This window comes from Cygnus atratus, chromosome Z (genome assembly GCF_013377495.2).
Source record: "Cygnus atratus isolate AKBS03 ecotype Queensland, Australia chromosome Z, CAtr_DNAZoo_HiC_assembly, whole genome shotgun sequence".
Lineage (NCBI taxonomy): Eukaryota > Metazoa > Chordata > Aves > Anseriformes > Anatidae > Cygnus > Cygnus atratus.
The window spans coordinates 57,394,283-57,620,484 of record NC_066396.1 but is presented as its reverse complement, the minus strand read 5'-3'; the positions used below and the strand labels follow the sequence as shown (position 1 = coordinate 57,620,484).

General features: G+C 37.7%; 1 protein-coding gene and 1 long non-coding RNA gene across 13 annotated transcripts; both read right to left on the bottom strand.

Annotated features, from left to right (window-relative positions):
- Positions 1–1,469: 1,469 nt before the first annotated feature.
- On the bottom strand, positions 1,470–144,008 carry PAM (peptidylglycine alpha-amidating monooxygenase). 12 transcript variants are annotated; one of them, XM_050716404.1, is made up of 27 exons: positions 143,885–143,967; positions 96,066–96,241; positions 87,586–88,099; positions 86,411–86,531; positions 77,166–77,223; positions 67,593–67,680; positions 61,015–61,100; positions 59,557–59,640; positions 51,594–51,642; positions 50,484–50,551; positions 48,740–48,820; positions 48,547–48,623; positions 48,140–48,243; positions 42,278–42,465; positions 40,995–41,063; positions 27,941–28,246; positions 22,628–22,757; positions 14,377–14,493; positions 13,780–13,852; positions 13,029–13,236; positions 12,200–12,400; positions 11,050–11,168; positions 8,094–8,193; positions 6,676–6,729; positions 4,342–4,545; positions 2,830–2,886; positions 1,470–2,300 (listed from the first exon to the last, which is right to left on the bottom strand). In XM_050716404.1, exons 3-27 carry the CDS (start codon positions 87,675–87,677, stop codon positions 2,119–2,121), a joined length of 2,916 nt encoding a protein of 971 aa, XP_050572361.1. In that variant the 5' UTR covers positions 87,678–88,099; positions 96,066–96,241; positions 143,885–143,967; the 3' UTR covers positions 1,470–2,118. The 12 variants fall into 12 exon arrangements, with proteins under 12 accessions (XP_050572361.1, XP_050572362.1, XP_035425946.1 ...); XM_050716405.1 differs by lacking the exon at positions 96,066–96,241 and adding an exon at positions 137,625–137,719 and having other exon boundaries at positions 143,885–143,965; XM_035570053.2 differs by lacking the exon at positions 96,066–96,241 and having other exon boundaries at positions 143,885–143,999.
- Positions 35,519–40,988, bottom strand: LOC118260085 (uncharacterized). The gene is made up of 2 exons (XR_004782164.1): positions 37,007–40,988; positions 35,519–35,760 (listed from the first exon to the last, which is right to left on the bottom strand). It is a non-coding gene; the product is annotated as an uncharacterized LOC118260085 (long non-coding RNA).
- Positions 144,009–226,202: the final 82,194 nt, after the last annotated feature.

The following is a 226,202-nucleotide window of genomic DNA, read 5'->3' as shown; positions in this document are numbered from 1 at the left end:
ACCTTTAAGCAGGTTCAGATTTTCTGCCATCGTACCTGCACAAATTTAGAGGTGCACCCTTCCTGCAGAGGTACTCGCTGCTGGGAGGCAGCTTGCCTGCCAACCCAGCTGTCTGCCCACGGCTTCTTGTAGAGACCAGCCTCTGAATTCTGGCGAGCAGGGACCGTGGCTGGTGCTGAATTGCTCTGCCCTCACTCATACTTGCCATTAAACTATGTTCAGCTACTCTCAACATTTTTTTGTTTTCTATTGGCGATAAAGATCAAATAAATGGCAGGAGGAAGGAGGTAGCTATGTATAATCTTCAGTGATCTAAAACCTGGAAGCAAAGAACACCCAGTATCAGACTGACATAACGTGAGCTATTCACATGCTAGAAAAATACACCCTCACTGATCACATCTGATAAAAAGCTGATCTTTTAGGTCTGATGACACATACACCACCTATGTTAGTGGTGCCACCACAGCTTTAATAGCTCTCATCAGAAACTTCCTGTAAACTAGTTACGTAACTTTTTTTTTTGCAGAAAATTTTAAGAAGATCCTTCCTAACTACTTTATGTCTTTATTCTTATACAGGATGCCCAAAAGCCACAGCTAAAATAACATTGCCTTGCTTCCAAAAGCAAGACAGAAAAAGTCTGTTTTCACTGTAACATTAGGAAAATATAAAATAGTTGGAGAGGAAGCAACATCGAATGTAGACTATGAAATGGAGTTCTTTTCATCGCCAGCAGTAGTCTGTTACAACACCTGCAATGACGATAATGAAGCAGTTTCATAAAACCCTGTAGCAATTACAGCTGTGTACACTCTGCTCATAATACAGTTTTTAAAAGAAGATTAATCATGCTCTGATCCTCAAACTAGACTGATAAATCGTGACAGCATCACACAATGATTCACACTTAATTATCCTGGCTGTGTGAGTCATCTATCTAGCAGCTCTTCCAGAAGTCTTCTATTCAAAGAGGGAGTACATTACTGGAATCATGGACTACTCTTGTGTGAATGAAAAAGGAAGAGAGGAGAAACAAGAAAATCAGTACTACAAATCAGGTAGCACTGATGCCTACCCTGACTAATTTGCGTATGTAATTTGAGACACGGGTTTCCTCTTAGCTGTGACCATGTTTTATTAAAGTAAATACCCTGCAGTTTTATAATACAAGTATATTTCCTCTTTAAATCTTTAAGTTTGAGTTTGTACATGTATATTGGTTATTAGTCTTAAAAAAAAAACAAACAAAAAAAACCAAAAAAACAAAAACAAACAACCCCCCCCAACAAACCAAACCTTGTGACATAGCAAAATATTTTCCAGCTTCCATACAAAATAGCACGTTTTATCTGCTGGTAGAAGACATTAAATTTTTTACTGTATTAAGTGGTCTGTGTAACTTTTACAAAAGTTGTATACAGAAAAATTAAAAAGTATGCAAAAATTCCAAAGTACACTCTGACAGCTAATGCTCTGCGAACACTTTATTACACAAATTACATTCAGCTTCTGAAAATAGTGTTCTAACAGTGGTACCATCTAAAAATAAGACATCCCAGAAACACATCAAGTCAAGAAGAAAAAACAATTAAATAGATACTTTTTTTTTCCTTCAATGCAATATAATGCTAGTGATTTTAAAAAAATAGAAGAAGATTTAGCAGCTTCATTTTCTTGTGGCACTGTATTTTCTCTGTACTGCAACAGGTTAAGGACATTGAAGAGGAAAGGCACAAAAAAGAAATTGGCAACTGAATATTTATAGGAAAAATACTTTGTTGAAGCAGGTAATACGACTTATTTACAAATACAGAAAAGATCCCCAAGTTGATATGAGAAAATACTACTGCTTTAAATCAGTGCTGCAATTAGAAGAAGACTGTTTTATTAAGATGTTCACATAAAAAAAACAACGGCACTGATATGAAACTTCCATACACTCCTCCACTTAAAAAACAGAACGAAAACTAAACAAAAATTAAAGAAACCAGTGTACAGCCCCACACAGACTAGTACAGTTTACAATTAAATACACAAAAATCTTAAACGTGCTTAAGGGAAATGGAATCTGACATTCTGGATTGAATCATATAATGGAGAACGCAAAGGTCGTCTTCAGGATGATGAAGGTGCTGGTGGGGGTGGAGGTGCCGAGTACTCTTCTTCTGAGTCTGTGCCATCATCTTCATCCTTCTCTTGGTCACTTCCTTCTGTGCTGAGTCGGTCAAACCCTTTTCGGCTGTAGCCTTTATGACTTGCAAAGAAGTTCCCCAGGTTAAGGCCACCACCACCTTTCCCTATGGAAAAGAAACCCTTGTCATAAGCTTTGCTTTCTTGTATGGGGGAATAAAAATCTATCTATGCAGTCAACACTTCTTTTAAGTATCCTTCCAGAAAGTTTTTTTAAAGGTCAGCATGAGGCACAATAACTAATTATATACGTTATGGAAGAGGAAGGAAATTCATCTTTGAAGTTTCAAATGATTTTTTTCCCAGCATACATCGTTCCATTAAAAGTCTTTATGCAGGTATCTGTGTTCCTACCATCTTGTCTTTACTCATTTTGACCATAATCTCAGGGCACTTCATTCCATTCAACAGATACACAATAAGCACCACTTATCTTCCAGTGGTAGTGACACATCATTTTCAGCAGGCAGATACTGACAGATGAGGAGTTTTAAAAGATACTTCCACAGAACACCTGTGGTTTGCCCCTGAGTCCTTGCTCTGAGAAAGTTCCATCAAATCTCTTGATCACCAGACGTGAACAAACGAAAAAGCCTCCATTTACTGAGTGCTTACAAGATTTTAAATGCTTCTTACCTCTAAGTCTGCCTAAAACTCTGCTTGAATTTGAGTCAAGTTTGTGTTCCCCATCAGCTGAAAAATAAGGTAGATTTTAAAAATGAGCTTAAAAATCATACTCTATGTTTAAGTAATTTTCTCTATTTTCTGACATAGAGCAAAGACATTCATAAAATTGATCAACAGCACTAAGAACACTGAATTTTCAGCTTCTTGGTTAAGGTGAAGTTATAATTCCTAACAGAACAATCATACAACAAATGATTATTTTATGCTACTTCAACCATTAAGAAAATTCGCATCTAAGTTATTTCTGAGAATTTCATTACTTCAGCTGTAATTTATAACATGCGCTACATTCAGGCACACTGAAAAACACAGCATGACATTTGAAGGTGGTATAGTTTCCCTTCAGGGATGACTGGCTTTCCGAAAGAGAGTGATCTGTAAATTTCTTCAGATATGTTGGAGGAACTTCCTCTCTTGCAAAACAGTGTACTCTTCCCTGGTTACTACTCCTATCCCTGATCTGAAGAAAAATAAAATGCCACCATCAAACTGTCTTTCTGTATATAGTACTCAGTTTCCATAAATCTGTGCAAGTTTACTTTACCAGTGTCACTCTTTGACACTGTAAATTTAGGCACAGCTTCAATCAGAATCCAATGCAAAGATGCTGCGGCAGATCACAACCATTAACTACAGTACTGTAACAGTCCAGTGTGTTAGCACACCAAGTGCTTGAACAATGACAAACAGCCTGAAGCAGATTTTAACACAGAAAATAAAAGACATCCAGCTCAGTTGAACTGTACTATCAGACTGTTGAATTACCTATTCTTTTACAGTATGTCCTAGCCAATGACAGTACTGTTACTTGCCTGTTCCACGTGTATTTTTGTTATTTGTTTATCTTGATACAACTGTTTATGGCATACAAAAAATAATAAAAAAAGAAGTGTAATAATCAAACTCCTACTACAGTCTGTCAGTGTCTCAGAAACAATGCTATTATATAATATGAATTAAGAACAAATTTACATAGCATTGTAATTATCGAGCAAAGATCTCATAGCAATGGAGAAAGGTGCATCATGGAAACATCTCAAAATGCGTAAGATGGTAGGGAATAAGAATATACCATCTCAGAAATTTTATCTGTTTGCATTTTTTATGCCTCTGTAATACCCAGAGTCCTCTGTTGTCAACAATTTAAAGAACCCAAGCTGAATATTCAATTCTGAACTGAGTATTAAGATTAATGCATTCTAGACAATAACATGAATATATTTTTGATGCCAATTAAAGGAAAGCATTTGACACATGTTGTGAAAAGGTGGTGGCTTAAGGTGAAAGAATAAAGGCATTGTTATGTGTATGCTGATGGTTAGTTTGCATGCAGCATCATCAAAACTGTGTACAAGGGAAAAGGGACAGCAGGCCTCTCTCTTCACATCCTTGCCCTTCAATGTTCAGTGATGTGTTGAAATGAACAATAAAAGACTGTTATCTACAGTTACTCATGGTTACCTCCATAGACTGTTGTCTTCCTCCAACGAATAAATACTAAAATTGCCAGCAGGACAACAACAGGGATAATTAGAAGAGTTGTAATAAGAACAAAGGAAACTCCAGTGCTGGCCTGTCGGACCAGATGTTGTTTTTCCTGCTTCTTTAGAGGGTCTGTTGGCTCTGGGTTGTTTTTCAATCTGGCTTCTACAACTGTCTCCAATTCTTTAAAAAGAAGACAATTTAAACAGGCAATCCATATGCATCAAGGAACAAAGAACAAGGAGTTACAGAAAACAACAAGCTAGAATACCTGAAGTGATGAGCAACAAGGAAACAAAAGGCAAACATTTATGGAACCGGTTTTAGCTCTTGCTGATGTTATCCCAAATGTAAGGCAGAGAGCCTGAACGATATCACTCTCCAGCAAGAATGCCCTCACCTTTTCTCACATGGGGAAAGGAGAGGTGTCAGGAAGAGTTCTGCCTTAAAAAACATCTACCATTTAAAATATGGGGAAATCCAGCAAAAAGATATTTTGGCAAATAATAATCTAACAATAGTGATCTACTATCATTTAAATATCTCCTTTTGGTAATAACATTTCCACAATAAATACAGAAATCCAGTGTGTGTTGTATTATTACAGACAAAAAGGAAAACATTTAAATTAATTTTCAAGAAATTTGTGACAGGGGGTCAAACTCTCCTAACAGTTAAATCCCATGAAAGACCTTTGGCTCTGTAAATCTGAAGAGCTTTAGAAAACGGCATCCACTCACTCCTGGCTATTTTGTTACCTCTCCATCTACACTAAGAAAAAGAATTTCAATAAATTCCTCTACATATTGTTCTGAGTGTGTATAAAAGATCACATTCTTCATGCCAACTTTTAATGAATAGAACTGTCCAGCTCTGTATTTTAATGCTTGATTTAACAGCATGTCTTAAGAAGTAGCTGCATTGGAGACACTGAATACAATTGTTATTTGACTCTGTATCAAATTTTAAAATGACATTCTGTTCTGGATGAATAGTAGCGGCTTCAATTTTCACGTAACACTACCACAAAGATAACTTGCTGTCTGTTCAAGTAGTAGTAACAGACATGAGCACTTTTTTTCCACTAGCGCCTTGCCTAGCTCTGAGGAGCAGTTCAGTTCTCCGTGTTTTCCCTTTAGAGGTGCTTACTTAAAAACTGTTTCTTACCCATGTGATACTATTTCATTATTCCCTGTAGCATTAGAAATGTCATCCAGCACGGTATCTTCCTAAAGAAAGCTGAAATGCATTCACATATCCCTAGATTAGCTATACTGTGGATGCTGTGATGTCCACACTTTCCCTTGTGAAAGCTTCAGGAGGACTGATGTACCAACAGAGAGAAAACAGAAGGACAACAGTTTCCACAATAAGAATTTCACTGTTTTATAAGGTCAGCCTAGTTTATTCTACTATATGTTGCAATTGGCAGGTGGAATCTTTGGTATATTTCAATACATGCATAACGCAAACCACAGAAACACTGAATTCAACCAAAGGAAACCACTTAAGAACTTCTGAACATTTTATAAAGGCACAGGTACTGTTTTTTCTGAAAGGGAAATAAATTTTTCCTCTTGCACATAAAAGGCCTATGAGAGAGAAGATTAATGGTTAGAATTACTTTTAATCTGCCTGAATTACTATTTTGCCCCCTTCACCTTAATCTACATGTATTTCCTTATCTCTGTACTTTAAATTTCTACGTTCCCTTTTTCCCCGTTCTCATTCAGCTAAAATGAAAAAAAAAAGAAAAAAGAAAAAAGAAAAAAAAAGCAGTAAGTCTAGGGAATTAAGTCTGAACAGAATGAACGATTTTTTTCCCCTCTATGGTGTAACTGACAAGACTGTGTGCAGAAAGACTATGCAGAAAAACAAAACACAACTGCTGTTCCAGATAACCTTTTTTTGGTGACTGAGGATTGTGGAGCAAGGGAAAGGTTGCTGGGGAGTAACTCTCACAGTTACGTTTCAGAGCCTTCTCTGCATCTAAGGGAGCTAACACACATATCAGATGGTGATGTGAAGTTAATCCACTAGTTAAATTTTCATCTTAGTGTCTGTGAAGCACATCACCTCTGAAAACAAAATGTTGCTTGGTTGTAAATAAGTGTCTACTAGGTACAATGGTTACAAGCTGCTTTGTCTTACTTCCTGTGGCAGCTCGGTTTATGTACAGTAACTGTATGAAACGGTGGTGAAAAACAAAACAACAATCAAACTAGTTAGCATTTTTTCCTCCAAAGTGGCAGAAACAGTCATAGTCTATGTGAAAATACTGGTTCCTTAATTTCTATTCAGAATCAGACTAACCTTTTATTTCCTGTACCTCAATACCAGCCTTTTTAACTGACCGATGTTCCATTTCTGTAAAACAAAATTATTCTTCAGGACAACTGACATTTCGAAGACACTCAGTGACATTTTCCTGCTAGCTCTGTCAAATGTACAGTACAATCCTACAGTAAACAATCCCATTAGCATCTGAACTTCACCAAGCAGAGCCAATGTAAACTATTCAATAGCTCACAATACCATGAAAAAACAAGAGATGTTGATTCATAAAAGCTGTTTTCAATAATTAACTCTTATGCCACAGAGACACTTTATGGGCATGTGTAAGGGTTCAGGGAGTCCCATAAAAATACCACGATTAATTACAATCAAAATCACGATGAATTAAAGACTGGTTGAATCAGGACTCTTTAGCTACTGCAATGTTATACTGCAGTTTCAGTCAAAAAGAAAATAAGATACATGGACTTTCCTCATCTAACCTCTAAGTGATGAAGAAATTCATTATTTTTTTGTTTTTATGTTTTTTTGAAAAGAAGCCTAGAAATGCTCTTTTTCAGGCTGATAGATTCAGAAACAAGCCACATCCAGTCAGACTTACAATTTATCTGGTCCAGTGTCCTGTTACTAACAGCATCTGATACCAGATGACCCATAAGAAAATCAATAAAATGTAAACAGACAAATGCAGAATAACTGGCTGAGTCAGAAATTTATTTATAATAGCAGATAGTTACTGGTTGACTAACACCGTGAAGCCTGAGGCTTTCTCCCTCATACATTTTTTATCTGATATAATGTAACAGTAGATTATATTTTTATTCCTTTGAAGTATATTTGTAAATCCTTACATATTCTTATTCCTTTTATTCCTCTCTCTCAATCCTACTAAACTGATGCCTGACACATCAGGTTCCTCTCCCTGATGTCAGGCTGTTTGGCTTGGGGGTTAGTGGATTAAAACTGGGGAGTGTTTCCCCTTGATAGGAATAGGGCTTCAAATTATACTAGATTAATTTTCTAATGATAAGTATTCCCGAAGAAATTAAAAGAAGTTTAAAATTGACTTGTGTTTTTATTTCAGCCCCTGACAGTTTCTGATATGATAACTTCAAAGGAAGAAGTGAACTTGTCAGCAAATGACACATTAAAAGACCTAAAATGCAAAAACCCTCATACTTTTAAGCATATACTTATACAATGAGGTACAAATCTACCATAAGGCAAATGCATTTGGATTCCTCCTCCTATGAAAAATCAGCTCACACACCCTGGACTCTCCCTTTGACAAAGTAATGCTGAAGAACGATCACTTCACACAACTTCTGCAGTTGTTCTGTACTTAAATCATTGTCATTAAACCAGTACCAGATAAGTGACACTGATCTCAAGATACAAAATGTGAAGTTGTGGCATTAAGAACAAAAAGAACATACTTTCTGTGGATGCAAACTTCCACACTGTTCTGGCATGAACATCTCCAACGAATACTGTTTTGTCTTCTGAAGCAACTACATCATGCGGCATCTCAAAGCTCTGTGAAGAAAAGGAGTGACAAATTACTCTTAGCTGTCTACATATTGTCATATCCAGTCCTGGAAAAAACAGCAGGTGTAATGTGAGTGAAGGGAAGAGGAATTACATTTCCATTGTATGTTTGCCTTCTCAAGGGATAATATCTTGGAAATTATCAGATACATTCATGCTAAACAATTCATATTTATGTTCTTACATTTAATTTTATCCTGTGAAATATAAGATGCATAGTGCACATACATAGTGGTAAGTTACTATCATGTTGAGAAAATTAATATTTGATTGAAATGTACATTACTAAAGGTGAACTTTTTGAGATAGTATCATGTGGCTACACCCATTGTAAGCTTTCATTTCTCATCTTTTAAGCAAAGTAAGCAACTTTAATGTTGTTGAGCACAGATTCTCCAGATGCAGCACACAAGTATGTACATACTCCATCAGTATACTGATGTACCTAGTGTACATACTATATACTACATAGTGATGTACAATGCATGTACTCCAAGAGTAGCTGTAAGCATTGACACTAGACCACTCATTCTCCACCAAATCTAGCAAAGGTCTGAGCTAACTTGTTCTTTTTTATCAAGGAAGCATGTTGGTATGCTATGCCAGTGTATTAGTGTTTACAGACTTAACATTTGGAACAGGTGAACAGAGGATCCTATTTTGCTAGCTAGGAGTGTAATGAATGAAACACCAGAATTTAACAGAAAAAATACATTGCAATTTTTGTAGGGCAGATTGTGTATGACAGACCAGGAGAAATATCAAAATACATAAAATATTTGAATTATTATTTTGAATTACTTTTAAATGATGACATTGCTTATTATTATACATTTATTATGCTATCTTAAAACATTAATAGGCTCTCAGTTATAATCGCAAAATCTAGAGACAAGTGTGTAACACAAGCATCTATTGAAGAGAAGAAGCTAAAATAAGAGGTGGGCAAACAGAGTAAAAGATAATAAGTTTGGCCATGTTGCCTTTAGTTTATCCAGAACTGTCTTCTCACATGTCTTTAGAATTCACATTTATTTCTTGACCTGAGTTATTGTCCTTGATACCTACAGACTAGTTGAGGAACTTCAATGAGAAGCACTAAGCTGCCACATGACAAGCACATTCCACAGCAGCACCTAATCCATCTGCAACTTAAAATTAGTACAACGAAGAGAAGAACAAAAAATCATCTGACTCTGTTTTGAAGAAATGTCTCTTCCCAACTATTTTTACTGTTCCCAGAAAAAAGTTTCAAGAGTAAAGGGCAGTTCACTTTCCTGGCACTGAGAAACCAAAGAACCTGGAATAAAAACCTGGGATAAGGCAGTATCTTTGTAGTTAACATGTGTTTTTCTGGCCTAAATACCGAGGATGTACTATCTTAGTCTAGATATAGAGAGCTACAGATTCCTCCCTAAAACAAGATTCTTAACACTTCCAGATCCATCATTTCAGCAAGTACGGCTGTCACATTAGGAATTTTTCCTTTTCGTGAGCAGACTGGAAAACTGAGTATTGTGAACTACCTTATCAGGGTAAGTTCTGGTAAGTGGTCTATTTCAGATCTCAAGACTGAATAGTGCATCCTTTATACACCATTACCACAAAGACTTGTTTACTGAAAAAACAAACAATCAAATATAAACCACCAAACCAAAAAAAAACCAACCAACATCAAAACTGAAAATAATAATAATAAAAGAAAATAATCCCTGTAACCCCAAACTATGTTTACATGAGAAATTGTTTGTGAACCAAATAGGATGGAAGTGATGTAGACATACAGATGTTATATACTAGCTAAAGATTTCAATAGTCATCCTTCCAAAACATTAATAAATGAGAAAGACTTTTATTACTTAAATTTTGTTTTTCATGATCTTTCTTATAAGTTTTTTTTTTCCCAAATCAAGGAAAAAAAGTGCATATTTTACTTGTATGTATAGTATTCCATAAAAACATGAAAAACAATTTAAAAGTAAGAAGTTTGAAATTGGAGTATTTTCATTTATCTTGTCTCAAGCTATTCCTGGTTTAAAGACTGATCTTGGATCACCTTATGAAAGCTGTACACCTGCTCTACTGCCTGAAGTCAAAATTTAATACAGCAAGTATCTACAGATCTACAAGGATCTGTAACTGTGCACAGATAGTTAACATTATCTAATCCTCACTGAATCTCAAAATGATGATAAACCCACTGTCAGTTTTTAGGCAGCACAGCTATTTGCTATACTCAAAAAGAAATATCCTTCTGTAGTAACCCTTAAAAGTGGACTGCAAATCATTGAGTATATGTGCTACCCAGAAATGGGAGTCATTCTTTTGTCTAAGACAATCTATATATTTTTTTAATAAACATTTTTAAACTTCATTTTGCACAATACTTTATAAATAACATCTAGCCCTCAAACTAATCTTCTGCAAAGAACAGATGTAACCATACGGTTGAGTTTTATTCCTGCTTAGGAAAACACTTTTTTGGACATGTAATGGACAGTAGTATCTAATTCTATAAATATTTCTGGACCTTTATGCTTCTTTTAAATTAGCTTTTAATAACTATCTGCCAGCAATAAAGCGAACTTGTCCTAACTAAAGGTGGTATCTCTAGGGATCATCTCAAAGGTGGTATAATTTTTGAGCATTTAATACATGTAGAAACTAAGACCCAAAATTCTAGCATCTTCACTAAGTTTGTATTATGAAGAATTCCTTTGAATACCATACATTTTAAAATACCTAATTTCCTGCAATAGTTGTATAAAAGTTGGAGAAGTAGGATGTTACCAACAATCTCCTATACATAATTATACACACCAGGCACTCTGTGCAATACTCTACCTTTCTAAGTGGAATGAAAGTATCAATTATTTCTCCAGTAGAGAAGTTCATCACAAATCCTTGCACTGGTTCTGCTTCTCCAGGGTAAGGCATTCCATTAACTGCAAAGAGGAGACCACCTGCAACAACATTGGATTTTCTTTAACAACCCACACCTTGAAAACTACAGTGCAGGTCAACAGTAATTGTACTGATGTAAAAAGCTGTCTGAGAAAATGAGAGTGACTGACAGAGACAGAGGTAACTCAACAGGAAACTAAATCACAATAGGAAAGTTAACTAAGGTATCACAGGGAAAAATTGTGGACAACCAGTCTATAGAGAGACGCTATAAAGAAATGGTCAGAAGCTACTTCCTAACAGTCTTAAATAAACTGGTTGTGGGTGCATGGGAAGCAGGAGAGAAGTGGACTACAAAATGGAGTCAGACTTGCTTGCTCTCCCTACAATGCATCTCCTGCTGTCAGAGACAGCAGTGGGCTACAAATACTGAGTGTCGTAACTTGTACACCATTTCTTAAATTCTAGGCAAATACAACAGAGATTACCTTGATATTAAATTTGATATCAACTACAGAGTCAGGAGACTGACATTCCAAAATTCCTCATCAAGCTCTTGACGTTCTCACTACCTTCAGTACTGGTATTAAAAATCTGACTACAACCCTTAATAGAGTAATTGTATTAATGATCAGATTTTGACAATAAACTACACAACTTTTAAATAAAAACTGTTTGCTTTCAGATTTTATATTTTTAGAAACTCAACACTTGATGGCTTGGAAGCTCTTTAGTTTGCTCTCTTCAATGGAGCTTGAAATGAATATTTTAAAACATTATTACTAATTATGGACTGTGCCGTCACTAGGAAGCAAACAATATAATCTGCTTGTTGACATTACATTTAGAGTGTCTAATCAGTCATTTCTCAGGAGTAGAGATTATATGCAAGCTTCTCTCATGCCCCCCACTGCAAACAGGAAAATAGGACAGTTCTAAAATTTTCCATTACATCAGCACTACTTTGAAAAAGAATAAATATCTGGCTAAAGATACATGATAGCACTCTTCATGAAATGACATTGCACACAGTGACATACTGGCATTAAAGAACTACTTGAAATCTGAAGGACAGGAAAAAAAATATTACCTGGAGCATATGAAACTGCAAACAACTCTCTTCCAAATGATTTGTGCTTGATCTCTCTTACGAACTCCCCAGTTCCTAATCTGAAACACTGAATTCGACCGTTTTCCCTGTCTGCAACACAGAGCTGACTGAAGTCAGGGATCAGGGCTAAGCTGTGGGGGATATTAAACTGTCCAGGTCTGGCTCTGCCTAAAGAAGTCTCTGCAACACAAAATGTACACATTTGTGTTAAAGTACAAAAAGTTCTGCTTAGAAATAGCAGCATTTCACATAATGCAGCATAATATTGGGAAAAGTTTTTGTTCTTCTCCTAACAGTTTTACTCATTTAGGTAAACTATTGTAGACTTTTGCATTATCTTTGTAAAACCTGAATTTGTGAATGAGCTATTTCTCTACAATAGCATAATCCCTGATAACATAAATTTGAGTCAGACAGAAATGTAATTATTCACAAAACCTAAAATAGATGGGATCATGGCATAAATCTAAGAAAAATGATAAAGGCTTGTACCATTTGACCACACTTTTAGAAAAAATATTATTACTTTTGAAAGTGTAAATATTTTATTGCTAAGAAAGGACGTGCTGAATGCATGCTAACAGACTCTTATTTTTTATTTTTTTAGAGAATATATAAATACCCACTACAACTAGCTGTATAAACATTAGAGAAAAATCTGGAATTTAATAAGAAGGGCAAAACTGAACTGGGGCCTTCATAGTATTATTATAATAGACGTTTATAAATCACACTAATAACAGTATCGACAATCTCACAGCTGATGATAACATGAATTCATGATAGCAGAGTATCAGTGAGCTCTGACCTTCTCCCCACTGCATAATGTACAATCCATTCGGAGAGAACTGGATGATTCGGCTGTTACAGTAGCCGTCAGATACATAAACGCTGCCGGTGATTGGATCCACAGCCACATCAGTTGGTTGACAGAAATGATTTTTGTCACTGCCTGGTTGCAAAGCTACTCCTAGGGTCAGTAGTGGTTCTTTTGCATCTGCTCCCAGTTTGAAAACCTTTTAAATCAATAGCAAAAGATAAGAGGTTTCAATTATGGAGGGTGAAATATAAGACGGATGTCTGCCTATGAAAAGGATATCTATTACTCTGTATAAAATAAATGCATACACTAAACACAACCTTAATATCTTGACTATAACATCTATTACCAGTTTTATAACCATTCTGATTGTGGGAAACTTCTGCATAAAATATAATTTCCTATGATTACAGCAAACAAATTAGTTTCATATTCTGAACTTGAGTGCATAGGAAAATTGATAAGCAAAGATGTAGCAGAAAAATCTGTTCTCTTTCAAAAGAATCACTATTTTAAAACAGGCACTTTTAGTTCTGAATACTTTGCTCAAATTATTCTACACAACTATATTCCATGAAGGCTATAGGGATCAATTTCCATAGGCATATTCTTAATGTTTGTCTTAACAAGCCTACATAAACAGTTTACATCATAATCATAAGTTTACATAAATCTCTAGAATGGCACAACAAAAATGGCACAACACTAAGGTCCTTGTGTTAAGGGTTCAAAAGCATACCTGATGGAGAGCTACGTCAGTGAGCCAGTAGTTACCATTCTTATCTATACTCAAACCATGTGGTAAATAAAATCTGCAAGCACAAATGTAGAAGAAGCAAATTAGAGACATCTTTCAGGAAGAATGATATAAGTTAGATTTAAAGATTTCATTTTTTATCTACAGATCAAGAAATGATCAAAAATTAACAACCTGTTAATATTTCACAAAATATATACACTGTAACTAAAGAATTTCCTTGACAAGGGTGTCTCAAATCCAGAATTCACTTGATCTCTGCTTTCTCACTCAGGCTAACATTTGGTATCTTTAAAGAAAATATACAATAGTCTTCAGCTCTGCATTTCTGTGAATCTGGCTGGTAGATGAAATTATATGAATTACCAGAAAACAGATGTAGTAAAGTTGGAAATGGTTATAATTATTATTTGCTGGGCTTTTTTTTTTTGTTCAAATAAACAAAAGATCACATAATGTAATACAAACCAGATATGTGAAAATGGGTTGGTGACTTTTGAGGCTAAAATATGTAGAAATGCTAATAGTTCTATTAATAAAAACAACAACAACAAAAGAAAAGAAAAACAAAAAACTTACAGACTTTTGCCTGTGGAATGCAGCAGTTTTGCAGTACTTGGATTCAGGACAAATATTGTGTTCTGTTCAATTGGTCCAAGTCCTCTTTGCTGATAAACAAATTTGCTGTCAAAAGAACTACACAAAAATATTGTAATACAAAGTCAGCATTAGAACAGTCCAATGATGACCACTACACATGCAACTCAAAGTCAGGTTTTATATTTAATTCCAGTTAATTCCAGTTTAAATCCAGTGTGGGTTACTAGCACCTTTTTTGTTTTGTTTTTAAATAAGCCTTGTAATATTGTATGATCGTGAGAGTTCTAATGTTGGGATGTCTGCATTTCCTACTGAGGTTATGACTTCCTAACTAAAGGAGTACCAAATCAACACAGCAATAATTAAGACAATCCTAAAGCAAGCAAGCAAACAAAAAAATATATTTTAATTGTTAGTTTGTTTGCTTTTTTATTTGCTGTGGCAAATTAGAGGTGGGAAATCAAACAATTTAGCCTAACATAGCTAATCACCAGGGCATAATTACCTGTATGAACTTGTATACTTTGTACTAAGGTAGGCTGTGTTCATGCTTTTTTGTTGTTTGTTTTCTTTTCAAACATAATTTGTTATTTTGCCAGAACCTGCTACTGTAACATTCAGATCTTAAGGTACTTATCCTTTCCAGAGTGCCCTTGCAGGAGACTATAGGATATGAGATGTGTTTCTCTTAACCCCACAACTCCACATATAATTTTCAAGGTACGTGGAATATATTAATAAAAACATTTAAACATGTTACTATATAATTCAGACATAAAGACCGACCATTGCTTAACCTTCTAGAAGACACTTGCCAGATGTAAAATTATCATGCACTTAACGAAGAATAGAAGATTAGTCATCTGTACCCATACAGAGAAGCTGGCTATTACTGTAACCTGTTGAAATGTGTTCAGCCTTCAGTGAAGGCAAATAGAGCACATAAAACATTTTGAACAAAATTAAAGCCTAAATGTTAGAAAAGGGTATTTGATTATGGACAAAAAACACATGAACGCATGACATACTCTTCCCTCCTGTCTTATATTTTTAAAGCTGTTTATTAATCCCCCTAAGATAAATCCAGCTATGACTGATGTACCTTGGTAAACAGGAACATGCTTTATAGTCACAGACCAGGCTATGAATAAAGCTATTAAGACTTTATATGGTACAGTGCTGGTAGCCCAGCCTCTCCATAACATTAAATATTTATATGTCTAGAATTTTCAATGCGGAAAGGCACTACTAGTTTCATATATAACCAGAAAAGTCTGAGAGAATGTGTTCTAATTTCTCCATAGGCTACAATTAGAAATAGTGTTTAGATATTATCTTTATATATGGTAACTATCTGTGCCTACTTCTTCAGCCTCTGACAGGAATCAATATACCCTTTTCACTGTGAATGGTTATGCACAAGGCATTACTAAATCTCTCTACTGAGCCCCCCTGAACACTCTGCCGTGATGCTGCAATGAGACACACAGAATAGCTGACATTGGCAGGGACCTCTGGAGGTCATCTGGTGATACCCCCTGCTCCCACAGGACCAGCAGGTTGCCCAGGACCATGTCCAAATGGCTTCTGAAGATCTCCAAGGAGGGAGAGCCCCCAGGCTCTCTGGGCAGCCTATGCCACTGTGCAGTCACCCATACAGCAAGGCAGTGCTCCTGGTGTTCAGAGGGAACCTGTGTTCCTGTCTGTGCACACTGCCTTTTGTCCTGGCACAGGGCACCACTGAAAAGAGCCTGTCTCCATCCTCTCTGCACCCTCCCTTCAGGTGTTTGTACACATCAATGGCTGAGCCTCCTCCAGGCTGAACAGTCGCAGCCCTCTCAGCCTCTCCTCACAGGAGAGGTACTCCAGTCCCTTCATCACCATCATGCACAGTACGCCAGGTGTGGCCTCATCAGCACTGCGTGGAGGAGAAGGGCCACCTCACCCCTCTCGATCTGCAGGCAGTACTCTGCCTAGTGCAGCCAAGAACAACGTTGGCTTTCTTGGTGGGGTGGACACATTGCTGGCACGTAGCTAACACGGGTGAGACTACTGGCACACAATGCCCTACTGATATTTATTTGCTTATTTAATGATGGCCCAGTAGATTTTGGTTTTTATCATTATTGAAAGTTATATTCTAAGGCAAGTTCTCTTGTTTTTGAGCATTTTCTTTAAAAACAAAAACAAACAAACAAAAAAGCCAATAACAAAAGCTCCCACAAAATTAAAAAATAAAAAAACCCCAACCCACAATGCTTGATTTCAGTAAATGACAGGGGCCCAGGAATCTAATACTCCTAAGGTACAGATGACCACAACCAGAAGACCAAAGCTGGACAGACTGAACGAATGTTTGGCAGCAGAACAGAAGTTTCTGAGGTGCTTGGCTTATGTTGCACCTTTATGTATGCATGCAAATAACTGGGCTTGGGGTCAAGTATTTTATTCCAACACATGGATGATTTTTCTCCTTTCCACAGCTGCATGATGAATGCTTGCTTGCTAGCTAGCTATCTTTGCTAAAAATGTTTTAGTTTACCTTATGTTAATGGATATGGGTGAAAACCTTTCTAGGCTCAAGCTCTGTGAAGACTATTATTATTAATCAGCACAGCTAATCACAGATGAGAATCTTAGTGAGGGTACGTATCGTACAGAAATAGCAACAGCAACGACAAGAAGAAAACAAGATTCTATCTCTCTGCAGAACTGACTAGGTAGACAGCTTAAAAACTGATTGTTTTTCCTTATTATTATTCCTGATCCTAGTAACTGTCCTGTCCAGACTTCTAAGCATTTCCTGTTAACAACTCTGCTGGGTTCCCAGCTCTGCTGGGAACCGAGTGCTTTCAGCATAAGTATGAGATTGCATGGTATTTTCAGCAAAGGAAGCCTAGTGAACTTTGAAATGAGGTTATGGGACTGATCTTTCATGTGTCTTCTCCCTGATAAATATATTTTTCTAGCAGTAAGACTAGTATGCTACAGAGTCATTCTTTCCTTTCCAGGGCTTATGAACATTTTCCAAGCTACTCCGTGCTTCTTTGTTTCATTTGATAAATGAGGACACAGACTATGCTGACTCCTGCTAGCTTAAAAGAAGCAAAAGCAGACCAAGAAAAGAATTAAAACCTTACTGTTATATGTCATATTACTCTGCTCTCAGCATGGCTTTCTAATAGATTCTGCAGTTTCATGTTAAAGGACAACTGAAACATGCTGCATCTGTCACAACTCCTAATTTCAAGCTCCAATACAATTTCATAGCTGTTTTTCTACTTCAGCTGCCCACTTTACACTAATGCAAATAATTTATTGCTACATCTGATTTTCTTCTGGTGTGTTTCATATTAAAATCTAGACAGGCCACCTGATCTCATAAACCTTGAAAGTACAACCCTGAGCTCTACTCTCAATCAATAATCCATCACCACTGTGGCATCGTGCTCAGCCTAAATTAACCTACCTAACTTGTTAAGAATGCAATAACAGATGTTCAAGAATGCATTATATATTCTGTATTATGTCTTTTATAAGTTGCACACATGGTCAATCATTTTTCATCACAAATTCCAAAAGAACTTCCAGCTGATTCATTGCTCAGCCAGCTGAATAGTTCATATATATACATGTATATATATATATATATATAAACATTCACATTTTGAATAGCATACACTGCATATGGCACGAAAGACATAAAACTGACGACAGCATGTGGTAAAAGAAGAAGACTCATTAAAGGAGCTTTTTTTTTTTTTTTTTTTAAACCATGCCCAGAAGGAATGTTAGAGCCACTGAAAAGCTGCTACTATATTACAGGGCTTGTCATTTGTAACTGTTTTTGCTCTCTAAAGCAGACTGAAGTTGCCTTACAGGAGCACAGACCATTCATCCAGCTATATTTAGTTGAATGAGGATCCAGCTTTTATGGCATATATTAATAATGCATTGGAAACATTTGTGCAGTGCCTAACAGCACAGATATTTTTATTTTATTTTATTTTTAATTTGTTTCTGTACTGTGACAGAAGCACTGAAACAGAGAAAATAAATCTGGGCTTTCAGGCTCGATTCATGTTTATGTTTTGCCGAGGAATATTATACTCCGTTACTTGTGTATTTGCTGCTAATTTGCCTGATAACTTCTTATCCCTCTTCTGCATATAAAGCCATGATAATTGCCTTTCAAAATAACCTTTTTCTATTCCTTCTTAATGAAAAATAAGAACAGATACATTACTTTTTTTCTTTTTTTTTCAGCAATCCCCAAACTATTTCATATGCGCATGAAATAAATGAAAATTGAAAGGGAGGCTCACTGGCTGAGCACACAAAAGTATGCATATTTCCTGTGCAGCAAGATTTGGAACAAATATTTAGCTTCAGTCATGTTTTCCACATACATTGTTTTAAAGTCACTCTACTCTATATACAGGCCCACAGAAGTTTTAGCTTATCTATTTTAAGGGCTCCTAACAGCACTAGGTTTGGAAGGGTTGGAAGGGACCTCAAAGACCATCTAGTTCTAACGCCCCTGCCATGGGCACAGATGCCATCCACTAGACCAGGTTGCCCAGAGCCCCATCCAGCCTGGCCTTGGACACCTCCAGGGATGGGGCATCCACAGCCTCTCTGGGCAACCTGTGCCAGTGCCTCACCACCCTCTCAGTGACTAATTTCCTCCTAACATCTAATCAAAATCTCCACTCTTTTAGTTCAAAACCACTCCCCCTTGTCCTGTCATTACCTGACTGAGCAGAAAGTCACTCTCCATCCTTTTTATAAGCCCCCTCTAAGTATTGAAAATGTGCCATAAGGTCATCCCAGAGCCTTCTCTAGGCTGAACAGCCCCAGCTCTCTCAGCCTTTCTTCATAGAAGAGAAATAAATTTCCTATAAACTGATCAACTATGCTCCACAAGAGGAGGAATAAAACAACACTTGTGAACAAAACAAGTGAATCCTTAAGTGAATTAAGGATTCTACACATAGATATCTTCAGTCAGGAAGTTTTACTTTTTTCCAACTTCAATCCCTGCATTATGGCAAATATGGTGAGCCTCCACACTAAACTCACGTGCAGATTAACATGTGATATTTTACCATTACCATATGGAAACACTTAGCACATTTCAGAAAATACTCAGGATAACTAACAAATGAGAGAAAGAAACTGTCTCTCAGGTGTTAGCTCGAGGGTACTAACTCAAGGCTGACTACTCAGTGGCAGACGAGAGTGAATACAATGTTATACATTATTCAGAAGGAACAAAGGATGGAAGACAGAAGGTGCTTTAAACACATAACCCGGAAGCATACTTCCTTTCCCCCATCTCAGGAAGTAAGAACTAGAAGATACAGAGATGACAGTAATAATGATGAATTATTTTGATACAAAGGGGACCAAATACACTGGGACTCTCATGGAAATACCTCACTGGAAACGAGGGAACTGATAGGGATATTAAAGGAGCACAAAGAAATTATGAGTGTCAGGAGAAGATAAATTGGAAATGATAGTGTATTGTTGGCAGAAGCAAACTGATGACCATAAAATGAGTGATGAGGTAGCAGGTGCAATACTTTTAAGACAAGGACTTTCTCACACTTAGTGCAACAGTCAAACTGCAGAATTCACTGGTAAGGGTATAAAGGTTTTACATGGGTTCCAAGTTCCAAAACCATAAATAACCTGGCACATTTATTGATGGGGAAACTCTCTAGAGATTATAAACATAAGTAGTGGTTTTTTTTGTTGTTGTTGTTGTTTTTTCTTTTTTTTTTTTTTTTTTCTGGGAAGTCCCTTAGTCACAGGCTTCAAATACTCAGAGTATGAGCATCTGCTGTTGTCCAGGACTGGACTGAATTAAGCGAATCTTTAGCATGACCCAGCACAGGTATTGGGTACATCAGTTTCTAGATTTCAGACCACAACTCTGATCCTCTGCACCCACACCATTAGAAGTTTTTGTTTTGTTTAGAATCACAGACTCATAGAATGGTTTGGAAGGGACCTTAAAGACCATCCAGTACCAACCCCCTGCCATGGGCAGGGACACCTCCCACTAGACCAGGCTGCTCAAAGCCCCATCCGGCCTGGCCTTGAACACCTCCAGGGCTGGGACATCCACAGCTTCCCTGGGCAACCTGTGCCAGTGCCTCGCCACCCTCAGAGTAAGAACCTTCTACCTAATATCTGATCTAAATCTACCTTCTTTCAGTTTAAAACCACTTCCCATGGCCCTGTGACTACAGGCTCTGGTTAAAAGCCTTTCTCCTTATTATAAGCTGCTTTAATACATTGGACAATGGTTATATTGTCTCACTAGAGCATTCTCTTCTCCAGGCTGAACAACCCCAACTCTCTAAGCCTCTGTGCACAGGAGAGGTGCTTCAGCCCTCTGAATGTTCCTGTGGCTTCCTCTGGACTTGCCCTAACAGGTCCATGTCCTTCTCGTGCTGGGGACCCCAGAGCTGGCCACAGTCCTTTTGATGCAGCCCATCAGGATACAGCTGGATTTCTGGGCTGCAAGTGTACATTGCCAGCCCATATCCAATTTTTCATCTACCAGTATCCTAAGGTCCTTCTCTGCAGGGCTGCACTCAATCACTTCATCATCCAGCCTATATTGATTGCCCTGACCCAGGTGCAGCACCTTGCACTTGGCCATGTTGAACCTCATGAGGTTCACATGGGCCCACCTCTCAAGCCTATCCAGGTATGTCTGGATGGCATCCCTTCCCCAGTAAAGGGTCAACAGCACCACTCACTTTGGTGTCAACCACAAACTTGCTGAGGGTACCTGTGTCATTAATTAAGATATTAAATACTATTGGTCTCAGTATGGACTGTTGAGGGACACCACTGATTACTGGTTTCAAATTGGACATTGAGCCACAGACTAACTCTTTGGATGAGGCCACCCAGCCAATTCCTTATCGATCTAATAGCTCATCCACCAAATTTAAAGTTTAAGTTTAACCTCTGTAGACTTCCTAAATACTGCTTGGTCTCAAATTCCAGTTTTGTGCTCTGGGCTGTGGGTATACCTCAGTTGTCAGAATCCCCCCAAAAGATACGTTTCAGATGTGAGAAATGAACAAAACTGCCGGTTTATTTTCAAATGTTTTTTCGATACTTTCTTCAATGACACAAAGAAGAAAATTTATATTCATCTGTAGGAGGATTAGAAAAAACAAATCAATACCAGCTTTTAGTTGAAGATTGAGTAATACAAGTTGCAGCATGCACCATCCTTTCAAGTTTGATAGTCTACACTTCACTTGAGCTGGAGAGATCACTGATACCATGCACAAGAAACTTAAATGATTGCCTTATCTTCTACATTATGTTATACTTAGCCAAAAAACAATTGATTTTTCTCCATAGAAGAGTATTCTAAGCATCATTTTACTATAAGGCTGAGAAAGCTGTCTCCTCTAATTTTCAGAAAATATCTTAAAATAAATTCATCAAGAGTTGGAAAAAAAACACCGTACTGTTTAGCCTTATAAGTATCAAGAACAGATACTTAGAAAGAAGATTTAAAAAGCATATTTACAAAGAGTACTATGTAATATTCTGTTATAAACTAGTATTAATTACTCCCAGTGTTCTGTTGCAGTTTCACGGATTTTTTTTTCCAACTAAATGGTTAGATATACTGTTTAAAAGCTTAAAGACATAATGACATTATATAAATAAAGACTATATTTGGAATGTTCTGTTTCTAAAATAATAAATGGCCAGAATAAAATTTTGATTTTTTTTATTGTGATGACACTAGTTTTTAATGGTGAAAGTCCATTTTGAATGAATGCTCTACACCCCACCCTCCCATCCTTTTTTTTTTTTTTTCCCAGCACTGAAGCTAGCTTTGCAAGTCTTAAACCCAGATATTAATATACCTTACTAAAACAGCATTCTCCCAGACCTATTAGTACAACCAAAGACATGGACAAGCAGGGATAAGTTTGGGGACATAATGTACAATATTATTTTTCTCTGGAGACATATTCTTACTGTCTAAAGATCTAGTAACCCTATAGTCCTGAAAATGTCAGTCACCACTTCCATTCTGAGTCTCCTGAAAGCACTTTCAGCCAAAGAGCTGAATCTTAAACGGAACAGGAACTGCAATCTATTTTGTTTCTTTGAGAAGATACACAAACTACATACACCAAACTGACCTTTTAACGAGCCATTCTGCAAAATATCTACTTACTTTTCATCCCAAACATGATCACCTCTGTGGAAGACAACTAAGTTATTTTCATGGTCCAGAGCCAACCCAGAAACTTGGCCCAGCTTGAGGTCTAACCCAGGCCACTCCACAGCCTCTTCTATGTGGAAATCTGACCAAAGAAACAAACAACAATAAAAAAAAAGGCAGACATTAATGTAGCACATTTATGCTAATAAAACACACACACACACACACACAAAAACAGAACATAAAACTGGTTAACTGGCTTTTTGCATGGAATAGTGGGGATTGTATGGACATTCTCTTGCATGCAGAATTTCCATGAATGCATTGCAATTTAATTCCAAGCATAGTTTTATTACAGTAAAGCATGCACAAACACTGGTATCCTGCTATATGTAGGATGAGAGAAACTTCAGACCTTCGTTAATACTTTCTAATATTGGTTGATTACAGAAATATACAAGTACTATCCAAAATAAGCAAGCAAATTTAAATAATAACCTATCGGTATTTTATTTAAAAAGCATAACAAAAGAATAGGAATTACTAGACCATCTATACATCTGAAGTGGCTGATTCACAACTTTTTTCAAAAAAGCTTTTAACACAAAGAAAAAAAAACAACTCAGAGAAGCAAGATAAAGAGCAAGATAAACAGAAAAGAGAAACAAATAAAACAGTAGTTTTGTGAAGTTTGCCTATGACATTTCTTAAACCCAACATATACATTAATTAGCTCTAGTTAGTGTTCGTATCCTAATCCAAAGATTACAGGAGTGAATAGGAAATAGATGTCTAAATCTGATGAAAGAAATGAAGGAGGGTAAAGTACCTGTCACTGTTTATATGTTAGGGCACTTTCTAAGAACATATGCTGGGCAGTTTTTGAATAATACAAATCTGATTTTCACACTAAACCAAACATACAGGACTTAGCAAGGGAACCACTACTAAAAAAATGGATACTTTCTGTTTTTGTCTTAAATTGTAAAACTCCTCAATGAAGGGAGAAAAATATAGCTGCAAATTAAGATTCAAAAAAGATTAAAATCAGACGTAAAAAGAAGTTTGTTTCAATCTTTGCTTTATTTAAAAATAGACTTACAATGATTAAATGCGTGAACAGAGATGTCTGAAACTTGGAAAAGTAGCAGGATGTTGGCTACAGGGATTAATTTCTTACAAATAGACTGCTTAATATGCAATTTGAAAGAGGTTGGTCTGGATTGCTCTTGCATTATTGAGAGATAATTGAACTATATTCCCCAAAATAAAAAATACAACCACAAGAAAAATGTTACTAAATCTGATAAAACAAAAAAGAAAACAAAACCTGTTAAGAAGCTTTCTGCATGTTAGAAAATCCATCACTCCTTTCTTTCGGATGTGAATTTATTCAACATAATTCGGATATTTCTAAGATACAGGTTTTGTATGTAGGTACACATGGACAAACTGAAGGTGAATAGAAAAGAGTTTTTTTTGCAGTTATCTGAACCTGGAACTGTTCCAGTAGTATTCAAAGTGTTTGATAGCATCATTTTTGCAATTTTCAGTTTTGCAAATTTCAATTCAACCCAAAGTTTGTGTATTTTGCTGTGATCCTCAAAACCTATCATTGGGGTACAACCTAGCCACATGTAATACAGATCTCCATTCACAAAGTGCTGAAAGATCAGTGCTTTGAAACAAGTTCTCAACACAAATTACCCAAGGAATACAACAGGCTTCATCTGGAAGTGTTATTCTCAAGAGAGGAAAAATAAAAAGGGACACAATCTCCAAGAGCTTCATCACAACCTCTGCAACCCAGCTTTCTGGTAAGCATAACTCCCACTTCCTTTTTACTTGGAAGAGATGCAGTCTAAGGAGTAAAAGCAAACGTGGTGGAGGGAAAACTATTTTCTACGATCTACACAGGGAAAAGAAAAAAACAGTGCTGAAAACTTATCACAGACTAGGAGATATTTGATTTTTGTAGTTCTAGATACCTAGCTATGAGTAGGTGACAGAGAAACTCTGTTGGCTAATGCAACCCTAAGACAGTCATTACCTGCAGTGAATATAAGAAAGGAACCAGAAAATTCAAAACCAAGAAATTTTACTGTAGCAGTTTTAGGTGAAAAAAGTTCCAAACTAAGAGAGGAACTGTTGATAAAAATAAAATTACACATATTCATAAAAACCACAGTACTTCTGTACTGTTCAGTTGGTAGCAGCAGGTGCAATACCAGATATGTTCACCTGTACCAGGACACACAGATTTTGAAAGGAATAAAAGGACAGAAATCCAGTGTCTGCTTCATCAGTTGCTCAAAGTTAGCCTGCATAAAACTTACGTACATTTAATGTTTTGGTGCCCCTTGGTCATTGAGACTTTTCCAAAAAAGACAGAAAAACTAAAAAGTCTCAATACAGAAAGCCTGTATTTTGTCCTTTGTAAAATTCAGTTTCCAAAAAGGCATGCAAAATACACAATTTTTATAGTTACTTTTAAAGGACAAAAAGATTTCTCACAGATGAAAACAATAAAATCATAGAATCATTTAGATTGGAAACACCCTTCAGAATCATCCAGTCCAAACATCAAATAAACAGTGAAATATAGTCTCATCACAAGAACTCCAGCCTCTACACAACCTTTGGATTTTCTTACAGGTTTTCAGAATTGGTTTACTGTTATTTTTTCTTGTCCATTTACAGGTTTCACATTGAAAGTCCTTCTACAAAGGTGTATCCTACGGGAATTAACTTTTTACAAAAGCTTACTTACTAAACTTATATATCATATATTCATATATCTAAGACTGGTTGTTAATTCCCTGCAGAACTAAGTAGTCCATAGACCAGTTACATACTAAACCAAAGACAATTACATTTCCCTATTAAAACAAATTAAAGTTACTTTTTCTAGTATATAGATATACAATGATTGCTTTTGTTGTAAATGAGATTTCTAAACTAAAGGATCAGATCCTCTATATTGTAATTTAGAGTAATTCATTTGATTCAATAAAACTCTTAAGAATTAAATAGCATTACAACATGAAAGTCAGATTTTAATCTCCCTACAAGTGAAAGACTAAAGCCCCTATTTATTAGTAAAATTGCAACTTACTGTCCATAAATCCCGAGCAGCTTTTTTTTGTTCGTAACTTTACAAATTTTATTCATGTTGCATTTACTCCCTGCCATCAGAGTAGTCATTTATATTTTGACAAATGTAAATAAGCACCATAAAACGAGCTTTAAAACTCGGAAAATTATACTGCTTGCTGTAATTAGAAGGTATAATTGTACCAGTTGCAGTGGTGCTGAACAACTTGCTTGACTAGTGACAGGGTGGTAATATAACACAGTGCAGGAAGGTTATAAGCAGTATAAAGTTATGAACACAATATTTATAATGATCTTACCTAATGTATTGTTTGCTTGCTATTTCAGGTCTGTTACACGTTAAAAAAAATGAGGATTTGTAAGACTAAAAATATTAAACTTTCAGAATTCTGGTAATTGCTAAATAGTTCAATGAAGTTAATACTATAATTTAACACAAGTCACAGTCTTTTTTTTTTTAATTCAATTTAACAAATAATTTTATGATGGGTGCAATTATTTCTTAAAATTAAATCAAGACAACATAAAACCACTTTACATTCCACTCCTTCCTCCTTTAAATGAAAATCTGTTAGAGAAGCAGGTTTGCGTTCTTTTAATATGTAAAGTCCCAAAACAGAATTTAAACATATACTTGAAGATTTTTTTTGCAATAAAAGTTCTTTTGCCAAAAGATGGCGCTGATAGCTTCTGAAGTTCAGAATTTCTGTAGTTAGTATCAGAAACATTGGAAAAGAATGCTAAGATCATTTCAGTTTTGCTTTTTGCTGTATCTCAGCCTTGAGTCATTGAAGTCCATTTATTAGCCCACCACCACCAAATTCCAACCAGATGAATATATAACTACTAAAGTAGCAGAGCAAACAATTTCTACAGTCAGAATTCATGCCATATGGTGTTGCAACTTAGGTATTTATTCAATTCACTGACACTCCCTCTTCTGAATCAGTTAAAAAAGAAATAATTTTCTTAACCTTTTTCCTCCCTACACATCACATATGATTATTATGAGGTTAACAATCCTTTTTTTTTTTTTTCCCATAAATATACACACATTACCCTTCCAATCATTTGATTCCAGCATTGCCTATGGAATTTTTTACGATTATCACTTGTTAGGCACATGATAACGTCCCGCCTGTTTTCTTGCTTCTATGCCAATAGTTTGATAGGTTCTCATTTAACCAACTAAAATAATAGCACGTTGGAAAGTCCTCATCTTTGGCTCTCTGTTAAATACAAGCCCAGAATTGAGCTGAATTTGAATACTGCAACAAAATCTCATGTAAACACAGACATACTACATGTTCACATTTTGAACAGAAATAAAAATCAAATGGATGACCTATGATGTGTATTTGTATACAACAGTACTTGGAAACATCAAGCTGATTGGTTGCAACATAAAAGCAAGCATGTGTTGCTACAGCTTATGCATACAGATGACTTTCATGCATACATATCTTTTTTTTTTATGAGATGCTTATCACATACTGTCTTATCTGGCTTTCCACATTAGCAAGACTAAACACAATCAATATCACACAGACGAAAATGCAAGTAAAATAAAACAAACGCAACACTTCCACGGTTTCTGCTGTCATAGAAACCTGAAGGGAATGAATTATAATCCTAGTACAATAAAACAGCCAGCCCAAGAATATTAGGATAGCCAAAGCCAATTTGAAATGAATATGCACAATGTTTTTCTTCTGAATAATTTTTCATGACTCTTTCTGAATGAGAGAAAAACAGCCGATAGGATTACAGCAATAAACCTCATAAAATCTTGTGTCTGACAAACCAAGGTAAATCAGAAAGCTCATAAAATACATAGGTTATCCCAGTGATCATTTCACAGTTGTTAATTGTATTAAAAAAAAATCCTTCTTCCCTGACTTCTATATCCTCGTGTTTAGCTTGCTTTATAATTGATATCAAATCATTAAGTACAAGTCTTGAGAGAGGAAAAAATACTCTATATTCCAAACAGTACTGGTATTGTGCTATTGGTATACATTCTTTCTTCATATACAGGGGGAAAAGAAACCACTGAAACAGCTATAAAAGAAGGGCAGAATATTTCCATAATTAGGAAAGCTGTTATGTAAAATACTTCCAAGCATCGATTGATATTCCCTTCAGATTTTGCTAATGTGGATCACAGCTCTTACATTGCATTTCACTGTATAAAATTAACCCCTAACCTACCTCCTGTATGTTCTTTATCCCAGCTTCCCTCACCATGCTTAGGATGTTGTAAAGAGAAATGTCTGCTTTCTGGTGGCCTCAAAGTAGACTCTAATCTGTGAAATTTGTGAATTCTGTCTCTTACAAGAATAGTATTGTCCCTCTCATCATGATTTGTGATTTCTCTGGCAAGGTCCTTCTTTTGGACTACATTAGCAATCTCAGCTACAAGATCTGTTTCTGCCTTTTCTGTAGGGTTTTGCTTATGCACATGAGCAACATCTTCCCTTTCTCCTAGCAGCTTGGAAAGGAGTGAATAGAAATCACCTGTACAGAAAAGAGAAAAGATAAGAGGAAAGGAAGGAAAAAACAAACAAAAAAACACAAAACAATTATAACAGATCAAATTGTTTTAGAGAACTTCAGCAAAGCACAATGTAACATAACTATTCAAACAGTCGTCAGTTGTAGCATTAGAGTGAACTGTGTCTCAGGAATTGAATGAGCCAAGTCTGTGGCATAAAAAGATAATGTCAAATCATTATAATCTTCATTTACATACAAGAGTCCACTTTTACCTGACATTTTGGCATCAAAAAATCATTACCTCTGTGCAGATGTTCTTGAGGAGGAAAAAAAAAAGGGTGAGCATAATTTCAGGAAAGAATATTTATGATGCAGTTATCTAGATTTGCCAGGCTCCTGCTGCATTATTCTGTTTTTATATAATAGAGATGCAAAAACTCCACAGTTTTATCAATTTACTCACTTATAAAGACAATCATATACACAGATGCATGTCAAAATATATTCCTTTGAAATCTGTCATCACATAAGGAGCTTATGCTGAAAGAAAACAAACCTTTACAATTGCAAACCGATCCTATATAGCATACTGCTGAAAGAAGACTGACTAGTGAAACACTGAGTGGTCCACTACATTTTTCATGTAATAATTTAGTTTGGGTTCAGCCCTTCCTCTCCCTACAAACAGTAACAGCCATCAGCCATGATATCAGCTGGCAATGCAGGGAACAGTATTTTCTCAAGTTGCTTAACACGGTCATCACTGTAGATTTCTTAGAAACTGATAAGCATTTCAGTAAATTCCAGAACAACAGCTCAAAGGATACAACCTGAAATTAAGTATGCAAATGCCGTATGTACAACTTGCCTCAAAAAATATTCAAGCCACCTGAACTGTTTTTGATGAAGTCCATTCTCAATTCTCTGTGCAGGATTCAATAAAGTGGTGACATGACATGCCTACTAACCAACAGGTTAACAGTATATGCCCTACTAACCAGCAGGTACCCAACTTATTCAGATTTACTAACCCAGTATCTTGGCTGCCTGAAACTATTACAAACTGCAGTTACACCATTGGAGTAGAAAGAGACATTCAACTCACATTTAGATTTAATTCAAATAAGTGTACTTATATTTTAAGTACAAATCACTCATTATTAAAAATGTGTATTATCTCATACCGATTTCAGGGTATATTAAGCACTATTTAGACAAGCAAACTAAAAGTAATAAAGCTTTCATGCAAAAAATCACACAGAATCAGAAACCATGATGTGCAGCCCAGAAATGTTGTCTTTTGGAAATGTCCTTAGGAAGATCTGTCATGTTTATAAACAGTCCTCGTTCAATGATTTTGAGTAGCCTTCCATTCCTTGCCTATGCAAACGGAATATTCCAGGTGAAAACTTCTGTCAGAAAATAACTATTGAAGTAACAGGACTAATTTCAATGAAATTAAATGAGCAAAGCAAATTAGGTAAGAGAAAAAAACTTTAAGCTATATAAAAAAAATAAGAAGTCTTTGCTTCAAATATAATTAGGAAGCTAGTATGCCTCATAACCTTCATACCATCATTCAGCTAGTTCAACTACTGATTCAAAACAAACCCAGATGTTCCAGAAGTATGACATAATAATAGCTTTGGATACAAACCATATATATTCTGATAAAGTTTTATAATTATGTTAATCAAGTTTTGTAGTCACTAAAAGCATCCAGGAATTGGTGCTGATATAGGAACACATCTGGAATTTTTACCTGAGAAACATTTGATGTTAAAATAGTTTTCATTGTCTTTAACTATATTTTTGTGCCATTTTAGAAATTAAACAAAGTTTGTAAGACAAGCGTTTCGCTTTTATCCATGGATTGAGATCTGCAGATGAGAAAACTATTTTATATGCAATCATTTCCAAAGGTGAGGTTAGAATGGCAAAAGCAGTGTTCTTAACGTAACTATGACATGTCTCCCCCAGACGAGCAAGCCTGGTGGTGTTTTAAACTTCAGACCTTTTTAAAGCACCTTTAGTGCTCTCTGACCAGTTCACTCTTTCCTAGTTCCATATCGACAGTCAGTTCAACAGATTAATTGCTTGTAATTCTTTGTCACAATAAGAACATGTGACAGTTTGTCTAAAGATTTCAGCTTCCTAACTCATAATTCATATGCTCATTCATTCTAAACAAACAAGTTCTCCAGCTTCCTGCTTCTGCCAAAGATACCACATTGTCCTGGTTTCAGGTAGGACAGAGTTAATTTTCCTCCTAGTAGCTGGCAGGGTGCTATGTTTTGGATTAGGATGAGAAGAGCGCTGATAACATGCTGATGTTTTAATTGTTGTAGAGCAATGCTTACACCAAGCCAAGGACTTTTCAGCTTCTCGCTCTGTCCTGCTAGCGAGCAGGCTAGGGGTGCAGCAGGAGCTGGGAGGGGACAGACCCAGGACAGCTGACCCAAACTGGCCAAAGGGGTATTCCATACCATCTGACGTCATGCTGAACAATATATAGGGGTGGCTAGCCGGGGTGGGGGGGCCGGCTGCTCGGGGATAGGCTGGGCATCGGTCAACGGGTGGTGAGCAATTGCATTGTGCATCACTTTGTACACATTATTACTATTATTATTACTATTATTATTATTATTGTTATTATTTTCCCTGTCTTAATAAACTGTCCTTATCTCAACTCACAGGCTTCACTTTCCCGTTTCTCTCCCCCATCCCAGAGAGGGAGGGGGGAGGGTGAGCGAACGGCTGTGTGGTGTTTGGCTGCCAGCCGGGCTAAACCACAACACACATTCTACCTCTCATGTGTACTGTTTGACACAGAACAATTAACTCACTCTCTAAAATAGATTGTGCTTGTTGCTTTTTCTTAAAAAAAAAAAAAAAAAAAGTAAAAAAATGTTTCAGTTTACCTGCCTAAAACTAGCTTTTCTTACTACAAAAGAACTGCTGCGAGATAGGACTCAGTGGATTACAACAACTAAGAAGAAAAGAGGAATCTAACTTAGAAACAACAAAAGCCCAGGGAAAACTGAGAGAACAAGGTGATTTCAGGGAGAATTCCTGTGGACTTCACAGGAACTACTAATTAGGGACTCAACTTCAAACAGGTTGATCAGATGTAGTTTACTCCCAGTACTGATCATAAGAGATGTTAAGAATTTTCAAGCACTTTTCAAGTACTGGAGTACTGAGTGAGGGAGGTTGAACAGGTCATTATCAGTGGCTATAGACGAGATATTTCCCAAACTGAGCTTGTCCTGAAAGGCCTTCAGTAAAGAGCAGTGTTGTAACCACAACAGATATGAATATTCAGGAACTGTTTGAACATATGGAAAAGGGTGTGCCTCACAGAGTGAAGGCAGTGTGAAATGCAGCTGCTCAGAACCTGTGAACTTTAGCCTAAGTAAATGTGTTTCTTTGACAAAATAAATATGAAATCCCTATACCTAAAGTTCCAAAAGACATCCATGAGGCTTATAATGTATTTGCCCAACAGTTCTATATGCTTGGCACAAACAGCAGGCTGAAGTCTTCTGTCAGTTTCTTGGCAACTTTACACTGCTCACAGTATTTACAAAGCAGAAAAGATGTGTGCAGATTCCTACAGAAGATTCCTAATTGCTCAGTGTAACCAACCAATCCCTGAACTCCACACATTTGAATTACAGTCCCATATTATCTGGAACCAGGATTTCTCAGCTTTGGTTATGAACCACAGGCAGACTCCAATAAACTTGTAAGCAGCATCATTTTAAGAAGTTATTCAGAATCCACTACAGATAACTTACAAAGAGTAGACTCATGTTGTCTCTGATTAACAGTTGGCTCTCTGCGAAGTAATATCCAGAAAATGTCAAAGCAAGAGGTCATGCTGCAGCTTTACATGTTCTGTAATAGCTGGAACAGTTGAAGGATCCTGCTTACCTGAAGATATTCAGTGTGAAAGGAACACCAGCAAGATGTACTGTGTTACTTGTTTGGTTTTGTTTGAGATGAGACAACCTGACCTTTAGAATGACTTGAAGACAACATGGTTGAATGAATCACTTGCTTTTGTTGAAATAACTGAAATCTAGCATGAATAATTTATTTTCTTCCAGTACTCAGTCCAGTCTCAGGGATGCTGGCTGATTAGGTGAGTTTCAGAGAGGACACTTACACACACTTTATCTATCAGGACACTTCCCTCTACGTAATACAGTGTAAGATGATTGGCTACAAATAGCTGGAGTTAATTCTGTTCTGGAGGAAGCAAAGCTGGACCAACACCTCCAGAATGAAAAGACACAAAAGCACAGTCCAGTTAGTTTAACCTTAAGTTCTATGGCAGTCCTATGCTAGTCAAATTCTTTTACAGAACCTGACTCGACCTTGGTGTAGAGCTGGATTAGTTGAAGACAATACAACAGTTTAGTATGTTGACCACAATGGTCTGGGTAGAATCCTGATAGTGTTGAACTGCCCATGACTAAAACCAGTCTTCTTTTTTTTCACCTCTACGTTGCAATCTTCCCAACTTTCAGAGAACAGTCTCTGTCCATGGTTCTTAAACTTCACACCATCACACAGTTGGAAGTACCAAATTCTGGTCTGTATGAAGTATCTGGCCATGGTACTGCAAGATCAAGCTAAGAGACAGGTAGAAAATTCAACCTTTCAAACACCAAGACATTTGGCAGAATGATATCTTGCCAGGAAATAATCAGAATTGAAGGAATTGAGAGCAAAAGCCTATCTATGGCTTATCTACATTGACAAGGGACTGCTACTGCAAAGTTCATTTGTGTGATGCTGCAGTTCAGTTAGTTTTAACTGGAGTGTGAATGCTTACATTGAAAGTCACCTCTTTTTGAGTATGTCTGATTTGTTATGGAGCCAGTACGATGGTCCTTCTTAACTCCAGTGTTTCAGCCTAGTATGATTGCAATAAGAGACAAAACTTCATAGTTAGATCTGGTTTTCCAAATTATCTCTGAATAAAATCTAGTATTCTGAAAATACATGTCTCTGTCTTACCAGAAAATGCTTCTCTTTAGCCTGTTGGTCTGGCAAAAATAGTGACTGCTTTTTATTTTTTTTTTGTTTTATTTGAAAGTGATGAAATCAGGGTCCAAATGGTATGGAATCCAACTATGACATGGCCTCATCTTAAATCTCAGCCTAATAATGCCTAAGTGCTGTATCAATAGTTGTATCAGAGAAATGCACCCTTTAGATGAAGAACTATCTTACCAATGAAGAAATCAAAATCTGTCTGCCAATATCACCTTCATGACTGTGCCCTCATGACGGAATGCCTTCCAAATAAATATTTATCAATATTTATTAAAGCAAAAGTTTCATTTTCTGTATCTGTTTAACCATGCTTTCTTTGGCTTCTACATGAAGCTAGTGAGCCCGTTCTAACAGACATACATGAGACAACATTGCTGGTAGAAAAGAGGGAAGAAAAGCATAGAAAGTGCAGAAGTGAGCAAAATCTGACGTCTATTTATTTATAGTAAGTGACATTGGACACAGTTTGACATAACAATCCAAAACAATTTTCAAAATGTTTTCTAGTCTAATATTTTTCATGAGTCCTACCGTTCTGATTTAATCTGCTGTTTTGATGAAAGTGTTGGAAAGATTCCTGAGAACTAAAAACTATTAAATAAGGGTGTTTCTTTATGAAGGGATATGAAGGGGAGGAGGACAGAGGTATAGCTATGAGGAAATGAAAACTGTTAAGTTACTCTAAAGGTTGTTGGTGCCCATCACTGTGCCCTAGGTGATGTGCACTTAAAGCACAGCCAAACTGACATGCTTGAAAAACTGGAATTGCCTCTGCTCTTGAGCCATTTCAATGCAGATTAGAGAGGAAAAATGGTGGAAGCAAAGGTTAAAAAATAGTATCATTAGCTTTTGTTGACAGTTACATAACTTCCTGTTTTCCTCTATGTCTGCATGTTCCTAAGAAGGGTTTTTACTACTATTTCAACGTAAATCTGGCTTCCTTTGTTTTCAATTCAACCATCAAAATATTTTAATATATAGGTGTTTTGTTTATAAACAAAATGCAGTTTATAAAGTCACTAGGTTGAAGGATTGTGTAACCGGCAAAGACAGAAATAAGCGTTACAGAAAACATAGAAGAACCTTCACTTAAGGACTACTCTTTGGTACAGATGGGGGTTTCTTCCCCAGCAAGTTGGAACTTGATATTCAAACCCCAAGCCGGTCACAGTTCATTCTCCAGACAAAACAGTGCTTCCTCAACTTCACGAGCATATCAGCATAGCAAGGAAAATTTCTGCCTGTTATTACCAGGATATATATATATTCTTAAGGATCCCTAAGTATCCTTGTTATTTGGTCATTTTTATTTAAGATCTATCACCATCATTCTTCAAGATATGCAAATTACAAGAAAGAAACATTTTGCACAGAATAAAAAAAATGTATTCTTTTTAGAGAGTTTTATATTTGTGCAACAGTTTTATTTGAACAACTATGAAAGCAGCAGTCATTTCTGTGAACTCTTCCTAGACTAATACTATGCCTATTTTCAATTCTTCAGACATGTTAATGATACCATAACCAGGTTTTGCAGCTGTTCACTGTTTAATAAATATTTTTTTCGGCATTACAGAAAATACCTAAGCGAAGCCCCTCTGTAATTCAAGAACATAAACCACGTGTCAAACACTGAAGACCGAAACACACAACTTTAAATGGTTTCTTTTCATGCTTGTCATATTCTTCTCCTGCTTACGTAGTCAAACCATACCAATTGCCATTTTTTGCTTACATCTGATGCTCCCTTTTCTACTGTGCTGAAAATGCTTTTGTAAAGATTACGAATAACCCTATTCTAACCTAACTCGAGGCTCATCTTTTATTTACAACTTCCAGCAGGACCTTTTAGTGCTGAAACAACAAGCAAATTTTTAATCTTTGTAATTCTACTTCTCTAACTGTAAATATTGCTCTTAGTACCTCTTAGTAGCATTGTCTTCCAAGCTTTAATTTAGACACTTTTATTGCTGTTCCCTATTTAAGGGACCTCATCTAATCTCTGTGCACCAAAGAAACATTCCAGGGCTAAAAACATGTAGAGTTTCTCTAATACTTGGCCTTAATCTAAAACATATCCATTCCATTCCATCCCACATCAATACTGGAAAATAAATTGTCTTCTCTTTCAAACCTCATCTCTTCTCCATCAACCTCACGAATTTTAGCCATCTACCATACTGAACTCCTCCCTTTTCTTAAAAACAGCACACAAGCCAGAAAAAGTAAACTTTCAAGGTGAACTATGACAACTTTATTTTAGAAAGGAATGTAACTTATGAGTACGTGTGTTGGCATAAACATACCTCAGATCTTACAGTTTGACACTATCATTATGTAATATCACAGAAACATGCTACTTCATGACTTGAAAAAATCAAGGATCTGCTTGCATGCTGATTCTGCTTTGCTTCTCCTTTCACCCCATGTCTGCTAGGAAATCATATGCATTTCCTCCCTTTTTCATTCTTATAAGAAGGAAACAAAACAGAGATAAGACAGAAATAGGAAAGCTGTAAGTTCTCCTTTCACTTAAATCATTAATTTCTATCCCAGGTATAAAGAGCCTTGTTTAGTATATTTTTATTGTGACAAATTTCATAGAAATGTACAAGTAAGCAGCAGAATACTCCACAGTGAACTTCTCAACTCACAGATTCTGCTACAACCTAGCAAAATATTTCCAGCACTGTCACAAAAATGTTGGGGAAAAATATTTATGCATGCGTGGATGTGCACACATGCATGTGAGATTATAGCTTACGACAACTGGAAATGACTTAAAGATCAGTTAGGCATCCAACAGGTAATAAATACCAGAATTATATGTAATCTTAATTCATCTCCCATTTTGTATGGATTATGATGTCAATTTTTCTTACTTGATGTATGCTATTCTTCCAAAGAATTGCCGTTATACTATCAATGGACAGTCCCTATTTATGATATTTAACCTCATTCAAAGAATATCCCAAGCACCCCTGAACAAGTGTTTAACTGAACAGAAAGACGTCTCCTTAACATTTCTGTTCTATTATTTCTGTTTATGAAACACACTAAATTACTTCATTATCATAGCCTGCCCATCAGATTAGGATCCATAATTACTACTATTTTCCTAGAGATTCCAGCCAGAATTGCCATTTAGTGTCCATTAATTTTGAGCGTCCACCTAGAAACATCTCAAAAACTGATTTACAGGATACTTAACATTGTATTTCACATCACATATTCAAACCATAACTACACTGAGTTTCAGCAGGAGCTGTCTATATGAAAGACAGACTCAATTGTTTGTTTTGTCCATCTTTGAACACTAGCAAAACAAAGCAGGAAATCAGACTTCACAGGGGTACCTAGCTGCCTAGAATCATTCAGCAGATGATTCCAGACACAGATGAAAGTCTGGAATAAGAGCCCATTTTATGACATAGCATGAAATTGCATTAGATCATGAAGTCGTTCTTCTCTTTACACTGTCCTGTTTCACTCACTACATAATTTGTAACCTCTAAAACAATGAAATCCAGTGGAGCGTTCTTCTGTAAAACTGATCTTACCACCAGGTCAGCAATTCCATAATCACAGACTTAAAGCCCTGCTTTATAAAATCTAATATCTGTTTTTTTTTTTTTTTTTTTTTTTTTTGACATCATTTTAAATATTAGTTTAAATGTAGGACATTTTAATGGGATTTCAGTTAACACACTCAACTGTGCAAAGGGGTTATTCTGTCTGGGACATTCAGAAAGAGAGATTTTGAATTCTCTTGTATTGAACTTCACCATTCGAGCTCCTGGAATAGCCTGTGTCCATAGTAATCATAAAATAACGGGGGATGAGAAAAAAAAAATCCAAATGTGTTGCCAGTACAATTCACCAATTCTGAAAGCAAACAAATGACTTCCATGACTTCAGATTCCATCACAAGAGGCAAAATGATATGAGGTATTTTTTGGTACTAATTTCTAAATTCCATAAGCCAGACACAAGCAAAAATGTTCTTTTTTTTTTTCTTTTCAGTATCACAGTAAACATTAATATTAGAAATAAGATGAAAACCCCTTCTCTTTTGTCAGCAGTACATGTGCAAGTAACACATATATGTGTATGCACATACCCTTCTGAAACAAAAAATCAACTTTGATTTTTGTTTTATAGGCTGCAAACGAATTTTCAGTTCAAGCCAGCCTTGAAATATACAAACTGTTTATGCATAATTATATTGGCTTTACTAGAAAAAATATTTGCCTTTTCTGCTTCAAAGGAAAGTTTATTACCACATCTAATGCATACAAAGTGATCTATCAAATCATAAGCCACAAGCCAACAGTTTAAATAATGCACATTTGGTTCACCATCACCTGTATACTCCCTCCTGTTATTAAGAAACAACTCCTGATATTGTGTCCACACAGCTTTCAGGTATAGCAGCAACTGGCTGTCTTGATAGTAAGGCAGCTTTACTGCTTGCATATCAAAACAAACCTACGCTGCATTATACCATACCACAGTCTATGGCAGGGATAATGTTGAGCAAACAATGAAAAACATTTAGGCCTTTTTTCCACAAGGAAAGATGAGACATCTAAAGATGTGGGAAATGTTATGAAAAGATAATAGTTTTTTCAGTACAGTATCTGTTGAATCTAATTTAATTAAACTTCTCTTGATGAAAAAAAAATAATGTTTTTGTGCTGGAGAGTTTATGCTTCAGAGGGAACAGGAAACTAAAATATGCACAAGTGTTTAAATCAACTGCATTTCCTGTAATAAATAACTTTCTACAAACAGTTTATCCTCACCAGGCCATGACATTGTTGCTTCAGAAACAATATAATGAGGTCAGCTTCATTAATGTAAGTTCATTTTAATTTTAACATCAGAGGGATTTAGCTTTGTCTTCATGCTGAGTGATGATTCACTGTGTGATGAATACTACTTATTTCAGTATATTTACACCATGTCTTACCATGCTTCTCATTGAAGATGATGGAATCAAGATTTTATAGTAAAAGCAATGGTGACTCCAGGAGGTATCAATAATATAAACCAACTACATGTAGAAGCAAATCTGCTAAAACTATGTCCAGGTAATCGTGTACATTATTAACAAGATGATATTATCAAACCGCAGACGTTTATTCTTTTTCCCTTTTGAGGCAAATACTTAAATTTAATACTAGTAACACCAAAATTTGTCCCCATCATCATCATGTATCTATCTCCCTGGATTTGCTAATATTTCCAGGGCAATGTAATTACTATTTGAATTTTAGTGAAGTAACAATGTTTACTTCAATTACCTGAAAATAAGAAGAGTAAAATGAAGTTGCTTCAGCATGAGTGATGAAGAAAAAAATAAAATGCAAGGGTAAAACACAGTTATGGAAAAATCATTGAAGTATTATCTTCAGAGTGAGTTTACTAAGCAACAATATTGCTCAGCAGCAATAGAACTAATCAAAACCTGAGTTTTGGTGGATCTGCGTCTTGAAGATAAGTTTATCATACGTAGTATTTCACATCAGACCATAAATTAAAAAAAATGCTATAAACTTTACCTCAGTATTTACTTGCTTCTGTGTGGGTTGGGGATCCACCACCCCACGCTGCGCTGTAGAACTTTCATTCTGTCACCTATAAGACCTTGTTCCAATGTGGTTGATATTGGCTAACTCACTAAGGTTATTGCAGAAGATGGACAAGACCACTTTCAGGTCATGATTTTCCCCATGTGTTTTACCACACAGTCATGTAGAGCCAAAAAACACTTCTAAAAAAGCCTTACAACTTCCTCTCTTTGTAGAGGAAAATAAAACCAAAGTCTCTTCATTTTTCCTTTTGCTTTTTTTGCTTACATACATATAATTGAACTGAAGTTTCAGGTACCTCAATGTAAAATTGAAGCCGGGGTCCTGTAAATGATGGGAGAATTTATCTTAAGCTAACAGCTAAGAACATGAAACAAAATTCTCTCATTGCAACTACTTTGTTTTGATATTTCACATCACGAACCCACCTAACTTCAAACGGACAGTGCAATGAAGTCTGTTTCCATAGAAACATGTTAGATGAGGATGTATACCAACTAGTGGTCTAAGCAAACAAAACTGCACTACAGAAATGTTGCTTTGAAACACATCTCAAAGACAACTGAAAAGTATTTTACAAAGAGCATCTTGTTTCAAAAGTTTTGTTTCAAACATTAATGAATTCAATAAAGCACATGGGTAACATCCTCAACCAATACTAATAAACTTTCTAGTAACATAAGGGTGAAGCAGCTTGTCAGCATAAATTTTCATATATATTTGTAGGCAGCTAGCTCATACTGGTCGGAATAAGCTTAAAAAGCAAGTTTTATTTGTTAAAAAATCCGTCTTAAATTTTCTAACGTAAATTTCAAATTTGCAATTGTAAATATTGTCTATAGTATGTAAACTAAGTATGTACCCTAAGTAAAGATGCTCTTACACTCCAGATGCTAGTTTTTAATGTAACTGTAACTCAATTATTTGAGTTAACTTCACAAAATAGCAGTGCATATAGAAAGCTTAACCCCTTTGGGAAATGTTAGTAAATTTCCTTCCACCTTTAATGAAAACGAAGATTAGGCAAATGTTTAGATTAACATCTCCCAGATATTTAGACTATTCCCTTAATACCACAAGAGTGCAGCTAATATAGAGTAAGCTTTTAAACATTTTGTATTTGATATATATTTTATGAATTCATTCTTCCTTAGCAGTCCAGTTTCATCATAGGCATCCGACTTTAATTTTACATTTTATACCAGAATCACAATGTTGGAAAAGACCTCCAAGATCTTCTGGTCCAACCGTTCGCCTACCACCAATACCTACTAACAATACTGAGCTTAAGGCCCATTCAGCATGAAAATGGGTGAGAATAGTCAACACACACAGAATATGTCCAAAGTCCTACAAGCCTCAGCAATGTTTAATTAAAACAGAATGAAAGTATACCTGAAAAGGATTTCTCCTTCTGAAAAAAAAAACTCTTGATACTAAACCAGTGTCTAATAACATACAATCCACAAGAACTTTAAAGTACAGCCATATTTTAATAACTCTGAAACCTAAGTAACAATCAGCTTATTTCTATACACATTAGTCATGCTTTTTGCTACAACTTAATATTGTACACATCTATGCATGAGTTGTTATGCATATATGAAGACATACATATTTTGTGAAAAAGATTTAGTATTAAACACTAATAGCACTCAACCCACTGCATGTACTACCAATACTGAAGCATAGTAACACACATAGAATATATGCACGGTAATACAAACCAAGGAACAGGATGAGAACTAGTAGCAGATTACATAAATCACCACGTTAAAGAAGAGTGAATGAATTCTTTTTCTATTGGACTGCCACAACTTCTTTGTGTCCATTCTCCAGGACTGCATTTACAGATAAATTACAACCTTCTTTAACAAAGTAAAACAAAATCAGAAAAATCTAATGAGATTATAATGCACTAATAAATTTTACCTACAATGTCTTATATAACTTCCAATATTATTAACTGAATAGAACATTAAAAATTGCATCAGCTAAAGGAAAAAAAGATTTAAAACTTCATTATCATTAACAATCAGGAGATTTAATTTATCAGGATTTAACATTAATGAGTTCCTTACTTGAAAATGAAATAAACAAGTACATACCCTGATCCAGAATCTCTTCCTCTTCTCCTTTTGACAGTTGCAAAGAACTTTTATCAGTATCCTTGGTTTCTAAAAAAGGAAATTTAAAATATGCTGTTAACTTCTGCACGCGAATGGGACTGAACATCATCTACTAGTGAAAATAGTCCTTCTGAACTGAATATGTGGTTTTTTTTTCTTCCCCTCCATCTATAGTTGGTGCACCAACCAGTGTAGCAGTAAAACAACTAGAATAAAAAGTTAAGATTTGCACAAGTAACAGGACAGTAGGAGGGTTTAGATAGAAATTTAGAACTCTACATCCACCTGTCTATCCATCATAATGTAGGCAGACATATTACACGGTTATAGTAGAATCTAGGGTATTGTACTTTTCTTTGAGGTTGTTAAATTAAAACCAATACAGATAACTGATATGAAATTTTGTGCTATGCACTAAGTTTCGTAAAAACTTTGCGAAAGGGTAGCATAAACCTGCTTGATCAATGGGTCAAAGCCTAATTTAAATAGCAGTTCCAAGTCAATGAAGTCAGCAGAAAAAAAAAAATCATATTATTACTCAGTAACTAGGATGAAATACATCCCAATGTTTATGACTTTTAGTGCCTATATAATGCAAAGGATTGCCCAACAAAAATGCAACAAATGATTCCAAGAGAACTAACTACAGAATGAGATATGATCTAGTTCTGTCTGGGCAGTATTTTGCCATAATTAGTTATTAGCTTTCCAAGCAGCTTGTTAAAGCATTCTGCCTCTAATATCTGCTGCCCTGCATGGAACTGTACTTTACTATACTGACATATTTGCCATACTGCTTCTGAATAATACTGCTGTGCCAACATATATGCATAGCAGTGTTTAACAGACATTTGATTCCTTCCATATCAAGGTACTAGGATCTAGAAAACCGGGATCTGAAAATGTTATGCTTCAACTTCACAGGAAATAGAAGCTAAAGCAACTATTAAAAAATTGTTAATGTTAAGTGCTGATATTTACCATAGCAAAGAGGTCAATCTTTGCGGTATATAGCTCAGTTAGCTATAAAAGTATGTTGGAAATTGAAAGATGACAATAGGAGAAAATAGGCAAAAGACAGAGACATTTTTCACCAAAATCAAGAGCAGAATCTCATAATGCTCTATAATTAACAGTTTGGATTTTATTCAAAATTGCATTTCTTTTCTATGAAAGTTTATCATAATAAAGCAACGCAGACAAACGTATCAGTCAGCAAAAAAAGCCTAAAATAAAATGGATTGCAAGTTTTTTTTTTCCACCTTCATGATGTCCATGAGTCATCTTTAGCATATCAGGCTTGACTGGAATAGGAATATTTGCTTCCTGTGGTATGTTTCTGAACATCTCAGGGTTTGCATTCTGTGTGCAGGTCATATATGAGACAGCATGTTTGGCTTCCATATAGTACATGATGTAAAAATTACACATTTCATCATTGGCTGTTCCCCTATACAATACAGAAAAGATGCAGCAGTTAGAGGAGGAAAATTAGCTCAATATATAAGTTATCTAACATGCTTAACAGAATATTAAAAAAGTTGCAATTAAATGTCCCACACGAAAACACTTCATGGCTTCACAGCAGTGAACCAGTATCAGAAGTTTCTCTAGAAGAGAACGAGTCTCATTAGAAACTACCAGCTTGCACAAGCTCCTCTAGTATCTCAGAAATTCCTGAGAACTAAGTTTTGACCCTAGAGAAAACAGCATCGATGATTAAAACTGCTCTTCCTTCTCCTCTTTTGTACAGTGTACTCTTCATATTCCCCAATGTGTCATCAACTATGTACATGTTCTGATGAAAAAGACACAACTGTAACATTCATTATGTCATCACCCATATACTTTTGACTACCTGGGGTAAACTTCATTTAAAATCACTGGAAATAACTTCTATGTTTAATTTCAGCAGCTATCATTTACGACAGTTGTTTTCCTCTACGTTCAAGTACATGCATTCACTGGCCAGTCACGGTGGTTCTAACACAGCAAAACTTGATTTCATTACATATTAAGACACCGTAAATAACTCCTAAAGTAAAGATAGCACTGCCTTCTTGAGAATAACTTGATCACAAGCTTCAAGCTTCTGTACGAAGAAACATGAGTACAAGAGGAATGACTAATTGACAACTGTTATTCATGTACTTGAAACAGAAGAGGCTGTTCTGTATTGCAACATAATCCTGCCTTCAATGGAAAGTTCAGCTGGCATGAGAAAGAATTTTCTCTGAAAAACATTACTTTATGCAGCAGACAATACCAGGGCTGTTTGCAACACTGTGATCTGTTTGTTTATTTATGCCATATGTGCTGATACCTATTATTATAGATATAGTCCTGACAATGGAATAAGCAATAACTTTAAAAGAAAGGTTCACAAAATAAAGGGTTTTATGTTAAGATTTTTAAATCCACTTTCACAATTAACCAGTGAGCCCACACTCATAAAATGACATAGGGGTGGCCTATTAGCTGTTCGCAAAAGACGTCAGTGCTGACTTTTGCAGCAGCATCCTGCAGCATTCATTTATTCACCATAGCAACAATAATGACACCAGCCAGAGGGGTAATAGAGGGAACATGGGAGAAGAGACTGTTTCAAAACGGGAATTGGTATTTCTCCGTGCATTGAAAATTTACTGTCCCTGGGAGACCACAAAAATCAGACTCTGACTTGGCAAGCTCTGCTTAAGCTTTTAGAAAGCATTCACTTCACTGTTGTACTCTAACTATGACGGCCTCTGTTACAAAAAGGGAATGAGGAAGTTGCATGAACTCTGGTTCACCTGACACATAACTGTAAAAAATTTTAAATTACAAACTTTGAAATGTGTAGACACAGTAAAAAAACAAACAAAAAAACCCTCTATCAACAACAGTTTTAGTAAATTCATAGAAAACACAGAATCCTTCCATTAAATATTTGAACCACTGAGAAATCCCATTTTGTGAATGAGTTTAATGAGTAGAAATGCTAATGTACAAATTAAAAAAAAATCACATAAACCACCTTCATATCACAGCCACAGACATCTAGAAGTGTGTCCAGAAGTATATTCAGATCTTGGTATATGATCAATATACAGTGAAGTGAAACTAAAACATGATTTAGCAACAAAAAGCAAGATAATACAGTTAAAGAATCTTAAATACTGAATATGGAACATTTTGCTACAGGCACACGAACCTTCTCTGGAATGGTATAATACTTGTTTATTTTTGAAAATAAAAATTTCTGAAATGTATATTGCTGAAATTAAAAATGTTTATTTTTGAAAGGGAAAGATACAGCTAACACTGTTTTCCATCCATTAAGAGTTCCGTGCAATACACTGAATTACAACTGGGTAAAATATGGTGAATGGCACTTTCCTCTATAAAGACAAGAACTTGACATTGACTAGGCTCCAATTCTTTGAAGTCCTTTAGACTAGTAAACTGTGTATTACTTGACACAATATCAACTCTAATTTTTACTCTGAAACAACATTATGTTATCTGTTATAAAACTGCAGTGGGTGTTTGCATGGAGTACTTACTGGTTTCTAGAAAAAAAAAGAATAAAGAAAGATTCCTTTGTAAATTAGTAATAGTTGTTATAGCTGTTGATCATACTTGACAAAGGTTAATTCGACCCTCTGTTATGAAGTTTGAGTTTGAGGAGAAATCCAGATAAATAAAATGGCCTTTGGAAACTGCTGAAGAGATGACTCCTGCCTCACCTCTCTACAACGGAGATTTTAAGTCTGCAATCTTGTAATTACCTTGAAAATATACAGTGTCAACCACACAAGAAAAATCGGGTTTTATTTCCAAACCTTTGTTAGCCAAACTCTACGTATACAGAGGCATACCTCAATACCACATTTAATTTTTCCGACTAGGAGAAGAGCAGGCTGAAAAGGCTAATGTGAGCCATGGAGGTCATGAAATAACAGAGCAAGATAACAGACACGAGCTAGTGTAACTAAATGAAAACATGGAAAAAAAAATCTAATGTGCAAAGAAACAGACAACACAGCTATGAAAGGTCTAAAAACAAAGCAAGAACATCTACTCCTTCCTCTTCTACTTACAGTCTGTACAGAAGTACAGACTTGGCCAAAAATGGCAATTTCAATCTTAATTAGATAAAAATGCAAAGAAATACAGGTAAAAAAAACTGAAATGAGTACTGTATTACAAAAAAGACAATCACTCAGCATTTTGAATGACAGTGCACTTGGACGTTACTATCGACATAATATTGAAACAGTAACCGCACTGCACAATAGCCGTTGAGAAAGGCAGCAAGAAAGAATACCTAAGACCTATCGTGGACAGTATTCATCAAGATAATTTGAGTGAAGCAGAGAATACGGTAATGTGAGAAGGTGTCCAGACCTTCAGAAATTCAGATTATAATGAAAGTAACATCTGAAGTAACTCAAAAAATGTCAAGCAAAAGAAAGAGTGCATTCATATGTAAGGCACTAGTTGGCTATCATAGAAATTACAACACCATCAAGGAACTATAACACTGAAAACATACGTTTTAACGACAGGCAGAAAGCATATACTAGGAATAGTTAAGCTTTAAATGATCAGCTTTGGAAAGGGGAACAGACAAAGCGAACCCATAAGTTTGTTTTACCCCAGATTTCTCTGTATATTAAAGATAAATCACATAAGGAATTTAAGATCTTTCTCAGATAGTTCAAGGAAAAACAAAAATTCAAGCAGAAAATTAGAGACTGGGAAAGTGAACATGCAGACTTGATCTGATCCTTTTCAGGTATGTATTACTTTACAGTTTTCTTTTCACACGTACATTTCTTGTTTATTTTTCAGTGTTTATATTTGAAGCTTAAAGGATGGAACTCAAAAAAAATTTTGGGGGTGGGGGGGGTGGGGGGGGTGGATAAGTCATTCTGAACAGAAGTAAGACAATGGCAATATAAGGAAAACACTTTCTAAGATTTAAACAACTTTCATACATTTTATTTTAACTGTTACTAACTTTCCATATTACCAGTATTGTTGGGAATGCATTCCTTTTTATCCTTTCATTTGGTATTTATGGTGATAGTTATTTCCCCATGTTTTCCGATTATTCATACTTCCATATTTTGCATTAATTTTTGTGTATTATTTTAACTTTTTCTTAAAATGTTTGTGTATTTTTCCTCAAAAAACACAAGCAGAAATTACATAATAGAAGTTCCCATCACTTCTTTCTCTTTGGAAGGTTATCAGCACATTGAAAACGAAGACCATAATTCTCCTGGGACTGGTTCTTAAACTGTAAGGATTATTCAACAAACAGAAACTACTTTGCAGAATCTTATAGAAACACGACAGAATTTTAGAACTTCAAAAGGTCTACAGTTGAATGTTACATAAAGGTTTTGGATATTACTGTTATGACCTTTGTAAAAACCATCTCTCAAACAATTCATTTTAGTTCAGCATTTTAACTGCCTATGGAAAAGAGTTAAATTTGTGTTGAACTCTTTAAGCCCACACTGAGATGCAATCTTAGCATGCGTAGAGCATGAAACAAGTCATCCCTTGAGGTGCTGGTGCATTTACTTCCAGTAAAGAAAGACTTCTGCAAGGTATGTTCGTATCTCTACATGTCCAGTAAATTACAGTTTAGAGAACTGGTGCCAGTTAAGAGAATATTAATACTGCATGTATTTTTAAAGATGTATTTGTCAACTTGACCTTATAGGGCACCCTCTGTCATCTTTGGCTAAGCAGCATCACTAACACACAGTTCAGATTTTTCTATTTATTATTAGTCACTTATGACTTAATTGTTTTTCATAAAAGCCTGTAAATTTTTATATTGAGAAAAAGGCAACTGGAACATTATTCCAAGCTTTAAGATTTGATTTTATGATGGGTCAGAATTTATCACAGTTTTATAAACTTACAGAAATCTTGTTTCTGAAATAGTGAAAAGAAATTGCAAAGCTCTATTATTTTATTTTAAATGGTCAATAACTTCAATTTATTAAAAATACAGTTTTTATAACTGACATTCTGATAATTACTCTAAGAGCAGAACCACCCAACATCTGAGCAAGGCCTTTGGTAGCATAGTTTCAGCTGAGAGATGTTCTGAACATTTCAGAAAAGTGATTATTCAAAAAAGAAGGGCTATGAACATATTGTAGAGTTAAATCCAGCAAACCAGCCAGCAAAACAGATCGCTCCAGTGGAATTTAAGTTTCACAGAATCACAGGAACATCTAGGTTGGAAGAGACCTCCAAAATCACCCAGTCCAACCTCTGACCTAACACTAAGTCCTCCATTAAACCATATCACTAAGCTCTACATCTAAATGTCTTTTAAATACCTCCAGGGATGATGACTCAACCACTTCCCTGGGCAGCCCATTCCAATGCCTAACAACCCTTTCAGTAAATAAGTTCTTCCTAATATCCAACCTAAACCAACCCTGGGGCAACTTTAGCCCATTCCCCCTTGTCCTGTCACCAGGCACATGGAAGAATAGACCAACCCCCACCTCGCTACAGCCTCTTTTAAGGTACCTGTACACTGTGATAAGGTCGCCCCTGAGCCTCCTCTTCTCCAGGCTGAACAATCCCAGCTCCCTCAGCCGCTCCTCGTAAGACTTGTTCTCCAGACCCCTCACCAGCTTCGTTGCCCTTCTCTGGACTCGCTCGAGCACCTCCATGTCCTTCTTGTAGTGAGGGGCCCAAAACTGAACACAGTACTCGAGGTGTGGCCTCACCAGAGCCGAGTACAGGGGGACAATCACTTCCCTAGTTCTGCTGGCCACACTGCTTCTTATACAAGCCAGGATGCTGTTGGCCTTCTTGGCTACCTGAGCACACTGCTGGCTCAAATTCAGCTGCCTATCAACCAGTACTCCCAGGTCCTTCTCTGCCAGGCAGCTTTCCAACCACTCATCTCCCAGCCTGTAGCTCTGCTTGGGGTTGTTTTGCCCCAAGTGCAGGACCTGGCACTCGGCTTTGTTGAACTTCATACAGTTAAGTTTGTTAGAACTATGTTACAAGAAGACAAAAAAAAATGTATTTCTGCATATAACCAATACCTTGGATAAAAAAATGGTTATAGAAGAATGGGCAAAATAGAGAAGATTTACCCTATATGTGTTTCTGTAGTTCTGCCTTCACCACTGAACACACATCTAGCTGCCAGGATATCATCATAGCTAACATCAACAGGATGTTCTACTGGATAAAATGCCTGAAAGAGAGGATGATTCACTCTAATTAGTAAAAGTGTCTCATTGACGTCAGTTTACACACAAGAAGAACAGTACTACATGTCTGAAAAGTAATTTCAGTAAGGTTTTTATATCATAATGTGATCACAATAATTCCTGTCAGTATTCATGCTTAGTGGCACAATAACGTGCACCAGTGGAAACATTATGATGCAGACCTGTGGGCACGTGACTGTCAGATAAACTTCTTAGTTTTACATACAAACAATTAAAATTTAAAGCTATAATGACAAATAAATAAATAAAACACAACAACCACCAACCTGTGGTAGCTGTGGACTCTGTCTACCAATTAATGTCCATTGACCATTTCTCACTCTGTATCCACTCACTACTTTACCTGTAATATACAAACGTGTACAGGGATATCAGATACACTTCTAGAAAAACATGTTGCAGGTTCAGCATTTTTCAATTAAATACTTTAAAATCCTAATGTTGCAATAAAATTCTTACCTAGTCTGTGTGTATGAACTCTGTAGGCAAAAAGGTGCATTGGAAACCTTTTGTAATGGCAGGCAATGTCTGCATCAACCACTGTTAAAATATGATGGCAATAAACACATAAAAACATATTATTTACTAAACAGAGGAAAGCTACACTACTGTACTTCATTCAGCGTGAAACTAGTTTACAAAAAGCATACCTACACTGGACAGACAATTTTAAAAGAGGATGGATAATATTTTTTATTTCTGTAGTATCTATCTCAAGACATCCTAAAATAAAAACAAGTAAAATGTATTACATATACTTACTTTCCATGATGATCCAAAATGGGGCTGAAACTTAGCAGCACTTTTTACAGCGTACACTACCACTATTTAATGAAGTAAAATAATGCACTTTCTTATAGAGTGCATTCAGGGACATTTAAGATATGCTATGATAAACAAATAGTCTACTCAGGGAGAAATTAAAATAAACATATAATTCTAAAGCAATATAGTTTATAATGAAGGCCTGATTTTAAGATCATATAGTTATAGACCCACTCTTACAGATTTAGATACAGACCTTGTCAAAGAGGTGCGGTACAGACAACATCTGCAAGCTAGGAGTTAGGTGCAGGAACAGTAGCTAAGGGGTAGCCTACAGAGAAATTCCTCTGCAGACACCTCATAGAGAAGTATAAGGGGACTGGCTGATGTTTTCATGTATGTATCATACTTGATGCCTTACTTGAGGACAACAAATTTGAAGGAACATGAAAAGGCAGTAACAGTACTTGTTATTAACAGGTATAGAACTGGTTTTGTTCTCCCTTCTCTCATCCTATCCAACTGAAAAATTAATTTCTACACTAATCAAGTATTTCTGCAGAGGGGAAAAATAGTTGGATATTTTTAGATTAAACAGCAAAATAGCTTAATTTTCAGCTCAAACTACAAAGAGATTTCAAGATGCTGAATTCATTGAATAGGTGGGAGTCAGCTGAACATTTAACCGCATCATCCTATTTGGGCAGCTAAGCTGTAACTGGGACAAGTGGCATCTTCAGATATCTAATTTGAAACTCAAGTATAGCAAAAGAAAACAAAACTTCAACTTCAAAATTTCAACTTACTTAGAACATTCCAGACTAGCTTGAAAAAAATATTAGGACTATTCAATCTGAGTTTTAGATACATTCGACCAAGTATGATTCTGAATAGGAACTGATCAGAAATTTCATTTTACAGTGTTTTTTTCAACATTTTGACCTTTTAACCAACCAGGAATATAGGAATACAAATTTTAAAGAGCAGCTCCTTACTGATAGAAATTCATTTATTGAAACTGACCTTTTAAGTAAATCACAAATATATAGCATGAACGACAAATGTAGATAAAAGAGTCCAAACTTTATGGATTTATGGGAAAGGGGAGAAAATAGGTAGGGCCTTTTTGGTAAAATATTGTTTAAGATGACAATAAATCAAATAAATACTTTTAAGAATCCTAGTAACTTCAATGCAGCATAGATCATTGTTGTTTTGTACAATATTACTTTCTACAATATTGACTGCCTCTGCAGATGTAGTCATTAGGAAATATGATACAGTTTTACAATTATCCCTATTTTTTAATGATTTGTTTATTTTAACAATTAACTCTTCCATCAGCTAGTCTCCAAAATATTTTCTTCCACAACTGGCAGAAAAAAAAAAAAGAATCATATACTGCAATTACATATCACTTTGTAGAATTACAACTTACCTTTCTCGCCTGGTGGTATTACGGTGCTCACAGACATCATGAGATACATTCCAGCAATCAAAGGCTGCCTGCAATTCAAAACCCAAGCTCTTCTAACCAATCTCTTTGTAAACCCAGACTGCAAGTGACATGATATGTTCAATACCATTAATTTCTAAATATTGGATTACTTTCAAAACTGGTCTACAGAAAAAGAAGCCATTACACAACACTTCCCTCTTTTTACATATGGACCTACAGTTTTTATAGCATCTGCTACAAAGTGTATGAAATAGGACAACATGATTATCTACATAATTGCTATCCTCTTCCCACATTTCTAAATGTGAACCTTTTAATCTGGTTTAACTCTGTCCTTATAGCAACCTATCACCAAATCTCATAGCAGGAATAAAAACTTTTGCTAGCAGATGACACATGGCTTTGTATTGTAAGTATGTAATATTTTTATTTCACATTTTTTTCAAAGAAATCTAAAGGTTTGTCCTGGTTTCAGGTAGGACAGAGTTAATTTTCCTCCTAGTAGCTGGCAGGGTGCTATGTTTTGGATTAGGATGAGAAGAGCGCTGATAACATGCTGATGTTTTAATTGTTGTAGAGCAATGCTTACACCAAGCCAAGGACTTTTCAGCTTCTCGCTCTGTCCTGCTAGCGAGCAGGCTGGGGGTGCAGCAGGAGCTGGGAGGGGACAGACCCAGGACAGCTGACCCAAACTGGCCAAAGGGGTATTCCATACCATCTGACGTCATGCTGAACAATATATAGGGGTGGCTAGCTGGTGTTGGGGGGGCCGGCTGCTCGGGGATAGGCTGGGCATCGGTCAATGGGTGGTGAGCAATTGCATTGTGCATCACTTTGTACACATTATTACTATTATTATTATTATTATTATTGTTATTATTTTCCCTGTCTTAATAAACTGTCCTTATCTCAACTCACAGGCTTCACTTTCCCGTTTCTCTCCCCCATCCCGGAGAGGGAGGGGGGAGGGTGAGCGAACGGCTGTGTGGTGTTTGGCTGCCAGCCGGGCTAAACCACAACAAGGTTTCAATGTCTTCTCTATTGATGAAAAAAAAGTTGTAATAGGTATATATTTTTAAATGTACTCACTTTTGATGCGTCAGATGTAAAGTTACACCAGAGCAATCCTTGTGCTTATCTGTACAAATTACAAAACAGTTTAATCATCAGAAATGAATGCATGCAAAAGTACTGCACATAGGTAACATTCTTCTGGTGTATAACAAAATAACAGCAGACAAAATAAGTTTTAATCTTACTGTTTTCAGTAAAACATTCATACTGTGTAAATATTACTCAAATTTGCACAAACCTGAACAACATAGGGCTGCATTTATAGCGAAGTCTGTACAAAGTTCTTGTGGATGAAAAACTAAACTTGTCTTTTGACACTAGAAATTGCAGATCTTTATGAACTAGCATCTGGGAAATGAAACCATGACATTTTTACAATAGCAAGAAAAACTACTTGGCATCAAAAAAATGTATTTTGACAAAAATTAGAAAAAAGATTTGGGGATAAAATTTATTTTAGCCATTTATATATGTTAGCCAACAATGAATAAAACAGAAAACCTTGTAATAAAATTGGCATGTGAACTTGAGATATCTGTACAGACAATGGTTGTGTTTAATGCTGGATAACCTATAAAGGCAGTAAAAACCCTAGTAGATATTAGACTTTACTTTCAATATATTCACAAAATAAACTGTCATTATTTCTACATAATATATAATTCAGTATATGTATTATGAGAGTGCAAAAGCTGCTGATCCAATCTCATTGGATTTTCATAATGTCCATCGTCATGTCTCCTGAGAATCCCTACTTTCTTCAGCTTTGTGTCTCTCAACAAACACTTCTTTATCTAAAAATCTGAACCAGTAAGTGACAGCAGTGATGCCTTTACAAATAGCAATGAGAAAAAAAAAAAAAAGCCAGTCTTAATTTTTATGGTAGCTCTTTCATTTAAACTACCTAATCCCGTAGCTGCATTGAATGAATTAGGAAGGCATGCCTAATTAGAATTTTTGAAACTAAGCGCAACTAAGCAGAAGGAAAACTGCTGAAAATTCAAGTGGTACTGCAGAAAGAAAAGAGGATCAATACAACACAGATGGAATTAAGTAACAGTCAGGGGACACGAAATCTGCATGGATGAGCAAGGAGCTCCTGGCAAGACACAAACAGAAGAAGGAAGTATATGGAATGTGGAAAAAGGGACAGGCCACTTGGGAGGAATACAGGAACAACGTCAAAGTATGCAAGGATGTGATGAGGAAGGCCAAGGCCCATTTGGAATTAAATCTGGCAAGGAATGTCAAGGACAAGAAGAAGGGCTTCTTCAAATACATCAGTAGAAAAAGGAAGACGGGGGAAATGTTGGCCCGCTGCTGAATGGAGCGGGTGCTCTAGTGAGAAAGGATACGGAGCAGGCAGAGTTGCTGAACACGTTTTTAAATTCAGTCTTTACTGCTAAGATCAACCCTCAGGAATCTCAGACCCCAGAGACAAGAGAGCAAGTCCGGAGAAAGGAGGACTTTGTTAGTCAAAGATTGGGTCAGAGATCATTTAAGCAAACCTGACATCCACAAATCCATGGGCCCTGATGGAATGCACTCACACATGCTGAGTGAACTGGCTAATGTTATTGTTGGCCACTCTCCATCATCTTTTAAAAGTTGTGGAGCACAGGAGGGGTGCCTGAGTACTGGAAGAAAGCCAATGTCACTCCGGTCTTCAAAAAGGGCGAGAAGGAGGATAGAGGCAACTACAGGCCATTCAGCCTCACCTCCATCCCTGGAAAGGTGACGGAACAGCTCATCCTGGAGGTCATCTCCAAGCATGTGGAGGAAAAGATGATGATCATGAATAGCCAGCATTGATTCGTTCATGGTTAACCGATTTGATAACCTTCTATGATGAGATTGACTGGCTGGGTAGATGGGGGGAGAGCAGTGGATGTGGTCTATCTTGACTTCAACAAGGCTTTTGACACTGTCTCCCAGAACATCCTCATAGACAAGCTCAGGGAAGCACGGCCTAAATGAGTGGACAGTGAGGTGGATTGATAATTGGCTGGATGGAAGAGCTCAGAGGGTTGTGCTTAGCGGTACGGAGTCTACTTGGAGGCCTGTAGCTAGTGGTGTCCCCCAGGGGTCAGTACGGGGTCCAGTCTTGTTCAACTTACTCATCAACAACCTGGACGATGAAACAGAGCGCACCTTCTGCAAGTTTGCTGATGACACAAAGCTGGAAGGAGTGGCTGATACCACAGAGTCTGTCTCCACTGGTCACAAACGAAGGCGACTGAGCCATCAATACCTTAAAAAGCTAGTGGAAATTCATAAACTGGAGAGGTGGGACCCCAAATTATGTTCAGGTTTTGTACAGAGCGAATCCACCGTGATGTTTATGCTGCTTCTGTCACGTGCGTGTCTAAAGTGCAGTTCCTTCAGTAAATGCCATCCGGTAGGATAATCCTGTAATTATTCTTTAATTAGGGGATTGTTTTCTTTGGCTTTTTTTTTTTTTTTTTGCATATGTGCATGTGCGTGTGTGTGTGTGTGTGTGTGTGTGTGTGCGCGTGAATAGTAAACTACAGCAAGGAGTTCAGAGATCAGATCTGCATATCGAAGAAGAGGAAATAACCTTTACAGTGATCCCCACTCTCTTAGCATGCTTGTTCAACCCACTTCATTGTAAATCCAAGGTGAAAAAAAAATAAAGAAAAAAGACAAACAAATCAAAACACCAACCCAACCCAACAGTCTTCGTAACATCTGGGGCAAGGTGCTACAGGCCCTGTGGGGCAGACAGCCCATGGTGATGACACTGGGTGATGGGCTGTGACCCCGCAGCCCTCGCTGCTTATCTTGGGGCACCAGCAGAGGTCACATCACCTTGCTCGTGCCTGGACTCCAGCTGAGCGTGTGTGAGAGGCTTGGAGCATTGAGCGAGGGTTTGGTTGAGCTGTGCTGTGGGGCTGCTGGCAGCTGCTCTCCATGCCCGCCCCTGCAGCCATTGCCCATGTCTCCCCGGCCCCGGCCCTGCCTGGCTCAGGCAGCCGGGGCCCCGTGTGGTGCGCTTGCAGCAGCAGAGGTGAGCTGTGCAGCGACACTGGCCCCAGGGCTGGGGTGGGGGGTGGGGGTGGGCACGGGACAGCGCAGCTGCAGGGCCAGGGGGTTTTCTGCTGAGGGGCTGGGGCATTGCTGCTGCTCACCCCAGCACAGCGAGTGACTCTGGCCTCTCTCCCTTGGGCAGTTTGGGACACCCTTTGGCAGCTGCAGCACCAGGGCAGGGGAGCAGCTTCTTGACCTCAGCTCACCCCAGCCCACTGAAGAGCCCGGTGGTCATGGACGTGCCATCAGACTGGACCTGCCCAGCCTGTGGGGACAGTTGGGATGATGTCACCTAAGTGACCCCGTCTCCAGCAGCTTTGCTATGGCTGTGCACTGTGGTGGGCAAAGAAAAATGCAAGTTGCCCCCTCTGCAGGAAGACAATCAACAGGGCGAGGGGGAATGGGCTAAAGTTGCACCAGTGGAGGTTTAGGTTGGATATTAGGAAGAACTTCTTTACCGAAAGGGTTGTTCGGCATTGGAATGGGCTGCCCAGGGAAGTGGTTGAGTCATCATCCCTGGAGGTATTTAAAAGATGTTTAGATGTAGAGCTTAGTGATATGGTTTAGTGGAGGACTTGTTAGTGTTAGGTCAGAGGTTGGACTGGGTGATTTTGGAGGTCTCTTCCAACCTAGATGATTCTGTAAAATACATCAGTAGCAAGAGGAAGACTTGGGAGAATGTACGTCCACTACTGAATGGTGCAGGTGCTCTTCTGATAATGGATACACAGAAGAAAGACTTACTGAAGCCCTCTTTGCTTCACTCTTTACTGCTAAGGCCAGATCTCAGGAATCCCAAACCCCAGAGACAAGACAAACTATGGATAAAGGAAGATCTTCCCTTGTTTGAGTAGTACTGGGTTAGAGATCATTTAGGCAAGCCTGACAGCTTGCCAGGTTGGATGGGGCTTTGAGCAACCTTGCCTAGTGGGAGGTGTCCCTGCCCATGGCAGGGGAGTTAGAATTAGATGGTCTATAAGGTCTCATCCCATCCAAACCATTCTGTAACACCCACAAATCCATGGAACCGGGCAGGTGTGGAGGGAGCTGATGGATGTTACAACTAAGCAACTCTCCATCATCTTTGAAAAGTGATGGAGAACAGGGGAGGTACCTGAGACCTGGAAGAAAATCCATGTCGTTTTAATATTCAAAAAGGGCTAGAAGGAGGACCCAGGACACGACAAGCCAGTCGGCCTCACCTTCATCCCTGGAAAGGTGATGGAACAGCTCATTCCTGGAAGTCATCTCCAAGCATATGGAGGAAAAGAAGGTGATCAGGAGTAGTCAGCATGCATTCACCAAGGAGAAATCATGCTTAATGAATCTGATAGCCTTCTACGATGGGATGACTGGCTGGGTAGATGAGGGGAGAGCAGTGGATGTTGTTGTCCACCTTGACGTCAGCAAGGCTTTTGACACTGTCTCCCAGAACATCCTCATAAACAAGCTTGGAAAGTGTGGGTTAGATGAGTGGACAGAGAGGTGGATTGAGAACTGGCTGGATAGCAGAGCTCAGAGGGTTGTGTTGAGTGGTACAGAGTCTAGTTGGAGGCCCATAACTAGTGGTGTCTCCTCAGGGGTCAGTACTGCGTCCAGTCTTGTTCAACTTATCCATCAATTACTTGGATGAAGGATCAGAGTGCACCCTTAGCAAGTTTGCTGATGAAACTGTGAAGGAGTGGCTGACAAATCAAAACGCTGTGCTGCCATTCAGAGAGACCTGGACAGGCTGGAGAGTAGACTGGAGAAGAACCTCATGAAGTTCAACAAAGGCAAGTGCAGGGTCCTGCACATGCGGCGGAAAAACCCCATGCACCCGGACAGGTTAGGTGTTGACCTGTTGGAAAGCAGCTGTGTGGAGAAGGACCTGTGAGTCCTGGTGGACAACAAATTAAGCATGAATCAGCAATGTGCCCTTATGGCCAAGACAGCCAGTGGTATCCTGGGGTTCATTATGGAGTGTTGCCAGCAGGTCAAGAAATGTTATCTTCCCTCTCTACTCAGCCCTGGTGAGGCCACATCTGGAGTACTGTGCCCAGTTCTGGGTCTCCTCAGTACAAGAAAAGCATGGAGCTTCTGGAGACAGTCCAGCAGAGTGCTATGATGATGATTAGGGGACTGAAGCATCTCTCTTAGGAGGAAAGGCTGAGAGACCTGGGCTTCTTCAGCCTGGAGAAGACTGAGAGTGGATCTTATTGAGGAATACAAATATCTTGAGAAAGGATGTCAAGATGATGGGGCCAGACTTTTCAGTGGAGCCCAGCAACAGGATAAGACGCAATGGGCGCAAACTGAAACAAAAGATGTTCCATCTGAATGTAAGGAAAAACTTCATTACTGCGAGAGTGAGAGAGCACTGGAAAAGGCTGAACAGAGAGGCTGTGGAGTCTCCTCCTTGAAGATCTTCAAAGCCTCCCTGAACATGGTCCTGTGCAACATGCTCTAGGTGACCCTGCATGAGCAGGGGAGTTGAACTAGATGACCTCCAGAGGTCCCTACCAACCTCAACCATTCTGGCATTCTGTGAATTTCTGTCTGTCTTTCTTAAGCTACATGTAATATTGCATCAGATACAGAGATTTAGGTACCTACATTTCGTACAACGGAGTGAATATTGGTTTGGTAGAGCACTGACAAACGCACAAGTTCACTTGCAATTACGCTAGAAGTATTTTAACTATTAGCACACACACATAAAGCTAGCAAGCCAGTTATTGTCACTGTATGGACCATGTTTTAGCTGTTTTATAAAAACAGCCAAATGAACAATATACTGTATAAAATAGAATTTTTCAGTAAAATACAACACAATCTTGCATACAGCATTTCTGTGCAATCATGTGTACAGAAAAATACTAGACACTGATAAATTAATTTAAACTTTAAGATAAAAATAATCTCATTTCAAATAGTCTTTAAAACATTTAAAATACAGTCTTCGAGCGCTTTAAGTTACTTTTTAAAACTGAGAACAAGTTTTTCTAAAAACACAGTCATCACATGGCAAGCCATTTGCTGGGGGTGGCAGAGAGGAGGTAGAGAAGAAGATGATGAGGCTGAAGAAGAGAAAGGACTGGACCAAATAAAAGACTAAGTTACAGCAGATAACAGCAGGTGACAAGAATTAAGGTATTGTCAGAAATGGCTTTAAAGAATGAAACAGGTTACAAAGATAGCAAATGATGGAATGTGATTAATCTGTTTTAACTGGTTCTGAAAGGTATTATTGACAACTTAATTACTTTGATTCTAGAGAATAAGGTCTATATTCTCACGTGCTGGAAACTACTAAATAGTATGACAGGTTAGAAACAACGTTAATCTTTTTTACAAGGGCAGGAAAAAAAAATCTAGGGATTGGAAGAAAAAAATATTTTTTAAATCAGATTTGAAATTACTTATACAGAAGAATGAATCATGAATAGTGTGACAACTGCACTTTATATCACTAAAACCCAAATTTTAAATTTTGATAGGTGCGCATTTTATGCTTTGCTAAACATGAATATTTAAATGTGGATTATAGCTAAGAGAAAAAGCATAATTAGCTTAACAACTGGTTAATGAAATGAAGAAATATCCTTTTTACAAATAATTGAAAATGAGTGTTGATAAATTTTAACTATATTTTTCTTCCCAAAATGGATAGGAGGTAGAATTGGGTGCTAGTACATAAACAATTACTACTTCAAGCCAAATATTTTGTATTTACAATGATTTACAAGTCAGAAAATTAAACTCTGAACTGTGCTTCTGAATTCTTGATACACTACTGGAAGCATAATAAGGTAACTGAGTATATTTCATCATTTGTCATCTATTCTGAATTGCAACAACTGTGCCATGACTATGCAAAGTGTAATGACTATATTCTTACATTTTGAAAAGCCACATTTATCAACAGACATCTCATTCCATACAAAAATAGTTTCAGATAATTTCTGAAGTTTAAAAGCATCTCTAAAAGTAGTCTAAGGTTCTGTATTATATATCCTTGAACGCAACAGTCAAGGTTTAGGGGACTTTAAATTACAAGGACTTAAATTACTTAAATTATATTTTCTCCACTGGAATTTTCACAGGCAGAATAAATTAGAAATATCTTCTCATAAAAACAGTAAAAAATGTAATTACTTTTCACTTGGCTTTGAACTAAAAGGGGGTAGACTTGAAGAAATTCTTTACTCAGAGGGTGGTGAGGCATTGGAACAGGTTGCTCAGAGAAGCTGTGGATGCCCCATCCCTGGAAGTCTTCAAGACCAGGCTGGATGGGGCTTTGAGCAACCTGGTCTAGTGGGAGGTGTCCCTGCCCATGGCTGGGGTGTTGGAACCAGGTCTTTAAGGTCCCTTCCAATCCGAGCCATTTTATGAGTCTACAATCCTATGAATTTTTGAATGTGCATTAACGAAAGCCAAATGCCCACTCACAAAAATAAGCATATTGCCATTCTTGAAATTATTTTAATCTTTTTATGAAAAATACTGTCTCCATGATTTACAACTTTTAGAATTGCAAACACAGATACTGTATTTGACTGGCAAGCGTATGTCATCTTCCCCACCAGCTATTCAAGTGTGGTTAGCCATTTTCACGTGTATTTGTCCCAACTTCCTTAAATACAATGCTGAATTATACAGTCACAAAGGTCCTCCCTAAACTCAAGATTATTAATCTATTTCTTCATTCATTTAATTCACTTGATCTCAATCTTTAAAACAAAATAAATCTGTTCACCAAAGATAAAGCAAGTTTATAAAGAAGTCAAATTAATATACAACCTTAATTACAAATATGCCAGCTGATGTTTATCTTTGTGAGTGGTACTAACAGAAAAAATATTTTGTGCAGATTATGTAAATATAAAAACATTTATACTCTGAATTTCTCTAACTGATATAACAACGAACAAAGTTCAAAAATACCTACCTCTAAATGCACTGATATCGCCGTAATGTACCTGGAGTACAAAAAACTTGCCACCTGTTTCTCCTCCAACTCTGAATCCAACACCTAAGGGAAGGAAAACACATTAAACTAAATAAAAGGCAAGTTTTTTGCCATCCCTGTAGCTTTTGCTAGATCTTTCATCTCCCAATCTCTTACAGTTAGTACCCTTCACAGGTAGTAACACTTATTATGTACACAAGAAAATTAAAAGGAAACAAAAAGATTCAAAGTAAAATATTTTGAGTTGAAAGTTAACATTGTACACTAAAAAAAATCTTGTGGAATTTATGAAGCTATGTTACTTGCTGAGAGAAATAACAATAAGCACAAAAAATGGAGGAATTTGAAATAAGTTCAATAATTGCAAAATACCACCATCACCAAAGAGATTTTTCTAAACTGGTTCTACAATTAAAATTCCTGGAAAGAAGCAGTGAAAGCAATTTCTACTTACACAGACAGTGAATCCCACTAGATTAAAAACTGCCAGTGGCAAAAGCCATGTAATGCATGCATGACTGCAGCCTCTCTGTGCACAGTGATATCGTGATAAAAAAAACCCTCCATATATGGTATTTACGAGCAGCTTAAAGACAAGCAAATTATTACTAGCTGAGGTTTAACAGCAGAGCAAACACCACATTTTCACAGAATCCTCAAAGTGTCAATTTTTTTAACTGACATTTTAATAACCAGATCAATTGATACTTCTGGTGTAAAAATTATTTCAAATAAACTGCTTCATGATACTGCTCCCAATTATGAAATGCAACAATAAAAGATAAGAGAAAAAGAATTTCAAATTCCAAGTATTTTATATACATACATTTATTTATATATAAGCTAATAGATGCTAGATGTTTCCAGGACCACTAGAGGTAATTAGAAAAAAAACACTTCTCCCTGTCTTCCTAGTAGCCTACAGAATTTTAATGTTGAATCAGCAAAGTGGATCTATATAATCCATCAAACAAAATTGGAAATAACATGTTGCTCACCTACATGAAAACATCAAGAAAAGAAAAAAAACACAAAATTATTCAGTATATTTAGCACAGAGAAAAAAAAATCAATATTTAGATTGAATTTGTTTGTGTTTTCCCAAACACACAAAAATATTGTAATACAATTTCAGACAGATGGCATAAACTGTGCCATTGACAGGTATATAAATAGTACCTTTCCAATAACATACAGTAGGAAGTTCAATATTAATGTCACATATATTATATTATTAATTCCCCATCACCTTTTCTCCCCATAATGATACTGCAAATTTAGCTAGCACAATACTTTCCCAATTTATGAAGTTAAAGTTTATACAGTTTCCAACAGCTAGACACAGTTTTATATAAAGTTCCTAGATGTGCTAGCTGCTTATTTCCACATTCTCTCCTCTCCCCTGCACATGAGGACTTCACATTAAAGGCATGATACCTTTGGGTAGCCTGGTGGGTGGAGCATTTCTTGCCCAAGCATACAAAATGTTCGATTTGTCTTTGCATGTTCCTTCATCGCAGTCCCTAAAAATATGAAAAGAAAAGGATTTTTTTCTTTCCTGAAATCAGAAAACAGCAGGTGAATTACATGGAAAACCGCTAATTTTAAGATCTATGAAGATGTTTTTGGTTGTATTTTGATTAAACGCAGTTCTTCTAATGTAGACTACTTTCCTGGCTATCATTAGATCCTCCACCTTATTCACTTTTTTTTTTTTTTTTTTTTTTACACTTCCTCTGCTTTAAGATAACATTAGGCAAACAGAATCAAAAACACAAAATTCTTACAGCCCCTGCCAGTCTAGTAGCCAGTATTAAGAAACAAGGAACCTTTTGTGAGAAAGAACCATCTGGAAATTTCTAGCAATATTAGCTCAAGTGCCACAAAATGGCAATGGATGCCATATTTACACAGAGGGACAGAGTTCATGTATAAAGTACACAAAAACGCAAGACATGAAAGTTTTAAGTCAAAACTGATATTTAAAATTCATCTAAAGATTGTTGGCAAAAAAGAAGTACGCTAGGAGAGGTTGTATGTGAAGCAAGTAGAAGGTATTCGTGCTCCTCCCTTTCACAGAAGGAAAAATATGATTTTCTATATGATTTTCTAAGATTTCCAATAGCGTTAGCTATTGTGTTTTCTTCTGACAGAAAGCACTGCCATAATCATGAGGCTACCATCAGCAAAGGGAACAGGATACTTCTTTCCCTTTGCTAATTTTGCTCATAACACATATTTCTAGACCTTCACAATTACTAATTTGGAGATCACTTCACGACATCTTCCACCCCCTGGCTCCCCAGTGAAACATATCTAAAGAGGAACTTCATTTCTGGACGAGACAAACAGATTTAAGTGTAAGTGAATTGTTTCATCACTAATGATTCATACAGCTGCAGGTAAAATCTGTGCAGCTTTCAACTGATAAAAGCTAAAAATACAAAAGACTCCAGGGATCTAACCAGCCACTGGGCTGCACAGGCCAGAAATACATTAATAATATTGGCTAGAAGGATCAATAGCAGAAACCACAAGCACAGTCACAATTTCACCACCACAAAGCAGGCCAGCTAGCCTTCATTTATATCACAGTATTTGTTAGGACCTTAGCAAAATAATATTCTATCACATTAACTAGTTAAAACAAAACAAAACAAAAGGGTAGGTTGTTCCAAACTTTCCTCCTGAGGCACCAGGAAGAATGTTGTTCTTTCACGCTGTTCTCTCATTATACTTAAAAAATGGTCAACTTTAATTTAGGCATAATTGCTGATCTTGAAACTTTTCAAGTTTTCATTTCTGAACCAAAGTCAAAGGAAATTCAAACAAAGAGATAAGACAGCTGAGGAACAGATTTAAAAGCAGTGAAAAGCAATAGCACTAACAGTAGCTGATAAAAGCTAGTAAAAATATGTTTACAAGCACAAATAAAAAACAGCCTATCACTTGGGAACAGGGTTTCTTGTCCATTTCCTCCTATCTTCTCCACCTTTCAAAAACTCTCATGGACTTTCCAAATGCATTCTCCTCAGCCTTGGGTAAGCTTATGAGCTGGAGTTGTTAATGACATTTTGACTGATTACCTAGTCTGAAAGCAAAATATTTAACCGTCAACAAGACTAGTATTTTGCCATCTTTTTAGCATACTTGCATTGTTTAAAAAAGCAAATATCTTCTTCTATTTCTTTCTCTATTATTTGAGGTTATTAAGTAAGAAAAATGATCACTTCTATTTCTCAAGCTAAATAGTGTAGCACATTCTCCATTCACCATCAGGCAGCGACGATACTAGGAAACTATGCTTGGACATATAAATCTTTATACTGTTCTCCCTCTCACCTAAGCAGTGAAATACTTATCTTATGGAAACAGTCTTGACATCTTTTGCAACCTTTTGCTGGAACTATTGATGCAGCTCTTCCAGTCAAAAGCTGCCAAAACCATGCTCTATTGCCAACAGAAGCAGCTAATCTGATAGAGGAATTTTTGGGTGGTGATCTATGGCCTGTTCTTTTACATTCGTTTAGATTAGATGAGCTATATAAAGTTGCCCTGCCTGATCTCAATAAAGACTACGCCTATGAATCATCTGAAACGGGAGCTCATTTCAGTGTTAAGTTTGACACAGCGTGAGGCTGGTCTTGCCAGGAGGCTCTGAAGTTCCAAATAATTCAACAATTTCTTTAAGTCATCCAAGTGTATTCTTGATTACCCATGAAATTTTGATGAATCAGCTCAAGCACGCATCTTTGATTTCAGCAGTTTATCAGCTCAGATAAAACTGGTGATAGCGGCTGAACTGTTTTAAGGCTGATTATGATCAAGGAGCAGAAGCTGCTACCTGTTGTTTTTTTGTTTTGTTTTGTTTTGATGTGCTGGGCAACAGCAGAGCACATGAGCCCTGTGAATCTACTTTATTTCTGCAGAAATTTTAACAGCCTGTACTGTTTCTGTTGAAATACCCAAGCCCTAAGGTAGGGAAAAACACCTGTGCATCCCATCAGCATTTGTTCAGATAAAGACTCTCCCATGTTGCAGTGAACATGTCGCTCTGTGAAGAGCCAGTGCAGGTCCAACACTGTAACGCAGCCTTACACAGTCTATACACATACATACTACATTATTTATATGCATACACAGATATATACCAGCTATTTACACAACATTACCTAACTGTGCCAAAAAAGTATGAATGCAGAACTCTAAAGCCTGTTTTTTGTAGAACTGAGTGATCACCTTTCTTTCTAGCCTTGCAGATTACCATGGGGAGAGCAAAATGAAATGGTGAAACATTTTGCAACGACAGGAATGTGAAATGATGAGCTAGTGAATGAAGAGTTTTTAAGAATACAAAACAAATATTAAAATTCAGAAGCTAAGTACAGAAAAAAGTAGTAAGATTTACTCAAAATCTGGATGTGAAAAAATCAGAAAGATCACAAAAATACAACACTAATTACGTGTTTCATCATTCGACAATCAGGTTTTAAGTACAGCAACCAAGAACAAATGTAGTATCAACTGCTACACAGCACACACTGTTACTGCTGAGTCCCTCTCTGCCAGGCAGTCACTCTCCTCCAAGAAAATGATGATATAGTCAGGAAGCAAAAAAAACCTCAACCCTAGTCTCAAGCCCGATTTGTGTCTGATTCAGCTCTGAAGAACTTTAAGACTTTCAAGCTTTTGATCCATCTGAGCTTGTACAAGCTCAGGAAGTAAACATTTAAGTTAAATCTTCAGAACATCAGCTAGACATGAGTTTAGCACAAACAAAACTATTTCCCGACACTTTAAAACAAAACACACTACAAGCAAAGTTTAGATGGTTTTAAGTAACACACGCAAGATGTAAACTGGTTTTAAAAGGCCACACAGTCTTATGTTAGTATATTTTTGACATAAATTTGAACTCTTTAAAAACCACATTCTAAAGTATAACATAAGCCATAATAAAAAGGACAAAAAAAGGCTGTTTGCCGAGAAAAGAAATCAACAGAAATGTAATGCTTTCATAGCTTAATTTTTATCTGAACTTTTTAGCACCTACTTTTCTTGCAAGACAAGATTGTAATATTTGTAATCGATATTAGAAATGTTAGTTGATAGGTAGAAGGTAAATACAACTTTTGATGAACCTTTGTTATATGTTCAAAATATCAACCAAATTATCTCCCCAAATCACGTAGAACTGCTAAATTATTTTTAAAGAATGAAATATACTATACTACTATCTCTAAAATCCATCTCTATTTATCTTTTTGATAAGCATTTAAAAGATAATTTGAGATAACAGAGCTCTGTCAGAAATGTTTTTAAACTGTTACACAGATAACAGTAAGTTGTACGAGCTTTGTAGTGTCAACAAACTACCCCACCTGCTCTTCCCTGAAAACTTGGAAAAATTGTGGGAAATTTCTGGTAGACTAGTAATTTCCCCAGATAGCCCCACCTTCACATTCTCAGGTGTTTGGCTCCTACGTCAGTTTTTAGAAGCACTGATAGCTTCCCTTGGATCTCATAGGTTAGGCATTTTGAAAGGTAATTCAACTACCACATTACTTGACACAGAGTACCTTTTTTAGCTTACTTTTCACTCAGTTTCCTTCTGGACACCTGATACAATAATTTTCCATACGCAGAAGAGAAGCAACCTACACAGAAAGATGAGTCTCTGACCTTAAACTACCACTAGCATTTCCCCTGTAATACACTGAAAAATGAAGATAAGAACAATGAGGAATGCACAGAATTATACTTGTGCAGAAAAATATGATGTAGGAAAAATACTAGATGGATCTTTTTTTTTTTTTTTTTTTTAATTAACAAGTGGATACATCCCCATTTTTAGAGAATTTAAGGCATGAGGTTTGGTTATTGACTGCTGATGCTAATGATTTGAAAGTTGACTACAAAAATCAAAAATAACACTGATAATGGGAAAAAAAAAAAAAGAGGAGGCTTTGTCATATGCTTATTTGACTCAAACTGTCAATTCATATACACGTGGTAACTTCAATTTGAATTTTGGTTCACAAGATCTGTCAAGAATTAGGATTACAGAACATCTTTTGAAGTCTTTATGACCAATCTCTCCAAGGTACAGAACCTTCTCAGTAGAAAATTCTTATCTTCAAGAATTAAATCACATTCCTCTTGCTAGGAACATTAAGCACAGTTTTACATCTGTTCCAGTCCACAAAATCCTTTCTATGAAAAAAGATTTCTCATGACCCAGGGGAGGAGACAACGTTTTCCTGAAACTGAAAAAAAAAAAAACCTTATTTCAAGAATGCTTTCTAAACTCATTGGAGAGGACCCCTTAGAAACAGATTTACTAATTATTTTCAGTAACGTCATCTAGATACTGTAAGTGGCATGTCTGTCATAACAAAAAAGTAAATGACGACCTAGATTTTGACAGAAAGCTACATATATTTTTGCTAGTAGTAGTATTTCTTTTCCTCAAAATTTCTTTACGTTTAGTAAATTTGTCTCTTACCACAAGAACTCTGTACATATACATACATATCTTCATACACATAGCTTCATATATATATCAATTATATTAATAGTACACTATCTCATTAAAATATTTAAATATGTGTAATTTTATATATGCAGGTGTGTGTATTAATTAACTAGAGAGGCTACAGCTACATTAAAGTCTACGGGCAACTTAGAATAAACAAACAAAAAGCTTAAAATTTTTATCCTGACCAGGATAAACCAGCATCACAGAAATCTTTTGGAGAAGAAGATATAGTCTGCTTAACAATTGCCATCAATAATGTGATTTCCTCAGTGGCTCCAGATATGCCTCATGGTATTTGTTTCTTTTGAAAAGCAGGTTACTGAAAAACAGGTTACTGATTTAGTCTTCTAAATACAAATTAGCAGCCTAGATTTCTTGGTATCCAATAGCACCCTGCCACTATAGCTCCTGTCTCCTTCTCAGAGATAGTGAATTAATCATGAAGAATCAGAAAATCTTTTATCCTCCTTACAGAGGAGTCAGCTAAAAAAAAAATAGTAAGTGTAGAAAGACTGGAACATTATAAATTTCTTCTTCCTTCTAAGTTTTTCTACTTTTCAAAGAAACTGTGACACTGGAAGAGGTTTATGTGGAGGCAAGCAACACAAGAACAACATGGTGGTTTTACCCAGCTGGGCAGCTGAGATCCACCACAACCACTCTCTCACTCCCCTCCTCAAAGAAAACAAGGGAGAAAATACAATGGGTCAGGGGTTGAGATAAGAACAGGGAGATCACTCAACAATTATTGTCATGGGCAAAAGAGACCTAGCCTAGGGAGATTAATATAATTTATTGCCTATCACTAGCATACCAGCACAGTGAAAAACTAAAAGCAAACTAAAAACTGCTCCAGCACGGGTCCCCCACAGGTGGGCAGCAGCTCTCCCCAGACCCCCTGCTCCTGCTGCGTGGGCTCCTGTCCACGGGCTGCAGCTCCGGCCCGGGGCCTGCTCCTGCGGGGGCTCTCCATGGGCCACAGCCTCCTCCAGGCCACATCCACCTGCTCCACCGGGGGCTCCTCCACGGGGGGGCTGCAGCGTGGAGATCTGCTCCGTGTGGGACCCGTGGGCTGCAGGGGGACAGCCTGCTCCACCAGGGGCCTCTCCCTGCACAGGCCACAGGGGAACTGCTGCTGCCTGCCTGGAGCACCTCCTGCCCTCCTGCTGCACAGACCTTTGGCTCTGCAGGGCTGGTTCTCACTCCTCACTCTCCCTGCTGCTGTTGTGCAGGTTTTTTTTTTCCCCTCTTTTTTAAATTTGCTCTCACAGAGGCACAAACATCGTTTATTGTTTTGACTCTGGGTAGCAGCAGGTCCCTTTGCAGCCGACTGAAACTGCCCCTTATTTATCATGTGGCAGCTGCTGGATTCTTCTCACAAAGGCCACCCCTGCAGCCCCCTGTTATAAAAACCTTTCCTCAAAAACCCACTACAAACAATTAGATACAATAACAAAAGCAAGCCTGCGTCTCTTACCAGTAATTTTCAGCAGAAGAGGGTTCATTACATCCAAAGAGTAACATGTGATGGACAGTGTCCATGCTGGCATGAGGTTTAAAGTCAACTGAAAAACAAAATGATAAGAAAAAAGCATCCTTACTCTCACAATAATTTACATAAGGAAGAGCATTTCATGCTATTATTTCTCTGTAATACCGAAAACAACTGGAAATATCCTAAACCACAATTTTTGTTGTAACCAGTCTAATATAAATCTTAGCTTCAAAATCTGTATTTGTGATTTAACAGAACTTTTTTTTTTTTTTTTTTTAACTTCTTCAAAGATACAAACATGAAATTACAGTTAAGAGCGAGTAGTATCTTGTGCATTGGTTGGAGTGATATCTTCTTCCTGTATTTCATTTTGTTTACGCTTTTACTGCATCTTTCTTGGGACAACAGCTCTAAGAATAGAATTATGATTTATTCTCAATAATGTGACAAACCTTTTGGAAAGGAAAACGTCCGCTTAAAGTCAACACACTCGTTGCCCAAATATTTCTCATTATTAGAAACTTAGATGAAGGTGAATGAATTTTCAGCACTCAAATGTCTCTGTTCTTTATCCAATGCCACAAAACCACTATTTTTGTTTCTCAAATATTTGTGATTCTGTTCAGTACTGAAAAAAGTTTACTAGATCACACTGTAGTAATACTGATCATAAATGTACAATACATAGCATTTCTAAAAATAAAACAAGATACATTGTGCAACTTCCTCTGTTATCACTGTGCCAGATGATGTGCCAGATGCAGGGAATGTGAAGGAATTTTTCTTCAGGCGAGACAGAGAAGAGGGCTGGAGGTTTTTAACCTTATTCTACAGCAGAAATTCCAAAACTGAGTCACTCCTTATATTACACGTACATAAACATTTAGGAGCCTCCAAGTAAGTGTCTTCTAGCTCTGAGAGCGTTAGTATAGGCAGATCAAGAAGCTGTAAACCACAGAAACCATTTCCACTTCAGAATTTTGCAGATTTACTTGCACTCTGAACTGAAGATGTTAACAGCAGCTGATGCAGAGCTCCTGAAGTGAATGATGATGTGGATTATTGTCCCAGGTTTTGAGGGAAAAAAACAAACAAACAAACAAACCAGATAGCTTTCAACCCTACTTTTTGGAGCTGAGGTTTACAGTAAAAAATGAGGTAAAACAGCCACATGCTAAGGCATGGCAGTCGAAAGCTAGCTTGAATACATAAGGCTAACAGGCAGATCATAAGAAATGAGCTTGGGGGGCCTGGTTTGGGAAACAAGAGATGCATCCACTTGACCAGGGAAAAGAGGAAGCAAAAGTTACTTTAAGTACTACATATTTGTAGGAATGAGTTTGCAGAAGTGCTAAAGTCACCAGCATGCAAGTCCAAAGATTGTATGTGTAAGATCTTTCTTCCTAGAACTAGCAAATTTTACTCATTTCTTAGCCGTAAAACTAATCTGTGTTACATAACGATCTTTTGTTTTGGTATTTTTATGACTAACAATTAGTAGTGAAACCATGATTGACTCTTGCATGGGACAGATAATGCATTATGTTACATGGACTTCCTATCTTAGTTTTCAGGTGTTTTAAGCTACTGTTGCCAATGCAAGCAAGAGAGGAAATTTCTGAAGGCGTTCATCAGCAGTTAGTTCATAGATGTGAAATTTAATGATCTTTATTGCAGAACTCAATACCTGTACAAAAGGTACTGCAGCAACACCTTGAAGAACCGCCTTCAATAAAGGTTAAATTAAAGATTAGGCTTCTCATGTGCTAAAGACACTACCTCTTCTACTGCCTTACTGTTTCTCTTCAATCTCCTGCCACTCTCTCATTCTCTATATTTACTGTAGTGAGTGAGTCAAGAGGTCTTTTATTCTTTACAGAGTGTCCACCTACAATGACATTCTGGTGCATGAATGGGACATTCAAGCACCATTATAAAACTTACTGTAAATAGCATAACAAATACTACTAGTATAAATAGAAAATAGAGCACTACAATTAACAAATTAAAACCAGATTTCTATGTGAACCACTTACACACATTACTCAAGCTTACATTTCATCATTGCTTCTGAAAGAGTAACAAAAAAAACCTCTGTCTGCACGTGAGCTACAGAAAGCTCTGCAAGAGTCAGTTACTTTTTTCTGGTATAGATATTTTCTTCGCAACACTGCCAGGTCTATATCAGTTTGCCAAAACGGGGGTGAGGGGGGTGGGGGGTGGGGTCAAAACCAACCAAACGAAAACCAACAACCCAAAACATAAAAAAAAATAAAAAAGTGGTAAAAGACATAAAAATTAGTGTGAGATTCAAACCAAATACAATACTTGTTACAAACAAAGGCTTAAGAAGTATCAAACAAAAGCCTCTAGTTACATTTCTAGCCTATATATTTTGTAAAAAATAGATACAACACAAATCAATATGTAAGTAAGTTTGATTTCCTGTAGAAGAAAAAAATCATAGTTTTGGTCAAACACAGTACCAACACCTGAGAATTTATTAAGTGGTATAATTGGACAGCACTTCATACTTGATAGTTATACACAAATTTGAGTAGAAAGCCTGCAAAGACTTTCACAGTCCAAAATTAGAGAACTAATAAGATCAATATCAGTGATATTTACCTATTATAATATGTGACTGGAATTGTACTGTTCACTTACATGAATGCAAACTCACCCAAGAGATTGGTACTTTTCTTACTAAAGCACTCAAAATGAGATATGAATTCAGCATTTTTAAATAATAAAAACTTCTAAAAAAAACCCTGAATTATTGCTTTTTTTTTTTTTTTTTTTTTTTACTAACTAGTTACATTTGTTAATAATATTCTATTTAAAGCAAAATATTTCGTTTGAAAAACAAAAAAAATCAGGAAAAAACACAATACCACTTCTGATTTAGTGTCTTTTCAGGTATAACCATCAAATAAATTATCTTTTTTTTTTTAATTTTTTTATTGTTATTTTTTTAATGCATGGAGAAGCACTATAAAGTAATTACGGAAATAAGAGGAATAGTTTCAGTATATAAACTAAATCCGAATCAAGTTTTACTTACTTTCCTGACAAAATACTACTATGAATTATGAACTCTAGAAGAAACAAGACAGGAACGAACAGGACGTCAATTAAAACATAACAGTATCTAGCTAACGTATGTTCATAAAAAATTGATTTCTAATAAGTTTATCTTTACAAACAGCAATCCAATGACTGTTGATATTCTTTTTAAAAAAACTAGCTCTTTTAGTATAATTGTGTTTACTCATAAGAATATCAACATATCAATGTCCACAGTTTGACAGATTAGAGGTCTTCATTACAGTCAAGTCACTATATAAACTTCGCTATTGCCAAGTAATATGCCATACTAGAGAAATAAACCTGCAGCATCTGAGAGTCATATACAGAAAAAAAGTAATAAATCATCTAACTATTTCCTTTTGTATTGCTGAGTGTAATAGGTTTCGTCTCATTTCTACAGAACATTCTGACAGATAGGGACTTATCATGAGTCTCCAAGAAAAAGACACGTTTATTTACTGGTCACCCATGTGAATGAACATCAGGAGGTGATGATGACAGTCAAATTTCTTGGCTGAGTGACTTGCTGTCAGACTCGATTCTTAACAGTGTCTGTAGAACACCCTTTAGCTATCACTACAGCTCAGTAGTCAAAAGTTGATATTTATCGACACCTGCACCATTAAAGACTCAATCTATTTTCTGGTTTGTCTTTCTATCCATAAACATCAATCAGAAAGGAAGTGTAAGGACAAAACCATGATGTGATTTTCAAATGTGACTGGAATCATACTTTCTTGAAAAATTACTTATTGATCTCATTCATTAATATCTTTTGCATATAATTCTCATAGTCATTTCATTTCTCTTATTAACTGTTGGTCATAATTAGAAGCAAAAGTTATGCTCCTAATATCAACCTAAATGCAAAACAACCCAATACAAAAGTGAACCGTTTGCCAGCATTTGCAGATCTTTCACCACAGAAAGACTGGTTCAAACAAAAATCTCAGCCTTGACAATCTGACCCTCTACTAAACAGCATCTGCAGAAATACACAGGTGCATCCTTGAAAAAGACCTTTAAGGCAAAAACTTGCTGTACTCATCCTTCTAGTTGGTAACTCTTTGTAAGTAAGCTTGATCAGTTTCTTCATTTGATACTGTCTGAGAACTGACTCTAAACTAGCTGGCACATTCTGGTAAAGTAGCCTTACAGTTTTACAGAATGAAGTTATACCCTTTGTCCCTGTACAAGCATGGCAGTCTGCTGGTTTCAAATATTTAGGGAAATAAAGCTGAAGTCCTGAATTCAAACCTGGGGGTGCTGGTTCAGAAGAAGCTTAATATGAGTCAGTGTAGTGGGTTTACATGGCAAGGTTTTTGTAGCAGTGGACTACAGGGGTGGCCTCTGTGACAAGAATCCACCAGGTGCCACATGTTAGATAAGGGCCAGTTTCAGCCAGCTCCAAAGGGACCTGCCACTACCCAAAGTCAAGCCAATAAATGATGATGTTTACACCTCTGTAAGAGCAGTGTTGAAAAAACAAAACAAAACAAAAAAACTGCTGCACAATAGCAGCTGGAAGAGTGAGGAGTGAGAACCACCCCAGGATGCTGCCACCCATGGAGAGTCCCTGCAGGAGCAGGCCCCGGGCTGGAGCTGCAGCCCGTGGAGAGGAGCCCATGCAGGAGCAGGGGGTCTGTGGGTAGCTGCCGCCCACCCATGGGGGACCCAGGTTGGAGCAGTTTGCTCTTGGGGGATGGATGGACCCTGTGGTACGGAGCCATGTGGGAGCAGTTCTTGAAGAGCTGCAGCCTGTGGGCAGCCCCCACAGGCTCAGTTCGGGAAGGACGGCATCCGGTGGGAGGGACCCCACGTGGAGCAGGGGCAGAGAGTGACCGTGAAGGAGCGGTGGAGACAAAGCACCAGGGACTGACCGCAGCACCCATTCCGTTCCCCTGCGCCGCTGAGGGGGAGGAAGTAGAAGAGATTGGATAGGGGGAAGGTGTTTTTAGTTTGTTTCCTTTTTTTCTCACTTCTCTAGCTTGTTACTAATAGGCAATAAATTTCTCTAATCTCCCTATGCTAAGTTTCTTTTGCTCATCATAATAACTGTTGAGTGATCTCCCTGTCCTTATCTAAACCCTTGAGCCCTTTTTATTGTATTTTCACCCACTTTCCCTTCTAGAAGGGGGAGCGAGAGAGTGGTTGTGGTGGAGCTCAGCCTCCCAGCTAAGTAAAACCACCACAGCTAACAATGTGAGCTTGCAGCCCAGAAAGCCAATGATATCCTGGGCTGCATCAAAAGAAGCATTGCCAGCAGCTTGAGGGAGGTGATTCTCCCCCTCTATTCTGCTCTTGCGAGACTCCACCTGGAGCCCCATGTTCAGCTCTGGGGACCCCAGTACAAGAATCACAGAATCGTAGAATCATTAGGGTTGGAAAACACCTCCAAGATCACCTGATCCAACCATCCCCCTACTACCAATGTCACCCACTAAACCATGCCCCTAAACACCACATCCAACCTTTCCTTGAACACCACCAGGGACAGTGACTCCACCACTTCCTTGGGCAACCCATTCCAATGCCTGACTACTCTTTCTGAGAAGAAATGTCTCCTCATTTCCAGCCTAAACTTCCCCTGGTGCAAATTGAGGCCATTCCCTCCAGTCCTGTCACTACTTATCTGTGAGAAGAGGCCAACCCCCAGCTCCCCACAACTTCCTTTCAGGTAGCTGTAGAGAGCAATAAGGTCTCGCCTGAGCCTCCTCTTCTCCAGACTAAACAACTCCAGTGCCCTCAGCTGCTCCTCACAGGACTTGTGTTCCAGGCCCTTCACCAGCTTCGTAGCCCTGCTCTGGGCACCCTCGAGGGCCTTGATGTCCTTCTTGTTGTGTGGGAATGATCACCTCCCTGGTCCTGCTGGCTACACTATTCCTGATATAAGCCAAGATGCCGTTGGCCTTCTTGGCCACCTGGGCACACTGCCGGCTCATGTTCAAGTGAGCATCAATTAACACCCTCAGTTCCTTTTCCTCTGCTCAGCTTTCCAGCCGCTCTGCCCCAAACCTGTAGCGCTGCATGGGATTGTTGTGGCCAAAGAGCAGGACCCAGCACTTAGCCATGTTGAACCTCATCCCATTGACCTCTGCCCATCGACCCATCCTGTCCAGGTCCCTCTGCAGGGCCTCCCTAACCTCTGGCAAATCAACACTTCCTCCCAACTTGGCATCATCTGCAAACTTACTGAGGGTGCACTCAATTCCCTCATCCAAATCATCAATAAAGATATTAAAGAGGATGGACCCTGACACCGACACCTAGAGAATACCACTTGTGACTGGTCACCAATTGGATTTCACTCTGTTCACCACCACTCTCTGGGCCCGGCCATCCAGCTGGTTTTTAACCCAGCAAAGAGTGTACCTGTCCAAGCCATGGGCTGCCAGCTTCTCCAGGAGAATACTATGGGAGACCATGTCAAAGTCTTTGTTGAAGCCTAGGTAGGCTACATCAACAGCCTTCCCCTCATCCACCAGGCAGAAGAAGGACATGTTGAGTGAGTTGGGGCTGTTCAGCCTGGAGAAGACAAGGCTCCAGGGAGACCTTATAGCAGACTTCCATTCCCTAAAGGGGGCCTACAGGAAAGCTGGGGAGGGACTCTTTGTCAGGGGATATAGTGACAGGACAAAGAGTAATGGCTTTGAACTAAAAGAGGGTTGGTTTAGATTAGATGAGGGTGGTGAGGCACTGAAGCAGGTTGCCAACCAGAAGCTGTGGATGCCCCATCCCTGAGGTGTTCAAGGCCAGGCTGAACAAAGGCTCTGGACAACCTGGTCTAGTGGGTGGCACCCCTGCCCATGACAGGGGGATTGGAACTAGATGGTCTTTAAGGTCTCTCCCAACCCAAAACATTCTATGATCCTATAATATTTGATAAAAAATACTGGAAAAATCTGCAGACAGTGTTTTCTACTTACTACTGTATGCAGCTAAAACAACAAGTCCTCTCTTCCAAGGTCCTTATATTTCATCAATATGCAAAAAAATAGTGCTGCTGAAGGTTCTTTTAACGGAACCTGCTCTTCCACGCTCTGTTGGAAGAAGGAGGAGAGAGGCCAAAAGCAGGAAAATAAAGGAAAGTGTAAAAAAAAATATACCGAAGATAAGAGAAAACATTTACTTGGCAGTACTGAGTGTAAATAAATTGAATTGGAGGCAGAACACAGATTCTGATCTTAGCTTTATCACTGTACTGTCTCAGAAACTCATTTTGTTTTCATTATACATATTCACACCTATTGAGAGAACATATTAACTTTTCAATACATTGCTGAAGAAACAGCCAGTACGTCAGATCATCTTTTAGTTTATAAAAGCTGTCACAAAGATAAACAGGAATTAAGGAGAGTTAATTATGTCATCTATTGGCAATGCAATGAATGCAGATTTTGCTTAAACCATTTGAAAATGTAGACAGGATCCTATTAGAAAGATATATTTCATTGTGTATGTCAATATTATGCTTATTTAAGCAACACAAAATACATGCATGCAAGTAAGTAAATACTAGGTTTTGTAGCACTTGAAGATATTAAGTAAAGTTAAATTTCTTGGATGACGCCTATTGTAAAAATCTCTTTCCTGAGAAGAAGTTTGAATTTCTATTCATATATTTTGTAAGATAGGTCAGTTTGCATTCTTTGTATTTGCTGCAGTTGGATATGTCTGAGTCTGGTCTTTCCAGCAACTAGGCAACTTGTGTCGGTTGTGAAGACTCCAATCTGACAAATATTTTCAACTGAAATCACTTTTCAGTGACTTCGCTGAAGTCAGATGGAACTGATCACATGCTTAAGACTGACCACACGCCGATAATACATGTTGGTAGAAGTGACCAAAGAGGGAAAAAAAATAAAGCAATTTAAATTTATTTTCAAAATACCCAAATATAAGATGTTGTAAGCAATACTGTTGTGGGAAAACTTCATGTTCACAGAATAGGATTTTCTTTTTAATTTGCTGATCATGTTCCTCTTGCTCTCCAAAGCTTCATATAACAACTAGAATGGTTTTGTTGATCAGACCTTATATTGCTTTGTATTATGCGTATTCAAGCACAGTGATCATTGGAAAGACAACTAAATCTGGTCAAAATCTGATTAAAAAAAGGAAACATATGAAAACAAGAAGTTTCTCAGCTGTCAGAGAAAAAATGGGTTGTCTGGCTGAGTCACACTGAGATTTTGCACAAATTCCATTTTTAAGTAAATTCTTTTAGTAGGTCCTTCTAATCATATACACCACTAGAAGTATTTTGTATGGATTTAATACATGTAAACACCAAATGACAGAAACAAATGTGCAGCATTCTAATAAAGAATTGAACTATGCAATTTTGCAACTCAATGAAGCACTAAAAAAATAAACCGCTTAAGCAGCAGGTTAGTGGTATGCCTTTCTATGAATTACTTGAAAGCAGAAGAGTCAATTGCATGTACTGCATGGTAAATACAGTTTATCAGAGAATGAACATTCAATCCCTTTCATACTTTTTTTTTTCCCGGGGTCAGACTCACAGATAAAACATAATTTCATGGTCAGGGGCCAACTTCTTTGCTAAGCAGAAATACAGGGAAAGCATTGAAGAAAAAATAACTTTTTTTTTTCAGATATCAAAATGTAACATGAAAGACTGAAAAGAAGATTCTATATCCAAAGAATTTCCACACAGAAATCTACATGGAACAATAGTCTCATAATACTCTACAACAAAAATACAAAATTTCTATCATATTTATTATGAATGCAGATATCCTGAAAGACAACAAGGGATAAGAATTTAGATATTTTCAGTTTAAAGAACATTCTGATAGTGAAACTATCTAAAGAAAAATCATCATGCTTTCTCTCTACTTGAACGACTGCAGGTTCACAAGCAAGGAAAACAAAATTGAAAGTACCCCAAAGACCTTGTGAACAGATGGTATTGTTTTGCAGATCTGTATGATCTCTGTGCTGGTACACTATTTCCCACTGTTTGTCTGCCACCTTATTCAAGCTACAACATTAAAAAAAATGGAGGAGAGAGGGTTCGTTTTTTTTTCTTCTTCTTCCCTGGATAAGTAAAATCTCACTGCAGCTAATGTAGACTGTAAGTGCAAAGGATTTACAGCCTACACCAGCACGTAAATAAACAGTGTGTTCAGTGGAGCAGAATTAAGTATCCGGCCAGAAGACAGGAAACCAATACTTTACAAATGGGGCTGTTTGATATTGACTGCCAGAGGCATCTGCATGCAGCTCCTTAACTACTATTACTCATGAATCTCTCCAGATACAGTTTGTTACCCTGACTCTAAGTAGCTGTCTCTAGTTTGTTTCTGCATTAGCCATGATGAATGCATTTTAGAAACTCTGACAGCCAAAGATTAAGTCAATATCAGTCAAAGAAAAAAAGAAAATGCTGACCTTCTTCAAAATGGCTCGCTTAAGTTCTTATAGTAAACCAATACTTACCTACATAAGCTTCATCATCCACTGGCAGGGATACTGACATGCAGAGGTAGGTATCAGACTGTTCAAAGAGAAAAGATAAATTTTCATTTTAAAATGAAAAGATAAAATCAACTTTATCTATGTCTGCTCAGTGAAGGGCAGGTCCTACAAAAGTGCCATCAAGGAAAAACACCACTTGCTTTACCAAGATATTTGTCCAAAGGTTATGTAGGATGTCTAGATTACCATAAGAAATTAATTCATTGCTATATTTTATTTATATGTAACAGACATTAGTCTATAGGGTCATGGATATGGCCTGTAGGTTGACAGTTATGCTATTATCTAATTTAAATTTTATTTTTCATACTTAAGGCTGTTTAAGAAGGAAAAGATCATCAAATACTGGCATTTGACTACACCTATAAACTCCAAATCTGACAGGACTTTCTCTTTCATGAGGACTGGGCAAAGCAGACAAAGAAAAAATTCCTCCTACAAGAAGCTTCAAATTAATTAAAGATACTAAAGATAGGCTTAAACGTTTTGGAAGCCACTGAGAAGGAAAGACAGGTACAATGGTGATAACAGTATGTGATTACACAGGGCAATGATGTGCACAGATAAGAAACTGACTTTGGTGTTTTTGCTAGATGATGGGAAGTACGAACAAAGATCAGCTTATGCAACTGATATGAATGCCTTTGTGAACTCTAGGTATATGCATCCACAGAGTGAACATTGAACATGCAAACTGAAAAGGAAATAGTCTTTTTTTTTCTATTTTGCCTGGATTTGGAAGTAATTTAATTATTTTTCTTAAACTTCATTTGAACCTTATACCCAGCAGAAATGCTTCACAGTATGACAGAAATAAAAAATAAACAGATTCTTTGTTTTTAACACACACTCGAGTTTAGTCACACAAATTGCCTGGGCTAAAAATAAAGACAACATGCACTTTTTTGAAAGTATTGTTTACCCAATTACAAATTAAATCAGTTAAGGACAGAGTATTAGGACTGAACAGAGACATAATGGGATGAGATTTTATAACTTGTGACTTAACGTCTACACGAATTATTAGAAGTTTAAACGAACTCATTTTTGTCTTTCTTTTCTTAATCAAAGATTGTCATCTGGAAGTTGCAAATGTATTAAAACTGATATTGTGCTACTCATTTACCTGAGCTGTTGGAGAACTGTCATGTCTCTTTGGCTTGCTGTTATAACACATCTACAAGTAGCAACTGTCTCAACTGAACATCTTTCATGCTCTCTGTTCTCTCTCTTCAATGCTTATAATCTATTTTACGTAGTATATATATTGTGTAGTTTAGACACAGTCTCTGTTAATCTGATCTGCATTTAGGAAGGCTCATGTATTAATCTGATGGATGAGTGAAAAAACAGCAACAACAAAAAGACTTATTGCTCTGGAGAAAAAAATTTAAAAAAAGGAATATTCAAAGTCTTTTACTTTCCATCTATTTGTTATCATTTATATTGCCTTAGGATAGCCACTTTCAGATTGTTCTCCAAGGTAATCTGAAGCAAATTCCTCCAAACAGTGAGTTTTTAATAGTTATTTTAGCATGATGAGCCTATAGATCATCAGTACAGGCAAAGCCCTGAATTGTTCCAATCCCATTCTACACAAGGCATAGTTTTATATCCGTTACCCCTTTCCTTACAGTAGTTCCATTCTACCACCCCATATTATTTTCAGTTTGTCCTCCTCTTCTTTCCTAAAAGCAGAGAAACTAAGAAACAAACCTGACAAATCACCCCAAACACAACCTCCTCTTAAAATGTTCCCAACAGCTGTAAAATAAAAAGCAAAGAAGCACATTTGAAGAAAAAAATATGCCAAGATAATAGATGAATTTAAAGTAGTATTACAACTCAATGACAAAGAACTATCATTATCTGTTAAACATAATCTGGACGAAAACTCCAAGCCAAGAATCTCTCATTATTGCTGTGAACAGGAAAACATTCTAATTTTTGCATTACTACTCTCCTGCCCTACTTCACAGAATCATCATAGAATGGTTTGGGTTGGAAGGAACCTTAAAACCCATCTAGTTCCACCCCACCTGCCACAGGCTGGGATGTCACCCATTAGACCAGGTTGCCCAGGGCCCCATCCAGCCTGGCCTTGAACACTTCCAGGGATGGGGCATCCACAGCTTCTAGCTGGCAACTTGTTCTAGTGCCTCACCACCCTCATAGTGAAGAATTTCCTCCTAACACCTAATCTAAATCTCCCCTCTTTTAGTTTATAGAATCACAGAACATCAAGAGTCGTAAGGGACCCACGAGAATCATCAAGTCTCCTGGCTCCACACAGGACCACATGTCTGAGAACATTGTGCAAATGTTTCTTGAGCTCCAACAGCCTCAGTGCTGTGACCACTTCCTTGGGGAGCCTGTTCCAGTGTGCGACCACCTTCTCAATGAAGAACCTTTTCCTAATATCCACCCTGATGCAGTCTCATGCCATTCCTATCATTGAGTCCTATCACTGGTCCCCAGAGAGCAGAGATCAGTGCCCGCCCCTCCAATCCCCTGGTGAGGAAGCTGTAGGCCACAATGAGGCCTCCCCTCAGTCTCCTCTTTTCTAGACTAAACAAACCAAGCGACCTCAGTTGCCCCTCATGTATCTTGAAATGTATGTTTCAAGTATAAAACTATTCCCCCTTGTCCTATCACTATCTGCCTGAGTAAAAAGTCACTCTCCATCTTTTTTATAAGCCCCCTTTTGAGTACTGAATTTTTATAAGCCCCCTTTTGAGTACTGAAAGGCCACAATGAGACTCCAGGGAAACTTGAAGCCTTCTTTTCTCCAAGCCGAACATGCCCAGCTCTCTCAGTCTGTCTTCATAGGAAAGTAACTCCAGCCCTCTGATCATCATCTTATGCTCCTTTTATACACATCTACTGTTAGGTATAGTTAGAGAAGAGATGACTTGTTCAAATAGATCATGCAGTCAACTAATGCGATCATTCTGAAGTCTGTCGTTACTGGCATGAAAACTCATGCTGGCACAGTTGGAGGGATTTTCAATTTTAATTTTTATTTATTTATTTTTAACATACAAGCCAGGTTTTATTTAGCTTGTAAAGAAAACAAATGAAAAATCAGCTAATGGGTTCAAGAAAAGAAATTCTGGTAGTTTATCTTGAATTGTCAATGTTCTAGACTTTAAACACAACAACAGTAGCACCCTGACACTCAAGCACTTCAAAAGGCACACTTCATAATCAACAATAGTTCTGTCCCATTTTCTCTATCTCACCATGAGGTAGGTCTGTGAGTCTAAGTGCATGCATTTGATCAATTATGAAAGAAATTGTTATGTAAACTTCAAAAGTATTTAAAAAGCAAGCACAGAAAAAAAAAGTGAGATTGCTGCACTATGCAAAACTGTATCTATTCAGAGGTCTTAAAAAAAAAAGTTGAAAGATGAGATAAGAACAAGTTTCAAAATGCCACAACTGCATTTTAAAGCATACTAGAGACAGGGGAAGGTAAAACCTCCACAGTTTTTCCCTTCCATCTCCTGCCCTCCTCCCACTCTTCTATTCATTAAAGGAAGAATCCTTGTCATTAATGTCCATTATTGACTCATAATTACATTATTTTTCATAAAGCTCTGGTATTGACATTCACTGGGCCGGGGTCCAGATTCATCCTTAACTGAATTCTACTTTTCGCAGAATTTCACCATAAGAAATAAGCAAGGCATTCACACAATTTTCTCCAGAGTCAGAGTAAGTCTTGGGATCTTTGGATGAAGTCTCAACTTGACTGTCTTAGATAAACTAGAGAAAGTGGTGCCAGTAATTTATGGGTATCTGAAAGATTTGCTTCCTGTTTTATGTATTGTTATCTGCTACGGTATACCCACACAAACCAGAGATGAGAAGTTATAACCAAGGATGTCAAACTTACTTAGTACTTAGAAATAAAACTACAAACTTGGGTATACAGGTATCACAAGTCACTGCCACCCTACTGGCAGAAGCTCAAGATAAGCAAAACATATAAAAGATGCTCAAGATATACATATATAAAAAAAATCACAAAAGAAAACAAAAAAACTTGCAGTATCCATTAGACAAGAGCAACTCTACACACAGCCTTTCCACGCTAACAGTATCTCACTAAATTACACCTTTTATCACATTTTGCACTTTTAGCAATATTTACAAAGTTTCAAATGAACATTTAAGAACTCAACCAATACTGTACCAAACTAATGTAGCAAAGAAGAGCTCATCCAGACTCAAACACAGTAGTGATTAATTAAAAAAATCCCTATTTTTAATGTAAAGAATGACTTAAGATACAGTATTAATTGCACTGCAATATTTTATCAGTATTTCTTAGTTGATTTGTAGCAAACACAGATATTCACAACAGCAAAAACGTATTACTGGCAGAGTAAATATGTTTACCCTGCATTCTCAATAATGCTTTCACAAAATAGCCTTCACTTTGCTTAATAGTACTGGGTTTTGTATTGGGTTTGCTCAAATTGAGCTGATCCCATCCCCTCTTGGAAGATAAAACATGCTGCTTCACGTTTAAATAATCAGTCCTTGAGTAGTATTAATTTACTGTGAAGAGCAATAATTTTTATACCGTTCTCAAGTATATGCTATCATTATAGAATGTTTCCCTCAGAACTGCAAAAGCACCACAGCCGTCCTCTCCACAGCTCCTAAATGTCTTCCGTCCTTCAGCACCACACCAATATTATTCTTCACATGACATATTAGTGGCATTTTTTCTTACTGTGCAATTGGAATAAGCATTAAGAAAAACAAAACAAAACAAGAATATTTATGTACTGCAGGTATTTTCCCCCCACTTATAAGAGGTGGTAGTGTTTGAAAGCACCAAGAAATGTAAAATATTTATTAACCAAGTCAGAAAACTATTCTACTTCACTGGTTTTCAGATTTATATTACTTGAATATACACTTCAGTGATGTTGTTCACAAAAGCTGCTTGGAACATTTTCACAGGCAAGTTTGTGTTTGACATTTGTGCCAAAAGAATGCACAACACGGGCAGATTCTCACAGTTAGCAAACTTCTAACCCATATAAAGTAGATGGTTCTCTCTGATTCACTCACAGGGCAGCAGGGCAGCCAGAGCTACAGAACATAAGGCAAAAAACAACTACAACAACAAAAACCAACAACAACACCAAGTCACTGAGTATAGGTAATCATTAGAAGAAAATGCAGGTTCTTCATAGCAACCCTTCCCACTGCCTAGACAACATGAGATACATTCTCTTAATGTAGGGGCACACAACTAACTTAACTATACAAGCATAGACATTGATCTTGGTTCCAGACACGTTCAAATCTTTCTACCAAGAATTACATCACCTTCATCATAATATGGAGCTACCTGTGCAGACCATACAAAATCTTTTGGAGTTTCTTTCTCTTCCATCACCTCCTGCCATTTGGAAACGTGTACGTATTGCTCTTTGAGCCACCTATACACTTTATATGTAAGCCCCTGCATTAAGAGAATTCAATGATTCCTACAAAAAAGGCATTCCAGAACAAGAGTGTGAATATTCATAATCTAGATAGACTCTTCATGGTAGTATCAAAAATTCACGTCAATTTCAGAGAATACATACAGATGGTTAGACTTTTCAGGATCCAAAAAGTTTAATTTTTAGCATCTGTTTTCAATGAGAATTACTGAGAAATACCATGGACTTTGGAAAGTAAAACTAGATGTAACTGCCTACAGGGACACTATGGAAGACCTCACTTCAGCAGCAGTATTATTTCAGTAGTTCCCATTCTTTTTCAGGTCTGGGGATATTTTTGACTAAACAAGCAATAACTCAAGCCCTTCTAGAACAATTCTTATGTTATACAAACCTTCTGATTGTAGGTCTACTGCAGGTCACACAAGTCCACTGGTCATGAATTATAAACAAAGCACTAAATAGTTCCATTAGACACCTTTCTGTTCACTAACTGTGATTCTAGACAGAAATATGAGTGTCATTATTTGTGAACCACCAACACAGAAAGAGGACAGAATTATGTTTGTGAAGTCTAGTCAAGGTATCAATCTGCGTCCAAGTGGTGAATTCAGCAATTTGTAATCCTACATTTTGCTGGGAAAAGAGAAAGCTGCCATTTAAACTTTCAATTTACCTGAGTTTAGAGTACAGTCACAAAAAATAGCACTTCGCAGTTCTAAGGCATGCAAGTAAATTTAAAAAACAGAATCTGAAGACACAGCAAACATGATACAGTTTTCTGAACAGTTACCTAGTGCCATCGCAGTTAGCTAAAGTTGTGCTGTCTAGTCTCCAGCTGCCTTACTCTTTTGAAAGAACTAACTTCCAGTATGAGTTGAATCTTATTTGTCAACCTCTCACAAATGTAGTTGTTTCAGAAAATTTGAAATGGTGTGTAGTACCTATGTTTATTTAGCTAAATATAGATATTTTTTTTTGTGAGGCTGTGTTTTAATCATTGAAAAAACTGAACTCAAGCTTACTTAAATTACCCAACATACATGTTCAAAATAAGATAGTCGATTTAATGAGAAACAGTGAGATGAGAAACAGAACTTCTAAGATAAAGCATATCTCAGAAATTTAGGAGAAAATCTCTTAACATAACCATTCCAGCAGTTCTTGTGAGCAGAATGCACTGACAAACTCTTACTAAAAAACTTGCAGAGCTCCCAAGTATCAGGTTTCTCACCTTTAGAAGGTCCTAATGCTCTCTAGTTATCTAAATTAAAAAAATAGTATGCAAGTAGCAATTCAAAGAGTTTTGTAGGAACAAGTATTTTCAATGTCAAAGAAAATGACTAAGAGCACTAATGAAGTTAATTGGTGGCAGAAGGAGGCAGAAGAGTTGAAGCTGTTTCATGATATAATTCATGGCTTACAGAAAATATCTTAAAACTGTAAAAATTCAGCCACTGAGTTTGTAGACATAAGTGGCAACTGGGCATTTAAATGTGGTTTATAAATACCTTTTTCAAGAAGAAGCAAACAGCCCAACCCTTTTTTTTTTTTGGAACTGTGGCTGTTCAGCAGTTGTCTAAGAGCCTTTTTCCATATGCACTATTATTTTTATGTCCTTTGTGAAGGACACGACGTAAAAGTCTTTCACATCACAAAAAAGATATCACTCAATTTGTCATATTAACCAATTGCTGATCTAAATAAAAGTTCCACTTCTTTGCATTAAATCACAGCATAATGATCTATCTGAAGTGTAAGCTTTTCTTTTCACATGATGAAGAACAGACAATATGGAACGTACTGGTGTTACTCTACAGATACTATTTTTTTCTCTAGAATTTAACTCATTCACAACTTCTCTAATAATTTCTGCTTATCCTCCTTTTTATTTATTTTTTAAGTCTTTCCCATAAGAATTGTTAGGATTCAGAACTCAGGAATTGGATTTAGTTACAACCAAAATAACAATACATCTCCAGAAATCCGTTACCAAAACATTTTAAAAATTGCACTTGTCCCCTTGCTCATTGACATCTTTCATGAATAGAGATAAACTCACAGATAGGCCCTGGAATAACAAACCCATATATGCTTCTTTGTAACCATCAGTATGGACAACTTGCAGATCTGCAGTCACTGACCACAAATCTGCCAACAATTAGGGCCAAAAGACACATGAAAAAGATAGCAAGGTAGTAAACTGCTACTACAGAAGAATTTCCTCTCTAAAGACGATTATTCACTTCCATGTTCTTTCTGCCACAAGTGAACAAACAGCACTGAAACCAAGAAGCTGTTAGTTAACTCCTTCTGTGAACCACAAGAAAATAAGTAACAATGACCGGAAAGGCAATATTTGCTGTGTATGTAAGAGTTTAAGCTGTCTAAATAGCAACCAGGTTTCCGGTTCAGCTATTGTGGGGCAGTGTGGAAGGAGGAAGGGAAATGGAGGGAAGAAGGGTAAAGAATTGGTGAAACAAAGAAAGGAAAATATGAGCTGGACAGTGGTATATAAGGCTAGGAATTACTATTACCTTTTTAAGAATTAGTTTGGAAAGTTGATTTCTACTGCTGTCTGTCTTCTCCATCCCTCCCCCAAATCTACACTTGGACATAACATTTAAGTTTGTGTAAAAGCTGTTGGATATAAGCATACATGCATGTGAAGAGTATTATTTCCCAACAACTATTATAGCCTTAACTAAAATTTACATAATTACAAATGCTCACCTTGGAGAATTCAAAGTACTTTTCACTCTCTCTGAAAGGGATGCTTAATGTTTTGTTGCAGATAAGTTAGATAAAATAGAAGAACAATACTTCTGTTTGCACTTACTGGAGTGACATCACTTGCTCTAAATTATATGTTCCAAAGGGGTGGTCCCCAATAACTGAAAACCTCATTTTCCCTTCAGTATTTTTTCAAAGTGCTATCTGCAACAATGAGTCATCAGCTACTGCAGCACAACATCCTGCTCTTTCCAAGCATCTGCAGCCCTTTAAAATGGACGTACGGTCTTTCAATGAAATATATAATTCCCTGCATTGCTTCACTGAAAATAATAATAAAAAAACAACACGTTTGTCTTGCTTAATGAAACTACATGTGACTGTGACAGTAGAAACACAGACTTTTAAGTGAATCTTAAAAATGTTAATGTTAAAACTCTTAACTAGTTTCTTGAATTTTAACTGACCTAGCTCAATAGATAAGCAACTTCAAACACGAAAGAGTATAGAAATATAACTGATTTCCAGTAGCTTTTCTGGAATATTTCAATGTTTAAAATAGTACGTCAAAAATATTAAACTTGTGAAATGCTTTCTGGTTGTTCTCTCTCAGCTTGTCAAAGTTGCAGCAATGTTCAATTTCATGTAACTAAATCCACTGAGGCACCATCTGATATTTGGTTTAAGCTCAAATTCTAAATTTTTGTCTCACTAGCACAGCTGCATATGTTTCACTTTAATAAAACTCATTCTTTTAATAAGCTTCAGCAATTCAGCTTATGAAGCCAACATATTACAAACAACACTATTCAGATGAAAAGATTTTTCAATCATCTGAAATTACTCTTCAGATTCCTACTTTTCTCTGGACATACACTAATCTACAAAAGTTACTGTTTTCTTTGTTCACTTTATGTTAGTGATATTTTAGGCAAGGATTTATTTTTCTGGCCTATAAAGAAAAACAGAAAGTGGCAAAAAGAAAAAAAAAATCATTTCTCTCACCTGCTTAGGCGTCACTCCAGGCATGCGAATGTCCAATGCAAAATCTGACAGTCCAAGTGAAATCACTGGCCTGTCACTTCCAAGGCATTCACTGGAAAGAGATCTAGTAGCATCTTTATACCTTAAAAAGAAGGAGGACACATTTCAAAAATACTGATTTTTATTCTACCTTTCTGGAAGAATAGGTCTTCAGAACTAGAAAAGAAGCTTGACAACATGGGAGTAAAACTGGCAATTTCACTTCTTTATGTGCTCTGGAAAACATTTTAGTGAACAATCAGACGGACTAGTCTGGAAAACTTTAGCTGAAAATGTAACCTGTCATTTCATCTAGGTAATTGTCTGAGGTAGACGGATGTACAGACAGAATTATTTCACTAGAATATGTCAAGTAGTGTTATTCACTCAAGACAGAGGTATTTTTGGTTGTTTTTGTTTTAAGACTATGTATCTGTTGTATAATTCAATACAAATTAAAACTAAATAATGTGTAAAGGGGAAATTTTTAATTCTAACAGCATGACGTATATAGCAATCCCCATTACAAGCAGAAAAGCAAAACAGCAGGTTTTGACAATTCACATGAATATCAATACCTATATTGACTGCAATGTATAAACAAATTAAAAAAACAATACAGTAAAATACTTTCAGGATAGCAAAAAGGCTATTTCTCTTGTGCACCCTACATTCAAGTTTGCCTATGCAATTTTACATTCAGCCTCTTCCTTTAAAGTTTCCCAGGTTTCCCAAAGTAAATTCATTAACACGTTTTTGATAAAAACATTGTTTTATACTGCTAGCTAGCTAGGGTAGGTGAAATGTATTTACTTACTATGTAAAGTCTCAAATATACCTGTAGCATTACGTAAAACATTATTAATTATAATTATAACATTATTAACAATATTATTGTTTTTATCAACCTGATCATAATCATCCTAAACTCCCATTTTAGAGCTACCTCTGGAAAAAAAACAGAGTTTCTATCATTAATATGACGAGAGTGCCATTTAAATTTTTGCAAATAAAACTCAGAACAGATGAGCAAAACCAAACAAATAACATACACATTTTTGCCTAGGATATGCTTTTTCATACTTTCATTATATAGTAAGTGACCGCAGCCCTAAGAAGTATGCATTCAACACACAGGGTCTTCCTGCATAACCCACCTCTTGAAAACGGAAAGTGGGCTTCTGAAACCCAAGCAGTTGTTTTGAAAAACAAGAAACAGTATGAGCAGGTTGTTAATGAGGCCAGCCATGTCCACCCTGCTGTTCCTGGCCCGATTAAGGGAGCAGAAAAAGGGCAGTGCAGCTTGATCAGCTGTGATCCTGACAATTAGACAGCAGCAGCAGCATCAATTCACTACTTCATTATTATGTGCTCTGCAGGCATCCTCCAGCTTCTTACAGACCATCTGTCTTGGAAGGTGATGAACTGTAAATCTGGAAAGTGGATGACGCTATGTTGTCTTTATTATTAGCTGTAAAAATCTGTTGAAGGGTCTTCCCTTGGAGATCGATGACACCGTTGCCTTTGTCCACTTAAGGAGCTGAAACGAAGTAGCACTCCTGATGCTTTCTCCCCAGGTTGTGCAGTTAAATCTGCATGTTCCTTATCAGTCCACGGTGCCAGAGACTCCCAGTGGCATCACAGAAACCAGCGTCAGTCATCTTTCAGAACCTGTAAAAATAGAAGCAGATAAAGGATGACTAACACATGACAGCATTAGTCCTTAGCAAATCCCCATTGAGGATTTTTGACACATTAGGAAGTACTTTCACAAGACAGCCCAACCCACTGAAGAATGCTCCATGTCTGTTGATTCTTCCTTTTCCTCCCCCGTCCTCCATTCAGAATCCAGAACTGATACATTCAATATTGATGCACAGAACTCACTCTGGAACACATTTTACATAGTAGGAAAAATCCCCAAGAAAACATTAACAGGCAAAAGGCAAAATATGGAGCATTTCGTACATGTTCTATAAGCAGCTAAAAAAGCCAAACACTGATACAGCAAGAACCAAGGTCTGCAAATGCTATCAGCTATCACTAAATGTTTTTGCATTTATAGCAGGCTGGGATAATGTTTTATTTTTAATACAACCTGTACTATACCGTTATGTCATTAATGTATCCGCTTCTTGTGTACTGTAGTTATTATTTTCATCCATTTCAGATAATTGATACTAACAAATTCTTTTCAGAAATACTAAAACAAGAACTATTGAGATCAGAGTGCTTTATGTTACTTGAACACTATTTCTAAATTTTTCTCTTATGGTTATTTCAGCTTAAGCCATTACTCTCCTCATTACTTTAATTAACTTCAACTTTAACTGCCTTTATCTCTCTACTTTAGTTGATTACACACTCAATTTCAAAAATTTAAAGAATTTTATAAGTATGTTAGAAAGTAATAGTGTGTGTTACTGAGAATATATACAAATGGTTGAGGGTATTTTTGAGCATTACAACTCCAGCAGAATAAAAATTGCAAGTCATAAATAAAACCGATCTTTAAAATGTATTATTAAGTAATTCTTTAAAAATAAATATTAAACACAAAACCAACATAAATAAAAAGAAAACTACCTTCCAGGCCCTGAAAAACATGGTCAAAATACTGCTATAAGGATGAAGAAGCAAAAAAGGGTTCTGAAATGCACTCCTGTTTCAAGAAAAATCACTTCCATCTCAGGGCATACTCACTGAAAAGGCTTCTAAAAGTGCTTATGGATAGACTAAAATCCATGCTGGCAACTTGCCTGAAGTTTAGCAGCTACACTGCTTTTGCACTGAACAATATTTAAGAGATAACAATTTAAAAACTGTATTAAATTAACCATTATTAAACTTGAATCTATTCTTCACTGAAGAATGACACAAAAGATTCCATCACAACTAAAAATAGACTTCATCTTAGATTTCAGCTTGCCAAAAACATGCCAAACCTGTCTAAAATTCATGCAAGCAATGAAACGAGACTAATTCTTTTTGTTTATGTAAATTCTCATGTCTTCTTTTCTGTGATCTTCATCATGACTAGCAAACTATGGAAAACTGCAGAACATGTCAAGGATTGCACTAAGACGAAAACTGAACATTATTTAGAAAAAAGAGTGAGATACGCTTCACAAAAAGTAGACAACTATAGAGATGAAGGACTTGAAATCTTGAAGGCCTGATTATACAATAGTAACTGAGCACCATCTTTGCAAGTCACTTGACTGAAGTTCTAGTATAGCTTCAGCACATACTCAAGAAAGGAAAACTGGTCATCATGGAGAGAAAAAAACAAACACACACTTATGACCTTTTCATAGAACCACACACACAAAATTATTTCTTATCAAAACTGAAAATTACATTACACTTACACTCCTAACCATGAGGCTCAAATCCAAAACAGAACAAGAAATGGGGGCACTTTGCAGAATATTGATTGAACTTGATGCATTTTTTCTTGTAAGTTAAAAAATGAATATTGATGTATTACAAACCAATATTCTTTGATTGTTTTGCTCCTATGTGGCAGTTTTTTTTTGTGTAGATTTTCATCAGTATATTCAATATTGTTTTCTTCTGTATTAATTGTGAGCATAAAATGGTTAAAAAAAATAATGTTTCCCTAGATATATCTACCCAACTTTTCAGTTATTTAACTTATTGTTTGATTAAAAGATTTGTGAAGTTGAATGGCTGAATAAACCTGAAGGTTTAAAAGTCTACTTAACACATTTGCTAAAGACTAACGAAGTAGGTGGTGCTGGTGCCTTTTTTTAAATCATATTATTCAAGAAATTATGTCTTCTTTCTCAGAACTTACTGTAAGTTAATTTGACAAGCAAGAGCTGTGAAGAAAACAGGCAGAGGAATACATTGGATTTTAACACACAGTTACAATGTTCTAACTTAATTTTCTGGAATGTGAAAAGATACTTTCCAGTGACTAGAAATAAACATTTTTTCAGCTTTAATAAGTCTGAGATTGTTTATACCAAATCTGTTACAAACATCTACCTGGTATATGAATTAATAAAAGCAAGCTACTGTGAAACCTTATCATTTACTGTCCTCCCTCATCCCAAACATTAGTTTCTTTACAGCAGCTTTCAATGCTGTCCACAGAGTTAAACACGGTAATAGTGGAAATGACCAGAATACATCTTAATATTGCAGCAAACTGCCTGATGACTCATACATAGCTTTTAGAACACTGATCACTGACAAAAAAAAAAAAAAGGGAATAAAAGGAATAATACTCTGGAATTATCTAACAAAGCAATGAAATCTCTAGTGAGATGAATACATGTATACTCAACATCTGTATATTCTTGTTAAAAAATGGGCCAACTTCTACAAGCTTTGTTATCACCTACAGTTTCATCAGCTACATGGATATGACATGGACAAAAATTTAATGAATGCATCTGGTACTTAATATTAGGCTCTCACACAACTTAATTTTGTATCTGGGGACAAGATGAAGAAAAAAAGGAAACTAACTTGAAGAGATGTCAATCTAATTTTAGATATGATGCAATAAGCAAGAATGCCAGACAACAAGGGAAAAACTGAGGATGAGAGATTCAATAATAAGATTACATGGTTACTTAGGTTCATTACGTGGACATCCTGATGCTACAGTTCTGCTTTCAATTTGGAGTAAGAGAACCCAAGGGAACAGAAAAAAAAGTGAAGTAAAAAAGATATAATTAATAACAAAGGCTGGAGTAAAAGGAGAGAAAGGGAGATGAAAATTAGCTCGAGCAACATAAGCATGATATTCTAACCCTCACCCCCCCCTCAGACACTATAGAGGACAGATATATTAAAAAAAGGGAACACAGAAAAAATAAAGTATCCAACAGCAACTAGCAGGAAGACATCTTACTGAACAAGCTGAAGAAAATCAGAAAAAAGTGGCCAAGAAGCTGGAATTCAAAATACAACTGAAAATAGCATGCAAAATAAAAATAACAATTTTTCAATGTGATTTCATAAAAAACTAAACAGTGAAACTTTTAAAAGAGTACTAATTAAATGACCGATTTCCAAAAGGAACTACTGATGGAGAAAGCTTTGCATTAATCACAGTTTCACAAAGTATGCTATAATAATTTTTTGTTCTCAGTTTCATCATTAGAACATTTTACAAACAGTAGAAAGTGAACATGCCACAAGCAAAAGCCTCATCTTCAACTACCACTACCACCAAAGGAAAAAAAAAAGTGGTCAACACTAAAAAGTCTTGATCCAAAGGTTCATCAAGGGCATTAATTTCTCTTAGACGAATCTTGTTTCATGTTTCTCATGCACTGAAATCATGGAACTGAGCATGGACAACATGATTTCTGTCTTCAGCTATAGCACAGAATCAGTGTTTTATCTTTGTCAAGCTTAAACAACTCAGCTTTGCCATCTTTAGATCACAAATAAGTATATTTTGCAACCTCTGTTGTCAAAAATGAGGTTAAAATTAATGTGTGCAAAATAATTTTTGAACACCTGTCTGAAAATGCATGTCATGAAAATGCATATTTGATGAGAAGCATCCATTTGCTGACATCCTCATAACAAAGGATTTTGTTTATTTATTAAATTTTGCAACTTCTAGCATGTGTTATTTTAGAACTGGCATAACTATGACAGCAGACGATTTTGATTCTCCAAAACTCAACAGTGTGCCACTGAGACATTTATATATTGCCTACTTTTGTCAAGAGGACATCCTAGCTCTTCATGAAATAATTTCTTAACACCAAGAAGGTATCTGATAGTTGGATATACAGGCATGCTGCTGTACCTCAGGTATACAAACAAGAGCGCCAGTTCAACAAACACACTGCAACTATGCCACTTCATTGAAGCATTTTGTTTCTTTCTTTGTTATTTATTTATTTGCTATTACACAAGAGAATCAGTATGTTGTGGGATCAGCTTTGGTCACATTCATTACTGCACTGACTGTTGCCACTCACAACACTTCGGTCAAAGATGCGTACAAAAAGCGTTTGGCATGAGACCGTCAAACTATCCCTTCTCAACAGAACCTAAAACAACAAGGAAAGCAGTCAGATACCGGGGAGATGGGAGAGCTGTTGTCAGCAACATGCATACATATGCAGATGACCCAAAAGTGCCTGAGTGTTGTGGAGCCATCCAGAGGGACCTGGACAGGCTGTGAAATGGACTGAGAAACCTCAGGATCAGCAAGGGGACATGCAAAGTCCTGCAAAGTTGCCTTATGCTCATTTTCAGGTGCAGAACAGGACCTAGGGGTCACCCTTGTGGACACCAAGTTGAGTATGTTAGTTAAATGTGGTAGATTCATCTGCCTCAGTGACCTTTGCAGTAAGATTTGAGAGAAATACATGGCAGGTGAAGGGGATGATGAGTTTTAACTATGAAAGTTCTACCATTCCCTTTGATAAGAAGATAAGGGCACCAAGAATAGATGGTACCAAGGATTTTCCTCTGTGGATTTTGGCAGAGAAAGATGAAAAGTTTCTCTGCCAAATAGAGGTCTCTTGGTTACTTTTACAACTCCAACGTTGTAAACAGGGGAATGAATGGGTAAGATGGTGGCCAGAAGCACAGAAAAGTCTTCCCCAGATAAGCTGGTTTTACAGTTTATAATTCTTTGGAAAACAATGAATTCATGATTACAGAAAACACATAGCTTTTAATGTTATGTAGGTCAGCTAAATGTAGCCCTGTATTTAGAGATTTTTTTTTTAAAAATACATACAAAACCAAAAAAATATTCTTGACTTCTATGTCATATTTTACTAAACTTTTAGGATAAGTAACACACCAGCTTCAAAAACTTTTTAATGTTTTGAGATGTTGTTTTTGTGCAGAAATTTTACTTTCATTGAAACAACTCACCTTTAAATAGTTTTACAGGAAAATATTTAGAGGATGATTGTAAATCATCCAAAAAACCTAAGGAGCTTCCTATCGTAGAAGCTGCTGCTGCAAACTAGACTTCATTGGACTGTTCCTCCAAAGAAATGAAGATGAACTTCCACCATTGTACCTGTAGGCTGCCTTATGTTTGCTTCCTCCTCTTGCTCTGGAGTGGTTCATCAAGCTGATGCCCTCCTCATCCCACCCCAGCAGAGCGCTACTCTTCCATCCGACCAACCAGCCAGTGTGCCAGTCTGCACTGCTGTACGTCTGTCAGTAAAGAAATAGTGCGAGCACGCAGCTGGAAAGTATCCCATTTCAGCAGCAGTCCAAACTGGATTAGGTGTAATATAATTCTCATTTTAAAAATCGTTTATCTTCATGAGTAGTCTCATATAGTTGGCCTCTTGGTTTAATTTAGATTTTGCAAATTTTTACCTTCTGCTGCCAAAACCTTTTGCAGATATGGATACCAAAGGAAAAACAAACAAACAAACAAACAAAAACTCTACTATTGTTTTTATGAAAAACCTTTTCTACAGTTTGATCAGCTGAGCATAAGTATGGTGCATATTTTTAAAATAAATGCTCATGATGACAAGAAATCTACTGTTCATTCCACGGGAAGAAATACAGCATTTATACTTTGGATGAAGAACTGTAACTTGAATTTTCTTCTGTATATGGTAGCAATTTAATTGGATGCTTTCTAAATGGATTTACTCTGCATGCTTTCAGAATATATTGAATGTGGAAAATAAGTGGTTTTTTTTTCCCTCTTTTTGACTATAAGTATTAAATGAAAATTCACACAAAAGTGGAAAAGAAAAAAAAAAGAGAGACTGCCTGAATACCTACATTCATTTTGAGGGATTTTACTGATCTGTTAGCATTTTTGTTGGTGTCCTATTGAGAAATGAGTTTCACTTACAATATAAAAACAACCTATCTTTACCAAGAAAAATCCTTGCAATTTACTGACATTTCAGTAGGTATAGAGAGTTTTACCTACTGGACAGCTTTCTTTTGAGATTAATTGAAGCTTTCTACAGCAAAGGGATAGAGGATAAAAAACTGTCATTTACACTCTGCCTTTCACTTTTGGAGATCAACAGGTTGACAATACAATTTGTAGGTTCTTAACTGCTATAAAGAGCAAGAATCCCAAAAATATCATAAACCCCATCAGCCAAGCCATAAGTAAACCCTTTTTAGGGAACAATAAAGGAAACATTCAAATCATACTTAGTAGGCTACACGTGCAGCAAAAGAGGTCACAGAAATTAAAAATAAAAGGAGGTATAAAAAACAATAGGGCTGTAAGATGTGCTTATGCAAAGAAAGAACACGGACATTATTTCCAGGAGGGTTAGGTTTATTATTCTCTGCTAATTTGTAAAATATGATGACATTAGAAACAGACTCATAATTCTTCTGCGAGCATCAAGAGATGCTTGCAGAAGCATCCATGAGGAAAAACAAACCAAGAGAAGCAAAAATTTAATTTACTGTCTAACATTTCTTCCTTCATTATTTTAAGACTCATGCAGCACGTTTAAATCAATAGTTAAATGACGTTGGCAAGCACAGATGTTTAAACTACATTCCTGTTTCATCCTTGACATGGATGGACAGCATCTACGTGCATAACTAAGACAGAACAGAAGCTTCCTGGAAAAGGAGTCGCAGTGACAAAGTCAAAAACACACATACTGAAAGTGTCAGAAAAAATTATGTTGAATTTCTTAATTATAAAAAATGATTTATCAGAAGTGTTTTTTACACAGTAGAAGATAAGAAAATAAGGAATTTTGTAACGAGAGAAATCCCACTAAGGTGTTCAACGACAGCCAGTAACAGACAAGAGGAGAATGCTAAAAGATTGTGAAAGCTGAGCAAGCTAAACAGTGAAATTACAATTCTGTACCAAACACAATTGTTTTGTGATGCAAACTGTCAGAATGGCTGCCACCAAAGGCTCTGGGTCTGCCCACAGCTGCTATCATGAGCTCCTCGAGGACAACCGAAAGGGGCAGACTTCAAAGTCCAGACAGCTCTGATTAAAAAAATATTTAACCGCTGTTTCACAGAGATCTTACAGAGCAGCCCTTGCTTAGGATTTGCTTAGCTGCCAACAAGTAGATCCGCCTCACTAACCATATTTTCCCCTTTCCCAAAGTTTCTGAGCCTTATGCATTGTTACCATGACCTTTTCTCCAAAAAAGATTTCACCTATGCTAGAAACTTGCTAAAGAAAAACCAAGAAAAGATAAAAATGACAAATACTACTTCTCAAAATGATGAAAAAAGTTAATTATGATATCACTCAGGTGTGAGACAAATTTCTGAAAAGAAGGAAACATAACATTACACAAACTACAGGTATGCATTGGTATGTTTCAGACCAAAATAAAACTAATTCTCTTGGAATTTATTCATTTTCTCCATCACCACACCATAAACTATTAGGTATAAACTTGTTTAAGAACAAAAGATTGTACTTTTGCTACAGAGATATGTACCACCACAAAAAATCATTTCCTGCTCACATTAACGTATAAATATCCTGGCATTACTAACGTGTGAGAAGATTTCAAGCAGGAGTTCATTTTTATAACCCGATTTTTCATTCTTCCACATCCACAGACAGAAAACACCATAGTAAAACATCAGTAAAGTTGCACATCTTTTTAGAAATTCTTATAATGAAAGGCTTTTATTTTTTTCTTACCTTATAGAACTAATTAGCAACTATCCAGTTTCTAAGTCAACAGTCCTTAATAAATTGATACTAAAGTCTTTTATAATTCTGAAATATCTGCTGGTGAAACTGCTTGAAACACTCTAATAAATGGTGAGATGCAAGAAGTCCTTTCCTTCCTGTGGGAGTCATGCCTTCTCAGAAGCCTGAAGACCAAAGAGAGTACATTTAAAATGGCCATTCTGCATTTCAATGGCATTTGAAATGCATTTTAATTCACAATAAACCACCTTGTAATCTTTCTGCTTTGACCAACCATCAAAATAAGAAAAGTTCTCTTGTCAAGGAAGATCAATGCTTTTCACTGAAAGATGACACCTTTGCTAAGTACTAATTTCATATTCTGAAAAAATTAACAAGTTGGATGGTACTAATTACTTGCTTAAAAGGAAAAACACTTGAGAAGCTTCCTGCTTCATTTTAATATCTAGATCACTATCAGCAGCAAACGCAATAACGATAAAGGTTCACTGAAGTGTCCTTTGTTTTCCCTTTGCTGTAGAAAAAAAAAGAAATTTACTAAAGGCAGGATGTTTTACAGAATTTCGATTAGCCTCCAAGGATAAAGCAAATGAGAGATCATGAGGAATGTTTAAGTTGAATTACGCTTTACAGATGAATGAATTAAATTAATTGCATGTTCCTTCAATAAAAACGACTTCAAAACATGCTCACTGAGTTCCTCATATATATATATATATATATATATATATATATATATATATATGTGCACTCATATAGGAACAAAAGCAACATTTTTTTTCAGTCACAACGTGCAGGATTTTGTCAGCATAGCTATTTGGTGTGTTTCAAAGGGCCTCGTTCCAACCACTGCCTTGTGAGTTTGCCGCACAAGAAGACAGCAGGCCCCGGGAGCATCTCCTAGCAGAATATTTCATTTGAGAGACACCAAGGGAAGAGGGCTGATGGTATTCCACCCCCACCCCAAACAAACAAACAAAAAACCAACGCAACCAAACAAAACAATGTTTTTTTTTTCTTGTGCTGTATCAGGACACTCTTAACTGTGTCCTACTACAGATTAGAACCTGGAAAGTGCCCCCACAGATCCAACCTAAGTGACACAGTCAAACTGCAGTTTACAGCATTTTTTCTTCATTAAAATCACAAGCTACTTTAGATTTGCAATAGACTCTCACAAACTTTTTTTGAATTATTTTCATTAATTAATGTTCCAAAAAGCTCACCTCAAAAAGTAACACCTCTTAATTAAAGAAATGATAATGAAAAGAGTAGAAGTCATTGTATCTAATTCAATTTATCATTAGTTAACTGAGCAAGACAAGATGCAAACAAAAAACAGGTAAATGAATTTTCTTACAGTTACTTTTTTATGGCACAAACCTTTTCCTAATGTGTATATATATGTATATATTTACAACTAGCATCAATGGAAGTGAAAATAATAATTCTGCAGTCATCAAAAATGGTTGGAAATCTGGTAATGGGAAGTAACTTCAGTTTTTCAGTATCAAAAAAATGTAATAAAACTAATTAACAAGGTTGTTTTATTGAACACAATAAAATAGACCAGTATTTCAGCTGAACACAATATTAAGTGGAATTTTTAAAGAGCAAAAAGAAAAGTAAGAAGATGAATTGCCTGTGATTACACAAGCAGCAGGCTTTTCTATGAACTGTCTACATAGATGGGAGTTGTATAGGATATAAATGGATAATCAAGTAGCCCAAGTTTCTTTGGTAGAAGTCACCACTACATATGGGAAAGCAAGAGAAGTTCACATGAGAAGACAGAAGAAAAACAGAGCAGAAGGAGAAAGGAAGAGTAAAGAAAAAAAGCAGAAACCAAAACCGATGTGAGAAACAAATACTGAGAACATACTAGGCTCTGTTACGCTGGAAGAGTCAGTATCTATTCTTTTTAAGCAAAGAGCAAGTCAGATGAAATAATTATCTCCTGTTAAAGCCTGATCAAATTTAACAGAACGAATTCATGTTCAGAAAAGGTCAAGTCTTCCACAGAAAAATAAGTTTGTGTAATAGGTATCTGTTGCTAAGAATGATGTCTGAAACCATGCACTCGAGGTTGCAATAATAGTGCTTTAAAAAGGCATCCATAATACAACAAACCTGCCACAATAAAGGGGGAAATGCATTTACTATAGAACCAAGCCTCATGAAAATTATTCAATCCCAGAAAACAGTAGCTATCAGTTACATGGAAAACATACAGGTTGATCCAAAGAGTTGATGCTTAGAATTAGTAAAATGCAAAGCACTGTACCAATCTTAGCATATATACGCAGAGATTACATTAAAAATTTTCCTGCCTTAACTGTGGCCGGGTTCAGTATGAACAGTACCAAGTAGGAAAGAGAAGGCATTAGGAATACTGTATACTAATTTAAAAAAATAAAATCAGTGAACAGTAAAGTAGTTAGAATCAGGTGAGAGGAAAGAAAAATGCATATCAAAATAAAGCTCCCCTTTACGTCTGTGCAAATGTTGGGCAATACTCCAACTGTCACCCAACTCAGTAACTTAATGGGTAACATTAGCAAAAGCTACTCTAAATAACATGTATTTTGTCTTTGTATGAAATGTTGTAAGAAGCAAAAGGAAATTAGCTGCAATTTGCCTTGAGAGAGAGTATAAATGGTGGTGAAGTTTATGACTGATACTTTTTTTCTGTATTTGGTGTCTCAGTCAAGCAAAATAAGGCAAAACAGATATAAGCTTTGGGGAAAGGGGGGGGGGGGGTGCAGGAAACAAATCATCAGTTTTAGTGTCTAAAATTTCCCGGCACATATGTGCCTTACCCAACTACTGGTCTAAGGGGTGAGATTGCAGGATGTGTATGTAAAGAACTTCCAGTTCACTCAAGCTTTTTCATTTCCAGAGTAGAGCGAGTCCAGTGCTCCTGGTTGGGAAATGCTATTCAGCTGTACACCAGCAGGACTAGGAAAGGCAATACAGGAAAAATAATATTGTGTTTTGTTTTCTTCAAACAACATTTTAATTTAAGACTCAATAACTAAATAAATGGAATCACTGCCAAATAAATAAATAAAAAGAAAATACTTGTAGGAGCACAGGATATGAAATTAAATCCACGCAGGATTGGGAAAAATAGCTTATTCTTTCTGGGATTTTAAAAAACTTGTTTTAAAATCTATTAACATAGAAGATGTTTTCAAAATTTAGGAATTTTCCATAATTCAGCTAAATGGCAGTTCAAATTATTCTTAGTCTCCTTTTTTGTTTACGGCAGAGGCAGAAAACCCATTTCAGTCCAAGGCATTCCAGTAACTCTATTGTCTGTCTTAGCTTCTGCAGCAGTCAATTTGTCTTAGGAGGATGGGCATTTTTAATTCACGTTTCTTTTTCTTCCTTTATTTGTTCAGACAAAAGCATATATAGGCATCAGGGACGACTCATGTACCTTTCCTCTCCACTTAATAAACTATTCAAATAATTACCTATTACATACCTGAGATCAACAGTACATGCAGTTTTAAAAGCTTACTGAAGTACTGATTACTCTGAACTGTGACTAGCATTAGCTTACATTTATTTTCAAAATCATGGCTGACATTTAAAACAATCCTATAATTAGACTTTATGCTAACAGCCATGGGTCATACCAATTTTTTCTCTTCCAGAGTCTGCTCACTAATTTCATAGACAACAAGTTACCGTAAGGATAACCAGAACTAATTCATTATTGCTAGTGTACTTACAGCATGCAGTTAAGAAGCAAACCTATCCTTGATCAAATGAGCAGAAATCAGATACCTTTGAACACACAAGGAGGAGTAAGAGTCTACTACTGAAGTAAAGTCTTTCACGTATCAAGAGTAGATCCTTGTGAGTGCCAAAGTTAAAGATATGCTCTCTCTTCTAAAGATCTGGCCTCTGCTGTCTGATGGAGCAAGCAAACGCTCTAAACCTAAAAAAAATATATTAGCTTCCTTATTAGAAAAATAAAGAGAACATTTTAATAACAAATCTGTGAATATGCACACATTCTTTCAGTTAAATTCTGAACCATGAAAAAAATTCATGACTATCTAATGTCACAATATAACGTATCATAATATTTCTAATGAATGAGTGTTAACAAACGAGCTCTTGCTGTAAAAGGCAGACAACTGCACACTGCTTGAAGTACAGAACTGCTTTCTGGATTTGTTCTCCCCTGTACAGCACATACAAAGCTGTACTGTGCCAATTCTGCTCAACAACGTTCAAGAGCAACTTAATTTCTCATATAATTGAAATTCAGGTTTAGTAGGTATACACACAGATGTATAGTGCCAATATCAAAATCCTCAAGCTCTGTGTTTTCTGGTTCCGGCAGGATGTCTGTGATTTAAGAATGATCCACTCTAATAAAAAAAGAAAACGAAGGACAGAAGACTTACCTTGTCCTTACTAATTTCAACAAATTAATTGAGAAGCACTTCTGCTTGTACAGAATATAAGAATTCAAGTAGAGCTGTAAGGAAATCTCTTCAGCTTTTAAGAAAGGACTCAGTTCTTTGGCTCAGTAAAGGTCTCATTGTTTATGGCCGCTCTTACAGACCTTATATTGGTATTGCAAGGAATTTCCCCTCACCTCTCACTCAATACGACACTGGCAAAAGCTGCAGTTTGGTAGGGAAATGCAAAGTTTAACTTATTTTTGTATAAAAAGATTACCTGATAATCACTGTATGTATGTATTTTACGCTGTTTGCCTTTTTCTTCAGAACTCAATCTCTCTCCTGTCCTATTCCATCTGTCAGGTGATTATTTTGTTTCTTGGAGAGCAGAAATTAGAACAGCTGGTTTTATCAGTGACTTATCATGTCAAAACACCATCTTTTATTAAGCACCATGTAATTGATTTATGCCAGCACTCCATTCTGATGCTTGTTAAGTAACAGCTGCTGTGAAAGGAGGAAGTGAACCAGAAAGGACTCAGGACCCCAGAAGTTATCAGGAGAAGATAAGTTACTGGTAGAACAGCTTGATAAACAATGGCAACAGATTAAACAAATCTGAAAGCAAGACTTTAAACACCTTTCAGTAATTTTAACAACATATGACTTCCCCTATTCTCATTCTACTTGGAGATTTCTTTTTATGAAACAGAACTAAGAATAAACTAAACAATACTATCACTTATGGCCTACAAAAAAAAAATTACTGTACTTTCTTATTTGTCCAGCTTACCTTTCCCCTGATTAGTCCACACTTCCACTTGAGTATAGCTTAGTGTCCTTTGCCAGTAAACAAATACAGAATAAAAGTAGCCAGGCAGAAACTTAAACTTTTATCCCCTTTTTACCAATCTGATTTACCTTTTTTTTATTTTTATTTAAATAATCTGATTTTTCTTTCAGAGTGTGAAAGCTAGGTGGCTGGAGATAGAAGAAATAAATACAAGTCACTCATATTCTGGATAAAAATAGCAGTAGAAAAGCTAGAACAACAACAAAAAAAAGAGAAAATGTTGAGTATTCTGTTCAAAAATCCCGATTTTATCTTGCAGTGTTTTGTTGTTGTTGTTTTTGTTTGTTTGTTTTACATGTATACTACTCAGTAAGATACGAAAATGTCATTCTGTTTTCCTGCCTAAAGTCCTCCTGGGGCATGAATATGCATTTATGCAGGAAAAGAAAAAATAAAAAAATCAGTCTAGGTTTTTCCACAATATTCAATTAAAAAAATATTTATAAAGTACTACATATTGAGCTAGTATACAGCCAAAAACATCTAACTCTCAAATGCTAAGCAGAACATTATACCAATTTTTAGCATAAACATTGTTTCTACTTTCAGACATACTTTTTACTCAGAAGTAAATTATTCAAGCTGAATCTCCAAAATTGAAACCCAAAAGACTTCAAAAGTGCAGTACTTGAAAGTATTCCGATTGAAATTTTTGTACTTTGCTTACAAGTCTCTTTCTAAGATTGAAGTTTTTTAGGTCAGCATTAAAAATTGTTTACACAAATATTTCATTGTCCTGTTTTAAGTCTTCCTTACCCATTGATTAAAAAAAAAAAAAAGGAGACCTTGCTACATATTTTGGTATGAAGTATGACAATTTATACCAAATAAAAAAAAAAACAACGCTCAGCTCACAACAGGAAAAGCAGATCACCTACCAGCAGACTTGAGCACGCTACCAGAAAGGTAGTCTGTACCTAGATCAGTTGTTGGGAACAGCTAACATTTTCAACACCATTACTATCTCAAGTGAAGAAGCATTTTTGTCCAATGGGTTACTTTAACTGACAGTTTAATATAACACAGGTTATTTCACAGACTAATAAAATAAACAGGTGTAAAGTAAAAATTAGCTAGCAAACCTAGTAAAGTGTTTTAAAAAAATCTGACCACAACAAGCAGCCCATAGAAACTAGACAGCGTAAACAGTGGTCACGGACAGAGTAGAAAGGTTTTAGCATTACATATTCATTCCATTTCTGAAACTCATAACATCCATATGGAGGTATACAGCTTGGCAGAGAACACACATTACTCCAAACTCAGCTTGGAGTACACAGCTTTCCTGCACTTGCCATTTGAAACTAAACTTATAATTCCCAAATTTACCATAAATCTGTCGGTTCTACCTGAACAACCTTGCAGCACTTCAAGCTTGAAATCAAGGTACTGAAGAATCTATTGTAATAATGCAGCGATTAACTTCCAAGCCAATGATGGAAGCTAGGTGACAAAATAACAATGACAGACAGTAATTCTGGAATTTCATAATTGACATGGCCTTTTTAAGATAAAATCTTCAGACATCGTTAAGTGTTAGAAACAGGAGCAGAACTCATACAGCTAAACCTTCATACCAGTAGGACATCATCTTCCCGTGGTTCAAATCAAATCCTACACTTTTTTACAAAATACAAACGTACAAGAGACCCTAGCAGGCACCTGGTCTTTGAGCCTCCCAGACTGATATAATGACATTAGAAACTGAAACATGGGAAACGTCACGTCTGTGAGAAAGAAACTCCATGGGCTGAACTGCACTTTGTACCCAGAGACTAGGACATTGTAAACTGATTGTGAACTAAAAACAAGGAGTATTGATTTTAGATACAAACATCCTTCTGAAAATTAGGCTTCAAAACTCAATGTCAATTTTCTCTACTCAAAGCTGGATTACTGTAGCAACTAATCATGCCAGTCCACTGAGCAGTTGCAATTTCCTTTGGTAAAATATTTTTACAACCCTCCTTGTATGGCTGTTTAATGGATTACTTAAAGTCCCATTGTTTGTGAGGAATGAAGAATTATCACGCAGTGTTGTTTCTCTGCAGCGAATGAATGTCATTTCTAACTAAAGCTTTCAAGAGGTAAATCTGTGTTCTGTACCAGCAAAGACCTCACATCTTCCACTTATGTGAGAATTAATCACAGCACTTTATCACATCTTTATAAATCACATTAATGGTGTTTTTTCATACAATACTTGAAAGCAGAGGTGACTCAAATGCCAAGCAACTGGCTGGCATCTCATCAAAAAATTACACAGTAGACTTCTTTGTGCACTTGTGTAATAGATAGATGTTTAAGAAATGCTTATGTATGATTCTTATGAGATTACCATATAAAATATAGCCACAGTATTTATTATTAAGATAATACAGACCAGGTGAGAATAGCTGGTCAAAACGTTGACGAGGATGAGGGAAAAATGGCCATTACCTTGAAAAGGTCCTTGTAACTCCCTCCTCCATTACACCTTCTCCTTCTCACACTCTGAGTTATGCCATGCCTGTCCCTGAGCCACCAGCATCTCCCTGCAGCAGTCATGTGCAGGTGCTCAAATGAACAAAAAAATCTGACACATTTTAGAGTTAACTTTTTATATATTGTATCAATTAAGCCTTAACTATATATCCAGATTTATAACAGAGAGAGATGCACAGAGGGGGAAGATGCATAGAGGTACCAGGGGGCAGGAAGGGTTAGGTAGGTAAGTAATAAGGAAACTCGTTACATCCTTTATCCAATTGTTACCTGATGAAACCTGCTGGGAATTTTTCAGTTTTCCCACACATTGCAACTGAGTGTTCTCACCTTGCTAATGAATAACCTACACTGTTATTTTGTACAGTGCTCTCCTTAAACCTTTGCTGCATTCTGCAACCACTGCATGTCACTACTAAAAAGACTAAGGAAGATTTTAGTAAGGTTTATGTAGATGGAGCCTGCTGTTGTTATGAAGGTAAGAGCCAAGTTAAGAATATGAAGCTGACACTGCCTGTTTAAAAACATTAAATAAAAGCAAATTAAAACAACAACAAGAAAAAAAGCACAAAACAACAGACATGCTTTGGTATCTAAACTTGCAAATAGAAAAGCTGAACAGCAAGGTCTTTTAAGTTCTATCTGTATGGTGTTTAAGAAAATATGAAGTAAACAAACATCTATTGGGACACTGCTTAGCATGGACTAACATAATGGATGCTGCGTGTATTGGGAGGGGGCCACCCTACACAGAGATGCATCAGTTCCAAAGCCTCCTTCCTCTCCAGAGCAACAGAAATGATGGCTTTAACACACACAAACACTGAATGTTATTCTTTTGTTGAAGACAGCTAATGAATCAAACGGAAGGTCCTCCTGGAAAAATAACTGCCTTTAAGTTTGCACACCTGATTTATTCCTTGCAGAACTCTACAGAAACAGTATATGAAATTAATACTCGCTCTTGGAGAAACATAACCGTCCTTACTCTCCATTTCCAAAGTTACACGCCCTCAGTAGACTGAAAGCATATCTGGAAGTACAGCTCCCCGTGAAGGTTTCTATGCAGTTTGCTACTTTCTCAACACAAGCTATCTGAAACAAACATTAGAGATGGCCATCTCTTTGGAGCTGTGCCGTAACCTCTGTGCAAGCACCACGAGACAAACTGTGGCAGACTGCCAAAAGCCTGAGCCCCACGGTTGAAGTAGATTTACACAGGATTTCAATCACAGATAAAAGCTTTATTTATTAGTGCTGTAACTGCAGAAAATATATCAGAGTCACCCAATGCGTCACATAGCTATAGCTTCCTAACAGGCAGCCTTTGGAGGTGTAACAAACCCTATGGGCCACGCGGAAATAAGCACCTTTGAAATACCAGGCAGCCAGGTCAGTACTCCACCTGCACCCAGATGCCTCTCAGAGGACCTAGACAGCGTCATTCGTGCTCCATGCTCCCCTTGAAGGGGCTAAGTCTGGGTGCAGCTGTGCACAGAGCTGGGCTGGAGGTAAGACAACAGAGGCAGAACAACCGTGGTGGTGCCATGAGGAAGCCCAGTGCCACTCAGATGCACTGCTCACATACCGCTAACATAACTACCGGAGGACTCAAGAGAATCATTCAGACCCTGAGTTAAGTTGCAAAGAAAAACATGTTCTCAAGTTATTTATCAGGCCTCTCTACCTGCTACAATAATTTGAAGACCATTGTGATGTTTTGGGAGAAAAAGTGTCCTTTTCAATGTTAATTCAGGCTGTATCTGACATTCCATGAATAAAAGCCAACACTGTGCTCTTTCAACACAATATTGGCCGTATCAAGTAGAAAGTCTGACAGCTTTCTGGAGGGCTAGTTTTGACTAGTTGAGAGATAAAGAAAAAATCTCACAAGGATTAAGTTTAAAAATACGTGTTCTCCATTGTTAAAACAAAAACAAAACAAACAAACAAAAAAACACAAACAAACACAAAAAAAAGGCAAAAAAAACACCAAATAATTTTTTAAGGTCTAAGCTTAACTTTGAATTTTCTCAAATCCCGGAAGAATTCTCCTATGTAGACAAAATTTTACAATATGTGATCTCCAAAACAAAATGTAATAACAAAAATTAAGAATCTACATAAACCAGTCCATGGTATTGCTGAAAACTGGAAACATTCTCACTTTGATTTTATTGTGCTACTAACTAATTATTAGATGCATCAGCAGACACAAACATTCAAAAAAGTTACTGACCAATGATCTCACTAAAATAATCACTTTTTCTGTCTCATCCAACAGTGGAGATCTGTTTTCCAATTATATTTAATATCTTTGGGCAGGAGATAGATATCTTGCTAAGTAGGAAAGTTAAAATTACCTCATAATAATCACAAGAAATTCTCCTGAGACCACCCTTTGCAATCAGGCTGAAGACAGATGGTGCCCATGTTCAGCACCAAGTAACACTGACCACAATATCTGCCACTCAAAAACACTTGAAGGATGAGCTCCATCTGTGTCTTAATTACTGCTACAGCAAAATCATCCACTGTAATGGCAAAAGCTCCACGATTTTGCAACATTAAAAGATAAACCATTTTATAACTAAAGGATGTTACACAGAACTAGCCATTATGAACTATTTACAGGGAAAAAGGTTAAAAGCTTGGAATATGAACAAAGCTTAATAGCTTCCTGAAAAAAAAGAAAAAAGACAACAATACATCTTCTGTGAAAGTATATGTTTAGAATACCTCCTTAAATAAACTCTCATTCACTCACTAAAATAAAAAAAAACAAATTTTAGGCTTATGTTTTGCATGGAAGTATAGCAAATAATACCATGTTTAGGAAAATGTAACAATACTGCATTTGTTTTCATTTTTGAAGTGTTTGTAATATCCTTCATAAAGCTTTTAGGTATAAAATAACACCAGAATTTCACACTGTTGTCACACAAACTTGACAAATAGAAGTAAAAGATAAGAGATATAACCTACCTCTGTCACATTCAACATAACACAAAGAGCAGTATTAAATCATACTTGTGAAGCACACACATTATGGAGCTCTGAAATAGCAAACAAAGCTACGGAAAAAAATTACTACTGGAGAGTTACAAAATAATTCCTGAAGAATACTTATGATGAAGAATACAAAACATACATAAAACAACTGTCTGGGTACTTCTGTAAATATATGGGTATCTATCTCAACAGCTAGTTATACCTAAACAATTCACAAGTATTACTAAATTCTTTTCCTAGAGCTCCATGATGTTAGGAGGTAGCTAATTCACTATACAGAATGGGAACTGAAGCACAGGACCCTGCATGGTATCTTGGGACCAAGTCAAGAACTAAATCAAGTCCACCTGCACCAAAGTGCTGTTCACAACCCATCATCATAACTGATTTTCCTGAAGTCACAATGTCCTCAATAAAACTCAGAGCTAGAATAGGCCATAATTAGACTGGACACTTCTAAAAGCTTATATTAGAGCTACGAGTGACAGATGTTTATTTTCTTATTATTATATCAAACTCTAATTCCAGGAGAACAGAAATACAAAATTTATCATTCATAAATTTTTACATGGTAGCTCCTCTTATTGTCGGGCTACTGTAACTAACAGGTAAAATAACATGGACATTATGTACTTCATTCCTAGTTATCGTGACCAGAACTGTTTCAAGTTTTCTTTTTCTTTTTTCTTTTTTTTTTTTTTTTTAAAACTGATGAATTGAAAAGAAAAAGGTTTTGTATCAAAAAGAAAAACAAACTGGAGACTTTCTCAAACAAAGAAAAGAAATTGCCTACTGTTGCCTTCTCAGGAGGAGAGAAACAGGTTCAACCCCTTTTACTGACACAAATGCAGTGGCCTTACACATCTCACCTCCCAGAATACAAGCAAACTTTGTACTATCGTGTTCATTCTCTTTGAATATAAATCCCAGCTTAAACTCCACGTCACTGCCATACTGATGTTCTACCGTACTTTTCTGAAGAAGATGGCATGCTCCTTTCCTGCCCTTCAAAACTAGTCTCACTTCCCTTTGATTAACCACAGAGTAAACTATAACCCTCTTTTCATGGATGCCTGATAAAGTAAAAGCATTCAAGTTATACTGAATTTTAAAATAATAAATAAATAAATAAATAAAATCAAGGTAGCTAAAAGGTAGAAATAAAATCCTTCTCCTTCACTAGCCCTACAGCAGCATTTCTCTGTGGCTGAAGCACTTAAGGAACACAGCGACTGATCTTTCGCTACTCCATTCTTTGTGCACTAAAGCTTCTTTCAGGTGTGTTGTAAGGACACAGGCAGGTGGCAAGAGACTCCTTACACACCATCAAGTGAATTTAATGCTGATGAATCTTTTAACTATTGGACTTGCTCAATAAGTAACAGAAGTCAGACACTGATATCTTGCAGAGGTACACACGTGCTTTGTTTCTGCACAAGTCTAGGTTTAGTTCTGGAATTCAAGCACCCTTCTGACTCCCACTCCTTTCCACTGTTAGTCACTTACAGACTTACATTCTGACAATTTCAGATTAAATTCATTCCTAGTTTAAACTGTGCAGATTTCACTAAAGTCAACATGATTTTTCAGGCATGATTCTTGCAGCACCCCCAGAAGAAGTCCACCTCCTTTTATACAAATTTTAGTGCACTGAAAATAATGGTACTGCTTTAAAAAGAGAAAAAAAAAAAGGAAAGAAAAAAAGAAAAAAGAACAAAGAATACAACCCTCACCTACAACCTCTCTGAGGTAATACATGATGGTACTACAGAAACAGAGGTACTTAATTGAATCATAAATTAATGTCTCTGCTAGAACCACAGCACTGCTTCTGTTCTGAGGTTAAATAGTCAAAAGACAGAGAGAGAGCAAGAAAGCAAAATAATTGTGTGGCTTCACCATTTTGACTTCTATTCGAGTCACAAAACTAACAACACCGCAAATTGAGAGGTGAAGAGGAGGAGGCTTGAAGACGAAAACATAAACAAAAACCACACAAACCTCAAATGAAATCCTATAAAATACACTGAAGTCCTACATCCCCCTCATACAGAACATGCCTAATAGTGTCAAGGGATTATTTTGCTTTTTAAAGAAGTTCTCCAGAATTAGGTGCTGTAGTTAAACACTGTAGACACAAAATATCCAGCTCTGGATAACACAAGCTCTACTGAATGCTAAAACATTTTTCTCAGTACACTATTACTTTTATTTTATATTTGCTTTTATACTTTAAAGAATGATCACCTAAATTACCCACCAGTGCAGAGTAATCACGTATACAGGATATCGTAATAATCCCCAAACCAGAAAGTCATAGTTTTAGAACAGGAGAATATCACTTTGAAAATCAAAACAGCAATGGAGCAAAAACAGGTTACTAGACAATATGTACTGGAAGTATGCGTAAACCCCCAGAACTTCAAGAATCCCTTTAAAAGAACAGAAGTTTGAACTACTATTTCTACCTTTTTTATCACCATTTTGTTAAACATGTTTAGTCACAAATGTTTACATGGTTTCAGGCAAAAGAAAGGCACTCTGAACTTGAAAGACAGTTAAAAGAATTTTATGCAGATTGTTTTTCATTTTTATCTGGCTACAGAGGGAAAATTCTACATCTTAGGGACAGAGCAGAAAAGTTCTCAGGGAGATTTTTGGAATAATGCAGAAAAAGACGCACAAGTGTTGCACATGGATTTTTCTACCTTTGTAGTCCTCCTGACTGAAGGATCCAATCTTCTAAAATCATACATGCTTATCTCTAAGTCATTTTATTTATTAAGACTAAAAATACTACACACATCCTGTCAGCAAATCTTAGCCAGATTGGGACACAATTTGTCTCATACTGACTTAAATGCAGGCTGCACAGCCTTCATCTCCGCATTCCACATACATCTGTACAAATAAAGCCATAACAGACAGGAGGCAGTTGAGTAAACACCAATGATTGATTCTCAAAGACTACACATTTCCTCCATTATAATTAATTTCTGTGGAAAAAAAGGGCAGACGCACCATCCTGTGGAGACAAAAATAGGCAAAAGAGCTTAAAAACTTTGTGTTAAGGGGAAAAATCTAGCCCGATCTAAGAGGCTGAGAAAGCTGAGGCAGCTGTGGCTCCTCATCTGCAGGTCCAGACGGAAGCAAGGTCAGGCATGTCCTCCCAGGAGGGACACCACCCTGCGGCCTCACCCCCAGCCAGCTGGCCTCTCCTGGTCCCCTCACCAGCCATCTCCTCCCGTGGCTTCACCCTGACAGGTACTCATACAACCGCTTTCCTGGGCACCTCATCCACCCGCGGCCAGCCTGGCTTGACCTATGCTGGTCACCACAGTTGGTCCCATGGCCCCAGGCCCCACTCCAGCTGCCAGCCCTTAAACCTGTGGTCCAACACATATGGGCACCGAAAAAGGAGGGCCCCTCTGTCCCTCGGTTAGACCCCCATGGTGGTGCCCAGGCCCCACGCGTGGACAGATCAGAGCCCTCGCCCAGGAAAGGGCCCAAAGGGAATCTGACAAGATGGCAGGACAGACCACACAGGGTGCCGCCTGACTATGGTGCCAACCTGTGTGCTATCTATACACAGCTGGCCCTTTTTAACCCCTTCCACCCTGCCCTTGCTTGAAAGATTTTGGGTTTTTTGGTCGTCATTTAAGAACGTCATGCTCCTACTGTCAGATCTTGAAATGGATTCTCTTGTTCAAACAAGGTCAGAAAATTACCTGTGACTTCTATCTGAATAGTAACTTTACCAAATCTTAGTGAAAATATTCAGAAATTTGCAATTCAAATTAAGTAAAAAATCAATTCACTAAAATCACTTGTACCAGCTAACAGCTCTTGTATTTAACAGCTGTCTCGAACAGAGAGATTTTAAAAGACACAAAACCCCACCAAAATGCTAGGGTATGGTTTGACTTTCCAGCTAAGCCAAAAAACAAAACAAAACAAACAGGGCAAGCTCAGGTGCCTATGCTCTGCATGCCAGTTGATCGTGTCTTCTCGACTATGACAAAATCTGTGATTCCACAGCTTAAAGTGGAATAGGTTCATTTTGCTAATTTGGTGCAAAGGCTACTTGTGTCATTACAGATTATGCTTCTGTTGCATCATCCAGCTGGACAAATTCATCCTATGACTGATAGTGAAAGGTACCAGGAGAGTGAGTCCTAGGAAAGCATGAGCAAGACTGCTCCCAGACATTAAATTTACTTAACATCATCAAAATTTATTATGTCATTATGTTTATTATGTAATCTTGTTTTCTTGTTATATAATAGAAACAGAAAGGGCTCCTAATTTACCCTGCGCAAGCCTTTTTCGCTTAATAACTTCTTCAATCCATTTTTAAGGTAAGTATCTCCATCTCTTCATTTTCAGTATCGTTTTAAAACTCCTCATAATTCTGCAATGTCCTCAAGCTGTATGGCCACTATTCCAGACTTTTTTTTCCTTAAAAAAAAAAAAAGAAAGTACTATTTATCCTTTCCCTTATTCCCCCTATTATCTTACTAGTTTTCTACTCAGAATACTGAGAATGGAGAAAACATGCCAATGATTAATGATGCCACTCTAATAGAGGATCTCAAGTACTTTTACAAGTATTACAACACAGAGTCCACCCAAACGTGAACCCCTATAAACGACCTTACAGGATTATAGTGGAAGAACAAACACAAGCCTTGTTTCGATTAAGAATTGTTTGACTGTGACATGTGAACAGAGTCTAGAGCTCTGGTGGGAAAAGAAGGGAAGGAATAAAGAAAGGGAGAAAAAAGAAAGAAGCTCACAACCCCAATCTACTGCTGACTCCTTAGACAGAGGCATTAAAGAAACAGCTGTGCACTGGACAATCACTGCTCCCTTGCTACACGGGTTATGTATTGGACGGTTGCGTCTAATCTGCCAAAGCAAATTTTTTTCTTACAACTGCTCCTCAAAAGCAATACTAAATAATTTATGTTGGGTGCAAAATTCATGCTGCCTCCTATGCCAAGGATACAAAGCAGGAAGAACTCCTGAATAGGAGAAAAAAAATAAAGTCAGGCTTCCACCCATGTTGTAGCTGCCAGGTATCTGCCACTAACCAGACACAGCTTACTTTTCCTTCCTTTCTAAAACCACTTGAGTAACTATTCAAGATGCTATTACCCAGAATTAAAATGAAATAGGACTGGAATTTAATCTCCATCTATGTATGTGATCATCAGCAAACTGCTGATGTGAGCTGTGGTCAGATCATTAACCTTTACTACAGCATTATATGACAAGATTTTCCCCAATGACTTTAAAAAATAAAACAAAAACAAACAAAAATTTGTTTCCTTTCAGTGATAACCATGTAACATTGTTTGCATCCAGAAGACAATACAACCAAAGCAGTTTAAAAGCAAATTTAGGCAGTAACAATTGATAGCTAATTGTCATTTCAACCCCTTTAAGAAACGTTTAAAAGCATGTTGCTTTTAATTGGGACTGTAGTTAAGAGCAAACGCCTATGCTGGAGAGAAACGACAATGATACAGAAGGTAATTAATACAATGCTGTCTTTTAGGACAAGAAATACTGTTCTAAAGATTATAAAAATGGCTATGTCGTCGCCATTAGTCCATACTACAAAAAGTAACACTTGAAACTACTAATTCCCTTTCAGAGGTTAAGTATGCTACAAGCGTAGTTGTTAGTATCTAGATTAATTGTTAGTATCTAGCTTAACTAGTAGGGTAGAATTATAAACTCCAATTATAATTCAATGTCACGATCTGAAAAAGACATTTTGAGTAAATAATGCACTATAACAATTTCCCCTTCCCCGCCCCCCACCCCCCCCAACTTTTGGCCAGAACAGGGTTTATATACATTTAAGTGTAGTAGGTACTACAGTTAGAGCGTAACTGGACTGGCAAAAAGGTAAGCATTTATGTTTGTATGCAATTTTTTAAAAATTATTTGGTCACATTTGAAATGCTTATTCAAGAAAGCTAAGCAAGTTACAATTTCTATGATTAAATTAATATCATAATAACTTTTACCTTAAAAATTACAATTACAATTTAACTTCATGCCCAACAGAGAGTATTATTTTTAAAGAATCTTTCATTTTTCCTTCTTTTTTATAAAACATTTGTTTTGTTCTTTAATATATATGATAACCTAACTTGCAAATCACCTTTTTATGTATAGATTCAAATTGGCCCACTGAAAAAAAAATGTCAAAAAGTATACAGAAACCAGTTCAATGAAAAGAACTTACAAACACAAACTACAGTCTACTGCTCTCATATGTACTTCAGATATGCATTTTTTTTTTCCTGATTGGAATCTGTCTTCTAACACAGTTTCTGGTTTAAAAATAGTATTCCCAGTATTTTTTTTTTTTTTTTTTTAATATTCCTAGTGTTTGCATCCTAATCTTCTTTGCATTTAGGCCCACCATTAGCCTTCTTAATTTCACAAGAAGCTGCAATAGATAACAAAATATATGCAACTTGAAATATGTTTCCATATTTCCATAATACAGAACTGCTCACATTGAATTCAATTGAAAAACCACAAAATCCTCATAATCAGCTCTTTTCCCATCCCTTTCAGAAGGGAAAATTATGAGTGGATCTTTAATCTAAATTCCATGTGCCCAAATAATATAAATCTTTTGACATTTAATACAAGTAGTTTCAAAGCTCTGACTATGGAAACTTCAGAGTATTTTTTTCCAAAACAGAGCACCTAAAACTGTTAAATAATAGAGTATACTGTGATCAAAACTAGCTTGCTTTTAGTACATACATCGATAAACAATTTTTTGTAAGTATCAAACGTGAAAGTTAAAAGATACCAACACTGGAAGGGAAAGTAGCTTCTTCAGTTTAACTGAAATAATCTTCTTTATTACAGTATCCAATAGTTAGGCAGTCAAGTAGAGGAAAAAATAGCACATTTATCTTTGTAAAGAAAGGAAAAATCCTTAGTCTACATGGGCTTAAAAAAATCCAAGAAAAGACATGATCATCACTAGACAGTCTAATTTTTCTAGTGCATCTTGCCTACAATGATTAATAATGTTTCCAGTGATCGTGCACATAGCATTAGACTGCCTAAGTGCCTTATTTAATAGCCAACGCATACTAAGTACTTTCAGAACCCCACTCCCAGGCAATTTACTATCTAAATAAAGCAATGGATATTATGGTCAAAACACCCAGAATAAAACAAGTAGATGGAAAGAAAGCATGGCTTTTTTATTTTTATTTTTAATATTTTAAATATTTTTAAAGTATGCACGCTGTACAGTTAAACAGAAAAAAGGGTAAATTGGTGAGCTTGTACAAAATGCACTTCATGTGCATTAACATATATTCTCCTGCAACACCAAAATCTCCTTTTACAAACTTGTTTTCACTTGCACTAATAGTTCCTCCCTCACTTCCCACCCCATACATTTTTTGTTTTAAGTATTAAATACACAGATTTTTATTTTTAAACAAATAAAACCCCATAGAATTTCCAGGGTGGAGAAATCAAAAAACAATAAACCCAAAATGAAGTTATATGGCATTAAAAGAAGACACAAAATAATTATTTATTATAATTCTGCAGCTCAGCTCCTCTAGGGTTGTGGGGTTTTTTTTGTTTGTTTTGTTTTGTTTGTTTTTTGACAGAAGACCGAATCAAAAACTAAACACTGGGCATGGCCAGTTGCAACAATAAAGATGTAAAGCAATGCAGAAAGTGGACTGGAGAAGACAAAAAAAATCCACCTATGAAACCAAACGTTCATGGCTTTTCATCTTGGGCTTACTAATAAACTTAGCTTGTAAGACCAAAATGTACAAGAGCCTTGTCAGTTTCTCATAAGAATCAGATTCCTCAGTGTTTTATTATGTTTTTCCACTACTCAATATAAAAACCAGAACCTCTACTTTGCTAAAGAGTGACAACATAATTTCAATAAGAATTCAAAATTCTTGCTATAAGCAAAATTGCATGCAGAATAATTGCATGTGTACTATGTTTATCCACTGCTCCATTATCCACATAACTAACCCACAATTCAAATTACTTTTTTCCCCCTATTTTCTTTATCTTTATTTTTTTCTTATTAAAAGCTTGATCTTGTTTCTCTTAGGTAATGCTCCCATTACATATTTTGTGTTCTCTTCTGTTGATTAGAAATAAGAGCTCAGGGAATTTAAATTGGTAAAAAGAAAAAAAAGAAAAGCTCTAATTACTCAGTAAAGCACTTTTTAACTTAAATAATTTTTAGTTTCTATTTTTCATATTGTTGAATATTATCTAGACTTTGCCAAGTTTAAATTACACAAGCTATGCAATTAGTTCACATAAAACACAGTTTATGTATTTTGTGGACGACTGCAACAGAGGATAAAAAAAGCAATGTCTCCCAGTATTAGGATATAAAAAAAATTATTAAATATGAAGCAAAAGCCACTTACCTTCCAGCCTCACGAATTTCTAAAACGATGCTAGACAATAGAACATATAGAGGTGCGCTTATGATCTTTAGCAAGGGCTGAATCATCTTCATGTAGATGCTCTGAATAGCCCCTGTATGCATACTGACATCATCAGTAAAGACTTGTAGGCAGAGGATACTATGGTAACCATGCAATGTGCTGCAAGAGAGAAGCCTTTAATTGCTTTAACAACTTCCTGAGGCTCTTGCTACTAGGCTTTGATTTGCTGAGTAGGAAATGAAGGCTGTCACAGAGGCAACGAGTGTGACACTGTGCAGGAAAAAACCCTCACTGAATCCTGAATCTATTAATTGTGATGTGACTTTTTAAGTGACAAATGTCATAGCCTGAATCCATTACTGACATTTTCTGACACCTGCAAGCTCTGCCAAAAGTCATAGGTCAAGAAATAATACTGTCAGGTAGCAATTTTATAAGCATTTGTATTTTGCTTTCTTATTTGCACATGTTGATACCAATGCATTGAGATGTTCTTTTCTCCAAGTAATGGCACAGCATTCAGTATAGGATGCTCCTCTCTAACAGGGGGTCAACAGTCACAACAGAATCTGAAGTCCAGATACTATGGCTCAGGCACAACATCAACTGGCACGCTGTAAAATCCTAAGGCCACCACATATTTACCCCACTGTCTCTCAATTTCAGTGACTGTCACTGTATCACGTATGAAGCACAAAGCTCACATAAATATTAGCAGCGGTGACATGATATAACCAACAAATAGCTGTATATGAGGTTTTGGCAAAACTTTCAAAAGAACTGTAGTATTTTCTCTTAATTTTGCATATAAATACCTCAGCTGTTTTTTTTTTTCCTTTTTTTCCCCTATTTTAAAAATTAAAAGCTAACAACATGAATAGCAAGAATTATACAAAACCAAAAAGCAAGCCTTGGAGCAGGAATGGGACCCTACCCAGTCACATTGTTTTTTGTTTTCAGTTCCAACCAGTTTGGGGTTTTTGTTTCTTAAGGGGCATGATGGGTGGGGGAAAGAATCATTGTCCGTAGGTTTGACTTAAGCATGACAGTGTTATCCTGAAAGCAATTTCACTTCTTTAACACAAATATGACACACATTGCAAAACAACAATGCCAACATTCCAGTTTTGAATTCCCCAGGAACTCAGCCTCCCCTTCTTGGTCATCTCCCAAGCTAGTGCTCTGCTTGAGCACTGAGATCAATTAAGAATTCTTCTAGATGGAGTGTGATAGTTACCCAGAAACGATCAAGTTTCTGGTCAAGATAGTTACCCAGAATCAATCATTTACATCTATTTCTTTTGGCTCAAAACTGCAAGATAGAATCTTTTTTTTTTTTTTCAACTTAAAAATGCAACTATTGGGAAACCTTTAACAGCTTCTGTTTCAATCTAGTCCTCAACTCCCATTTGCCACAAGCGTTAGATATTTTAAAAAAATAAAAAGTAAAATACGCTTTCTTAATATATAAATACATTAAACATTGGAAGATTAATGCTACCGTAATTTCATTGCTTTTTGTGAATACTTGGAAGTCTAAACTTATAGTTCATAGGATGATTCATTATACGAGTACTTCAACATCACAGCTGAGATGGTCAGTTCATACTCTGTACCTGTGGAAAAAGAACAGCATACCACGCTAAACTGTACAGCCGGCAGTCTGATCTCCACACACACCATTATTATGTGGTATCAAGCACGACTGCCAATTGAATCGTTCAGGTTTCTGTTTAGACTCCAGTCTGCCAATGCAGAAACGTTTCTTTCTTTCTAGAGAAATCAAAACTGCCTCCTGTGCAGGAGGCTGATGTCAGCTTCCCACGAACACACGGAGATCCTAGGAACGCTTTATGGTTAGGATTCCCCCTGATGTCTAAAATGAATGTCTAGAAGAGCTGCTGAAATGGGTTGTTTAATAAGTGCCATAGTTTCAATTCTAACATTAATCAAATCCTTGCAAGACAGCTGTGCTTCCCACAGGTAGGTTGAAAATTCTGACACGGTAGATTAAGAAGGCTTTTAAGGCCTCATATTCTAACCACTTCCAGAATTAGCTGTCATTCAACACATCAAATTTTGCACTTTTTAAAAAACAACCAGCCAAAGAAAAACTTGCTGGCCTTTTTTCAAGTACAAGCGCAGAACACTTCTATTTTACACAAATAGACTGCTTTTCATAGCACACTTTCTGCATGCATGCCTAGTTTAAAAACTATTGAACCACGGTACGAAGAAGCATATCGCTCTCCATCACAGCCTTTGCTACTTCATACATTTAATGCTATGTAATTGGTAGGAAAAATGTATGGAACAGTTGGAGAACTGTCATTATCAAGAAGTTAAATACACAGCACTCAAACAAGTTCCCTCTAACTGCAGAGGGGCAGAAAGCCATAGCCAGTTATTTTTCTTACTTCTCTGCTGGGGCAGGATTAGGACCCTAATGGACGCTAACAGCCCTCATCTTCGTAGGTGAGCAGGTTCAGAGACAAAAAGCAGCTCAAAACAGAAGCAGAAAACGGCAGACACTCTGCCCCCTCTGGCTCTGCCCTCAGACTGGCACAACAAGCTGGTTAGGGCAGGTGAAGGTGCCCGACCAGAAGCCAAAAGGGCCAGAGGAACGTCAGGAGTGAAGCTTCTTCTAAAGCCAGGGTGTGAAAGGTGCATGCCATTTCCAATTCATTCTCAAATGACTACAAAGAAGGAGAAAAAAAAGCAGATATATATGCTAACAAATATAAAAGCCTGTTCTAGAACTGGAGTGCTAGTATCTTGACTGCACAGCTGAAAATGTAGTTGCACGGGACAAAAATGAAAACCTACGCAATCTTGAACTGCTAAATGACACATATGGCATTTCAAGTGACATTCGTCTGTAACACTTTTCCCACAATACCCTTTCAGTTTTGAGATGAGGAGCGACGACAGGCAGTATCTGGCACCTCTAAGAAATTAAATCCATCCCCTCAGAGAATGTAAAAATAAATAAATCCAATAAATCCATTACCTCAGAGTCTTGATTTAGGAACTAAGTGACTGTGTCAGTTTCTTCAGTTAGAACATCTTATGAAAAGTATTTTTCTGGGAAAATTCTACAACCTCCTCTTCCATCTCAAGCTAACCCACCTACAACTCATTTATAAAGAAAATAAAAATAAAGGGTAGTCATTTCTTCCTCGAGCATCCTTGTAGCTTAATTTGATATGGGAAGTTGATACTGTCAACCATAAGGCTTTGTCTAGATAATGTTACTTTTTTAATCTCCACAAAAAATACCGATTTAGGCCAAGAAGGTACAAGTATCAATTACAAGGAAAAAAAAAAAAAGAAATAGAAAAATAACAAAATTCCAAGTAACAGTTTGGCATGCTTCTTAGAGGCTTGATTTGAGCTGAACAAAGTGTGGGTTCTAAGATGAAAAACAATAAGCAATCACATTATTTTGGACTATGACTGGAGACAGGCACAAGGTTAGGGCATCGGAATATGTTAGAATGGGATTGCAAATTACAGTGAGAGACAAGCACACAAATTCCTTCTTAAGGTCAGAAAGCCAAGTACTGAAAAATTAAGGTTGGTGTATATAAAACAGCAATCTTGACTTCATTTTTGCAGACACATGCAATTGTTTCCTGATATGCGTAAGCTCCATAATCATCCAAAAATCTCATTTCAACAGCAATAGAAAGAATGAAAGAGGAAAAAAAATAGTTTGCATTCTTTAGCAATCATGACAGCATATTCTGAAGTACTGTTCTTATTAAAAGGCATTCCAAACTGCTTGCACCCGTATATTTCACTGAACTCTTCCCCCACACCCAATCTCTCTTGAAAGAGACCAAGAACACGCACACAAAATTTACCCAGAACATATTCAGCAGTGTTTACCCCCATCCCTACTGAAACCTGTGCATAAGCCATGTAAGTCAGTAACTGTTGAACAGGTGGGTACAGGACAAGCTATAAGAGGTGGTTGGTACCTCTTATAGCTTGTCCTGTACAGCTATAAGAAATGCTGAATATTCAAAGCATTAACACTTAGCAATAGATCGAAAATAGTTGAAAATAACCAGATGAATTTAAGTTTATAATATACGAAAAATATTATGATGCAATATAAAGGTTTATGAATAGAAAATTCAATTAGAAAACATTTTGAACTAGAACATTACTGTGTTTACTTCATATATATACACACACATATATATGTGTATATATATATACACATATACACACACACACCCCTCCAAATTTAGGGATCGTCTATTCCTCTATAGTGATTAACACGTTGAAACAGTGCAGCAATTCTTATTACCACCAACACTAGTGGTAAAAAGGAGGCAAAGCACCTCAAGCAGGATCTCCTTACTCTACCACATGGATTCCTGAACCTGGCCACATCATGGAGCGTACAAAGGGTAAATGACACACACAGCCACTTCAGGCCAAGCAAAGTATTTTTAAATGCTTCACCTGGTTCTACCACCAAACCTACTCAAATCTGGCTCTTATTTGGTACCAGCCCCACTTAAAGTCTATTATGGACTGCATAGTCCTAAAAGGCTCTCACAGAAGCAGCGTAGTACTAAACTGCTATCACAGCTTTCTCTTTATAGACTGCGTCTGGATGTTGTTTGTTCTTGCACACAACTCCATAACAAACACCTTTCCTGATACTGCAGTGGTGTGGGAAGGGACCAACACATGCACATGCTTCTGGAATGACCACCACCACTGCTGCCCATCTCTTCAAGGCTCCCAGAGGCACCCAACCATCCTGCTACCAGTTACAAAACACTCAGTAAAAACAAAAGCTATGAACACATTACGGCAGGGAGCAGTGGGGAGTGGGTGTGGGGGAAGGAAGATAAAAATGCAAAAAAAAGAAAAGATCCACAACTGTTCTCAACAAGTGACTTTTTCTCCAGCTACCCAACTCTTTTTCATTTAACCATCTAAAACATGTCCTATTTTTCCCAGTCTGTGCATCCCTTCAGTTAGAGTCTGCTGCTTGGGCGGGCTTGCTTTATGCAATACCCAGGGATTAGCTATAAAAATAAAACTCAGAATCAGGACTAGGCATTTCTGAAATAGTTACGGCGCAATGTATTTACAAACAGCATGCACCCAGGCACTTGCATTGATATATTCGTATTTGAAAAACTGTAGTAAAAGATGCCCCGTGGGTCATTCCTACAGTTCAAAGCTTAGCTTTGAAGATTAACATCTACATACAAACACTGTACTACAATACCCACACCCAATTAATGCTTGTAAATATCGATCCCTGACACATACGAGCAGTTTTTTTTGCCGAACGCAAAAACTTCTCACATCTGATACATTCCTTAAAAGGAACATCAATGCACACAATGATATCTACTTACATTTTAAGGGTGGAGCAGTTCACCTTGAGAGAGAAAAATGAGGTACATAGCAAGACTAGTCCTACTGTTCATTTCATTTTACATTTCTGCATTTCAGACAAAAATTCCAAAGTGAACCACAACTTTCCATCACCTAAAAATACCCTAGTGTCACTCTGTCCAAATGCTCCTCACAGACACAGAAAAAAAAAGCATATTAATTTCCTTCCATTCCCTTAGCTTCATGTATTCATGGTTATCAGGTAGCTTTTGCTGCTCTGCCAATGGAATGTCAGCACAGCTTTTTGTTCATTCCACAGAAAGTTTCCTGCCTTGCCCTAAAATAGTGTTATCCTTCAGTCACTGTATGCCACCATTTCTTTACTGTGTTGCTGGCCTAAGAGCTAACTAAAGCACATTGAAGGCCAGCTAAATACTAGACAGAAACAAATATCTATTCCTCAATCCATTCCACCGTTGTCCAGTAATTTTAACACTTTCACTTCACGGGACGTACTGGGTTTATGCCATTTCCAAATCTCAAAAATGTCTTGGTGATAAGTGCATGCTTTGTTTTCCACAGCTGGAAACTTGGCTCTATGACTTTGCCACATTAACCGCACTTTGAGATGCACACTTTTAGGACCTAAAGGGGGCCAAAAGGAAAGCTTGGGTAGGAACTCTTTGTCAGGGGGTGTAGTGATAGGACAAAGGATAATAGCTTTAAACTAAAAGAGGGTAGGTTTAGGTTAGATAATGGGAAGAAATTCTTCACTCAGATGGTGGTGAGGCACTGGCACAGGCTGCCCACAGAAGCTGTGGATGCCTGATCCCTGAAGTGTCCAAGTCCAGTCTGTATGGGGCTTGAGCAGCCTGGTCTGGTGGGAGCTGTCCCTGCCCATGGCAGGGGGGGTGGAACTGGGTGGTCGTGAAGGCCCCTTCCAACCCAAACCATTCCATGATTCTATGCTTCCAGCTTTTATTATAGCAAACTGGGTTATGGTATGACCTCAGACTGCTTATGGAACAAGAGTTGCATATTTGCCATAGATGTTCCCAGCCTCAAACACTGTTACTGTTACACAAATAAGAGTCACTGTCCTGAAAAAAGCGGGTTACTTTTCCAGGTAAGAAGATCCCAGCTGAAGGGAAAGACGAGAAAACTTAACATGGTACTTACAATCTATTTCCTGTTTCATGCTGAAACATGATTTACTGTTCATGATTTATTGTTTCATAGCACTATAAAACTTTCAAATTTCAGCACCGAATACTTCACAGCAGAAGTGTACTACATCTGTGATACCCACTAGCTCCTGTCAAGCTTTTAGACAGAAACACAGAAGGTAAATTTTGATCAAGAAAATTTTAATATCCACTTAGGACAAGATAATGCTTTATGGAACATCTGGCAAGCAAGCTTAGCAAGGCAAGCACTCCCTAAATGAGCTCAGCAGAGACTTCGCAGTGAAATCTTACACCTTACACTGCCATTTGTTTTTCCATGTTGGCCTTACAGGTGAGCAAACAGATTATGTTGAAAAGTGCATTTTTATTTAAAGATGACTCAAAGCGTCCAGCTTTATTACAAGTCAGACATGCTTGAATTAGTCAGTTAAAATAAAGGATTTGAATCCTTTCATAAATAGTGAAACGAAAACACAAAATCATAGCAACAATCTACGCAAAACACTAAAAAGGGTATTATCCAGAGCTGTAACATTTTCCTCAAGAAGAGTACACATATTAAGAAGAAAAGCATAGATAGAAGAAAACAGAAACTATTGCAACTGCATCATGTTTTATTATTGATTCATTTATTTGCCCTACACATGAAGTACCTAGGTAGGCATAAAGAACACAAATTTATAATTCTATGTCAAAGCACAAAATGAATAGGAAATTGCTTCTGGTGGGGATTTGTCATTTACATAGAACCTCCTATGGCAGTGTGCAAAAAAAAAAAAGAAAAAGTAAATAGTATTGTGAAAAGATTTTTTTAAAAGTACATTGAAAAGACAGAGCATGCTAAGAGATGCAGTTTAACAAGCCTTCAAGCAAAGCACTTTTTGCTTATCTACATGTAAATCCGATTTCTTAGCTCTCCTTTGAAAATAAACAACAGCAGCAGCAACAAGCACACACAGAGTTATAATCCTAAACCCATATCTACTGGTAACACATGCAACACCTGTCCTTAACACCAGTTTAAATAAAAACAAACCACTCCATTGTAACAGTCAGTTTGAGTTTCACCATGAAATAGCAAACAGTTATAACAAAACAATAAACAACGGTTATGATGCTACCACTCTTGATAATTATCCCAAGTCACAGACTGCTTGGAAGGCAAAACAACGAGCTATTGTAGTAACCAACTAACCATACAATACAGTTAGCATATCTAACCTATCTAATCCAGTCAATCATATTTTGGTGTGGTTTGCGAGGAGAATAATGCTGTATCAGGTAGCACCATACAGAGATACTGCTGAAAACTTGCCCTAATTCCTGAGCAGAGGCAGAACTTCACAGCACGTGCTCTCATTATCTCCCAACAACAAAAAGGAGGAAGGTGCTTGAGGCATTCCTCAGGCAGCAGGCACCACACCAACACCCAAATATCTCACCCCCAGAAAGTTTCAGTGTTTCTTTCTAGGAGCTGATGCTGCCATGTCAACACAGCATTTAAGGGAGGCCCAAAAGCATGGGGTCTTTCTATGTCTGTGCTTAGTCTACAAAATGAACACCAAGAAAACACTAAGGAGATATGCATTAAGATTTTAGCAAAATCAAAGATACTAAAGGAAAGACAGTTTGACATAGCTCCTAAGAACTTACAGATGACAAACCAACTTAGATTTTGATACAAATGAAAGATGTATGGCAAAGATCAGTGTACAGATACCAGGTGCATCACATTCTTCATGTCCACAGTGCGACATGACTGCTTTGTATTTTACTTAACTGTAAAATACAGTTATGAATATATAATAACTTGTATAAGCATAAAACAGGAACATAGAATGAACATAACTGTTCATAACATCACCAACTTTTAGTTACTTTTCTCAATCTGGGAACATGACAGTCCCCACTATTAAAGTTCTGGCTTGCAAATGAATCAAAAATAACAGTCACAAAGTTGAATATCCTGGGCCTAATCCTATCTGATTGTGTGTGATTAAGATGAAACAATGTGATTTTCCTTAATCCTCCTTTGAAAGAAGGAAATAACTCAGGGTATAGTTCATGGAAATTTAGTACTGTAATCACTTAAGACCTGCTATGGACACCTCAAAGTTTAAGAAAATGAAAAAATAAACCACCCGACAGCTTATGTACATCAAGAGAAAAGGCCTCAGAGAATTCATACATGCAAGACGCTAGAATTGTTTAAAGATGAGAAACGGTTTACTCCCTTACAAAGCCTGTGTTACTGTCCTTTTTCCAGAAGCTTTGTTAAATCAGGGGCAAAAATACAGACTGTAATAATATTTGCTTTATTGGGTTCAGAGTGCATTCTTTGAGCAAACACTAACAATGTTTAAGTTTGAAATTGGAGGGTAGGTAAGAAGTAAGACAGTTTTCTGCATAAAAATGCAGCTGACAAGAGCTGCAGGGGCTGAAATAACTGCCCACCCATGTGCCTAGGATATGTGTCCTGGCCTAAATATCACATTTAATTTAAAAGCATATCCTTCTACCATCAGATCAACACCAGCTTGACAGGCAGAAGAGTGCTCCAAGGCAGACAGCTGGCTACAGCTCTACTCTCTCACGTACTAGAAAAATGCTAACCGATAGCAGGAGCTGATATGGCTAACAGCAGCAGCCACCACAATCAAAATAAATAAAACCTATTTAATTTCTACAGAATAAGTTTTGTGCCCACGTCGAAACAAATAATTAACCTTACTCGCACCAATCTGTTGGCCTCTTTCTACATTAGAAAACATGAGGAGACATCATATTAAACATAACCACCTCACAGGCATGGATGCCAGTACAAAGTCTAAAGCAAGAAAAATGCATCCTTGGTGGAAGAGGACTGGGTCAGGGAATACTTAAGCAAAGTGAACAGACATAAGCCCATAGGCCTTACAGGATCCACACAAGTGCTGAGGGAGCTGGTAGATGTCATTTTAAGGCCACACTCGATAATGTTTGAACAATCCTGGTGACCCAAGTAAGTATGCAAGGTCAGGAGGACAGCAAATGGTCACTCAAATCTTCAAAATGGGTAGGAAGGAGGACCCAGGGAATTACAAGCTGGTCAGGCTCACCTCAATCCCTGGGAAGATTAGGCAGCTAATTATAGAAACCATTTCCAGGCAGAAGAAGAAGAAAACCATCAGAAGGATTCAGCGCAGACACACCAAGTAGAAGTCATACTCAACCAGCTTCAAAAGCTTCTACAATGAAATGAAAGGCCTGGTAGACAAGGGGAGAGCAGTGGATATTGTCTACTTTGCCTTACTTCAGCAAGGTTTTTGAAACTGTCCTCAGCAAGATCGTCATAGACAAGCTGTTGAGATGGATAAGCAGACAGTGAGGTGGACTGAAAGCTGGCTGTAAGGACAGGCCCACAGGGTGGTTATCAGTGACATGATGTCTAGTTGGAGGCCAGTAACCAGTGGTATACCCAAAGGGTCAATACTGTGTCAGTCCTGTTTAACATCTCCATTAATGATGTGGATGATGGAGCAGCATGCCCTCAGCAGCTTTGCTGATGACACAAAACTGAGAGGAGTGGCTCATACACCAGAGGGTCATGCTGCCATCCAGAGGGACCTCAACAAGCTGGAAAAAATGGGCTGAGACGAACCTCATGAAGTTCAACTAAGAAAAATGTGAAGTCCTGCACCAGAGGAGGAAAGAAGCTTGGCAGAAAAGGACCTGTGGTGCATCCTTATGGACACCAAGTTGAACATGAGCTCTCAATGTGCCTTTGCAGCAAAGAAGGCCAGCTGTGACTGCATAAGGAACAGTGTCATTAGCTCACCAAGGGAGGTGGTCCTTCCCCTCTCCTCAGCACTCGTGAGGCCATATCTGGAGTACAGTGCCCCATTCTGGGCTCCTCAGTACAAGAAAGACATGGGCATACCAGAGGGAGTCCAACGAAGGGCCACAAAGTTGATGAAGGAACTGTTCAGCTCAGAGAAGAGATGTCTCAGGTGGTGGTTCTTATCAACTTTGATAAATACCTGAAGGGAAGGTGCAAAGAGGATGGAGCCAGGCTCTTTTCAGTGGTGTCCAGTCACAGGACAAGAGGCAATGGGCACAAAATGGAACACAGGAGACTTCCTCTGAAAATCAGGAAGTATTTCTCTACTGTGTGTGTGACCAAATACTTCTAGTTTTTGTCTTTGTTTCTCACCAACCACTCTATTTTTAAGTGGCAATTATCTTAATATTCCAAGCCTTGTCTGTTTTGCCTGTGATAGTGACTGGTAAGCCATTCACCTGTCTTCATACGGACCCACAAGCTTTCCCATCTTATTCTCTCTCCACTGGTGAGGAAGTGGAGTGAGAGAGTACCTTGGGGGGCAGGTCTGGTAGCCACTGAAGTGAAGTGGTTATGTAACTCTAAAACAAAGTAGACCAGTTTTAGATGCAAGTATACCGACATAACTCCAAGAGTAACATCAGTTTGCAGTTCGTAAATAGGTCAGCATGTGACAATTCCTGCCCTTGAGTACTACCATCCATTCATTTAAAAGATAAAAAATAAAATAAACAACCCTCCCCAACAACTTCAAATAAAATTAATATCTCAAATACCGTACTGCTTGACAAAGACCTTACCTCAAAGATCAATTTTATAGATATTGTCTCCGTGTCAGTTCTGTGGTAATAACTAGATGTATACTATTTTGATTGAAAAGAAATTATACATTCAATTCATATCTCACACACACACACTGAGTAACTCAAAAATTTTTCCTAAGCCAACTGACATGGTTGTATGTAGGTCAAGTTGTCCTGACAGGGACGAAAAAGATGAAATAAGACAGAGATGGAGATCTTCATGATTTAAACATCCTCCAAAAGAAAAAGCCCTGGTGCTTACCAAAAGCAACCACAGACAGAGTCCTGTTGTGAGCATACAGCTTCTTAGCACTGCGTGATGGAATATATCTTGCATATTAATGGAAAATATATTCTTTTTTTTTTTTTTTTTTTTTAAATATTTGCTCCTGAAAGCACTAGCACAAACTTGAGAGTTCAGGTCAGTCTGTATAAAGAGGGCATACAGTTTTTGGCAGTGGTCTTCCGAGTTTCAATAAAGTGTTGATTTCCCTAACTCAACTGCTTGAAGAAAAAAGTACTCTGTATTAAATGAAAATACTACCTGACAAAAGTTAATCAAGTGCAAAAGAGGGCACAAAGCTCATTAATTATAAACAGAGCAGAAAAATGAAGTGAAAACTGTAGAAAGACAGACCAACTTGGAAAAGCCAATTACAGATAAACAACTGTTTTGAATAAGTATTTTGAAGATGTAGCTACAAAGCTGAGAGTTATTTTGTCTCAAAAAGAGAAAAAGAGAAAGCTCTCAAAGTGACAAACCAATGAGATCATCCACTAGTATTTAATGATAAACAGTTGTTATAAATAGGAATGTAGGGATAAATTAAAACAAACCAAAAAGCCTACAAGTGTCAAACACGATAGCCCTAGTACTCTCTCCTTGTGAGTTAGCATAGTATTGTCAGAACAGCACATCACACTTCCCCTCCCCAAAATATTCAACCTGATAGACATAAAAGGTTTTAAAGAGAGCTTTAAAGAGGTCTGGTTCCGTCTGGTTCCAGATTCAGTTATCTGAACTAGCAGCAGGAAAATTCTCCCTGCCATCCCCCCACCCCGCCTTTTTTTTTTTTTGCTACTCCCTTACCATCATAACAGAAAAGAAATGTCCCAGTTTCAAATCAGGTAGGACAGATGCCCAAGTATTGCAAAGGAAGAAGTAAACAGCAGAACAACTTTCAGAAAAAATGGGCTACAATGAAATTTGATGGGTTGAAGAAATGAACAGTAGAAACTGGATAAACAGAGAGACAGGACAAAACAGATAAAAGGTCAGCCTGGCTAAAACCTAGAGGGGAAGATGGGGATCCTGAGTCTTAGGGTCAGGAAACAAAGAGGCAGGAGTGGCAGTCAGCTCTGCCCACAGCCAGAAAGGTCCATTAACTTTCTTTCTTCCAAAAAGATCTTGACAGCGTCAAGAAATTCAATGACAAAGGTGGCTTTATGCCACAGTTAGCCGCCTTCTGGCGCACTTTTGTCCATCAAGTTTGTACCAACAAACCTTAGTAACTACAGACAGTACCTTACAGCTGAAGCTGCCAACATTGTAAGAAATTAACCGTGAGAAACTTTCATATTGTATTTCACAGTGCACAGAAATTCTTCAAAAAGCACTCAAGCGTAACAAGATAATTATTTATAGTCTATTTTGCAGGCATATTTAGTACAAACATGTCCACTAAATGGATAGTCAGAACAGAGTATGAATAAAAGAGGTCAAATAGAATAAATAAATAACAAGAATGCTATTTATAGCTGCAAAAAACTGCAAATTGCCTGAAGATGACAGGAAACTGCACTTATGCAAATGAAGAGAGTTGAGCTTGAGCTTAATTAAATCATTAATCCTTTTTGTTTGCAAGTCATTTTCAGAACACACTTTAGCTTGACATTAGGAAAGTACTGTATGTGCAATATTTTATACAAGTCATCTTGAACATTTTGACTTTGCTTCTGTATTCATAAGAAAAAATCCTTAGTTTGCAGTTTCTGAAGCTTTTTTCCACCTTTTTTTTGTTGTTAAAGCTTGTTTTCCAGTGCAAATTCATTTTGAAATCTCCTTGAGACCACCTTATTTGTTTACTTCTTGCTGTCATATAGGATCCTGAAAAAGCAAGGTGCTACACTATGAAGCACTAGGCAGTAGGCCTACCATAAATTAAAAAAAATTAGCGAAATACAGTTGACAAAGGCAAGGTGCTTCTGATTAACTTTGCTAGGCTCTACCATTAGATATCACAGAATACAGCTAACCTCACCCAGAGGGACCTTCCCCATGCAAAAACAAAACTTCCATCTGTAAGTAGGGAATGTGTCATAGCAATTCTAAAAGCCTCAGTACAGGTATTCTAAGATGTCTAAGCACTAATGTACACCGAAGAGCATTGCTTAACATTGCTACAGTATGCTGAAGCTCTATTTCACTCTTTCTTTGACACAGAATACCAGTGTCACTCTTTTTAACCTGGTAATGTTTTGTTTTTTTTCAATTTTAATTTTACATAGTTCAAATATCAGAAATGGCAATAAAGGAACTGTTTGTAATGAAAGTTGAATTCTCTTCCCTAAAGAGACAGAGAAGCATTAGGTTTGTTTCCTACCTGCATAAAGTTTCTGGATCTACAGCATGGCCATTTCAAAAATAAATGAAACCATTTCATTTAACTGATAACTAACTACAGGCAACTACCCTGAAATAAGTAAAAAGTAGCAAACAACAACAAAATCTATATTCTACATAATTTTTTAGTTTAATTTAGTTTAACTTCTGTAATGAAATACCTTTTAAAAAGAACTTACAGACTGAATGACACAGCTCTCATAAGGTGCACTTCTTTTAAAGCCTCGATAATAATTTAAATGCCATGTGAACTTAAAAGAAAAGTTCAATCTTGAATACATATCCCCTCAAAATATGTCACTGGAATACACGCCTCCCGAAAATATGCCCCTGAATCTGCCACCTACAAGGTACTGTAACTTGACTACAATTGTGGACTCATCTCTGCAACTGTTGCATAGCTAAAAAGTTTTATGTCAAAAAAGTTCTAAGAAATCCACTGTTAAAGTATGAGAATATTTCAAGTAAAGCCAAAGATTCATTACAGACGAACACTTCTGTTTAGATTCTGTAGAAAAGCAACAAATAAAATGTAATTTTTTAGGCATCCTCTTGAAGCTCAAGGCTGTAAAACACAGTAGTAAGAATAAAAGTTTTCCATAATAAATCCACCGAGAATACTAGCTAGGTTTCTAGTACTTACCTAAAACTTCCAGTACTTACCTAGGAAGTGAGAGAATTGGTCCTAAAAGCTAATTATTTACTCCTAAGCAGCAAGAACAAGATAAAGACAAACCTCAGAATGAGCCAGAGCATAGCCTTGGGAGGACAAAAGAACCAAATGTTTCCACAGATCAAAGATACTCTTTCACAATCAAGTGGCAGTCTGATACTAAGCACAGACATCTGAAGAAAGCTACATCACCTCAAAGTGAATTTTTCAAAATAAATTGATTTTAATTCTTTTATAGTGATAGTCTGTCAAAATCATACTTGCAATTAAATCCATGAATCAGCAGCTATTGCAAGTTATAACAACAGGTAACACCCTTGATACATTAGATAACAATATAATACTTTCACAACAGGTCAAAAGATAGCAAAGAAACAACATGGCCTCAACAAGAATTATTCCTACTATGGATGAACAAACCCACAATGCCGTCATAGTGGTAGAAGTACATCTAACAAATTGCTCTGACTTATGCAGGTGGCCAAAACAACTTTCTCAAATCCTTAACTTGGTGCTAGCTCTGATCATGCCCCCTTCCTCCCCCTTCCCACCCCCCCCAAAAAAAAAAAATTTTGCTTCCACTCTGATTAGATTCAAATGTCAACTATGGCAGGAAAGACTGAATTTATCATCAATTCAATACAAGTGACCCAGATCTCCACGGAAACATATCATGAGTGCAATAGCAGTATATTACCTGATACAATAACACAGATAATCTAGTATTGCTACCTGTATTATCCTCACAAACTCTTAAGAAAAAAGGCTAAGCAGCACATGACACTGAAACCACTTTTAGAATACCAACCTGCAAATCACAGCCAGTCTTTTGAAGACATTCATTGCAAAAAAAAAGATAGCAATGGCTTATAAAAGCAGTTTTTTATTTATTTTTTTTTTGCCAAAAGCGAAACAGAAGAGAAGATTTTGTAGGTATCCACTTAGTTCAATTCAATTTGCTCTGAAGATGAAATGGATTACGTTAGATAAAAAGCAGTGAAAATGAAGAAATGTGTATTCCATAAATCCCATGGGATGTGGTGGAGAACCAAAATAGTAGTATAATACGGACCAAAACAAAGGCAGACAAGTACAATGTCATTTTGTTTGATCTTTTCACAAAGGGTAAAAAAGTTTCACTCTTTTTCATGTTATCTGGCACTCCTCGTTTTGTTTCAAGACACATATAGTCTTACCTGTATGAGTTTTCTGTCCATACAGCATCAGCATATGAATACGCTTTATGTGCATTTCTGCTTTCACAAGTTATGTGACTATGAGCCTAAAAACAGACCTCTTTTTTAAAAACAAACAAAAACTGAAAAGAAGCCTGCTCTGAAAAGTTTAATTCACTACCTCTTCTTTAAACTTCGGGCCAATCATTCCAAATGCACCACACTATGATGTCGTGTGGGTAGCCAAGATCACCAGCTCCTCAAACAAGCCACACCTGCCCTACTGGGCCTTGTACTCAAGGCATGGGAAGTCCAAATGTCAGCATGGAAAGCTGCTGTAAGGGAACATGATGGAGTGCCCCAGGGTGGCCTGTTCTGCACGCTGGTGGACTAGATGAAGGAGATAACATTACAGCATGTTAGGCAATGATATGTCATTATATATAAATTCTGTAGATAAGCCACAAAAGTGCTAACCAAAAGAAGATGCTTTTAGCTTTACTTCAATCTGAAGTCCCAGATGACAAAACTACCAGGAACTCTACTTTATTTATGTGAAAAATATAAGCAAGCGAAAGGGAAGAAGAGACCACAAAAGGAAACCAGGACAGTGGACAGACCGATGGTGCCCTCTGCTTCCACACTCAGCTGAGAAAGGGAGAACACCTCAGAACCAATTAATTACCCCAACCTTTTGCAGTGGTTTTACCCTTCCGGGCAACTGAACTCTACCACAACCACTCTCTCACTCTCCTTCCTCAAAGGGAAAGGGGGAAAAAATATGATGAAAAGGGCTAAAGGGGTGAGATAAGGACAGGGAGGTCACTCTACAACTATCGTAACAGGCAAAACAGAGTCAGCACAAGGAGATGAATAAAATTTATTACCTATCTCTAGCAGACTAGAGCAGTGAGAAACTAGAAAACAAACTAAAACCACCTTCTCCCTATCTACTCTCTTCTACATTCCCCCCGGAGCAGCACAGGGAAATGAGCAATGGGGGCTGCAGTCAGTGCCTAATGCTTTGTCTCCGCGGCTCCTTCATGGTCACTCCCTGCCCCTGCTCCATGTGGGGTCCCTCCCACAGGATGCCGTCCTTCCTGAACTGAGCCTGTGGGGGCTGCCCACAAGCAGCAGCTCTTCAAGAACTACTCCCATTTGGCTCCATACCACAGGGTCCCCAGGAGCAAACTGCTCCAGCATGGGTCCCCCACGGGTGGGCGGCAGCTCCCCCCAGACTCCCTGCTCCTGTGTGTGCTCCTGTCCACAGGCTGCAGCTCCGGCCTGGGGCCTGCTCCTGTGGGGGCTCTCCATGGACCGCAGCCTCCTCCAGGCCACATCCACCTGCTCCACCGGGCTGCAGCATTTGCGCTATCACTGTGCAAAAAGTGGTTATGGGTCCCAACAGTTTGGGCCCTCTCCCAAACAGATTGCATCCAAACAGTATAGACTGCCCCGAGATCACTCAGATGACCACGCAGCCATTAGAGGCTGGAACAGCTGGAGAGCGCAGCCTGCTCCTCCCTCATTTGCCCCAGTTGGTCAATGAAAACACCTAGAAGCTTCTGACAAAACAACAGCTGATTATTGATTATCAAATTGGGTTCCCCCACCCTCACAGCTCTAGCACCCAGCATTGCCACTCTCCTTGAGTGAGTCAAGTCTGAAGCCGTGACACCATCCAGATAGCATTTAATCCTTGGAAGCCCAGCTGCTAAAGAACTGCAGGAGCAACCTGTGCTCTCCTGGAGTGCTGCTGCCCTGAGCTATCGACACAGCCCCATCATTCACCATGGGCTGGCAGCCCCACATTTGGAAGATTTCAGTATTTCTCCCGCACAGTAGATCACTCAACTATGTGGATTATGTTATCCACATTGCTGGTCCCACAGAGCGGGAAGTGTGAGAAGCACTGAGTGATACTACAGAGACTATGCAAAATTATGGCTGGGGGACTGACAACCAAAAAATTCAGAAATATGACAAAGAAGCAAAATTTGGAAGGATAATTTGGCAGGGCCATTGTAGAAAGATATCCAAGTCAGCTACACAAAACATATTCTATATAGCAGAAATGCAGAGCAGAAGTACAAGTTTATTAGTCTTTGGGGTTCTGGAGGCAATGTATGCCATATTTGGTCTGGACCTTAAGACCATTATAAACAAGGAAAAAAAAAAAAGTCAATTCTTTCAGGAAGAAAAGGAAGCAACCACCTCTGACCAAGAAAAAAATGCTTATTAAGCAGTGTTAGGCCAAAAGCTAGCCAATAAGCCTTTCAAGCTTCAAGCATTGGATGAGGCTCATTGGAGCCTATGACAGCAAAGAGACAGGCTACATACATGATTGGGATTTTGGTCGTAGAGGTTGTCCCCATTGGTGCAAAACTAAAAATCTGAGCTGTTTTTTCAGCCCTAGCTGAAACAAAGAATCACCCAATGGGCCAAGGTAACTGATAGTGGGGCTCCTGGCCTTACAGTGGGTACCACCAAATGATTGTATTCAATAAATTGGGAAGACATAATGGACTAGTACTATGAAATGGAAATGGTGAATTTCTGTGCAGCCTCTACCATCCCAAATACAGTGAGTGCTTTACAGGAGAAAATAGTACAAATTGGCTTAGGTAATGACATTTTCTATCCAGTCTGGTCTGCCTCCATCTTGGCTGCAGTAGGCTCCATCGTATGAGCAATTAACCCAAGAGCAGAAGCAAAATGCATGGTTCACTGATCAGTCAACAAGATAATGCTAAAGAGAAACAGCAACGGAAAGCAGCAGCCTTTAAAATGGCTCAACAAGCCTTCCTAAACTACCAAGAAAACAGGAGGAACAGCCAATATGTCAAACTGATAGCCGTGGCTATGGTGCTGGAAGAACTGACAGCCTCAAAAATCTTTATACTGGCTCTTGGGCAGTATATAAAGGTCTCACACTGTAGTCTAGTGATGATAGGCAGAAGACTGGATGATATGCAGCAAACCTCTCTGGGGTCAGAATTTGGAGAACACTCAGCCACACCCAGCAGACAAATCATACTGGGCTACTTCCAGAGTCAAGGTTTATAGTCAGGTGGTGGTAGCAAACAACTGGCTGTATTTCCTCCAGTACATGCTGACCAGAAGACCACTATCAAAGGTCTTTGCTTATTAAGCCAATGGTGAGGTATTTCCACTCGTATTCAATCAGTTAATGGCTCGCAGGACAAACAGTTCAGAAGAGGGCAGGTGAAAACCACATAGGACGAGTTTATCATATACTCCATCATCCCTGGGGAACCAGTTTAGTAGAGCATAATAATATCTTACTAAAAGAACATTTGTGAATTCTTCCACCTACGCACACCTTGTAGAACCAGCCAACAGTGCTGGCACAAGCAGTAGTAAGTCTGAATAGAGGGGGGGGGGGGTCCAAGGCTACACCACTTACCACCTATTGTTAGGTCACCACCACACAGAAATGTCTATTGGGTTTGTGTCTGAAACAGGATATGAATTTAATCTCAGCACAGGACAGACAATAATGTTTACAGAGGACTCTGTCAGGCAAACTGATCTCTTCCAAAATGCTGGTCCAAGGACAGGAAGCTATATTCTTAATTTTGGAATACTCAGCCAATACTCTTTAATATGCTCCACAGACGTGATTTCAATCTGTTTTGCAGAAAGTGGATATGGGTAGTCCCTTGAGAAGTCACAGTATTGCACAAATCCGCAGCGACATCTGTCGGCAACCTGTGGATTACACCGATGCTCCAAGTTTTACCAGTCCAGAATATTTTGGGAGTCAATAGATACTACGGTTGGAGCTAAAATACCCACGTTTAAGCAGATGTCTGTGCTGATTGACACATCAGGGTGTCAGGAACAGGGACCTCAGAAAAGAGTGTGTATGTTAGGGTGGAGGACGCCCAACATGGGAAGGACCTCCATGTTGTTGACCCTCACAGATTGCAATGTATTGCTGACCACTTAGAGACAGAAAAACAGATTATTCTCATCAGTAAAAGTTTCACAGAATCACAGAATGGCCGAGGTTGGAAGGGACCTCTGAAGATCATCGAGTCCAACACCCCTGCTGAGCAGGATCACCCAGAGCACATTGCACATGATGGCATACAGGCAGGTTTTGAATATCTCCAGAGAAGGGGACTTCACAACCTCTTTGGGCAACCTGTTCTAGGTTCACTCATCTAGGCTGCACTTCTTGAGCTTGTTTATGAGGACGTTATGAGAGACGGTGTCAAAAGCCTTGCTGAAGTCAAGGTAAACCACATCCACCGCTCTCCCCTCATCTACCCAGATAGATTTATATGAAAGAAAGCTAATAACTAACTTTAAAACATCTTTGGCACAACAGAGTTATTAAGGGTCATTCCACAATGGAACAACTGTAATAAGTCACTGCTACTACCATCACAGCTTGTGACTTATGGAAGACACAAAAGATAACTGTCTTTCCTGAGTGAATTATATGGGCAATTTCTTATGTGAGTTAGATGGTATTATCATATAATCCACTGTTTTAACAATTTAAACAGACTTAAAATGTTGAGACCTTACCCTAAACAAACATGTTTTCAGGCCTGCAAAGCTACTGTCAGCAAAGAACAACCTCAAGCTGTTGCTGGAGTTGGACCTATACCATGCAGCAGCAGATTCACTCAGAACCCCCACATAAGCACTATCATTCTCCATCAATTTCCAGAACAGCTATATAGCACACTGTTTCAGAGAATTGTTATTTTAAGTACACAGTCTAAATCACCCAACAATGTGCATTTTGCACAGTTCCTCATAACATCCTCATAGACAAAGCGATGAAAAACAGCCTAGAGGAACAGACAATGAAGAGGACTGACTGAGCTGCCAGGCTCATATGTGATCAGCAGCACAAAGACCAGCCATAAACTGGTCACCAACATTATACCCCAGGAATAAATACTGGGTCCAATCCTGTTCAACATCTTCCTTAACGATCTGGGTGGAGGGGAATACTGTACCCTCAGCACATTTGCAGATAACACAAAACTGGGAGAAGTGGCTGACAGGAGAAGTCCTGCACCAGGGGAAGAACAACTCTATGCACTGGTATAGGCTGAGGACTCACCAGGTGGAAAGCAGATTTGCAAGAAAGACCCTGAAGGTTCTGAAGGACAAGGTAGAAAGGAGACAGCAACTCACTGCACTTGTGGCAAAGCCAGCGCAGGACATCCTGGCCTGCATGAGGAACAGAACAACCAGGAGGTCAAAGGAGGTGATCCTCCACTTCTAGACAGCCCTAGTGAGGCCACACCTGGAGTACTGCGTCCAGTTCTGGGCTCCCTAGTGCAGCAGAAGTGTGAACATACTGGACAGGGTCCAGGAACAGGCTAAAGAAATGATGATGCTGGGACTGGAACATCTGTCATATGAGGAGTGGTAGGACTGTTTAGCCTGGAGGTGAGGAGAATCAAGGGGGGGAGAGGGTGGAATCTTATCAATATATATATAATTATCGGTTTGATGGGATATGGGTGAAAGCAAAGACAACAGTGCTAGGTTCTTCTCAGCAGCACCCACTGACAAGAGGCATGAACTGAAACACAAGAAGCCACCTTCTTACGAGGGTGGCCAAAGACGGCCACGCACTGCCCAGAGAAGCTGTGGAGTACTCATCTATGAAGGTATTCAAAAGCCAACCGGGCACAGTCCTGGTCAATTTGATCTAGCTGAACTTGCTTAAGTGGGGTGTGGGATTACATGTATTAAATTACTTCCAAAGGCTCCTTCCAACTTCAGCCATTCTGTGATTTTGTATTGATTTCTCTGGAAGAAAGGCATCCCTCTAAGCAGTAAGACAATGCAAAAAAAAAAAAAAAAAAAAAAAAGAACATTAAGAAGCATGTTTTTGCTGTCAAAAAAGAAACGAGAGAAACAAAAATAGACACCACTTTAATTAACATTCTCATCAACTGTCACGAGTAATAAAAGCTATGTAACATTTTAAACTTTTTTAAATGTATGTATCACAGAAAGGTCTTCTGAAAGGACTACTCTGAATTAACAAACTTTAGAAAACTAGTAATTTTGTGATCAAAATATATTAACACTGTTCTAGCAAAAACATCAGTAAGCAAGTAAAAAGCAAAAGCTATTTTGTTTAAACCAAGATAAAGATTTATTCAAATCCACCACAGAAATCCTAATCTCTTCCATAATGAGATTAAGATTCTTAGTACCATGCAATCCAGCTCCTTAACTGAGTTCAGAGTACAACATGCATAGAAAAGAATTAAAATCCAACCACTCTAAATATAAATAATCCACAGAAAACCAAATAATATAACATGGAAGTCTGAAACAGAGCACTGGTGTTTTAAAATAAAGTATAGCTTTTCTCTCTGTCCATCCATCCCCCTTCCCTTTTAAATGCACTGTTTAAGCATGAAAACTGATCAAGTCAGCTTTGCGATTTTCTTCTCTCTACTCCTTAAAACATCTAGCTTCAGGACCCATGAACTACGCCTAAGGAGAAAAGAACTCTATTATAGCTGACTTGTAAAGCAAAATAATCACTGGGATCCCAGAATCAAAACCAATCCCCCAGCAATAAGTAAGCACTGTTGTTGTGGATAAAACACCGGGCTATAACCGACTTCAATACCTGAACAGATGTAAAGGTGTAGTTTCACACTGAGTAGACTCAACTGAGGAAAGGACAGGGAGAAATCTGCTTCCAAGAGAAAATTCTATGGCTTCCTGGAACAACACAGATGAAGACGGTAGTATAACAGTGCATCACTGATGTTGGATTGTGAATGCATACAAATGAACATCACAGAGCAAAACATCCAATTATACCCAGTAATTATTGATGTCATCCACAAGTACAGAAGTTGGGAATGTTTTAAACACCTGTTAATGAAGACGTGAGAAGTAACACACTTGCTGCAATACAAGTTAGATACATGAGCCATCCCATTCTGTTCTTGACTGCCTCCTGTCTTCTACCCCACTTCACATCAGCCTCCTCTTCACTCTTCCAGTGACACCACATTCCTCTGCACACTGGCTTGCTTCAGGGGACTTACCTTCACACTAGCTGCTCTTCTTCTCAGTTCCCATAGCTCTCCTCCAGTTCTCTTCTAATCTCTGTCTCTACTCTCTTCATAGCAAAGCTACACCTCAACCCCAACATGGAATGGCTCACCACTGACACTTAAATTTCTCAACATTATAAGCTACTGACCTCTGAAACTTACTGTTGGAAGCATCAGACAGACAATTTATGGGTTAACATCATCCTGTAGTTTAGAAATATACCTTGGAACTACTTCTATTTACTATCTACATACCTGCATGCAAGTTCATTTTGGTTTCACTGAAGATACATTTAATAAAACAGAATCAAATAGAAGGGGAAATTAAACAGATTCTGAAGTTAGGAATAATTAGAGACAGAAGGAAGTGAAAAATGAAGTGCCAGAAGAAACAAAATATTTATTTATGTTCTATTGGCAGATTATGCCATTGTTCTCTGATGAAATAAGAGATGCTCCCTCCAGACAAAAGAAAACACAATAGAGTTGGTCTACTGGAAACTGCATGTATTTTCAGCCATACTATAGCATGAAAGATTATTAGTTAAGCTAGAAGAAACTGCATTAGAATATATATAAAAAAGTAAGTACGAAACTCATCAAGGAAGGACAACCACAACCTGCATTCAAACAAGAATGATGTGACAGAGTTTCATTAACTTGGACAGAATCAAAAAAAGCATATCTAATATTCATATAAATGAGACAGGAATAAAATACAAAATTCTGCATCTACAGAATCTGCTGAAGCAGTGTTGAAGAGGTATTACTCATTCACCATAAGTTCAGAATATGATAAAAAAGAAATGGACAATTTTGAGAATCAAAACAATTAAAGTATTTTTAAATTTTTGTTCTTAAGTCAAACAGAGGGATTTTCTGTTCTTATCTACCATTTTATCAGCTGTAAAGAAGAGATGTATCCTGTGAGCATATAATCAAAGCTACTATTATGTATTCATAACAACAAATAATAAAAAGCAATTTTATGTGTTATCCATTCCTATTTCTCTCCATTACCTATCTGTTTATACTAGCATCATTGTCTTTGTCTGAAAGATCAGGTACAGTCCCAGTCACTGCGTACAAGAAAGATACTTTCAAGCTGTAGCCAGCAGGAGAAAGGGCTACTAGAATCACAACAAGCTCTTAATTTTCCTGGTATAAAACAAGTGAAAGCCAAAATCATTGAATCTAGCAGTAAAAAGTCTAAGACAAGACATGATTGTTCTTTATAAAGAAAGCAGAGTAAATACTACAGGGAAAGAAGTAAGAATTAAACTACTGCATCATATTAAACAAGAACAAATGAGTATATGAAGACCATGAACAATTATATGCTGGAAACTAGATGGACATTTTTGAAACAATCCAGAAAATAAAGACAATCCACAGTATGCCCTAACATGAGTGTCTTATTGTAAAGATTGGAAGACATGATTTACAGGCCTACAACAGAAAGCAAATGCACAGCTAAACAAAAATTCACTTGTATCCTTGGAGGATAAAAGCAAACCAAACATTTATAGTTTTACACTGGTCCTCTAGGTTTTATCTAGTACCACAGCTTTAAAAAAAGTCAAAAACCTTAAATCTGAAAATGAATAGGCCACTTCCTACACCCAATGGGAGTATCAGAAGCAAATATACATATTTACTTTTAAGTTATTTAAGCCTCGATTAACCCATCACACTAAGGATCATGACAGAATGATAGATGATTTTAAAAGGGAGAACAAACAAATGTTCAGATTCATAACACATTCCTTCAACCAACCTTTCGAGATACCCTTCTTTTATAGAGACTTATATAGTAAATATTATACTGGCATACCAGGAGCATGAATGCACAACGGCACAGACTAAAAAATCAGAGCAAGAGGAATGGCATGCATGCTGCAAATAAAGAAATCAAGAACAGCCATAAAATCCAAGAAAGAGTATTGATAACAAAAGGAACGGTCAGGCCCCAATGTAACACGCAAGAGTATACCACGTTATGTGGAACCACAAGTATGTGGCATGACTCATCCTCATCCTTCTTTGTCAAAAGCAAACAAACGCAGCAAAGATCATGCAACATCATTATCAGTCACAAATAACCCAAAATACATGAAGAGGACTTGGCAGGCAGCATCCGGCCAGACCAACAGGATACCTCCATCTACCCTGGTATTCATGAACATAGGAGCGTGAAAAAATGAGTACGAAAGGATGAAAAAGAGACCTACGAGAAAATAAATGCAAGTGACTGAAGTGGGTTTTGTTCAAAGTAAAAGCTTTATGCCCCTGTATGCAGTATTGCCTGTGAACTGCTTTCACCTGTTTGACTTGCTCTGATTACATACTCTGTTTGGCTGTTACAGAACCACAGCACCTTAAAACAGGTTGTTTTTGTCGAGATGGCCATTGCATCAAATGTAGGAAGTTCAACTCTGCAGCCAGAATAACCTTGGTTATCATTTGTTGCCTTTCAGTTTCTGCAAAGCACAGATTTTTTTTTTCTTTGTGTTGAATGGTGGGATTCCTCTAAGTGAAAGATTTGAATAAAGATAATAAAATACATTGGTAGATGGAGGGAGAAAGAGAGAGACATCTTTCACTGCAAAAACTATGGTAAGTGTTCATGATACATGGAATGCCGCTGAGACAGAGCACTTCAAACTCATGACTGCTAAGCCTCTTCATCAGACAGAAGTCAGTCAGCTTGATTCTATTAAATAAATCAGAAAAGCTTTCTTCCCATTGGCATCTCTTCATGCATAATCTCCACACACCCTCTAAACACTATTTCTACCTTTCATTCTCTTTCTCATGTACAGATGAAAAGGATGCCCTCTGCACAATTTGATGCAAACAAACACAAAACAAAAAACAGTACCATCAAGACTTCTATCTAACAGTGAGTTTCAAAAGCCAGTACTGCACGTGAACTTTGTTTGTTATTTATGCCAGCGTTACCTTTCTTTGTCAGTACTTTCCTCATGTGGTCACAACCTACATCTCAATCTTGCTTGACTTCATCTCATCCTTCCAAAAATTTATCATAGTTTTACATAGAAAGAAGCTCTCCGCACATTTATTCCCACATAATTCTAGTAGCAAATTTACAAAAGTTGGTTTTAACACAAGTTACAAAGTAACCCATAATCACTGTGAAATACTGAATTGAAATATTTTTCAATAAAATCTTTACGTTTTTCTGTAGGAATACATTGAATCACTATTTAAAAAAAAAAAAAAAAGAACATTAGGAAGGAGAACATCATCACAGAGAAATGAACAATATTATTCATTAAGGAGTAAACCTCACTGTCTCTCAGCAGCCCAGTGTATGTCCATTTTATATATTCTCATTTACTGCCTTAAAAAAAAAAAAAGAAAAAAGGAAGAAAGGAAAACAGGAAAAAAAAAAAAAGCTTAACAAGCAGAGAGAAGGGAAGGCTACCGTTTGACAGATTTTAAACCTACAAATATTAAGAATCTCATTGGTTCCACCACTTTCCAATTTGCAGTTTTCTGTAATCAGAAAATACTTAGTTGTGTCTTGGGAAAATGTCCTGTATTTACTTGATGAAACCAAATTCTGCAGCATGAGAAAAAAAAAACACACAGAACTTCAACAATGCTATGTAGTTACAGTACATCCAGTGTTTCTTTCTGTCTCTTTAGCATTACACTGAACTACGATGTTTTAACTGTTGTTTTTTTTTAATTGCTTGAAATACTTTGACCTGAAGAATACAAAGTGTTATTCTAGACCAGACTTGTAAGCCAGTCTAGCAACAATTCAGCTGCATAGCCAGCTCCAGATATCCTTCTGAAGATGCAAGAACAGAGTAATACAGTATAACCTGCCGTACATAACATGGAAGGTATGGTACAATCTGTAATCTTCTCCATGAAGTGTTTAATCCTAATTGTTAGAAGCTGTTTTCACATACAAATCAGACAATTTCTCTAGCTTGTTTGGCTCAATTTGTGATCACTTACAAATCTTTGTTTGCACTAGTAACTGTAAGTCTGGATATAATTACACACATAAGCATCCCAGGAGCTCTACTAAATTCTTCATCTCAAATATCATCAGTGACAGTCAGATCAAATTGTTATGTGGAAAACTGGCAAGTTACACAGTGACTTTTAAAAACAGTCTTCATTTCATTGTAAACGCCGTTGTTCTTGAGCACGCAACATGGGTACTTCCCTCAACCTGTCAGAGGAGGACTGCAGCAGAAATCCTGAGCCATGACTACTTGTAAAACCAGGCAACATGCCAGGAACAAGCTTGTCTTCAATGCGTATGCCTTTATCACCACAGTTCCTTAGGATCTACGCACAAGGAATCAAGAAGAAAATTTCTCTCAAAGCGAACACTTCCCTGAAATCAACCACATGCAGGGAAATAATATCTGAAAAAGCAGATTAGTTCATATGCTATTCTATTCGACACGCAGTGGGTTGGAGGGCATCTCACCACTTGACAAGGAAACTGACAAAGCAACGCAGAGGTGGACCTGTACTCTGGATCAGATCTCTCTGCCACCACGAGCCTGAGGGAGGAAGGTGTGCATGTTCCCCATGTGCTCTTGGCTGTTTCTCAGCCCACACCCGCGGGCCTCTCCTTTCCACTTGCACCTGTAGTGGGACCAGCACATCACAGAAACTAGCCGAGTTCAGGACTCAGCTTTCAAACCAAATTCAACCTGCTTTCCATTTTTTCTGCAAGCACAAGTCGGCAAACGCTCACCGATCTCTGTCAGAATTATTTTTAATCTCCTGATGGTGAGCCACTGGCACAGGTTGCCCAAAGAAGCTGTGGATGCCCGATCCCTGGAAGTGTTCAAGGCCAGGCTAGATGGGGCTGGGGGCAGCCTGGTCTGGTGGGTGGTGTCCCTGCCCATGGCAGGGGGGTTGGAACTGGGTGGGCTTTCATGTCCCCTCCAACCCAAGCTGTGCTGTGATATCAGACACACAGTGCAAACAATAACATTCTACAAAATAAATCAGTTAAGAAAATGATATTTGGGGACTGAGCTGTAGCTGTCTGAATGCAAGATTTGCCACCAACCCTCTTAACACTGCAACACGCACGAGGACACAGAGGGGCCCCCCCACGCCCAGGAGGCAGCACCCCGGGCTCCCGCAGTCAGAACTTGCAGTCACCACGCCAGCACCCTGCCCACACCGCTGCCTGCCGGAGGAGGTTTCCCTTTCCCCTTTTCTCTTTTCCCTCCCCGCGGAGCCCGGGGCCGGCAGCGGTGTCACCGGGCCCCCCCAGCAGCCGCCACCACGAAGTTGGGGGAGAGGCGAACAAACCCCGAACGGGTGCGTCAGCCACAAAATAAGATAGTTAAAAAAAAAAAAAAAAAGGAAAAGAAAGAAAGAAGGAAAGCGGCAGCCGTCGCTCGCAGGGCGGTGGGAGCCATAACATCGCGGCTCAGACCCGGCTCGGGGCGGCAGCGAGCGCAGACCCCTCGGTGTTTTGGGTGGACCCAGGGCCCAGCGCCGCCGCCTCCGTCCCCACGGCCCCGGAGGAAACTTCTCCGGCTGGGGACCGGCCGCCGCCGGCCAGCCGGGACGGGGCACGGCCCCGGCCCCGGCCCCGGTCCCGGTCCCGATCCCTGTGGCAGCTCCAGCCCCGCCGCCGGGCCCCCGCCCTCCCGGGGAAGGCGGCCCCGTCCCGCCCGGTCCCGTCCCGTCCCGTCCCGTCCCGTCCCGCCCGGCGGGGCGCAGCACCCGGGGCCCCTCCGCCCGCAGACACCGGCGGAGCAAACCGCCGCAGCCACCTCCTGCTCCTCGCCCCCCGTCCCCACTCACTCACCGCAGCGGCCGCACTCCGCTGGCGGCGGCAGCGACACCCAGGGCTGCCGCGCTCCGCCGCCGCCGCCGCGACCCCTTCCTGCCGCCGCCCCGCACCGCCCCGGGGCGGAGACAGCCCCGCCACCGCCCCCGGCCCGCACCGCCCGCACCGCCCCGACCGGGATGCGGCGCCGTGCACGTCGCCCTCTGCCGAGCGGTACCCGGGGGCGGGGCCGAGCTGGCTCGGGGCGTTTCGATCCCCGGCGGCGGGCGGCGAGGTGCCGAGGGCTACCGGCAGAGGCACGGCCGCATCGCCGTGAGGCGCTCCTCCGTGCCGGCACCGCGTAACTTTGTGCCGGGCTGCTCGCCTCTCGGCCGGGAAGCTGAAGGCCCGGCCGAAGGGCTTTGGGCCTTATCCTGGGCCATAAGCTCACGATAGGTTTGGGGAAGGAGCCCCAAACAGTCCTGGGTATGCAAACCTTCCCTGGGGCTGTCTTCTGGGAATACCAGGGCCCTGACAAACCAGCCCTCCTTGTGAGTGCAAGACATCTGACCTGCAAGTATTAGTACACGGAGCCAAAGCCTTTGAAAAGGGAAATTGAAAAGCACTGAAAAATTATGCTATCGACTTTTTGAAAAGGAATTGGGAAAATCGAGGAGGATTTTCTTTAAGATGTTGCTTTGGATTTTTCAAAGTGCTGTCTTCAAAGTTGGAAGAAATTAACATTTCAGATTTTTTGTGAATACCTTTGTATAGAAGAGGTAACAAATTTAAGGAAACGCTGCCAACTCCTATAGTAAACATTATACAATCTACCTTAGACTTCATGTTTAATGGCCCTCTAAATAATTCTGCTGTACTTACTTCCATTTGCCTGTATCGCTTTCATTACTTTGAGTGTTGTTTGAATGTTTTTTTTTTTTTACTTTAATTTCACTTATGTTACTTGTCTCTTTGCCAAATGAATCCATACTGATTCACAAAGGCCATAAAATGAATACATTAAAATGTTCTGTTTAACTTTTGCCTCCTCATCTTCTGAACCCTGAGATGAGACTTTCCCTGTCCTTTTCTTTGAATATGATATATTCTGGCATAGGAAAATAAAATGGCTTTTTTTATTTTGCAACTTAGGCTGTAGCCTCCTAGCATGAAGTGCAGAAAAATAAATTTACCACGCATTAGGCCCTCTACTTTCCTGTGAGGCTGACTTCACCAAGTTTTAAAAATATTTGTCATCATACATGATTTGGTATATACTTTAATGTCTTTTTGATAAAGACAAAGTATTCCAAATGTTCTTTTTCATAAAAGATAAATTATTATAAGGCTTTTGTGGAAATAAAACTGGGGGGGGGGGAGGGGCATGTTTCTTTTGCAAACCCTTTCTTTAAATTTATAGACTCCTGCATTAGGTCCTAATTCAACAAATATTTCAAATATTTGGAAAGTAGATACATGCTTAAGTAACTAAATTTGAGGTGAAAATTATATCAAATTGAAGGATTTATTTGGACTGTGGATACAATGTCATGATAATGCACTTGGACTTTATTGCATGCAGGAATGGACTGAATTTTATGTCCTAAACTTTGCATCAAGTGTACTCATTCATCTGTCAGAGATGTTCATTATGAGTGCCAAGCACGGAGTTGCCACATGCCAGTTATAGATGTATGAGAAAGTATTATTTGAATGTGTCCAAAAAGCTTCTGAGTCATGCAGTCCTCCTGTGTGCGCTTCCAAAACACAGTAGTATTGGCACCGGCAAACAGCTATAGTAAATGTTAAATCATAAAGGCTGCTAGCATGTATCTTGATGAAATATTTTAGCTGGATGAATAAACACATAGATTCATGGATAGATTGAATGATTGAAAGCTGTTTTGTTCTTTGTTTTGAGCATCATCTCCTCTGTTTCTGGCAGAGAAGCTCATTTCCTTTTCCACCTCCCTTTTAGGCAGAACAAAATGCCACCCTTCCTTTTTTTCTCTAGCATATATAAAAGCGCAGACGGCATATACACTGGAGAGCAGCATGGAGATTTTACTTTGCAAATGGAGCAGCATGCTGGCAGCATAAAGGATGAAAGTCTTTGAAGAGCTCTTTTGAGGATAGAAATCAGCCCATGAACTTCTTCAGGCTGCAGTCTTATTCATCATTATTTCCAAGATTTTTTCAAGATCTATCTTTTTCAAGATAAATTCCAATTTTTAAAAAGAAAACCAATGAGCTGGATATGTATTACATAGATATTAACACAGACATACTTAATGTACTTCTTATACCTCAACATAATGCAGAAATACAACAAAACAAATAACTTTCCATTGGAGGTTTAATTTTGTCTGGGTAAACAGGGAAATATGCCACAAATTCAATTACCTCTGCTAGCACCCTTAGCAAAACTTCGCTAAGGTTAACACCTGTGTGCAATAAATGGTCCCTGTGGATTTCAGAGGAGGTAAGGTTTTTGTGGCACTGCTGCCTTTCCTATGAACAGAAGATACTAATCTTTAGCTCTGCCAGGCCAATACCTAAAAAACTGTAAAGAAAAATCATTCATAACTATTATATAGAATGATGCCGTGTTTTACATACAGCTGAGTATGGTTTATAATAAGACATAGCTTTAGAGCAGAAAATATTGTTGGATCTGTCTGATCTATTTGGGGTGTTGCTAGCCTACATATACACTAGTCTTTTGATCTTAAGGCATATGAGAAATCTGACATGACTGAATGTGTGTGCCAGTGATTACTGGTGCCCCAGTGCTAGCAATTCAGTTAGTTGTCATTAATCTGAATGTGCCAACTTAAATAACCATCCTTGAAAATTATCCACATATCTCGCGAGGCTTATGATGTGTCTTTAAATAACCTTAATCTTGCCTGTTTGCCTCTGGGATCTCTACAAATGTCTCACTAAAATGTTTTTATTTATTTGTTTATTTATTATATGTATATATATACACTCACTTTTTTTTTTTTCTCAAAACAATTGGATGTCTGTGATAATAATGAAGGGAGACTTGCCAAAGTGTTAAGTAGATATGAACCAGACCTTAGACTCCATCTTAGACTTTGTCTAAGTATTTGGTGTAAGGAAAACAGTAGTTCAACATTCATAGTTGGTACTTGACTGTGTTAAGCTGTGACTGATGCCAGATACCAGCTCACCACTGATTTCTGCCATACATACCTGATGACTAAGGTGTCTAGTGTCAGTGAGAGTGAGTGATTAGTGATTCTAAAGGTTATCTAACGTCATTCTAAAAGGTTACCTCTTCCTAATGTAACAATGCTTGTTTATAAAAAGGGAAGTAACAACAAATTTTGGAAGTGTTTTGAGCAAATCTGGCAGTAGTCCTCTATGCTTGATGGGGAATTGTGCTAGTGCTACATTGTAAGAATTTAAGAAGTGTTACCATAACTCAGTTTTAAGATAAGATTCCAAAATAGTGACAGATTTCAGAAAACTAACCATACGCCCACTAGTGAGGAGGAAGGCCTGGTACTGTTATGAAACCTTGAAAGAAGAATAGCTGTGGACAGAGGAGATGAAAGAAGATAAAGGGAGAAGACTAGTGATGCCAAATTGTTCTCTGCATATACTTCCGTAATTGACTATACCTATAAATGTTTGTTTGCGTAGAACAAGACAAAATCTGCCAGCAAAGTCCACTGAACAAACAACGGTTGTTTAACTTTTAGAGGCAATTTGTTCTATGCTAACATCATTTTTTAAAAGGTAACTGCAGCCAGGGGCACATGAACAGAGCAGCAGTTCTTGAGGCCAGAGCAAATCATACAGTGGCAGCTATGTATAAAAAAGCAGATTTATGGTTAAAAGTGTGAGAAACAAGTACTGCAAAACAAACAATTGAAAAAAATGTCAATGTTTATCCGCAATTTATCCAGGGGAAAATTTACCAGTGTTGGGCTGGAATTAAAGCACTTTTCTATGGGTTGAGTCATGCATCCACACCTTTTGAAAATCGAAATAGCTGGATTTGTCATGGGCTAACTGATGGTAGGTTCATTGCAAGCTAATTATTACACACAAACAATGCAAAACATCACCAAAGTTACCGTTCTGGACAAGGATGTAGCCTCAGAATGAGTGCTGGGCAGATCATTCAATCACAAATACAGATCATGGCCAAATCTGTATGTTCTATGACAAGCAGTAGGATGCTGGATGGGTGCCAGCTCTTACTTTGCTTCAGTCACTCAGTAAAATCAATATTCTGTTCAAAATTAGTGCTAAAGAATGATGTTATGACGCTGGTAAGAGAAAGAGTGAAATAATTTAATATTTACTTACTACTTTAGGTTTATTATAGAGTATTTAAATACTAACTGAGCTTTGCAACAGCAGTGTAAAGAAGATAAGGCATTTCCCCCCATTTCTACCATGTTTCACAGAATCTTGTCAACTATTCAGTTTTCTAAGACTAAAAATAAAGATACCCAGTTGTGGATATAGAACTAATTAGATAATCTCCCAAACTCCCAAAGTATTACTCTTTTATTAAGCTATCAGTCAATAACACTTAGTTAATTTATTTTCCTTATTCTTCTTTATCCCAGAATTTGTTTGTCCGAGTTCTAAAAGTATTGTAGAGCAAGAGTCACTAGGGAATCACTCTGGAAAGCAGAGGTCTTGAACCATACCCCTTTCCTAGAGTGAAGGAGGCAAGATCCCATCACTGTGAAATGTTTGAGGGTGGTGGCCAAATTACCTGTTCTTGAAAAGAGAGCATCCAGTTCAGATATCCACTTTCACTTTGTGTGACAAAGAAGACAGCCATTACTTGAGGCCTCTGAGGAAAGGAAGATATCTAACCTTTTTTTTTTTTTTTTTTTTTCCAGGCAGATTTACTCCATCTGCTCCAAACAGACCTTGGAAATTCATTTAATCCTTAAATCAGGAACTCATCTTCCCCCTCCTTGTAATGAGTGTTCACTCATTTTGCTTCCTTTGTCTTGGATTGATCTTTGCTAGCCAGAAGATTAGCCCTGGAAGCACCTCTAACCAGATGAAGCAAGCAGCAGGATAAAATGCTGAAGTCTGGCAGATGGCCTTTGGGTTAATAATTAGGTATTTCATTGCGGAGGTCATTGTCCCTCAAGTGTACAATGATCACCTACAGAGAATGATAGCAAGCCATTAAGTGAGTTTGGAATATGTGGGGGATATGACTCCACAGCATGCCACCAAAACCAATTATTTCCTGGCTCGCAGGCAGAAAGCTGAACAAAGTATGCAAACCTACCTGAAATTCCCCCATGCATGACATGCTTTTGTCTGTGGCCAGTGAACCCAGATTTCCAGAAACTGAATCCTTTCACTTGGTCCTGCAACAGAGCAGATAACAACATGAGTCTAATTTTTAGCCTGATGTATAATTATTCTGAAATAATTGAGTGTAGTATTGCTAGAGCCAACTACATTGTTTTTCATCCATTTTCATTTCTTACATTGTGGCAGATATATCCATTCCTATTATGTTGCTGGAGTCCTCTAAATATAAACTAAAAGGTTTAACTCCATTCTTCAATCCATTATAACTGAACTTAAACCTGATTATAAATTGCCTGTTTTTATGGGGAAATGCTGGACTGAAATGAGTATTGACTAAAATGCAGATAGTGCTTTTGGCACCTGTCATGGACAAAGACACAGAATAGTTTTTAAACCACAAACAAGCTTTTTTTTTTTTTTTTTTTTCTCCTAAAAGACATAAAATCCAGATATCTAGACCTTGTGAAATACCTGTCCGTATCTTGTAGATTTCAGTATTTTTTTTCCTCTGATTTTTGTAGTCCTCCCGTAAATGTTTTTTTTGATATATATATATATATACATATATATATTTCTAAGATGCTACTAATCTACCTTCCTTATGGTTTATAAATCAAGGAATTCTATCTCTAAGTCTAAAATCAACTTCAGTCATTGGCTAGATCTCCTGTACATCATGACAATATTCACATGGCATGAAAACCCAGAACATCAATCCCAACAATAGACATTTGAAGTACCACATTGGTTCAATCCCTATTGAATTTCCTTTGGCATTTAGTGCAAATTCCTTAAAGTGAATAAACAATGCAAATGCAGGAACGTTTCAGTGGTGCTTTTGTATGCAAATGCTCTTTGCATTCAGAGCAGACATGTTTGTATAAATGCTTGTACGAGATTCCTCTGTTTCTGTACCAAAATGGTGTTTGCTTGCATTCAGAAAACCCCACAACTTCAGTCAACTTAATGCAGAGATATAAAGATTTCCATCATGGAAATCATTATACTTGTTATGGATGTAAACTTCAAGCACAAATCATGGTTGTAAAAATATACATAGAATGCTGATGACAGGTTATGACTGTCTTATCCATCAGAAAAACTAACAGCAATTCTTGGAGCTTTGTCTTTTTTCAAGGATAGGTGAGAAATACTTATCACAGTCTTAGTAATTCCCGTCCATGTCATTGAACTCTCTGGAGGAAGGAGCCTAGATGCTTCCTTTGCAACCAGCCAAGTGTATCCTCTTTTGCTGAATGCATAGAGTTTCTAATAAAAAAGTGTTAAGTTAGTGTAACATAGAAGTTGGTCAGTAGAAAAATTACGTGTGCTTGAATAGATCTTTTGGTTCTTATGGGAGCAGGTTTTCAGGGGGAGGAATGTGGAGAAATAATGCTTGTGAATTAAAACTGCTGTTATACTATTTGTCTTGCATCTGGGAGCCTATAGTTAAGTACCAATTCAGTGAAACACCTAAGTAGCACCATTGTCTGTCTTCTGATCCACATGTGGTATGGCTGAAACTTCCCTGTGTCCAAGTGATATACAGCTGCAGTAATCATCCCCAGGTAGGTCTCGTGGAAAATAGTCTTACCACTGAATATGGCAGCAACACCCTAGCATGTATCTTTGATGGCAAGTTTTGCCATGTTCCATCAATTAAATATACATGTACACATTATGCTTAAGAGAGGATTTCTTCCTGTCTCTATATCCTTGAATTTACATTTGACTTCAGCCCTGATTCAGGCTTATAAACAGTGAAGAACTGAAAGATTCAGTATGACTGCCTTTTGTCCTTTCCTTTTATTTTCAGTAGTTTAAATTTAGAGGATTTCCTGCTCAGCATGTACATGTTTCAGGTCACCTTTTATAGTTTTTTGGTTTTTTTTAGGACATCTGACTCATTCCCCACATTATATATGGAGCCCAGGAGGCTACCCCTAATCCTCTGTTTTGAGGATTCACTTCCACTAAGTGAAATTCTGCACTTAAAATACTGCATTTGTACAAGTCTTTTTTTCCTTTTTTTTTTTTTTTTTTTTTCAGTCAGCCTTCCCTTACTTGAACTTTCCTTCATACCACAGATTATAAACGTAATTTTATGGAAGAAAATATTTGTTCTGTTAAACCGCATTTTCTAATAGTGGACCTGTTGTTTGGGATGGCAGAGTGACAAAACACTTACACAGTCAGGCTCTTTGTGAGCTTTATACTGTAGATCATAAAATAAAGTAGCTACATTTCCATTAAATTCTCTTAACAGCAGGGGTGGGGTTACATTATTCAGACAAGCTACCATTAAACTCTTCATTTTAACCATAGCAGAGAGGGCAGTGGAAAATGTGGTGCAGAAGGTTGTTCTATTCATAACTATGAATTAGTATGGCTATTAGTATGTCTTTTGTGTAAGAAATAAAGAAGTATTTCAAAAGAGGTGGTGCCCATAGTGTACAGTGCGCTGGTCTTCATTGAATAAAAATACAAATATTCGCTTTAAGAGACAGTGTCCCTATTGGAGAAAATTACTAACTAGTTTCTCAGAAAATAAATAAATAAATAAATAAATAAATAAAAGCATGCACAAACAAGCCAAAGCCAGGTGACACACTATAATAACTGAGAAATGCTTTAACGTTTTGGCAAATATCCTGAAAATACATATGAAGAATTCTAAGTGTTCCCGCTTAGAATAATAATAGTGGGTGCCTACTTGTTTTTTCACTAGAATTCTGAAGGAGAAAAACTCCTGAAGAGCTTGTTTCTGGGTTTTATGCTTTATTATAATACATTTTCCCAAAGGTGAAATGCATATTTCTGTTCATACAGTGCAGAGATTTCAAGAAAGCCTGGTCTTGCTCCCTGAAAACACACAAGCATTGCACTTGATGTGTTAGGAATCTTCACTTATTCCTGTCCACAAACTCTACCTGGTAATGACTTAAAATATACCAGGAATTCGTGAAAATACAGAGGGCAAATTGCAGATAATCTTCCAGTCACTACTGTGTCTTTGTCTCCTAGAATGTACTAAAGTTATCAGTGCTAGCTTCCATATATTTTTGTCAAATATTTTGTTGATATTTTCTTTCATGAAATTCAAAATTATTAGAAATGTGTCTCATTTCAATGCCATTGCTGTCTCAGAAGTTCCTTGGAGTGCTGTAAGCATTACCTTGTTAAAGAGAAGTTGAATGTGTTGTATTTGTTGATGTCACATACACAGGTCCTTTCATTAAATTAATTTGAAAGCTTTATTTTAAACTAAGTAACATTATAATAGAATAATGAATATCCAAGGTAAACAGCCAGATCTTCTTAAAGCTTAGGAGGAGCTGAAGGATTGGCTAAGGCCAGCTCAGACTCCTATTAGTGAGTTATCCACAAGGCCACATACACCAACTGAAGTGAACTGTCTTGAAAGAACCCATCACTGGGACAAGAGGATTTGCTGTTAAGGACTTTGGCTCAAACTCATGAGGCTGGCAGCCTATTTGAAATGCACATGCCTATCCTCATTCAAATTTTGCTGTGTCTTCACAGGTGCAGCTTATGCTAGATAATTCAATTCCAGAATGCTATTATAAAAATCTACGTGAATCTGTATATTTATTTATACTTCTGTGTTACAATGAATTAAAATGACAATTATTTATTTATTTATGTTCTAGTAATCAGCTGGACAGATTTCTTCAGGTATCCCTCTGATACTGTTTATCATGGGATGAAGACATCCAATATAAAGCAAATCCATCAGGTTACAAATGCATTTTTAAAATAATTCTTTCCATATTTTTTGTTATTTGTAACTGAAATATTGAGCAGAGTACTGATGTTATGTATATCCTTTAGAGGCATCTGTCAGTACAGTTCATTTGACACAAGGTATTAAAGAACATGAAAATATTCACAGAAACAGTAATTCCTCAGTAAAACTTTAATGTCTTGTTTGTGAAATCTTTGCTCATATAGTGGAGTGAAAGAGAGACCAGAAAGTTACCTGTTCCATTACACTGCCACAAAGCAAGGTCATTATGCCTAAAATGAATACTTTTTCATTTAAGTACTTCTGTGGGTTACAGACAGATATATCTTATGTACATCTTCCTTCAAATTAAATAATTTTGGAAAAAAGACCTTTTTGAAAACTACTGTGATTGTAGTGCATATTTATTGTTTCCGTTAACGTTTTTCTTTGACAGTATACCAGCAGGCAATGTTAAAACATATTCCATTTATTTCATTTTATTTGACTTTTTCTTTTTACTGTCAGCACCTGGGCATGTTATATACACTACTAGATAAATACTACTTTTTTTTTTTTTTTTTTTAAACTCATAGCAGACGGTAAATAAGATAGCAAGGTGGCCCTTTGAACGTTTTTGACCTTGGACAGCAGACATTGAAAAATGCATGCCGTTCTAAAAGCAGGTTGTCTCAATTTGTTTACTAATGATCCAGGGGACAAGGATCGTGTGTTTATCTCTGGTGCATTATGCAGTGGATTCCTGCTCGTAATCCAAGTGTAAGTGTGGCAGTTGCGACATATTGCTTCCTCTTCAGCATATAGCTGAAATTAAAGCACCCTAATTGTTCAACCACTAAAAGTATTTTTTCCTTATTTTGGGATCCATTGGAATTTAGAATTTCCAATCTTTTTTTTTTTTTTTTTTTTTTTTTAAATATATAGTGCTGCTGGAAAATCAGATTCACTCAAATGGACAAAACAGAGCAATGCTCTTTGTTCATAAGCTGATGCAGAACAGTAGGGTATGTTTGAAGATCTATAAAATAACTTCATGCCACAAATGTCTGTCCACTATAGTCTGAACACATCGTATCTCTCTGAACTTCAAACACTGAATCATAACCAGTGTTTTATGGTGCTGTGAATGGTGTGAATGGTGTCTACAGGCTAATGAAAAGTAGATGCAACCTTAGAAATTTTTTCCTTCCTACTTTTCTCTTCATCACTTTTCATGCTAAATGCATACTAATTTTGGAGAATATTTAGAAATGTTTGGGAAATTCAGAGACTTTAGTACCCCCACCCCAAGACTCCCCCCAACCTGCATATGTTCATACTGGTATTACCATGGTGCTTATTTGAATCCTGGTTCTTGTGCCAGGAATGAGGCAGGTGGGTTACCTGGTTTACAAAGCATGGCAGGTTTCCCAGGGAAAGCTGATGGGCAAGCCATACTCTGTTGCCACCGCTCTGAGTGCCAGTAGATTGTTTCAGGGTGTGGTTAGTCTTACTGCCTCAGACCAACAGCAGATGGCCACAGGTGTTTATAACAGTGGTGTTTTTACAGACCAGATATTGTAATAGCACGCAATTACCGGCTCAAGAGAATATAGGAGGTCAGAAACAACACTACCATTGGTGGGTTGTATTGGAAATGTGCATATGTCATGGGTTTCTCATTGATGTAAGGCAGAAGAGAACGTGAGGACACATTTAAAGTTGACACTGGAAATATAATGTGATTCTTGATGCTTAGGAAATTTGTAGCGCAACTTAACAAACATTCCATTAGCACTGATTTAAAGGGCAATGTATTCCCAACCTTAATGATATAATCACAAGGTTATTTGCCTTGGAATATATAAATACCCAGCAGATTTACTCATTTAGGATTTTGGTTCATTTAACAGATTAGGCAGTAGTTCAGTAATTACATCACATCATTTGCTACATGGGGTTTCTAGTTATATAAAATTTTAATTGTTTTTATTTCATATTTGTTTGAGATTTTGTAGGGGGAACAAAACTTTAATAATCTAGAAAAGAGTCTTGCCTAACAAACATTTCTTTAGTAATTATGCCTCAGCTATATAGCTGGCATGTTTACTATGTGTGAAAAGTGACTGTACATCATAAAAATCTCTCCATGACCGAGAACTAAATTCAACCTTGACATCATGGAGACTGAAGCTGAAGAGCAAATTAATTCTTCGCTTCGTCAGTAAAATAGAGCTTCTCTTGGAGGGGCTTAGCCCACAATGGCAACCAAGCCAGAGCTCCTGGCCAAAATAAGAAAACGTGCCCTCCAGAGCTCTGCAAATACTTCTCCACTGAGCTGTCAGGCATCTTTCTTCCTTTCGGAAACTGTCAGTGAGACTCATACTGGTGCGTTTCTTCCAGGGATCAGGCTTAACCACACGCTGTTACGAACAAAGCACAGACCCTTCAAAAGGGGAGAAAGAAGGGGGAGGAAATGACACAAAGAATAGCAATACAGAAAAGAAGCGAGGTTTTGCTAAAAGGAATGTGAAACAGGTAGGGGTGCTTAGGGGACAGGGACGATGAAACGGGCAACACGGTGCCAGCGGGCTGGCACGCTGTGAGTTTACCACCCGTGTTGTGGGGCTGGTGCTGCTGTTTTGTCTCTGATGCCTGTGCAGGACGGTCAGAAGCTGCAGTGCAGTGGCTGGGGTGGTGAGGCCGCAGCGCGGGGCTGCACCATGCTTGGGCAGGCTGTGCCACGAGCTCTGCATGGCCCCTTCCTGCTCACGGCCAGGGTGGCCTGCGGCCTGCTCCTGGGAGGAGAGAGCAAGGCACCACGGCCCTCCTTGTGTTCACACCTCTTCTCTCTTTCTTCCTCTCACCCCCCCATCTCATCCTATTACAAACAAATGCCCTGAAAGAGGAGAGTATCCTCGGTGCCATTCTTCTAAGTGCAAGGGATTTGCGCAAGCTGGTTCATTCGTGTTTTAGATCCTGGATAGGATGATGTCGGGGTATTGAGGATATTGTGGGATAAAGATTATTTCCTGAGCTGGATGTAGAAAATCAGGCAGATGAGATGATATGGAAAGACTTCTAATGCTCTCCATCTTACTCTTTCTCTCTCTATATAAACGTGTTTGTGTGTGTGCGTACGTGTATGTACCTGTGTTAATAAATCATACCTAAAGGCAAAAACTTCAAAAAAAATCATTGTTTCTGTCAATCATTCCATGGCTGGGGCTTCTCCTAAGGACCCACAATTGCACGTGCAGCTGGGTACATTAAGGAAAATACACATTCAGAATATGAATTATATTTCTGTGTGTAGATGGAGTGTTAACTCTAAAGCTAGTTAGCTGGCCAGCAAAGTATGGAAATAGTGGATTTCACTGTGTCAAAATGGAGTCACTTTGTTATATGATTTTACATGATTCTACCTGCATGCTTCCTAAACTGGCATAAAACCACTCCCTTTTGGCCAAGCAGCCTACGTGGCTGTTCTCCCCAGCAATGTACTTTTGCCCAGACGATGTGCAATCATGTACCACTGAGCATTCTTTGCTTTGCATGAACTCTCTTGACTCTTCGGGGCAGAGGAAGCTTTTGCCATTGGAATAGAGCAGAGGATAGGGATGAGTATAGAACAGGACCTGTTTTGAATGTAAGAAGGACCATGCTAAAAAAGTTCTTTTACATCTTTCCTTCCTTGTAGCCCATGGAAATCAGAGGCATCATGCTTCCCTTATTTTCTTTAAATTTTATTCATGTGTTAGAGAGCTAACTGCTCAGTGCTCAAAGAATATCAGTAATGTGTTTCTTTAAACAGAGGAGGCAGAAGGAAAACTCACAAAAGGGACTGAAAACTAAGGAAATAAGAGGTCAGCTGGCTTACTGGCTTTCCTATGTTCATACAGCTTCCAGTATTATTGGTAGTATCCACCCTTCCCATATCCTTCAAGTCTCTCAACTGTATCTTAGACCAGAGGCCGATGCTGCTTACTGTTGTTGTCATGACTTACTGCCTGTTTGTGTCATGGCAGGGAATTCTAGCATCTTCATTTCCTAGCCATGTATTCAGTCCTGTCCTGAACTTACCAATTCACTTGTCCCTTATAATTACAACTCTGGATGAAGCTGATAAATTAACCTTATAATTACCCCCTCCATTTTAATAATAATAAAAGGAAAACCTATCTATGTTTACAAAATCAAAGTCAATGGAAAATTCCACAGCTAAAAATAAAATAGACCAACAAATACCATTGTGAAAAAGATTTAAGGAGAATACAGCTGGATGTTATGCTAGTTACAGATGCAATATGTATGATATTTTATGAAAATTAAACTGCTGTAAGGTCAGAGACAAGACTTATTTTTCCCTTTTTTTGACCTAGACTGATCTTAATTGGTCAATTAAAGGACAATATTTTGCTCAGGCTTCAGCTATTTTCTCTCTTTTTCCCTGAGATGCTGTAAGCACCATCTCTATTCCCATATCCATTATTAAAATGTTTTTTTTTTTTTTTTTTTTCTCTCTCTGAAGAAATAAGTGGAACCAATACAGAGGCTTGTAAAAAGCCCACGCCACCACAGCTGAACAAAAATATTTTAGCAGGAGGCCAGGTTTACAAAAGAAAGAGAAAAGTCTCCCCAGGGGTTCTTGTTTTATTCACAGCTTGAGTGACCTAAAAATAACATATTACTGCATAGAATCACAGCCATATTATTCCCCATGCAGTTCTACCAACATTTCAAACTAAATTAAAGAAACCATTCTAAGTTTAGTTTCCTGAAGCTGTTTTCCAGCTCGTCTTCCATCTTCTCTGACTTCCACTTTATAACCTACACTCATTTTTTCTGCTTAATTAAGGAAATACTGTTTTATTCCCCATATGACTGTCTTGATAATGAATATCAGCATTTCTCCCTATTCCCAAATCAGAAATATATTCTTACATGCACACCTTCTCCTGTAGTTCTGTTTCCAGAAACCCACAAGATTTGTTGAGGATACAGACAAGAGCTTAATATTTTCCTCATCTCTCAGCAATAACAGAATAAAATAGCTTGAAACATATCAAGGGCATTTCAAAGAATCTTTGGGGCTTATTATAGCATAGACTAGGTTGTCTTACCAGATGTATTTTCTTCTATTTTGATTCTTAGGATTGCTTCACTTACTGAAAAGAACAGAGCAAGATGACATAGTATGCCCCTTTGTTGAAGGCTAAACTTATTTTATATTAAATTAATCTCACACAGATGTTTGTGTTGGTCAATTCTTTCTAGTTGATTACTGCTACAATGGCAATGGCAGATAGAAATAAGTGTGCATATGTGAATTAATGTTCACTGGATTGTTTTGACAATGTAACCTCTCATTTCCAATTTGCATTATATAATGCTCATCAGTCAGTGTCAGGAGCTGGTGGCAGCATCTTCTGGAACATTAGTTACTATATTTAGTTACTGTGCAGTGTGTGAAGGCTAGTCATCCTCTGTTAGGAAATGGAAGGACTGTGTCATTGGGTTGTGATAACATTCTCACTCATAATAAAGTGGTGGACACAAAAAGTTCTTACCAACATCTGTATCTAATGCAAAATACACTTTTTACTGGAAATCAAGAGTTAGGAAACAACTATCTTCTATATTTTTTGCAACGTTCACAGCTTTTCTCTCAATGCTGTTGCTTATGTATGTTTACTTCTTTTAGAAAGACCTTACGAAACTTTAAAAGAAGAATTATGAAAAGAAGGGGTATAGACTTTTCCCCAAATTGTAGAAGACCTGTCAGTTTCTGTCAATTTGAAAACCATATATTCTATAGATGAAACAGAGGAACCTTTGGACAAGGCTGTTGGGGAAAGCAGAGAACTTCTTCAGGTTCTATACAATTACCTCTGCCTGAATGAGTTGCCAAAAACAAAGAAAATGCTAGCACTTAGAACATATAGTGCAGCTATAGCTGCTTGTGTACTGTATATTTTGTATGCTATACGAACTTCCCTTGCCTTCAGGTTATTTCCGTTCACACCTCCAGTGCTGCACAGTGCTTTCGTCGGTTAAGAGAAGGAAGCATTACAGCATTCCCCCCAAAACAGCTGCTTCTTGCACCAAAGTAAGCGATCAGTAACCAGAAAAAGAATATATATATAATATATGTGTATATATATAAACAAAACCAGAATGCAATAGCTAATAATGTTGATGTTTAAATAATAATCACTAAGCACATGTATTAATTCCTCATGGAAATGAATGAAATACATTGCCCTATTTCCTTCAAGTGTTCCACATTCATCCCCTATTTGGTCTCATTTGCATTCTGAATTGCTTCTATTTAGAAAGAAGAGGGAGAGAGAAGACAAGACTGGAAACTAGAACAATGATTTCTTATAGAATGTCTGTACAGAAAATATTAACTCTATCAAAATTTAGCCTATTATAAGGCTAAAACATGATCTGAGTATGCCTGAGATGCCATTAAGCCTGACATTTCCAGCACTGCCTGAAGTCCAGATTAATTTGTGTCTTGACACTCTGATTACATTGGTGGGGGTTAAAGGAAAGGAAGAGCTGTTGGGGAAAAAGAAAAAAAAATAAAAAGAAGAGGAAGAAGGGGATTGCAGGTAGTTGCAGCACATCAAACTGATCAGCCTTTTCTTTAACTGCTAAGTGTGCAAAAATTTGCTAGAACCAACTCATTGCAGCGGTGTGTGTGGAAATTGGGAAACTATAACTTGACTTTTCAGAGGCAGACTGTCAGTTTTGTGACATTCTTTCTGCCAGCCCATCTCTAATTTACATTACTCAGTTACTCAATTATGCCTCCAGAGGACAGAGCTGTAGTTTTTCTTCTTTGAAACAAGAATCCACAAGCACCTTCATCATATTGCTGCTGCTTATTTAACCTACTGCCATTTAAGGAAAGGGTTTCTGTTGCTGGTTGTTATCTGCTGCAGAAACGTGGTTTGGCAATATATAAGAGTTTCCAGACACTATTAATGCAACTTATCTCACCTATTCTGCCCTCTTTTCGTATAATGACATTTAGTTTCCATTAATCTACTGTGTTGTTTGTTTGTTTGTTTGGTTGGTTGGTTGGTTTTGTTTTCTTTTGGACAAATTAGTAGTTTATTTTACATCATCTATAAAAAGTTTTGCTTCATTGAAAATTGCATTAAAAATATATATACACAAATACAAACAAACAAACAAACAACAAAAACACAAAAACCTGCTATCAAAAGTAACCACATCACCTTATCCTTTCATAAACTTTTCCATGTAAACTGAATAATTCATGATTCAATTTCAGGACACTCCATGAAGGTTCAGGATCCAGTCAGCCTGAGCATTATGTTGGATTTTGGTCTTCATTTATGGGTAGGTTCTTTACAAAGAATCTGTTTTTCCTTCTCATGTTCTCAAATACATAAATATGCATCCTAAGACCCTACCTTTTGGACTATTTTGCAAGGATAGACATGATTTGAAAAAGCTGGTGAGAATCTGCACCCTTGAAAGCTGTTTTTCTTGCTCTACTCTCACTGTTTCCATCTTTTATGTAGTCCATTATAACCAGGCACAGACAAGAGAACACAACACACACTGTAGAAACTTCATGCAAACTTAAGAAACTAAGTGACTGTTATTTGTAGATGCTAGTAAGAGTTGTTTCAGTAAGGTACATTGTGAGTTATAAGATTGTGTTGAATGCTGCCCACTCTACTCAACTGTGGTAGAAATAAATATTTCCCTTATTTTGATACAAGATTTATAGGGCAACATGTTATATAATGCAGAAACAATTATTAAATTTAAACTTTATAATAGACAGAAAGCAAACCAAGAATATAGTGAGAACAATGAAAATGTAGAACTTACACATTTAGTTGTTTGCAATATGAGAAGATAATATTTTATTAAAACCACTCCACAAAATGCCATTGTAGACATAAAGCTGGTGACAGGCAAGGAGTTTAACAGGATATCTTTCACAAGAACACACTGCTATAGAAAAAAATACTTTTAACATAAACATTACACATTTTTCTTCTCAGTAACAGAGCAATCCTGGAAACTTGCAGGATACCGAGCCCCAAATAGGCACAAAATGGCTGTAACAGGAAAAAAAAATAAAAAAAATGTTGTTTTGAGAACATAAGCAAAAGACTTAAAAACTGGAACAGCAAATTAGAAGGCAACTGGAACTAAATGACAGCAAATTTTGAAGTTGAATGATAGCTGTACTCAGTGCAAAGACTCAGGGATTCAGTGACTTTCCATCAGTTTTCCATGGAAAACTCATGTGTTCTCACTTTAGGACTAAAGGAAGCTTCTAAGCAGAGAAGAGACACATGCAGTCCAGTTCATTGCTCCATTTTAAAGGTAGTGAATGAAGAAAATGAGCCATTGACAAGCATCTGAGTCAGTGAAAATGCAACATCTAAAGCAGTTCTATCCTCTAGTTCTTTCAGTGAGTGTTCTTTTGTGTATGCCATCTTGATATTTTTCAGAGAAAAGATCTCGGTGCCTTTTTTTTTTTTTTTTTTTTTAATAACAGAGAAAATTACTGTTATTTAACTAATAAGAACATTAAAAATAATGTGTTTTGATTTTTATGATTACCTCTTAAAAAAAGTATCAATTCTAATCTAGAAATACATGGTAAATTCTGGTATTTCTTTCCTTCATTCTTTCAAAGCTCTGGTTCCAATCACTGTGATTATCTTCGCTGGACAATCAAGATGTCTGCAGGTCAAGCACAGTAACACAAATTCCTCTTAAAAAACACAGATGTCAGTCTCGATCTCTCTTCTCACTATTCCTTGTATAATCAAAAGGGCATGAAGAACAAACAGGATTAGACTTTTCCAAGATATTAATGATGCTATTGTTCTGCCTGTCCCACCTCCTGCTGCCAGGTGCAGTACATATATGTCTGATTACTTGTCAAGAGAATACCTGTGCACCCTCTCTCATCCATTAGAAACAGCCCTGTATGACAAGTACATAATGTGTTGTTATTGCTTTTATTTATTTATTTTAACTTTGAATCTGATATTCCATTTCAAAAATAAAATAAAATAAAAATCTTGATTTATGTATCAAGCAATACATAAATTGATAAAGCGATAATTTCTAAGAAGAAAGGAGAAAGGGCTTTGGGGGGTTGCCTGTTGCGACTCTTGGATACTCTCATAATATTTTAAAATGTCTGAGGCTTACGCAGTGGTAAAATCAATGTGCAGGAGGAGAGAAGTCTTTTGCTTTTGTGGAACAAGACATTCACACAAGTGTTTGCCTGCTTTTTGTCTAAGTACAAGCAGTGCACAGTGCATGTATTCATGTCATGGCCTTCACTACCTTTTGAAATGTTATCCTGGAAAGATTTAATCAAAGGATTAAAGATACCACTGGGCCACTTCAAACTGATACCGGACAATTTATAAGCAGGAGATGCCGAAACGGTGGCAGCACTGTTAAACACTTTGCTTCTTTCTTTACAGAGGAACACAGGAAATCAGTTCAAGTCAGAGATCAGTTTACACGTAATGACAGAGAATGAACTAGACCATGTACGGATTAGAGAATTGCTTCTTAAAGGCTTAGATCCACTTAATGCAGACAAAGCAGGCTGCCCTGATGGCATGAATCTGTAAGTCTTAGAGGTTACAAGTGAGGAAATGAGCAAAGCAGTAGCTGATTTGTTCCCCAGCTTCAGGATTTGCTTTAGGGGATTAGCAAGTAGATTTCATTATTTAAATTTATTTGAAAAGATAGGAAAGCAAAACATAACTAAGTATAAAGAGTTATTTGTTTCATTTTGGGGCAATCCTGGAATCTGGGGCAATCTTAGCGAATCCAAAGAAAGGAGAGGAGATAAGAAAAGGAAACAACTATCAAAATCACAGAGAGAAGTTTAACTTAATAACTGCTACACTGCTTTGAATGTGGTAAAATACCTGCCACATACTTGAACTCCAAAGAATATGATAGACTGCAGACAAATAAAAGCAAAACAGACTAGCCAGATTTCCTGCTTTGTGTAAGTAGATGCCCACCCCCTGTATGGCATCCTTCTGGGCCCATTAGATGAGGTGCCACATGCTGGACTTTCTTGCAAGGTCACCCTGGAGCCCATCGTATGAGAAGATGGGTTATGACACGATGCTGCCAGTGATGGGGTGGAAGTCTCTGGCAGACAAGATAGCCAGCTTTTGACTTTTTCAACGCAAAGTAAAAATCCTATTGCTCACTGGCTCTGCATCAGAAAGTAACAGGTATTTGGATCTGTAGGTGAAGAGGGCTGGTGTGGGCCCAGGCCTCATCTCCCTTAAAGCACAAGAGCTTTGCAGCTGTTCTGAGAGTCCTGCTGGGAGCATGGTGCAGAGCAGAGAGCAAACCAGCCCATCTATTTTAAAGGCATTTGGAGACGTGGGTGAATGAGTCATGAGGGAAAGGATGTTTCTCACTAAATGACCAGATTTTGTGTGTGTATGTTTGTACTTGTTGTTATTATGTTCTCATTTTAATTTTATTGTCACAATAAATTCTCAATGTTTTGTTGTGGTGCCTTGGTGCTTCTCTGAAATTGAGGAGGAAATGACTCCGGAGTGCTATGAAAATATGACAAGGTCTGTTTCTACCCAGGAATTGATTCACTTCCAGGTTGTTCTGTTCATTTTCAGAATAGCAGGGCAAAAAACAATGCTCCAGTTAATAGTCTTTCAGAACTTGTAGTTTACACAACATAGAAAACATTTTTATATTATTATTATTATTATTATTATTATTATTATTATTATTTAATTTTATATTTTTGTCCTGAAGCTGTGGCAATACTGGGAGAAATTATGAGTGGTTAAACTGTTCTGCACAAACCAGAAGCAAATATACAAGAATATGAGGAACTCAGTAGGAGACATGAACACATTGTAGTTAAATGGAAGTGTAACATTTTATCTATTTCCAGCATTTCTTTGTTTTAGACAATCCAGGGAGAGATCTGGAGGCCATATCTCTGGGTTGATGAAAGGTGCTGGACTAGATCTTTAGGTCACCCACTTAATCTAGCCACAAATGCTGATGCCAAAAATTACTCATCATTGATACTGAAGGAGGAACCTATTTTATATTTCCATCACAGTCCTAGATTTTCTCAGCATGGAAGCACCTACCATAAACACACATGGACAAACCAACACACTGGGACAAAACTAGCAAGTCTAGTTTTTCTGGTTAGCTTTCAGCTGTGCTCGCTCCTCTTGCACCCCCTCCCTCTCTCCTTGCCCTTCCACAGTCTCACCTCATCCCCCTCCTCTTGTATGTGCAGTGCAAGTCACAACCAGAACACGTCCCCACTGCCAGCACATCCATGTGGCTCTTGCTGCTGTACACCAGAGTGGCATCACCTGGTAGCCTGAGACAGGTGCCAGAGGTCCCTGCTGTGTCTGCTGCTCTTTGACCGCAGCAACAGAATGGTCAGAAGCTGCTGCACAATGGTGTATTTAGTTACATGATTCAGGGTGCCCCATGGGCTTCCTAAGAAGGAGATGCAGTAAGTTAGAAATATGTTCAGCTATGTTGTGTTTCATTTCTTATTTTCTTCCTTTCCTTGCATTGCTTTCCCTCCTCTTCCTCCTGCAATTTCATCATAAGGAGCTCACCACAGGGTGATGGATTGAAATTGGTATGTATGTTCACAGCCTTTTAAGCTTTCCTCTGCAACTGAAGTTGATAAAGTTGTTAAGATGCAATGTAAATGAAAAAAAAAAATCTGTTGACCCATCTTCCTTCACAATAACCAGTTAACAGTTGTTAAATACATTAAAAATATTTTAAAAATACACTGATATTGAATGGAGTGTCTTATTCCCTGATCTTGCAAAAGATGCTGTCTACACAGCCATGTCTTATTAAATACAAGCTATGCCATAGTGTTATTTATTATCTAAAGCCATTTATTTTTTGGAACCTAAATATTTCAGATGTGTTTTATGATGTGATGTCATTACTAAGATGGGGAAAATTGTCATCCATTGTCTCCATTTTTACAACTCCTTGTCAAATTTATAGAAGTAGTTTGCTGCGACAAATTATTTTTGCTTTGTTGCCTCTATGAACAGGAGGCTGTCTTCTTACATGAAGACAAAACTTTGCTTTGGACAGCAACCTGGCTGTCACTAGTGTTTATATACTGGAGGACTGAAACATGGAGTTACAGATTCATAAAAATTCTGTAGGTAGATTTTCAAAAATTACTTAATTAGAAAATATTATAATACCTTCTTATAGTTACTTTTTATACAACGGATGAAAGTTAAAAACGGTGGTGTTAATACCTACAGTTTACAATTAAGATAGTAATATTCAGAAAAAAAATCAGTTATACTGTTACACAATATTTACTTAGCCATATTTTCCATCTGAACAAGCAATATGAAAGCTGGATAAAGCAGTTTGTGCCTCGATAGAGTAACTGAAGATCTAAAAATGGCATTCACAAGAAAAAAGTTATGGGGGTATGCACACATGCATGCACATGCGCACACACACGTATGTATCAGACATTACGTTATTATCTGAAGGAATGAGATGAAATTGCAAAGCTGTCTTGAAGAGCAGCTTCTAACTGGGTTAAGATATTTGATCTGGCTTTGCTGTCTTCATCATGAGGTAACGTGGATAAAGACCTGTTAAGCCACTGACTCCTGGCTTAATGAGATCTGTATTCTAGGAGCAAACCCCAAACACCATCTGGCTAGCTCTCAGCAGCATAGAAAAAGTAAGCCAGAGGAAATGGAGGATTGAATTTAAAGAGTTGAGACAGAGAAAAAAGGGGGAAAAGACATGAGTGTTGGTAAATTTATTAGCAGGACACTGACTGCACATTCAAGTGTTCTCCCAAATACAGTCAAATAAATAATGAACGATCAAATAGTAATAGCATTACAGAAGACAAACTCTGCAGTCACATTCCTATTTGAATGAACCAAATACATTTTTTAACCAAATCGTTGAAAACAATGCTTCATAACTCAACTGCTCTGGAAACAGCTCTTTCTGCATGTTGTTCCTGGCAGTCGCCAGCAGGTCAGCGTAGAACGCGCTGAGCTCTGGCTGCCCTGTGCGCAGGGCTTTAATTTCCAGTACACATTCCCCAGATAAAGGTTTCTATGTTGAAATGAAAGGCATTAGACAGCAGTTGAGCCCTAATCAGTGGCTAATCTCCCCAGTTTTTCTTCTGCTAGGGAAAACAGATTATGAAGTATCATATTTATGTAATAAAAATACGATTTTTTTGTTATTAAAAAACAAAGTAAAGTTTAAAAAAAAAAGTATGCTATGCACTGAGGTGGAAATAAGAGCAAAAGGAAAGGATGTGCAGAGTCATTGCTTGTTTTCCAGTTTTCTGGATTTTGGAGCAGGTGTCACCACAAGGCTGCAGTAGCCTTCAGTGGTCTGCAGACCAGCCACAGACCCCAGCTCTCACTGGACATGGCAGAAGCACCAGACCCACAGCACCCACGTTCCCATGCCAGAACACTCTGGCAAATGCAGACAGCTCAGGCTTGCTCAGATGCTGGTTTAAGTGGATTTATGCTTTTTTTTTTTTTTTCTTTTTTTTCCTAGCAGAAACCACAGAAACAAGCCACAGTGGAAGGCAGAATTAATGAGAATGTGTGAGATTTGATCATGTTTCTGTTACTGTAGAAATGGAAACTTTCACAATTCCTGAAGCGCTTTTATCTTGGTGACCAATGTAGTAATTTCTGAGGTGGTACACTTAGCCAATATGTTTAAGGAAGGAAGCGTGGTTTTGTGGTAAAGGCAATGGACTAGCCTTCCATTTCTTGCTCTGCTAAAGACTCCCTGTTTGACCCTGAGAAGGAATTTTTCTCCTGCAATAAGACTTGTCTTACATATTCCAGAGTTTAACTTTTAATTTGCAGCACCTGTAGCAGAGCTTCTTGAAAATTAACATAAATGCAGTGGTTTGTAGTTGATAAAACCCAGAATATTAGGTGGGTGATTTTATACAATAGAAAAGGTGAATCAGTGAATCAGTCACTGCTTGTCTGGTTTAAATTAGGAAAACTTTGACAGGAACTGCTTTCCAAATTCATGGAGTTGCTCCTTCCTCTTGCTTTTTTTTTTTTTTTTTTTTTTTTCCCCCCAGGGGAAAGAGAAGTTTTTCTCTCAAATAGCCTGGACTCAACAACCCTGACTAGTTTAGTTCCTACAGTGACCTAACTTAGTGGTAGGCAGTGGAGAATAAGAGCTGCCTTTCAGTTCAGTGTGAAAAATATCAGAGAAAACTATTGCTGTATTTAACACATATACTGCAGTTGTTACTCAAGCTAGTGCTTTACATTACAAAACACATTTGAACTCATTGAGCCATATGAAGCAAATTTTTAAAATGCCAAATCTGTAGTACAGGATTGTCCCTAGAGGTAGAGGGGGTGACATTTGTGCTGCTCTGCTGGCGTTATCAGCCAAGGAAGAGGAATACATGTGGCATCACATTTAGACTGATAAATATGATGATAACAAGAAAAAAAAATCCTTAAGCATCAGTAGCATGTATTTACTGCTCCAAACCCATCATGGCTGTCATATTGTATAAAGGAAACAGAACAGAAGAGTTGCAGGGAGTAGGCTATGTAAGAAGATTAGACCAATAGCAGTCAGGCATCTAAGTATGTCCTTCAGCAGTACAGATTGTCTCCTTGTCCATAGGATTCCATTTTGCCCTTTAAATACACACTATATCACCTACAGCTACTGTAGGAGCTACCTGTATGTGAGGATAAATCACAGCAGTCCTGGGCTCTGCAGCACAAATTGCAGAGGGTTTCTTGAGGTGAATCTGCAAATAGGAGAGGGCTGTGCTCATGTTTCTCCTTTCTGGCATTTACAAAAAACAGCACAAATATGAACATCTAATGTTTGAAACAGAAAATCACTCAACTGATGGAAGGATCAGGAGCTAATGAAGCAGGAAAATACTGAGTACAAATGAGTAGAGCTTCAGTGGCATTAGTGCACAGCAAAATTGAGTGGATAATTGTGCACAGCAAAATTACGGATATACCCAGTAGGAAATCTCTTTGTGGAGGGATGTGCTAAGATTTCCATTATCGACTACATTTTTCAGGGGTCAGCAGTTCATCATCACCATCTTTTCAGGCAGAGATTTTCTTTTGATAGTTTAAGTTCAGTTTATTATTAGTCGGGAGTCAAAAATAAAGACCTTGATTTGAATCCTGTGGAGGCATTAATAGTAATAAGCACTTTGACAGTAATTTCTTCTGTCCAAAATATGGAATTATTTCACAGTGATTAAGGGCAACATATTTAAAAGCTTATCTGAAGCCAGCCAGCTGGGGACACAAACAGTGATTTTCAAAGGAGCTGAACAGGTAGACTTTCATTGCACATGTGCTTTTGCTTGGATGTTCAGTCTGAAGGAAGGATGAGATATTAAGGAGCATATGGGCTGGTTTACTTATCTTATATCTCTGTTCTCCTAATTGTAGTCAAAGTTATGGTACGTAAGCCATGTTGAAACATTTTTTTTCCTGAATGACATATTCCTGGGTAAGGGACAGGTCTTTCTTTCTTTCTCTCTTTCTTTCTCTTTCTTTCTTCCTTCCTTTCTTTCTTTCTTTCTTTCTTTCTTTCTCTTTCTTTCTTTCTCTTCCTCTCTTCCTCTCTTCCCCTCTTCCTCTCTTCCTCTCTTCCTTTCTCTTCCTTCCTTTCTTCCTTCCTTCCTTCCTTCCTTCCTTCCTTCCTTCCTTCCTTCCTTCCTTTTCTTTCTTTCTGTCTTTCTGTCTTTCTTTTTCTTTCTTTCTCTCTCCCTTTTCTTTCTTTCTTTCTTTCTTTCTTTGTTTCTTTCTTTCTTTCTTTCTCTCTTTCTCTCTCTCTCTCTTTCTCTCTTTCTTCCTTTCTTTCTCTTTCTCTCTTTCTCTCTTTCTTTCATTCTTTCTTTCTCTCTTTTTTTCTCCCTTTCTTCCTTTCTTTCTCTTTCTCTCTCTCTTTTTCTTTCTCTTTCTTTCTTTCTTTCTCTCTTTCTCTCTTTCTTTCTCTCTCTCTTTCTTTCTCTCTTTCTCTCTCTCTCTCTTTCTTTCTTTCTTTCTTTCTTTCTTTCTTTCTTTTTTCTTCCTTCCTTCCTTCCTTCCTTCCTTCCTTCCTTCCTTCCTTCCTTCCTTCCTTCCTCTTCTTTCCTTCTTTCCTTCTTTCTCTCTTTCTGTCTTTCTCTCTTTTTCTTTCTTTCTTTCTTTCTTTCTTTCTTTTTTTTCTTTCTTTTCCTTCCTTCCTTCCTCTCTCCCTTTCCCTTTCCCTTTCCCTTTCCCTTTCCCTTTCCCTTTCCCTTTCCCTTTCCCTTTCCCTTTCCCTTTCCCTTTCCCTTTCCCTTTCCCTTTCCCTTTCCCTTTCCCTTTCCCTTTCCCTTCTCTCCTTCTCTCTCTCTCTCTCTCTTTCTTTCTCTTTCTTCCTTTCTTTCTTTTTTCCTTTTCTTTCTTCCTCTCTCTATTTCTTTCTCTCTCTTTCTCTCTTTCTCTTTCTCTCTCTTTCTCTCTTTCTCTTTCTCTCTCTTTCTGTCTTTCTTTCTCTCTCTCTCACTCTTCTCTCTTTCTCTTTCCTTTTTTCTTTCTTTTTTTTTTTTTGACTATTTTTTCCTTCCATCCCCCCCAGCTGATCAGCTGAAAATTCCTCTGTACAGTGATTTGTAGTGGCAGGTTTACAGCCTTCTCAGTCAGCTCCATTGAACAGTTTAAAGTGCTGATTCTGTGGCTGGGCAGCTTTCTCCTCTTGTCTTGAGCTGAAATGTGTTGTCTAGCAACAGACAGCTCTCTTTGCCACACTAGAAGAAATATGACGCTTATCTCACCTGTTGCCTTTTCTCCATTTTTCTATCTGACAAAAAGAAAAAAAAATGGCTAAGTATATGAAAGTTTAGCAGAGAGTGCTTTATGTACTGAATCAGAGACTCATGCAAGAATTTCAGCTGTGCTGAGGCTGTACACTCATGCAGTAACAATGTAGGTCAGTCTGAATCAAATGCTTTTTAAACTGAAATCTGAAACCTTAGAAAGGAGTAGTCTGTGAAATAATTTAAATTAAACGATTTTCCTCCTATGATTAAGATTTCTTTTCAGGAATAATAGAGTTTTTGATGGTAGCTATCCAGAATAACAACCTATGGAACATACGGCTGTACAGGGAAAACCTTTGGATGGCAGACAGCAGAAACTGCCTCCACACACAGTGAATACAGTCACACTCCTAGACACACACAACTCTCCAGATTTTATGGAGAAATCAAAATATTACAAATGTTCCCATGTTATGAGAAACTCTAGTTCACATGCTCTGTTTAAGGAGTTATCTCTGAAAACATGGTTGTAAATTATTATACTTTGCAGTGGTTTTTTTGTGGTTGGCAAAATAATATTAGTTTACACCTGACAGAAAAGCCTGGATACACAACTGAGTGCCACATGGGGACAACTATGATGTGATGAGAAGTCTGTCCTCTGACACAGTGCTAACAGCAACCAAAATTCAATATTTCTTTCTCAGGTCAGCAAGGGAAATAAATGAGCATATGAATGCAATAGCTAATGGAGATGTGTCAGGAAAAGAGAACCAGTATGCAGGCTAGCATGACTGCTAATCCTTTCTCAAGCCTATGGCAGCAGTGGGCATAAATCATACCTAAACTGCTTTGAATTATTCTTGCAAGGTAACCTGAAAATCACGTGTAACATCAACTTCATCTATTCTCATTGGTTCCTCCTTTTAGAGAGCAACAAAATTAAAAAAGTTATTAAAATGTTATTTAGAATATTAAAAATGTTATTTAGAATATAACCTCTTCTTAAAATTTAAGTTAGAAATGAAGAAAGCGCTGATTTCAGGTTTTTTTTTTTTTTTTTTACAATTAAGAGTTTTTTTTTTTTTTTTTTTCATATTTTAGGACTTAATGAAAATATTTTCTGGACTCCTATCCAAGAAATTGTCTGTTACATGAAATTTAAAAGCAAATTCATGTATGTGCCTAAGTGTTTTTCAGGACCAACTACTTATAATTTATCATTTTAATTAAATCTGAAAGCTCATTATTTTAAATACACTTGAATTTGAGTGCTGTGTATGTATAGTACTTTTAACGTGTTTTGAAGATCAATGTCTTTTTTAACATCACAAGAGCTCTACTTCATAAACTGTATGTGTTACAGAAGATGCCTTATCTGATAAGGGTTTAAATACTACTTAGGTATGGACAAATCTGTCCTTTCTTATAACTGTGTGACTCTGAAGTACTTTTGTTTACCTTGATAGTCTTCAAATGGTCATTTCAAAATCTTTTTTTTTAGGCACAGCTGACATCCCATTAAATACAGTAGTATAACTACTCTGTGTATAAAAACTCCCATACTGATAGTGAAAGCGTGAAAAATTAAAACAAGTAAAAGGGGGGTGAGCAAGGTTTTCAAACATCTGTTCTGGACTGCATTTAATGAATACCGGTGAAATTGCATGGGTTCAGATTTCCATTACACCCATTAGAAACATCCCTGAAGTGTAATGGTAGGCAGAATACTTGAATGGGTCTCTTCTGTATTCTCCTAGCTTCCACCTAAAATACATGCCAGGAGCACACCAAGCTATAGTAAAAGGGTATATTCGTGTAAGTGCTCTTCCAGCTCTGGTCGCTCTGAGTCTTGCCCAGGGTAGTATTTTCTTTCAATATTCTAAATTAAGGTTAAAATAAGGCAGACCTATGCATAAGCCAAATATTTGAAATGTTTTGTCCCTATGCCCTGCTCAAGAGAGTCAGGTCAGCCTGAGTTACTTAATATATCATGTGTCTAAAGGTTGATAAAAGGATAACTAGAGGTATGATGATAAAGCCCATGCTGCTTCATGCAGAACTGAAAACTAGAAGGTTGAATTTCTTTGAAATTTTACATTCCTGTCTGTGATGTTTATGTTTTAATGAAATAGTGTCATAAGAGAAAGACAACATTCATATTAAATAGAGAGGCACATTTAGAAGCAGAATATGCAGCATCCATTCACGATGTGTGGCAGAGTGCCCACTGACATAACATTCAGTTTGCACAGCTAACTGTATCACAGACAGCAAATATGAAACATATGCATTTCCATGACGCTCCCGGCTGAAACTTCATCCAGAAGAGCAATCCTTAAAGTAAATGTGCAAAGACAAATTAAACAGAAGAAAAAAAAATTTCTCTGGCTCTAAACCAAAACTGTGCAAGAGCCAAGAACAGTCTGAAAACCAATTTCATGCTAATAGGCAAAAGCTAGTAAATTATGATATTTTATAAAGGATTTTCAGTAGGAGTACTTTTACATACCTCAGTGGTTTGTAAGATAAGTATTATTTATCCCCATTTCACAGACAATGAAAATGAGGGTGATAAAGCTGCTTGTCTCAGGACAAGTTCTTCTAATTCTTTCTCTCCGAGGCTCCATACTACCTGTCCCTATGGTCTAGCTTACAAAGTTCTGGTCAGAATTAAGATATTTAGTTTCCTAGGCATTACTTAAAATTCAGTAAGTTTCTGTGTTGAATTCTCTATTTTTTATTAAAGGCAATTCATGTCAGGAGCCTATTACCATGCCAGCTACTGCAGGCAGCTGCAAACCAACCATCTGGCATATGAGAATAATGATCCTGATACATATTCAGTGCCTTTCACTGAGCCCTCTGGAAATCAGATGCACTTCAGGAGTAAATTAGGAAGGACGAGGGATCTGGGAACACAGCTATCTGAGGCAGTACTCAGCCTGCAGTATTTGCAGAAATATTGAAGCATAAGAAGATGATGAGCCTGTCACTAGGACCTCTGTGCGTCCCTTCCCTCCTTTGCAAACCACCCTCCAAGAGGAAGGAACAGAAAGAGCACATCCTTCACGAAGGGCAGACCATGTCCACTCATGGAACACCATGCAGCATGGATGTGAGGCTGATATTTTACCCGGAACAAGCATATTTGAAAGTCTGGTTACTACACGAACAGTCAGTTACAAAGTTTCTGGCGGTTGCATCCCTTAGGCTGAAACTCATCCTTCCTGCCCCCTTTTTCAGTCAATTCTGTTACAAAAAAGGGAAGTATCTTCCAAACTATTATTTCATCTTTTGTCTTGGCATGAACGTTAAGAACCTGTTGAAATGAAGACATAACTGCTAAATTCCTATTTTGCAAAGCAAACAGAAAAGAAGTTACTCAACTGGAAGCTCTGTGGTAAAATGCTGAATCTCTTGTGAGGCAAGATCTGATACACAGAAGCCACAGAATTGACTAAAAACCAAAAACCTGTGAAAAATAATTCATTTTTCCTCATGTGCTTCTTGATTAATGTCCATAATTACTCATTAGCCTACTGTTGCAGTAGTGACTTCTTAAAGGGCTCTTGACTGAGAAATCCAGCAGATGGTGAGGAGATACCCACCTGCTCTGTAGAATCAGTTAGGAATATAAAATGATGCTTCTGTAAGGACTTCCTTTGAAGCAGACAGAAATCACTTGCTAATTTATAGTCATTTGTCAATCCTTTTTGAGTGCCTGCTCTGCATCTCTTCATGGCTGCAAATTATTGCTGTGCAAATTATTTCCTTTCCTTTCTATGCTAAGATTACAACAGGCAAGGTGACCAAAGAAGAAGAATACTCCTGGGGTAATGTCATACCTTCAGAGCTGGCGTTTGATTCATAAACCTCATTCTATGCTTTAAGCAGAGACATCCATCATAGTTGCTATGGCTTCTTGTTGGGAAAACATTTTGATGTTCAGAATAAACTGCCTTGCAGAGAATCGAAAGTAGTCCTGGAAGATAATTCATCATCAATTTTTTTTCTCAAATGTATGAATATTTAAAATGGTAATGTCTATTACATTAATTATCAGAAAAAAATGTATACAAAATGGACAGTCACTTAAAAGGTTTCACTTAATTCACTGGAAAGGTAGGAAATGCCAGAATTATATCCTTTTTAGTGTGTTCGTTGTGACAGAATTAGATCCTTTTTGATATATCAACTGTTATACTGTCTTTACCAACATTAATGGTCTCAAGTTGCACCAGGGGAGGTTTTGGTTGGCTATTAGGAAGAATTGCTCTATAGAGAGGGTGGCCAAGCATAGAAAGGGGCTGCCAAGCAAAATGGTAGAGTCCCCAGCCTTGGAGATATTCAAGAGATATGTGCATATGACACTAAAGGACACAGTTTTGTGATGGAATTTGGTAGGTCATTTTGATTGTTTGACTTGATGACTTTGAAAGACTTTTCCAGTCTAAATGACTCTAAGATTCTATGACCAGATTTACTTGCAGATGTGGAAAAATGTTGTAAAACAACAGATGTACTCTCATTTAGAATGGTGGGACATGTACATGTATGTTTCTTTTCTTTGGAGGTTGGGAGAGCTCTTTTAATACTTTCCCTCAGAAGTATGATTTTTAGCTCTTATCTCTACTCACCACAGGAATTGCTCTTAGGGGAATTAATCAAAATTATGATAAGATACCATACCAGAAGGTGCCATAATGATTGTGTTCAACTTCTCTTCTTGCAGGCATTGTCCTTCATGTAAGTTCAGAGATTAGTCTGATAATATCTCTTATTGTTATTTTACAAGTCAGATACAAAGAGCTTCAGGCCAGATACAAAGAGCTTCAGCTGCCAACAACCTGCTTCAGTGATTCTCTGACCAGTGACATCCTGAACGAAAAATCCAGCCTCTGCAGGAGATTATTGTGAATGCATAAGCTGTGGGTTCTCCCCAAGGGACCATTTCTCACCTGAGACATGACACCTGATACGTAGCAAAATGTAGAATGTGGAAAGCTACTTTGTTACATCCTAGCACAGGTGGGTTTTTTGAACATGACATTAAATTTACACTCAGTTCCCACACACAGAACATCCTGTTGTTTTCCCTCTCTCTGTTGGGAGGAGTTGAAAGTGAGGACTTTTGGAGATTGAAATTAGAATTTTTTTTTTTTTTGGACACTTCTCGTACTATTTTCTTGGTTGTTCCTTGTATACTTGTTTTCGCTGGTATAGAGTTAATTTTCCTCATAGCAGCTGGTATGGTGCTGTGTTTTGGATTTAGGATGAAAATAGTGTTGATAACAGACTGATGTTCTAGGTGTTACTGAGCACTGACTTCTCAGCTTCTGGTGCTGCCCAGACAGTAAGGAGGCTGGGGCACAGCCAGCACAGTTGAATGCAAGGAATATCCCATTAACATATAATGTCATGCTCAGCAATAAAAGCTGGGGAAAAGAAGGGTGTGTGGGTGTGGTGGGGGGACATGACTGAAGTGAATGGTTTCTTTCCTAAGAAACCATTCCATATGATGAGGCCTGGTTTCCTGGAAGTGTCTGACACCTGCCTGCTGATGGGAAGCAGCAAATGAATTCCTTGTTTTGCCTTGTTGCAAGCACAGCTTTTGTTTTACATGGTAAACAGTCTTTATCTTATCCCATGAGCTCTTACGCTTTTACCTTTCAATTCTCTCCCCCATCCCACCTGGGGAGAGCGAGTGAGCGGCTGTGTGGGGCTGAGCTGCCCAGTGGGGTTAGCACACAACACACCTGAAAGCAGCTTCCCCTCTAGCTCCACGCATTCGTAGTATTTCTGACCTCCAGGACTTTTGTTCCAGGTTGCCAGGCAGAGAAGCAGGAGCTTATACCTGCTCACATTCCACTACTGGAGAGATTTTCAGAAAGGGAAATTATGTAAGTCATTTCATTTTCTTTGGATATCAAGCACAATGTTATTATGTACTCAAAATCGACATCACTAATGGCAGGGTTGGCTGTACCTTTAAGTAGGTGTGCAGTAGAAATCCTCTCTCTGTCCAAGATAAAATTACATAAGGATGAACGTAGTTTTCAATCTGTTGAAAAAGGTAGCTATGTTCTTCTGGTGTCTCTGAGACACGGCTTTGTATGAAAAAAACGAGCCCTGCATTGTGAAGAGGAATTTCTGCCTGATCAGTTTGCAGAGCAGCCATTCTACAGTTTGGCCTGTGTTGAGATACTCAATGGTAGAAAAGGGGAGTTTACGCATATTTTTAGTAATATAGGGCCAAATTCTGCGTATATAAAGATTGGTTTCTTCTAATATTTCAGGAACACCATTAATTACATAGTACTTCATGGACTTTATTTTCTTCTATACACATGCTTATGCATTTAGTTTAGTTAATAAAGCAATGAAATCTGTAAATGTGGTTCCATACACAGGCTTTGGTCTACCTGGGCTCTGTAGGAAAGGTTGGCTGATAATGGCAGTCTACATGTCGGTTCTGTGATCTTGTTATAAATGGTCCGAAACAAGAACATTATTAGCTTTTGAACACACACTTCAAAATTTTTGAGCCTTTGGGTGCTTGGCATTTATCATTTTAAAAGCTGTTTAATTTTAACTGGCAATTTGTACTCTCTAGAGATTTCTGAAGCACAGTGCATTCCAGTGTTCTTTATGTTGTTCTGTCCTATAATTATGATCCTATTAGATTTCCTCAGTTGTATCCCAATAGTAGCACTACCAGCTTAGTGGAGGCTAATCTCACTTTCTGAGGTTCACCCATCAGCTTGTTTTGCTTTGGGAGTTAATTTATTCCTTAGAAATCCAGAACATCCACTGAAAAATGTGGGAGTTGTTGCAAAATTAATGTTGGATTATGGCTGGGATACCTTATTAAAATTCAGTTAAATGGTTTGCTGAAAGCAAAATACTGCAGCAATATTGTTTCAAACTTGAAATAGCCTCAGTGGTCCTGGGGACCAAAGTAATGTGTTTATGTATTACATGCGGAGTAAAGCTTAGCTGTACTAATAGTTCTGTGAAAAGAAAATCCTGCTAAAATTAAACAATCAAAGAAGATAGGTGAGATGTGACTTTATGTAGTAAACAGTGATTGAGGAAAGAAGAGAAAACAGCAGGTCTCTGCATGAAGCAAATTAATTCATGCTGGAGTTTCACGCTCCTGAAGAAATTAAATTGCCCACTTCTTAATCAGCACAGCTCCCTGCCATGTCAATTCTTTTCTTCATATTTTCTCTCCCATATTTAGCATAATTTCTTCTGTATGAAGATCCCCTAACTTATGCTTTTAATATATTTTAAATATTTTTATTTTTTCGATTATTCTACAAGAGTCTGCCTTTCTTTGTATTGCTTTAAGGAAATCATCATACAGCTGTGACTATTCCTTATTCTTGCTCTTGCAAATATAACTTTCTCTTGGCCCTTGGTTTCCTTATTTCTTCTTTCTTTGTTTTCCATAAAAGTGAAGTATGCAACTATGCCACTACTGCATCTTTGAAACATAACAATGCTAAATATTTTCTGTGGCATAAACACATCAAATATATTGTACGCTACTTGAAAGGTAAATGAAGACAGTGAGCTTTTAAACTACATATGGAAGTAAAATCCGATCAAGGACAGAACTTCAAGAGTAAAGTAAAAAAAAAAAAATAATGAGTTAATCTAAAATACTAATTCTAAACACTTTTTTTTTTTTTTTTGAGGATGTTTGGAACTGAAAGATCCATTCCAGATCTTAAATTAGCAACTCATTAATACACAAATATTATGATTGGAGTAGTGAAGTATTATTTTCCCTCATCCAGCTGAGTCTCTAAATCTGGCAGCATGAGTGTCATCCATTCTTCTGAAATGCTAGCAGCAACTGCAGAGAAAATGTAAATACCCATTATATGCTGTAAAGGAAGGCTGAGATAAATCAGAGCATTTTGGAGATGACATCAGTATTATACTGCAAGCTAAAATACAGGCTTTGTACTGTACACAGTTCTTTCAGCTTTCTTTGTTATTAGGTATTCTTAAAATAAACCTGTTATATGTGCATTCAATTTTTTTTGCATAAATTGTTATGATAATTATTTGTTATCCATAATCTAAGACCTCTGTTGAACAAAGTGGTATTTTGACCGAACAGAAAGTAGAAAGAAAATGGTTTTGTCAGAACCTCTCATTCTCCAGAACCAGGCCCAGATTCAGAAAAGCACTTTAGCAAATGACTAAGTATAAACATGTGTTTCAGTTTGTGCTTTTTCAATCAGGAATCAGCTTAAGCATGTACTTAATGTGTTTAACTGAGCTGGGGCCAGAGTTCTGAATGTGAGCTTTAAGCTGTGTGTTGTTTTGATGGTAGGAATACAACCCACACGTAGCAAAACTGGCACATACTTTGAAATTTCCATTATTTCAAATGGATGTCATTTTCCATTGATACCTTGTGAGAAGAGCTCATCAGATTTTGTTTCTAACTATGAACCCTGGCATGATCTGGCCTTGAGCCCAGACACTAAACTTCAGCTTAAAACCTGGTTTGGATCTGACTCTGAACATCTCGTCAGCTCATTGTTGATAATGCGCTATGGAAAGTGAATTATCTTTTAGCCTGGAGACCTACATTGTGGAGTATCACTGGAATAGCTACTATGGAAAAAGGAGAAATTGATCCTTGGGATTTTCATACCTGCCTCTATCCCTACCACTACATTTCCTTTGGCATTTTGTATTTCTGTTTTAAGGCTCAGCATCCTCAGTATGACATGCACCTGAAAAGATTTAAAAACAAACAAACAAACCAAAAAAAACCACAAACCAGTACATTTGACTCTGCATATAGCTGTATCTAAAATTTCTAGAGAGCTATTCAAATTATTGCTAATATATATAGCTTGCTAAATGGTGCCATAACGTTTGCAGTTCGTTTTCAAGTGAACCATTTCAAGCCTTCTCCTCATGTAAGACTATATTTTAAAAATTTTCTTTGGGTAGGAGAATTGCCTTCACTGTTGCTTTTTCTTTGTTTGTTTGCTTGTGTGTGTGTTTTTTCTCTTTCTCAGAAGAATATATAAAATTGTGAATTCCCAGTCTAGTCCCTACTTTCTATTTTATTCTTCATCTGACAAGCTAACATGTAAGACAGTTCCAAATATCTGCATTACCATTACTCATGACAGGCAGAGGTTAACTTCAGGTAGTGTCTCCTTCTATTTTGATAAGGAAGAGACCAAAAGAACCAGATGATAAAATTGGTATTTAACACAGTCATAATGAATAACAGTATCACTAGCAAATGGGACATGATAAATTAAAATACTGAGTTGTAATTAAAGAAATGGAACTCATAAAGTCCTTGCCTGTTATAAAACTTTATTCCTCTTTTAATTCTTGAAACATAAGGTCCGTCAGACCAGTGAGATCAAATTATTCAGCCAAAACTCCTGTTTCCAGCAGTGTATTAGCAGATGCTTAAGGAAAAAGCATAGAACAGTGCAGACATTGAGTAACCTTTACCCCAATAACAAATACAGTAGCTGAAATTTCTGAACAATTTCTGCATCTAGATGGTTATTTCATAGTTCTTGATGGACCTTGCTCCATGAATGAAGTCCTTTATGAACTCACTAATACTTTATCCAGTTAGAGTTTCCCTATCAGTGTTCCTCTTCCCACAGATGACTAGAGGGAATGGCCTCAAGTTGCGCCAGAGGAGGTTTAGGTTGGAAATGAGGACACATTTCTTCTCAGAAAGGGCAGTCAGGCATTGGGATGGGTAGCCCAGGGAGGTGGTGGAGTCACTGTCCCTGGGGTTGTTTAAGGAAAGGTTGGACATGGTGCTTAGGGACATGGTTTAGTGGGTGACCTTGGTAGTAGGGGGATGGTTGGACCAGATGGTCTTAGTTTTTTTTCAATCTAAATGACTCTATGATTCTATGATTCCCTACCATTTTCCACCAATAATATATAATCAGCTCATTTTGTTTTTTTGGATTACTTTTTTTTTTCTTTAAAAGAAAGTCTACCAGTTTCTTGGGCTCAGAACAAACAGTCATGATGTCATGAGACTGGCATTTTCCTTCAGAAGTAAGATGTTTTATGCAATATTGCATGAGTGACCAGACATATAAACATCGCGAAGTTCTCACAGGTCAAGGAACAAGTTGCTGTGAGTGCATAAGCTCATCTGCGATGGATAAAATTCTTTACCATGTCTTTAAAACACAGATTCTGCCCATTCTGTGTTAAGGACCTTAATCATTTTAGGGGTGCTATTTCATATTAGTTCAAGTGGTAGAAACCTGGGCTCATTAGACGTACTTGCGATGCCCCCTGTGACAAAAGACTTTTGGCTATAGCAAGTACCTTCGGTATAGCAGGCCAAATGGTCTCCTTTGGAATGCAGTACCTTTATATAAACTACGATTTCCAAGCTTGATATGCCAGTGAGATTTATAATGCTAAGGCACTTTGACACAGAACTTCAAGATCTGTACGTGAAATGCAGCGTCTCTGTGACAAAGTAGTATGTGTGCTTTTAGCATGCTTTAACATTGTTTTTCTATTCTCTGTGTTGCACATGCATGCCTGCCTAAGTAGAGGAACACAGTGGATAAACATGCATTGTCATATTGGATAAGGCAGAAATTTTATGAGCTTGGTGAGCATCATTTAATCATAATCATTTAATTTAACAGTCTGGTGACCAGTTCATGCTATTTCTTTCAGGTTTAGCACGCAACCACAACACAAAAAAGATAATCGGAGTGCCCCTGAATTTTTCACAGTAAGCCAAATTTACAAAATGCCAAGAACATATTTAGCTTCTACATTATTTAAAAAAGGTTTAGAGCAAGAGAATGAATATGAAATTCTGTGTGGCTCTCCATAATAAATATTCATTTCACCAAGTATAAGGAAATGCATATTCCATGTTCCATGTTCCAAAAATACAATTGAACATCGTCATACCATCTGTCTCTCCAGTTTAGACAGCAGCATTTTTACTTCCTAGAAATACTTTACTTCCTGCTCAGAAATACTTTGAATTATCCTCTGACAACAGTTTGTGCCACTAGCTGTTTTTAACAGTATGTTAGGAGAAAAAAAAAACGTGCCAGCTGCAGAGATGAGAAGTGCATCAGATACAGTGCACAGACCCTTAGGAAAAGCAGCGAAGGGAACATCTTTCTTGGGTTAATTGAAGGCTTTCTTGCTGATTAAGAAACAGTGTTGTCTGAAGCACTTATTCTCAGTCATGGTTCAAAGTGCACTGTTGCATATAGAAAGACATGGCTATAACAAAGTCTCTGTTTTTGGGGAGGTTGTGGATTTTGGGGAGGAGATGGATTTTTGATATCATCTACTATATCTTGAAAAAAGAATTTCTGAGGGTTCGTTGTCTCAGATAATTCTATGACAAAAGTGTAAAATAGGAATAAATACTGATCTTTCAGTTGATATAAGAGTTTGGAATTTTTCCACAAACTATAAAAAACTAGTTTTTGAGAAAAATAGAATTTGAGAAAAATATCTCACTACTTTCAGTATGCAAACTATTTGTTCAAAAGAATCAAAAGATTAAAAAAAAAAATCATGGTTTCTATTTTAATGTTTTTCACTAATTTCTTTGGTTTTGATTGAAAACACTTATTTTTGAAAACTTATTGTTGTATCAAGGAACATGGCAATAGCATGTTACACCCCTGAAGTGGCTGCTTTTCAGTAAAGTGTAAGCAAACCTTGAATTACGCACATTACTTTCAGTCATAGGAAAGATTAAAAAAAAAATAAAAATAGGCAACGTTATTATTACTTGTTCTTTGATGCAGGCCTATCATATAAGGTGATATGCTTTTATTGCTATAAAGTAGATCTCCAGAAAAATGTATTGAGAAAATGCTCTCTCTTTTATTTTGTTTTGAACGTGTTCATTCCTGAGCTAGAATGAATCATCGAAGCTGATGTTTTGGCTCTTAGTCATCTGATGGATTCATTCCTTTGTTAAACAGAAGAAAATATGGAACCCTTCCAGGAAATCAGAAGAAAGTATACATTCCATTTTAAAATAATTGGACTAATTTTACATGTCACGACTTGACTTCATGACTTTGAGCTGTTTTATATTGAAGGATCTTAAAAATCTAACTGAAAAAAAAAAACACAAAAACAAACAAAAAAACAAACCAAAACAAAATCAATGTATACTTTATTGTTTTAATCAGCAGTTCTGGAAAATTACACTAGCTTTGGAATGGGAAATAAACTAAAATTTTGGATGTTATGTTAGCCAGAAGGACTCCAGAATCTGTTGAAGTCTTTAAGGTCAATGTGCTTACAGTAAGAGAGGATTTATTGTACTTAATGTTGCTACTACAGCCTTGAAAATGTACGTCAAGAGCAACTGATGGATGTTTAGTTCCTGAGATCCAACACTTATTACTACGTTACACAACCCATCTCTTTATCTTAATTAAAAATCATCCCTGCTGTTCTTTGTGTGCTATCTAATGTTATTATGAGATATTTCATGCTATAAGCAACTGTCATGGCAAATGGCAGTCTTGTTCACAATCTGAAAGTAAAGGAACAGTGTCTATGTTAATTTATTGTCCTACTAAACAACTTTAAGACACAAGAATGTGTGAGCTTTCTAGGGAAAAATAAATCCACTACACTACTAATAGACTTACGTAGCAAAGCTTGTAGTGTAATTAAAAAATGAAAAGCATTGGCAGCCTAGGTTTTTTTGGCATGGTAATACCTGAATGAAATTTCAGGCATGACCCATGGAAACACGGCTTCATATTTCTAAATTCTCATTCATTTAGATTAGATTAGATTAGAATAGTTTAGTTGGAAGTGACCTACAAAGATCATTGAGTCCAACTGCCTGAGCACTTCAGGGCTAACCAAAAGCTAAAGCATATTATAGAGGACATTATCCTCAAGTCTCTTGAATGTTGAAAGGCATGGGGCATCAAACACCTCTCTAGGAAGCCTCTTCAAGTTTTTGACCACCATCATGGTAAACAAAATTTTCCTAATGCCCAGTCTGAACCTACCTGGATCATTTTTTTGCTGTTCCCATGCATCCTGTCATTGGTTAGCAGGGAGCAGAGACCTGCACCTCCGCCTCTGCTTCCCCTCCTCAGGAAGTTGCAGAGAGCCATGAAGTCACCTCTTGGACTCCTTTTCTCCATACTAGATGACCCAGGTGTCCTCAGCCTCTCCTCACAGGACATACCTTCCAACTCTTTTACCAGCTTTGTTGTGCTCCTCTGGATGTTTTCAAGCACCTTAATGTCCTTTTCTTACTGTGGAGGCCAGAACTATACATAATACCTCAAGGTGAGGCTGCACTGGTGCTATATGTAGCGAGAGCGACACCTCTTTTGACTGGCTGGCAATGCTGTGTATAATGCACCTCACAATGTTGTTTGCCCTCTTGGCTGCCAGGGCATGTTGCTGCTCATGCTGAGCCTGCTGTCAGCCACAGCTTGGTGGCCCTTGGCCTGACTCAGCCTGGAACCCAGGGAGGTGCCACGTGCCTGGGGCTGCCCCAGTGGCCCCTGGTGCCTAGATGGGGTGGTGGCATGAGCTTCCCATTCATGTGGCACTCTGATGCATGATATATGATACAAATAAATTGACAGGGTCTGTACTTCACCGTGTCTTTCATTTTAGTGAAGAAGAGGAGAGTCTTTTGATACAATCAAGCTGGGGCATCCTGGGTTCTCAGTTCACAGAATCATGGAATAGTTTGGGTTGGAATGGGTGTTACTCTCATCTCATTCCAACCTGACACCATAGGCAGGGACACCTCCCACTAGACCAGGTTGTCCAAAGCCCCATCCAGCCTGGCCTTGAGCACTTCCAGGGATGGGGCATCCACAGCTTCTCTGGGCAATCTGTTCCAGTGCCTCACCATGCTCTGAGTGAAATTTTTTTTCCTCATATCTACTCTAAACCTACCTTTTTCTAGCTTAAAACTGTTACCCCTTGTCCTGTCACTACGCTACCTAAGAACAAGTCTCTCCTTGTCTTTCCTGTAGGCGCCGTGGAATAGTGGAAAGCCACCATAAGGTCTTCCCAGAGCTTTCTCTTCTCTAGGTTTCTCATTGCCTTCTACAGGTCAGAAGTGGTGAAGATTGGTCCTTATTTGTTGTAGGAATGCCAACTGAAGGTTCCTCAATGAAGCAGGTAGCATTTCTGTCCTGGAGAAAGGCAGAAGAGACAGAGCTTTTCCACTGTTTCCATGCTTGTGAAAGTATGAAAGAGGAGGAATGGGTGAGCCAAATAGTGGAAAATGAAATTTATTTTCACTGCTGTTGCTGAAATAATTTCTAGAACACAATCAGAGCAGCTGATTCTGAAGAAGGATGCTTTACTTTCCTTCTCATATTCTCAGTGGACTTCTATCAGTCTTGACCTCTCCTTCAGTAGGAGCACTGAGGGACCCAGATGTTTTCCTGCTCTAGTTAATATACTGCTTATCTTTGTTTATCTCTCGTGTTTGCTGGTAAAATGGTTTCATTATCTCATCCTTTCAATGTGTTCCCTAAAGGTCACCAGAAACACAAGATTTTTGTCTGTTTGAGCAGGTCTATTCTGTTTGCTGAAAGTCCTGGAAAGAGGCAGTCAGCTACCTGATCAACCTTGCTGCATAACTTGGGATGAATTATTGAAAAAAATCTTATTGTACTGGAACTATCATGGCAATAAAACAAAGATTGTCTTTTCTCAAAGACCTTACTCACACTGTCCAGGAAGCCACCCACAAGGGAAGGTGTTACCTCAGCTTCCAAACTTCCTTCTGAATTCTGAAAGAAGCTGTTAGACCCAAAGCTATGCTACAACAGGGAAAGTGCATTATTCTAGGTGTGTTACTGTAGTGATGTGGTGTTCCTGTGCTTTCTTTGGGCACAGCACCTAGAGTTCTTTACAAGCATTAGGAAGACACCTCTGCCTAGAAGAGTCTTTTGTGTTGGCATGTGCATGACTCAGCTGGGTAACCAAATCTAGGTTTATTTACTCTTCAGAGCCTCCTGGGGCACCAGGGGCCTGACAGTGATTGCTAGTGTTACTCCCAGTGCTGTGTTGCCACAAGCCCTAAATCAGTGTGCAAGGAGTCCATTTATGAATGGCTTGACTGGCTGGTGTTGAGAAGGATTATGTCGCTGTTTTTGTGTTTGGAATTCTCCAAGGTGGATTTACGAAAGGTCCAAACTTCCTGTTCGGTCCCACAGATGGCAGAATACTGGGAGCGTCGAGACTATCTTGAGGTATACTGAGGAGGAACTAAATAAGTAGATGTAACTCATGGTAATGTTTTCATAGTATTAAAGTATGAACTAAATACACCATGAAGTAGGAACAGTTAATTAAATCTGCTTAGGTTAGAGCTTTCTCTGATTTGGTATTATACAAAACCAGACACAGCTCTGCCAAAGTGACCTGTGCTAATGTGATTCTTTTGAAGTACAGCCACTTAAAGCACAGTGTCACATTGTGGGGGGGATTCTGTCCACCAGCTCAAAAGTAGCCTTTTCTGTTACATGTACAATCAAACGGTGTTTTTTCAGAGCAAAATTGCAGGTAGTGGTTTCATTTTGTGCCTACCTTTTCATGTATACTTTTATTGGAATGTTTTGTTGGTAAATAGGAAAATGCTTTCCCCTACATTTAGCTTAAGGCCATGTCTTGAAAATTCCTGCTCAAGTACAAAAAATTCTTCTGCATTTAGAAGAATACATGAGCCATGGTAATACAAAACCTCTACTGGGTGCAGACACACACTTCCATTCTTAAATCAAATACTTTATAATGCCTTAAAGAACCTTCTGAGAAATTGTTATGCATTATCAGGCTTTCAAACACTCTGCATATAAAGAACAAGCAAAGCACAATCTGCTGCATTCATAGACTTCATTTTATGTGTTGAATGATAGACTTAATCAAATATATATGACAGACAGAGAAAGCAACAGCGCTATTAAAAAAACATTTATCTTCCTTGAAGAGCCTTTGTTAATTGGCTTGCATTTTTTTTTTTTACTTATTGCTTTTCAGTTAACTGTTTACATCTTACAGAAATTCATAGTGAAATAATAAACTTAGTGCCTGAATCGTTATATTCTTTATAAGCAATAATTAAGCTATGTGCTTAAAATAAATAGTTTGCACATAGATTTGTTTAATGTTTTACTAGTATATCATTTTAATGCAGAGTAGCTTCTTTGCAGGGAATTCAGCCTGTCACTGGATGTTTAAATTTTCAGTGTCTGTTGTCATGACAACGAGAATTGACTCTGGTACCCACTGTGTTCAACATAAATTAATTTAAAGACATAGCATTTTGAAACATTTTATTCTTAAAAAAAATCTTGATTTTCCTTAGATTTATTGCAGTAAAAAATAGCTATATTTGAAATAACTTTAAAAATGTATTGATTCTCAGCTAATTGTTAGTTTTACTTGAAGAATTCGATAGACTGTACTTAATAAATAATGTATGCATGGAAATTTGTTCCTCCGTTTCTTGTGGAACTGTACTTTTCAAATAATATTACCAATATATTTTAGCCATTTTTTACTTTGAATTCTTTTACTTTCAGATTACAGTTTCAGCATTTTCAAATCTGCACATTAGATTCTCCAAGTGAAATGTTACTATTCATGATTTCCTCAAACTTCCTTATTCTTTTGCAGCTGTGTCACGATTCCACGAAAACTGCTAACTTACATCTTAGTTTAGCCTATTAACCTTTATGAAACAATCTTTAAAACACAACTATGTATATAGTTAAGGGAAATAGAGTGCTTCATGTGTGAGATCCCCTGGGATTCTCACAGTTCCAAAGAGGATTAAGAAGAAATATTAAATGCTTGTGTTAAGAGAGGGAAGATGGTTCCAATGGGCATAACAAAATATTTTTTTCATAATATTTGTAAAGTGCAGTCATTTACAGCATGATCATCTTATCTTTCTGACTAAGAAGAGTAGTTTATGTCATTGTCTAGGGTCCCTCAGTAGAGGAGGCTGTCAATGACTATTTTGCATAACAGTATCATAATAGTATTGACATTTAAAAAAGAAATCTGTGCTTTAACCTTCCTGGTACAGGTAGGTCTTACATATTTCATTCCTTATGCTTTCTATTGTACATACACTTCTTGTGTGATTATTGCTGAAAGAGTTCTTTGACAGAGCAAAGTTTCAGTTTTATTTTATGACGAAAAGATTATTTAATGATTTTATAATGCATGCAAACAAAATATGATCCGTGTTGAAAACGCAATTATCTTGAAAAAATAACATTTTGAAAAGTATTTTTTTTTCCCCTAGGCAATCAAAACCTTACTTTTTATTGTATATTCTGAAAACCTTGAAAAAAAAAATAAATCACATTTTAATTTGAACAATTACCTCCTGGATATTGAGTCTTACATAATGAAACACTTTACAATGCAATAAAACATGTTGCTCAGATCCTGTTTCATTTCTGCATGGAAAACACTGATTAATATTTAGGGCTTTAAAAATTACTGCTGAAATTCAGATGTTAATGTCTGTTGGTGTCTCTGTGTGTCTAGCAGTTGTAACCTTGCCATATTGACACATACTGTAATGAGACATTTAAGAAAACAGAAATCTGCTGCAGCTCTGCATGACTCATTTGCACCAGCCGCACACACTCACTAATAACCCAGCAGAGACAACAAATCTGAATCCAAGGTTCCTGTAGGGATTTGTGTTGCAACATTTTCTACAAAAATGTTAATGGCTGCAAACTTTCCTCATTTGGATTATATCTTCCAGACACCTCTATTTCTTAATGAGTATGCTGTCACTCATTATGTTAAATCTTCTGTAACGAGCTTCAGAGGAGTAAGGCTCTGATAGCTATTCTCATCTGTTACTGATGGAACAATTATGGTCTTATAAATGACTTAATTTTGTAGACTGCTTGATTCAAACCACAAGTGAAATGGAATCTTCTCACTCCTGAATTACTGAGAGGGTTTTTCTTTTCGGTTCAGTAAGCAGTAAGTATAATAAAGTTCACAGTGACATTGTGGAGTCACAAGGGTGCATTTTTAAACAAATATGGACTTAGCTATCACATCAATAAATGCCTTCCATAGCACAGAACTTTATTTTCAAGCTTACTGCAGACAGCTGATGAACCGTTTGTTGAGTCTCTCCTTTCCTTGAAAAGAGAACCAGTATTAGCCAGGTCTTGCAGTAGGTGTTGTTAGGCTCACTCAAGATGTCATATAATCCAGGATTTTTTACTTGTGCTATTAATTTTTAAAACATCTGTCTGTTCAGGGACCTTTCAGCTGATTATTCTGAGATTTTCTTTAAGCCATTTACTAATCGTAAATTCTTTTCCTGCTACAAGCAAATAAAGCTGTGCCTCTTTAAGATAGGCAGACCTGACGCATTTTTCATTTCAGGTCTTATTTTCTAAAGTAATTGTTATTTTCATACTACTAAATATTATTTTTGAGAGCATGAATGACTTAACTAACTCCTGGCAAATAGTGAGTAGTGTATTACATAGCTTGGCTTCGCCAAGGAGATGGTAAAAACAAAATAATATCAAGTCTGTTGCGTGTTTGAGAATGCATACCATATGCTTCAAAAAGGACTCTTGCTATAATTTCTCGTCATAAATGGAGAACGGAGTCCAGGACTTTTACAGAAATAGGGAATGACAGCACTATGAATATATAGTAGGTTCACTTTTTGAAATGTTTTGCAAAATTTACTTAAATAAGCCATACTTAATGTCCTTGCTGTTACTCTAGGCTAAATCAGATAGAAGAAATTAAACTTCCAATGATAATGGTCTAATTTTCACTTATTTGGAAATCTATTTGCCAGTTGCATTTTGTCTTTTGTTCAGTGAGTATTTTTGTCTGTATCTAGAGGCTCTAGACATGTTTATGATCTATTTTTATGCTCCTATAAACAAAACAAGACAAAACAACATAATAATTAATCTTAATGTTTTTACTTTAGGTCAAGATCACTGTATTTTTATTTTATTTTTAGTATTTGTTTCTTCCACAGTTACTGATAACACTTCAGTTTTAATTACCATCTAATATAGTTTCTTGCTGGTGTTTGAACAATATCAGTTGAAGTGAACAGGGCAGTCCAAATTCAGAAGTGAGACAGCCTATTTATTTGCAGCAAATGAAGTAGTCTGCCTGCCAGCCCCTTGAACATTCCACTAAGAAATTCTTAAAAATTGGGCCAGTTTTTTTACTGATCCTTTCTGGATACTTTGTGGTCATTATTTCATCTGGTGGCAAAATTCATAATAAATTCTCCTTTAATCTTGATTTTTTTTCCTTGAGGGCCCATGAACACTCAGAGAACTAATAACACTTACAAGTTGCTCTGTGCTCTGATTTTTCATGAAAAGAAAAAAGAAGTGTCATCCTGAATTTAGTATGCGTTTCCCCTGTTAGATTGTCTGGTACGGTTACGATTTTGTGAACAACGCAGTCAGGAATGCATTTAATGCTTCAGTGAGTTGAATGCTCTTAGGATAGTAGCCTAGGTTTTTCAGATGTGGTTCAGAACACAATTTTGATCATTTCTGTGAAGTGAAAAAAAAACACCCACCATATAAAATATGGAATAAAAAAAATAAAAAAAAAAACCAACAGTAGCAGTAAAATCAATAGACGTAGGTATGGGGCTGGGGACTGCTTGTCTCTTTTAGAGTAACCTAGGAGTTGCAGTGGTAGCTGCCTGTACTCATGCTTTGCTTCCTGTGCATTGTCCATTGACTCAGGGTCTCATTTGAACTTTTTCTCCCCTCTGTAATTAGCATTTATTTCAGGGAAATGCATTTAACTTTCTTCATTCCAAGATTAATTTTCCCTAGCTTTCTTTGAACTCAGTAAACCTGATTTTGATTTACAACAACAACATTTTGAATCACTCTGTTATCTTATTTCCATTTTAAAGGGTTATCTTATTTCCATTTTAAAGGGCTTGTATACTGACAGTATGGTAGAACAGGTCATAGTCTGAACAGGTCATAGTGCAAGTGGAAAATCAAGGCCAGGAGGGTTTCTACACATCTTGTTTGTATCTTTTAAAGCAATCATAAATAAGAAGGAAAAAAATGTTATTGTCATTTTTAATTGTTTTCTTCCCACATATTGAATCTTTTTTCTTTTGTAAGACAGCTAGAAGAATGCTATAAAAATGCATTTCTGAATGGTATTAAAACATTTACAGCATACAAAATGAATGACACGCTATAAAATATATCTAAGTTTATTTAAAGATTTTTTAAAATTAATAATACTTTATTAATATTAGACAGGAACTTCTGGCACTACAAACTGTATATGCAGTGAAAATGGGTATGAAAAGAAAATCCCCTTTCTCAGTTTATAAAAATAATCTTTTACCCATAACATTGTGATTGGACCCTGGATTTACTAAAGACTGTGCAAAATTCCCAATGAATTCATAACCAGATTACAAGTACTTCTTTCAAACAAAGCTTGTTTCACGTGGTTATATTTCCTAGAGATCTGTTCAGTTTAACTGGAAGCGTCTAAGGGAAAATGAGACTACATCACTTTCATATGGAGTTTGTCACATAGTCTGGCAAATCTTCCAGACAGAATATTTTTCACAGTAAGACAGCTTATGTTTTCCTTACAGCCATGTTAAAACATTAAATTTCAGTCCTTTTAAGGGACTATTTAATGCCAGGGCATTATTACTAATGTTTACAGAAAATATGAAGCCTCAGAGATTTTGAAGAAGGCTATTGTATTGCCTAAAACAGCTAGATAGCCACTTCTTATGCATATGCTTTGAAACAAAAATGTCATTGCTAGAAACTGATCAGCAGGCCAAACAACTTCAGGATTTTTTGTTTTAGCTGTCTGTATGCCTTTGAAGAGGTATTTGTCTTCTCCTCTATTTGTTTTCATGTCAGTTGTCAAAAGTTATTATTCAAGGAAGAAAATTTATTAATGTCATTCACAACTAATGCCTAGAATCTTGAATTATTGACTTATCTAGGAATAGAATTGAAATCTTTGTTTCAGAAGAGACACAGAAATACAGAGAGCTGCAAGTCACACCGAAACAACCACTTAGCAAATAGTGAAATTACATAAGAAGCAAGCTCTGGAAATTTGCTGGGGATGTATCTGCAACACAATGGGGTCCCTTTCTATAGTTTGGCCTTGTAAGCATCAGACCTACATAAATAATAAAGTAGAGCTATGTAGTGGCATTTTAAACAATCTTAAGGAAGAAAAAATAGTAGAATCATCTTTTGGGGAGTTGCTGTGTGCAGCTATGTTGCAAGGCTGTACAGTAGAGCTGCAAATAACCCTAGGAAAATGGCAAAAGCTTTTGTCAAATTAAGGCAGCCTTCAGCACTTCTTGAGGTCCAGGGTCAGAATGTATTACTTGTATTTGAAGAAAAGCCTCTCTCTGCAACAAGTAATATGGAGGAATTTCCTTCCTGTGGGCATACTCTGGTTAGCAGTAAACCATTGTCACTGTGATGTATCCATGTTCACTAATCTATTTCATTTTTTAACCACCTGCTCTAAGAGAAACAGTTGAAATGGAATGACATCCCAAGGATAAATGTCTACTCTTCGGAAACATTTGCCTCTCAGTGTTTATGTTTGGTTTCTTGGCTTCCATCCAGCAACAGGAGACCGTTATCCTGGGACAGAATTGTATGCCAATGACACTATCCCTTAATTAAAATATTGCTTGGGCTGTAGTGATAAATGTTATGTTTGTCCTATTTTCAGGCTGAACTGATGAATGACCCTATAATTCAGAGCAGCAGACTGTGCACACCAAAACTGCTGTCTGTTCCTCTCTTGACACATAATTCACTACCACAGTGGAACCAGTCCTGGTTTGACCAAAAGCAGTAGAAACAGTTCTACAGACCTCATGAAGAAAAGAACAAAGTCCAGCATCAGAAACCACGTCCTCTGTTCAAACAGAATTATAATGTTTTGAACTTTTCATTTTTGAAATGAAACATTTCATTTTTATATTACTTTTTCTGGCCAAATAGTCTGTTTTAGATAAATAGTAACCTATTGACCTCACTCATTTAGATGGGACAAAAACACTGCATTCTGCCAACTACTTGATTAAAAGAATTACAATTAGCTTTTCTATTTCCACTGGGACTTTAATTAACTATGAGTTATGTTTTTGTCATGTTAAACAAACCAGGTAACACAATATTTATTACAGATTCCGTGATACGGGAGATCACATGATCTAAGTAACTGCATCACTTGTTTTGACTCCCTATTTAGAAATGGTTTTTAATTGTAGTGTAGATTTTCCTAATTATTTTGAATGTAATGCTAGTTATGCAAGGTGTTATCCTCCAAGATCACTGGAAAGTATTTTCAAACAGAAAAAATATTTACTGTCTTGAACACTGATTAACTTCAGAACAGATCCACAGCTATTTGGTATTTCTCTATTATAAAATTAGGTATAAATGTCAGACAGTCATTTTCCTCTCTTGTTCCTTCTCTGTTTTCCACTTAGAATTTCTTGGTAGTTGCTGAAAAAATGTAAATTCCAGTGATGAGATGCTTTAGCTGTGTCTTGCAAAAGACAGATGCAACGTTGAGAAATACATTCGCTTACCCATGCAAAGAGGTGCTTGTAAGTACACTAATAGTAATGTAATTCTCTGATGTCATTTACTGTATAAGGCTGTATAAATATAGGAGATATATGTATTAATTCAACCAAAAATGACAGTTATGCTAGTGATAGGCATAAGAAGCCTCCAGACTTTTATTTAATTATTTTGTTTTTCCTACTTCTCATGCTGAGCCTTTACTCCTCAGCAGGCATCTAAAGAATCAGCCACAAACATTCTCTTCCTGCAGCATGAGTCATTTCGCACTTTTGTCCTGGATATCAGTTTTGGGGGCTTCTTCTGAACAACTGTGCAGCAGAGAAACCTATAATTTGAATCCTTTCCCATGCTTAATCTGTAATATCCAATAAAAAGGGAGCTGCTGGATTTTAGAACTGCAGCCTTCTCAAACTTGAGCCAACTTGCAGCAGCCAGTTTTGGGTGATAAAGATAAAAGGTTTAACTTGAGACTAAACAAATCCCTCCTATTCCCATACTACTACTACTACTACTACTAACAAAAGCAACTATTCCCATAATAATAAAATCAACGATAAAAACCCAAACCATTACAAAAATTAGACCTGTGAAAACTGGAAGCATGTGCCAGGGTTGTGGGGTGTTCTTGGTAATTCCTGGTTTTCTCCAGGAAGATGTAGGTCACTGAAGAGCTGCTAAATATTTGTTTGTTAACTGTCCAAATCTCCTTTCACTTCTCTACCACCAAATCAATACCCACTACAAGTGAGATACTCTCAGTTTTCATGAATGCCTCTGACAGGTCAAAGAGACCAGAAATGCTCTCCCACACAGCTAAGAGAAGAGAAGCAGAGCACCCCCATATTGTATCATCATAATAGGTGTAGCAGTTGTAAAGCATATTACTGGAGATGTGGTAGTTTGTTCTGAAAACAATTAACACAGCATATAATGTCCAGGCATCTGCTTTCAGATATCTGATTTATAAATAACAATGATCCTTCCCATTCTGAAAAACCCTGTTCTTTAAAGTTTGCAAAGATATTTCCAGAGTACCTGCTGTATACTGCTTACTTCCCTTTATAATGGGAGCAACGATTCCATATACTCCTTCTGTGTTACAGATGAGAGGTTCCCTCTCTTCTGTGTGTGGGTAAGCTGAGTAGATCAATCCCTGGTAAACTTAATGGACAAAGTTAATGCAGCTTGTGTTATATGGTACAATCCTGAGTCCTGAAGTTTGCATAAACTCTGAAATACCAATAAAGTTATCTAAACCAACTGAAATAATTTCTAGTGCTGAAAGACTTTTTTCACTCCTCCTTTCTTTGTTGTCACTTCCTTCTTTCTTCTGGGCTTCAAGCAGTTTCTTTGCTATTTGTTTCTTTCATACTTATTTCGAGATTTCTGCTTTCCTAATATACCCCTCAAAGATATCATCTCTGTGACAGATGTTACTCTCAAAATCCTTCTTCTTTATCCACTGCTTCCATTATGTGGGAGTTCGGTAGGACATAGACAATAAATAAATAAAAAGTGTACTTCCTGCCCAAGTAACGCATACTGGAAATAATTTAAACTTTTAAAGGAGAAGTACAGCTTATCCATGAAGATAAGCCAGAGAAACAGATTTTGTGAATAAAATTTCAAAGTCCAAATATCTTTGCAGATTCAGGAAATCAGCCACATTGTGAAAACCTATGTGAACTTGCTGACAGTAGGACAGTTGTCACAATATCTTCTTCTCCTGAGTTTCATTTGACTGTTTAACCATATCTAGTAACATATCTTTTAGAGCAGTACTGATAACTGAAACAGGATAACATTAACATCAGGATTCTTGTGCTTACATTCTTGGAACCAGTTTAGAGACAAAGCTCTTATACAAGTTTGCTTATCTAATCATTTCCTTCATATTACATTGTTAAATTTATAATTTATTTATAGATTTTTTGAAATTTATTTAAAAAGCCCAAACAACTTCGCCCTTATAATGCGTTCCCCAAACCTGTGCACAACGGTAACTACAGAGGCGTTTCTAGACAGCAAAAACTAATTGATGCCATCTTGTGGTAAGTACAGAAAATGCAAAAATATCCATGCTCTGTCACATCCGGGACAATTATTCACTAAACAGTCCCTTTTCTTCCTTTGCCTTTTCTTTTCTTCCCCATAAATGTCATTTTATTTTCAAAGTCTACCTTAGCTTTGAAGAAGTACTTATACAGTTGAAAAAAAAAAGTTAAATTAAAAGCAGCAATCTTCAGAAAAAGAACTATCTGCAATATCTAATATGCTCCAATTAAAATAGGAAATACAGACCAAACAGTTAAGTTTATGAAACTACACTAAACTACAGATTTCTGCCTTGACATGTGGACTAAAAGCAAAATTATAGAAAGGTTCTGTTTGGCCTAGTCATCACTATGGTAGCACAAATCTTGGCAAAGAGACTTATACTAGATTTTCAATGGGAATACTTGTCTTTGACACTGGAATTTCTCTTCGATATATCATCTCGGAAACTCTTAGTCTCGGATTCTCTTTGAGACTGAGAATTTTTTCCCTTAGCATGTTTCATGTCAGTTTGGCCCTTCCAGATACTACACTGCAATCTGTAGTGCTCTTTAACTGTCACTACCACCTGATTAGGAATATCAGTCAGAATCTTTTAGGAATATTCCTAGAAAATAGTAAATCTACCTTGTGTTTGTGATTCACAGGCATCTCAAAGTGGAGTTAGAGCCTCCCTGTGTCATCACATAGTCAATGTTCCTTCCTAATGTTTTTCTTCATCCATCATTGTAGTGATGTTTTTGCAATGGGGTAAATATTAAAATAATAAACCTACAGCAAAGGAATATATTTTTCCTTTACGGTGTAACTGGGAGCCCATGAGTTATAGAAATGCCATTAAGACCCTTTATTCTACGCTAGATTATTTCTTTCCGTACTAGATCTATGACAGAATATCATGTTCCCCTCTACTCTGCACTGGTGCGGCCTCACCTCGAGTACTGTGTGCAGTTCTGGGCACCACGATACAAAAAGGACATTAAACTGTTGGAGAGTGTCCAGAGGAGGGCGACAAGGATGGTGAAGGGCCTAGGGGGGAAAACATATGAGGAGCGGCTGAGGTCACTGGGCCTGTTCAGCCTAGAGAAGAGGAGGCTGAGGGGGGACCTCATTGCAGTCTACAACTTCCTTGCGAGGGGGAGTGGGGAGGCAGGTGACCTATTCTCCGTAATCACCAGTGATAGGACCTGCGGGAATGGTGTTAAGCTGAGGCAGGGGAAGTTTAGGCTAGATATCAGGAAGAGGTTCTTCACCGAGAGGGTGGTTGCACACTGGAACAGGCTCCCCAGTGAAGTAGTCACTGCACCAAGCCTGTCTGAATTTAAGAAGCGATTGGACTGTGCACTTAGTCACATGGTCTAAACTTTTGGGTAGACCTGTGCGGTGCCAGGAGTTGGACTTGATGATCCTTATGGGTCCCTTCCAACTCAGGATATTCTACGGTTCTATTCTATGATTCTATGTTGAGTATTACCTATGGAATAGCTGCGAAGAAAACTCTCACACCCAAATATCCATATGGAGTACAGAAAACGTGGTCCTTCTGCAGGCAGGATTGTGACCCTCTTTGGTAATGCATTTCCATCGTTTAAGTCTTGTCTGTTTGATCAAGTTTCAAGATAAAATATTTACCTAGCTGTTCCTTTAAAAATAGGCCCTGCTATTCCAGAGTAGTAGAAAAGACAAGTTCTGCATTCATATAGAAATCTTTCCTTTATAAACTCATGCAGGCATGTTTTGAGAGGGCTGTTGTGAGGAACAAAGTTGTGTTTTTTCAGTAGAATGGTTTTTTGCAGTGGAAAATTCCACTAACCTTGCATATTCAAAAGTGATTGTTCAGGCATAGCAGTGGGGAGATAAGGGGAAGGTCCTAGTGTCCCCAAATAAGAAGGATAGCTAAGAAAAACAGGACAAGCAGTGCGAAATTAGTAAAAAAAATAAAAATCATGGGCACTCTAGTCACGAGAGAAGAACAGAAAAAAAGGAAAAGTAGAAATTAACGGTTGGTCAAGTAAAATTGTACATATGTGGTATGATAATAATCATCAAGTAGTTTGTGAAGCTGTAGTACTTGGACAATGAGGAAACAGGAGGAATCAAGCATCAGGCAATAGGGAATATGAGGTTATGATATACTTTTGCTGTGCATTCCTGCTTGCAGCATGCCCACCATTGCAATCACAAATGAGAATGCTACTTCACTAAGATCTTCGCCTGAGCCTGTCATTGGCTACAGAGTGTTTCTCACAAATCAGGGGCTCGTCCAGGATCCAGTTACCTTCTGCAGAGCCCCGTTACCACCGCAGCAGGAGGGCATGCCCCACTGACTTCAGTGGTTCTGTGCCTTGGTGACAGTGGTTCTGCAGAGAGCTGACAAAGAAACAGGTTAAGAAGGCAAGATTGGTGAAGGATTAGGGAAGAAATGAAGGTAGGCACTCTGGTTTTGAGAATTGACCCTGTAACTCTGTGCATAGACCTAGGTAAGAAGTATTAAGCATAGCCTTGGGTGTCAGGCAAGACTCTTGTGTGACGTGTGATTGAGAGGTACTTCTGTATGAAGCGAGTGTAGAGTCCCGATCGATGGTTCCATAGCTCCAAGAGGGGCATGGCTGCAGATGGACATGAAAGCGAAAGGTGAAAGTGAGTGAAAGAGTCATGGGGAAATCTGGTGTACAGTACCTCTTTGCACGGTAAAGTGCTTGGCACTACACCAGGGAATCTGGTTAACCCATAGGTGTACAGTACCCCATGCACGGTAAAGTGCTCGGCAGTACCACCCCCATTTTCTGGAACTGGAGCGTTAGTGTGTGGTACCCTGCAGGAGGAAAAATTCTGCAGCACACTGACAAGGGCTAGGAAAAATGGGAAATATGGGTTCCAGGGGATAGGGATATATCCCTGGGGCAATGCCTACTGACAGTCCAGAAGAATGATAAGAGATTTGAAAAATTCATCCCAAAATTAGAGGAAATGATAAAAAGAAAATGATTAACTACTGTGTATTAATCTGGACAAAGGAACCAATTAAAGAAACTTCAACATTTTGGCCAAAATATGGGTCTGATGAAAATTCAGGCTTTAAATTTATATGTCAACAATAAGACTCCTTTTTCAGAGCAGGAATCAAGTTATGCTCCCTATAATCCTAATATTGCACTGGTGGCAGTAGCAGCCACTCCAGGAACTGAAATTAACACTGTCCCTAGAAAAGAAGCGCACTCTAGGCCCTGACAAGAATTAAAACAAGGTGAAAGAGATATTGAGAATTTTGCCTTCCCTGATACTAACAGTACGAACACTCCTATACATCCTCTTATGTGAAAACCGCTCCTCAGCAGAGAGGTTAGGAGTTTTAAAAAGGAAATGAAGTCTTTAATTAAGGACCCTATAGGACTAGAAGAACAGTTAGATCAGTTTCTAAAGGCCTAATTTATATTCCTGGGGGGCAAATGTCAATCTTGAGTATGTTATTCACTGGAGAAGAATGTTTAGGAGGGGAATGATTCGGCAGGCAGCTATGCAAGGATGGGAAAGAACTAACACCCCCCGGAATGGGAGTAATTCCAACAGAGCAGAAATATCAGCTTATCCAACTGGGATAATAATAACCCACAACACAGAAATCATATGAGAGAAATAAGGTCAGAATGAGAAAGTACTCAGGGATGAATCCTGAGGACCCAGTAGCCCAAGGTCTCTTGAAAGTTAATTTTGTGATGAAAGCCTGGCCAGATACACAGAAAAGCTCCAGAAGGTGGGAAGATGGAGTGAACAGTTACTGGGGGCCCTCATGTGGGAGGCCCAGGAAGGGAGATGAGAAGGAAAAGCAGAGTGAAGCTAATGTTATCCGCAGCGGACCAGGCGGTGAGGCAGAGGGTTGGAGACAGAGGAAGAAAATTGTCATGGGGAGTTGGGCTTAGGATGGAAAGGAGAGGAAGAGAGATGAAGGAATGGCAGGCAAGGAAAGCTACTGGTGTTGCAGCCTAAATCCTAGCAGGGACAGGCTTTGAGAAGATGTTTTAAGTGTGGTCAGGCCTGCCACTTCAAATGGGAATATCCAGAGCAGAAGAAGGAGAGACTGCTGTATAAATTCAGAAGGAGGGGTGGAGTGGTAGCTTCTCAGAAAGCTAGTCCCCCCAAGAGTGCCTCATAAATGGAAAGGGTTCAAGGGTTGAGATAAGAACAGGGAGATCACTCTACAACTATCGGCATAGGCAAAACAGACTTAGCAGAGGAAGATTAATAAAATTTATTACCTGTTGCTGATGTGCTGGAGTGGTGAGAAACAAACAGGCTGGGGGCACCTTCCCCCATCCACTCTCTTCCACCTCTTCCCCACCCTGTGTGGCACAGGGGGGCCAGGAGTGGGAGCTGCGGTCAGTCCCTGAGGCTTCGTCTCCGCCGCTCCTTCATGGTCACTCTCTGCCCCTGCTCCACGTGGGGTCCCTCCCACGGGATGCCGTCCTTCCCGAACTGAGCCTGTGGGGGCTGCCCACAGGCAGCAACTCTTCAAGCACTGTTCCCACATGGCTCCGTACCGTGGGGTCCATCCATCCCCCAGGAGCAAACTGCTCCAGCACGGGTCCTCCACGGGCGGGCGGCAGCTCCCCCCAGGCCCCCTGCTCCTGCGTGGGCTCCTCTCCACGGGCTGCAGCTCCGGCCCGGGGCCTGCTCCTGCGGAGGCTCTCCGTGGGCTACAGCCTCCTCCAGGCCACATCCACCTGCTCCACCGGGGGCTCCTCCATGGGCTGCAGCGTGGAGATCTGCTCCACCATGGTACACCATGGGCTGCAGGGGGACAGCCTGCTTCAATGGGAGCCTCTCCGCAGGTCAGAGAATTAATCAAAGAATTAAAAATCAAAGAATTAGAAAATAACACTCTGGATGTGATTCAGGCACTACAAGAGAAGGTAACAAGTTTGTTAAAAATGGTACTCAGGGATTGAATGGTAGGTATTACATGTATTATTAGCCTCACAAGGAGGAGTTTGTATTGTAATTGATGCTGGTTGCTGTATGTATATAGACCAAGCAGGATGAATTGAGACTGATCTCAAAAATATCTGGGAAAAAAAAAAAAAAAAAAAAAAAAAGATCTTAGTAGTACCTTGGTTCCCATCAACATTTTTCTAATACCAGATACTTAGATCCAAATACTTTTTTTTGGTCACGTGTGTGTGGGGGGACACTTTCATATTTCTTTGAGTTCTCCCTGTTCCCAGGTTCCGCACATACTATGTCTCTTGCAGGGGGTCCATAAAGCATGAGACCTCTCCTTTCTGTAATTCTGTAGACCATTCTGTTTCTGCAAGAACTTTTGCTCCTCTTGGTTTACACTTTCTGCAAAGACAGACAAGTGGCACAATGTGAGTATATGGTTTGAAATTGTATTCAGCACAAACTGCTAATTGGAAGAATATTTCAGACCTTTGTGTGCACTGAAATGCATATTGTAAATGTCTCCTAATATCTGATTTTATGCCTGAGAATGTCAATAAGGAATTTTCTAATCACATCTCTACACTTGAAAACATACTATATTATCCCATCTTGCTTTCAAGTATTTTAAGACACATTCTGACAGAACCTGATATTATTGAAATGGGTCTGCACATCCAGCATTTCTTTTGTTCCTAGCTTATCCTACTTCAAATCTATTCCTTTGTTTCAGTATCTTAATCATGTAGATGGAAATTGAATAAAGAAAACTTAGTGGCCAGAGTATCTGCTTAGCAGTTCTATATTCATCATGCAGAAAGGAAGACAGAATATATTTGTGTCAGGTGATTTACCAAAATCAGGATCAATGATTCAGCCATACTGAATAGTTTTGTCTTCCCCGATCTATACTTAAAAGAAAAATCCTACATTTGAAATGGCTGAAACTAATCATGAAATGCGATTTAGCATGGCATATATTTGGATGAAAAAAAAAACATGGATGACTATGGAAAGGTAAGGATTACTTGTTATGAAAGCCTTTAGACTAAAGCCCTTACATTTTTCATTTCAAACAGCATTTTTGTTTTAAAATGACTCAGCATTTCATAAAATTGTATAAAATCCTGGGCTCAAAGTACCTTGCAATGTCATTTGATCCAGCTCTGGTCTGTAAGTCATACCCTTCAGCTTTTCTAACTAATATTTATTTAACCTGGTCCTAAGGTCCTCCCGCGATGGAAACTCTACCACAACACCAGGAAATCTGTTGCAGTTCCTTACAATCCTTATTGTTGACCTATTTATTCCAGTGTTTAACCCAAATATTCCCTGCAGCAAATGTGCTATTCATATTGGAAATGTAGAACAGGTTATTCCCTTCCTTTTAGCAAAAACCTTTACAAACTTGGGAGATTTATATTCTTCTTCATTTTTCTTTTCCTGAAGCTGTTCAAACTTCCCCTGTAGATCATGCTGTCTAGGCTTTGGAACATCTTTGTAGCTCTCATCCTTATTGATCCCCAGGTCCCCTGAAGTATAGTGCCAAAATGCTCTATCAATGCCCAAATACCTTTATACTGCACCATAGAAGGAAAAAAAATCACTTCATGTTCTCAAAGCTTCTTCTCCTTTCCATTGAACTCGTATTCTTTCTTTTTTTCTTTTTTTCTTTTTCTTTTTTTTTCATTTGTATGCCACTACTCCCGTGGTCTGCTTTGCCAATCACTATGAACTCAGTTCCTCTTCTAAGAATTTGTTGCCCAGGCACTGGTCTCACATTCTGTATTTGTGCAGCTGTCAATTTCTGCCTACACATATACTTGTAAATTTGACACTACAAGTTTTGTAGTTGGCCTTGGATTTTTTTTTTTATTTGTATTTTTTTCACATCAGTTCTCCAGTTTTTCTGTGTACTAGATGCTCTAGATTCCAGCTCTGTTGTGTAATTTTAGGGATCATATTCTCTGCAAATAGAAGAAAGCACAGTGTATTTTCAGAAAGTTTAAGAAATCTGAAAATAATACACTTTCTTTGAAAATGATTACTTTCTCCCAGTTTTTCAGGTGCTGAAAAAGGAACCCTGAATCAGGAGCAGTCTCTGTATACAAATTTACAAAACTTCCTTCCTGGGTACTATTTCTACTCATAACTAAATATTCTTGTAAGCAAGAGCAAACAGGGACTCTGTTACATTTCGTTAGCCTCCCAGAGTTGTTTCTTTACACTGCAAGTTAGCACTGTACTGGTTCTGATAATCTCTACATTTGTTCCCTCTGAACTGAAGATGGGACTCTGTACTTTTAAAAGGGTAGATTGTGCAGGAATTTTCTGGTGTATTACAAAAATGTTTGCAAGAGACCTGTTTCATTTCCTCATATTTGCTGTAACAGGGTTCAGGGTTTCAAAATTCAGCACCCTTCTCATACATCATGACTCAGTAGTTCATAATCACTCTCAGCTGTAAATTGTGGGGCTAGACTTATTATTATTATTATTTTCAATAAAAAGATCCAGTTGAGACTGTTTTTGTATTTTTCTTTTCATTGAAATTATTAAACTCTTTTGTTGTTTGTTGTTGTTCTTTGTTTTGTTTTTAAGTAGGGTAGATTGTGTTTATCTATATATATATATATAGATATATTTTTTTTTTTAGGCTCCCTGTTACGTCTTAGCTATAGTCATAGCATTGTGGGTGGAAAGAAGCTAGGGTTCAGTGGTAGTGGAATGTTTTTGGTGAAGTTTCATTACCCAGTTAGCCTGCTTCCTTCATTGCTTTGTCATTATGTCCTGAGCTACAAAGGTGTTTGATATGTTGAAATATTTCTAAGAAGGAAATACCTTACAGCAAGCAGCATGTAAGTAAACATTACTTTCATATCACACAGAACTTTCAGTGCAGACAGTGGAATTGGCTCAGTATTCATAAACCTAACAAATCATTCTTGTTTCTGAGTGTGTGCATTTTATGTGTCAGCGTAAGCATACACGTTCTATACATATGTGCATCAAGAAATACTATAAATATATAGGCAATAATCATGTACTTTAGTGTAAAAGCTGATGGAAATGGAGCATTATTTCTTTGATACCTATTTTAGGAAATAATGAAAATGATACCTAAATATATGTGTGAACTTTTCTTCACTTGCTTTTCCATTTGCAAGATGCATCCAGGAGGACATGGCAGTTTATTTTGTAGCTAATTTTTGTCCAGTTCTGAAACACTAAATCAGAAGCTGAATACGTAGAATTTGATTTCTATATATAAACATTATTGCTAGTTATAGAATAGCAGACAGCCTGTGGAAACATCTACTTATCCTTGCAGTATGAATCATCATACCAAAGTTTTCTGGATATTTGTGTGTTTCTGTAATCAAAAGAATGTATGTTTGATGATGGATATTTCAAAGAAACACCAATGAAAAACATGTCTTTTAAAGAAATATTTCATGTTATATTCAGCTATTGCTTGAGGCTTTTCACAGTATACACAATATACAATGATTCATTGTATACAAAACCAGCTAAAGCTTGAAACACCTTCTTAATCCTGCAATACAAGATAAAAAGAGGGAAATCTGACAAAAGTTATCTGAAAACAGAATTGTCTACATGAAAGGCTATTTACTTTTGTGGCTTTCATTTGTATTTTTAAATGAAAATAGATCCCTGTGTTGTCTTGGGAAATACAGATGAAACAGTTCAAGAAATAACACACCTCACTGAAGTACTGCCACAACAGTTCATAATCGTAAAAATGATCATTGGTTTCAGAGCTCACTCTGTCATATTGGGATATTTTCTTCTAAAATACCACCTCCTCACTTCTTAAAAAAAAAAAAAAAAGACGATAGTTTCAACACCACAAACCAGAAACAAATAAATTCTTAAAATATTCAAGCATGATAACCTTATAGTTGATAGAATTATGTACCACATACCGTTGATTTTCTAGTAGCATTCATTTTTGCTTACATATGAAAAGGCAATATAAAACTTTCTGCATTGTCTTTGTTCATCATCTAGAAGGAATTCTCACAGAGGAGAAGAAGAAAAAATCTGATAAAATTCTTCTAACTTATAGATGTGGGAGGCACCTTTAAATTTTACTAAACAGAACTGATGGACAGGACCTGTGTCAATCTTGTTTTAATGAGGCTGATGTTTATAGGAGGTTGTATAGACGAAAAATAATATTTAAAGTAACAATTTCCTCTATAAGCAAAAAGAATCTGAGGACACAGAATGTGTTAGAGGTTTTTAGATAACTGAAGTCTCCTTTTAAATGTGGTATACATAAAAATTAAGCATGAAGTTACACACCTCTAAAGGGTTAGTAAAGCCCCCAAATGAAATAAATATGCTGGATTGCTGACATAATTGAGAAATAATGAATTTTACACAATGCCAAAATAATATCATTGTCTCTTGTGAGACACAAAGATAACCTTCAGCAGAAAAGAGGCTCTGTTACTGCAAACAATGAGACTTCATAGAGTAAGTCACTTCACTGTCTTTGGAATGAGAATATCTGGTAGTATTTCAATAGCAAATCATCCTATAAATGTTCTAACCATTTTCCTTTTTGTCGTTCTAACTTTGCAAGCACAGGCTATGCTCAATAAACACAGATGGTAAAATCCATCACTGATCTCATTCTTGTCCGCACAGGACCTCTTGTGAAAAGATCAGGCAACTGGAAGGTAGGACAGTGGCTGACATTAACTTTCTTTTCAGCTTATAAAGCAAGTGATTGCTCTCAAATGCTAAGATTTTGCAAGTATTATAAACTCCTATGAACTACACCTATAGTATATACCAGTATTATAATACAGTCTATAGTATAAAATTATAATGAAACAAAATTCACATGGATTATGCAATATAATTGGTACTGTCAATACAAAAAAGAACAAATGGGGAGTTAAATTAAAAACTTTTGCTATTATACCATTATACTTCCTGTTTTCATTTTTCAATTTTGAAGCAGAGAGAGATTCCACATTATTAGTATCAAAAAGGAAAAATAAATAATTCTGAAGAAAGAAAAGAAATCCCAATAAAGAAAGTAGTGAAATGCAGACTAGCTAAACTTTTCTGTCAAAACTTTTCTAGCAGAAATGTGAAGCTGTGATTAAATCATTTTTTTTTCAGTAATAAATACCTTTTGTTTTTCCTAAAATACCTTTAAATAAATTTTGGTCTAAAATGCAAATTCCCATTAGGGACTTTTTTATCTTTGGTGAAATTTGAAAAGAAGTTTTGCCTAAGTATATTGCATACATTGAAGTCTAAGTTTAAAAGTTAATCTTACCCCACGTAAAACAAAAAAAGAATGATTAACTGCCAAGATGAGTTTCAGACAAAGAATGTGATCTGTTTCTTTAAATACACACAGACACACACACACACAAAGAGAAATCTTGTGGATATTTTGGCTCCTGACAGATTTCTCTCTCCTCTTTAAAGAATTACTCCAGTTTATTGCATTTCTTTTGTCTGGAAAACTGCACAACTTAATGAATTAAGATGATTTTCAGACAGAAATGTACATTTTTTTCTCCAAAAGATTGTCTCTCTTGTTAAAAAAAAGGACTTTTTTTTTTTTTTAATTCACATTCATGGTTTTGCTGCAGAATCACTGTAATGAAAAGAAATTTCATATCTGGATAATTAGGAAAATCTCTGCAAAGACCTGATAGAAGCTTTTCACAAGAGGTGACTAACAGCCAGTTCTTTCTCAATGTGCAGGCAGTTATCTTGGTCACTTTTATTAATTATGGCTGGGTAATGAGCTTCTGCCTAAGGTAGTAAGATTCAAAACAACTGGGTGCTGTCTGGATCAATACACCCACCATAAAATTCACCCAACTGGAGTCATGGAGTCTATGGAAAATTCCAATATTTTTTCTTGATGTGGTGGGTTGATGTCATCCAGCAGCCAAGCACCCACACAGGTGGCTCACTCACAGCACTCACTCCACCCTTTGTCCAATGGAATCGGGAGAAAATATGAAGAACAAAAGCAGAAAAACTTGCAGGTCAAGATCAAGATGATTTAATAGGTGAAGGAAGAAAAAAAAAAGTGACGGAAAGGCAGTCACTCACCATCTCCCAGAAGCAGGCTGATGCTCAGCCACTCTCTCAGCAATGACTATCTTGGAAGCCAAAACCAGCTCTCCTCCTTTTTCTTCTACTTCCAGTTTTCATTGCTGGGCACAACAATACCAACAGTATGGTATAACACATATCCCTTTGGCCAGTCTGGGTCAGCTGTCCTGGTTGCATCCCCTCTGAGCTCCTTGTGCATCCCCAGCCTCCTGGCTGGGGGCTCTGGGGGTAGGGGAGGACAGAGGAACGAAGCCTTGATGCTGTGTAAGTACCTTCCATCAACAGCCAAAACACTGGTGTGTTATCTGCTCAGTTTTAATGACAAATCCAAACACTTGATGTGAAAAATAATATAATAAAATAAGAAGCAAATTCTTTATAATCACAAGATGTTGCGTGTAGCATATTGGTCTGTAAATTATTCCTTTAGATAATTTTGATGCTGACAGCTGCAGAAATATCAATTTTTCCTGTTTATTTATTTATTTATTTAAAGAAATGAGAAAGACATCCTTTTCACCCAGTATTCCAAGTATTTCACCAAGTATTTGAAGCTACCTGCAAATAATTTTACTAGCAGACAATAACCATATATGAAAACATGAAAAATATTTTGTGATTGTTCTTCCTCAGTAAAGGCTGTGTTGTTTCTACTGATGATTAAACTAGCTTAAAACTACTTGTCTGGACTGGGGTCTCCAAGCACTAGTCTTTGCTAAACAATGCTAAGAAGGCATAGTTGATATCTATGTCCAGCAGATCTGGACAACATTACCACATTAGATTATCAACATGTCCATTCAAGTGTCCTTATTAGGACTTCAATAAATTAGTATGTACATTTAATAAAAGTGACAAGATGGAGCCTTATGAAGTTCTGTAGGTGTAACTGCCTGCTAACACTCCTTGTAGGTGTTCTCAGAAAAGCAGCATATCCTCTCAGGATTAGCTAGGGGAATACAATCTCGTGATCATTGCTATCAAAATAGATGACACATATACATGAGTATGATATGAGACTTTAATTACTTACAGAGAGTAGAGCACCTAGGCAGGAAACCAGACAACGAGAGTAAACACGAGAGTGTTTTGTAATGTAAAGTCCTAATAGTATCTTAATGTTCTAATAATATCTCAATATTAAAAAAATGCTATGTAAAGCTAAAAATGTTTATTTGTTTGTGAGTCATCAAGATTAGGTTAGCTTCCTTTACTACAATATTGCAAGGTGCATATCCAGAAATGTTCATCTCAGTAAAAGGTTAAAATTGACCCTGGGGTTTTGGTTCCCACTATCAGATAGTAAATGGCAAGCCAGTGGTATCTGTGGGATGGGACAATCCCCTTTCTGCTTGTGTTTGCACAAGTTAATTCATACAAAAGGAATATCAGAATTAATTTCAGTGTATAAATAAATATATCTATTCTGTATTTCTCACCTCAGTTCTAAAATTCTGCAAAACATATTGTCAACAGCCCTTCCTTTAGTCACCAAACAATCAGTATTCTCAACAGATTAGTTTTTATTGTTTTCTAAGAATCAGAAATCATTTCTTAAAAGTAAATCTAATATTTATGTTGTGTTTCCCTTGGTACATTTTTTATATTTGCTCACTTATATTTAAAGTATTATATTTGCTAACTTCTAAGCTCCCAACTATAAACACATAGGACACAAGCAGAATTCTCTGTATCTCTTAAACATACTTTTCCAGCATTTTGTTAACATATTACCAGGTTTTATATGCCATTGTAGCCATGTGAGGACTGAGAAAAATGTACAGAGATTGTCCTACAATCTTCACATAATACTTAAAAAAAATTACTCATCTTAGTTTTCTGTAGCCAGAGATAATACAACTGATTTATTTATTTTAATTATAATAATAATAATACTATTTCCATTTCCTGGAAGCTTTGTTTCTAGAGGAACACTCAAGGCCAAGAATGTGATTTCATCATTAATGTAGACATTTGTTCAAATCAACGTGTAAAAAAAATTGAGGATACAGTGAGCAATCCCGTGTTTTATTTTATTTTATTTTATTTTATTTTATTTATTTATTTTTGGTAGAAGAATAGTGCCATTTATTCTTTATTAAATTTATATATTGCTTGAACTGTAGTGACTCAAAGAAAAGGGTCTGGGGGATAATATAGGTCAAAAAAGTAAACAAAGAGGGAAAAATAGAAATATACCCCCAGTTTGGTGGGGAAGCAAAGAATCAACTAGAGCTATTCAAATGAAGATGGAAGTCTAGCTGACAGGACAGAAAATGATCTTAGCAATAAGATTTCATGTGGACTACAGTCAATGGACCCACAGAGGTGAGAAAGTATAACTAATGAATTAACAACACTTTCCTCAGAGTTTTGGATGACAGTGAATATTCTAGTTTGACTCGTAATGGTAGAAGGGAGGACTTCAGGGAAAAGATGGGGTATTTGATTTTGTATTTGCTTTGTTCATGTTATGAGTACACACAGGAGAAGGTGTCAAAGGGACAAAATGAAATGCAGGAATGTAGTTTCTTAGTCCTGGAGTGAAATTCTGTTTTAAATGCAACCAATTTGGCATGACATCTTTTACAACTTCCTTTTATCTGAATAGTCACTTGTCCTAGAGTAAACTAAATTGCTTCAGTTCTAGCCTTGCTAACAACAAGAAAAGTTGCTAAACAGCTTTACAAAAGCTGTTTAAAAAGCTTTTAAAAAGCTAACAACAAGTTTATAATGTCAAGAAAGCTTCCTCAACGATTCATTGCTTAAGACATTAGTATCTTATTTTGCTAACAGATTCTTAAGACAAAGTAACAGGTGGCTGGAAGACTTCAGATTGTGAAATTTGTGAATATTTTATAACATCTACTATTTAGTTTCTCCATTTTCATCTTTTTCCTCAGCTAAAATCACTGAGGATAAAAATTCTGTTTGTGAATGGGAACTCCACTACAGTAACAAAATGAGTTTTCATCCATGCAAATGTCAATATAAAAAAGCAAGGTTTCCCTAGTTCCTAGGCCATCTGAAACCAGCCATCTGGTCTCATTGCTATTTTAACATTTTAGTTCTTGTGCAATTGCTAATTACTGAAAATAAAAGTCAGAGAGGCTCACATATAAACCTCAATTTAACTTCAGTTCAGTTTAGTAAAAGGGCTGGTACTTCCACAGATGAATAAAGACCTCGAGACAGATACCAAAGATGGAGCAGACACAGCAATTGATTTTTTTCTTTTGCTGTAACAATGGTCTTCAAAGAGCTTTAAGAAATCTTAGGTGATTTTATTGAAAAGAGCCATGTATTATTAGACTTTATAGCAGGTGCTGGATGTCTAAAGGCTCTGACAGCCCTGTTTGTCCCTGCCCAGCCTACCCAGGGCTCCCCCACCTGCCCCAGGTCCCCATGCCAGCCCTGGGGCCTCTGGGCTCCAGCTTCCCACAGGCTGGCTCAGCCATGAGCCCTGCCCAACTGGGCCTAGCCATGGCCTGGCCTTGCCCTGTCCTCGTGCAGGTACACAGTGCTGCGGCTGGGGCTGTCCTTACTGGCCCCTGGTTGCCTTGCTCCTAGCTGGCATTGTGGGATGGCTGTAGGGCGCTGACATGTATCCCCTCAGCTCCTTCCCAAGGGAGCTGCTGGCTCTGGCTGGGTCACGGTATGGGGAGGAATTGCTGGAGGAGGGAGTATAAAGAGGTGACAGGTTAGACCAGTGTAGGAGACAAGTTATCCTTGGAGAGTGATTTGGCAGGTCTTTCCTTCCCACAGCAGTTGTAACCACCCCACACTGCTAGGCTCTCTCACTTGGAAGGACTTCCATCAGGAAATTAACTTCAACATCCAAGCAGAAGTCTGAGAGGAAAAAGCAGCAGAAAGCAGTAGCAGCAGAGGAAATGCTTTTGTTAAGCGGCTGCACTTTGTTTTAATGAACAAATCTGAGGTCTAATATAGTTCTCATGCCCTTTCACTGACTTTTAGTTATGGTATTATTAAGTGTTTCACAGTTGTTCTTAGTGTTTTTTAAAAAAATACCTTATTAGAAGCTGCCAGTTAATTAATCACTTTTTTGTACCCTGGCAAAATATACAATAGTAGCAAAGTATCACTTGTCAATGGAAAAAATGATAATAATAAATGTGGAATGTCAAAAGAAACAAATGTCAAATGAAACAATGACATTAATAACAGCAAAATATTTGTTATGACCATACAGTTTATATCCAACTCTTAAACAAATCTTTCTAAAAGTTTTGTTTGCCTGCAGAGGCAGAATAACATGTACTTTTATGCATTGCTTAGCCACTAAGGAGAAAATTATTGCTGGTCTTGCCGTAATACCTCTCCAGGGAACTTTCAATGTGAGCAGGAGCCTTCCCCAAAGTTGATTATTTCTCTTAGATTCTCTTAAGCAAAGATAATGCCTAAAACACACTGGAAAACAGTCATATGAACTCTAATTCCAGTGATTTAGCATCCTGTTACAAATTATTTCAGAAGTCTATTCAGACTTCCATGAGTAGCTCTTTAGAACCTCCCCATTTTGTTAACAATGTTGGATTCTTGGTAATGCAAATAAAGTCTGCCTGTGTTATTTTATCTCAAAGTTTACCAACAAATTTTTTACAAAAATATTTTATCTCAGATTTTACTAGCAAATAGCTAGTATCCAATCCAGTAACATTATTTAATTTTAAATTAATGTATTAAACATGTAAACCTATGTAAACTACACACATATACTATGTTTCCTCTCTCCATTACTCAAGTCAGCTTTTAGTCTGTCTTGACAATACCATAGGCCAGAGTGACAGCTAATAGTGCCATTGAGTTACTCTAGTTTTACTGTGGCTTACTGCCTTTAAATCTTCAAGTAATTGTTTTATCTGGACACCAGCATAATAACTTACTTCTAAAATACTGTTCCAAGCAGTGGTATTGAGCTTCTTGTACTTACATTCTCCACTTCAGGCTCTTATCCAAGTACCTCTTGTGAAAATGCACTGCCTAAGTTGGAATAAGTCTACCCAGCCTTACCTCCAGTTTCAAGCCAACTGAAACCCAAAGAGACTTCTGAGAAAAGGCGTGGAATGTTGAAATAGGAGAAAATTACTTCCTTGTGGCTAAAAAATTTGGCTGAGACAGGTCCACCCTAAAGGAAGAAGTGAAGCTATATGCAGCACTAATCATTATTTGGAAAATTTGAAGTTACTAACATGAATAGTCTATTAAAAATATTGTTGAACAATTCATAGAATGTGAAAAGGCTGTTTTTTAGTATTAGTGTAAAGAATCATTTTTATTCAAGTACCAAACCTTTGTATTTTCTACAATGTTTTACTGACTTTGTATCTTATGTACTTAAAAAGAGTCTCCAATAAAGAAAAAAAAAAGTACCATCAGCATTTCTGTTAGTGTTTGCAAGTATTAAGAAGAGACAGCTCAAAATTTTTCTGCAGCAAAAATCCAAGGAGTACAACGACAGAAAACTGGCAGAGCAGAGACGGAAAGCCTTGAAGAGTCAGGGCTCTTTGCCACTAGGAAGGTGGGGGACATGTTGGCCCATGTGCTAACGATGAGAGGAATTGGTGCCCCATGAACAGTCGCTATCCCTGACATCTCAGCTGCTCTCTTGGCAGAAACAACTGCAGCAGGCCTGCCTTTTCACGGCTTTGTAAAGTAGTCAGGGGCACCACCACAAGCAGTTTGCCTATTAGCTCTTCTTTTCCTGTGTCTAGAATTTGATAGGTTATTATTCAAATAATATTTTTATGTTATTGCGTTTTCAAAGAGAAAGATTCTGCCCAGCTCTAGAGGAAGAAGTGGGAGGTGGGAGAGGCTAATAATAAGGGGAAGAGGTTTGAGGAACTTCCCTGACAGCCTACGTCCACAGCTGTCCCTGGCTGATTGATCATTGCTCCAAGTTTCTCTGAGAAGGGCATACATTGACAGTGGAAGAACTGATCTCCATTTATCCATACCTGCTTGCACCAACACAGCCTTTGAAATATTCATATAGTGCTCATACTCCCTGCAAGAGATTACTTCTGGTAATGGCCTATGCCTGAGCGAACACATGGGCTAGTTCAGTGTGTATAAATGACTGTAAAATAAACTGCAGCACGGAGTCTTGTAGATCCTCTTCTGTGTTTCCAATAGCAAAGCAGGAATTCACCCTCTGCCTGGACTGTCACTGGGACTGGATGCCTCTTCTTTGCTTCAGCATGAGTTCTATCATGGAGGCAAAGGTAGGCCTAAGAATAAAATGTTACCAGAAAGAGACAATGCTATAGTCATAGTAATAAGAAAAATTGCTTTCTAGTTAATGAGTTCCTTTGTGTTTTCTCAAAAGGCAACTGAGGACTAAGTATCTGCTAGTGTCTGTTAAACAGTATGAATATAGGGATTTTACAGGTATTCTGTTCCATGAGAGGTTTCAATTATACTGTTGGTTTCATAGTGCAACATAATTTCAGAAATAATATCTAAAAAAGTAAATGACATGCTTATAGTCAGTTGGAATGTAACACCCTCCACCACCCAGAAACTTTAGTATTAAGGAAAGATACCATTGGGAAAGCAAAATATATGACTGATTTTATTGTAGGGGCCAAGTGTGAAGCATACTAATAAAGGAATTACCATAACACAGACTATCATTATACCCAGCAGCTGCATGTGTTTCAAAGAGGAGCTGCAATTCTTTCTGAAGGTGCAGCTGTGAATGCTGTTGGAACTTCTGGCTGTTGTACAGAATGTCACTTAAATCTTATACATTTTGGCAGTTCACTTTTTGTCACAAGTTTTATGAAGTGATGTGATGAAGTTGTCCTTTCCAGAGACACACTAAAAAGGCCAGTTTCACCTGTTAATCACATAATAGTTACTACTGTGATCAGGGGCACGGGCAAATTCTTACCACACTGCTGCAAGTTTAACAGGGCAATTGCTCCACAGCTAGCTGAAGCACAGATACAGATCTGCCAACCTACTGACTCATGCTATGGGCTAAACCTGGTGTCTGTGCCTTCAATTTGTGTTGAAATCACAGTGTAATGATCACTGCTGTAATGGATTGCATTATTCATCTTTGTCCAAAAGGCGTTCTTAGGCCTTAAAAATTTAGAAACTAAATTCAAATAATTCAAATAGCTGGAAGATATTTTATGTATCCTCCTTTTTGTAAGAACCTTTTGCTTTTGAAAACAGAAATACTGTAAATCAAGCAAATGGGAAAAAGCAGCAGAGATTTTAATACATTTCCTTTATGAAATAAATAAATACTTTTCTAAATATATTGTTTAAAAAAATTTGGGGTGTAAATCAACTAAAGTGGCTAACCAGGTGCTAGCTGGCAAGATGAAAAGCAAAGCAGTAGCAGCCAGTTAGGAATTTTCAGAGTGTACTGATGTTTTTGAATACAAAACAAAATAATAGTTAACTAAACCAGTCCTTTCAAAATCTGGGCTGATCCACAGAATGTGGATCCACCAAGAGTGTTTGTTGTTGTTGTTGTTGTTGTTGTTATCTTTTTCTCCACTTAGCAGTCCTTTTTTGAGCTCTCTTCTTGATCTTCCAAGCATCACAAAGGCCAAGTGAAACTCCAGTTAACTTTGAACACTTGAGACCTCATGCTATCATTGTCCTCCCTCAGACTCAGTGTTTCTTCATTCTTTTACTTTATTTGAGTCCTATTTTTATAACAGTTCTTCTGTCTCAAATACCATATATCATATATGGTTCATGTATATACATTGTACATATATCACTTGTACTACTGAAAAGAGGAACTTAAAAAATTCTACAGCTCTTATCTATTTTAAAAACGTACAAAATTGGCAATTCAAGACATGCTACTGATTTATATTTCCTAGAATGTTATACTCTTGTTAACATTAATCTACATTTAATTTCAATTATTTGTACAAAAATACGCTTATGGAAAGAAAGAAGACTGCTTTCTCACACTTACAAATGTTATTTATATACAAGAACTGTGAAGTGATAGGCATGTATTTAACCCATTGAACATAAAAGAGCCTATTGCTACAACATTTGAATTGAATATAGTGCTCACAGCACAGAGTCCATACTTTCTATTAAAGAATTTTTGAAAACTTCTCATTTAGATATACAGATTTGAAATAAAGCAGTTTTTATATTTTTATTTCTCAAAGGAGAAACTAAATAAAAGTAAATGAAGGTGAGTTTGAAATATTACACAGAAAAATGTTATGTGAATTATGTCACATATTCAGTGGTTAAAGGTGGCTGGACCTGTTTTCACACCCATCTCGATATGTAAAGGATAAATTGAGAAAGTTAACAACAGAACAAGTGTGAAATAGAATATGAATACACCCATCCTTTAAAACTGCAAGGTAATACATGGGTGGACACTGCCTTCCAATGTTATTCACACTAGATTTGTCAATGGTAAACCCACAGAGTGACTGATTGAGTGAAAATTTATTCTGCACAACTACTTCTGTATTTAGTTTTTCCTCATGAACGTTTCAAATGTTCACTACACTGTTGGCCTTAGTGACATGGATTTAGCTTAATGTTTATAGCTAAATCAATTAAATGTGATGTAAGATAACCATTTACGTATTGCCACATAACTTAAAAACTGGATTGCATTTATGAACTAAATTTTCAAAGTTGAAAAGTGCAACGGAGATTACAGTAATGCTGCCCCTGCAAAATACATATTCCATAAAGATTTTCGTGAAAACATCAAATATCTTTTGTTTTCACCCCATAAAAACATTTAGATGATGAGAATTTTAAGGTGTTGTGGTTTGACCCCAGCAGGCATCTAAGCCCCACACATATGCTTGCTTACTGCCTCCCAGCGAGATAGGGGAGAGAATCAGAAAGGTAAAAGTGTGAGAACTAGTGGGTTGAGATAAAGACAGTTTACCAGGTACAGCCAAAGCTGCATGCATGTAAAGACAGTTTACCAGGTACAGCCAAAGCTGCATGCACGAGCAAAGCAAAACAGGGAATTTATTCACTGTTTCCCTTTGTCAGGCCATTTCAGCCATTTCCAGGACAGCAGCATGCCTCCCACACAGCATTTTCTTGGTAAGACAAACACCATCGCTGTAAATGTCCACCCTTCCTCCTTCTTTTCCCCCAGGTTTTATTGCCTAGCATAATTATTATGGCATGGGACATCCCTTTGGCCAGTCTGGACCAGTTGTCCTGGCTGTGTCCCCTCCCAGCTTCTGGTGCAACCCCAGTCTCCTCACTGGCAGGGCAGCGTGACAAGCAGAAAAGTTCTTGGCTCCATGCAAGGACTCAGCACTACTCAGCAACAACTAAAACATCAGTGTGTTATCAGCACTGCTGTGGTCACAAATCTGCAACACAACATCATAAAAGCTGCTATAAAGAAAATTAATTCTATCCCAGCCAAAGCCAGTACACAAGAAAAATCTATATAGCTACCTGGCTGAAAAGGACACATTTGGAGAATCACCAAATAAATAATACTGCCTTGCTTTCTTGTTTTCACATAATGAATGTATTCCTCACTCACATCAACTACTACTACAGGCACACAGTTATTTTATTAATAACAGTGGATATTGTCTCTTCACATCTTGTGAAAAGTACTTCCTAAACAGGTTCACCTATATTTATGGAAGAATATTGCTTTCATTAACAGTTTGTGCACTCTTCATGGAGAATACACACTGTGGTGTTCCTACTCACACAGGTGGTCCCATTAACATCAAGGTGATTATCAGAATGGGTAAAGTGTATGAAACGGATATACTTAAAGGAAAAAAAAAAGTCCTTGCTCAATGACGTAAATGACAGGATATCTTTCAGCTTCAACAGTATCAAGTTTTCATTCTGATTAAATTCTCACATCACGCTGTTGAAATAAGTCCAGTCAGTGGGTTACCCTCTTCTGGAACACTGAACTGAAAGTCAACATTTGCAATTCTACCCTCAGAAACTTCCTTTTCCCTTCTTCTGGACAAATTTAAGTTCTCTTTCAGGACTTACTCCTTAAAACCTGTATTTCAAATGTGTGGTTATATTATAATTATACTCTGGTTTTCGTATGTTTTTGAGTGCTCTTCCCAGAGAATGGTGCATTAAGCTATATTGCGCAGTTCCCCAAGGGAACACATCTCTCAGCAGAATTTGATTTAAAATGCTTGTGAAGAGTTAGATAATTGTTCAGTGAAAAACATTTGGTGTCACACCAATTCCATATGTTCGCTAGGGTATGTACTACCATAACTTGTAATTATGACAGTTATAATTAGCTGCAAAGACAATGGAATCATAGCAAGGACAAACTAAGGTGGCACAAGATTTGCTGGCAAATTCCTGATGTGTTGTCTCTGTAAAGTAGTTTGAGATGCTATATTTAAACAAACTCGGTTCTTTCTTTCCCTTCCCATTCAAGTTGTGACACCTATTTCTTGGATTACATTCCAGTCTTAATTTATTTAGAATGCTTTCCATTCTGTTTAATTCCTTCTCAAACTTTCCCTTGGATGACTAGCACTCTTCCAAAGAGCATATACTCTAAGTGGAATCAGTTTGTCAGTTTCTCCTGGGTAGTAATCTACTATTCAGAAATACTCTTATAGTCAGGGTGAATTTTAACAACTTATAAGGTCTCCAGCTCCACAGGTATGAGCTGCATGCTTGGAACAACTAAAAGACTATCTGAAATTCATTTAAGATTGCCAATAGTTTATAAATAGACTTAAAATAATAGGACATTAAAAAAGACATGGTTAAAAAAAATGTGTACCACCTGCTGCTTATCATTCCATCTTTGAATAGTTGGCACTATTTAATATACCGTATTCCAAGAAAATTTGGAGAAATATTGATAATATGAGTTATTTCTTATTTAAATCTGTGCGGTTCCCATGCCCCAAGAGTTTCTGCAGCCTATTTCCTTCTATCCATCCCCATTCCTCGTTCTGGCTGCCTGTGACACCAGCCCTGGTGCAGTGCAGACATGCCCACGGATCAGGCCGCTGGGCATGGAGCTGCATGTGCAGAGCTGGGAGCAGCCCTGCTGGGGCAGCCCCTGCCTCCCCAGGAGTTGCATCAAGCCCTGGCTCCTGCCCTTGGTCCCTGTACCCTGTGTCCTATGCCCAGCCCCCGCCCCATGGACCAGACTGGCCGGTTGTGCCTGTCACCAGCCTCATCACCATTTGCTGGTCTGGTGGTGATGGCCTGCAGGCTGTCCCTGGCTGCTGTCCCTGTTCCCTTGCTGTCCCTCCCACAACCATGAGGCTGCACATCATCCCCTCGCCCACTTGCCTGCCTCATCTCAGCCTGACCATCACTTGTTTAGAGGTGCTGACTCACAGCAGATAGGCTCATAGGCTGTCGTGTTCACTTGGACCTCCCCATGGCAATGTCCTTTTTTGTGAGACATGTAGGTGCAAAGAGCATAGTAGCCCAGTAAATATGAGTGCTGTTGCTTGCAACAAGACAAGGTTTTGTGTTAAGCTGACACCATCCTCAGGACTTGTCAGCCTTTGTATGGCCTGACTTTGCACAGCCTATATGACTTCACTTGTCCTGACTGGAGACTCAGGATGCTAATGACTTGCCACACTCGCCCCCATGATTCAAACTGAAACCTTATGACCCAGGGGATCTTTGAGAGTGTGAATGTAACACCAAAGAAAGGTGCAGGCACTAGATGTTTCTTTATATGTCATTTTAACTGTATACTACTTGAACTATAAATGTGCTAATTGGTAATTGGACTAACAATTCTTTGATTAGACAGCTAAGACAATGTGTTTGTTTTGCCAGAAGGTGGTGTGTAGCAACCTACTGGGAATTCAAGCAATCAACACTAACTTGTATCCCATAAACTAGTGACAGTATGAAGTGCCCCTTAATCTGTCAAAATCTTCCTACGCATTGCTGTGGTCAGATGTCTTCTGCCACTTTTGATGGGTATGCTACATGCCCTCCAGGTATAGTTATTGATTTACTTATGGCCAGAAATCTTTCTGATCCCTTTTCTCTCTACTGTTGTTCTGTCACTCTGGTACGGGTGTGAAATAAATTTAATGTGTGTTTTTCAATCTTGTTAAGTTGGCTAAAGCATTTTGTAACACCTAACATATGAAGGATTTATTTATTTATTTATTTATTTATTCTCTTACATATATTTTAAATAACCTGAGAATTAATCTACTTCATCAATATGATATTCAATGGAATGCTAGAGCAGGAAAGTTAATTAATTTACAGCTAAAAATATTTTAAACTTCAGTGCAGCTGAATTTGAGTTTTCACTTTTTTTAATTTTTTTTTCCCAGTTACAGCTCTTAATTTTCAAATGTGCTTTTTAAAGTTACTATGACTATTTTGTTGTTCTTCTAGGTTAAGAGAAACATAAAACACAAGCATCAGGTGAAAAGCTTCCTTTTTAGATCCATCTGTACAAGGCAATTTTTAAAATCTTAATTTGCTAATAGATTATTTTTTGATAGAGATATAGATATTATAGGGATTTCATCAATTTGATAATTTTTATGCACAAACACTATGTTGTAATGCATATTAATAGTTTCCAGTTTTTATATTTCACACATATAATTATCATGATTAAGGAAGCACACTATTTAGAAAAAAAAAAACAAACATCCAAGAATCATTAACAGAAACATTGGTTTTGGCCAGGAGGATAATAGCTAGTGAATGAAATCAGACTGAAACCTCCTAAACAAACAGAAGCTTTATGTATTTAGAAGGAGGGAAAATCCTTGGAAAACCCCAGACAAGTTATGCTGCTTCAATGAAAATGTGGAGCAGAGTTGTGCAATTTCAGCTTTATTGCACTTGATGGCAAAAATCTGCAGTAAAAGTCTAGAACAGTTGGAAATATTTGACATTAAAACACTTCTCAAAATCACAGCAACAGATTTAGGGCTTATATATTTATGTGAATTAATTTACTTTAATATCCATATATCTACACAGAAATATTTAGCTAATTATAAGCCTTGTTCATGCACTGTATGGGTCTAATTTGAAGAACTGCTAAAAAAAATCTTGATCCTTTGTATTTCACAGCAAGTCCTATCAATTGCTCCATCCTTTATAACAGAACTAACTACAAAACTGAAAATGTCCCAACTCAGAAAAATCTGAAACATTCTTGAGAAAATTCAACTCTCTCCTACAATTCTTTAAGATAAAAAATATGAAGTGTTGAAACAGGTGCCCAAATCTTACAATCATAGGATTTTATCAACTCTTTTTGAAGCTTTAACTGTACACCCAATACAGCCTTAACATTAACTGAGTTACTTTTGCAGTGGTGTCTCTACCATACTAACAAGTTTCTTTCTACACATATTTATTTCAGAAACATTTTGTAAAGCTCAAAATGCTTGATAGACTCACTTGCTGAACACATATTCATAGCAATGTTCTCTGTTAATAAAATGGCAGTCAATGGTAACTAAAACAGTGAAGTGGGAGAACTGCATCATCCCACATAAAAAGATGCATTTTATTTGCTGCTGAAAGCTTTTCTATGGCAGATCACAAAATCACAAAATGTCTGAGGTTGGCAGGGACCTCTGGAGATGATCTGTTCCAGCTCCCCCATTCCCCACCCAATCGAGCAGGGACATCTAGAGCAGGTTGCCTAGGACCACATCCAGATGGCTTTTGAAGATCTTGAAGGAAGAATGCACAACCTGTCCTGGGCAACCTGTTCCATTGTTTTGTCACCCGCACAGTACAGAAGTGATTCTGCTGCACGATCACATGGCGACATCAGTTAAATGGTGTACAAATATTGCTGTACATTTCCAGTGGTTAAGCTCCAGCAGTTGGACCAGAAGCTCTTTCTCCAGGCTGAAGAGACACAGGGTACCAGTGTCGGCATTCTTCAGCGTGAGTGCCTGTGAACACTTGGTCCCAGGGATGAGCCCCAGCTGCTGGCACAGCCAGGACAGGAGGGGCAGGAGCAGCGATGGGTTCACCTGGAAGAGGTACACCCAGGTGTGCTGGTGGAGCATGCCCATAGAAGCCCTGGGCACCAGCCCTGCCACACATGGCCAGGATGCTTTGGGGCAAGGGAACTATGGGCAGCTGGGCCTTCCTGAGCTGTTCCTGCCTGGCAGGTGATGACTGATGCTGCTGAAATTTGAAATTTGTCATTCACCTGCCTTGAGTGCACTGTGAAGCTCAGACTTCCTCTTGCAGCTGCTGTCAGTGCTTGCTGTCAGCCCACTGCTGGATGCAGGTAAAACAGAGCTGGTGGAGGCACGGCATTGCATAAGCTGCATCACCCCAGATGTTGAGGCATATGGGGCAGTGATTGTCCAGTGCTATGGCCATGCTATCTACATGCTGCGGTGGGCTGGGGTGAGCTGGGGTTGATGAGCTGTTCCCCGTCACTGATGCTGCAGCAATGTGTGTCACACTAGAAAAGGAAGAAGGAGGCCATAGTCATTCACTGGCCTGGGGAGGGGTCCCTGAAGAAGGAAGCCCTCTCAACTTCCCAGGGTGAGGTGTCCCCATGCTGCTCATGCCTGCTGTTGCAAGCTCACCTGTCTGCCTGATCCAAGCAGGGCTAGGGAAAAAGGCTGTAATGGCTCTGGGGATGGTCACCAAGAGTCACAGTTAGTCACAGCACAGTTAGCAGCTCCCTGAGCACGCATGGTGGTTTTACTCAGCTGGGCAGCTGAGCTTCACCACAACCACTCTCTCACTCCCCCTCCTCAAAGTGAAAGGTGGGGGGGAGCAGGGGGGGAGGGGGGGGGAATACGATGAAAAGGGTTCAAGGGTGGAAATAAGGACAAGGGGGATCACTCAACAATTATCATCATGGGCAAAACAGAGTCAGCATAGGGAGATTAATATAATTTACTACCTATTACTGACAAGCTAGAGCACTGAGAAACTAAAAACAAACTGAAAACACCTTCCTCTTCTACATCATCATCTTTGTGGCCCTTCAGTGGACTCACTCTGGCAGCTCTATGTCTTTCTTGTACTGGTGAGCCCGGAACTAGACACAGTACTTCAGGTGTGGCCTCACCACTACTGAATATAAGGAAATTGGGGATGAAGTCAGAGCAGTAGAATGATCACATAAGTGGAGTGCATTTTCACTTACCATATGAATGTTACAGACTAAATTCACTGCTGAAAAAAAAGGAGCTGCCATCATGGTCAGATAAGCATTTAAGAGAGAAACTTTGTGGAGTACCTGCTCCTGCTCTTCACATGCAGAATTTATTTTACTTCATAAATCATTACTAACTGCTTGCCACTAGAGGTCACGTATCTGCTGATGGAACAAAGTAAGAGTCGGACTTTTTTTTTTTTTTTTGAAACTAAGGGCCAAAACAGAACAAAAGAGACTGCCAAGCTCTAGAAAACATTGAAACTAGTGTTTCTGAAACTAAATGAAATAATTGGTCCTTCTGTTTTCATCTGTTCATTAGATTCCAAGAGTAGAAAACAATCCATGGAACTCACTCTGTGAGAAATCAAAGACTGTTAATTTTGTCACATTATCGCTGAAAGTGAAACATGAAATTTGCAGAAAACAGGCAAGATTTGGTTAGAAGTAAATTACATTACTGAGATACAAACAGGAGATGCCTTGAGTTTTCACACTGGGGCACATTCATTAGGCAGTTTAACAAACAATGGGAATAAATGTAGGAATTAATTTCAGGACACCAGTTTAGCCCCTTTACTATCACTAACCATGTAAAACAAACCTGTAAAGACTGATGCATACACTTAGATGTATACCACTGCAGGATAAATTGGCTGGTCTTCCCAAGGAGAAAAATGTCACAGAAGTAAAAATAGAAGGTCCATCACTAAAGCCTTTAACAAGATAACCCTCCAAGAAATTTTCTCTCTTGCCATATGCTCAAAAGATGGAAAAATTGATGTTGGTTCTTTGGGCCCATACTGTTGACAGAATTAGACATAGGGTCGATTAAATGCTAGTTTATTTAAGTTAGCATAGATACATAACACTAAAGGTACCACCACTGTGAAGTTAATTATACATTGGCAGAAGCACATGACTGCCCTGAGGCACAACGTCATTTAGAGACACCTTTAGCTAGTTCAGATCCTACAGCACAAAATTACCTAGGTACTCTATAGGTTTTTCTTTGTTCACTTTCAAAAGAATGTGTTCAAAAAGAAACAAAACAAGATCATTTTTGCATAAATAATGAGACAACTACACACAAAAATCTAAATGCTGATTTTATATTGTTTCCAAATTAAACATGTCATCAGGATTTAAATGGAATTAAGATTTTACTTAAAATATGAAACAATGAAGTTGGTCAAGAAAAGGATGACTGATGTATTAAATTTCTGGTTCCGCAAGCCTACTAAGCAGGCTACTTTCTGCTTTATTATGAGTCTTTTGGGGTGCTAACATATCCCAGTCTCTATGCCTGCCTGTATTGAGTTTATGTGGCAAGGTTTTTGTGATGAGAGTGCGGATGGGGAGTCTACAGGGGGAACTTCTATGAGATGAGTCCAGAAGCTGGCCCATGTTAGATTCAACAGGGACCCACCACTGGACAGAGCCAAGCCAGTCAGTGATGCTGAGTGTGCCTCTGGAAGAGCAGATTTAAGAAAGGGAAACAAACAAAGAAAACCTACTGTGTAACTACAGCTGGGAGGAAGGAATGAGAAAATGTGAGAGAACCAGCCCTGCAGCCCCCAAGGTCAGTGCAGCAGGAGGGCAGGAGGTGCTCCAGGCACGCAGCAGTAGTTCCCCTGCGGCCTGTGCAGGGAGAGGCCCCTGGTGGAGCAGGCTGTCCCCCTGCAGCCCATGGGTCCCACATGGAGCAGATCTCCACACTGCAGCCCCCTCGTGGAGGGGCCCCCAGTGGAGCAGGTGGATGTGGCCTGGAGGAGGCTGCAGCCCATGGAGAGCCCCCGCAGGAGCAGGCCCCGGGCCGGAGCTGCAGCCCGTGGAGAGGAGCCCCCGCAGCAGGAGCAGGGGGTGTGGGGCGAGCTGCCGCCCACCCATGGGGTACCCGTGCTGGAGCAGTTTGCTCCTGGGGGATGGATGGACCCTGTGGTACAGAGCCATGTGGGAGCAGTTCTTGAAGAGCTGCAGCCTGTGGGCAGCCCCTGCAGGCTCAGTTCGGGAAGGACGGCATCCCGTGGGAGGGACCCCGCATGGAGCAGGGGCAGAGAGGGACCATGAAAGAGCAGTGGAGACGAAGCCTCAAGGGCTGACCGCAGCCCCCAGTCCCTGTTCCCTGCACTGCTCGGGGGGAAGAGGAGATAGAAGAGGGTGGATGGGGGGAAAGTGTTTTTAGTTTGTTTTTAGTTTCTCACTTGTCTGGCTTGTCAGTAATAGGTAGTAAATTATATTAATCTCCCTATGCTGACTCTGTTTTGCCTGTGACAATAATTGTTGAGTGGTTCCCCTATCCTTATCTCCACCCATGTTCTTCTTTTTTTTCATGTGTTTTCTCCTCTTCTTCTGTTGAGAGTAGTGGTTGTGCTGAGCTACCTATAGCTGTTAAACCACCAAAATGGGGAAATATACTTAGAAGAGATGTTAATTTCTTCCTTTTGAATATCAAGAAATAGATAAAAATTCAAGATTCAAAGTTTCTCTTTACTGGAACAAACAAACAAACAAACACAAAAACACATAGAAATGAAGATACTTCACTAGAAGAAGTAGAACTGTTTAACAATTTATTTTGTATGAAATCCAACCTAGACCAGTTACAGAATCACAGAATCACAGAATCGTCTAGGTTGGAAGAGACCTCCAAGATCATCTAGTCCATCCTCTGACCTAACACTAACACGTCCTCCACTAAACCATATCACTAAGGGCTACATCTAAACGTCTTTTAAAGACCTCCAGGGATGGCGACTCAACCACTTCCCTGGGCAGCCCATTCCAATGCCTAACAACTCTTTCAGTAAAGAAGTTCTTCCTAATATCCAACCTAAACCTCCCCTGGCGCAACTTTAGCCCATTCCCCCTCGTCCTGTCACCAGGCACGTGGGAGAATAGACCAACCCCCACCTCTCTACAGCCTCCTTTAAGATACCTATAGAGAGCGATCAGGTTGCCCCTGAGCCTCCTCTTCTTCAGGCTGAACAACCCCAGCTCCCTCAGCCGCTCCTCCTAAGACTAGTTCTCCAGACCCCTCACCAGCTTCGTTGCCCTTCTCTGGACTCTCTCGAGCACCTCCATGTCCTTCTTGTAGCGAGGGGCCCAAAACTGAACACAGTACTCGAGGTGCGGCCTCACCAGAGCCGAGTACAGGGGGACAATCACCTCTCTAGACCTGCTGGCCACGCTGCTTCTTATACAAGCCAGGATGCTGTTGGCCTTCTTGGCCACCTGAGCACACTGCTGGCTCATATTCAGCTGCCTATCAACCAGTATTCCCAGGTCCTTCTCTGCCAGGCAGCTTTCCAACCACTCATCTCCCAGCCTGTAGCTCTGCTTGGGGTTGTTGCGCCCCAGGTGCAGGACCCGGCACTTGGCCTTCTTGAACTTCATACAGTTGACCTCAGACCATCGGTCCAGCCTATCCAGATCCTCCTGCAGAGCCTTCCTACCCTCGAGCAGATCGACACGCACCTAACTCAGTGTCATCTGCAAACTTACTGAGGGTGCACTCGATCCCCTCATCCAGGTCACCGATAAAGATATTAAAGAGGACTGAGACAATTGAGGACAATTAACTCAAAACGTATTATAAGAATCCAGTGTAATCTGCTTTGCATCTTATTTTACAGCTGGTAGAGTCAATGGAAATATTGTACTGGCAAAATGTTGTGCTATATTTTTGGGAGGTAATCTTAGAATGAGAAAGTGGGTCTGTGTACCACTTGGCCTTTAAATGAGAGCAGAATGTCACACAGAATATCCACAAAGCTTCTTTTTTTTTTTTTTTTTACAGACGTGTCTTTCCCCCCAAACCCTATCCCCCAAATTCTTCACAAGAAAGACACTGTAGTTTCATTTTATTTATTTTCTCTCTCTATACGTCATTATTCTTAGTTGCACCATATTATTACCGACAGTTTACATAATCAGCTACCCATTGACAGGTTTTGAGATGCTTGAAAAAAGTTTTATATATGTAGTTTTCACCTTACCTAATGTAAAACTCAACTGCTTTCCCAATTTAGAGAATAACAGCTCTCAAACATTTTAAAATTAATCTCTATTTCTTAAGCAAATCCACAGGTCTTATTTAAAATTCCTGTGGTGGACTTACGTCTGATGAACAACATGACCTACCATGAAACCAAGCAACAGGAGAACTCCTAGGACTTCTGAATCTGCAGAAGCTGCAAGGGAACAAATACAAGACTATGAAGAGAGATTTAAAATAGTTCCCCAAATATAGCAATTTTTATCAACATAGCAAATTTCTTCTTTAAAATACTAGTTTGCCTCTCCAAAATGTATTCCAGTGTGATATATCAGTTTTATTTCTCCTAGATTGTAGTTTCTCATTCCCACTTCACAGGAACTTTGGATCAGAAAAACACCTCAGAGATAGGCAATTCTTGTGCCTTTATTCTAGTCATAAATTGATTGCGCTCCATCTAAAGAGTTTTATAATTCAATAAATCTATTAGAAGTTTGCTCCCAAACTCTCCCCCCTTAAAGATTCATAGCCTTCGAATTTACAATAAAAAAAAATAATATATATATATATATATGGTCAGTTTGATCATTTGTTTTAGATTTTTCTTTTTGTCTTCCTTTTCCTTTTGGTAGTTTATTGATTCTTGAAGAGCTGCTGCCTGTGGGAAGCCCACGCAGGATCAGTTCGGGAAAGACGGCATCCCATGGGAGGGACCCCACGTGGAGCAGGGGCAGAGAGGGACCATGAAGGAGCGAATGAGAGGCTGAAATGAAGTGTCCAGGACTGACTGAAGCCTCCATTCACTGTTCTCCTGCGCTGCTTGGAGGAAGGAGGTAGAATAGGGTGGATGGGGGGGTGGGGAAGCTATTTTAGTTTGCTTTTAGTTTGTCTCTGCTCTTGTCTGTTACCGATAGGCAATAAATAGCATTAATCTCCCTATGCTGAGTCTGTTTTGCCCATGATGGTAATTGTTGAGTGACCTCCCTATTTTTATCTCAACCCATGTGCTTTTTTTCATCTATTTTATCTTCCTCTCTTGCTGAGGAGGTGGAGTGAGATAGTGGTGTGGTGGTGCTTGGCTACCTACTATACTTATACCACCACAATTAGTTCTAATAAAAATACACGCATATATTGTATGATCACATTCGCCTCTTCCAGCAGTGATTTCCATCTAGTCCAGCAAATTATTCCCCTTAAATCTATTGTCATTTAAAATTCTGTGCTCTAGATACCTTCCTAGAAAACTGTTGTCGATTAACATTTTCAGGTGGGTTGTGTATCTAGTCTTGAATGTTGTGAATTTAAGCTTATTTAATAGTTTTAAATGATGTCTCATCATAAGGCATTTTACAAAAATTGTTAGGATCTACTGCATTTCTCTATACATTGCCTGTTGAGGAGCAACAGTATCACTCAGGCAATAAAACCAGCGCAAACATACATCATATTTTATTCTTTTCTTTGTCTCCCTGTCCCTGTG

Coding starts and splice junctions, on each gene's coding strand:
- PAM (XM_035570053.2), bottom strand. CDS start 87,677: ATGGCTGGCCTCATTAACAACCTGCTCATACTGTTTCTTGTTTTTCAA. Junction 59,641..61,014: donor ACCCACCAGGCTACCCAAAG/GTATCATGCCTT, acceptor TCCTTCCCTTAG/GTGTTGGATTCAGAGTTGGA. Junction 2,887..4,341: donor GAAGACAACAGTCTATGGAG/GTAACCATGAGT, acceptor CTTATTTTTCAG/CTGATGGGGAACACAAACTT.